Below are 273,481 nucleotides of genomic sequence, written 5' to 3'. Positions count from 1 at the left end.
TCCTGATTCTAGCCTTGCTCGGTGTCCCGCCAGCTGCGGGAGTCCCAGCCCAGGGTCTCGATCCATGGGGGGACCGTGGTGGCTCTGACCCCGGCCCCGCCCCTCCCCCCAGTCTTCCTGCTCCTCCCAGGAGCGCCTGCACCAGCTGCCCTACCAGCCCACCGTGGACGAGCTCCACTTCCTCTCCAAACACTTCGGCAGTACCGAGAGCATCACGGATGAGGATGGTGGTCGCCGCTCCCCTGCGGTGCGGCCTCGCTCGCGGAGCCTCAGGTGGGCCTGCATCTCCCTCTTCCTCCAAGCTGGTGGTCCGGGGGCTTGTGCACTGGGAAACGCCTGTCTGCAGTTTTGGAGGTAGGGGGCTAGACACGATGGGCTTCTCTCTCCGCAGCCCCGGGCGCTCCCCCTCCTCCTATGACAACGAGATCGTGATGATGAACCATGTCTACAAGGAGAGGTTCCCTAAGGTAAGGCCCGGGCCTGGGGCAGGAAGCCGGGAAGTCGGGAGGCCAGAGCCCTCCCTCACCTTAGTTCCGCGCGCCCCCTGGTGGCCTGCGTCGCGAAGTTCAGGCACTTGGCGATGACAGTCTCTGGGCACAGCCAGGTGCTGGCATCCTGGCCCTGCCTTCCTCCCGCCTGCAGGCCACTGCGCAGATGGAAGAGAAGCTGCGCGACTTCACCCGCTCCTACGAACCTGATAGCGTGCTGCCGCTGGCCGACGGCGTGCTTAGCTTCATCCACCACCAAATCATCGAGCTGGCCCGGGACTGCCTGACCAAGTCCCGCGACGGCCTCATCACCACCGTCTACTTCTACGAATTGCAGGAAAACCTGGAGAAGCTGCTGCAGGACGTGAGTGCACAGGAAGGCCGCCGCCAACTCAGGCTATGAACCCCTAAATCAGGCCCGATGTCCTGATGCTTTCCTTCACCCCACATCCATTCAGGGGGCGTCTACCACGTGCCAAGCAGCTGGTGTGGAACTGAGCAATGGAGGGTGGAGGAGAAAGACTCAATCCCTGCTGAGGTCTGATGGAGGAAGCAGGAATAACTTCCCTCACCTTTTGCAGATCTTTACTCAGATGCTACCTCCTCTGGTGGCATCAGGGCTAGGACTAGGATGAGGCAGGTGATTCCCCCCACCCCTTCAGAACATTAATTATTGAAAAAGTTGAAAAAGAAGGTATGTTGGGAGTTCCCTTCGTGGCTCAGTGGTTAACGAATCCGACTAGGAACCATGAGGTTGCGGGTTCAATCCTTGGCCTTGCTCAGTGGGTTAAGGATCCAGCGTTGCCATGAGCTGTGGTGTAGGTCGAAGACACGGCTCGGATCCTGTGTTGCTGTGGCTGTGGCGTAGTCCAGCAGCTACAGCTCCGATTGGACCCCTAGCCTGGTAACCTCCATATGTAGGGGGTGCGGCCCTAGAAAAGGCAAAGAGACCAAAAAAAAAAGGTACATTAAAACTAAACATTATTCTAAATTTAAATATTATTTTGGCTTATTTTATTTATTTTATTTTTTTGGTCAGGCCCAGCAGCATGCAGAAGTTCCCAGGCCAGGGATCAAATGCGCACAGAAGCAGAGACCTCAGCCGTGGCAGCCACCACACAGGATTCTTAACCTGCTGAGCCATGAGGGAATTTCTAAATATTTATTTACAATTAAACCAAAACTTGTTTTAATTTTGCTTTCCTGGTTTTAATGGAAACAGATTAGTCAATAATACTAATTTCAGGAGTTCCCTTGTGTTGAAATAGGTTAAGGATTGGGAGTTTTCATTGCAGCTGAGGCTCCGGTCGCTGCTGTGGTGCAAGTTCTATTCCTGGACCAGGAACTTCCCACGCCTAGGGCACATCCAAAAAAAAAAAAAAAAAAAAAATCATTTAAAAAATATAAAAATGCAGGAGTTCCTGCCATGGCTCAGTGGGTTAAGAACCCAGTTAGTATCCATGAGCACACAGGTTTGATCCCTGGCCTCACTTAGTGGGTTAAAGATCCCACATTGCCATGAGCTGCCATAGATCTCAGATGCTGCTCTGATAGGGCGATTCTGTGGATGTGGCGTAGGCCTCAGCTGCAGCTCCAATTCGACCCTCAGGTGCAGCCCTAAAAAGACAAAAATAAAAAATAATATAAAAACACACTTTTGGAGTTCTGTCATAGCTCAGAGGTAACGAGCCTGACTAGTATCTGTGAGGACAGGAGTTCAATCCCTGGCCCTGCTTAGTGGGTTAAGGATCTGACATTGCCTTGAGCTGTGGTATAGGTCACAGATGCAGCTCAGATCTGGTGTTGCTGTGGCTATGGTGTAGGCAACCGGCTACAGCTCCAGTTTGACCTCTAGCCTGGGCATGTCCATGTGCCTTAGGTGTGGCCCTAAAAAGACAAACAAAACAAAACAAAAACAAAACACTTTTGTCCCACAGTTTTCCTTAGGAGTCAATCTCCAGTACGGCTCAGCGCAGTCCTCTGGGATCCTTTTCTGATTTAAATTTTGCTTATTATATATTTTTTGCATTAATTTAATTTTTTATATAGTACATTAAAGTATTAGTTATCTTGAAGACAGATTTTTGTGCCCAAAGTGACTGCCTCATTTGCCTCACCGTAGTCTTGGGTTTGATGGGCATGATAGGTAAATTAATCTGTGGACTGTCTGATAGAAAACAGGAGCATGAGAGTGGAGTACTGTCTGTTGAGGGTGCTACCAGGAGGTGGGGTAGATTTTGCATTGGAGGGGTCAGGGCAGGATTTCATGAGATGTTGACAACTGAGCAGAGACCTACAGGAGGAGTAGGGAGCCATGCAGGCGTCTGAGCAGAGAGCCTGCCAGGCTGATGGATTTTTTTAACTTGGCCTGGATTATAGGGCTGCTTTGAAGATGAATCGAATGAGTGAAGGTTTCAGAACAGTGTTTACTATAATGACAATCGTGATTATTTTTGCCACATGGCCTGGGCCTCAGTTTTCTCACCTGTAAAATGGGACAACTGCAGCAGAGTTGTCAATTCCTGTGGGGATGGGAGAGAGACCTGGCTCAGGAAATGTGCCTATGACACCCCCCCACACTGTGCCCCACATCCCAGGCCTATGAACGCTCTGAGAGCTTGGAAGTGGCCTTTGTCACTCAACTGGTGAAGAAGCTGCTCATTATCATCTCTCGCCCAGCGAGACTGCTGGAGTGTCTGGTGAGTGGACTAGGCAAGGGTGGAGAGGGGGGAACTCTGGCTGGGACCCCTCAGAGTTCACCCTGAGTCCACCCCACCCTGCCTCAGGAATTCAATCCTGAGGAGTTCTACCACTTGCTGGAGGCAGCCGAGGGCCATGCCAAGGAGGGCCACCTTGTCAAGACGGACATCCCTCGCTACATCATCCGCCAGCTAGGTCTCACCCGTGACCCCTTTCCAGGTGCTGCCTGGTGGGTGCAAGGGACTGTGGGTGAACTGGCTGGGACTTCAGCCTCTGCTCACTCTCATTTCCTTTCTAGATGTGGTGCACCTGGAGGAACAGCAGGATAGTGGTGGCTCTAACACACCTGAGCAGGACGACCTCTCTGAGGTAAGTAAGGCCAGGTGGCCCAGCAGACAAAACTCTGGCTCTGATTTGACTGGTGAGGGCTCACCTTCTAGCTCTTAGCCCTTGGGCTGGGTGGATCTCTTGGTCCCCATTCTTTTTTTTTTTTTTTTTTTGGTCTTTTCTAGGGCCGCACCCACGGCATATGGAGGTTCCCAGGCTAGGGGTCTAATCAGAGCTGCAGCTGCCGGCCTACACCACAGTCACAGCAATGTGGGATCCAAGCCACGTCTGCGACCTACACCACAGCTCACGGCAATGCCGGATCCTCAACCCACTGAGCGAGGCCAGGGATCGAACCCACATTCTCATGGTTGCTAGTCAGATTCGTTAACCACTGCTCCACGATGGGAACTCCTTGGTCCCCATTCTAAGCCTCAGTTTCCCCATCTGTAAAATGGGTTAATAATAGTTCTTCCTCCATATGCTTTTTTCTTTTCATGGTAAAATACACATAACATAAAATATACCATTTAACCAATTTTTCAGTGAACAATTCATTGGTATTTATTACATTCACAATGTTGTGCAGCCATTACCTCTGTCTAGTTCCTGAATATTTTCATCATTCCCAAAGGAAATCTTGTACCCATTAAGCAATTACCTCCCATTCTCCCCTCCCTGCCAGCCCCTGACAACCCCTGATCACTCATCTGTTTTCCAGAACTTTCTATCTCTATGAATTTGCTGATTCTGGATATTTCACATAAATAGAATTATTCACTCTGTGGCCTTTGGTGTCTGGCATAATGTTTTCAAGGCTTATCCATGCTGTTCATGAATCAGTACTTCATTCCTTTTTATGGCTGTATAATATATGTCAATTTGGCGGGGGGCGGTTAAGGGCCAAACCTGCAGTATATGGAAGTTCCCAGGCTAGGGGTTGAATTGGAGCTGCAGCTGCTAGCCTACGCCACAGCCACAGCAACACCAGCTCCAAGCCGCATCTGGGACCTATAGCACAGCTCACGGCAATGCCAGATCCTTAACCCACTGAGCGAGGCGAGGGATTGAACCTGCATTCTCATGGACACTATGTCAGGTTCATAACACACTGAGCCACACCAGGAGCTCCCTGTTTCCATCTTTATGCTATTGTGTGAATAGTGCTGCCTATGAACCTTTGTGTAAAAGTATTTGTTTGGGAGTTCCCATTGTGGCTCAGCAAGTTAAAAGCCCAACACAGTGTCCATGAGGATGTGAGTTTAATCCCTGACTTCGCCTTAATGGATTAAGGGTGCAGCATTGCTGCAAGCTGTGGCCTAGGTCACAGATGGGCTTGGATATGGCATTGCTGTGGCTATGGCTATGGTGTAGGCTGGCAGCTGCAGCTCCAATTTGACCCTTAGCCTGGGAACTTTCATATGCCACAGGTGCAGGCCTAAAAAGAAAAAAAAATTGTTTGAACAACTGTTTCAGTTCTTTTAGGTACATACTAAAGGAGTGGAATTGCTCGGTCCCATGATAATTCTTGTTTAATTTCTTGAGGAACTCTGCATAGAGTTCTGAGTGAGTTGAGTGTCTCTGTGTGTTAACAGGTCAGCATAGGGAAAATTACTATAATTCCAGCCCCAGGCGAACCACACTTTGGTAGATATTCTACATATCTGGTGGAGATTGCCCATCATAATGGCCATAATGGTTGTACATGTGTTTTCTCTGAATTGCCTAGTATTTTCAAAAATTTGAAGCAAAATATAGAAATCAGAAGATTTTGCGGAGTTCCCGTCGTGGCGCAGTGGTTAACGAATCCGACTAGGAACCATGAGGTTGCGGGTTCGGTCCCTGCCCTTGCTCAGTGGGTTAACGATCCGGCGTTGCCGTGACCTGTGGTGTAGGTTGCAGATGCGGCTCGGATCCTGCGTTGCTGTGGCTCTGGTGTAGGCCGATGGCTACAGCTCTGATTCGACCCCTAGCCTGGGAACCTCCATATGCCGCGGGAGCGGCCCAAGAAATAGCAACAACAACAACAAAAAAAAAGACAAAAGAAGATTTTGCTTTAAAATCTGGGTTTGTGCCTTTTCTTTTTTTGAAAAATCAGAAGTTCTGACAATATTGGAAGAAACCAGTTGGCATTGAGCGAGGGGCAGACCTATGATATGGGGTGCCTACACCTCAGTCACCCATGGCTCTCATCCAATATGCCTGGCCCCTGAAGGCATTTGAATTTGTGACCTTTGTTTCAAACTGTGTCTATAAATTCACGCACATATACACACACATCTGTCCTTTGTATTTATATTTAAAATCTCATTATACATGCCATTTGTTTAATTTTTTGAATAGGTAATGGAATGACATCACTCAAAACTCTAAAACTCTAAAAAGGTATTTATCTTTAATTGTTGTTTGTAGGATCCTATGTAATTCCATTCAATCAAACTTGTTAATTGAGTGATTCAAATCTTCCATCTTCCTATTCATTATTTTTTGCCAGATTGATCTAATAGTTTCTGAGAGAGATGTGTTAAATCTTTGTTTTGAGTAATTTCTCTTTGTAATTCTGTCAGTGTTTGTGTCAGAGTTTTGGGGCAACATTCTTAGGAGCATAGAAGTTCAATATTTTTATATCTCATAGGTCTTTTCATATAATATTTATGGAATAAATCTCTTGTTGCTAAGAAAAGTAAAAATTATTTTCAAAAAAGGTATGTTAGCAAAAAATTTTATATTCATTCTTCCCCATGTACCTATTATCCCAAATAGGATTATATTTTGCCCCCTTTTTCTCTTTTTTATACAAAAGCATACAGTTCATGTTGTTCCTTGTTTTCTCCCTCCATTTAATAAAACACTTTGGAGAACTTTATGAATAACCATAAAGAGATATTCTTCAATTTTTTTAAAGTGGCACAATATTCTTTTATATAGATGCCCCTCATATCTTTATTTAACCAATTTCCTATATATGGATTATTTCCAGTCTTGCAATGAGCAAGACAGTACATATGTTACTTTTCAAATGCGCAGCATATCTGTAGCATGAATTCAAAAGTGAAATTCCTGGGTCAAAGGAAACATGACCCATAGTTTGTAATTCTGATATACAACAAAGTACATTTTGTGGGGGCTGTACCAATTTATACTCCCAACAGCAAGGTATAAAAGTATTTATTTCCCCATAGCTTTGCCCGCAGAGTGTGTCAGACTTTGGAATTTTTTTTGTTTTTAAAGGGGGCAAGCTGCTGGGTGAAAACTAGTATCTTGTGGGTAGTTCTAGTTTGCCTTTCCATCATTATATATTCTGAGATTCAGCATCTTTTCACATGGTTAAAAGTGAACAGTATCTTGCCTATTTTTTCTCTTCAATTATTAGAGAAAAAATATTTTTTGGTTGATTTCTAGGAGCTTTTTATATATTAGGGTGATTAGCCATTTTGTAGTTTTCTTTCCTAAGGAGAGAAGTTAATTATATGGCTTCGGTGTCAGACAGTCTTGGGTTCAAGTCCTGATTTTGTTACTCTCTCACTGTTGCACTTGGATGAAGGACCCACCCACCCCCTCTGTGCCTCAGTTTCCCTATGTGTTAAGTGGAATAAGAAGAGTCCCAATCTCATGATGATGATGGGGTAGTCTCCATTTTTCCCCTGCAGGGCCGCAGCACCAAGGCTAAGAAACCACCTGGAGAGAATGATTTTGAGACCATCAAGCTCATAAGCAATGGTGCCTACGGGTGAGCCACCCGGGGCTCTGGCGGGGGGAGGGTGGCGGAGGCCGGGTGTCTCGGAGGTGACGGCCGGTCCTCGCTCTCTCCCCCTGCAGTGCTGTCTACCTGGTGCGGCACCGAGACACGAGGCAGCGCTTCGCAATGAAGAAGATCAACAAGCAGAACCTGATCTTGCGCAATCAGATCCAGCAAGCCTTCGTGGAGCGCGACATCCTCACCTTTGCTGAGAACCCCTTTGTGGTCGGCATGTTCTGCTCCTTTGAGACCCGGCGCCACCTCTGCATGGTCATGGAGTATGTGGAAGGTGTGGCTGCCTGCAGGGCTGCTGGGAAGATGAGGGGGTGTGAGCTAGTCAGGGCTGCTGTGTGGCCTGCCTGAGCCCCAGTTACCATATTGACTATCCATCTGTATGTTTATTCACCCATTTATCCCTGCAGTCATTGATCATCCATTCCATCTATTTATTTATATCCAGCCATCTATAGGTGTATCTGTTTTCATTTCTCTCAGTATAGATACATTATCCAATTATCCATCCATCCATCCTGCCTTCCTTTCATCTATCTAGTCATTTGCTAATCCATCTGTTTTTCCATCCATACATCTATGCACCATCTCTCCATCCATCCATCCATTTGATTATCCATCTGTTTGTCCATCCATATATATGTTTATCAGGAGTTCTATTGAAGCAGCAGGTTAAAGATCCTGTGTTGTCACTGCAGTGGCTGGGATTGCTGCTTGGCCCTGGCCCCAGAACTTCAGCATGCTACAGGTGTGGCCCAAAAAAACAAACAAACAAACAAAAAAAACAACTCTATTTTAAAAACAATTGAAAAGTTCCAACAGGAATTCCTGCTGTGGTGCAGTGGGTTAAGAATCTGTCTGCAGTGACTTGGGCCCCTGTGGAGGTAGGGATTCAGTCCCTGGCCTAGTGCAGTGGTTTAAAGGATCTGGCATTGCCACAGCTGAGGTGTAGGTTGCAGCTATGGTTTAAATTCAATCCCTGGCCTTGGAACTTCCATATAATGTTGGTGAGGCCATAAAAATTAAAACTAACAAAACAAAAAATTAATAGAATCATTATTTTAGAGGAGTTTTAGATTTAGAAAAATTGACTAGAGGGAGTTCCCATTGTGGCTCAGCAGGTTATGAACCCAGCTAGTATCCATGAAGATGCAGGTTTGATCCATGGCCTCGATCAGTTGGTTAAGGATCTGGCATTGCCATGAGCTGCGCTAGGTTGCAGACACATCTCAGATTGAGCATTGCTGTGTCTGTGCTGTAGGCTGGCAGCTGCAATCCCAATTTGGTCCCTAGCCTGGGAACTTCATATGCCATAGGTATAGCCCTGAAAAGCAAAAAAAAAAAAAAAAAAAAAAAAAAAAAAAAAAAAAAAAAAATTGACCAGAAAGTACAGAGAATTCCCACATACCCACTATCCCCTCAATTTCCCCTGTTATTAACATCTTGTATTAGTGTGGCACATTTGTTATAATTCATGAACTAATATTGATACATTATTATTAGCTAAAGTCCATTTTTTATATATTAGGGTTCACTCTGTGTTGTACATAAATTTTCCATCCATCTCTTTTTCTATATCTAGCAATTCAATCATCTATCTACTTACCATCCATCTATCTACTAATACATGTTTATCTACTTATTAATCCATCACCCATCCATTTATTCTTCCATTCATCCATTTACTTTTTTTTTTTTTTCTCTTCAGGGTTGCACCTGTGGCATATGGCAGTTCCCAGGCTAGGGGTCAAATCAGAGCCTATGCCACAGCCACAGTAACTAAGGATCTGAACCTCATCTGTGACCTACACCATAGCTCACAGCCACACTGGATCCCCAACCCACTGAGCAAGACCAGGGATCCAACCCAAATCCTCATGGGTACTTGTCATTTCTGCTGCGCCATGACAGGAGCTCCTCATCCATTTACTATTATTATTATTATTATTATTATTTTGGTCTTTTTGCCTTTTCTAGGGCTGCACTCACGGCATATGGAGGTTCACAGGCTAGGGGTCTAATTGGAGTTGAAGCAGCCAGCCTACGCCAGAGCCACAGCAACGCGGGATCTGAGCCATGTCTGCAACCTACACCACAGCTCATGGCAATGCCGGATCCTTAACCCGTTGAGCAAGGACAGGGATTGAACCCGCAACCTCATGGTTCCTAGTCGGATTCATTAACCACTGAGCCACGATGGGAACTCCTACTATTATTATTTTTATTTATTCATCCAAATCTCCATTCTAGCAGCGATCTCATTTTATCCAGGTATTGACCTAACTCCATCTTTTCATCCACAATCTGTCCATCAGTTTATCCATCCATCTAATTACCATCCATCCAATCACCCAACCACCATTGTATATGATTTTTATCTGTTTGTCTATCCATCCACACTTATATTCACCCAAATATTAATCCATCCACTGTCCAAACACCACAGGTACTATGGTTTTTAGGACACATACATGATCTCACAGGGCTACAGCTGTGCCACCTCCTCATGGATATTAGTCGGGTTCCTTTCTGCTGAGACACAACGGGAACTTCTGTTGACTTGTGATTTAAAAAAAAAATCGATGTCATCTTCAGGAATTGCTGTATCTAGGTGCTCAAATCATGTCATTAGTAATCTCCCCATCTCTTGGCTCTACTCTCCCATGTGCAGACTTCCCTCTAAACCAGCCCTGATATAGTTAAGGTTGCCATCCAACCAATCCCAGTTTACATTCTACAAGCTTAACAATCTTTGTGAAAAAGAGGTAAAAGTCATTGGGGAAACCTGGGTTACTTGTTGACTCAGCTGCTAAACCTAGAAGGAAATCTGGCCCTTGCAAGAAAGAGGAGGGAAATTGACACTGGGGGAAACTAAAACATGAATACTGCTTACAGTAAATCTGGTGGCGGCAAGGAATCTGTATTTTAAGGTCCCACGCCCTCAAGGTTCAGACTCTAGAACAAGGACTATGCACCCAGTCTCAGTCCATAAGCAGGCAGCCTCAGTCCTGACCAAACCTTACCTCCCCCATCGACTCCCTGCATAACACAACCTCTCTCTGAGTCTCAGTCTCCTCTTGTGTAAAATCAGCTGATTATACTGACTTGGGAGGATGGCTGAGGACAAGAGAAGCCTGGTAGAGGGCAGTCTCCATGAAACCTGGGGAGAAGGAGACCCCTTGCTGAGCCTCAGTTCTCCCTAGCTATAAAATGGGTGCGATGTGAGCTGAGGAGTTGGTGCTGTGGTGCACGCTGAGTCCTCAGCTCTGGGCCAGGGGTGCCTCCCTCTTCACTCGGACCTACTCCTTCACCCCCAGGGGGGGACTGTGCCACTCTGCTGAAGAACATTGGGGCACTGCCCGTGGAAATGGCACGCATGTACTTCGCTGAGACCGTGCTGGCACTCGAGTACTTGCACAACTACGGCATCGTGCACCGCGACCTCAAGCCTGACAAGTGAGCCTTGACCTTCCCCAACGCTCTCCTGCCCCCGGGGAAACCCTGGCACAGAAGGGCCAGGGAGTAAAGTGGACAGTCCTTGCCTCTAAGACCCGCTTCCCCATGTCTGCAGCCTCCTTATCACCTCCATGGGGCACATCAAGCTCACGGATTTTGGCCTCTCCAAGATGGGGCTTATGAGCCTCACCACCAACCTATATGAAGGCCACATCGAGAAGGACGCCCGGGAGTTCCTGGACAAACAGGTGTGTGTGCGGGAGTGGGGGTCACCGCGGGTGGAGTGACCCCGCAGGACTGTGGGGTCCAGGGCCTGGCAGGGGGTGCTGCTCCCCTGGGAGGCCCCTCCTGCGTCCAGGGCGTGGGCTGACGGCCTGCCCCCAGGTATGTGGGACCCCGGAGTACATCGCACCCGAGGTCATCCTGCGCCAGGGCTATGGCAAGCCGGTGGACTGGTGGGCCATGGGCATCATTCTCTACGAGTTCCTGGTGGGCTGCGTGCCCTTCTTTGGAGACACGCCTGAAGAGCTCTTTGGACAGGTTATCAGTGGTGCGTGCCCCCGTGGTGGGCAGGCAGTGGGCATGGGGACACTGACGGGCCCAGGGACTTATGGACCCCAAAAGCCAACCCTGGCCCCATCTTTCTCTGCAGATGACATCCTGTGGCCAGAGGGGGACGAGGCCCTGCCCACGGATGCCCAGCTCCTGATATCCAGCCTCCTGCAGACCAACCCCTTGGTCCGGCTGGGGGCAGGTAAGGAGTCAGTGTCCATTATCTGAGAGCAGGGCTCCCAGTGCTCTGGCCAGGGCTGGAAAATGGTTGGGGAGCTGGGTTGCTGGGCTGGCTACAGCTGTCACTAGAATTCCCTCTCCGACCCCTCCATCCCTCCTCCACAGGCGGTGCCTTTGAGGTGAAGCAGCACAGTTTCTTTCGAGACCTGGATTGGACAGGGCTGCTGAGGCAGAAGGCCGAGTTCATCCCCCACCTGGAGTCTGAGGATGACACCAGCTACTTCGACAGTGAGCGGGGATGGGGGTGGATCCTTTGAGGGGACCCCTGGGTGTGGCCTGGTCTGGAACCCAGCTTTGTAGGAGACCGGCTCCCTAGAGGAGAGGGCTGAGGATGGGGCAGGGGCAGGGGCAGGGCTTAGCATAAAGGCAGGTCACAGTCTGAAAAAAAGGTGAGAGAAGAGGTTGGGGTAGGGGTAGGATCTGGACAGGGGTAAGCTCTAAAGCTGGGTCTGGAGGATTTCCCACTGTGGCTCAGAGAGTTAAGGATTCCACGTTGCTGCACCTTGGAGTGGGTCACAGCTCTGCCTCGGACTGGATTCCTGGCCCGGAAATTTCCATATGCCGCAGGGGACGGCCGGAAAAGAAAAAGAACAAACAGATAAATAAAGTTGGGTCTGTGCCAGAGTTGGAAGGCCTTGCGAGGACCCAGAACAAGGCAAGGGCGTGGGCTGGCCGAGGCGAAGCCAGGATGGAAGAGTTCCTTAGGTGGGACCTGGAGGTGTGGCCTCTATGGAGGCGGGGCTAGAGGAGCCTCACAGAGTGGTGCAGGGACCCAGTGTGGGGGCGGCGCCTGAAAGATCAGAGAATGGGGCAGGGCTGTGGCCCTGGGCAGGGGCGTGGACCAGGACCTGGCTCCGGTAGGGGTGTGACTTGAAGAATGGACCCTTGCCAGCGTTCACGACCCACCCCTCTACCCCAGCCCGCTCAGACAGGTATCACCACGTGAACTCCTATGATGAGGACGACACCACGGAGGAGGAGCCTGTGGAGATCCGCCAGTTCTCTTCCTGCTCCCCTCGCTTCAGCAAGGTGGGCCAAAGCTGGAATGGGGGTGGGGAGAGTAAGGGCAGGGCCTGTGTTGAGGTAGGGAATGAAGGTGGGCCTGGAGCACGCAGGGGCTGAGAAGGCTGTGGGGAGCAGGGTTGCAGGCCCAAAGTCTGAGACTATAGAGAATTTACTGAAGGGATGAGGATCTGGGGATGATGAGTCTTGGTTAGGGGGAAGCATAGCTGTCTTGGGACTGGCCTTTGGCATTGAGTGGAATCTAACAGGAGCCTGGACAGCTGTGGAAATGAGGACCCACAGTGGGGCAGGGCTAGGTCCGGACGGGGCAAGGGCAGGACCTGGGAGGATGGAGAGAATGAGCAATGGGGGTGGGGCAAGGCCGTGATGAGGGTCTCATTTTGAGGAGCAGCATGTAGAGGGGTGTAGGACCTAGCTTGGGTGAGGGTACATTTAATGGGTTGGAGCCTGGAGAGGGCGGGCTGGAAGGAGAGTAGATTCTCTAGGGCTTGGGCAGGGCAGGGTCTAGATGAGGTCAGGGCCTAATTTTGTAGGGTGAGGCTTGAGCTGAAGAATTGCAGGTGGTTGGGACTTGGTCCAGAACTGGGGCCTTTACTGGGGTAGAAAGAGCATAGTTTGGCCAGGTCTAGTATCTGTTCAAGAATGAGGGTGGGACCTGGGGGCCAGACTTGCCTCCCCACACTACTCACTCGTCCTTGCAGGTGTACAGCAGTATGGAGCAGCTGTCGCAGCATGAGCCCAAGACCCCTGTGGCGGCAGCAGGGGCCAGCAAGCGGGAGCCGAGCGCCAAGGGCCCAGAGGAGAAGGTTGCTGGCAAGCGGGAAGGTCTAGGTGGCCTGACCCTTCGCGAGAAGACCTGGAGAGGGGGCTCCCCTGAGATGTGAGCAGGGGCAGGGTTGTGTTTGGGAGCGGGACCAAAAGGGGAGTAACTCCTCTGACCACGTCCACTCTGCGCAGCAAGCGCTTCTCAGCGTCCGAGGCCAGCTTCCTGGAGGGGGAGGCCAGTCCCCCGTTGGGCACACGCCGTCGTTTCTCGGCGCTGCTGGAGCCCAGTCGCTTCAGCGCCCCCCAAGAAGATGAGGATGAGGCCCGGCTGCGCAGGCCTCCCCGGCCCAGCTCTGATCCCCCGGGCTCGCTGGATGTGCGAGCCCTCAAAGAGGCAGCTCAAGGGGAAGGCACCCCCAGTGCCGGCGACTCGGAGGCCAGTGAGTCCCCCATCCTGCCGCCTTGCCCATTTCCCAGTGGCTATATTTGAGTGTTCAATGAGCTTGGTATTGCTTATGCAAGTCCTCATGTACCCTTCACACTCCAACCTAGATTCAGACCGGTATTCCATGCTCAGTAACAAGTGTATTTGAGCTCTTCTCTGCGTCAGGGGCTGTTCCAGATGCATGTTACCTGATCTCATGAAATTCGCGATCCAGCCAGAGAGAGAAGTGGGAAGAGCATTCCAGGCAGAGTGAACAGCGTGCAAGAAGGTTATGACCCTGGACAGACCCCTAACCCATCTGCTCTGTTGCAGCTGACCGCCTACACCCAGGTGACCTCTGCCCACCCTTGAAGGATGGGGACACATCAGGCCCAAGAGCCACCAATGACCTGGTTCTGCGCCGGGCGCGGCACCAGCAGTTGTCAGGGGACCCCGCGGTAGAGAAGCGGCCTTCTCGAACGGGGGGCAAAGTCATCAAGTCAGCCTCGGCCACTGCCTTGTCTGTCATGATCCCTGCAGGTAATGCTGGGCCCTACCTGGAAGGGAGGGGCTGCACCTATTTGCACCTGGTGCATTTTCCCAGTCCACAGTGATTGACTGTGGAATGGGCCAATGAGAGCTCTGGGATTTTGACTGGGGAAGAGGAAGGAGCAGACAGAGGGAGAGCTGTCTGTTGGCTCTGACTTCTGACCATGGGTCTGTGCCTGCAGTGGACGCTCACGGAAGCTCACCCCTGGCCAGCCCCATGTCCCCACGATCACTCTCCTCCAACCCATCCTCACGGGACTCCTCACCTAGCCGAGACTACTCACCGGCTGTCAGTGGGCTTCGCTCCCCCATCACCATCCAACGTTCGGGCAAGAAGTATGGCTTCACACTGCGTGCCATCCGTGTCTACATGGGCGACTCAGATGTCTACAGTGTACACCACATTGTCTGGGTGAGCACTCATGGGTGGAGTCTGAGTTCTACAGTGGGAGTGGGGAGAAAAAAGGCACCCTTCCCCCAGGGATGAGATATAGCTCAAACTCTGGAACCAGGAAGCCTGGGTGAGACTCCCCTGTGACCCACCTCTATCACTTTCCTCTGAACCTCAGGTTCTTCATTTGTAAACTGGGGAGAATAATTGCTGTTTCATAAAGTGTTATGAAGATTACTGTGCATACAGTGCTAGGTGTCTGCCATAAGGGAACTTTCCTTGTTACCAATCCTGTTAACCCCGCCCCCTTGGGGTGCCCTGTCCCCAGCACGTGGAGGAGGGGGGCCCAGCCCAGGAGGCAGGGCTCTGCGCCGGGGACCTCATCACCCACGTGAACGGGGAGCCTGTGCATGGCATGGTGCATCCCGAAGTCGTGGAGCTGATCCTTAAGGTGAGTTCACGGGAGAGAATGAATTGTCTGGGGGTGAGGGGTGGGGAGAGAAGTTTAGGGAGATCCTGGGGAGCTGGAGCTGCCAGAACAGCCTCCAGCAGAGAGCTTTCCCCTTTTCTTCCCCCAGAGTGGCAACAAGGTGGCCGTGACCACAACCCCCTTCGAAAATACCTCCATCCGCATTGGCCCTGCGCGGCGTAGCAGCTACAAGGCCAAAATGGCTCGGAGGAACAAGCGGCCCTCTGCCAAGGAGGGGCAGGAGAGGTGGGTGGAGTCAAATGTGATGGGTGGGGCTATAAGCCCCAGGCCGCTGGAACACTCCAGTTTTGAGCAATGTCCAAGGCTTACATGGGAGAGGCAAAGGTGGGGACAAAAGCATGGACATGCACAGAAAGTTGGCTGGGGTCACTGAGTGAAGAGCAAAAACAAGACAGATTGAGGGGCTGGGAAAGTGGGAGGAACCAGGAAAGGAAGATGTGCCAAACTCCTAGGATAGCAGGTTGCAGGGGAAGCGTCTGTGGCAATGTCTAGGGCAGAGCAAGCAGATGTGGACTAAAAGGGTGCTGTCCAGTAGATGATTCTGTCTTGCTGAATCATCTACTGGAAAGGTCTGAGGGAAGAGATTTCTATCTAAGATGCGCATTCCAGGCAAGACTCGGCCAGTAGAAATAATTTCTTCCCTTATGGGTATGATGAGTTGGGATAGGTGCGTGGGGACAGAAGAATTTTCTGTTTTGATTAGTGGGTTTGGCCTGGACAGGCAGAAAGTGGGAGGAGATCCCGTTGTGGCTCAATGGTAACCAAGGGACTAGTATCCATGAAGACGTGGTTTTGATCCCTGGCCTCCCTCAGTGGAATAAGGATCTGGCATTGCCCTGAGCTGTGGTGTAGGCCAGAGGCTACTGCTCTGATTGAACCCCTAGCCTGGGAACTTCCACATGCTGCTGGTGTGGCCCTAAAAAGACCAAAAAAAAAAAAAAAAAAAAAAAAAAGTGCGTATTTGAATGAGAGGGGCCAGGCTGAGTTCAGTGAATTTCTTCCTGCCCTGATAGGTGGGTTTAGCTGCAGAGGGCGAGGGTAGACTAGTGGGCGGAGCCAGAAAAAAGCTGGTTGGTGGAGGCGGGGGTGGGGTGGGGTGGTTCTTTTTAGGGCTGTACCCTCTGCACATGGAAGTTCCCAGGCTAGGGGGTTGCAACAGAGCTAGAGCTGCCAGCCTACACCACAGCCACAGTAACCTCTGATCTGAGCGGCTTCTGCGACTATACCACCGTTCACGGCAATGCCAGATCCCCAACCCACTGAGGGAGGCCAGGGACTGAACCCGCATCCTCATGGATACTAGTCGGATTCATTTCTGCTGTGCCACAATGGGAACTCCCCTGGTTGTGCTTTGCTGCGAGTTTCTAGCTTGGACTGAGAGTGGTCAGAAAGGAATGAGTAGGTGCTCCTGCTGTGGCGCAACGAGATCGGTGGCTTCTTGGGAGCTCTGGGATGAGGGTTTGATCCCCGGCCTAGCATAGTGTGATCCCGTGTTGCCTCAGCTGCCTGGCCTAGGAGCTCCATATCCCGCCGCCAAAAAAAAGGTGGGGGGTAGGTCCTAAGAGGGCAAGAGGGTCAGAGGGTCTTGATAGGGAGGTTGTAGCTGGAGAGGAAGGGACAGAAGCGGTGGGCGGTCCCAGGAGGTGCCTTGGAGACCTGAGGTGGGAGGAGCCGGGACCTTTGGAGTCTGGGCTAGGGAAGGTTGTTCCCTGGTCCTCCAGCAAAAAGCGCAGCTCCCTCTTCCGCAAGATCACGAAACAGTCGAACCTGCTGCACACTAGCCGCTCGCTGTCGTCGTTGAACCGCTCGCTGTCGTCCAGCGACAGTCTCCCGGGCTCGCCCACGCACGGGCTGCCGGCGCGCTCTCCCACCCACAGCTACCGCTCCACGCCTGATTCCGCCTACCTAGGTAGGCCCTGCGCCTGCGCTGGGGGAGAGCAGCGGGCGGTGGCGGGGAGGTTCCCTCGCGGTGTCCCCTCCGCCCCCCGCCCTCAATACCTTCTCCCGCCCGCCCCCAGGAGCCTCGTCCCAGAGCAGCTCGCCGGCCTCTAGCACGCCCAACTCGCCGGCATCGTCGGCCTCGCACCACATCCGGCCCAGCACGCTGCACGGTCTGTCGCCAAAGCTGCACCGCCAGTACCGCTCTGCGCGCTGCAAGTCTGCCGGCAACATCCCACTGTCGCCGCTGGCGCACACGCCGTCCCCCACGCAGGCCTCACCGCCGCCCCTGCCCGGCCACACAGTGGGCAGCTCGCATACGACCCAGAGCTTCCCAGCCAAATTGCACTCGTCCCCACCGGTGGTGCGGCCGCGTCCCAAGAGTGCCGAGCCTCCGCGCTCGCCACTCCTCAAACGCGTGCAGTCGGCCGAGAAGCTGGGAGCCTCGCTGGGCGCCGACAAGAAGGGCGCACTGCGCAAACACAGCCTCGAGGTGGGCCACCCGGATTTCCGCAAGGACTTCCATGGCGAGCTGGCACTGCACAGCCTCGCGGAGTCGGACGGCGAGACGCCCCCTGTTGAGGGTCCCGGAGCGTCCCGACAGGTCGCAGTCCGCCGCCTGGGCCGCCAGGAGTCGCCCCTGAGCCTGGGCGCGGACCCGCTGCTGCCCGAGGGCGCCCCCAGGCCGCCGGCACTGATTAAGGAGAAGGAGTCCCCAGGCGGCGCTGAGGCCTGCACCCCGCCCCGTGTGACGACCCCCGGGGGTCGGACCCTAGAGCGGGACTCCAGCAGCAGGCAACACCAGAGTGTGCAGACAGAGGATGGCATGGGTGGGGGGGCCAGGGCCGTGGCCAAGGCCGCGCTGAGCCCAGTGCAGGAACATGAGACGGGCCGGCGCAGCAGCTCTGGTGAAGCAGGCACACCTCCGGTGCCCATTGTCGTAGAGCCAGTGCGGCCTGGGGCCAAAGCAGAGGTGTCCCAGCCCCCTGGTGTGGACTCCAAGGGGTTGCAGGAATCTGCACCCCTGTCGCCTCCTGCACCCGAGGCCCCCCGGGGCCGGGAGCGCTGGGTGCTGGAAGTGGTGGAGGAGCGGACCACTCTGAGCGGGCCTCGTTCCAAACCTGTCTCTCCCAAGCTCTCCCCAGACCCCCAGACTCCCTCCCCAGCCCCAACAAAGAATGTGCCCAGCAGTGCGGGGCTCCCAGCCCCACCTGCTTCCCTTCTGGTCCCAACCACCAAGCCTGAGGTGGGGCTGACCTCAAGGTGCCCTGCTGAAGCTGTGCCCCCAGCAGGCCTGACCAAAAAAGGGGCGCCCTGCCCCATGCCCCCAGGCCCATAGCAGAGGGAGCCGCTGGCCCTGCGCTGTACAGCCACCTGTATACATATGTACACATATAAATAAAGTGCTTCTGTGCTGCGTGAGCTTTCTGGGGCTCACCCCTCCTCCCCTAGCAAGGCAGAACATCCTGTTTCTGCCCCTTTGCCTGTGTGCTTGTTGAGGGGTGGAGCTCTAGTCCTGGTTACCATGAAGAGGAGAGGTGAACCTTGGCTGCATTCTTCCTTGTGGTCCCACTTGGTGTCTCACCTTTCTGCCAGCTGCCCCCACATCCTTAGCAAACTGAAGTGTTGTTCTGAATCCTAGTTCCCACCTGAAGAAAAGATTAACAGCCTCATTCACCAATTCACTTTTATTCCTTAGCAATCCTGAGGCAGGTGTTAGGATTCCCATTTTGCAGATGAGTAGACTGAGTCACAGAGGCACACAATTAAGGCTGAACTGTTGAGAGGGGACTAAACAGATTCAAACTGAAGTCTGAATTGGCCCCTGAGCCTTAATCCTTTGCTGGGCTTCTTGGAGAGAAGGCCCTGTTCTCCTTCTCACAGGGCTCCCAGGCCTTCACCAGAGGCTTGAAGGCCTTCCAGAGTGCAGGCAGCTGGGCACACAGTGTGCCCCCACCCCGATGCTCCTCTCTTTTGTTCCGATTCATGTCACCCACACAGGTCCAGGGCCTTTCTGGGGCTACACACCACTTGGAGTGGTCTTCTGTGGCATTGAAGTTTGGCCCCGCTGGGCCAGGAAAGGCTATCTGGGTCACATCCAGCACGTGCTGGACCCCAGAGCAGTTGGAGGGCAGGATTCCAGCAGATCTTTGCCAGAATTGGACCTGCAGGTTGCTGCCAAGGGCTTCTGCCAACCAGCCAGAGTACAGGTCTGTAGAGGATGGAAAGGCATGGGCAAGGTCAAGGACACTGCTTGGGATTCCCTAGGCCAATTCTCTCTGAACTCAGTTCCCTCCATTCCTGATAACCTAGGAAATTTATGGTTATTTAAGATTTAAATCTAAGACTAATAGTCCTGGAATTCCCATTGTGGCTTAGTGAGTTAAAAATCCAACTAGTGTCCGTGAGGATGCAGGTTTGATCCCTGGCCTACCTCAGTAGGTTAAGGATCTGGTGTTGCTGTGGCTGAGATGTAGGCTGGCAGCTGCAGCTCTGATTCGACCCCTAGCCTGGGAACTTCCATATTGTCAGGGGTGTGGCCCAAAAAAAAAAGAAAAAGAAGAAAAAAAAAGAGTAATAGTCCTTACTAACTACTTTATATGCATCCCTTCACTCATGATGGCCCTTTAAAATGGTACCCCCATTTTTCAGATAACCCAGTTCAGGCCCTGATTAAACCAGCATTACATAGCCAGAAACCAATATTTGAACCCAGGTCTAGTGCTTGTTTACCTCTCATGCAATTGACTCCCAAAGTGTCCTCCTCTCTGTCCCTGACCTGTCCTCAACCATGGATAAACCCTCTGTGCAGAGAAAGAGTTCAACCCTCATTCTCAGGGCTCACCGTCTCCAAAGTTTCCACACTTAGCAAAGCTCTGGAATGAGGCCCCTGCTTTTGATGTGAGTGTTACACTGCTGTTCCAGGGTTCCTGGAGAACATGATGGCCCTTGACTACCTCCTCCAGGTAGGGGAATTTCCTGGCGAAGTCTCCCTCCAGCTTGTAATCATACACCATGGGGTAGGTGTAGGTCAGCTGTCTGCCTAGAGGGCAAGGGGAGAAGAAAATGAGGGACTGTTTCAAGTTGCTGGCTTGGGAATCAGGGACTCACCCGCCTCCCTGTCTCCACTTACTGATATTCAGGAACTGGGTGAGAGGGAAAGATACGCAGATCAGTGTCTGCCCATAGGTTCGGGCGCTAGGAGGCCAGCTGTATGCAGCAGAGGAGGAAGGTGGAGGGAAGTTTGGAACGCTGTGGATTAGCCAGAAGCCCCCTTCTTGGTCCAGGAGCAGTACACCTGAACCAAAAATTGGGGGTCAGGGGGACTGCTTGAGGCAGTCACAGGCAAGCACATGTGCAACCAGGAACACTCTTTGTCTGGAGATTGTGGAGGCAGTGTCAGGACCACTGCTGAGCTCAGATTCCACAGCCATAAATTCTCATAGCCCAGAAGAAGGACAACATTGATGTAAGGAAAAACAGGAGCTCCACTGTGGCACAAAGGGCTTGTTGGAGGCTAGGAAACACTGGGACTTGGGTTTGATCTCCGACCCCACACAGCACAGTGGGTTAACCCCAAATGGTGGGTTAAGGACCTGGCTTCAGCTTAGGTTGAGACTGTGGCTGGGATCTGATCCCTGGCCTGGGAACTCCTTATGCCTCCGGGCAGCCAAAAATGAAAAAAAAAAGAAAAAGAAAAAGGAAAAACATGCCTAGGGTCTGACAGAACAGTCCCCCCTCATCCTCACCCCCACCCCCCGGCCCAGGATAAGCTGGGGAAAATGCAGAGGGAAACCAAAACCCTTTCCCCGCACCCCCAGTCTGGCCTCACCCTTCGTGTGCCCACGGTTGGAAGAGTGCTGAGATCCTCTGTATTTAGGCGGTTGATCATTGTAGAGCAGGAAAGCTAGCTGGGGAAGATGGACAAGGGCAACGTGAAGGTTTCCCGCGGGTCAGGCCCACTCTAGAGTCCTACCGAAAGTTCCACCCTGGGGGTCCCTTCACCTGGCTGGTGTTTCGGTACAGCGGCAGCAGGCTGCGGCCCAAGGCGCCTGTGGAGCTGTTGATGGACCCCGCGCCGTCGCGCCAGCCTCCTGACTCCTCGTCCAAGTACTTGTACCGGAGCCCGCTCTGAGCCACATCTCCGGGACTGCTGTGGGCCGGCAGCTTGTAGACAACGAACCTGGACGTTGGAGAACGGACAGAAATGAAGAGATGGAACCCCAGTCCTCACCCAGGAGTGCAGCAATCCCCGGAGCGCCCGCCTTCTCACCAGTCCACAGGCTGCCCCGAGTCTCCGTAGCAGGTCAGGGTCCCCACAGGGACCCAGAGCAGCGCGGCCAATAGCAGGGGGCTCAGCGTGGCCATACAGCTAAAGGTCTAGGAATCTGTGTTGGGACAGCGAGGCGCGGGGGTCACGAGCTCTGCCCAGCCCGGCCCCTTTTGACTTTCACTTCCCCAAACCCCAAACCCGGGACTTCACGAGGACAGAGACTCCGCCCGCGAGTCGAGAATCAGAGATTTGAAAAGGCGGGGAGGGCGGTGGGGGGCGCGGGGCTTCCTTTTGGGCAAGTCACTCCCGTAGGCTCCCACCCCCGCTCCGGCCTGTGTGCAGCCAGCTCCTGCTGGTGGCGGACTGGTCCCGGATAGACTCCACCCTCTGGCTCGGCATAGACCACGCCCCCTCACGGCAAGGTGGTTCCCTTCTCTGAGCTCCGACTCTGCTCCTGGCCAATCACAGCACACGTTTCTTCACTAGGCCCTGCCTCCGTCTCTTTCAATTCGGGCTAATCTCAATCAACACTCTTGCATGTAACCTCGTTCTACTCCATCACTCTGACCCTGGCTTCTTGTTTGCTCTCTCTCGCTTTCTCTCTCTCTTTTTTCTTTTTCTTTTTCTTTTTTTCTTTTTTTGTAGCACGTGGAGCTTCCCAGGCTAGGGGTCCAATTGGAGCTGTAGTCGCCAGCCTACACCACAGCCACAGCAACACCTGATCCTTAGCCCACTGAGAGAGGCCCACGATTGAACCTAGGTACTCATGTTTAATAGATTCTTTTCCGCTGAGCCATGACGGGAACTCCTCTCTCTCTCCCTCTCCCTCACCCTCAGCCTAGCCTTTTCTCTCTCTCTCTTTAGGGCCGTACCTGAGGCATAGAGAAGTTCCCAGGCTAGGGGACCAGTCAGAGCTGCAGCAGCTGGCCCAAGCCACAGCAATGCGGGATCCGAGCCTCATCTGCGACCTACGCCTGCAGCTTACGGCAACACCAGATCCTTACCCACTGAGCGAGGTCAGGGATGGAACCCGCATCCTCATCAACAATATGTCAGGTTCTTAACCCATTGGACCACAACGGGAACTCCCAAGGTTTGCTCTCTTAAAAGGCGCTTGGGGAGTTCCCGTCGTGGCTCAGTGGTTAACGAATCCTACTAGGAACCATGAGGTTGAGGGTTCTATCCCTGGCTTTGCTCAGTGGGTTAAGGACCCGGCATTGCCGTGAGCTGTGGTGTAGGTTGCAGACACGGCTCAGATCCCGTGTTGCTGTGGCTCTGGTGTAGGCCGGTGGCTACAGCTCCAATTAGACCCTTATCCTGGGAACCTCCATATGCCGTGGGAGTGGCCCAAGAAATGGCAAAAAGACAAAAAGACAAAAAAAAAAAAAAAAAGGCGCTTGGGCTCCTGGTCCTCCCGCTTCATTCTGCGTGTCCCACCCCCACCCCCCACCCCCAAGATTCGAGGGTTCACTTTGGATTGCGGCAGGGTGAAGGATGCTGGGGCTCTGGCACCCAGCTGAGGGTTCTTAAATGGAGGATGTGAACGTCCCTGGATTTCAAGGCAGGAGGCAAGAACCAGGTAGCTTGACCTTGGGGTGGGGGAGCGGCCAAGGCCTGCTGTGCCCAAAGAGGATTGCCCAGCCTTATGATATGAGGGTGAGAGTGTGTGTTTGCCCCCACCCCATACCACCTCTGAGGTTACAGCTTCCTCCCATCTTCCAGCACCCAAAACCCACGAAGTCAGACAAACACTGAAGCTTTATCTGGGAGGGGCATTTTTACAGGACCCATAACCATTCACAGCAGATGCCAGCCACTATGTGGAGCTTCAGGAGTCACAGTGTGAAGTCTTCTAGAACCAGGGTCTCTGACAAGCCTCATCCCACAACCCCTTCAGCTTTCTAGGGCCACCTATGAACTGGTCTGATGGTCCAGCTCTCTGAGGGTCTGTCTCTTTGTCAGAAGTGTTTAAGTGTCCACCCGAGTCCATTTATTTGGAGGTCTATCTTGCCGGGTCTATGTGACTGTGTGTCACTGTGTGGCTCCCTGTGGTCAAGGACATGTGGGAGCTTTCACTGGAGGCTCCCTCAGGTCTCTCTATGGGCCAGTCCTTGATCTTATGGTGGATCTGTGGGGCCAAGAGTCCTGACAAGGGTTCATCTGAGGGAAAACCACCCTGTGTGGATCCATTCGGGTTCCAACCCCAGTCCCTGGGGAAGGTCCAAGTGCCAGCGCTGGGCTCAAAGATGACGCTTCATATGCAAGGCCAGGTGATCGGAGCGGGAAAAAGCTCGCGGGCAGAGCTGGCAGCGGAAGGGGCGCTGTCCGGTGTGTTTTCGGTAGTGACGGGTCAGCTCATCAGAGCGCGCGAACCTCCAGCCACAGCCATCCCACGTGCAGGCGTATGGCTTCTCCCCTGTAGGGAAGAGGGAGCTTTGAGCGCCACTGTCTGTCCCACCTGGTTCCAGGGTCCTCTCCAGAATTGGGCCGCACTCCTTTGCCCAACCTTGGCTGGGACTAGGATGAGGCAAGTGAAGGGCCTAGGGTGCAAAATTTAAGGAGGCACTCTTCCAGGGAGAGCCTGAGTCTGCACCCAGGTGCGACCTCTGTGGCCCCGAACCTTCTGTGACCTGGCAGCAGGCTCGATTTCATTTCCTGGACACAAGTCGCATCTTTTACACTACTGGTCCTACTTCCTGTGCCCTGGTACCCTGTGCGCGCATCCTAATGCTATCACAGTCTCCATCCTTTGGCACTCTCCTCTGTGTTCCAGCCCCTCCCTTGCACCAGGGGGCCTTCCAGCTGCTGCCCAATCCTGACCCTGATCTTGGCTCTTGAGCCTAGAAATCCACCTGGTGTTCCAGGCCCTGTCTTCGGCGATTCCACTCTCTCCCTGCTAGACCTGGCCCCTCCTTCCTGAGTCCCAGTGCAGGTCTATACACGTGGGCCCATCCTCTGTGCAGACCCCGAAGAATAGGCCTCATCCCTCCTCTTCCCTGCCACTATTCTTCGTCCCCACCCATCTTTTGGCTCTTTGGGACCTGGCTTCTCCTCCTAAGCCCACCCTCTTCTGTTTCCCGGCTATTTTCCTTTACTCTTCAGGACCTGCCTGGGCGTCAGGGCTCCTGCAACTAACTCTTCTGAGCTCCAGCACACCCCCTACAGTCTGCCTCCGCCTCCATGCCAAGCAACCTAATTTTCATACCCCTGGTTAAGGCCCCAGAACCCCTAACTCCCGCTTCTTGCTGCCACAAACCTGAACCCTGTATCTTTGGCCCCACCCCTGGTATTTAGAATTGTCCCCTCCCCTCAGTCCCTCTAGCCCCATTCCCTACACCTCTGGTCCAGCTTTCTACTTCTCTGCCTGTCCCGGGCCCTGATCTTTTTTTTTTTTTTTTTTTTTTTGCTTTTTAGGGCAGAACCTGTGGCATATGCATGTTCCCAGGCTAGGGGTCGAATCGGAGCTGCAGCTGCGGGCCACAGCCACAGCAACACCACACCGCAGCTTGCGGCAACGCCGGATCCTTAACCCGCTGGGCTGGGCCAGGGATGGAACGCGTTTCCTCATGGATGCTGAGCCACAACAGGAACTCCCCAGGCCCAGATCTTACCCGTCGGTTCCCCAAAACGCTTCCCAGGTTTTCCAGATCCCTTCTCTGTCCCCACCCGCTTTCTGCACCGCTTGGGGTTGGACTCCTGGTGTCTCAGTCGGGTCCCAGCCTTTCCGCAGCACTTTGCTCCGAGATTTTGCTTTAGCCCCGCCCCTCGCTCTAGGTTTCCAACTAGACCGCACTCCTCTTCCAAGGCTCCGCCCCAGCCCCACCCCTGAGCCGGGCCCCGCCCCCTCACCGGTGTGCGTGCGTAGATGTGCCTTCAGGTGCGAGCTCTTAGTGTAGCTCTTGCCGCAGCCGGGGTGCGTACACGTGTGGGCCGCCTGCCTCTTGCGTGCCCAAGATCGCCGGCTGCGCTTGGATGGCGCAGCCTCTGCGGTTCCTCCTGAGTCTCCTGTGGTCCCCCCGAGTCCTGCACCTGCCGTCCCGGGTCCTAGACAACTCAGGAAGGAGTGAGGCGTAGCGGGGCCGGGCGCCGGGGCCGGGAGCCCACGGAAGAGCTGGAAGTGCCCTTGGTACTGCGGCATTGCGTACAGCCCTGGGTACCCGGACAGCAGCCCATAGGGGGCGCCCGGGGCTGCCTGCACTGGAAGCCCGGTCCGCGGGAAGTAGCTACCGGAGGAACCCGCACCTGGCCCCGGGTACATCGGCTGCAGCGGCAGCGCCTTTGGCTCGGGGGCTGGGATCAGGGCTGGGCCCACGTAGGCGTCGGGAGCCGGGGTTCGTGGGGTTGGGCGCGCCCAGCCCGGGTGCTCTTCGGCACCCAAGATCCCAGCCACCAACCCTGGGCCGCCTGCATAAGTGCCCAGAACATCGGGCGGCGTTGGGAATTGCGCCCCAGGGCCCTCGCCAGGAGCCAGGGTGCAAGTTTGGGGCGCGCAGGTCTGGGATGTGCTGCCCAGCTCTGGGCACTGGAAGTTGGTGAGGAGGAGATCCAGGTCCCAGGGGGTAGCCACGTCCCTCTCATCATCTTCGTTCTCCTTGGGTGCGTCTTCCAACTCCGGCCTCACATGGAGGGGTGGCCCGGTGGGGTCGGGGGGACCTGGGCCCAAGTCCTGCACCTCTTCAGAGCGCCACCACTGTGGGAGGGAGCCGGTAGCAAGAAGCTTCAGTGGACACCAGGGTATCCTGCCCAGAGATGATGGGGGGCCCGGATGCCCTGATGGGGGCAGGCTGGCCAGAGGCTCAGGAAAGGAATCTTGTTTGCTTGTCCATCATGTCAGTCTGTCCCACTCCCTCACACTGTCGTCCTCATGCCCCCCACCCCCATCTCAGCTCCAGAGACAGAGGTCTATCGGGTCAGGCTGGAGACAGCCGATAAGGCTTACATTATCTAGAGCCACACTGAGGCGTGGGGGAAGGGCTGACAGAGCCAAGAATGGAAGGTTAGGGAAGGCTCAGCCTTGCCTCAGTTTCCCCCCAGAATCTTCAACTCCTTCCCTGTCCCCCAACAAAACTAATCCCAAGATTAATTCATGGGTGTCCCCTAGACATATCTGCAATTTCCCTCTGATATCTGAGCTTGTCTCCCTGAGTCTAGATGTCCATGTTGTTCAGTTCCCAGCCTTAGTTTTCTGTGACAGAAATAGGCCCCTAGACCAAGGTCAGAACCCTGGCCTGCACTGAGGACTCACAGTCCTGACCAGGTCTCTGAATTCCAGGTAAAGATGCAGATCTGATCCCCCAGCTCTGTGGTCTGGGCCTGGAACCCCAGCCAGCCCGTCTAGACCCCACCTGACCCCACCTTGAGGAAGTCTTCCTGTGTGTCCGAGAAGGGGCCCAGGGTGGTCAGCGTGCTGATGGAGGGCAAGGCGGTCTCTGCTGCAGCCATGGCTGGCTGGTGCCTGCCCTGGGGCTCAGGCCTCTTCTCCTTTGGCAGCCTCGTGGGCTCTGAGGCTCTGCTGGCCCCTTGGAGGGCTCCTCTCTGCCCTTAGCTGATTGGCTGCAGCCCCTGATAAGGGGCAGGCAAAGGCGTGGGTCACTGTTTCTGGGGAACCGACTTGCCTAGGGCTGTTTGGGGCTGAGCCTTAAAGACTCATCCTGTATCCAAAGCCAATCAGATATTCAGGGGCTGGGGGTTCAGGGGCTGGGGGTTCAGGGGCTGGGCAGTGAGGCACTGGGTTCCCAGAGAAGGAGAAACTTGGGGACATGCTCTCAGTTACTTTCCTGGAGAAGGGGTGACAGACAGAATAAGGATTCTAGAAAGGAATTTTGAGAGCCCCCTTGCCTCTGGCAGGACATTCTGGCTCTCCCCTTCCCCAATAAACGGCAGCAACCGTGTTGATGGCGGGACTTGGCACAAACTCCCTGCCAAGGCAAGCATTATCAGACTCCCCAGATGCTGGAGGCTGCTATCAGGTGGGGGCCCAGATCAGCTAAGGCTCTGTCCCTGGTGAGTGGCAGGGCTGGGGGCTGGGGATTAACTTTTTTTTTAAGGGGTAGGGGAAGGACAGGGGTTTTCTTATCTTTTTGATCATTTTATTTTATTTTTTATTTCTAGGGACACACCTGCATCATATAGAAGTTCCAAGGCTAGGAGTTGAATCAGAGCTGCAGCGGCTGGCCTACAGCACAACAACAGCAACTCTGGATCTAAGTAGCATCTGCAACCTACTGCAGCTCAGAAAACACCGGATCCATTTAACCCAATGAGTGGGGCCAGGGATCGAACCCACATCCTCACGGATACTAGTGGTGTTCTTAACCCACTGAGCCACAACAGAAACTCCCAGGATTAACTTGCTTTTAAATTTCCTGGGTTGTGGGAGTTCCCGCTGTGGCTTGGCAGAAATGAATCTGACTAGCATCCATGAGGACGCAGGTTCAATCCCTGGCCTTGCTCAGTGGGATAAGGATCAGGCATTGCCGTAAGCTGTGGTGTAAATTCAAGATATGGCTTGGATTTGGCATTTCTGTGGCTGTGGCATAGGCTGGCAGCTGCAGCTCCAATTCAACCCCTAGCCTGGGAACCTCCATATGCCGTAGGTGCAGCCCTAGAAAGACTATATATATATATATATATATATATATATATTTTTTTTTTCCCCTGGGTTGTAAGCTTCCAGGGTCTGTGCACAGTGGCAGGAGAGTCCCTTGCCCATCAACCATCACTGTTTACCATGGAGACGCCCCCATCCCCCAGGCGGCATTGCAGGGAGTGTGGCTGTGTGGGGGCTGAGGCTGGTACAACTAGAGCTGCTCCAGTGTGATGGGGGCTGGGGAGGAGGAGGTGACCTTGTCTTCTGGGTGGGATAGGACTGTTGGATGGGGCCACAGGAAGCACCTGACTTGCAGGAGACCTAGCGGCTGCTTGATTTCTACCCCACATCGGGGGAGGGGGTCTAAGGTTCTGTACCAGAGACCTCCACTATAGTGTCGAGGGAATCCAAGTAGGCCACACAGACACACATCGTGGACACATAGTTCATAGTCACACACACACACCATGCAATTACATAATGACACAAAGTCCTGGTTCCTTAGTCACACATTTCATGTAGTCCCTGCATATATCAATGTGTATCTGTGTATCATATGCATAGACATACATTTCCCAGGCACAAAACAACCATACACTACATTGGTCACACAATGTTACAGTCACACAATCCCTCGGACATAGAATTCATAATCAGGTGCTAACAATCACACACAGTTACCCAAAGCACAATCACATGGACACGATTTAATCACAACTAAATAGAGGGAAGATTCCTGGAAGTATTGTCACAGAACTATAGAAGGTGCAGTCACACAATCCCATCGAACACAGATGGAGTCTCAGACACAAAAGTGTGAAATTCGTCCAGACAGCCATTCATAAACACACAATGATGTAGTCATGCACATTGTTACACATCTGGCAGAGACACAATCACACGCTTCAATCTTACATAGTCACAGTACCTGTCTCTGATACAGTATATAATTAATTTTTTCTTTTTTGGCTGCTCCAGGGCATATGGAGTTCCTGGGCCAAGGATCAGATCCAAGCTGCAGTTGCAATCTATGCCCACAGTGCCAGGCCAGGGATGGAACCTGAGTCCCAGTGCCCCAGCAACCCCGCCATCCTACTGGGCCACAGCGGGGATGCCTACATAAAACTGCTTAGTTACACAATTGCACAGCTACTAATGCCCAGCCACAGGGAGCACACCCAAACACAGACAACCACACTAACATGGAATCAAGCACCCTGATAGTGAAAAGCACTCAACTTCACACAGACACTGTGTAGGCATATCACACTACAGACACAACCAGAGGTGGTGCATGAAAAATGCATCACACAACAAGATAAATTATCATGTGTAACAAGGGGAGGAGCAAAAAAGTAATGCAAAAGCTAGCTCAACAAACCCTCTAAGATAGCTATTTAAAAAAGGGGATGGGGTTCCCACTGCAATGCAAAGGAATTGGCAGAGTCTTGGGAGCGCTGGGATGTGGGTTGGATCCTCAGGCTAGTACAGTGCGTTCCTTAAGTTTTGGCATTTTGGTAGCTGTTGCTTGGGTTCAGACAGAGGCTTAGATCTGATCCCTGACCTGGGAACTCCAGATGCCCTGGAACAGCAAAAATAAGGGGGGGGATTTCCCTGGTGGCTCAGCTAGTTAAGGATCTGGCATTGTCACTGCAGTGGCTTGGGTTGCTGCTGTGGTGTGGGTTCAATCTCTGGCACAGGAACTTCCCCATGTCATAGCCATGGCCAAAAAGAAAAGAAAAAAAAAGTAAAAAAAAAAAAAAATGGAGTTCCCATCGTAGCGCAGTGGAGGCGGGTCCGACTAGGAACCATGAGGTTGTGGGTTAGATCCCTGGCCTTGCTTGGTGGGTTGAAGATCTGGCATTGCCGTGAGCTGTGGTGTAGGTCGGCGGCTATGGCTCCAATTCGACCCCGGGCTTGGGAACCTCCATGTGCTGTGGGTGTGGGCCTGGAATGACAAAAGACAAAAATAAATAAATAAATAAATCACATATTATGATTCCATTTATATGAAATATCCAGAATAGGCAAATCCATAGAGACAGAAGGATTAATGGTTACCGAGGGCTGCTAGGAGGAGGAAATGGAGAATGATTGTTCAGTGAGTACAAGGTCTCCTTTTGGGAGTGATGGAATTGTTCTGGAACTAGATAGAGGTGATGGTTGTGCAACATTCTAAATATACCAAAACCCACTGAATTGTACACTTTATTATTATTATTGTTTTTTGCCCATACCCAAAGCATGTGGAAGTTCCCAGGCCAGGGATCAAAACTGCACCACAGTAGCGACCCAAGCCACTGGAGGGACAAGGCCGAATACCTAACACATTGAGCCACAGAGCTCTTGAATTGTACACTTTAAATGGTTCATTTTGGGAGTTCCTGCTGCAGCTCAGTGGGTTAAGAATCTGACTGTAGGAGTTCCCATCGTGGCACAGCAGAAACGAATCTGACTAGGAACTGCGAGGTTGTGGGTTCGATCGCTGGCCTTGCTCAGTGGGTTAAGGATCTGGCGTAGCTGTGAGCTGTAGTATGGGTCACAGACTCGGTTTGGATCTGGCATTGCTGTGAGCTGTGGTATGGGTCACAGACTCAGCTTGGATCTGGCATTGCTGTGGCTCTGGTGTAGGCTGGCAGCTGTAGCTTCCATTAGATGCCTAGTCTGGGAACCTCCATATGCTGCGGGTGTGGCCCTAAAAAGACAAAAAAAAAAAAAAAAAAAAAAAAAAAAAAAGAAAGAAAGAAAAGAAAAGAAAGAAAAGAAATTAGAGTGGTTTCCTGGACAGGAAAGCAGAGTTCCTCTTGGGGAGATAGCTCCTTGATTTGGGACAAGCTCTCAGGTGTGTTGGCTCTGAAGGGTGAAGAAAGAGGATGAGGGTCTAGAGAGAGGGGCAGGGCATCTGGTCAGGAGGTAAGGTCTCTGGGAGTGTGTAGCCAGTATAGATGAGGAACTTCCCTGGGTGTTAAGGCCTGAACCTCAATTTCAGTTCCTTGGTGTCTACGCCGTCATCACCCTCTACACTCTCTGTGCATCAGAGTATGCCAACACCCACAACAGCTCCAGGGCAGGGAGACTTGAGGAAAGGAAGGGATGAATGGAGGGAGGATATTGACTTCAGGTAGAGGGAGGTGTACAGAAGAATAAGAGCTAAGCAGAATCCCAGACATTTCAGGAGTTTCTGGCGTGACTCAGTGGAAACGAATCTGACTAGTATCCATGAGGACACAGGTTCCATCCCTGGCTTCGCTCAGTGTGTTAAGGATCTGGCGTTGCCGTGAGCTGTGGTGTAGGTTACAGATGCAGCTCATATCCTGCATTGCTGTGACTGTGGCTGTGTTGTAGGACAGCAGCTACAGCTCTGATTCAAACCCTAGCCTGGGAACCTCCATATGACATGGGTGCAGTCCTAAAAAGAAAATCCCAGACATTTCAGGGTGGTGATGGAGTCCCTTTTGAGTGAGGAGAAGGGTTAAAACCATTTTATTTGGATATTAATGGCAAGAAGGGCCCAGAAAGTGGGAGAGTCTAGATACACCCATGCCCCAGGAATTTTCAAGTTAGTGATCACATTCAGACACAATCTCATGGTTACTCCCATAATAGGCAGAGTACTTTATAACACACACAACTACCCAGATGGGAAGAAGTGTTCCTGGGTGGTCAGGGAGGGGCCTATCCTGAAAGCAGGAGGCCTAGATCCCAGTCCTGGTCTCTGCCCTGCACCTGACCCACTGTGACCTTGAGCAAGACCATTCTGCCTTCTGGGTCTGATTTTCCCAACTGGGAAATGGACAGGTCGTGGTAGATGTGTGACTTTCACATATAGTCAAGCATGATGCATCCAGATTCAAAAGCACATCACAGAAATGCTCATAAAAGCAGTCTAGGTGGGCATAGTTAACTCATTCAGGCATATACTCATGTCACACTCAAGCTCACAATCACATAATTGCACATAGACCAAATCACACTGATACATATAAGTATACACAATGGCACCAACATACACACAAAAATATTGCAAAAATCAAGTCGTATTCTCACAAAGAAAACAGGCACACCTAGAGAGAAGACCATCTAAACACAGTTACGCACTCAGTACCACACAGACATACCATCACATAGAATAACATTGCACAAGTTTCCACTTAGACAAGAAAACACATTCAGTCACACATATGTAGCCACAGTTACAAAGGCACACAACCACCCATAGTCAACAGCCCCACAGCATATCAGGCACATTCAGTCCCACTCACGTACAAGTACACAGTCACTCAGGCTCAATCAACCGCACAGAGTCGCATAGCACCGAGAATCACAAGAAGTCACATACAACCACTTGTGGCTGCACGTGCTTGGGACAGACTGGCAGACAGCTTGGGCTGAGATTGCCCACCGGAGTCCAACTCCTCTTCCCACACACAACACTAGGAAACCGCGAGGTCTAGTCTCCAGGGTTCCAGGACTCATTTTTCTTGTGCTTTGTTTTCCACGTTTAATTTCAGAATCCCTCTGCACACGCCTCTATAACTGACCAACCAAGAATGGACCAAGCCCCCTCCTAGGGCCAATCAGTGCAGAAATACAGCGGGCCAATCCGATTGGCTTACTCGCCTTCCGCCCTTTCTCAGTTCCGCTCCTTAAAGAAGACCAAGGTGCCTCCGCTAGGGCGCACCCGCTTCCACTGCAAGGCTGCCATTGCCCTTTTAAAAGGCAGAGCTGTGAAAGAGTAGAGTCCTAGGACGAACCAATGGCAAGCCCCATTCGGCCTCTGCCCAGCCTACCCCGGCCTTAGGTCTAAAGCCTTGCTGCGTTGCATTGTGGCTTGTCGTGAGCCGGGAGGCCTCAGCGCAGAGTTGGCGAGGGGGCAAGGGGTGCAAAGGGCCGGGGCAGCAGGTGGGAGCCTCTCAGACGCCTCCACTCCTTCAGTAGGCCGCTCGCTACCCCCATGTTCCTGAGAAGCGTCTACGCACGGCTACTGAGCCGCGGACCTTGCCTTCGAGTCCTTCGCTCATGGGGCTCGGCAGCGGCGCAAACCGGTCAGTGCTGGACGGGGGATGGGATGGAGAGGGAGAAACTTGATTCTCGGGGGCTTTCCTGGGGTGATTTTCCTGTCCTGTGTTTGCAGGGAAAGGCGGAAAGACCCAGGGCAGATCGGCCAAGTGTAAGGACCCCTTGTCGCGCTGTGCTTCTGCAGCCCTTGTCCAACTAACTGTCTGTCTGTCCCGGATGGGCTCTGTTCCAGAATCCGTGGACTTGCTGGGCGGGGAGGCAGGGCCGTGGCCAGGGCCAGAGGCGCTGAGGCAGTGAGTTTCCCTGAGAACGGCCACTTTTTCAGTCCTGTTTGCTGTCCACATTTGTTGGTAGCGAGATGGGGTGGAGGAGTGGAGCTGATGATTCTGAGGGAGGGGAGGGTGTGGTGGTCGGGTGGGCTGGGCTTAGAGTCCCACCCCCTCTAACCCTGCCCCAGCCTCACGGCCTGAGTTTGACTGGAGGGACCCACTAGTGCTGGAAGAGCAGCTCACAGCAGATGAGATCCTCATCCGGGACACCTTCCGCACCTACTGCCAGGAGCACCTCATGCCCCGCATCGTGCTGGCCAATCGCAACGAAGGTGAGCGGGCAGGCGGGTGAGCACCCTGGAGATCCCCCTGCCACAGGAATCCCACCCTCCACCATAGACACAAGCTCTGCCTGCTCTAGCTGGGCCTTTGGGGACCTTTGGCCCTGGGGCGGTGGGATTCAGTGGGCCCAGCCTGGGCCTGAAGTTGGGCATCTTGTCCCTTTGCAGTTTTTCACCGGGAGATCATCTCAGAGATGGGGGAGCTTGGTGTGCTGGGCCCCACCATCAAAGGTATGGACAGATTTCTCTCCACACTCTGCAGCCCTTCATGTGCCCTGGAAAGTTCCTTCCTTTCCTTGAGCCTGGCTTCCCAGTCTGTAAAGAGATGCTGCTATCCCTCTGTCTGAAAATGACTATGGGGATGAAATGAAGCCAGCTAGGGCCCTCCCTTTGGGTACCTCTATGTAGCTCTGTCTCTCGGGCCCCAGGACTCACTGGTCTTAGCTGGGTAGGGCTTTGTTACCCATTGCCCTATTTTCCCCCCCACCCCCACCAGGGTATGGCTGTGCTGGAGTGTCATCTGTGGCCTATGGACTCCTGGCCCGAGAGTTAGAGCGGGTGGACAGCGGCTACAGGTCAGCAATGAGTGTCCAGTCCTCCCTGGTCATGCACCCTATCTATGCCTACGGCAGCGAAGAGCAGCAGCAGAAATACCTGCCCCGGCTGGGTAAGCAGCTGCCTATGGAACCTAGTGGATGGTCTGAAGCTCAGGGGTGGGGCTATTACCCAAGCCTGCCTTCTGGTCTCACCCCAAGGATATATCACCAATGGCCATCTGAATCCCCTGCCAAACTCTGGGCCTCACTCTCATCTGATTCTCTTAGGTTGCTCTAGACTCTTCCTCTCACCGCCATCATATCCCCACGATTTGCTTTCTGTGTGCCCCATATCCAGCCCAAAGTTTAAAGTTTTAACTTTTTGACTGGGTGCATGAGACCCAGCATGAGCAGGCCTCTCCTGACCTGTCTGTCTCATCTCTGGCCACTCTCTTGACTGCTCCTTCTCAGCCAGACTCAGTGCTTGGAATTCTCAGTTGTATCACTGGGCCTTTGCACATCCTGGTCCCTCTGCCAGGATGGCTTTTCTCCACACCTCTTCCTGCTTCACTCTTTTTGCTGCCCTTCAAGGCAATTTAGCCAACCCCTTCCTGACTCCTGTGGGACCTACCCCCATCATGGCATTGTGACTGATGGTCTGACCATTCACCACCTGGGAATGCTGTGAGGGCAGGGTCCAATCTGCCTTGGCCTTGCTCAGTGGAGAGACTGACAATTTCCAGTAGAGGGAATGAATGGAGGACAGGCAGCCTTGTGACCCTGTCTCATGCTTGCAGCCAAGGGGGAGCTCCTGGGCTGCTTCGGGCTCACAGAGCCCAACCACGGGAGTGACCCTGGCAGCATGGAAACCAGAGCCCGCCACAACCCATCCAACAGGAGCTACACCCTCAATGGGGCCAAGACCTGGTGAGGGGCCTGGGTACCTCAGCAAGTGGGCAGGGGCAGTGGGTGATGACCAAACCTCTCACTGCCTGTCCTGCCTCCAGGATCACCAACTCGCCTGTGGCTGACCTGTTTGTAGTGTGGGCTCGGTGTGAAGATAATTGCATTCGGGGCTTCCTGCTGGAGAAAGGGATGCGGGGCCTCTCAGCCCCCAAAATCGAGGGCAAGTTCTCTCTGCGGGCCTCAGCCACGGGTATGATTATCATGGACGATGTAGAGGTGCCAGAGGAGAATGTGCTGCCCAAGGCGTCTAGTCTGGCGGTAAGCAGCAGCCACCCTGGGGACTGGTATCAGATCACCTGCTGGTTCTCTTTTCTTGGGCAGGCCCCATGCTGGGGACCCAGCTGGGAAACAGACACACATGGAGCTCACACAGTAGTGATTTGGAAAGGCTCCACCTGGCTTGCTGATACACAGAAACTGCCACATTTGGTGACCATCTCACTCATGCTGGCTCTGCCTGGAATGCATATAGTCCGGAACCAGCTTAATCATTTGATGCATGCACATCTTCCTATCTCCTTACACCAGCCCCTAGATGTGAGCATCAAATCCAGATCCTGGGCTGAGTAGAGCTATATGCAAACCAAGAGTGAGCAGGCAGTGAGCAAGACCTTATGTGCATGAGCTTTGGTGCCAGGGCCATGTGTGACTTAAACAGTTGCCCTAAATCCCCCTCTTTACACTGACTGCATGCCTGGGTGTCGGGGGGCCCCTAACTTAAGAAGTAGTTGTTCTCAGGGCCTCTCAGCTCCTCTTGGGGCTGAATTCCCCACCTCTCAACCCTACAGGGTCCCTTCGGCTGCCTCAACAATGCCCGCTATGGCATCTCCTGGGGTGTGCTTGGAGCCGCTGAGTTCTGTTTGCACACAGCCCGGCAGTACACTCTGGACAGGTGTGTGGGGGCTGCTATGAGAACTCCTAGGGGTGTCGGGGGCTCGGGTTCTCTCTTACCCCTACCCCCACCACTGGGCCCCAGCCCACCAGACCTAAGTTCCCTGCTCTGTGAAACAGCCAAGGAAGTCTTTCTGAGCTGTGAGGGCTGAGTTAACAGCAGGGCCAGAGTGAGCTGAGTGGGGGCTGAGGCAGCATGGGAAGGCTTCCTGGGGCCCTGGGATGAGACTGGGGAGTGGGCCTCCCTTGTACTTTCCTTGACCTTGCCCACCTAGGATCCAGTTTGGTGTCCCACTGGCCAAGAACCAACTTATTCAGAGGAAGCTGGCAGACATGCTCACCGAGATCACTCTGGGCCTTCATGCCTGCCTGCAGCTCGGCCGCTTGAAGGATCAAGACAAGTAGGGGCTGTGTGTTTGGGGAGGAAGGGGAGACAACTGTGGAAGGAGGACCTGGTGGCCCTTCTGGGCATGGTGGCACCTGACCCTGGAGAGAGATCCTTCCTACCTAGTGGCCCCTGGGGACCCATCCCTTCCTCTCTCCCTTCTGGCCTTGATGGGCTGGGGACATCCTGCCTTTCCCTCACTGGGAACTCAAGCGTCTGCAGCTGTGACTATAACCTTCCTCCCCAGTGGGAGGGTGTAAGAATTCCTGGAGGACCAGACCCGGGCCAGTTCTTCCTAATCCAATGCTTATTACGCGTCTCTGCTCTTCCCAGGGTCACCCCGGAAATGGTCTCCCTGCTGAAGAGGAATAACTGTGGGAAGGCCTTGGACATTGCCCGCCAGGCTCGAGACATGCTGGGTGGGAATGGGATTTCTGATGAGTATCACGTGATCCGGCATGCCATGAACCTGGAGGCTGTGAACACCTATGAAGGTGGGGCCCAGGTCTCTGGGAGGGGCTTTGCAGAGACCTCACTGGGGAAGAGGGGAGCAAGATGGGGTGGGGACAGCAGGCCCGAGTCCTTCTCTCAGCTGTCACCAATTGGCAGCATGACCTGGGGCAAGTCCCACTCTGTCCCTCATCTGGAGCAGCTCACACTGGGGCCATGGAAGTAAAATGCTCCCAGTTCTTTCCTCCACTGCTTGGGAAGAGGGATGTTCCCAAGCCTGCTTACGGGTCCTCAGGAATCCCAGAGTGGGGCACACTGCCCAGCCAGCTGGTGGATGAAAGGGAGTGAGAGTGCAGCTACACACAGGATCTCCACTCCATTTCATATGGGAAAAAAAGAGACAGGGTTTGTGGTCTGTGGTGTTTACACCTGCAACTGGTTGTGACTCACATGGGGCAGACCCCTTGCTGCACGGGAAGACGGACATTGAAAAAGATAATTAAAAAAAGATGGGAGTTCCCATCGTGGCTCAGCAGAAGTGAACCTGACTAGTATCCATGAGAATGCAGGTTTGATCCCTGGCTTTGCTTAGTGGGTTACGGATCCAGTGTAGCTGTTAAGCTGCAGCATAGGTCGCAGATGCCCCCGAGATCCGAGTTGCTGTGGCTGTGGCACAGAGCTCAGCTACAGCTCCAATTCAAGCCCTAGCCTCCTGGGAACTTCCATATACCACAGGTGCAGCCTTAAAAAAGAAAAAAATATGTACAGTTCCAGTGTGAGCCACACAGAAATAGAGGGAGCTGTAACAGGCGCTCCATCTCCTAGGGAGAAAGTGGGACCATGGTTAAAACTCGAGGGATGTTTAGAAGCTCCCTGGGCAGAGACAGTGTAATAGTGTCCACGTGCTATTCTGGATGGGACATTCCAGAAACAGCCAAGAGGGAAGGGGCGGGGGATTCTATAGGCATGACAGTGACCCCAAGGACAAGCGCCCCAAGGACAGAGGGAACCTTTAGAGGGTTTTATGCAGGGGAGGGACAGGGTCAGATTTACACTTTTCAGAAGAAAACTATTATTTTGCTCCATAAAAGGGAGGCCACAGTCTGTGCCTTCCACCCCTGAAAGCTGAAGAAGAGCAAATGAGAAGCTTGAGGGAGGTAAAGTGTTACCTAGACAGGAGGGGTGGGGTGTGAAGTGTGGGGTGGTGGCTCTGAGATGGTGCGGTGGGGGTGGGGTGGGAATCAGCTGGGACAAGCAGTTAATTGTCTGATGTTTGCTTTCCCATTCCTCCTGTGGGTAAGAAAGGGCCTGATATGTTTCCACAGAGCTCATCAGCATTCTCCACCTCAGCAGGAAGGAAGCATGGCTGGGTTAAAAATCAAACGTTTAATCAACTGTGTGGGGTTGGGATGGGGTGAATCTGTGGGAGCACAAAACCTGGGCCCGTGGTGGCGGCTGGACCCCCAGCAGTTTGGGGCCTGGCACAAGGAGCTTTGGGTTTTTGGGTTGGTTTGTTTTTGCTAAGATGCATTATAGAACTCTGAAAAACAATTTTCTCACTGTGGCCCAAACGGTGACATCTGAGCCTTCCCTTGGGGCTCTCACTAAAAGGAGCTCTCCTGATAGCTGTCAGCATTCACCATCATTGTGGGTCTGTTCTTCTTCCAAATTAGCAGCCTGTAGGGGACATGAAGATTAACTTTAAAGGGAAGTTTTGAGCTGTTAAGACTGCAAACCAACTCTGCATTTATGTTGCCCAGGCACTCATGACATCCATGCTCTGATCCTCGGAAGGGCAATCACAGGGATCCAGGCATTCACGACTGACAAGTGAACACACTTCACCCAGGAGCCCGGATGCTACCAAGCCCACACCCAGGGAGACGCTGTGCTCTGAGCTTAATCAGGGAGGTGGCAGATGGGGCCAATTCTTCTGGTAGGAAGTGAGAGACGCTGATTTTAAATATCAAAATTTCCCTCTTGAAGTCATTCAAATGTGCTCCTTAAAAAGAAGATGAGACTCCCTGTACTGAGTTTCTCAATCCACTTTTAACTGTGGATGGGAACAGACTCCATTACCTCAGAACAGAAGCTTCTTTTGACAGGGGAACAGGGAGAGGGAAGGATAATGACAGGAAGCAACTTGTGAAACCCACCTGGTGTTTGACTAAGCAAACTACCCCCCTTCACACACACACCAAGAGTTCACTCTGCACCCTCTGACCCTCCCATCTGGGGTAAGTGCCTTATGCAGAGCAAGGGGAAAAGAGAATAATAAAGCGCCTACATGTCCAGCTCCACAGTGTTGGGCTACATTTACTTGTAACCATGTGAGAAGTTATTTTAGTCACAGGAGAAAGGCCCACGTGGGGGCTGTGAAGCCCCCCCCCCTCCCCCCCCCCCCCCCCCGCCCCCGGACCTGGAGGGGATTTCCCCCAGCCCCAGCGTGATCTGGTCCATGTCTGAGTCTTGGGCTCCGCTGTAATAAATAAGCCTGGTAGGCACTGCTGAGGGCAGAGGGGACTTTTCCCTTTTATCACCAGAGCTGACACACAGTGTAAGAAACAACAATCTGACTTCTTAGCTCAGCTCAGATATACCACATTACAGAGGAGCAGGAGGCTGCAAGTGGGATGGTAAGACCACCAAGAGTCCGTTTGTTTATAGCTGCACCCACAGCATATTGAAGTTCCTGCGCCAGGGATTGAATCTGAACCACAGCTGTGATCTATGCCACAGTCGCTGATGCCAATACCAGATCCTTTAGCTCACTGCGTCAGGCTGGGGATCAAACTTGCACCTCTTCAGCGACCCCGAGCTGCTGCAGTCAGATTCTTAATCCACTGGGTCACAGTAGGAACTCCTGTGTGTTTGTGGGGGAGGTTTTCCTTTTTTTTTTTTTCAGTGCCGCACCCATGGCATATGGAGGTTACCTGGCTAGGGGTCGAATCAGAGCTGTAGCTGCCAGCCTACGCCACAGCTACAGCAACATGGTATCTGAGCATCTGCCACCTACACTGCAGCTTGAAGCAATGCTGGATCCTTTAACCCGCTGATCGAGGCCAGGGATTAAACCTGCCTCCTCATGGATACTAGTTGGATTCTTAACCTGCTGAGCCACAAGGGAACCCCCTGTTTTTGTTTTTGTTGTTTGTTTTTTTGGTTATGCCTAAAGCATGCATAAGTTCCTGGGCCAGGGAATGAACTCATGCCATAGCAGTGACCCGAGCCACAGCAATGACAACACCAGATCCTTAACCACTAGGCCACCAGGGAACTCCACCAAGGGTTTTACAGTGATTGTGGGTTCTGTGGGATTTAGGGCCTGGCAATCCTTGCTTTCTGTTGACATTTACTTTCATCTTAGCTGCTACAACTCTCCTTCCTCCAGTGGCGCCCATGTACGTGAGTTTAGTCTTACCTCAGGCTGGATGCACAGGTCTTTGTACACAGTCTCCACAGTGTGGCACACTTGCTTGAGCTCTGTTTCCAGATGACTGATCTTCGCCATTTTCTGAGTGAACTCTTGAAGCTTTTCCTGAATGATCTTGTTGTGGTAATTATAAATTTGATACATCTTCTCCTCTAGCTTCTCTGTCAGGTCTGAAACCTTTGAAAAAATAAGATGTGTTCTTGGAAAATTAAACAAGACTCATCACAAGACATTTGTTCTAGCTGGCTCTTTAAGATTTCTGCAGTTGATTCTTCAATGAGATCCTTCTGTGTAGCACTGGGAAATATGTCTAGTCACTTGTGATGGGGCATGATAATGTGAGAAAAAAGAATCTATGCATGTATGTGTAACTGGGTCACCATGCTGTACAATAGAAAATTGACAGAACACTATAAACCAGCTATAATGAAAAAAAAATCATTATATATATAAAAAAAGATTTCCGCAGTTTATCTTATAAAAGTGGTAAAAGCAACTCTAGTGACAAGGTGAGAAACTTCCTATATGTTAAATTTTCTTTTTAAAAAGCATGGTGCAGGGAGTTCCCATTGTGGCTCAGCAGGAATGAATCTGACTAGCATCCATGAGGACGCAGGTTCAATCCCTGGCCTCGCTCACTGGGTTAAGGATCCAGTGTTGCTGTGAGCTGTGGTGTAGGCTGGCAGCTGCAGCTCCAACTGAACCCCTAGCCTGGGAACTTCCATATGCCATGAGTGGGGCCCTAAAAAGACAAATAAAATAAAATAATAAAAAGCATGGTGCAAAGTTCTCATTGTGGCTCAGGGGTAATGAACCTGACTACTATCCATGAGGATACGGTTCAATCCCTGGCTCCGCTTAGTGGGTTAAGGATCCAGCGTAGCTATGAGCTGCGGTGTAGGTCACAGACACAGCCCAGATCTGGTGTGGCTGTGGTGCAGGCCAGCAGCTGCAGCTGATGACCCCTAGCCTGGGAATTTCCATATCCCGCAGGGATGGCCCTAAAAAGAACAATAAAATAAAAAGCATGGTGCAAAATTATGTATACAATATAAACTCAACCAGGTTAGGAGGAAAGTACATAGAACAGAGACTAGAAGAAAACATGTAACAAAGTGGCCCCTGGGTGGTGGTATCATAGGAATGTGTTTATATTTTTTTCTATGTTATATTTTTCTCTGCTCTCCAGATTTCCTATGTACCAGGAAGATAGGGATGGGGAGGTGGGGGAGAGAGGGGAAAAAATTAGCCTGTCATTGAGAGGTGACATGTGGAATCAAGCTGTCCAGCACACAAGACCCATTACACACCCTGAGGAGGCATCAGGGACAACCATTAATATCAGACGTGAACATAACATCAGACTTTGTGAGATACAAGCCCCAGCCATATCCAGGGGCCTCTATGCTCCTATCACAAATCATTCAACCTCTGGAGGGCAAATGGGTATTATAATATAACACAATGCCTGCATTATGACCCCTGCTGCCACAGCCATTAGCCCTGGCATGAAGTAAGGGGCTGGGCTGTGGGTGCAGATGGACCTTGGCTCCTCATGTTGATTTTCTCACTCGGGAAAATTATTTCTAGACTTATTTTTCCCTAATCCAGATCAGGATTATTATAAAGGTGAAATAAGGTACTGTATGCAAATTACCTAGCACCATGCAGGGAATATAACCGAGGTTCATTCCCTTCCCTTTCACCTTTTACATAAGGAACCTCCCACTTCACTGGGGCTCTGCAGTGTGTTGGGGGGAATCTGTCACCTTGATCTTGAGGCTGTCTCTGAAGTTGGTCATGAGTGCATGGTCCTTCTGTCTGCTCTCGTTGATGTTTTCAATCAACTCCTGGGCTCTCTTCTTCAAGAGGTCAATGCTCGAGTCCAGAGAGGAAAAGTAGAGTCCTGACTTCCCTTCCAGCATCACCAGCTGGCGGTTGGCACTGGAGGTAGCGATAGAGGGGCTAGAAACCTGACTTCTGAAAGTATAGGAAACAGATCAGCACCAAACTCCCCTGAAAGTGGTTGATCTGAATTAGCTCTATGGTGGGAGGTGAACCTGTTTTGTGTCTCCCGTGGGTGATATTTGTTTATTACACTTACACACACACACACACTCCCGTGGGTGATATTTGTTTATTACACTTACACACACACACACACTGAGAGGCAGGGACAGCATCCCCATCACATAACTAAAAACAGACCTGGAGTTCCCGTCGTGGCGCAGTGGTTAGCGAATCTGACTAGGAACCATGAGGTTTCAGGTTCGGTCCCTGCCCTTGCTCAGTGGGTTAACGATTTGGCGTTGCCGTGAGCTGTGGTGTAGGTTGCAGATGCAGCTCAGATGCAGCGTTGCTGTGGCTCTGGCGTAGGCCGGTGGCTGCAGCTCCGATTAGACCCCTAGCCTGGGAACCTCCATATGCCACAGGAGCAGCCCAAGAAATAGCAAAAAAAGATGAAAAAAATAAATAAATAAAAAATTAAAAAAATAAAAACAGACCCAGGAACAGCATCCCCATCACATAACTGAAAACAGACCCAAAATCTACCCAAAGATATATACCTGACTCCAATAAAATACTCCAGTTGTTTTACTATACCAATTCTTGCTTTGAAATGAGCATCAATAATATTCAAAATATCCTGTCACCACCTGTTGTATCCCTTTTCAAATCTACTAAGTAACGTAGCATGTGGACCATCTGGGGCCAGTGAACCTACAGGTCTGTTTCTGCTCCCACCAGGTGAGGTGCCTGTCAAGAGGTAGTTATGTTAAGGAGTTCTCTTGTGGAGCAGAGGGCTAAGGACCTGGTGTTGCCACTGCAACAGCTCGGGTGGCTGCTGTGTCTTGAATCTGATCCCTGGCCTGGAAACTTCCACATGCTGCAGGTGTGGTCAGGAAAAAAAAAAAAAAAAAAGGAGTTCCCATCATGGTTCAGTAGTAATAAACGCGACTAGCATCCATGAGGAGGCAGGTTTGATCTCTGGCCTTACTCAGAGGGTTAAGGATCTGGCATTGCCGTGAGTTGAGCTGTGGTGTAGGTCACAGGCGTGGCTCATATCCTGCCATGCTATGGCTGTAGTGTAGGCAGGTGGCTACAGCTGCGATTGGACCTCTAGCCTGGGAACCTCCATATTCCATCGTGCGTCCTTAAAAGGACAAAAAGACCAAAAATTTTTACAATGCCCCCCAAAAGAGTTTTATTTGTCCCATATGGTACACATGACTATAATTACACAATTCAGCTAAATGTGTCCGCTAGTGAAAGGGCAAAAAAGTGACAGCTGTCTAGCAAAGTTAAATGGAATGAATAAAAGTAAGCCTAATATAAATATTAAATCAAGTATGGGGAGACAACTATATAATGGGGCAAAGAGTCTAAAAATCTAGAAGGATTCTGCATACAGATTACTTTGTCAAGCCCTGTTAAGTTTTCTGTCTGCTTTAAAAACACAAAAGTGGAAATTGTGGGTAACGCATTTCATGTGTATGTGGGGGTTAATAAATGAGGTTTATGCACATACAAAAAAGCTGCAATCTGATCAGCAGACCCAGTGGTGTTTTAAAGTAAGATAAAATGTTTAGGGAGTTCCCGTCGTGGGGCAGTGGTTAACGAACCCAACTAGGAACCATGAGGTTGAGGGTTCGATCCCTGCCCTTGCTCAGTGGGTTAACAATCCGGCGTTGCCGTGAGCTGTGGTGTAGGTTGCAGATGCGGCTCGGATCCCGCGTTGCTGTGGCTCTGGCGCAGGCTGGTGGCTGCAGCTCCGATTAGACCCCTAGCCTGGGAACCTCCATATGCCGTGGGAGCAGCCCAAGAAATAGCAAAAAGATTAAAAAAAAAAAATGTTTAGGAGTTCCCATCATGGTGCAGCAGAAATGAATCCAGCTAGGAACCATGAGATTGCGGGTTCAATCCCTGGCCTCTCTCAGTGGGTCAAGAATCAGGCATTGCCGTGAGCTGTGGTATAGATCACAGACGCAGCTCAGATCCCAACTTGCTCTGGCAGTGGTGTAGGCCAGCAGCAATAACTCTGATTGGACTCCTAGCCTGGGAAACTCCATATATGGCAGGTGTGGCCCTAAAAAGCAAAAAAATAAAATAAAATAAAATAAAATAAAAAATAATTTAAAAAAAAGATAAAATGTTTAAGGTAAGCTTCTTTTTTGGCCATTTCTGTTTTATCTGCCATGCATCATGCTAAGCTACATGCCTCCTCATGCATCCTCATGACCATCCTTTGGGGTGTGTCCCCACCATCTTTACCTCGTGGCACTCAGCTCTGCCACAGACTGGCTGGTGATCCTGAGAAAGTGATGCAACTCATTACCATCCACAATGCCATGTCTCCCAAAATTATTATCCCCAGCCCACAGCTCTCTCCTGAGCCCTCAACAATGGACCTGACCTGACTACCTCTGGGCCCTCTCCACACCACTTAAAGGCATCTCGAACTCCTTTAAATTTGCACATCATCATTTTCCTCCCAACTCAGTGTTGTCCTCCATCCCCATTTCAGTGAATGACACCAAAAGCCATCTGGCTCCCAAGCCAGAAACTCAGCAGTCAATCAGGAGCCTGGCTTCTCTCTGTCCCTCCATATCCTGTCACAAAATCCTTCATTTCCACTTTTTTTTTCTTTTTATGGCCGAATCTGCAGCATATGGAAGTTCCTGGGCTAGGGGTAGAATAGTACCTGCACCTGCCAGCCTATGCCACAGCCATGGCAATACCGGATCTTAGCCACAATTGCAACCCATCCTGCAGCTTTCATCAGTGCCATATCTTTACCCAATGAGTGAGGTCAGGGATCAAACCCGCATCCTCACAGAGACATGTCGGGTCCTTCACCTGCTGAGCCACAACAGAAATTCCATTCACCTTCATAATTTTCCCCAAATCTATCATCTCCCCACCCAACCACTCACAGCCCCGTACCTATCATTACCTGTGCCCTAGTGACCTTAGACTGCAATCTGATGTCCCACTCCTTCTCCACAGTCTATAAGAGCCCTCACCAGCCACAAGATCAAGTAAATTCCTGAGCACAGCACACAAAACTTTCCAGGGCCCTGGCCTTCATCGTCTCTTTTCATCTTCCATTCCCAGCAATTTGCAACCTCTACAAATTTCACCAAACCCATCAGCCTTTGCCTGAAATGACTTTTCCCTTTCTGTCAACCTCATGAGGCATTCAGAGCTTCCCCACTACACCTTCGAGTACTAATCACAAAACTGCCAATTAATACACGTTGGTCCTCCCCAGGACACTGTGAACACTCAGGGAGGGACTGCATTGCACTCATTGCAAAGGCATCACAAATGTTTGCTGAATACCTAAATGAACTATTGCTGGAGCTTGCTCTTAAGCCACTTAGTGCCAGCAATTGCTTTGGTGTCCCAATAGTGTAAGGATTCTGAAATTAAAATCAATGATAGAACCAGGTGCTTCTTTTTGTGTAATTGCTCACAACCTGCTTGAGCTGCTAACTGTTCAAAGTCGCTCCTTTCTCAGGCTCGAGGGATGAGGCTGGAACAGGACTTAGTGGCAGCTGTACAAATGGTGAAAAATCACTTGAATTCAGCTCATTCAAATTTCATTGTGGGACAAAGGCCTGCATCAGATGTCTGGAGAGAGTGTCTGATTTTTCCCAACCTCTCCTTTGGGGATTTATTCCTTCCCATTTCATTTTTCTTAATACTCAGCAGGTGCATATTAATCAGGATGCTAATGAATCATAGGCTTCCCTGGGCTTGCATTCGCCAATTAACTTTAATAAACAAAATGCACCATGTCCTCTCTACTGGCTTCCCTCGTTCCTGGGCCTGCTTCTGTTGCCCAACCCTGGGATGGAGGCCAGGGAATGGAAGTGAGCCCAACACAGCAGGCTGTGTATGCTGAGGTGGGGCAGTGGGGGTTGGGGTGGGGGCTGTGAATGCATCCCTGAGCTCATCTATGATGATGTGTCCTTCTAAGGAGTCCCTGACTTCGGCTCTGAGGATTAGGACCTTGTTCCCAAGCAGGGCCCAGGCTGGCAGGGGGCCCGAGAAGGGCGGAGGAAATGGGTCTAAGTGAAGGGACCATCTGTTCGCTCCAGGTAAAGCTGTGATTGGCAGGCGTGTGAGCCAGAGCCGCCCGCTGGTGGGGCCCTCCCCCGTGGCCTCTAACAGATAGATATACAAGTAAACAATCCGCCAGCCACTTACGACCACCGCAGGCGGCGGCTGTCCCAGGAGGGGAGGCAAGCTAATCAAACATTCAAAGAAGAACATAACAGAATCTCTGGTGCTTGGGCAAAATGATGTTTTGCTGAAGTACAGCCAGGAAAGGGGAAGGTCTGAATCAAAGCTACAGAGCCCATTCCTTTCAGCCTCTGCTTCGCTCTCCTGAAATGTGTTCGCGTTTTAATCATGTCACTGAGAGTCTGCTGCTGGATCTATTAACTGGCCCTACAACTGGTTCTAATCCATCTGTTTCTGGGCCCATAGCTCTTTGGAGACTTCTTGAAGTCTCTCAGTGATTTGCAATTGTCTGTGTCTCCTCACCACTTAGATCCTGGTCTAAATATGCTATTTGCAGGAAGATGTTATCAAACAAACCATTCCAGTTGTTTCCTTTTTGCTGGTCTCCATTTGACAGCACACACCTGGAAACCACTCCACCCCGTGGCCTGTTTTACAACTGAAGAATCTGGGAGGCAAGAGGAAGCTGGCTTTATGCCTGGAATCCTTGAGGCCATGTCCTGAGCTTCATTTTATCTGCAGGTGAACATCTTCACTGAGACAGTGACTCCCACAGCACCATCTCCAGCCTCTGGCCCACTTTCTGGGTCAGAAAGTCCAAATCTGTCCTGGATATATTCACGTGCATATCTCCAACCACGTCAAATTCAACAACGGCAAATGGAACTTGTGCTCTCCCCTCTGCCAGTGAGACCACCATCTGCTGGAAACCCCCCAAGCCAGAAAGCAGGAGGCAGTGGTGTACTGGTAAGCATTTACCAACTGGCTCTCTGGGTGGGGGTGAGAGTGGCGAGGGAAGCCTGGATCTGTAGTGTTTGCCAATTTCCATGGTGCAAAGACTCCCACTACAGCCAATTTCAAGCTACCAATGTGGACTAGCTAAATGCTAAGTTGGGAAGAAATGTGTAAGAACTGGCTCTTGCTGGTAGGAGCCGACTCAAGCACACCACAGCTGGGAGACATCCTTGGCTCATCCCCTTCCTCATGCCTCACTAAATGACCTCCCTCCTCTTCTCTCCATCTGCCCTTCTAGATGCAACCCCTGTAGAAGCCTCCCACTTATCTCTTCCATGTCCGCTCCTGCTCCCTGCCATCCATTCTCCACAAAGCAGCTAGTGTCTTTTTATTACCAGAACCCAGGCATGTTACCTCTCTGACTCAGTCACTCCCCTGCTAGGTATCTAGCCAAGAAAAATGAAGACTTGTACATGGATGTTCATAGCAGCATTATGAACCCTGAAAACATTACACTCAGCAGAAGAAGCCAGTCACAAAGGACCACATAATTGTGACTTCATTTATATGAAATATCCAGCAGAGGCAAATCTGTAGAGACAGAAAGTAGAGCTGTGGTTGCCAGGGACTTGGAAGGATGCAAGGACTGGGAGGTGATGGTAATGGGTGGAAGGATTCTTTTCAGGGCAGTGAAAATGTTATAAAGTTGATTGGGGTGATGGTTGCACAGCTCTGTGAATTTACTAATAACAATTGAATTGTATATCTTAGGTAGGTGAATTGTATGGTATTCAAACTATATCTCAATAAAGCTGTTACAAAAACAACAACAACAACAAAAACCTCAGGATCAAGTCCATAGCTAATAAAATGTCCTGTGACCTGGCTTATACCAAGCCCTCTTCTTGCCCTTGCCCAGGCACACAGGCCTGCCTTGAGCTCCCTGAAGGCCATGCAAGGGTCTCTGCATGAGCTCTTCTCTCAGCAACTCCTGCCATCCTGCGTTCACTCAGCACTGACTCCCCCTCTTTCTGATTCAGCATTGCCTCCTCAAGGGCACTGTCTCTGGTTCCTCATCTGGGGCTGCCTGCCTGCTGGGGAAAGGTTCTTCCAGCACCCCGATCTCTTCTGTGTCAGTACTTGTTCAATATATGCCTTTCCCATCAGGTGGAAGCACCAGGAGGATGTGAGTGTATCTGTCCAGTGTACCCAGGGTATCCCTGCTGCCAATCACAATGCCTGACACACTGGCCTTCCTGTTCTGTGAGCACAACAAGCCTGCTCCTGCCTCAGGGGCTTTGTACTTGCAGCTCCCTCTGCCTGGAGTGTTTCCCTGGGTGCCTCCTGGCTGGCTCCTTTTCATGTGATCCTCCTTAGATATCTCCAACTACTCTAAACTCCCTGTCACTCAAGTTGCTCCTTCTCTGTTTTGTTTCTTCACAGCACTTGCCACCAGTTGAAATCACTTTTTTTTTTTTTTGTCTTTTTGTCTTTTGTTGTTGTTGTTGTTGTTGCTATTTCTTGGGCCGCTCCCGCGGCATATGGAGGTTCCCAGGCCAGGGGTTGAATCGGAGCTGTAGCCACCAGCCTATGCCAGAGCCACAGCAACGCAGGATCCGAGCCGCGTCTGCAACCTACACCACAGGTCACGGCAACGCCGGATCGTTAACCCACTGAGCAAGGGCAGGGACCGAACCCGCAACCTCATGGTTCCTAGTCGGATTCGTTAACCACTGTGCCACGACGGGAACTCCTGAAATCACATTATTTAAAAAAGGTCTCTCTTCTAGAAAGTCAGGTTGGCAATAGACCAGGATAGCCAATGCAATATTGAAGAAGAACAAAGCTGAAGGACTGATACTGCTTTATTTCAAGACTTAGTATAAAGCTGCAGTGATCCAAATAGTGTGGTACTGATGAAAGAACAGATGATAGATCAATGGAATAGAATAGAGAGCCCAGAAATAGAACCACACATATATAGTCAACTCATCTTTGACAAAAGAACAAAGGAAATTCAGTGGAGAAAGGAGAGTCTTTTCAACAAACGATGCTGGAACAACTGGACATCCACATACAAAAAAAAAAAAAAAAGTGAAGACACAGACCTTGCACTTTTCACAAAAATTCAAAATAGATACCATAGCCCTAAATGTAAAACACAAAGCTTATAAAACTCCTAGAAGGAGTTCCCGTCGTGGCGCAGTGGTTAACGAATCCGACTAGGAACCATGAGGTTGCGGGTTCGGTCCCTGCCCTTGCTCAGTGGGTTAACGATCCGGCGTTGCCGTGACCTGTGGTGTAGGTTGCAGACACGGCTTGGATCCCGCATTGCTGTGGCTCTGGCGTAGGCCGGTGGCTACAGCTCCGATTCAACCCCTAGCCTGGGAACCTCCATGTGCCGCGGGAGCGGCCCAAGAAATAGCAACAACAACAACAACAACAAAGCCAAAAAAAAGACAAAAAAAAAATAAAACAAAAAAAAAACTCCTAGAAGATATCATAGCAGGAAATCTAGATGTCTTTAGGTTTGGTGGTGACTTTAGACACAATATCAAAAGAAAAAACTGTTTAGTTTGACTTCATTACAATTTAAAACCTCTGTCTGCAAGACACTGTTAAGAGAATGAAAAGACAAGCCACAGGAAGCAAATTTTTGCAAAACATATAAAGAACTGATACACAAGGACGCTTAAAACTCAGCAATTAGAAAACAAACAATCCAGCTTAAAAATTGGCAAAAGATCTGAACAGACACCTCACCAAAAGATATACAGATGGCAAATAAGCATATGAAAAGACATTCAGGAGTTCCCATCATGCTCAGCAGTTAATGAACCTGACTAGTATCCATGTGGATGCAGGTTCAGTCCCTGGCCATGTTCAGGGAGTTAAGGATCTGGCTGTGGTGTAGGTTGCAGGCACAGCTCAGATCCCATGTGGCTGTGGCTGTGGTGTAGGTCATCAGCTACAGCTCCGACTCAACCCCTAGCCAGATAACCTCCATATGCGGCTGGTGCTCCCCTAAAAAAAAGACATTCAACTTCATACATCATCAGGAATTTGCAAATCAACATGACAATGATATTGCTACACACCTGTTAGAAAGGGTAAAATGCAAAACTCTGAGAACCCCAAATGCAGGTGAGAATCTAGTGCAACAGGAACTCTCATTCACTGAGAACAGGGAGGTTCACCCACACTGGATACTAGTTATTTTTTTTAGGGCCACACCTGTGGCATATGGAGATTCCCAGGCTAGGAGTCAAATTGGAGCCACAGCTGCCGGCCTTCGGCCACAGCCACAGCAAAGGCAGATCTGAGCCTCGTCTTCGATCTACACCACAGCTCATGGCAACGCCAGATCCTTAACCCACTGATCGAGGCCAGAGATTGAACCCATGTCCTCATTGGTTCATTAACCACTGAGCTATGATGGGAACTCCATCTTTCTTTCTTTTTTTTTTTAAATGTCTTTTTAGGGCTGCACCCATGGCATATGGAAATTCCCAAGCTAGGGGTAGAATTGGAGCTATAGGTGCAGGCCTATGCCATAGCAATGCCAGATCTGAGCCATGTCTGCTACCTACAACACAGCTCATGGAAACGTCAGATCCTTAACCCACTGAGCAAGGCCAGGGGTTGAACAGTCCTCATGGATACTAGTTGGGCTCATTACCACTGAGCCAAAACAGGAACTCCCAAAAACATCATTTTAAAATCATCCCTGACACTGCTCTTTCTTTTATTCCAACATTGAATTCACTAGCAATTTCTGTTAGTTCTGTCTTTTTAAATCTGTCCAGAATCTGACCACTTCTCATCACCTCCATGGATCCACCTGGGTCAGGTCAGTCATCTACCACCTAAATTATTCCAATTGCTTCACCACTGGCCTCCTTGCTTCCAATCCTGCCCTCAATAATCTAGTCTCTACATGGCAGCCAGAGGGTGCCTATTAATACTTTAATCCAGACCTCCCCAAACCTCTATAAAGGGCCAGATAGGAAATCTTTTTCAGCTTTGGAGGCCATATAGTCACAGTTGAAACAATTCACCTCTGGAGAAGCAACCGTTCCAATAAAACTTTATTAACAATAGTCCTCATACTACTGTAGTCCCTTCCTGTCACTCCTGTATTTCATATCTTTTCATGGGTAATTATCATCCAAAGTCCCATTATCTGTCTGACTGTATCTCTTATCATCTCCCGCTTACTCATGCTTTTCCAGCACAGTCTTCTCTCAGGGCCTTTGGAACTGCTGCTTCTCTGCCTGGAGCATAGTTCTCCCTACCCTCATGGTTCACTTGTCACCCCCTCCACGAAGCCTTCCCTGACCCTTCGATCTAAACTGGCCACCAGTTGCTCCCTCCCAATTTTTTTCCCCATAGCACTTAGCATCCTCTGACCACTATATTTTCCTGAAGTTACAGACTTCTTCCTAGAATGTCAGCTCACTGCTGTGTCTCCAGTGCTCTCATCCCATGCCCATGAGAGATGCTGGACAATTATGTGCAACAAATGCGCATTTGTTGACAGATACTGGTAGGGTCTTGTGGAAGAAAAGGGTGAATGAGGACTCAGGGGTCTGTTGGGACCCGAAAGGCCGGGTTCTTCCTCACCTAGGTGGTCCTCGCCCAGCCTCCTCTTCATGGCTCTCCTCGCCCTGCAGCTGCTCCTTGCTCTCCCCCAACAGCTGTGGCTCCTGGTCCTTGCACTCTATGTGGGGCGTGTCCACCTGTGAGCACAGCCAGCACTTGAGAGGTTGAAGGAGGAAGGGAGGAAAGGAGGGAAGTGGTCAGATCTCCCTCCTCCCGCCCCTTCAACCTGGGGCACCTCTGTGTGCCACTGTGGAGACACGTAGAAGAAACGGGTGGATCTGGGGCGGGCACCATGAGGATGGGGGTGTGGGTTGGGGGATCCTGTGCCCGGAGCACAGGAAGGCTGGGGCGGGGAGACCTGGAGGGGCCAGAGTGAGGGCAGGGGGTCGGGATGGGGTGCTGGGGGACTTGTGCTCCTAACTGGTGTGTGAGTCAGCTCGAGTCCTTCAAGGAGGGAGAAGAGGTAGGAAACAAAAAAATAAAAGAAATGAGGACGGCGCGTGGGTGTCTGAGTCTCTCTCTCCCCTACTTCTGCCACACGCCATGCATGGAGGTCAGTCCTTCTGGCCTGTGGTGTCAGAGGGTCAGTCACACAGTCAGTATGTTAGTCAGGGCCCGGCCGGTCAGTCAGAAGATCGAGGCCCAGCCAACCGAGGAGCAGCCCCGATGGCAGGAGCAAGCGGCTGAGCTCGGGTTCGTTGGGGAAGCCCAAGATCGCTGCCATTCCCTGCCAGTCTGCCCGCCGCCCACGCGAAGGAAACAAACGCCGCATACTCCCTGTCGCTCCATCCCGTCTTTTCCCGCCTTCTAGTCCGCGCCCTCTGCGCACGCGCTGGCCCCGCCCCCGGACGCCCCGCCCACACGCTCCCGCGGCGACACGCACTCTTGGCCCCACCTCTTTCTGGGAACTTGCGCACGCAGCGGGGCAGAGGCGGCGGTTAGGCGGCAGTTGGGCTGTCGAGGGGCTGCCCAGGGGCTGCGTGCGCAACCGACACAGTCTGAGGAGCAGGCGGTCTCTGCGCGCGTGTGTTCGCCTGTGTGAATCCCGGGGACCATGCGTTCCTTCTTTACATTTCAGTTCATCTCATCTGCCCCCTAAAATCTTTCCAATAAGAAATTCTGACCTTGGTCGTCTCTTGATTACGACCTACTGCCCTCCGTGAAAAAGTTTATGTAGTTACCCCATTGAATGAGTTACCTACGTTCCAAAACCAGAAGTTCTTGAAAGCATGGCGCAGCTGGCCCTTACAGAAGTGGGCCCATGCCCCTTAATAATTATAATAGTGGGAGTTCCCCTCCTGGCGCAGTGGTTAACGAATCCGACTAGGAACCATGAGGTTGCGGGTTCGATCCCTGCCCTTGCTCAGTGGGTTAACAATCCCGCGTTGCCGTGAGCTGTGGTGTAGATTGCAGACGCGGTTCGGATCCCGCGTTGCTGTGGCTCTGGCGTAGGCCGGCGGCTACAGCTCCGATTAGACCCCTAGCCTGGGAACCTCCATATGACGTTTGAGCGGCCCAAGAAATAGCAAAAAGACCAAAAAAAAAAAATTATAATAGTAACAATGATAAATTCTTAATAATAACTGGCACATGAGGAGCCACAGACTGGGAGAAAATATTTAACAGCTTGTATCCAGCATCTACAAACGTCTTGCAACTCAGAACACCCAATTTTAAAAAGAGCAAACGATTTGAAACCGCGAGGGCAAACCCTTTAGGTCCGAACAAGCTCAGTGTTTGAGAAGCAGCCAGGGCTGGTGGGGAGCGCAGGGACTGGGGGAGGCTGTGGGTGAAGGATGAAGAGTTGGGTAGGGGCTGAGCCTTTGTTCTGACTGCCTGGGGAGGTGTCGCTCCTCTCTGGGGCACCTGTCCCCGTGTCTGAGAGGGAGACAGTGGGAGTCCCCTTACATCGATCAACTTCTGTGCAGGGTTCTGTCCCTGACCACACACACTAGGGCACATACCTTTACAACATTCTGGAGAAGGTGGGTTTGAATCTGTGTTGTCTCTTACCAACGTGGCTGATCATAAAACTGCCATTCACTCTCAAAACCTACCTTTGTCTATTATCAAAACATAAAAACTAAAACTTGAGACTATTTTGAGGGTTTCAGGGATAAATATGTGGAACATATTAAGAGTGTAACAAACAATAATTAACATTAATATTTTGTGGCAAAGCTACAAGTTAAACAATACACATCTTCCTGCTGCATCAGATTTGAAGACTTGAGGATTATCTACAGAGAAAAATCTTAGACTTCTTTTTAAACATACACATACAAACACACACCAAACCAAAAAAAAAAAAAAAAAAAAAAAAGGCAATACGCAAGAAGCAGGATGACTTTTATGGCACCCTAGTCTGTATAACTTTTTTGTTTTTGCCTGCACCTGCAGCATGTGGAAATTCCCAGGCCAGGTATTGAACCTGTGCCACAGCAGCAAGCTGAGCCACAGCAGTTACACCAAATCCTGGACCCAATGAGCTACTGGGGCTCTCCCTGGTTTAACTTTTGAAAATACGCAAAATGAAACTGTACCTTTTTCTTTTTTTTTTTAGAGCAGCACCTGCAGCATATGAAGTTCCTAGGCTAGGGGTTGAATTGGAGTTGCAGCTGCCAGCCTATGCCACAGCCACAGAGACTCAGGATCCAAGCCGAAGCTGGGACCTACACCACAGCTCACGGTAACACCATCAGATCCTTAACCCACTGAGCAGAGCCAGGGATCAAATCCACATCCTTGTGGATACTAGTAGGGCTCGTTACTGCTGAACCACAATGGGAACTCCAAAAGTTTAGAAACACATGAGAATGATAAATACCAAATTCAGGAGGAAACAATCTTGGGGGTGGGGGCAAAAGAACTAGGACAAGCCCATAGAGTCTTCAAATCATTCATTAGTCAATATAGCCCTAAAAAGTGAAAGATCCAGGAGTTCCGATTTTGGCTCAATGGTAACGAACCTGACTGGTATCCATGAGGATACAGTCAATCCCTGGCCTTGCTCAGTGGGTTAAGGATCTGGTGTTGCCATGAGCTGTGATGTAGGTCACAGATGTGGCTCTGATTCTGCATTGCTGACTGTGGTGCAGGCGAGCAGCTCTGATTTGACCCCCAGCCTGGGAACTTCTATACGCTTCAGGTGTGACCATTTAAAAAAAAAAAAAGGAAAGAAAAAAAAGATACAAAGCGGGAGTTCCTGTCGTGGCACAGCGGAAACAAATCCGACTAGGAATCACGAGGTTGCGGGTTCGATCCCTGACCTTGCTCAGTGGGTTAAGGATCCAGCATTGCCATGAGCTGTGGTGTAGGTCAAGGATGCAGGCTCGAGGAGTTCCCATTGTGGCGCAGTGGTTAACGAATCCCACTAGGAACCATGAGGTTGCAGGTTCCATCCTTGGCCTCACTCAGTGGGTTAAACGGCCGCAGGAGCGGCCCTAGAAAAGGCAAAAAGACATTTAAAAAAAAAAAAAAAAAAAAAAGATGCGGACTCGAATCTGGCGTTGCTGTGGCTTTGGTGTAGGCCGGTACCTCCAATTTGACCCCTAGCCTGGGAACCTCCATATGCCAAGGATGCAGACCTAAAAAAAGACAAAAACAAAAAAACAAACCCCAAGATACAAAGCAAATGTAATTTATGTTCAGATTTGAATAAAATAGATTCTTGGGTGTTTACTGTATTAAGCTTTATATATGTTCACGCTTATAAGCCTTTACTTTTTACACGGCTTCCACCCTTCTCTCTTCTGTATTTACCTGTTTGTGTCTCTCATGGCTCCACACCCCTCAGCATCAGCCCTGGAGGCAGAGACCTGAGCCAGGTTTTCCACTGCTGAGTCTTCAGCTCATGAAAACTGCTGGCACTTGAGGTGCACATTTACTGTGTGAATGAGTATTTTTCTGCATGACTGGATTATTTAATTTGAAATTAAAAAAAAAAATCTGAGTGAAGAGCCCTTGGAGGATTGGTGCCCATAGGCTCGGGGACTAGCAAAACCCATGGCCTCAACTGACTGTCAACTGCACTAGGTATAAGAGTGGCTTCATGGTTACATAAGAAACCATCCATGCTTCCAAAAGCACATTGCCCCTTAAGATGTGGGGTGAGTGACTTTGTGGTTGAGATTTGCTTTGAAATATTCTCACAGAAACAGGTGTAAGATGCTCTCATTGTGGCTTAGTGGTAACAAACCTGACTAGTATCCATGAGGATGCAGGTTTCATCCCTGGCCTCCCTCAATGGGTTAAAGATCCAGCATTGTGGTGAGCTGTGGTGTAGGTGGCAGATGCAACTCATCTGGCATTGCTGTGGCTGTGGTGTAGGCCAGCAGCTACAGCTCTGATTCGACCCCTGGTCTGTGAACTTTCACATGCCACACATGTAACCCTAAGCTCTATCCTATTTATTCAACTCTCTATGCTGGGCTCACTTGAGAAATTTTTTTTTCCATTTTGGCTTCACTCAAAGCATATGGAGATTCCCCAGGCCAGGGACCGAATCTGAACTGCAGCTGTGACCTATGCCACAGCTGTGGCAACACAAGATCCTTAACCCATTATGCCACAGTGGGAACTCCATAAGATCTTCATTTTTATTTTTGTCTTTTTAGAGCTGCAACCTTGGTATATGGAGGTTCCCAGGCTAGGGATCTTAATTGGAACTACAGTTGCCGGCCTATGCCACATGGGATCCGAGCTTTGTCTGCTGCCTACACCATAGCTCATGGCAACACCAGATCCTTAACCCACTGAGCGAGCCCAGGGATTGAATCCACAACCTCATTCATGGTTCCTAGCCAGATTCGTTTCTGATGCATCACGATGGGAACTCCTGAAGTTTTTTTTTTAAAGAGTAACCCCCCTTTACCAAAAAAAAGTAGCTTTTCAAGAGGAGAAAGGGATGAATGAATGGAGCACAGAAAAATTTTAGGATAGTAAAAATACTATGATGCCATAATAACGAATCCACGTTTGTCACACATTTGTCCAAACCCACGTACAACACAGGGAGTCAACAGTAATGTAAATTATGGACTTTGGGTGATTATGGTATGTCAAGGCAGGGGGTATGCAGGCAATCTCTGTACCTTCTGCTCAATTTTGCTATCAACCTAAAGCTGCTCTTTTAAAAAAAGAAAAAGCAGCTTACCCTTAAGACTTACCTTGCTGTATATATATGCCCCATGCCCACCAATGCTTGGCTCCCAGTTAGTGAATTCTGGCTCCTGGGGCCCTGACACCTGCCTTGGCCTCCCCTCCCTAAATGCCCCTTCTATAGGGGTAGGGAGTTCTGTTCCTTTCACCTAGAAGAGACCTTGAACCAGCAGGTAAACTGACAGATGGTTGCTAGAACTGGTCTTCCCTGAGGGAACCTGGCTCAGGCTGGTCAGGAGGCCTCAAGGGTCCAAGACCTCCAACCCGCCATGCTTCACACCCGGGGCTCCAGCATCCTTCTACCCCTAAGGAAAGGCACCAGGTGAGGGCAACTGCCCACTTTATTAGCCAGCGGCTGGCCAGCAGGGCTCCCCAAGGCCCACCCTCACAGATGGACAACAGAACGAACCTGCTACCCACTCCCCTGACCCTGGGGCCAGCGGGGAAAAGGAGATACCAGGGGCAGGGGGATGGCCTCACAGAGGCCTCGTAAGTACAAGGGGGTCACTGGCAGGGATGCAAGGGGCAGCAGGGTGTCGGGGAAGGCGGCCTATCCAGGGTGGCTCATGTCATGCGGCCTCCTGTGTTGGAGGGGGCCCCTGTTCAGTGTCCAGGCGGCACAGAGGACTATCGTACACCATCTGCAGGTTCACCTTGTGGCCCACCAGCTCTCGGATGTTGTTGATGCCATATTTGATCATCGTCGGGCTTGGGGGTGGTGGGGAGAGGGGACATGGTTTAACACAAAGTCAGGTCATGCTCTCTGCCAATCAGAACCTCTCTGAGGGTTCCCACCTTCCTTGTAGTAAAAGCCCAAGTCCTCTCCAAGACCCACAAGGCCTTGCACAATGTGCCCTGTCACCTCCCCACCCTCCTCTCCTCTCCCTTTACTCCCTCCCTCCAGCCACACTGGCCTCCTCAGTGCTCTCCTAACATAGCAAACGTGCTCCAGCCTCAGGGCCTTTGCACTGGCTATTCCCCCTGCCTGGAATGCCCTCCCCAGATATTCGCATGGCTTACCAATCCATTTGTTCAGATGCCACCTCCTCCATGAGGCCTGCCCTGACAACAGTCTCCTTAGCCCGTCTTGCTGTGTTTTCCCTATTATTAGGCTTTTTTTTTTTTTTTTTTTTTTTGCCAGCACCAGAGGCATGGAATCAAACTCAAGTCAGGAATTCCATGGCCAAGAATCAAACTTGAGGAGCTCCCATAGTGGCTCAGTGGTTAACAAATATGATTAGGAACCATGAGGTTGCAGGTTTGATCCCTGGCCTCGCTCAGTGGGTTAAGGATCTGCTGTTGCCATGAGCTGTGGTGTAGGTTACAGACACGGCTTGGATCCCACATTGCTGTGTCTCTGGCGTAGGCTGGCAGCTACAGCTCTGATTAGATCCCTAGCCTGGAAACCTCCATATGCCATGGGTGTGGCCATAGGGGGAAAAAAAAAAAAAAAAAAGGCAAAAAGCCAAAAAAAAAAAAAGAAGAATCAAACTTGAGGCATATAAGTGACAATGCCAGACCCTTAACCCACTAGGCCAGCAGGGAGCTTCTTTAGCACAGTGCTTTGGGACACACTTTAGGCTTTACTTGTTGAATTCACTTGTTTATCTGACTAATCATTATCTTCTTTGTTCCATTAGCACCCCAGCTTCATGGAAGCAGAGATGTGTCACAGCGTAAGACTGAGCACATAGCAGGTGCTAACTAAGGGTTTGTCAAATGAATGAATGAATGGATGGGACTGCAACTCTGCAGGCCCCCATTCCCGGCAAGTCATCTGAGTAAGGCAGCCAGACCCCCTAAGTGGTTTGGGTACTTACCGCTCTAAGGAGAGGCCCCAGGCAATGACGGACACGTTCTCGGGGAGCCCCATGGGCAGCAGCATCTCGGGGCGGAAGACCCCGGAGTTTCCAACCTCTACCCACTTCTTCAGGCCTGTGCAGGGAGGAGAACGATGTGGCAGCTTGTATGGGCCTGGCGGTTAGCTGGGCAGGCTGAGTGTGGGCTTGGCAGTGACAGGGACCTGGGCTGAGCAATGGGGGGACCTCTCTCCCTGCCCCAGTTCTGGGTTCTACCCTGACCTTGGTGGTAGCTGAACACCTCCATGCTGGGCTCGGTGTAGGGGTTGTAAGCCGGTTTGAAACGCAACTGAGTGATGCCTGGGTGGGGGAGGCAGGTAAACAGAGAGGCAGAGGGTCAGGCCAATGACTAAGGCATCCTCCCGTTGCCCACCCAAGCCAACCTGCTCACCCAGCTTGGTGAAGAACTCCCGCAGGACGCCCATGAGGTGGCCCAAGGTGAGGCCGTGATCAGCCACAACGCCCTCGATCTGGTGGAACTCAGCCAGGTGCGTGGCATCCAAGGTCTCGTTCCGGAACACACGATCGATGGAGAAGTACTTGGCTGGTGTGAAGGGCTTCTAGGGATGACAGGCAGGCCCAGCCGGGCATAGGTGAGAAGGTGAGCGTGATCACCCCCTGTCTGCCTCCTAAGCTGCCCAAGCCCTGCCATACCTTCTGCGCCAGGCGGTAGAGGGCGCGGGCACTGGCTGACGTGGTGTGCGTGCGGAGCAGGTTTTTCCGAGCTTCGTCCAGTTTCCAGTTGTACTTGTACCTTCAAGGGGACATGTGGGAATTCCACGATGCAATTCTCAGGTCCCCAACCTCCCTCCCAACCAACACCCCAAGTCCTGATCCTGCCTCACCCCTGTGAGCCATAGCCACCCTGAGAGTGAGTCCGCTTGACTCGATGGACATAGTCCATTGGGAGCTGCAGGGCCTGGGGTGGATCTGGGCAGGAGAGAGAAACATCTGGTTAGTCAGGGAGCATTTGTGAAATAGCCACCGCACCGAAGAGTGAGTGATGTGTGCCTCTTACCCTCCACAGCCACCAGAGGGCACCAGTGAACACCCAAGTCTCTCCTCTAACACACACCTTCCATGGTTCCCATCTCAGGAGGGAAAAAAAAAAAGCCAAAGCCAAGTTCCTCACTGTGTCTCCAGATGCCCCACACTATCCTGCCTCCTCCAACCCCTAACTGATCACTTCCTCCAGTCACAGGGCCTCCCTGCTGATCTGTGAGCAAACCAGGCTCGTGCCAGCCTCCGGGCCTTTGCATTGGCCATTCCCTTTGCCTAGAGCTTTCCTTCCCCAGATATAGCTCCCTCCCTCACCTCCTTCAATCTCTGCCTAAACAGGGACTTTATTTTTATTTAGTTATTTATTTTAATGGCCACAACCACGGCACATGGAAATTCCTGGGCCAAGGATTAAATCCAATTAGAGCGCACAGCTGTTAGAACACCACAGCCTTTAACCCAGTGCCAGGCCAAGGATCAAACCCACATCTCTGCAAAGACCCAGGGTGCTACAGCTGGATTCTAAACCCACTGTACCACAGCAGGAATTCCCCAAAGCCTTTACTTTAAATTGACAGCATACCACCCCCATTCCCATGTCAGTTTCCTTCACTGCGTTTACTGCCATCTTGCTTCACTGCAATTACAGCTTAATCAGGATTTAATGCACATCTTCCCCCACCAGGATATTCAGGGCTCATCAGGGCAAAGACTTCTGTCTCATTCATGGTTGTGACTCAGGTCTTTAACAGACTTTGGTGCCCAGGACTCAGGACCACGTGCTGCACAAATGTGCAAGTTCTTATGCTTCCCTTTCAGTGACATGAAAAGCCACATTAAATCCCAGCTCCATCATTTGTAAGCTGTGACTCTGGGCAAGTGATGTCCCCTCTCTGAGCCTGTTTCCTCTTTTGCAATAGGAGGCTAACAGCCTATGTCCTACAGTTGGTGAGAAGATTAGGACAGTGACAGCTCAGTATGCTTTGGATGCCATGATGATGACCATGACTTTATCTCTCTGGGTCAAATAATGGGCATCCAACACCGTCACCAACCCTCCTGCTGGAGGAGATAACGACCATTTTGGAAAGTCATCCAATTTCACAGAGTATGGAGGACCGTGGAAGAAAGAAACTGGAACTAAGATTTAGGGTAGTGGTGAGGAGCTTTTAGAACCTGGGGGGACAAGGGCATGTCAGGGTGGCCTCTCTGAGGTGACATGTGAGCAGATGTTTGATGCCGGAGCCTGCTGTGAAGACCTGGGAGAAGACAGTTCTTGGGAGAAGGCAAAGTGTAGGCAAAGGCCCTGAGGTGAGCAGGAGGAGAGGTGGAAGAAGCTCACAGTTGATGAGAACAGCTCATACAGGCATTGTTGGCCATACTGAAGAGGATGAAGTTGATCCTGGAAGATGATATGCCACCCCAAAAGGCTCTAACCAGGCCTGGCACCTCTGAAGGGGCAGTGGAGCCTACCCACCTCGCAGAAAGAAAGTGTCATGCTGGTCACGTGCTGGGTGCTGCTGGGGCTGGAAGAGCGCATCAAAATTCCAGAAGGAGCTCTCAATGTAATTGTCGGTCGGCATCTCAGTGAACCTGGTGGGAGATGCAGCCTGACTGCTCTGCCTGCGCCCAGCAGCTGGGCCAGCCCCACCCCTGGCCCCATGCTCACCCCATCTCCAGGAAGATCTGCCGGAACTGGGTGCGGACCTTGAGGAGGGGGTGCAGGTGGCCGCTCTCAGGGAGGATACCATGGGCCGAGAAATTGTAGGGCTTGAAGGGCCGGTCCCGCCAGGAGCCACTATTGGGGGGAAGGCAGTTATATGCACCTGGAAGGGGTTGCCTACCACCCACTATAGGCAGCCCCTAACCTTGGGGTTGCCCCTTACCTGGAAATCATCTCTGGGCTCAGTTCTGTCTCCTGCTTGGAGATGCTGGTGCTGAAGGCACTGCCTTTGCTCACCCAGTAGGTCTTCAGGGTCCTGAGGTGAGAGGAGGAGAGGACAACCCTGTCACCTCTTCCAAGTGTCACTTGACCTCCCTCTGAGGCTGATCACAAGGTCACCCACCAAGTCACTTTCCTGTATTTTCCTCCTGACACTTACCATCTCCTAGGAAATCCTCTTATTTGGCACCACCTATATCCCTTTGTTCATAAACTTATTCATTCAACATTATTGAGAATGAACCGTATGCCAGAACCAGTTCAAGGCACCAAGAGCATAGCCAAGAGGGATAATAATAGGTCAAATTTAGAGAGTTTATTCTACACTAGGCCCTGTTCTACTAAAGTCATCCCATAAACATGTAAAAAGAGGCTATTTTACAGATGAGTAAACAAAGGCCTGGAAAGATCAGGTGACTTGGTCAAGGTCAGAGCTGGGACTTCAATCAGGCAGCCCCCCTCCAATCTGTATTCTTATAATTGTTATGCCATTGCATCATGTCTGCTCAAAGGAGACGTGAGCCCTGTGAGGACACTGCCCACAGACTGTCCAGGTCCCAGCATTCATAAATTTTAGTCAATGCTTTGGAGTGTAAAGGAATTACACACGGCATAAGGATGGAGACCAGGAACGAGGAACTTTTACAGAATTCGAAGGGAGGAAATGGTGTCAGGTTGGCCTCTCTAAGGTGACACATGAGAAGAGATGTGATATCGGACCTTGCCTTGAAGAACAGCAGGAAGATCATTCTTGGCAAAAGGCACAGCATAGGCAAAGGCCCTGAGGTGGCATGAGCCTGGCAAGAATGCTTGACAACCACAGTGTGGAGGGTGGCTGGGAGGAGACTGATAGCCCTGTGGCCCAGTCTGGGCGGAATGGCTCCCCATCCCCTACCCCTGCTCCAGGGCCACGCAGGTGACTCAGGTGTGAGCCAGGGAGTGGCACCCACTCACACTTCAGTCAGCAGCTTCCTCTTCCTGAGCTCGCTCCTCTCCTTCTCTCCCAGCTTCTCGGCCTGCCCACCCTGGACCAGCTGGAGCCGCCGCTGTACCTCATCCTCCACGCTGTCCACCTGCCACAATGATGGACATGAGGGGCCGTGAGAGCCGGGGACCCACCTGCCTGACCACCCACCAGCAGGGACTCACCACTCGGAACACCCGGGGCCCATCAGCAGCACTCTTGTCCACTCGGATCCACTTGTTGGACATGGCCTTGCTGAAGCCCACCTTGCCACTCGGCAGTCGCTAGGGGAGCAAGGTTGCAGTGAGGTGGGGGTGGGATACAAGGGCTGCCCTCACCCCCTCCCCTCCCCAGGCCCCGCTGTCCCATCCCTAGTCTCCTACCATGAGCTCGCTCTGGGGCAGGCCCTCTGGGGGGACACTGCGAAACACCCGGGCCTCATGGCTGCCCTCCCGGGCAATCTCCTCGCCCTCAGCAGTAAGCTCCCAGCGCTTGGTGGAGCGCAGCTCAGCCTCGATAATCTGAAGGAAAACAAGGGGACATGGGCAGGGACAGGGTTCAGATGCAGGCACTCTCCTGACACAGCGCTGGGGATGCAGTTTTACACCTCTGAAGTCAGCTTCGCATCCCAGCTGTACCATTTCTCAGCCAAGTGCATTTCCCTTTGCTGAACCTCAGTTGATCTTTTATAACTTAAGGATAATGATGAAAATGACCATGGGGTTCCAGCTATGTCTCAATGGGTTAAGAAGCCAACTACTATTCATGAAAGTGTGGGTTCGATCCCTAGCCTCGATCAGTGGGTTAAGGATCTGGTGTTTCTGTGAGCTGCGGTGTAGGTCACACAGTTCAGATCTGGTGTTGCTGTGGCTGTGGCCATAGCTCTAATTTGACCCCTAGCTTGAGAGCTTCCATATGCCACAAGTATGGCCCCAAAGAAAAAAAAATTCACATCTCCCAGGATGAGGTAAGGTACTAAAGATGTTACCTGCCTTGCAAAGAACAAATCATCCCTTTTGAACCTAGAAGTTTTGTTTTGTTTGGTCTTTTTGCCATTTCTAGGGCTGCTTCTGCCACATAGGGAGGTTCCCAGGCCAGGGGTCCAATCGGAGCTGTAGCTACTGGCCCACACCAGAGCCATAGCAATGTGGGGTCCAAGCCACATCTGCAACCTACACCACAGCCCACGGCAACACCGGATCCCCAACCCACTGAGCTAGGCCAGGGATCGAACCCGAAACCTCATGGTTCCTAGTTGGATTCGTTAACCACTGAGCCATGACGGGAACTCCTTTTGCCGGGCGGGGGGGGGGGAGGAGGAAGAGTGCTGCGCCCCGTGGCATGTGGAAGTTCCCAGGTCAAGGATCAAACTCATGCCACAGCAGTGATGACTCTGGATCCTTAACTCGCTGAGCCATGAGGGAACTCTTGGAAAAGAGTTTTAAGGTCTCAGGTGAAACGATTTCTCTCCACATCTCGGTACCCAGAGTGTCAGAGAAGGACCCCAGGGGTCCACATTATATGCAGGATATACCCCTTAGGCTCTATGAAGAGGATGGATTTAGGTCACCCTAAAAGGGAGCAAGGCTGGGTGGGGCCCAAAGGGCCTAGCTCCCCTTTCATTTTAATTCCTACCTCTGTGACATTAGGAAAGTTGCTTAACCTCTCTGAGCAACTTTTACTATCCATGAGAGAAGAGTGTAGTGGACTCTACCTCAGAGTTGTTTTTAAGAGCAACTAAATTAACACACAGAAAGGATGTACAGAACTTAGCATGCAGCAAATGCTGTGTGCGTTCCAATAACTACTACTATTGTTCGTATTACTGTCATCATCCTTAGATTGAACTACATTAAATTGTGACTACTTGGTTAACGAACCGACTAGGAACCATGGGGTTGCGGGTTTGATCCCTGGCCTTGCTCAGTGGGTTAACGATCCGGCGTTGCTATGAGCTGTGGTGTAAGTCACAGACGCGGCTCGGATCCCGCATTGCTGTGGCTCTGGTGTAGGCCGGCGGCTGCAGCTCTGATTGGACCCCTAGCCTGGGAACCTCCATATGCCACAGGAGCAGCCCAAGAAATGGCAAAAAGACAAAAAAAAAAAAAAAAAAAAAATTGTGACTACTTAGACATCTGTAAACAACAGATGTCAACTTCACCTCAATCAAGGTGCTGTCATCCCACATACCATAGCTTCAATTCCTGTTTGCACTGAGAACCTCAGACTTTATAGCCTGAGTGCCTGATTGCAAACCCAGATTTGCTTATTCCTTCTAGTGACATTGATCAAGTTTCTGACCACAGCTTAGAAGTTGACACATCTGCAAAATGGGGATAATAGTGCCATCATCCTAATATTACATCAAAGACTGGATCATAAATAAAGCTGAGACCAGAGTGTGGCACTGATTATGAGCCTGATGAATAAAAAGCCCAGATCTGTTTTCTCAGTCCCAGCCACTTGGATCCAGTCTCCTGGGTGGCTGACAGGTCTCTTAGCATCCTTCCTTTCTGGCTCCATCGCCCTTCATTTGTCCAAGTCGGAAGGCTGGGGTTTAGCTGTGCTCCCCTTACCTTGTCGTGAATCTCATTTCATTCTTTCTCTTGAATCCCTTCTCCATTCCAGTTGCCTCCCTTCAACCGAGGACCATATTCTCTACTTTGAGGATGCAGCAGCCTCTGCCTTTGTCCCTTCACCTCCAGTCCCACCCCTGCCAATCCTTCCCCAAAGTGATGTAGGCAGTACAAACATCTGAGTGGCTCCAGCTCCTGCCATGGCCCCTGTGAGATAAAGACCTAGAAGGCCTTGCAAATTCTGGCTCTGCTGGTGTTTTTCATCACCTACCTCCACATCCCATCAATTCCTAAAGTGCCATGGTTTTTCTCCTAAATGCGGAAACCCGACTTAGCTATCACCGCTTTTGGGATGCTCTCCCTGCTCCTCAAGGCCAGCTCAGCTGTCACCTCTGAATTCTCTGTATTTCTCCTTCATCACTCTGGTCACTTGAGTTTATCTATTAGACCGCAATCTCCATGACGGCACCAACTGCGTCTTTTTCGTCCACCATCACACTACCCACCCTCTCAGCCTCAATGGACATTTACTGCAGTAGGAACGTCCGGGCCCTCATTTATTCCTGACTCCCCGCCTGCGCACCCTGGGCTGGACACATATACAACTACCCCTAACCAGGCCTGACAGAGTTTGTTCTGGAGGCAGAGACACCTGGCAAGGGAACTGCAGATGCAAAAGCCAGGAGGCCCGGCTTGAAGGGCCCGGCTCACCTCGCCCAGTGTCTGCAGGCTCTTCACGGCACCCACCACAGCCTGGTGTTCTAAACCCAGCTGGGCTGCCACCTCTGCGCTGTCCAGGCCGCCATCAGCCGCCTCCAGCCGCCGCAGCAACACCTCCGGCACCGGACCGTCGGCCATGGCTGCTCCCAGTGCGCACGGCGTGTCCCTGCCGGCGGCCAGGGCAACCGGAAGCGGAACCGGCGTCCAGAGCGTTCGTCGCCATCTTGTGTGTGGCGGATCATGTCGTCGGGTCGGTACACCGCCATCTTGGGTGTGTCACTTGAACTCCAGAGCGAGTTAGGAGCCCAGACCTAGCTGGACTAGTGGCGTCTGGTTGACCAGAAGGGTCAAATCGATGCTGTCAACCACAGACTCACAGCATTGGGGGCGGGGTCAGCGTTGGCCACGATTGTGGCAAGCAGAAGTTCCTGGACCAGGGCTGGAACTTGCACCACAACAAGTGACCAGAGCCACAGTAGTGACAATGTTGGATCCTTAACTGCTAGGCCACCAGGGAGCTCCTCACAGTGTTGTTTTAAGCTTCTTCCAGCCCCATCTTCAGCAAGCTCCGTGACTTTGACCTTTCCCCTCTCTGGGCCTCAGAGCACTGTGCCCTTGGGGGATTCTTTTATAACCCACAAGAGGGCTGTGGGTGGTGGGCTGGCTCCAGACACAATCATCCTGCTGATGTCAACTACTTTGAAATGTTCAAAGGGAGGCTGGATAGGGACCAACCCTATTTATAGAGGGAGAAGGACTCAGTTAAGAGTCAAGGTAGCAGCTAATCTGTGTGGACAGTATCCCATACATCCAGGCCAGTGCTAAGTGCTTCGGGTTTGCTATTTCATTTTCCCAAAAACTGTATGATATATACCAATATAATCTCCACTTCACAGATGTGAAAACCGAGGCTTGGACAGAGATATGCCTTGTCTAAGGTTCTGCAAGGTGGAGATGGTGTGAGAAATTATAAACACCTCAGAGCCTGCCCTCTCCACCCCCTCTTTGCCCCAATGCTTTGAGAAGACCTATGTCAGGGAAATAATTTGTAGCATAGATCAGTGCTCACCTATAGAGATATAATTTGAGATGCAAATGTAATCTTACACTTCCTTGTAGCAATGTTAAAAACAAAAGGGGTGAAATTAATTTGAAGACTTTACAGAACCTAAAGTGTCCGAATTATTATTTCAACACTTAATATAAAAATACCAGAGAGTTCCCGTTGTGGCTCAGCAGGTTACAAGCCAACTAATATCCATGAAGATGCGGGTTCAATCCCTGGCCTCACTCAGTGGGTTAAGGATGTAGCGTAGCTTACAAATGAAGCTTAGATCTGGTCTTGCTGTGGTGTAGGCTGGCAGCTGCAGCTCCGATTCAGCCCCTAGCCTAGGAACTTCCAAACGCGGAAGATGTGGCCCTAAAAAGAAAAAAAAATTTTTTTTGAGTGTGGATTGTGTGTTAGGTGCTATTTTAAGCAGTATGCATTTACTTATTTAGCCATCATAATTGTTATTTGAGCCTGGAAAATGGGGTTACTGATATCCCCCTGTCTGGACTTTCAGTAAAGTCTTAACAAAAACTCAGAATGTACCCATCAAGGTCTCTCTCTCTCTCTCTTTTTTTTTGCCACAGCTGGCATGTATAAATTTCCAGCTAGGGATGGAATAGGAGTTGCAGCTGCCAGCCTACACCATAGCCACAGCCACCCCAGATCCCAGCTGCATCTGTGAACTTCACTGCCGCTTGAGGCAATGCCAGATCCTTAACCAACTGAGCAAGGCCAGGGAATGAACCTGCATCTTCACAGACAGTGCATCGGGTTCTTAACCCACTGGGCTACAATGGGAACTCTCTCAAAATCTCCTTCTAACTTCAAAATGCTTTACCCATTTTTGTTTAATTCTAGCAAGAACCCTTCTTTCCTTCCTTCTGTCACACATAAAGTAGGTTTTAAGTTTGTTCTGTGACAGGTGCTGCAGAACACCTGCAGGGGGATTGTGAGGTTAACAGGTACAGTGTCTACCTTCTGGCAGGAAGCACCAAGACCACATGTCCATGACACATGTGAAAGGGAGGGAAAGCAAGTCACTGGAAGTTCCTTTGGGGTCCTGGGGGGGATGGGGCAGGAGGGGTGCAGGTTGGGCACCCCTACTGGATACTGCCTTGGGGAAGGGGCAGAACCACAACTTCTCCAAGATCCCTCATTCCTCCCTTTTCTGAGTTCCCACCACTAGAGGGGAAGCACCCCTACCTACCCTCCTTCCAAAGTTCCCTCCCACTTCCCAGGTCCAGAGCCTATTTGCTCATAGTTTGGGAAACCCCCAGCTCTCCTTCCTCCTTCCTGTAGCCTAGGGGCAGGGAGCTGGTGTCAGTCACTGTCATGCGCCTCTGGCTTCAGAAGAAGGCTCCAGATTTAGGGGTCCTGCCCACCTCTCTTGGACCTTATCTTCCCCACCATCTGTCCCTTTTACTCCCTCCCCAACTGAACCCCCTGCCCCCTCCTCTTTAGCCGTTTAATTGCAAAAGCGAGCCGTTTGTGGGAGACCACAAGACAGTGACCCCTTTCAGTCTACCGGCTGAGGAAAGGGTGGAGGGTATATATTGGAGAGGCTCCAATAAAGGGAACAACCCTACGGAGCCACAGCCTGTAGTCACATCTTCAAGCCATCTGGGCTTCCTTCCTTTTGTCCCAGGACGTCCCTAAGATCTTTGAAAGCACTTCTGCCAGGCAGCAGCTGGCCAGCGTCGCTCCTCTTGGCCTTTCAGGAGCTCCTGTGACTTCAGAGAGGCTAGGTGACTTGACCCATTTCACACAGCAGCAGTCTTGACAAAGCGGCCAGGACACTAGGAGCCACATGGAGGAGAGAGCCCGCACTATCCCCGCAAGGCTGCATGGCTCTGGCGCTAGGGTGAAATGAAGCCCCAGGGCCCGGTGACCTCTGCCTCATCCTGGGCAGGGCGGGGTGACTGGAGAGAAAGAAAGAGGAAGAGAAAAAGAGAGGGTTGAATTAGAGAGGCTCCCCAAATTCGCAACAGAAAAAGGCTAGGAAAACCTTGCCCACCCAGCCCCATAGAGGGGATGAGCAGAGGCGAGGCTGGAACAGGGTCATAGCTCAGCGCAGTGGCACCTGCACTCGCGCGCGTTCTTTAAACGCCCAGCTGTGAAGACAGGCTCGCGGGCTAGGGCGGGGTTGGGCCGAGGTCTGGTCACATGACCTAGCCTGAGGGGCTGGAGGCCCCCACTCCACCGGTGGGCGTCCCCCACAACGCGTGGTCGACCTTCATTGGCCAGTGGTGCGGCCAATAGAAATCGGCCATCTGGGAACCCAGCGTGCCGAGGCACAGCCGAACATGCTGAGCCGACAAAGATCCAATGGAAAGGCAGGATTATAGCCACAGACCAATGATACGGCGGGGGAGGAGGGTCAAAGAGGCAGGACCAGGTTGGTTTGAGAGCGGGCCCGGTATAAAGGCTCGCGGCCGGCGGTAGCGTCCGTCCGTACTGCAGAGCGGCTGCTGGAGGAGTGACTTAAAGGGCCCGCGCGCCGCCGCCCCCTCGGCCCGCCATGCTGCTCCCAGTCCCACTACTGCTCGGCCTTGTCGGCCTGGCCGCCGCTGAACCCACTATTTACTTCAAGGAGCAATTTCTGGACGGAGGTAAGCTTTAGTCCCGCCTCGAGGCCTCTCTAACGAGGCGGCTGGCCACCTAGCCCATATCTGCGTGTCTTCTGTAATTACTGCTCAGAGGGCCAACACGGTAGTCTTCAGGGACTAAAGCCGCAAGGCGATCCTTCCTTCTCCGTCCCTGAGGAGCGTGGAGGGCGCAGCGGCCTTCTGCGGCCGGAGTTAGGGCTCGCCCGAGGCTCTCTTAAGCCATTAGAGATGTCAAACTAGAGGCCGGGGTAGGGGAAGTCAGAGAGAAGAATAGCTCTTTATTTGACCCTAGCAGCTTGTGGGTCTTGGTAGATGTTTTTTGGGGGGTGATGAGCAAGGCCGCGCTGACCTGCTCCTCTGGTCCCCTAGACGGGTGGACTGATCGCTGGATTGAATCCAAACACAAACCGGATTTTGGCAGATTCGTTCTCAGTTCCGGCAAATTCTACGGTGACCAGGAGAAAGATAAAGGTAAGAACCTAGGGATGGGTTCTCAGATCCAGGAGGACTTCCTGGAGGAAGCTCCTAATCATCACACAGCTTGGGTACCCCTAGGAACAGAGCAGGGGGAGGAAGGGGCAGTCGTCTCTATTTCCCACATAAGGGTACTCCGGGGATTGGGCTGAGCCGTGACCTCACTATCGTCCCTTGCTAGGGCTACAGACAAGCCAGGATGCCCGGTTTTACGCTCTGTCGGCCAGATTTGAGCCCTTCAGCAACAAGGGTCAGACGCTGGTAGTGCAGTTCACGGTGAAACACGAACAGAACATCGACTGTGGGGGTGGATACGTGAAGCTGTTTCCAGATGGTTTGGACCAGACAGACATGCATGGAGACTCCGAATACAACATCATGTTTGGTGAGGGGGCCCCACCCTGATCCTGACCTCTGGTTAGTTAGACGGAGCCTGAAACCCCGTGTGTTCCTTATATATAGCCCATGAAAAGTAGTCTTGAGAGCACAGAAAACCCTTACATGCTTAAGTTTTTCTTTGGAAGGGAAGCTGAGGGAATAGTTACAGTTAACAACTTTCTGCTTTGTTTTTGGTTTAAGGCTGATAGTCTGTGTGATGTTTATGTAGCTATTTTCCAATTCTACAAGTTCTCTGAGCACTTAATTTCTCTCCTTTGACTCTTTATTCTTAGTCCCTTAGAGATAAAGTCTGAATTCTGTTTTGAGCTTTGCAGACCTGCGTTTAAGAACCAAGTTTTCTTTTTGAAAAGGGGTGGGGGCGGGGCTCAGTGGTGGGGAGCCTCTAACTCTAACCGGACCTACTTCTCACCAAGGCCCGGACATCTGTGGCCCTGGCACCAAGAAAGTTCATGTCATCTTCAACTACAAGGGCAAGAACGTGCTCATCAATAAGGATATCCGTTGCAAGGTGCATCTGGGGGTGGTAACAAATGGCTGTCAGGGGAGGCTCAGAGGCCAGCCTGGTGGGTGGGGCCGCTCATCTCCTACTCTCTTCAGGATGATGAATTCACACACCTGTACACACTGATTGTGCGGCCCGATAATACTTATGAGGTGAAGATTGACAACAGTCAGGTGGAGTCAGGCTCCTTGGAGGACGATTGGGACTTCTTGCCGCCTAAGAAGATAAAGGATCCTGATGCTGTGAAGCCTGAAGACTGGGACGAGCGAGCCAAAATTGATGACCCTACAGACTCCAAACCTGAGGTTGGTGCTTGGGTGGGGCTTCCCTCAAGGTGAAGAGTGTGGAGGACAAGTGCGACGCTTCTGATCTCCCTGTGTGCCTTCAGGACTGGGACAAGCCTGAACACATTCCTGACCCTGATGCTAAGAAGCCCGAAGACTGGGATGAAGAGATGGATGGAGAGTGGGAACCGCCAGTGATACAGAACCCAGAGTACAAGGTGAGCCTGGGACTCTGAGCAGGGCAGTGCACCATGGGGAATGCACTGATCTCTGCCCACCCACCAGTTCCCTTCTTCTGCAGGGTGAGTGGAAGCCCAGGCAGATTGACAACCCCGATTACAAGGGCACTTGGATCCACCCAGAAATAGACAACCCTGAGTACTCCCCTGATAGCAACATCTATGCCTATGAAAACTTTGCTGTGCTGGGCCTGGATCTCTGGCAGGTGAGACTGGGAGGGAAGAGGAGGATCCCTAGGGGACACCAAGTGCTGAGGGTCAACCCATGAGTAAAGGGAGGCCTGGCTGCAAAGTAGTGCTTTTGGAGGGGAAATTTTTGGTCTGTCTTTTTTTCCAGCACCTGCTTTAATGTACTTATATGCCTGGTATTTTTAAATATTTCTAGGGGAACCAACTCATTTAACTTACCCCAACAACCTAGAAGGTGGTGAGAGAACCCCATTTGAAAATTAAGTTCATAAGGACTGCAGTTTGGTCTGTTCTGTTCACTGATGTACTTTCTGCACCCAGAATGGTTCCTGGCACATATTAGGTACTAAGAAAATGTTTGGAGAAGGGAGTGAGTCCATTTTACAGAGAAGAAACTGAGGTGCAGAGAGGTGAAATCACCAGCCCAAGGTCATATCACCAGGAAATTACAGAACTGGGGTTTGAACCCAGGCAGCTTGTTTTTTTTTAATTGCAACATTGTGTAATGGTTATGGGTACATGGACAGGAGACCTTTGCAAAGCCAAGGCCAAACAGGTGTCACTTCTGACCACCTATCTATCACCTGGTCCTACAGGTCAAGTCTGGTACCATCTTTGACAACTTCCTCATTACCAACGATGAGGCCTACGCTGAGGAGTTTGGCAACGAGACATGGGGTGTTACAAAGGTGGGACCAGGGTCCAGTCCTGGGCTTTTGGGGGTAGGGGGCAGGGCTGGAGTCAAGCTCTGAGCTATATGCTTTGTACACAGGCAGCAGAAAAGCAAATGAAAGACAAGCAGGATGAAGAGCAGAGGCTAAAGGAGGAGGAGGAGGAGAAGAAGCGCAAGGAAGAGGAGGAGGTAGACAAGGAAGACGAGGAGGACAAGGATGAGGATGAGGAGGAGGAGGATGAGAAGGAGGAAGAGGAGGAGGAAGATGCTGCCGCTGGCCAGGCCAAGGATGAGCTGTAGGGGCCACACCACTGCCTCCGGGGCTGGACTGAGGCCTGAGCGCTCCTGCCATAGAGCCGGCCGCGCCAAATAATGTCTCTATGAGACTGGAGAACTTTGATTTTTTTTTTTTTTTTTTTTTTTTTTTTCCTTCCAGGCGGGTTCTGATTTGGGATGGATTTGGTTTTGTTCCCCCCCCCCCTTTTTTTTTTTCTATTTTTTAACTGGTGTTTTGTCTTTGATTCTTCTTCAGCCCTCACCCTGGCCTTCATCTTTCTTGATTGATATCTTTGCTTTCTTCTATCTCCTCTCCCCAGATTCCTTAGTTCCTCTCCAACTTGGGGACTCTGGGTGAATTGTGTGGAGAAGCCCCAGGCCCAAAATTCTATCTGCTCTCCTTCCTTGATCCCAGAGTGGGGGGGTGGGAGAAGAGGGTGGCAACCCAGGCCCCCCAGCACTGAGGAAGAATGGGGCTCCTGGGGCCTGAGCTCTGACCGCCCCCACACACAGTTTTCCCCTGCCCCCAGGACTCGGCCACTTCTGAGTGGGGCAGGGGATTCTAGCTCGGCTCATACTGAGAATGTAAGAACTACAAACGAAATTTCTATTAAATTAAGTTTTGTGTCTTCCTCCTGTGTTTCCTTCTGGGGGAGGTGACTCCTAAGTGAGCCTCATTTTTTCAGCCACTAAAAGTGTTGGTTAATTGTCCCATAAGGTTACAAGGGCCCTGGTTTACCGGCAGAACTGCAAATGAGTGGGAAAGAGTAAGTTACTAAGTACCACTACAAATAGCCTATGTATTAAGTCATTGAGTCCTTGTATCAAACTGTTCAGTTTTGGTTCTAGTATCACTTCAGTTTCATGAGACGAGGGCCAGAATTTAGTTTGAGATGGGACAGGGCTTTGAAACCATACCTTAGCCACTATCTCATACAAACTGTTTTATATTGGTCCATATGTGTCCATCTTCTCAAGCAAAAGTTTTAAACATTTGCCTTTTTTTTTTTTTAACTTTTTAAGGGCTGCACGTGCAGCATGTGAAAGTTCTCAGGTTAGGGGTCTAATTGGAGCTACAGCTGTGGGCCTACATCACAGCCACAGCAATGCCAGATCCAAGCTCTATCTGACCTATGCTGCGGCTCACAGCAACGCTGATCCTTAGCACACTGAGTGAAGCCAGGTTTTGAACCTGCATCCTCATGGTTACCAGTTGGGTCTTTAACCCCCTAAGCCACAACGGGAATTCTTATAAACACTTTTTTTTTTTTTTTTTTAATGCTGATTCCACCGGGACAGGGATCGAATCCGTGCTACAACAGTGACCCAAGCCACTGCAGTGACAGTGCCGGATCCTTAGCTCAATTTGCTGCCAGGGCACTCCTCAACACGTTGTTCTTAATACCAGCCCGTGTTAAAAGCTATAAATACCTTTCATTAGTCAAAATATCTTCAGAAGGTGGTATCTAGCTTACCCATGATGTTCAGTAGCCAAGTTGGGATCTGAACTTCTTGAAGGGAAGAGGTGGCCTATTCTTGTGTGGAAGCTTCTTAGTTCAGGGTGTGTGGTAAAGGGACAAGCAGCAGGACCTGGTTAGATTTGGGGAAATGAGTGAGGTGGCAGGGGACTGCACTGTGTCCTACTGGGATGGGAATGGTGAAAAGATCAGGTTCTGAAGCAGGATATGAAGGAGGTGGGGAGTCCATCACCTCCAACCAGTCTGCCATAGCACGTTTTTCACCTTTGGCCAACCAGCGCTTCATTTCCTTGTTACTTGGACAGGCCTCTTTTGTGCTTCATTCCTGTGTCCTGCAGCCCAGCCCCACCCTTCTGGGAAACATCCCAATTAGCATATCCAGGGAAAGGAGAGAATTTTGTATTCAGTGTAGGAAAGCCTTGGAAGTTACATACTCTACATACTGCGGATCATGTTGGAGATAGTGGTTAGGGAAGGAGCAGCAGAGAGGGGGGAGACCCAGGAACTAGAACTGTATAAATTAATTCCAAAAATCCGGCTCTTCCTAAAGAATAAATGAGGGCATAAAATGGCTCTGTGTGCCTGTTTACACAGCCAAACGTGTTTGGCATTTTCATTTAATTGTTGGTGACCTTTTCAGTATCCTTTCTAGGTCCCTTCAGGGTTAGACAGGAGTACTGTCAGGGTGGCCAGACTAGAATGAAACTAATTTGGAAAGAGCAAAAAATATGAACTAAGATTTTACGGTAGAGATACAAGTATCAAAGCAGATTTTTGTTCAACGTCAACAAAAAAGGAAACTGATGGGCGTGATAATTGGACGTCGGCGCCATTTTGTGGCCTCATGACGTCACCGCTAACGGGGATGGCGTCACTCCCATGAAGCCACGTGATGGTTAAGCGAGAAAACCTCCCTCTACGCCGACTGAGTAGAAGTTGGTCTGCGTACGCCTGACTCAGGGCCGCTCTCGTGCGCATGCTCACGAAGGCCCATGGCGGCGGCGGGGGGGGGGGGGCCCACAGCGCGCAGGTCACGTGTCCTGGTCGTCGGCGCGCGCACCGTTTGCCCCGGAAGCGGTCGGCGCGCGGCGCGGCTAGGCGCTAAGATGGCGGCGGCGTGAGTTGCATGTTGTGTGAGGATCCCGGGGCCGCCGCGTCGCTCGGGTCCTACCATGGCCGTCACCATCACGCTCAAAACGCTGCAACAGCAGACCTTCAAGATCCGCATGGAGCCTGATGAGACGGTGCGAACCAAGCCTGAGCCTGGGAACGGGAGCGACGGGTGCCAGGGGTTCGGGGGGAGGCTGGGATCCCGACGAGAGACGCGGGGAAGACGACGCGGGGCCGGGCCCTGCCCATTCTCCCAAACTGCCCTACTTTTCCAGATTACCCGATGGTCCCCAACCCAGGCCCTGGTGGCTCGGGTGGAGCTCTAGTGTCGATCTCCAGGCAAAGCCCCACCCCCGGGGCGCCTGCCAGGCCCCGGCTCCAATGTCAGCGCCCTCGTGGGGCGCGGGAGCCGCAGGCTCAGATTTTCTGTCGTGCTGCTGTCTCTGGGACTGGGCCTCCTAGTTCCCAGCTTTGTAGGCGTTTCCTCTGGACGTTGGTGGCCGAATCTACGAATAGTGGCCAAGAGATGCCGGGTGATGACAGCAACGACGATGATAAAGATAATAAATGGTCTGAGTTTCAATGGTCCGTGTTTGTTCTTCACCAGTCACTGAGCGTTTTCGTATTATCTTACTAAATCTTCAAAGTAGGCTTGTCATTTGGGGACTTAGTCTTCTTGTTTTACAGATGTGGAAATTTAGGAGTTAAGGAACGTAGACATAGTCGCATACAGCAAATAACAGTAGGGGTTTGCCTCAAGTGAGCCTATGGACGAAACCTTATGCTGTCTTTTTAGCTGAGAAGAGACTTCGAATCTAATATGCGTATTTGGCATTATTCGCACAACTTATCTCATGAAGAAGATGTTTAAGTTCACTTTTTATAGAGAGAGAAATAGATTTTCTCATCAGCCTGTTTGCCTTTGGGCAAGTTAGTTAACAACCTATCTGTGCCTTTTTTTCTTGGACATAAAATGAGGCTAATGGTAATTTTTTTACCCAGTTACAATGAGGATTTAAACTTGTGACACATGTATGTTTACAATAGTACTGTAAACTTAGGATTCTACCACTGAAAACCACTGTCAGCAGCATGGAGTGAGGAACCCTCCTATCGCCCCTTTTTTCTGTTTTTCATTACATTGTGTTTACATTTTCTGACTTCCATCTCCCAAATAAGCGTCATTTCTACAAAAACAGAGTTTGTTGAGTTTTGTTCTCTGTTGTGTCCTCAGTGCCTAAAACTGCACCTGGCACATAGAAGTGTGCAGTAAATACTCCATTGAATGATGGGATAGCCTAGAATGCTTGATTATGAAGCTTAGCTTCTCAGTCATCAGGGCTTGTTTTCTCCCCTCTCCTCCTATACTATAAGGGAAGAGAGAATCTTGGGGTTTGCCATGACTGTGTACCCCTTTCTCCAGGTGAAGGTGCTAAAAGAGAAGATAGAAGCTGAGAAGGGTCGTGATGCCTTCCCCGTGGCTGGACAGAAACTCATCTATGCTGGCAAGATCCTGAGTGACGATGTCCCCATCAGGGACTATCGAATTGATGAGAAGAACTTTGTGGTCGTCATGGTGACCAAGGTAGGTGAGGTAGCTGGTTGGGAGGGTGGGTGGATTAGCTTGGGAGCTGGCCAAGAGCCTGTGTGCCTAAGAGAGATTAACCATGAACAGGGTGGGGCTGAGCTGTGGTGGGATGTGGCGCTAGATAGGGATACTGATGCCTGCTCCCTTTTCTGGGTTTCACAGGCCAAAACTAGCCCAGGCACCTCAGTACCCCCAGAGGCCTCACCCACTGCTGCCCCGGAGTCTTCCACATCCTTCCCATTGGCCCCTGCCTCAGGCATGTCCCACCCCCCATCTCCTGCCAGAGAGGACAAGAGCCCATCGGAGGAATCGGTCCCCACGACATCTCCGGAGTCCGTGTCAGGGTAAGGCAGGGAGCAGCAGCCTCAGCTTGGGCCCTGGCCTCCCAGCACATTTCAGCGCCTACGTCCGTGGTTCCACACACCTGCGGGGAGGGCAAGCCGCCAGAAGCCAGGGTCCGATTTCTCTCTCTTGAATTTGCAGCTCTGTTCCCTCTTCAGGTAGCAGCGGGCGAGAGGAAGACGCGGCCTCCACGCTAGGTGGGTGGGTGGTCCCCAGAGCAGAGATGACTGGGTGCCCCAGCCATCAGCTGGGCCTTGTGTGGGTGTGGGAGGGCCCGGGAGCTGCCCTTCCCACTCCTTGGTGACCCAGCCCTTGCTCCTCCTTCCACAGTGACTGGCTCTGAGTATGAGACAATGCTGACAGAGATCACGTCCATGGGCTATGAGCGGGAGCGGGTCGTGGCTGCCCTGAGAGCCAGCTACAACAACCCCCACCGAGCCGTGGAGTATCTGCTCACGGTGAGGTGGGGCTCTAGCCTCCTGGGGAGTCCTCAAGGGAGCATGTGGGTGTCAGTGACCTGATGGGTGATCAAAACCTGCCCTCCAAAGCCCATGGTTTATGGTTCCAGCTAGGAAAGGTTTCCTCCAGGAACCTGGACAGGAGTGGTGGGGTGGGCCTGCAGAGGGCAGAGTGGAGGCCTCATGTGTCTCCTGCCAGGGCTGAGCATGCAAGAGGAAGGCAGTGGGCAGTCTGCATTGAACTAAATAGGATCCCTGACAGGGAATTCCTGGGAGCCCCGAGCCAGAACATGGTTCTGTCCAGGAGAGCCAAGTATCGGAGCAGCCGCCTACGGAAGCAGGTGAGTAGAGTGTGAAGTGTGCGTGTGGAGTGTCTGCACTTGAGGCGTCTGACTCACTCCATCCCCCCGACTTCAGCCCTGGGTGGTGTCTGACCAGACCCCTTTTTTCTGTCAGCAGGAGAGAACCCCCTGGAATTCCTGAGGGACCAGCCCCAGTTCCAGAACATGCGGCAGGTGATTCAGCAGAACCCGGCACTGCTGCCCGCCCTGCTCCAGCAGCTGGGCCAGGAGAACCCCCAGCTTTTACAGGTACAGCCCTGGGTAGCCGAGGGAGTCAGTGCAGGCACCGTCTCCCTTCCCCTGTGGGTACCACAGCCCCAGGCGGTGATCCTGGCCCAGCATGGTACGTAGGAGTCTCTATGCTTGGAAAGTAGGACTAAGACAATCTCCTGCTGTTCTCTGTGACCTGGTGACCTACCTGGTATCATGTAATGCTTCTAGGCACCCTGTGAGAGATGTGGGTCCTGTCATCATCACTTCCTGTAGAGGAAGATGCCAGAGGCTTGGAGCAGCCTGGTAACTGGTGGAGTGTGTCCAGCTCCACCCTCTCTGGGTCCTGAGCTCTGGCTCGCCTCCACATTTAGCTGTTGCTTCATAAATGTCTACAGGGTTGTATGGCAGTACCCAGGACTACCCTGCCCAAGTTGGTTCTGGCACCATGGTGCCCAGCAAGGCTCCATCCTGCCCTTGAAGGTTCCTAGGCAGAGGGACAGTGGCCCTTGGGTGTGGCAGTGTCTTTTGCAAAGGCTTGCCTCTCTCCTGGTTCAGGCACCTGCGGCTTCTCTCCCCTGCTCTTCAGTCTTCTGTGCTGGCTCCTTCTCAACCTACAAGATGTTGGAGGCTGTGCATCTCCATTCCTTTTTTTTTTTTTTTTTTTTCCATTCTTTATTTGTAGTCAATTCTGGGGCCTTTAGTCTCCGATGACCCCAAATCCACATAAGCAGTCTGGACTTTCTAGATGCCATGCTTTCCCACCATTGATTTACTTTTATGTATCTATTTTTTTGCTTTTTAGGGCTGTATTTGCGGCATATGGAAGTTCCCAGGCTAGGGGTCGAACTGGAGCTCCAGCTGTCAGCCTACTCCGGATCTGAGCCATGTCTGCGACCTACAGCACAGCTCGCAGAAACACCAGATACCTAACCCACTGATCGAGGCCAGGGTTCGAACCTGCAACCTCATGGTTCCCAGTTGGATTCGTTTCTGCTGGGCCATGACGGGAACTCCCCACGATTGATTTGATTCTTCCATGACAGTGCTTTCTAGATGTCTAAGACCAAAACAGATCCTCCCAGTACCCTCTGACCCTGAAAGGACCATTGGGAGTTGCTTGAACCCCAGGCACTGAGGGCCTCCTGGGGTTGTCCCTCACCTGTCCTGTTTGCTCTATTTCCAGAACATCGCAGTCAGCCCAGCCCTGCACTCCACCTCCATGGCTGCCACCTCCTTTTCCACTAGGTTCACTGGCAGCCTCTGCCTCTGCTTTTACATAGCCCCGTGGTCCATTCTTTCTCCATCAGGAGTCAGATTCCTGAAAAAGCACTTTTTTTTGACATGAAACTTGTCAAAGTGTTACATAATGATAGAGGTGTATCAGAATCCTCAGATACTCAACAGTCAGATAAGTTGATCTTTGTAAAAGGTACAGGAGTTCTTGTCGTGACTCAGTCATTAACGAACCTAACTAGCATCCATGAGGACTTGGGTTCGATCCCTGGCGTTGCTCAGTGGATTAAGGATCTGGCGTTGCCGTGAGCTGCAGCTCAGATCCCACGTGGCTGTGGCTGTGGCGTAGACCAGTGGCTATAGCTCTGATTCGACTCCTAGCCTGGGAACCTCCATATGCCGCCAGTGCGGCCCTAAAAGACAAAATAAATAAATAAAAATAAAAGGTACACAGATCATGTTTCCCTATTTAATGCTTACCACCATGGTGTCCCATCACACTAGAAGAAAGCAGGTCTGGTCCCTGCCTCCCTCTCTGATCTCATCTTCTGCTTCCTTCTTCCTAATTCACTGTTTTGCCACATGGATCTTCCGTTCCTGGGGTATTCCAAGTGTACCCTCATCCCCAGACCTTTGTACTTGCTGTTTGCTCTACATGGAGGGAAACTTTCCTCCCTATTCTGTGGATCACAGGCCCCTCCCTCTTGGCCTAAAGTGTCTTTTCTAGCCCACGACCCACCCTACTATGTGCCAGGCCAAGTTTTTACACTGTAAGTAATTGTAAACTTATTTGCTTGTCTCTAGCCTCTCTCTCCGCCCTGGAACATCAGCTCCTCTAGGGCAGGGCCTGTTTCCATGATCTGTGGCTGTTTGACCAGAATAGATACCCTCTAAATGTCTGCTGAGTGAATGAGAAAGCAAGGGCTGCAATAGGAACCTGGGGAAGGGACAAAAGCTTGGGTCACTTCCCCTGTCTCCCACAGCAAATCAGCCGGCACCAGGAGCAGTTTATCCAGATGTTGAATGAGCCCCCTGGGGAGCTGGCGGACATCTCTGACGTGGAGGGCGAGGTGGGTGCAATAGGTGAGGAGGCTCCACAAATGAACTACATCCAGGTGACGCCGCAGGAAAAAGAAGCTATAGAGAGGGTAAGAGTCCTGGTTGAGCGGGGTGACCTCATGGGTGGGCAGGGCCTCCACCTCTGGCTCATACCTGCCCGTCTTCCCACAGTTGAAGGCCCTGGGCTTCCCAGAGAGCCTGGTGATCCAGGCCTACTTCGCTTGTGAAAAAAACGAGAACTTGGCTGCCAACTTCCTCCTGAGTCAGAACTTTGATGACGAGTGATGCTGGGAGGCTAGGTTGCCCACCACCCCTCCCCCCTCCCCCCCCAACTCCACAAAAGTTTTATAAAAGAAAAAATATATATATATATTCATGTTTATTTAAGAAGTGGGAAAAAAAATCAAAAATCTAAAAAAAAAAAAAAAAAAAAAACAAACCAAAAACCTTTCTCAACTTCCCACCCTCCTAAAGTGGCCCCCATTCCCATCTTGGCCTGAGAAGACCTGGGCTAGACAGCTGTCCCCCCGTCCCCCGCCCAGCCTAGCCTGCTCTAAGGAGCTGGCAGGACTGGAGTTGACAGATGGACCCCTCTTGGCCTCTGTCCCAGCTCCCTGCAGCCAGATGGAGAGGCGGCTGCTTGCTTCTCCATCCCCCAAAGAGCCCCTGAGACCTCCCCCGCCCTCTTCCAGGGTGAGGGGAAGCTGGAGCTCCAAACTTTGATCCTCCATTGGAGTGGCCCAAATCTTTTCCATCTGGGGTGAGCACCCAAGAGGCCCAAGAACCCCTTCCCTGCTTTGGCCTTGGCCTCCATCCTGCATCCCTTTGCTGGGGATGCTGGGGAGGAGGAGATCCGGTTTATCCTGCCTGGGGAAGGGAAAACATGAGAGTTGCTCTGGAGGTCAAGACCACCCCCACCCCCTACCCCAGAACAGAACCGTGTCTCTGATAAAGGTTTTGAAGTGAATAAAGTTTTAAAAGCTAGTACTGTGGTTTGTGCCTGCTGGGACTTCCCACTCCAGCTTGTCTGGATCTGGGAGCTAGTTGGGCACAGGAGATTCAGGAATGTTGTGAGGGGGCAAAGGGGTCTGTCAGCCTCAGGGTGGCTCCCAGTGTCCCCACTTCCCCTCCTTCCAAACTGTCTCATTCCCAGAGTGTAGGGCCCAGCCCTGGCTCAGCCTTGCAAGGGCTGCTTCTCCCTGCCCCCCACCATCATCACTACAGTCTGTTTTGGCTATACTTCCCCCCTGATAATTGGCTAATTACTGGAGATTAATGTTGGTAAACAGAAGCCTTCTTCTCCTCTGCCATCTGCTTCTCCATTATTTCTCCACTGCATCCCTCTTACTCTTCCCCCTGAAGCCCCAGAGTTAATGGGCATGGCCTAGAGTCCCTGAGTAATCAGAGCCAGGGAAGGTGGGGATCCCTGGCTCCAAATGTTGGGGAAAGAACGAGGGTGCCCAGTGAGGGGTGTGATAAGAGGATGTAGAGCTCTCCAGGGGTGGGGCTATTAGGCAGCAAGTTTTATTGGGAAAATAGTTTAGGAGCTGGGTGTTTCAGAGTCTGCTGGGTCCTGGGCTGCAGCCGCGGCCATTGCAGCAGCTCGCGCCTCCTTCTTCTTTCTTTGTTTCTCCTCCTTGAGGCGCTTGCGATGCTGCTTCTCCATGTCCTGCAGCAGCTCCTGGAAGCGAGCACTCCTTGGGTCCACGTGGTATCCCAGGCGCTCCTGGGCCTCAGCCTGCAGCCGGGCCCTCCGATCCTTGTCTGCTTGCTCCTTCTCCCTTCGCTCTTGCTGCTGCTGCCTCCAGTTCTCAATCATCTGTGGCATCTTAGCCATGCACTCTTCAATGAGCTGCTCCCTGCAGGGGAAGGAGGGTGGTCAGTGAGGGGAGCCACACTCAGCCAGAACAATACCCATCCAACGCTACCTAGGTCCCAAGCCTTTGCCCATATCCTGCCTCTCCCAACTCCCCATGTCGCCAGATGGACCGGGAAGACTTGTGGTGGCCATTTAAGCTGTCAAAAAAAAGCCCTTGACAAGTGAAGAGAGGCAGAAGAGAGAAACTTGTATGTGGCCTTCAGCATGTGAGAACCAAGCCCCAATAACCCCCAGAAGCAGACCCCAAGTCAGCCCAACACTTCCCTGAGCTGTCTACTGAGCCATGTGAGTGCCACAGGTTAGGTGCAGCTCACGCCTTCATCCTACAGACATCACTGAGCATCTGCTGTTCGCCAGGCCCAGTTCTAGGCACAGACATACATGAAGGCAAGAAATGGATTGGACCTTTTCCTCCCATCCTATGAGTTTATGGGTGTCAGTCAGTGTCCCATTTTAAGAATTAGGAGCTCCAGCTAGGATAACTGGAGTTATCAGAGTCAGGTTCACAGCCTAATTCTACTGTTCACTGCCTGGGTGACTGGACAAGAGAATTCACCTTCCCAGGCCTCAGTTTCTGCATCTCTAAAATAAGGATGAGTCCCTCTTAGAGCAGTTGTGAGGACAAGAACAATAAACACCAGGAACACACTTGCCTGCCTTTGGGTGCCCCTTCCCTCTAGTAAGTGGTGCCATCCCAAAGTCCCTGGTCTTGCCTCCACCTGACTCCCACGTCTGGTCTCTGCCCTTGATTCCATACCCATCACCTCCCCCTCTTCCCCAGCCACACTGTTCCTTAAAGCACATTCCTGCCTCAGGGCCTTTGCACCAGATACTCCCTCTACCCAGAACACTCTCCCTAAGATCTTCCCTTGATTATGTCTGCTCTTTCAGGTCTCTACTTAAACTTTTTTATTTTGGCCGCCCTGCGGCAAAACCGGATCCTTAACCGACTGTGCTGGGCCGGGGACTGAACCCGTGTCTCAGCCCTCCCAAGAGGTTGCTGATCCCATTGCACCACAGCGGCAGCTCCTGCTTAAACATTTAAACATCAACTCCTCAGGCCTACCAAACCTAAGTCACCCTAAGGTGTGCAGTTCTCCAACCAATTTTATCTTCCTAATGGCTCTCAACAGATATCATCTTTGTTTTGTTCCCTGCTGTGTCCTCAGGACCCAGGATTAGGCCTTGCACACAATAGGCGCTCCATAAAGACTTGCTGATGAATGACTAAATGAACTGTTCAGAAGTCTGTTTTGTAACTAGGTGAGCATGCACGTAAATACTGCATTTAAACCCCGCGGTAAGCGCCCAGGGGAGTAAGCACTGTTTGGAGCAGAGTTCACCCACCGACCGAAGCACCGCGCCAGACCGCACGCACGCACCTGGCTTGACGCTTCTGCTCTTCTGCCAGCTGCTGCACCCGCAGCGATTCCTGCATGGCTGCCAGGCTCGGGTACCATTCGCGCTCCTCAGCCTCCAGCTCGCGCAGCTGTTCCTGCGACGGCCACAGAGAACCGGCGGCCACTCCGGAGGCGGCGCCATGCCGCGCGAACTGCTTAGCCGCGTAGCGCGGACTCAGCTGCCAGCGCGGGGTAAGCGGGTCATCCGGGTCGGGCCACCTGGGCTCCTGCGAACGGCGCGGGGGCGGCCGTGCCCGGTAGCCTCGAGAGCCCTGGCCCAGGGTCGTTACCAGGCGGAGCAAAGTGCGCGCCTGCTGCACGGGCGCAGCCATCTTGGCCGTGCGGGGTCCTAGGAGCTGGCCGGGCTGGCTAAGGCGCTGCCTGCGCGTGAAGTCCTCTGCGGGCCAGGAGGAGGAGAAGAGGTTCGCTGATGCCTCAGTTCCGGGCAGGGAGCAGGAGAGAAGAGGTGTAATTATTTTTACACATCTTTAAGTATAATTTTACATTAATTATTTATTTGTTAATTTATTAAAATTATTAAATTTTAATTTTATATTTTAAAAATAGCATTTAATTTTTATATTAAACTTTAAATGTTTAAAATTTAAACAATTGTTTAAATATCTATTTAAAAATTCACATATTTCAATTTAAGATCAATCTACTTACTTATATTTAATTTAAATGCTTGAAATCGAGTTAAAGTGTTTAGGGAGTTCCCATCGTGGCGCAGCGGAAACGAATCCAACTAGGAACCATGAGGTTGGGGGTTCTATCCCTGGCCTTGCTCAGTGGGCTAAGGATCCGGCATTGCCTTGAGCTGTGGTGTAGGATGCAGACCCGGCTCTGATCTGGTGTTGCTGTGGCTCTGGCATAGGCCAGCGGCTGCAGCTCTGATTAGACCCCTAGCCTGAGAACCTCCATATGCCGCAAGGGCGGCCCTAAAAAGACAAAAAAAAAAAAAAAAAAAAAAAAAAAGGTTAAAGTGTTTAAGTTGTACATAAATACTTATTTAAATATTGCTTATATTAAATATTTATTTATTTATTTTTAAATCTTTTTTTAAGGGCCGCACCCATGGCATGTGGAGGTTCCCAGACTAGGGGTCCAATCGGAGCTGTAGCCACCCACCTACACCACAGCCACAGCAATGCAGGATCCGGGATCTGAGCTGCATCTTCGACCTACACCACAGCTCATGCCACAACCAAATCTTTAACCCGCTGAGCAAGGCCAGGGACTGAACCCGCATCCTCATGGATTCTAGTCGGGTTCGTTAAGGGCTTAGCCACTAAGGGAACTCCCCAGAATTTTAATTTTGAATAATTATGTAAAGCTTTATTTAACATTTTAAATATTTACATTTCTATTTAAAACATTTATTTAAATTTGTATGTAACTATCATTTAAGATAGTTATGTAGAAAGCTTGAGTTCTATTGTATAGAGTTCCCTTGTGGTGCAATGTGTTAAGGATCCAGTGTTATCACTGCAGAGGCTTGGTTGCTCCTGTGACCCAGGTTCCATCCCTGCTGGGAACTTCCGCATGCCACAGTCACAGCCAAAACAAAAAAACAAAAGCCCAGATAAATTCTAGTGTAAATATTTACTTTATGCCTTTTAATTTTTTTTTTTTTAGCCTCACTTTCGGCATGTAGAATTTCCTGGGCCAGGGATTGAACATGTGGCACAGCAGTGACAATGCCAGATCCTTAGCCTGCTAGGCCACCAGGGAACTCCTAATTTAATTTTTTTGTATTTTAAAATGTTTAAAGTGATTGTGGTGCAGAAATTAAATACTGTTTTTTAAAATCTTATGGCCACACCTGAAGCATATGAAAATTCTTGGACCAGGGATTGAATTCATGCTACAGCTGTGGCAGCACCAGATCTGTTAAGTCACTGCTCCAGGTAGGGGATCGAACCCTCACCTCCACAGAGACCTGAGCTTCTGCAGTCGGATTTGTAATGCACTGTGCCACAGAAGGATCTCTTAATTTCTATTTTTAATTTCTTAATTTTTTTATTTTTTGCTTTTTAGGGCTGCACGCACGGCAGGCTAGGGGTATCAGAGCTACAGCTGCCGGCCTACACCACAGCCACAGCAACGTAGGATCTGAGCTGCATCTGTGACCTACACCACATCTCATGGCAACACCGGATCCTTAACCCACTGAGCAAGGCCAGGAATCAAACCCACATCTTCATTACCACTGAGCCACAACAGGACCTCCCAGAGTTTCTGTTTGGGATGATGAATAAGTTCTGGAGATGGACGGTGATGATGGTTGCACAACATTGTGAATGTGTTTAATACCACTGAACAGTACCCCGAGAGATGGTTAAAATAGTAAATTTTATGTTAGGTGTATATTTTATCACCCCCCAATTTTTTTTTTGCAGTTTGCTTAGTGAGCCAGGAAGCCTGGATAAGAGTTTCCATACTTCATGGCAGTACCATATATCTCATATATATTAATCTCAAGCTAGAAACAGTCCAGACCTGAGTCCATCTGCAGTAGAATGGATACCTAAAATTTGATGTTTCAGCTAACAGACTACCACACAGGAATCCATGAGCATTTGCCACTGTTTACAGCAATGTGGATAATTCTCATAGACACCTATGCAACAAAGGAAGCAGGCCCCAAATGATTCTTTTTCATAAAAGAATGCTTTTCAGGAGTCCACGTTGTGGCTCAATGGAAACGAACCCGACTAGTATCCATGAGGACACAGGTTCGATCCCTGACCTTGCTCAGTGGGTTAAAGATCCAGCATTGCTGTGAGCTGTGGTGTAGGTCGCAGATGTAGCTTGGATCCTGCGTTGCTGGGGCTGTGGTGTAAGCTGGCAGCTATAGCTCCGATTTGACCCCTAGCCTGGGAACCTTCATATGCCATGGGTACGACCCTAAAAAAAAAAAAAAGAAAAAAAAAAAGTTTTTCATTGTGTAAAGTTTACACAAATCATCCTTTTTATATAAAGTTGAAAATCCTGGTCATTATGAATGTGCACCTTAAGGGATAAAAGAGAAAGGAAAGGCAGGCAATGATTCTTCTGGAAGTCAGGATGGGATGCCTCTGATGGCAATGAGGAGACATCTGGGTTGTGGTCACATGGCAGGGGGTGGGGGTGGGGTGGGAGGGGTTTGCTTTGTAACAGGTCACTGAGCTGGGCATTCCCATTCTGTTTGCTTTTATCTAAGTGAATTATATTCAGTGTTAGTTTTGATCTGGGCTTCATGATGCCTGAGTTATAATTATTCTTTCAGTTGTATATAACCGTATATGTGTGGGTTGCATGCTTTCCTGTAGATTTATTATATTTCACAATTTTAAAAATGAAAATTCAAGCAACAAAAAGGATTACAGTGAGAACGAGAGAAGTCAATTTCTGGAGTTCCTGCTGTGGTGCTGTGGTGCAGTGGGTTAAGAATCCAACAGTAGCAGCTCAGGTCACTGCAGAGGTGCATGCATGTTCAATTCCCGGCCTGGCACATCAGGTTAAATGATCCCAAGTTGCCTCCACAGTTGCAGCATAGGTCACAGATGTGGATTGGATTCAGTCCCTGGCCTGGGAACTTCCATATACTGTGGGTGTGGATATAAAATTTTAAAACAATAATAATAGGAATTCCTATTGTGGCTCGGCAGAAACTAATCCGACTAGTATCCATGAGGATGCAGGTTCGATCCCTGGCCTCGCTCAGTGGGTTGGGGATCTTGCGTCAGTGTGAGCTGTGGTGTGGGTTGCAGACATAGCTCTGATCCCGAGTGGCTATGGTGTAGGCTGGCACCTGTAACTCTGATTTGACCCCTAGCCTAGGAACTTCCATATGCCGCAGGTATGGCCCTAAAAAGCAAAAATACATACATACATACATAAAATAATAGTAATGGGCCCCCATGACCCATAGTGTGAAAAACACAGCTACATAGTATGTACAATAAATCTACAGGGGGAATTCCCATTATGGCTTGTGGGGGTAACTAACCTGACTAGTATCCATGAGGATGTGGGTTCAATCCTTGGACTCAATCAGTGGGTTAAGGATCTGGTGTTGCAGTGAGCTGTGGTGTAGGTCAAAGACACAGCTTGGATCCCAAGTGGCTGTGGTGTAGGCTGGCAGCTGTAGCTCTGATTCGACCCCTAGCCTGAGAACCTCCATATGCTGCAGGAATGGCCCTAAAAATATAAAAAAGACCCAAAAAAAAAAAAAAAAAAAAAAAGAAGAATCTGACTGCAGCATCTCAGGTCACTGCAAAGGCCGAGGTTCAATCCATGGCCCAGGAACTTCCATATAGGCCATAAAAAAATATTATGGAGTTCTCACTGTGGCACAGTGGGTTAATGATCTGGCTTGTCTCTGTGGAGGTACCAGTTGGATTCTCAGCCCTGCGCAGTGGGTTAAGGCTCTGGCATTGCTGCAGCTACGGTTCAGATTTAATACCTGGCCTGGGAACTTCCATATGCCTCAGGTGTGGCCAAAAAAGAAAAAGGAAAAAAAAAAGAAGAAGCAGGAAGACATATTAGAAGGTAGGAGGGGCCACAAGGGGCCACATGGTCCCTGACCTACATTGGCTACAGGGCCTTTGCATTACTTTTGCTATAATCATGCCTAGAACTGTCTCCCAGGATCTAAGCAAGGTGGGCTCTTGCTTGTCATTCAGGTTTAACTCAACAGACACTCCCCCACCAATCCTTGGACATTTGAAGAGATAGGAAGTGAAACAGAGATGATGGCTCCTGACTTCAAATAGCTCACAACCGTGTGGGTGAAACACAGAAATAATTACAGTGGAAGTAAAGAGGAAAGAAAGTGCCTGGAGAAGTTCCCTGGTGGCCCAGTGGTTAAGGACCTGGCTGTGTCACTGCTGTGGCTCAGGTCTCTGCTGTGGTGTCATTTTGACCCCTGACCCAGAAACTTCCACATGTGCCTGGAATAGGGCTGGTAGGTGGCCAAGTTGGGGACATCTAAGCTGCAGTCTCTTACTAAATCAGGAAATTTGGGAGCCACTCTGAGTTTTAAGATAGGACCTCAGTTTGGAGATTAAAAGTTGGCACTCTGATGTCAAAGCAGCCTGGGTAGAATTTCAGCTGCTGGGGTTCTCTGTACCCATGTAGGTGCCAAATAGAGAGGGGGCTTCTAAGGGCAGGCCTTCAATTGAGGTAATGTTCACATAACATTAATTATTGTGGAGTTCCTGTTGTGACACAGTGGGAACGAATCCGACTAGGAACCATGAGGTTGTGGGTTTGATCCCTGGCCTTGCTCAGTAGGTTAAGGATCTGGCATTGCCGTGAGCTGTGGTGTAGGACGCAGACCCGGCTCAGATCTGATGTGGCTGTGGTGTAGGCCAGCAGCTGTAGCTCCAGTTGGACCCCTAGCCTGGGAACCTCCATGTTCCGTGGGTGTGACCCTAAAAAGCAAAAAAAAAGAAAAAAAAAATTTTTGAGCAGTGACCTACACCACAGCTGTGGCAACACCGTATCCTTAATCCACTGCACCAGGCTGGGGATTTAACCAGCAGTGCCACAGAGATAAGCTGGACCATTTAATTGGCTGTGCCACAGTGGAAACTCCTCTAATTTCATTCTTGGACATTTCCATGCTATCCATTAAGCAGACACTCTCTATTTCCCCCTCCCCCTAGCCCCTGGCAAGCATGGATTTACCCTCTGTCTCTACAGACTTGTCTATTCTGGACATTTCATGTAAACGGAATCATATTCTTTGTGACCATTTGTGTATACATTCTTTTTCTTGTCATGTTTTCAAGATTCACCCATACTGTAACACATACAGTATCCATAACAAGTCCCTCACAAATTCATATGTTAAAATGTCAACAGTACATATGTAAAGACACAGGAAGAAGATGGCTAGCTACAAGAGAGAGGCCTCAGAGGAAACCAACTGTAGTGACACATTGATCTTGAACTTCCAGCCTCCATAACTGTGAGCAAATAAATTTCTGTTAAGACCCCCCCAGTCTGTTGTACTTTGTTATAGGAGCCCTAGCGAATGAATACAGTACCTTATTCCTTTTTACAGCTGAATGATATTCCATTGCATGCGAATTTTTTTTTGTCAAACGGGAACTCTGTTTTTTTGTCTTTTTTTTTTGTTTTGTTTTTTGTTGTTGTTGTTGTTGCTATTTCTTGGGCCGCTCCGGCGGCATATGGAGGTTCCCAGGCTAGGGGTTGAATCGGAGCTGTAGCCACCGGCCTACGCCAGAGCCACAGCAACGCGGGATCCGAGCCGCGTCTGCAACCTACACCACAGCTCACGGCAACGCCAGATCGTTAACCCACTGAGCAGGGGCAGGGACCGAACCCGCAACCTCATGGTTCCTAGTCGGATTCGTTAACCACTGCGCCACGACGGGAACTCCGAACTCTGTTTTTGTTCGTTTGTTTGTTTGTTTGCCATTTCTTGGGCTGCTCCCGTGGCATATGGAGGCTCCCAGGCTAGGGGTCGAATCAGAGCTGTAGCTGCCAGCCTACTCCAGAGCCACAGCAACTCAGGATCCGAGCTGTGTCTGCAACCTACACCACAGCTCATGGCAATGCCAAATCCCTAACCCACTGAGCAAGGCCAGGGATTGAACCCACAACCTCATTGTTCCTAGTCAGATTCATTAACCACTGAGCCACGACAGGAACTCCTTATTTTTTATTTTTATTTTTTTGCTTTTTTAGGACTGCACCTATGGCATGTGGAGATTCCCAGGCTAGGCATCAAATTGGAGCTACAGCTGCCAGCCACAGCCATGGCCACAGCAACACAGGATCCAAGCCGCATCTGCAACCTACACTGCAGCTCACCCTTAACCCACTGAACAAGGCCAGGGATCAAACCTGCATCCTCATGGATACTGGTTGAGTTTGTAACCTACTGAGCCACAGGGGGAACTCCCCTGAGGTGCTTTTTTAAAACCCGCATGTCTGGGTCACATCCCCAGAGATTCCAGTGAAGTAATTGATTAGCACTGATTCCTCACTTACAAGTGACTCTAATATGAAGCCAGGAATGTGAACCACTGAAAAGGAGCAAACTCCCAGATAGAGTAAGTGCAAAAAGCCAGGTGCAAAAGGTCATGTTATACAATATTCTTTGCAGGATTTTTTGTTATGGTTAAAATTGGGATAATGGAGAAATAAACCTGGGGGTAGACACGTGCCATGGAATACTCTTCAGCTACGAAAAGGAAGGAACGTGAAGGGGGGGACAGATAAAAGTTAAAAGAATATATACTTCCTGATACCATGTATGTTGTTTAAAAGAAAACAATTTGGAGTTCCCGTCGTGGCGCAGTGGTTAACGAATCCGACTAGGAACCATGAGGTTGCGGGTTCAATCCCTGCCCTTGCTCAGTGGGTTAATGATCCGGCGTTGCCGTGAGCTGTGGTGTAGGTTGCAGACGCGGCTCAGATCCCGCGTTGCTGTGGCTCTGGAGTAGGCTGGCAGCTACAGCTCTGATTCGACCCCTAGCCTGGGAACCTCCATATGCCGCGGGAGCGGCCCAAGAAATAGCAACAACAACAACAACAACAAAAGACAAAAAGAAAAAAAAAAGAAAACAATTTTATGTATCTTTTCTGAATGGACACATATATAGTAAAACAATGAATACAGGTGTGGAGATTATTAATGGTAAATTCAGGAATTAGGGACAAGTATAGAGCCAGTTTCCCTCATATCTATAATATTTTACTTTTATTTATTTATTTATTCATGTTTTGGGGGGCCACCCCTGAGGCATACGCTTTTTTTTTTTTTTTTAGGGCTACACTCGTGACATATGGAGGTTCCCAGGCTAGGGATTGAATTGCAAAATTCTTAACACACTGAGCGAGGCCAGGGATTGAATCCGAAACCTCATGGTTACTAGTGGATTCGTTTCCACTCTGCCACAATGGGACTCCCATGAGGCATGTGGAAATTCTCAGGCTAGAGGTCAAATCGGAACTGCAGCTGATGGCCTACACACAGCAACAGCAACGCAGGATTCTTTAATCCACTGAGCAAGGCCATGTATTGAACCTACGTCCTCATGGATACTAGTCAGATTCTTAACCTGCTGATCCACAGTGGGAACTCCTGTAATCTTTTACTTCTTAATTGGGATAATGAGTACAGGGATGTTTGTTATGTTTTTATCTATTATATATGTTTATCTATATAACCTATATATTACTATATCTTTACATATATTATACATTTTATCTATACTTATTTTTTTTTGTTTTTTTTTTTTGTTTTTTTTTTTTGTCTTTTTGCTATTTCTTTGGGCCGCTCCCGCGGCATATGGAGGTTCCCAGGCTAGGGGTCTAATCAGAGCTGTAGCCACTGGCCTACGCCAGAGCCACAGCAACTCGGGATCCAAGCCGCGTCTGCAACCTACACCACAGCTCACGGCAACGCCAGATCGTTAACCCACTGAGCAAAGGCAGGGACCAAACCCGCAATCTCATGGTTCCTAGTCAGATTCGTTAACCACTGCGCTACGACGGGAACTCCTATACTTATTTGAATGCCCAGGAAACACTTCACATAAAAAGCAAGGGGCCGGGAGTTCCCTGGTGGTGCAGTGAGTTAAGGATATGGCATTGTTACTGCTGTGGGGTGGGTTCCATCTATGGCCTAGCAACTTCCACATGCCGAGGGTGTGGCAAAAAAAAAAAAAAAAGCGAGAGGTAGAACAAACAAATGTACAAAAGAATATGGTATAGATTGGTTTGTTTTGTGTTTTTGTTTATCTTGTATTTATTTATGTATTTACTTTCTAGGGCCGCACCTGTGGCATATGGAATTTCCCAGGCTAGGGGTCCAATCACAGCTGTAGCCGCCAGACTACACCACAGCCACAGCAACGTACGAGCTGCATCTGCGACCTACACCACAGCTGACCACAACACCAGGCCTTTAATTCACTGATCGAGGCCAGGGATGAAACCTGCATCCTCGTGGATACTAGTTGGATTCATTACCATTGAGCCATAATGGGAAGTCCTTATTTATTTATTTTCAGCCATGCCCCTAGCATGCAGAAGTTCCTGGGCCAGGGATCAAACCTCCACCACAGCAGTGACAACATGGGATCCTTAACTGGTAGGCCACCAGGGAACTCCTTAAGTTTTTGTTTTTTGCTTTTTTTTGCACTGAAGTTTTTTTTTAGGGCCGCACCTTCAGCATATGGAAGTTTTCAGGGTAGGGGTTAAATTGGAGCTGCAGCTGCCAGCCTACACCCCAGCCACAGCAATGCCATATTTGAGCCACGTCTGTGACCTACACTGCAGCTCACAGCAATGCCCAATCATTAACCCACTAAACGGAGGTGGGGGGGGGGCAGGGATCGAACTTGCATCCTCATGGATATTAATCAGGTTCCTCTTTTTTTTTTTTTGCTTTTTAGGGCCACACCTGTGGCATATGGAGTTTCCCAGGCTAGGGGTCAAATTCCAGCTACAGCTGCCGGCCTACCCCATAGCCACAGGAATATGTGATCCAAGCTGTGTCTTTCATCTACACCATGGCAACGCCTGATCCTTAACCCACTGAGCAGGGCCAGGGATTGAACCCAAGTCCTCATGGATACCAGTTGGATTCGTTTTTGCTGTGCCACAAAGGGAACTCCTGCACTGAGTTTTTAAACTCTAAAGTGACCCCCCCCCATTTTATCTGCCTATTTACATGCCTTGCCCCAATAAGAAAATCCTGCCAATCTTTTTTTTTTTTTTTGTCTTTTTGCTATTTCTTGGGCTACTCCTGCGGCATATGGAGGGTCCCAGGCTAGGGGTCGAATCGGAGCTGTAGCCACCGGCCTACGCCAGAGCCACAGCAACGCGGGATCCGAGCCGCGTCTGCAACCTACACCACAGCTCACGGCAACACCGGATCGTTAACCCACTGAGCAAGTGCAGGGACCGAACCCTCAACCTCGTGGTTCCTAGTCGGATTCGTTAACCACTGCGCCACGACGGGAACTCCGTGCCAATCTTTTCAATGTGCAGATACAATTAAACTGTACCTGTAAATTCTTATCCCCCTTCCCTAAAAGGACAGCACCCTGTTGTGAAATTTTTTTTTTTTTTTGTCTTTTTGTCTTTTTGCTGTTGTTGTTGTTGTTGCTATTTCTTGGGCCGCTCCTGCGGCATATGGAGGGTCCCAGGCTAGGGGTCGAATCGGAGCTGTAGCCACCAGCCTACGCCAGAGCCACAGCAACGCGGGATCCGAGCCGCGTCTGCAGCCTACACCACAGCTCACGGCAACGCCGGATCGTTAACCCACTGAGCAACCTCATGGTTCCTAGTCGGATTCGTTAACCACTGTGCCACGATGGGAACTCCCTGTTGTGAAATTTTTTAACTTCGTTTTTCTTAGATACCTTACCTTGTTGAAACTTAAAGAGTGTCGCAGCCCTCTGCACAACTGTGTAGGATTGTGGGATTTTGCCTGGTGAGTCTGGAGAATCGCGAAGAGGTCTGTGTGGCTGGACGGAGTGAGAAAATGGAGAGAGAGTGGGGTGAGATGAGGGTGGGGAGGTGATGGGAGCAGACAGAGCAAGGCCTGGCAGGCTTCCTTGAGGACTTTGGCTGCTAACCCTAATGAAGTGGGAGCCCTGGAACGTTCTGGGCACAGGAGTGGTGTGCTGGGGCTCTGGGTGCTGTGGAGAAAACAGACTTGGTAAGGGAGAGGAGGAGGCAGGAGGTGGGGTACCAGGGTGGAGGGACTGAACTAGTTCAGGTGGGAGATAATGGGGACCATGTCCAGATGAGGGACCGAGGAGGGAATGAGAAGCTGGCGGGTTCTGGGTAGATTCTTCTTCTTTTTTTTTTTTGTCTTTTTTTTAGGGACGCACCTGGGGCATATGGAGGTTCCCAGGCTAGGGGTCTAATCGGAGCCCGTTGCTTCCGGCCTACACCACAGCCATAGCAATGCCAGATCCGAGCTGCGTCTGCGACCTACACACACCGCAGCTTACAACAACGCTGGATCCTTAACCCACTGAACGGGGCCAGGGATCGAACCCGCAACCTCATAGTTCCTAGTCGGATTCGTTTCCGCTGTGCCACAATGGGAACTCCTGTTCTGGGTAGATTCTAAAGTGGATAGGACTTGCTGTCATGTGAAATTGGGGAGGGAGGTGGGGTCAGAGAAAGAGAAAGGTAAAAGATGCTCCAAAATTTGGTGCCTTAGCACCTGGCAGGACGGAGCTGCCGTTAGTTGGGTTTAGAGGACAGCGGAAGGGCAGCTAGGGGACGCTCAGGGTCGGATGTAGCAGGTGAGTGGAAGGCCCCCCCGGGCACCTGCAGGTGCGGTGTCCGGGAAGAAGGCGTCCTGCGCAAGGCCGCCGTGCAGTACCGAGAGTCGCCGCCAGAGGGCAGGCGCGCACCATAGCACCGGCAGCTGGGCTTGGGCAGGAGCGGGAAGCACGCACCCTGCGGCTTCTCTTTGCTTTACAGACAGCAGCTACTTACCTGGGTGGTACATGGGGTCCTCGGAGGTGCCAGATCTTGGCTCGAAATCCCCCCGTCGCTCCCCAGGCGGCTCCAGGGCTCCAAAACCTGGGACATGGGCTTGTTTTTTTTTGTTTTTGTTTTTGTTTTTTGCTTTCAACACTCCAACCACCACTCCCCACTAGGCTGTTTCCACCGCACCTAGGGTCTTTGCAAAAATGTTACCTCTGGAGTTTCCGTCGTGGCTCATAGGAAATGAATCTAACTAGTATCCGTGAGAACACGAGTTTGAGCCCTGGCCTCGCTGGTTAAGGATCCAGCGTTGCCGTGAGCTGTGGTAGGTCCTAGACGCAGCTCGGATCCTGAGTTGCTGTGGCTGTGGTGTAGGCCAGCAGCTACAGCTTGGATTCGACCCCTAGCCTGGGAACATCCATATGCCGCGGGTGTGGCCCTAAAAAGACAAAAAAAAAAAAAAAAGTCACCTCATGAGAAGGCCTTCCCTGACAACCCTGGTGGCAGAAGCCCCCGCTCCCACCCCTCTAAGGCACATCCCATTTTAGTATCTTCCAAACACTTAAGGTTCTGTAATCATCTTATTTTTATTTTTATTTTTATTTTTTATTTTTTTTTGTCTTTTTGTCTTTAGTTGTTGTTGTTCTTGTTGTTGCTATTTCTTGGGCCGCTCCCTCGGCATATGGAGGTTCCCAGGCTAGGGGTTGAATCGGAGCTGTAGCCACCGGCCTACGCCAGAGGCACAGCAACGCAGGATCCGAGCCGCGTCTGCAACCTACACCACAGCTCACGGCAACGCCGGATCGTTAACCCACTGAGCAAGGGCAGGGACCGAACCCGCAACCTCATGGTTCCTAGTCAGATTCGTTAACCACTGCGCCACGACGGGAACTCCTGTAATCATCTTATTTATCTTGTGTTGTCTGTTTTCTGCACTACAGTGTAAAATCCGTGGCATCAAGGACCCATTTTCCATGCTGTCCTCCTGTACCTCCAGGGCTCAGAATTATGCCTGGCCTCTAATGCATGCTAAAGAAAAAAAAAAGTAGGAGTTCCCTGGTGGCCTAGCAGGTTAAGGATCCTTTATTGTCATTGCCTTGGCACAAGTTAGATCCCTGGCCCTAGGAATTTCCAAATGCCTTGGGCATAGCCAAAAAAAAAAAAAAAAAAGAATGAAAGAAAAAAAAAGGAGGAGTTCCCGCTGTAGCACAGTGGAAACGAATCCGACTAGGAACCATGAGGCTGTGGGTTCTATCCCTGGCCTTGCTCAGTGGGTTAAGGATCCATCATTGCTGTGACCTGTGGTGTGGGTTACAGACACGGCTCTGATCTGCCATGGCTGTGGCTGTGATGTAGGCCAGCAGCAACAGCTCCAATCAGACCCCTAGCCTGGGAACCTCCATATGCCACGGATGTAGCCCTAAAAGGACAAAAAAAAAAAAAGAAAGAAAAAGAAAAGGAGAGGAGTTCCTGTCATGGCTCAGCAGTTAATGAACCCAACTAGTAACCATGAGGTTACAAGTTCAATCCCTGGCCTCACTCAGTGGGTTAAGGATCCAGCATTGCCATGAGCTGTGGTCCCAGACACAGCTCGGATCCCATGTTGCTGTGGCTGTGGTGTAGGCCAGTGGCTACAGCTCTGATGGGACCACCAGCCTGGAACCTCTTTATGCTGTGGGTGCAGCCCTAAGAAGATCGAAAAAAAAGAAAAAAAAAAAAGAAAGAAAAGGAGAAAAAAACAACAGGGGAGTTCCTGTTGCAGCTCGGTGGATTAATAACCTGACTAGTATCCATGAAGATGCAGGTTCAATCCCTGGCCCCGCTAAGTGGTTTAAGGATCCAGTATTGCAATGAGCTGGGGCATCATAGGTTGCAGATTTGGCTCAGATCTGGCATTGCTATGGCTATGATGTATGCTGGAAGCTGCAGCTCCAATTTGACCTTTAGCCTGGGAACTTCCACATGCCTCAGGTGCAGCCCTAAAATGAAAAACAAAAAAACCCAGAAAACCCACAACAGCAATATAGTGTTAACCATGGCTTACTCCTGGTGCTACTGAGTGAACTTCTGTCTAAGGCTCTTTACATAGATTCTCTCCAGTCTTCAGAACAATCCTACCAAGTAAGGACTGTTGCTCTGCCCATATTACAGAAGAGGAAGGTTGAGGCCGTAAACTCACAGGCCCAGCTCCCAGATCCCCTTGCCAGGCTAGGGAGAGGGGTGGGAACCCAGCAGGTTTACTCTCTTCCCCACTGTGGATTTGTAGAAGTGCCTCCCAGGCTGCCCAGGTAGGGGGCAAGCCATTAAAAGTGGAACTAGAGGAGTTCCCTTTGTGGCTCAGTGAAAACGAACTTGATAGTATCTATGAGGATTCAGGTTCAATCCCTGGCCTTGCTCAGTGGGTTAAGGATCCGGCGCTGCCTAGAGCATCGCGGTGTAGTTCACAGATGGGGCTTGGATCCCATGTTGCTGTGGCTGTGGCATAGGCCAGTGGCTGTGGTTCCGATTCGACCCCTAGCCTGGGAACTTCCATATGCTGCAGGTGCAGCCCTAAAAAGACAAAAAAAAAAAAAAAAAAAAATTGATCTAGAGGGGAGTTCCCCCTGTGGCACAACTGGATTGGTTGTGTCTCTGCAGCACAGGTTCGAACCCAGCTGGCACAGTGGGTTAAAGGATCCTGCATTGCCTTAGCTGTGGCTGTGGCATAAGTTGCAACTGTGGCTCAGATCTGATCCCTGGCTTGGGAATGCCACATGCCAAGGGGTAGCCAAAAAAAAAAAAACAACAACACAAAAAACAAACAAACAAACAAAAACAAACAAAAAAAAGTGGATATAGAGGGCCCAGATTCCAATTGTCAGACAGCAGGGTCTGTCTGATGCCCAGGACCCTGAGCCTAGTCCCAAACAGACAGATGATCCTCAGCCAGCTGAGTCTGCTCAGTGGGGTCTGGCTGCCCACAAGCTCAGGGAGGCCTGGACGGTGGGTACCCCCACCTCAGCCCCGGGCTGCTGCCAGTCAGATCCAGGCTCCAGGTCAAGGGTCCCCAGCTTTCCCAGTGCCATCCTTTGTCCTCTGTCCTTGGCAGCTGGAAGGTCTTCTTGGGCCTCCCGAAAACTGGGCATCTGAGGATAGGCGGGCTGCAGCGTGGGCAGGACGTGGCTGTCACTGTGTCTCTGCCACTAGACCCATGAGGAGTGGCCTAGGAAATGTGCAAAGCTGTGCCCTTCACTCAAGTAAGTGTATGGGTAGGGGAAGGCAAGGGCTGGGTTTCAGTGTTGACAGAGCCCAGGCTGTAGCACCAGACAGATTTGGGATCAGCCCTGCATCCTTCACCTAAAGGTCTTTGATCTTCAGTTTTGTCCCTTCAAAAATGGGGTGTAAGCCTCTCCCACTTGAGCCAGTGAAGTTGCCTCCATCTTGGTCTCCCAGCTTCTGCTATGGCCACACTGTCCCTTGAATCTATTTTTCCATTTAGTGGCGAGAGGTCATCTGTGAACACCTGGGGGTCATCACATCCCTCCTCTGCTCAGAACACTCCATGGTTCCCGTTTCACTCAGAGCAAACATCTGAGTCCTTCTGGTTACACATAAGGCCCTGCACGACCTGCCCATCACTTCCTGTTCTCACCTCCTCCCACTCTCCCCCTCGCCCACTTTGCTCCTGCCACACCAGCCACTTTGCTTTTCTCCACACACACCAATATTATGTCAACCTCAGGGCCTTTGCACTGGCTGTTCCCTTTGCCTCCAACTCTCCTCACACCTGAAATTCTATGGCTCCTTCTCTTACCTCCTTCAGGTTTCTACTCAAATGTTTTTATTTTATCTATTTTTTTAATTTACTTTTTGGCATGTAGAAGTTCCTGGGCCAGGGATTGAACCCTCACCACAACAGTGACCTGAGCTACTGCGGTGACAAAGCTGGTTGATTAACTCACTGAGCCACAGAGGAACTCTTCAAACGTTGTTCTTAAATGTTTCCCACTTTCTGCTTTATTTCTCATGGTGGTTCACATCATCACCCAACAAATGGCACTGATTTTGTAGCTGCATTTATCATGTCTCCCTTGCTAGAATGTTTGCTCCACCAGGGCAAGGGTTTTTATGCCTTGTTCACTTCTGTATCCCTATTCCTGCTCTAGAGCAGAGCCAGGCACACTGTGAGCTCTCAGCAAGTATTTGTTGAATGAATGAATGAATGAGTAATAGTAGTATTTGCCTCCTAAGGGCTGTTGGGCAGCCTGAATGAGAGGGGTAAGGGGAGCTCTCACAGCTACCTTCAGCTGGTGCTCTATAAAGGTTTTGGTAATTCACAGCATGTGTTGTTTATGGCTCAGGCTTTGGAGCTAGGCATACCTCAGTTCAAATTCTGCCTTACTCCCTCCCTCCCTCTCTTTCTCCCTTCCTTCCTTCCTTTCTTTCTGTCTTTCTATCTTTCTTCTTTTTCTGGCTGTACCTGCAGCATATGGAAGTTCCCAGGCCAGGGATCAAATAGGAGCTGCAGCTGCCAGCGTGTGCCACAGCCACGGCAACACTGAGCCTCATCTGTGAAGACTGCAGGTTGCAGCAACACTGGATATTTAACCTACTGAGCAAGGCCAAGGATCGAGCCCTCATCCTCTTGGACACTATGTCTGGTTCTTATCCCAATGAGCCACAGAGGGAACTCCTAGCTGCTGATTTCTATGTTTAAATGGTTTTCCTTCTCAATGGCTCAATTTCCACTTTTGCAAAAAGGAGCTAATAAGAGTTGACAACACGAGCAAAGTGTTTGGGACTACACTTAGTGGAGTCAGTTCCCAAGACCCCTTGGCTTGTTATCCATTCAGCAAAACTTCACTGAATCTGGGCAACTGGTGGTGATTGCACAGCCCAGGACCAGCTGCTTCAGTTGCCCCATATGGCCATGAACACCACATCCTGCAAAGGGGACCCTGGTCTAGGATCCAGTTATATACCTTCTCTCAGAACTGCAACTGTCCTAGAGGGACACAAGGATGCTCTAAGGGCTAGCAGTCCCCTCACAGCTGTGTGGCTGTCCTGTGGCATATGGAGTTCCTGGGCCAGGGATCAGTTATGAGCTGTAGTTTTGACCTACACTGCAGCTGCGGCAGTGCCAGATCCTTTAACCCACTGTGCCAAGCTGGGGATCGAAGCTGCGTCCTGGTGCTGCAGAGTCGCAGCTGATCCCAGTGCGCCACAGCCCGCACATTTCCTGACTCCTCAAGGGACTTCTTTGGGTCTCAGTTTCCTCATCTGTAATGATGGCTCCAGCCTGGCAGCATTGTGGGAAGGAAGGAGTATGTATCATGGGCTCAGCAGGGCTTGGTAAGTGATAGCTTTTGTTTATTTTTTTAATTTTTAATTTTTTTTGCGATATCAGGGATTGAACCCGCAACCTCATGGTTCCTAGTTGGGTTTGTTAACCACTGAGCCACAGTGGGAACTCCAGTGTTAGCTTTTGTTATGATGCACCTCCTGGGGTTATAGCCTTAAACAAAATGTAGAAAGTCCCTATCTTCAGGTACTGGATATTCTGGGTGAGAGAGGAATGTTAACAATCCTCCTACCCCTGCACCTTGCTCCTGCCTCCTAGAGACAGGACAATAAATTGCTGTGTGCCTGTGAAGAAAGAGATGAGGGTGCTGGGAGACAGACTACCGGGAAGGTGAAGTTTGTCTTGGGGGTGCTTCCGAGGAAGGAAGGATGTATTGGAATGAGCTCTGGGGAGGGTGGATGAAGAGTGATCCAGGGGAGGGCACAGCAGGGGCAGCATCCTAGGGAAGACATAAATTGGGCACATTGAAGGAACCGTGAGGAGGCCAGGATGCCTGGGACAGTGAGAGAGGGGAAGGGAGGGAGATGTGGAGGCTGGAGGCGTCAGAGGGGAGGAAGGGGTGCAGGGTTTAAACAGAGAAGGGCCAGAATTCCCACAGTGGCTCAGTGGTAACAAACCTGACTATTAATGATGAAGATAAGTGTTCGATCCCTGGCCTCGCTAAGTGGGTTAAAGATATGGCATTGCCATGAACTGCAGTGTAGGTCCCAGGTGTGGCTCTGTTCCTGGGCTGCTGTGGCTGTGGCCGTGCTGTAGGCTGGCTGCTATAGCTCTGATTTGACCCCTAGCCTGGGAACTTCCATATGCTGTGGGTGCGGCCCTAAAAAGAAAAAAAAAAAAAAAAACCTGAAAAACAGAGAAGAGCCATGATCAGAGCAAGTTGATACATCCGTTTAGTTGCAGGGGTTCATATGAAGAACTGTCATTAAGTGAGTACCGACTGTGTGCCCGGCAATGAGCTAATGGTTTTCTGTTTAATCCTCCCCTGGGAACCGGTAAAACCACCCTTCCTGCTGTCCCCTACTCCTAGAGGTGTCAGCAGCTTCCTAGAAGTGCCAGTCCCCAGGGCATCATATCATTGTCTCTTGCTTAGGAAAAGCAGCCCTGCCTTGTATTAATCCTCTAGTAGTGGTTTTCTCTCTTTTTTTTTCCTTTTAGGGCGGCACCTGCAGCATACGGAAATTCCTGGGCTAGGGGTCAAATCAGAGCCGCAGATGTAGGCCTATGCCATAGCCATGGCCACACTGGACCGGAGCCGCATCTGCAATCTACACTGCAGCTTGCAGCAACGCTGGATCCTTAAGCCCCGAGTAAGGCCAGGGATTGAATCCGAATCCTCGCAGATATTTTGTGGGCTTCTTAATCTGCTGGGTCACAATGGGAACTCTGGTTTTCTTTCTTTCTTTCTTTTTTTTTTCACCTGGTTGAACTTTGTTAATTTCATAATTGAGGAAACTGAGGTTCAGAGATGTTGAATAATTTGCTCTACACACAGCCAGCAGATGGCAGAGTCAGGATTCGAGTCCAGGCATCCATGCCTGTCAAGGTACAATGGAATCTCTGGCTCCAGACTCCACTGCCAGAGACTCCACTCATCTCTGTGTCTCTGCCCTCAGATGCTCTCCTAGGTTGCATGGCTGTCCACCTCTGCAAACTTCTCTACTTTGGCCACGGCTCCTTCTACATCCCCAGCTCAGACCGTGAGCAGCTCATCCTCCGCAAGAGCTGTGTGTCCACTTGCAAGCATTGGGCAACTGTGGTCCTCTGGTGTCGGGCAGTCAGCCTAGCCTCCCGTCAGTGGGTGAAGATGTCCACTGTGCTGATTGAGGGGTGTCAGTGCAGCCCAAAGGCATGAGCTGAGCATCATGGGTAAATACATAGATGCACGCACCTGGAAGAGATGGGGGAAGTCAGGCCGACCTGGACCACGCACACTGGGTCAAGAGACCAGGATTGCAAGGACTGCCAGACAGATTGCCAGTGTCCTCACCCTGCTCCCAGGGACACCAGGCACAGCCCCAGCCCTGGGGGAGGGTGCTCTCATAGTCTGAGCACACTTATTGAGCACACACTCTTTGCCAGGCCCTGCTCTGAGTGGTTGCACTTACTAACTTGTGTCATCCTCAAAGCAGCTCCATGACACAGAGGTTTGTATCATCCCATTTTATGGAAAAGGAAACTGAGGCCCCAAGAAGTGAAGTCACCCACTCAGAGTCACACCACTGTATGTGGCAGAGCCAGCATTCCAACTCAAGCCATGGTGGTTCCTGCTTTTCTTTTTTTTTTTTTTGCAGGGCCAACCTGCAGCATATGGAAGTTCCCAGGCTAGGGTTTGAATCTGAGCTGCAGCTGCCGGCCTCTGCCACAGCCACAGCCACAGCAACAGTAGATCCCAGCCTGTCTGTGACCTCTGCCATGGCTCATGGCAACGCTGGATCCTTAACCCACTGAGCAAGGCCTGGGTTTGAACCTACATCCTCATGGACACTAGTTGGGTTTTTTTGGGTTTTTTTTTTTTGGCATGGCAAAGAAAAGTTCTGTTTTTGAAAGGTTGGTGTTCTTTTTTTTTTTTAATTACTCAATGAATTTTATTATATTTATAGTTGTAACTAGTTTGGTTCTTAACCCAGTGAACCACAACAGGAACTCCCTGGTTCCTGCTTTAACTAACAAGCTGGACCTCCTCTCACAGAATGAGTCTGAGATCCAGTCCCAGCTGCAGAGAGGCTGTATGGCCCCACCCAGACCAGGAGACACAGTGATGACCTTGTCCTAGGGAGCCCAAGAAACCAAAGCTGGGAAGCAGATGGACCTGCTAGGGGAAACCTGGGCTCCCCAAGTCAGAGGCAGGACCTGTGTGCTCCCAGCTGCCCCACCCCCCCTCCACCCCCTGGGTCTCCACACAGCCCCTTGCCCAGTGTGGCATTAAGGAACCGTAAACGTTGGCTGAGTCTAGTTGCGTGCGTGCGTGCGTGCGTGTATGTGTGTGTGTGTGTGTGTTCCTCCAGTTGGGGTTTCCTGGGAGGGGGGTGGCCCTGTGCTGGAGCATGGGCATCAGGGGCTCTCCTTCCTCAGCTGGGAGCAGGGTCTGCAGCGGATGAGGGCAGCCTGGCTTTGGGCGGCTGGAACCAGGGCCTTAGCAGATGGGCCCGTCTGGCACAGACACAGGGACATGTGGCGCTGTCAGGGTTGCCTCCAAATGCCCCCCGGAGCGCAGGGCGGTGGGGGGGGGACTTGGGGAGGGAAGGCTGGCCAGGCCCCACTCAGCCCTCTTCCTGCCTCAGGAAGGAAGGCTCCAGGTGAGGGGAGCAGGAGGAGGGGACCCGAGGAAACAGATGGGCCAGCGGGGTGTGGGAGCCCGTGAACTCTGACCCCACAGGCCTGCACAGCGGGGTGGGAACAGGCCCGGCAGGCAGCTCCCAAGACCCTGCTCCAAGGGCCCTGAGGTGGGGGGAGGGTCACGAGGGGCCCACGGGGTGGGGGAGGGACACATACACTCCTTCCTCCCTGCAGGGTTCTGTGCCAACCCCAAGCAGTGTCCGAGTGGGCAGCTCAGCCCTGGCACCACAGCACCCCTCTCCCTGGCAGGCATGAGGTGCCTGCTTCCCCCCCCCACTTCAGCTGTGCCCACCTCCTGCCAGCCGGGGAGCCAGCTGGGAACCTTGGTGCCAGGGGGGCCCCTGGAGTCCCTGCCCCCTCCCGGGCAATGCCAGTCGGCCCCTCCCCCCTCCCCCCAGGCCTAGTAATGGGTGGGTAATGAGTGCTGGGGGACCGGGGGGAGGGGCGGGGGATGCAGGTGCCACAGGCGCTGGCACGGGGGCTGATAATCAGGTTTGCCAACGCCATCTGTCACCGCGCGAGCATCTGGGGCTCAAGGTGACCCTGTCACCCTCAGTTACAATTATGAGTTTGGCATCTGTATTAAAGCCCGCCAGCCGGCCAGGCGGGGGAGGGCTGGGGTGGGCACGGGGGTGCGCAGTGAGCCCTGTCCCGGGGGTCCCGTTCCCAGGGGCTGCATGGCTGCCAAGGCACGGGGCTTCTCTGTGCTTGGGGGAGTTCGTGTGTGTGCACGCACGTGCACCAGCCTCCACAATTCTGTGAGCATATCTGTGTGCAGGGCTTGGAGTCCGGGGTTTTTGTGTGTCTCTGGGTGTGGTGGTTGTGTGTCTGAGCTTGGTGGGATGGTCAGAGGTTGGGGGACAACTCTGAGATCATGTGGTTACCCAATTGAGCATGTGTTCATGTGCTGAGAGAGAAAAGTACGGCAGTTTTGACTGTCTTTGGGTGATGGTGTGTGAGGGTGTATTTGTGATGGGGTGTGTGTGAGAGTGTGTGTGTGTGTGTGTGTGTGTGTGTGTGTTTGCAAACACACAGGGGCAAGAGTGTGGTTACTGCAGGGCTCCTCTCCTGCTCTGTTAGTTGGTTCCTGTCCTTACCAACCCCTGCTGCCCGGGCTCTAATATAAGGGACCTGGGGAAAGAAGGGAGCTGGCTCTGAGGAGGGGTCTGGGTTCTTGGATCTGGATTCTGAGTTCTTGATTCTAGATTCTGGAGGACAGGATTTTAGATTTTTAGATTCTGGACTGTGGGCACTTGAACCTAGATTTTGTTTTTTTGCTTTTTTTGCTTTGTTGTTGTTGTTGTTGTTGCTTTTTTAGGGCTGCACCTGTGGCATATGAAAGTTCCCAAGCTAGGGGTCAAATCGGAACTATAGCTATCAGCCTACGCCAGAGCCACAGCAACTCAGGATCCAAGCCGCACCTGCGACCTACACCACAGCTCATGGCAACGTCAGATCCTTAACCCACTGAGTGAGGCCAGGCATCCAATCCACGTCCTCATGGATACAAGTCGGATTTTTTTCTGCTGCACCACAAGGGGAATTCCCTAGATTTTTTTCTTTTTTGGCTGCCCAGTAGCATATGGAGTTCCTGGGTCAGGGATCAGATACAAGGTGCGGTTGTGACGCATGCCACAGCTACAACAATGCTGGATCCTTAACCCGCTATGCCAGGCCAGAGATCGAACCTGTATCCAGGCGCTGCAGAGATGCTGGAAATATCCCCTTGTGCCACAGTGGTAACTCTGGACCCAGAGTTTAGATTCTGGATCCTGAGCTCTTGGCTCTGGATTCTAGATCTTGTTATGGGGCGGCGGGGGGGGTGGTGGTGGGGGTGGTTCGAGATTCAGATTCTGGATTCTGAGATCTGGTTTTGGATTCTGGGATTTGGATTCCGGGCTCTAAATTCTGGATCTTAGTTCTTGCTTCTCGACCCTGGCTAGCTTCCAGTCTCTGAGCTCTGTGTGTTGAGTTTCGCTTATCCTCTCTGTCCTTCTATTCAGGCTGGGCCACTGCCCCCCCCTTCCCCCCTCCCACCCGCCAACCCTCCCTCCCAATATGATGGGTGCAGAGCACATATATGGCCACCAGGGGACACCCTTGGTCCAGATTTGGGTCAAGATGACCCAGACAAGGAGTTAGCATAGGAGCTGGCCTGGATTGACCCAGCCTTCTGGGGGGTGGGAGTGGGGATAGGGCTTCACCTACTTCCCCACCCCTCTCAATTTCAGCTGGTGACTGATTGTTTGTCAAACACGGAGAACTGGGCTCAGTATCCTCACAGACACCAATCTGGACCAGGGGACGAGGTGCCTGGTCAGTGGGTCAGATTGGGCAGAAGGCAAGGAGTGTGTTTGTGAAGGTGTCTATAAGTGTAGGGAAACACCTGTACACGTGTGAGGGTTCACTGTGTGTCTGGAGTAACCACATATGACAGTGTTCCCATGGAGTGTGAGCCTGTGTGGTGGTTTGTGGCCATGTGTTACTGGGACAAGGTGTCTGGCAGGGTCCTTGTGTGACAGTACATCTATGGGGCATTATCAGTAACTGTGAATGTCACTCCGGTGTGGGGTAGAAGTCCATATCATATGGGTATATCTGGCTGTGACCATGACTGCGTCACTGGATGTCTGTGGGTGTCACTGTGCCCACGAGAGTGTCTTGGAGTATCTGAGGCAGTGTCTTCAAAGACTGTGTCAGTGATGTCCTGTCAGTTGGTGGTGAAGATATGTAGGACAGGTGTGCCTTTTGAGAGTGTCAAACCAGGGAAGGCATGTTGTCCAAAGGGACCAGGGACCAAGGTGGGTGGGACCAGAGATGCTCAGAGGATTCCTTCTTTCCTTTCCTAGGTATCTTATCTCTGACCCTCCTTCTTGCTGGGTCTCTCTATGGCAGTGTCTCTTCCCACTTTTCAGCATCTCTGACTTTGTCTGGGGTATCCTGGTCCTCTGCCTCATCCTGCTGCCGGGCACAGCGCCAGGCACAGTGGGCTCCATGGGTATTGGCTGGCTGGTTTTGCCACTGTCTCCCACCCCAGCCTCGGCTCTGCCTCTCATTGGCCCTTTCCCTCTATTTGTCCTTCTCATTTGTGCATTTCTTTCCATCGTACAGGTCTCTCCCATCTCTCTTTCCCTGTCTCTGTCTCTAACTTTCTGTCTCTGTCTCCCCGTCTCTGTCTCTGTCTCTCTCTAGCTCTCTTGGCTTCGAAGAGTCTTTTCCCAGCTAAAACTGTCTGTGTCTCTCCTTTTCTTGTCTCTCCCAGTCTCTGTCTCTCCTCACTCTGTCTCCTAGTCTCTGCCGGCTCGAGTGGGTCGGGGTAGGTCCGGGACAGCCCGGCTCGGGCGCCGCTGCGAACAATGCCCCATTCACGCGGCCCGCCGGCGCCATGGCAACGCGCCCGCCCCGCCCTCCCTGCGCGCGGGCCGCTCGTGCCAAGAGGATGCCATGGTTACGTCAGGCGCGTGCCCGCCCGCGCGCTCTTGAAGGGGCCAGGCCAGCAGGGGGCGCCCAGCGGCAGCCCTCCGCCTGGAGTCAGGCGGGGGCCATCCTCCTTCAAGGAGCCTTCAGCTACTCAGTATCTCAGTTTCCCCTTCTGGAAAACGTCAGGGGGTGGGCAGAGAGAGAGAGATCTTGTGTGTTTCTGTGTGTGTGTGTGTGTGTGTGTGTGTGTGTGTGTGTGTGTGTGTGTGTATTTTCATGCCTGTGTGTGATGGTGAGTGTGTGGTTTGGGTGTGATGATGTACCTATGTGTTTGCAGTCCTGTGACTGTGTTTGTATGCTCTGTGTGTGTGCATGTGTGGTAGGCATCTGTGGTTTGGATGTGATTGTGTGCTTGTGAATTTGCGTGACTGCGTGTGTCCGTGTGTGCATGCCTGAGGGGTGGATGTGAGAGAGACAGAGACGGTGAGTGTCTGTGGTTTGAGTGTGATTATGTGTTTGTGATTGTGAGTTCATGTGATAGTGTGTTTGGATACCTGGTGTGCGTGTCTATGACTGTGTGTGTGATGGTGGATGGTCCTGTTTTAGGGTGTGATTGTGAGTTTGTGTGATGGTTCTTTGTGTGTCTGGGGGTCCATGTTCACAAACATGTGTGCTTATGTTTGTAACTGGGTGTGGGTTCCAAAGATTGCCAGGACTCGGCTGAGCTCCCTCTCACCTGAGGGCCTCCTGGCATAGAAGGGGGTGCCCAGCTGCCTGGGACCTCGGACTCCCCACAGGTTCACGAGAGCCCCAGCTGATGAATATTCATGAGGTGGGGGGCTGGCACCCACTGCCTACAGCTGCGCATCCATTAGCCCCCCTGCTCTCCAGGCACCAACTGAAGTGGGGAAAGGGAGGTAGCAGTGCAGGCCTCTCCCCATCTCCATGATTTGGGGGGCTGGAGGACTTCTTAGTGTCTATCATGTCAGTGTGCCAGGCTGCTTGTTGGGATGGCTAAGGGGCTGTCTCAATCCTGTGACAGGCACTGGGGAGAGTGACAGGATGTCTTATAACCATGCTGTGGCTGTCACCCACTGCTTCTTTGTACCTCTGCCCAAGGACTGGGCATTGTACAGCAGTATGAGATGTGTGCCTGTTACCTTCAACAGTGGGATCCTAAGTACATGTTATCAGAATGTCTGTGAGCAATTCGGCAGTGGCCTGTACCTGCTGGCTACCTGCTCTGTGACAATCAGGGTGTGTTGTTGCAGTATTGTTGCAACTGGTTGGTTTAAACATTGCTTGCAGGGCAGGTGCATGCTACACCCTGGGGATGAAGTGATCAGATCTGCTTCCCCTCCTTGTGACCAGTCAGGTAGTGACTCCATGTGGCCATGTGGCTAGCAGAGCTGCAGGGGCACCCAGTGTGAGGATGTGTGAGACAGCGTGGTTGAAGGTACATGTGACCAGAATCATGGAGGCTGTGACAGTATTTCTGTGTGTGACGGCATGGCTGAGGGTGTGACAGACAGTGTTGCTGGTTGAAGGTATGACAGTGTGGCTCTGTGTCTGGCTGAAGATGTGACAGCCTGGCTGTGTGTGACAGCATGTGTGACAGTGTGGTTGTGTGTTACAGTATGGCTGAAGATGAGATAGTGTGGCTGTGTGTGGCTGTGTGATGGAAGGTGTGATGGTGACACTATGTGTGTGATAGTGAGTGTGTGATGACAAGAGCCAAGGGGCTATGACTGCCCCATCCCCACCCCTAGGCTGCACTGGGAGCCCAGCTACACTGTCACAGACAGCTACACTGTTACATCCTCAGCTATGCTGTCACATATAGCCATGGTGTCATGTCTTTGTGCTGGACTGAGAGGCCTTATGGCATGGGGACTGGTGGCTGCCCAGTCTGAGGACATCCTTAGGCCTGAGATGGGACACCTGGAGATCCAGCACCAGCTGGGGCCCTGTCTTGCCCCTCTGCCTTCCTGTGCAGCCTGGGTTTGGGGAGTGGCCTCCAGATGTGGTGGGGGGAGGGGGGAAGAGGACTCCTTGGGTCTGGGGGACTCTAGCTAGGGCCCTGGCATGTGGCTGGGTGGCTTCTGAAGCTCAGCCAGGGACTCCGTGTGGCCGGCCTCACCCCCCTGATCCCCACACCCTGGTCAGCTGGGCGGTGGCGGCATACAGAGGCCCCATTCAGGAGCCGGGGCCAGGTTTCCAGGGAGGGTGGGGTGGGTCTCCAGCCGGCTGCAAATGAAATGTTTCCCCAGCTCCTTCTCTTGCCTCCAGATGAGCAGTAGCCACAGGAAGCCCCGCCGCCTGCCTGTCCTCGGCCCTGGCAAGGCTGAGCTGCCAGGGCACTTGTGAGTGTGTGTCTGTGGGAACTTTGTGTGCAGCTGCGGACTGGCCTAAGTGTCCCACTAGTGCATTGGGAATGCCTGTGTGTGTCTTTGGGTATCGGTGTGACATAACTGGGTGTGATCGTGGATGATCTTGTGTGTCTGAGTGTCTCTGGGTGTGTGTGGTCTGTGTATCTTTTTGTGACTTTGTGTGTGCCATTTCTATGGCTGATTTTGAGAGCACCTGTGACCGTGACCCAAAAGATGTATAAGACTTTGTGAGGCCTTGTGTGTGTTTGTGTAACTGGGCTCAGCATGTGATTCTGGGAATCTGTGTAACTGTGTGTGAGTGTGTCTCCACGAGTCAGTGTAAATCTGAATCTCGGGGGCGGTCTCTGGGTGGGACTGGAGTGTCATTGGTGTCACTGTGGGTAGCTCTGGGGAAGTCTGTGTGGAATTCTCCATGCGGCTGTGTGTGTGTCTGTGTACTAAGGGTGTGCAACAGCATCTCTGGGTGATCCTGTGTATGGCATTTTATATTCCCCCCAAAAGAGAAGGATCTGTATTTTTGTGTGTCTGAGTATGTGTGAGTCTTTGTGATTCTGTATGCATGTGACTATAGGAGTTGTGTGATATGGATGCAGGTGCTGGGCCAGGTGTGCCTTGGCAGCAGGGCCTGTAACTCCTCATTTCCCACAAGGGGTTCCCAGCTAAGGGAGGGGGCAGGTAGCTCAAGGCTAGGACCTTAGGCACAGACCATGCCTTCCAGGCTGGGCAGAAGAGGCATAATGTCCCCTTGGGGCGTGAGGATCCCCAGTCCTGCCAGGAGGCCCTAGAGTACCCCTCACCCACCTGGGCAGCCCCTGCAGCCTGGCTCTTTACTTATCCTATGTGCCAGATGTTCATCGTCCTCTCCTGAGAGGCCCACCCAGCTGCCCGGGAGCCCAGCCATTCCTGACCCTACCTTCTGTGGCCCAGAGCATGGCTGTAGGAGCCCAGATGTTTTGGCGCCCCCTTCCACTGCCCCCAGCATCCTGGCCAGGTAGTGCCATGGGCCTGGTGCCCACTCCCCCCCCCACACCTGCATTGTAAGAACACACCTGCTGCCAGCTGCAGCCAGGTGGGCAGCCCCGGCAGGGAGGAATGTGGGGGATTCCAGCTGTGGCATCCCATCTGTGCCCAGCCCCCTGGCATCACCCTCCTCCCCTGTGATTTCTTGGAGGCCAGGTGTGTCCTAAGACCTGGGCTCTTGGGGAGGGGGAAGGTAGATGGTGGGGGGATGGGGGAAGGATGGGGGTCCTCCAGAGCAGCCCCTTGGCCGCTCTGTAAAAATCCTCCTAGCTGGCAGCTCTGGGGGGTGGAGGAGCAGAGTGAATGTGGATGTGTGTGTGCATGGGGCAGGGGTGGGGAGGGTGTTGTGGATATGGGGGTGGTCTGAGTGTGTGGAGAGAATTCTAAGTGCGGATGTGTGTATGAATATAGGGACAGATGTTTTGTTTGTGTGAACACGGATGGATGTGTTGTGTGAGTATATAAGGACGAGAGGGTGTGTGTGTGTGCATACAGGGAGGGGGCTGTGGTGTGAGGGGGATCTGAATGGAAGGATCAGTGGTATGTGTGTATATGGATGGTGTGTGATGTGGCACTGCCATGCTGGTTCAACCAGAGCCCAGGTTTGGGACCAGATGCAGGACTGGGAGGGTGATGGAGTCAGCAAAACCCCAGCCCTAGGGCCTGGCACGGCTAGTGGACAGGGCTGGGAAGACAGGTCGGTGGGTGGGGAGAGGACTGGGCCAAAGTTGGTAGAGCTTCTGAAGGGGGCACCCCTTCCTGGCTGTTTGCAGAGGGGCAGGGAGGGTCCTCCTGGTTTTTAAGATCTCCCCAAGCCAGCTACATGAAAGATCCCAGACACCCAAAACCCTTCAACAATTTCTTGCTCTTCCCCAAAGCTTTCCCGCAGCTGCCTCCCCCCCCTTTTTTTTTTCTGTGACCAAGGCATATGTAAGTTCCTGGGCCAGGGATTGAACCCACGCCACAGCAATGACAATGCTGGGTCCTTAACCACTAGGCCACCAGGACACTCCTTCCCACTGCTGCCCCTTTAGCACCCCAACAGGCCCACACTGCTCCAGTGTCCCCTTTATCCAGGCCCCATAACCCCTCCAAACCTCTCTTCTCCTTCCCTCAGCAATCTGAGCCCCACCTTGGCCCTCCAAACCTCTCCTGGGCCTACATAGACACAGCTCCTTCTCATCAGACATTCCAGCCTCTCTTGGGCCTCCTCAAAGGCCCCTAGACCCATCCCTGACCCCCCTCCATTTCCTGCTCCCCTCCCATTTCCCCACCTTAACCTGCCCCTCACCTCCCTTGCCTGAGCCATCCAGGCCCTCAGCCCCCTTGATCCCTAGATCCCCTTCCAGCGGCTCCCCTCGGTCCCTCCCAGCCCCGGCGCCCTCCCGCATCCCCTCCGCCATCCCTCATGTAGCCCCGCCCCTTATCCTCGGCACCCCACCCCCCTCCCCTTGCCTCCTCCCCCACGCCCTCCTACTGCAGCGGTGGCGGCAAGGAGGCAGGAGCGGCGGCCCTGAAACTTTAAACGGTGTTAAAAGTTTCTGTTTACGAGAAGCCCTTGAATTTTTAAGGACGTATCGATTCCCTCTGCCGAGGCCTTGCTTCGGCAGCGGCTGCGGTGCAGCTGGGGAGGCAGGGTGGGATCTGCGGGATCCCAGGGACGGAGCCCCTGAAGAATGGTGGCAAAGACACACATGTACCCCGGCATATCCTCAGGCACACAGAGTCTCCCCTCCCTGACACATGTGCGCGCACGCTTGCACACACATGTACACACACACACACTAGTCACATATCAACACAGCCTATACACAGAGACACATCTCTGAAAAGACGCAGAGCCCCCACCCCTCCCTGACACACACAGATACCTGTGTACACACACTCTGGTACACACAGATTCCATCACTGCCCCAGACCCACAGGGACCCCACTGAGAGAAACAAACTCCTAGTGATACCATTAACACTTTCTGCCCCATAAACCCTGATTATGGACAGAGCCACTCGGACACTGGCACACTCACCCACTAGTCACACATGCTCTGGGACACATAGAGAGACCCACATCCCTGCCACACACCCACAAGCTTGTCACAGACACTGACACTTTCTGACAGAAAAAGCTTCAGAGCTGATGCACACAGTATGGTCAGCTCCAAACCTGCACGTTCACCCAGGCACTCTCATTGCCAGCACTTCCTGTCAAAACTGGACCATGCTGACTGACCTCTACACCTGACTCCCACTAGAATGTCAGCCTCCCCAAGAGCAGGGTCTTGTGTCTTGTTCTCTACTATGTCCCCAGCGCTAGGCACAGGGCCTGGCAGACACTCACCCTCTGACTCACAGACACCCTCAGGCACACAGCCAGACCCGCATCACTGCTACACAACACTGGTCCATTCAAAGAGACTGCTGGACACACACTGACCTGTATCTCCTTCCTCCCAGAGGATACCCAGACCCACTCAGACACCCAAGAACCCAACTCAGGCCACCCTGCCTCAGTGATGCAGTGAGACCGGCACACACAATCAGGCATATTTTCACACACACAGGGACACATATATACAGCTCGGCACCCACACCCCTCCAATAGACAATGCATAGCTGAGAATTGCCACAGCTTCTTGGCCCAGGAAGGTGAGAAGGTGCGGGCTGCACCTGGCAGCAGGAGGGAGCTTTGTCCCAGCAGGAGCTGCCTGGGGGCATCAGGCACTGCCTTCCCACCCACCCCCAGGGGTGTGTATGTGTGTGTGTGTGCGTGCGCACACGCGCGTGCATGCACGTGTGTGTGGTGGGGTGTTCCTCAAGGGCTCCCGCTTGCCCCTACACCAGGGTCCTCAGCACCAGCCTCTCCTCTCTTTCTTTTCTGCCCTGGAAATGGGGGATCATGGGCCTACCCCAGGGGATGGAGCCTCACTAGGGGGTGTGAGTATATGTATCTGAGCCCTCAATGCCCATTTCTGTCCCTGATGGTCAGGCTGTGTAGCCCCTGCTAGACTTGTGTATGTCCATGATCAGGGTCCCAGGGATGTGTATGTGTGTGTGTGTGTGGTGTGGTATGAGGGGTCGTGAGAGGGGCCTGGGTCCATGTGTGTGATACCTGTATACATCTGGGAATCAAGTGTGTGGTATGTGTGCCTGTGTGTTGCTGTGACGGCTAGTGTCACTCTTTACCAGGGTCAGGGCTTTCCCTGTGTTTGGTATGTATCCAGGTGTCTGATGGTGTGTTTGTGTGACAGAGCGTTAGTACCTTTCCACCACTGCTGTGATGTTTTAGTGCAGCTTTATGTGAGTGTGTTGTGTGTGTTTGAGTGTCTATGCATAGGCATTGTGGGTCTAGAGAGTGTGAGGATACAGTTGTGTGATCATGTCAGCATGAATCTGTACATGTCAGTGTGCACTGATGTGTGTGTCTTGGTGTGTATCAGTGTGTGTTCATGCAAGGCCAGTATTGGAGTGTATACACCTGTATCTGGGTGTCTGAATACGGTTTGTTGAAATGCATGTGTACAAGTGTCATCTTGTGATGGTGGGCCCTGTGTGCATGTCAGTGTGTGGGTTGTGGGTTGCTTTCCTAGTCCTGGGGTATGTGTGTGTCAGTGCATGTGTGTGGGTTGTGTGTCTGTGCTGTGTGTGCGTAGGTGTTTGCGTGTGCTTTGTTGGAACGTGGAATGTATGACAATGCGTTCTGTACGTGACATGTATGGAGGGGTCTGAGCCCCACTGCGTGTCAGCGTGTGTCTGCGTTGGAACGCGGGCCAGCACGTGTCGGGGTGGCCGTGCCGGTGTGCGCCCCCGCGCGTGCGGGTGCCTGAGTGCGTGTGTGTGTGTGTGTGTGTGCATGTGTGCGTGCATGTGTGTATGTGCGCGCCGGCCGTCGCTCCCCCGCCCTCCCCGCCCCTCCCCGCGCCCCTCCTCCCGCCCGCGCCGCCCGCCAGCTCCCTCTCCCCGGAGTGCGCCGCTTCCAAACTTTGTCTAAACTTTCACTTTCACAGCGCGGCGGCGGCGGCGGCGGCGGCGGCGGGCGAGGGTGACCGGCCGAGCGGCGGCGGCATGGAGTAGACGCGCAGCGGCGGCGGCGGCGGCGGACGCGAGAGGCAGCGGCGAGCGCGGCGGCGGCGGCGGCGGCCCCGGAGCCGGCGGGGCCGAGCCTGCGAGCGGCGAGCGCGGAGCGGCGCCGGGCCGAGCGCGGGGCCGCGGGCCGGGCGGGCGCAGCGCGGCGGAGGCCGGAGGAGCCGAGCCGGAGCCGGAGCCCGAGCGCGGCCGCCGCCTGCCGGGCCTCCCCTCGCCGCGGCCGGCCGCCGCGCTCCCGCCCGGGCACCCAGCTATGTACTCCCCGTACTGCCTCACCCAGGTACCGGCCACCGCCCCCGCGCGACCCGGGAGGGGAGCGGGCGCTGGAGGCCGGCCGGCGGCGCGGGCAGGAGGGCGGAGGGGGCGCGCGGCGGCTGGGGAGAGTGAGCCCGCGGGCGGCCAAGGGGTGCAAGCCGTGCGGTTGGAAGTCCGGGCACGCGTGCGGGCGCCCCCGTGCGCGTGTGACCCTGGCCACCGAGCAGACTCCTGTTGGGGGCTCCAGGGGTGGCCGGCTGTGTGCGTGGCGCTGCCCGTGGAGCGGGAGTGCGTGTGTGTGTGTGTGTGTGTTTGTGTGTGTGTGTGCGCGCGCGCGCGCGCTCGACTGGGGTGCATTGGGCAGGGGGACTCCCGCCGACCTGTGGGCGACTGTGGCGTGCACACGGGCAGCGTGGCCGCTGGCAGTGTTTGCGGGGTGACAGAGTGGTAGGGGATGGTCCCGAGGGCGTAGTGCGGGGACTAGGTCTGGCGGCGCTCCCTGGGGCGGGCGCAGCGGTTCCCGAGGGTGGCAGCGGCCAGCGTGCGTGGCGGTGGCCCCTGCGTGCCGCTGGGGTGCTCCGGGCGGGCGGAGCGGCCCGGGCGTCTCCCCAAAGTCTTTGTTCAGGTCTCACATGGGAGCGGGGCTAAGAAAATGGCGGGGCTCCCAAATTTCGGTGGGGCAGGGGAGGGGAGGGAGGGACGGGCGGGCTGCCAGCCTGGGCCGCGCCTCTTTGCCGACCCTGGACGCCGCAGTTTTGGCGTCCCCCCCCCAAAAAAAAACTTTCCTCGGCGCAAAGTTTCCGGCCCCAGCGACCCCGGCGTCCTGGACCAGGCGGGCCTGGGGAATCCCGTCCCGCTGCCCGGAGGCGGGAGGGGCAGGAGGGAGCCTCGGACGCTGCCGACCGTGTTGCGGCCACGCCGTCGGGTCAGCAGCGGGCGCCGTGCCGACCTTGGCGCGCTGCAAAAGCGCGTCCCGCCTCCAGCGAACTTCCCTGCACGGAGCTCGGCAGGCGGCAAAGACCCTGGGTATGCCTGGCCTGCCACTCCACCCTCCTCGGCGGTGGCCCCAGGCTCTGAGAGGGCACAGAAGCTGCCCAGAGTCCCACTTCGGCCCTGGCAGCGCTGTCTGCAGGGCCACGTTATGGCTGACAACCCAGACTCCCGCAGAGGGGACACCTGGGGGCTACTTAGTCCTGCCTGCCAGCACGGCCTTCCTCTGTGTGGAGGGAGTCTCTAAGCCAGGCCTGCGGTCCTAATTGTCCCCTCTGCCAGTATGAGCCTTGCCAGCTGTGTTCCAAGTGTGCCCAGGCTGGGAGTGGGACTCCACGTGAATATGGCCGCAATGCGGGCCTGATTTGTGGCGAGGGGCAAGAGGGTATGTTTGGGGTGTGTGTCAGCTTCCTTCCTCCAACAAATAGAATGCCCACACCACACTCTTCTATCCACAGATGTGACTGTGTGTGTGTGAGTCAATCTCGGGGTCTGTGTATGGCCTTGTGGATCAGCTCTGGGCAGCCCTACATGGAATGGACATATGTGTGGCCCAGTGCAAGGGTTTTCCTGTACAGAAGTGGGTGTATGTGTTGGTGAGGTGCACATGTCATGGTGTGACTGCGGGTGTGAGCAGACACCCTGGCCACTGCAGCAATGTGGGGTCTCCGACAGCTGTATCTCTGACTGGCTGGCTACCCCATCTTGGGTTCCCGCACCATGACCCTACCCACCTAGCTGGCTGCCTTTGGGGCTATGCTTGTCTGGCTTGTGTGGCTGGTGTTCAGGGCCTAGTGGGACCAAGACCGTATGCTCGAGGGCCCCTTGCCCACTGGCCGCCAGCTTGGCTTCCTGGCCTACATCCCTGGTCAGCCTGGGTGAGAGCTTTGTCCCTCAGATGTCACAGAACCCTGGAAAAGAAAATGCCAGCTGATCCACTGGTGACAAGACTAGAAGGGGCTGGGGCAGCCCCCAGACTCAGGGTGATGGCCAGCGCTTTACTCTGACACCTAAGAAGGGAGCATGGCTTCAGTTCTGTGTTGCAGGCCCAAGGGTTCCAGGGCATCTGGGGAGAGAAGTGGGCACGGACTCACTGGATTGCACCCCTCAGCTCTGGGGAGGCAGCTGCTATTGGCTGGTCAGAAGGGTCCGGCCTGCCCCTCCTGACAGCCACATTTCTGGGCTCTAGTCTCTGTTTTTATAACTCTTTCTGCTTCCATAGTTTGCTCTGCCAATCTCTGTCTTTTTCTCTGTCTCTGTCTCCCTCTGCCCCTTTTCCATCTCTCTCTCTGTCCTATATCTTTGACTGTCCCTGTCTTTCTCTGTCTCTCATTCTGGTCTGGCCCCATCTCTAGTGGTCCCCCACCATCTCCCTGAGTCTCGGACTCTTTCTCTGGCCTCCCTGTCTCTCTCTCTTTCTTTTTTTTCAAACCAGAATTGGCTTCGATTTTAAAGTCAATAAATGATTGAGCAGGAATGAGCTTGGAGCAGCGGGGCCCTGGCGGGGAAAGGCACTGTGGGCGAGGGGGAAGGGCGGGCGGGGGGTGGGGGGGAGGGAAATCTCCTTCTGGAAAAAGCATCGAAATCCAGGGCGGCTGGGCGGGGTGCTTGCTGGAGCTACTTGAGCCCACTGCAGCCATGAACCTGAGTCCTGGGTGGAGGGGAGGCAGGGATGGATGGCCCCTGCCCCTAACAAACAGAGCTGCACACCAGGACGTGGACACACACATACACCATCGCTGCCACCAGGATGAGGACTGAACGACCCACTGATGCTGAGGTCCAGACACACCACCACTGACGGATGAACGTATGGACACAGGAAGCGGTGGAGTATGTTCTCTCCCCATCAGCACACACACACACACACATGCACACGTACGACACACCAACCCCTTGAGATAGGATGTGTATATCGACATAAACTCACGGAGATGTACAATACCTCCTAGACACACTCCATACAGGCTGAATACAGGCTGAATCAAGTGTGTGTTCACCCGAACACTTGCTCCCACAGACCCAAGGACACACACCTTTTCACAAGACACAGTGCTGTTGGCTCCCCAGGTATGTACACAGACACACACATACCCTCAGAAGCGCTTGTTTGCCGACATTCCCTGTCTTACGACCATAGGAACAGTGGAATGTTCACACACAGTCACATACACACTCCTTCCAGGGGAGGAGGATAGGCTGGGGCCTCCCTAATGCCCCCCCCAACTCTTTCCCAGGGTCTCTATGGCCCCCCCTCTATCCCTGTGAAGCCGTTGCTCTCCCTCCTGGCACCAGCATAGCTTACCCCCCCCTTTTTTGGTCATGCCTGCAGCATGTGGAAGTCCTGGGCCAGGGATCGAACCCCTGCCACAGCAGGGAACCAAGCTGCTACAGGGACAACATTGGATCCCTAATTCACTGCACCACAAGGGAACTCCTATGGGACCCCTTTTTTATGGTGCATTTTCTCTCTGGGCCTGCCTCATGCTCACTCCTGGGGTGGAAGGTGTGTGTGGTCACAAGCTGAGACCGAGTAGGCCGTGCTTGCGGCTAGGTTGAGCTCAGCCAGTCTTCCAGTCTGAGCTCAGAGCCTTGGGGTGTGCTGGGTTAACACAGGAGGGCAAGGTGCTCCCTTCCCTGGCCAAGATTGTCTTGGGTAGACTTGAGGGCTCCCAGGTGAAGCTATGGGAGCAGAGGTTGAGTGTTATCATTAGACTTTGCAAATAAGATAGCTCAAAGTTTGAGCTCTAGCTCTGCATCCTCCAGTCATCAAACCTGAAGCATAGGATTTTCCTGGTCTGTAAAATGGGCAATAATAGTACCTACATTTGTGCTGTGATTAGGCTCAGTGCCATGCCTAGCTTGTAGCTTATGCTCAAGAAAAGGAGTGACATAGCCTTCAGGTTATCGTCGCTAGGCCAGCCCAAGGCCTTCCCAATTGAGGGCAGGCCGCTTCAGAGGGATGGAAGGCAGGGTCAATCACCTCCCAACCCTGGGAATCCAAATGGACTGCCTGGAGGAGGCAGCAAGAGAAGCATTTGGAAGGAAGGAGGCCTGCTCATTGCCCAGCTCCTTCCCCTCAGGTGGGGATCCTGTAAGCCAAGCAGGGGACAGTAGGGTGTTCAAGGCAAGGAGAGGTGATGGTAAGGGCACAGCAGAGGGAGAGCCAAGTCCTGGGCTGCCTCATGGGGACAGATGCCCTTCTTGAGGGTTCTGGCTGCCTTGGCTCTTTCCCTGATCTCACAGGCTTGCTTTGGGGCCGGGCTCTGAGGCCTTGTGCCAGAATGTGCAGGAGTGTGTGTGCCCACGAGTGCCCAAATGTGAGTGGGGGCAAAGAGCCTAGCAATCTGGGTGGGTCCCAGTGGTGACTTTAGGGACATCTGCATGGCTCCAGCATCATTTCTGCATCTGCATCAGGGGGTTGTCACCTGGGCCTATCAAAGAAACAGGGTACATGTGCAGGACCCTGTGTGGGGACTTGGCAGGGTCAAGAGGGTACTGTGGGTATGTGCGCAGGGTGGGCATGCAGCTATGGCTGGCAGCAAAATCCCCCCAGTGGTCTGACCACTGGCCTCCACTTTCTAACCTGCTGGGAGCCTGGGCTTTTTTGTCTGCTTGGTTCCTGTCCTCTGTTCTTTAAGCAAAAGCGTGGGGTCTCATACTTTTCCTTCTAAGAAAGGCTGAGGGGGCCCAGATGCCCCTGTTTCCCTCTAGCACAGCGCTGAGGATGAGGCTCCTGTCCCTCCTGGCTGGGGTGGGGGAAAGGAGGGTGTGTTTTTCCTTTTCTATGGGCCAAACCCTGGATTGGAGGAAAAGGGGCTGAAGGTACGTCCGTGAGCTGCTCCCTGGGTTCTCCCTGATCCATGTGTGTATTTATCGGCATGGCTAGCCTTAGAGCCACCATCTTCCCAAGGACGGCTGTGTGGCTATGCGTGTCTGAGTGGGTCCCTTCCAAGTGTCCCTGGGTCTCCGAGTGTATGTCCCTGGATGCTGCCTGGTGTCTCTGAGGGTCATTCCAAGCTCTGTCTCTGCAGTCGGGTGACAGTGGGGCTGGAGGTGTGTGTCACCATGTGTGTTGGGGTGCCTGCGCGGTCTTTGTGCTGTGGTGCTGCTATGGTGTGTCACTCTACAAATCACTGTATCCTCCGGTGTCTGACCGTCACGGCAAGGGGTGTCTTGGTGTGCCTTACCGTGCGTGCTGGCCTGTCAGTGTTGACCTGTGTTGGCATACCTGTGTCAGCGTGTGTGCCTGCAGGTATCGTGCCCATGGCATCCTGCATCCTAGGCTTGTCCCTGTGACCATTAATGTGTGTTTCAGCACGTGGGCCCATCCTGGCCTCCCTTGGCCTCTCGGCACCTTGTGAAGTGCTCACTGTGGCGGCCAGCCTAGTGGCTGGGAGCAGTCCGGCTTCTCCGAGGCTTCCCATGAGGTCAGGCGGCCATGGTGGCCCTGCTGTGGGCCCCACCCGTGCCCCTGGCCCGGCATGGACAGAAGCCTGTTGTGTGGCGAGGTGCGGGTATGTGTTTGGGCCGCCCACAGGCCTCCCTCTGTCTGCCCGGCGCACATTGATCTTGGCTTCTGCCTGTGTCCGTCCTGGCCTGGCCAGCTGGGGTGTCCGGCTGTCTCCGTGGGCCTGAGCCCACTGCCCCCACCGCCCCCACGGCCAAGCTTACGTGGGACCCCCACGGTCCCACACCCCTGTGCAGCCCGCTGTCCCTCCGAGGCTCTGAGAGCACGGATTTGGAAACTGAGGCCCCCTCCCTGTTTTCCCCCGCCCCCCTCTCTTTCCTCCCTCTCTCTTCCCCTCCTCCCGCTCCCTCTCTCCCTCTCTCTCTCCTCCTGCCAAACGCATCTTGGCTCCGTCTGAATATCTCTCCTCCTCGATTTTTGGCTCCAGCTCTGGGCGCGTTCACTAAAAGAAGGGCTAGCTCCCCCCTTCCCCGCCTCCCTTCCTTGCCGCCTCCCCCCTCTGGAGGAGCCCCTCTGAGGGGCGGGAGTGGCCTTGTGCAGGGGCCTGGGCCCCCGAGTGGGCTTGGCCAAGGGGGCACAGGCCTGGTGGGCATGGGGGCTGGGTGGACTGGGCCTGGCAGCCTGAGGGAGCAGTGGCTGGGGTGACCGTTCTGCCCGGCTGGGCGGGCGGGCGGGTGGGGAGGGGTCGGGGGCACAGAGCTGGGGTGTCTGGCTTCTGGTGGGGCTGGCAGGCCTCAGTGAGGCGCAGCTGTGCCCAGAACTCCGAGCTGCATTTGCCATCACTACCGATGTGGCTGCGCCAGCCAGGGAGGGGGAGGCGGGTGGCGGGCACTGCGGCGCTCCATAGCCAATCGGAAGCCAGGGTTGCACTGGGGAGCTCTCCCCCCACTGGGCCCCACCCTGATGGGACCTGGGGGTGGTGGCCAGCATCGGACAGGGGGCAGTGCCACCACCACCGCTGAGGACCCTGCCCCCTTGGTTGAAAGCTCAGTGCCAGCCTTCCTGGCACAGAACGGGCAAGGGCGGGGGTCTGTCCCCACCTGAATCTGCAGGAGCCAGGCTGGAGGAAGGGGCAGCTCAGAGGTGTACCCCACCCCCTTGGCCCAAGGAAGCGGCTTTCAGTCTGGGGCAGCCAGGAGCTGGGGGTGGGGGCCAAATCATCCAGGAGGGTCCATCCAAATATCGGCTTTGGTCGAATCATCTCGGGGCTTTATTCTGGGTCCATCTCACACAAAGTCGCACACTCTCACTGGCACACACAGGCACAAAGAATCACGCTGTCACACAGGCGCGGCACACCCTGGCACAGCACACCTCCCTAAATCAGGAGCACACAGACACAGGCGTCCCCACACAAAGAGGCTCGACTTCACACACAGACACCTAGAGATGCTCGCCACATTGAACACAACAGCTTGGGCTATACACACAGGGACATACACGTGGGTGCAAGCCCCAGGGCGCACATAGCCACATGGTAACACATGGCAAGGCACACAACATGGACAGACACACTGCTACTGCCAAACACACAGGAGCACATATAGGAGTGCACGGCCCCACAGACGCTCAGCGAGAAGCACACAGCACACTCATGCAGTGACACTGGCAGACACCTGGTGATACACACACTTGGCAATGTCTGGAAACATTTAGTTGTTACACTTGGGGGAGGGGGTTGCCACTGGTGCCTAGTGGTAGAGGCTGGGGACACTGCCCAACACCCTCGTGCCCAGGATGGCCCCCACCACAAATAGTGATCCAGCCCCCAGTGTCAACCCTGCCGAAGTGGAGAAACTCAGCCCCGGTATATTGTCAGCCACACACGGTAACACACATGGGCCCAGCTAACCACTGACACCCATTGCACCCCCACCCCCACATCTGGGCAATTGTCTGGCTGGCACACTGTCTTGCTCACCAGGACCCGTGTATTGTCACAAATGCAGGGCCCCCCACCTTACACACACACACACACACACACACACACACACAAGCCCAGGCACAAACAGTGTAGTATGTATACAATCCTGTGTTGTTGCTCCAGCACATGGGGACGAGGGTGACACCTACACACCCATCCGCACCCAGACCACACCTGGCCTGCTTGGAAATGGCGCCTGAGAGGCAAGACCCGCCCTCCTTGCATCTCTCCCTCTACCTGCCGGCCTTGTTGACTGTCTTGGAGCAGCAGAGCCAATGATCCCAACCTCTCCAGGTGGAATTTGGAGCACTGAATCCCTGTGCTGGCTTGTAGAAGTCTGGGGGAGACTTCTGGGGGCCACATGCCCACCCTTGCCCAGGACACCCGGCAAGGCCCCCGTCTTGCAGCCTTGCTTTGGGCAGCCATCGAGTCAGTCCAGGATGGAGGCAAGGCTGACTTCTGAGACTGCTGTTCGCCGTGGGGTGTCTCATTAATTCTCTGGCTGTTGACTCCTCATTTCTGACTCTGGAGAAAGAGAAGAAAGACGGCTGGTGGAATTGTACAGGGAGAAAGCTTTCTGGAGGATGCTAACTGAAGGAGTGTTTGTCCTCGAAATCATAGCAGTGGCTCAAGTGTGCCATGTGCTCGCTGTGTCTTGACCTGTGTTTAGCACCTTCCTAGCTTGTCTCCCTGGATCCTTGCACATGAGGTGGGTGTGGCAAGTGTTAGCTGTGCCCATGCGTGTGTCGGGCAGTATATCACGGCCAAGTTTCTCCACTTTGGCACTGTTGGCATTTGGGATATTTGGACATTATGGGGCCTCTGAGCCAACTTCCTGGGTTTGAATCCTGGCTCTGCTACTCACTAGCTGTGTGACCTTGGGCAAGTTGCTTAACGTCTCTGGGCCTCAGTTTCCTCTCACAGGGTTGTGGTAACGATCAAAGGAGTTGGTTTACTGAAAGTGCTTTAAAAGAGTGCTTGATGTGAAGTCCTTGATTTTATAGATGAAAAACTGAGACTCAGAAAAGGGGCATCCAGGACCAGGGCCAAGGGCTAGAATGTGGTGGAGCCCAACCTCCTCTCTGATCGCCACCATCCTAAATGCTACTGATGGGACAAGATTGCAGCTTATTCTCTTTACCAAATTTCAGAAGGCCTCTAGGCCACCCCACCCTAATTTGAAATATATCTGAGTTGTTGGCCCTTGAACCCTCCTTACTGCTCTGACCTTCAGATTGTCTTCTGTCCAGGGCTCAGAATGAGAGTGGATAGTTGTCTTACCCCCTCTGCACACCCATCAGCCAGGCTTGCTCTCACCTTCCTGGCAGAGGGCCCAGCGCCCTCTCCCACACCTTGCTGGGCACCTAGCCGGAGCCCATGTGCTGGGGGTACAGCCAGGGGCCTGTGCATTCCTTCCACAAATATTTACTAGGCACCTCCTGGGTGCCAGGCCCTGTTCTAGGCCCTGGGGGCTCAGCAAGGAGCAAAATCGGCAGCAGAGCCAACCCCAGTGGGAGGATAGGCAGTGTACCTGACAAATAAGGGAGGGTCCAGTACTTGAGACAGCGATAGGTGTTATGGGGGAAAGAGAACAGGTCGGGCCCTCGGAAGTACTGGGCAACTCTGGTTTTAGCAGAGGTGGTCTGGGAGGCCTTGTGACTCCGTGTGACTTTCAACTCATCTTTGCTCTGCCACAGAGCAAGTGCAGCCCCCCAGGCCCTTTTCCCTCTCAAAGGGGCAGTAGGGAGGTCAGGGTCAGGGGTACGTGACTTAGCATGGTCAGCCCCACCGTCTGCCTGGAATTCAGGGCCCGTTGTCGCTGTAGTCTGAGGTCATCCATTATCCAGACTTTTGGGTACACCGAATACTGCCTGCTTGAGACCTGGGCACAAGATGGCCGGGGCCTCTTCCGTACAGAAACGGGGCCTTGATGGGCACCAGGCACTCTCAACTCTTGTGGCTCTGAGCTGGGGGGTGGGGTGGGGGCAGCTGGTGGCCCGGAGTGGCACTTCCACCTGGGCCCCTCGATTTAGCTCCCTTGGGGCGGATCCAGTTTATTTTTACCCCAGCCTGTCACCCTGGCAGTGCCAGGCTGCGCCATCTTTGTAGGGTCTTGGGGACCTGCCCGTGGCTCAAAGGGACATGGCTTTGTCTACCGACCCCCCCGATTCCCACTGGGCCCCCATCTCCTCCATCCCCAAAGCTCCAGGTATAAGGGCTCTGAGCTGGGGCTGGTGGGGTCGGCCCTGCTGGCTGGCAACCACTGTGCCCAGCCTGGTGGCATTTGGTTTGGCGCCCTGCCTGCCCGCCACCCCCACCCCATGCCCAGGCAGAGCTGAGCGGCTGCTGCTGCCAGTCTCCATTTCGAAGCTTGGGGTGGGGGTGGGGGAATGCTGGGCACCTTCCGGCCCCCTGCCCATCCCGTGCCACCTGGGGCTTGTCCCCCATGCCTACTCCCTGGAAGGATCCGGGCTGCTTCTCTTCCTGCCCCTTTCTATCCCAGAGCTCGGCAAGGATGCCCGCCTGGCTTCCATCTTCCCTGCTAGCTTCCTCCGTCTCTTGCCTGCTTGCCTGTAATGGCTCACCATTTTTGGCATCTCCTCCCCCTCCCCTTCCCATAGGCGCCAACCTCACTTCCAAACCCGCCATTGCTGGCTCTCTGGCCTCTGCTGCCTGGGGCTGGGACCCTGGAAGAGAGAGTTTGGGAGGCCAAGCATATGGGCACGAGGGGGGCTTTCTGGGTGTGTGTGTGTGTGTGTGTGTGTGTGTGTGCGCGCGCGCGTGCTTGTGTGTCTGGAGAGGGAAACATGCTCCAAGTCAGCTCGTGCAGCCAGCCTCGAGGTTGGCAGAGCTGGGCTGCAGAAAGGGGGTGGCAGAGAAATGCAGACCCTCCCCTTTATGACCAGCTCTGGGGCCTGGTATCAGCCTCTGGGCTACTGGGAGACCGAGTAGGCATTTCTGTCCAAGCCCAGGGTCTGGACTGGGAAAAGCAAGGCTTCATTTGTAGGGTGCTCAAACCTCTTGCTCCCCCCGACTAGGACTTCAAGATTATTGCTCCCCCTCCCTGAAGCTGGGAGAGAACCAAGCCCCAGGTTGGGCCACTCGTGCCCCCAGAGGGGCAAGGGACTTCGGAGGAACCGGTTTACTGCCCCCCCCCCAGCCCGCTGCCCGCCTCTCGGCACTAAACAAAGTTTGCTAAGTAACTTCAAATGTTATTTGAGGACGGCCTGGCCTCAGCCCAAGGCGGCCCTGTGGAAACTTGTTTTTCGCTGCCGAGGCTGCAAGTATCAAAGACACACTTTCGGGGGGGTGGGGTGGGGTGGGGGTGCTTTAATGCTTCTCCCCTCTCTCTGGCAGGGGCTGGCCCTGAATGGACACATAGACATATAGAAGCCCGCACTGGCCGAGGGACACACACATCACACTGCAGCTTGTGACACCAGATGCATGACAGCCATGGACCATAGCACTCACCATAACACACACAACACATACGTACTGACACACCAAGGTGGTGGGGGGTGGGGTCTAGGTTTGGAGGGTGCTACCCCCAGCCCACAGGCCCCAGGGTTTTTCCAGCTGGTAAGGTTTTTCCACACTGGGAAAGTACGTGGCCAAGTAGCCTGATGTTCTGCGTTCTTGGGTCTCCTGGGCCTGAGTGGGTACTCAGATGGGTCCCCTACCCTCTCTCAACCTCGGTTTCCCCAAACTGTAGAAGGAGGTGCTGGGTCCGGAGGGGTGTAAGAGGTAGAATCCTGCACTGATTAGAAGAGTGACTGGGATGGAATCATTGAAGTGAGGAGTGAGTCCCTAAGAGCGGCGCCTGAGCATGAGGCCTGGGGTACAAGCAATGCTCCTGAGTGTCAGCTGGCATTTCTGCAATCCTAATGGGTGTCCACTGACTGCAAGCCCTGACCTCAGGCAACTCTAGGTTCGCCAGGTCCCAGGGAGGCCTCTGTTTTTCTCATCTTCTCCCTCCATCTCTCTCCTGGTTTTTCTTAATCTTTTTCCCTAAATCCCTCCTTCTCTGGGAGTCCACCAGCCCTGCCTAGGCCTGGCGCTCGGGGAAATCATGGGAACAGGCTCCGGGTGTGTGTGGTGCAAAGAAGCCAGCCAAGCATGTGGTCCTCCATGCCCTGGGGTCCCTGACAACCCTCCTGGGAGTCCCCAAACTCAGGCAAGAAGCTGGGGGGTGGGCATCTGAGCTGACATGGTGTGGGAGGGGGCAGCTCCATCACAGAGTCCCTCTGAACTGTCACATCCTGAGGTTTGTTAGGTGGGATCCCACTGGACAATAGAAAGGCCAAGGCCTGAGGGGACACTGGACTGACCCAGCCCTAGTCCCCGAGAGTCACTGCGTCTCACTTTCATCCAGACCTCCGTTGAGGTAGGTTTGTGGGGGTCCCCTGGTCCCAGCACCACACACCACTTCATCTCCACTCACAGTCGGTACCCGCAACACCCCGCCACCCGCAGTCTGTCGCGCAGTGACAGCCTGTCACAGGCACCGCCGCACACCGGCACAATCTGTCGTCCACGCACAGTCTCACACACAACCTGTCACACATGCACACACACACAGCGGCACAGTCACACACACAGCCAGCCTCACGCGATCACACCAAGCGTCACAGCTTGTCACAGCCATAGACTCCTCACAATAAAAATAACAGCTACCAACTCCAGAGCAATTATGCCTGGGCAGTGGGTGGGCGGGTGCACGTGACCTCCTGTAACCCTCCCAACATGAGGCAGGTATGAGTAACCTGTTTTACAGATGAGGAAACAGAGGCCAGAAGGTCAGGTGCCAAGGTCATGAGGCTAGAAGCAGGGTGGCAGGAATTACTCAGCCAGGCCCCCAGGGGCAAGCAAGATTTAAACAGATCCCTGGCTTTTCAACCTACTCCTACCTAGCTGTGATCCCTGCCCCTTCTGCCCTCATCATGGGAATTCCTTCCCATTCCTCAGATGGGGAAAACTGAGGTTCTAAGCAGCCTAGCCAAGAAAAGGGGAAGGGGCCCACTGGCCGCTTGCTTAAGAAGGCTCAAACTGTCTGCCCTCAGCTGAGGAAACGTGAGCTATGCCCAAATGTTACTTGGCTCTTTGTGGATGCAGCAGCCTGAAGTCTTGCTGGATTCTGTGTTTAGGAGCCTTTGACTGGGGCTAGGATTCTGGAAGGCAGAGAGGGCCTGGGTTTTCAAAATCTCTGTCTCCATCCATAGTGAGGGTGAGTCACTCCCTCCCAGCCATGCCCAGGAGACTCAGGCTGCCCTGCACCCTTACTCCCCAGGGCCCTCCGCATTCCAGGGCGCTTCCTCCTCCTCCACCTCCTCTTCCTCCTCCTTTGCTGCCCGCCTTCGCTCCCCGGGGCTTCCCCCATTAGGGCTGCCCTGGCCAAAACCAACACAGCTCCAACGACATCCCGCCGAGACCCGCCGGGCAGCGGCAGGCCCTGCCTCCTGGCCCGCTCAGGGGCCAAATCCTGGCTCAGCGTGGCAGCGACGGCGTCCCCGCGCACGTGGCCACTCTTAGGGCAAGCACATGCGCACACCCTGGCGCAGGGGCCAGCCGCGACGGGAGCACCCGGGAGCGCATAAGCACGCTCCTGCACCGGGGTTCAGATCCTTGTCCAGAGCAAGCCCTAGCCTGGCGCCTTTTCCGCCCCCACGGGGATCCAGGCATTGTCAGCTTATGTGTACATTCAGGCCTGACACCCAAAAGGGACTGCTGGGCGCACACAGGTCCATAAATAGTCCTTGCCCAACATCAAATGGGGCCCAGCGTGTGAGTGTGTGTGTCAGCTTGCACCCTGACCAAGGGGTTCTGAGCACAGCTACTGCCCCCCGTGCTATGGGGGCCCCCAACTCAGGTAGGTAGGTGAGCCTGCGAGAACTACGGGTGCCCACGCATGTGGCTCCAGGCCCACGCGAGCACGCAGCTCCCCAGCCTGCACATGCGTGTATTTCACGTGAACTGCACACCTGCCAGGCCGCCCAGGGCACCTGGCTGCAAAGCCGCATTCGGGTTGCTGGGGGAGGGGACTGGGACTCAGAGGCCTAATTCCCACCGCCCCCATTTCTCTTAGAACACCCGCCTGCCCAGATGTCTCTGGGGTGCAGGTGAGACACCCCGGAACTGCTGCCCAGTGGCGCCCCTGCATGTGCTATATATATATTGGAAATTTGTACCTTTATATGTATATATATTTATACGTAAGAACCTTCCCCCATTCCCGCTCCACGTTTGTTCTTGAGTTTTACCATCCGCATTCGGCTTCCTCCCAAACCTGAAAAAAAAAAAAAAAAAAAAAATCCAAGCATGGGGCAAGAAGGGAGCAGCCCCACTTCCACCTTCCCACCGTGGACGCCCCTCGTTCTTAAAAGCTAGGGACCCCCCCTTCCCGCGAAAGGCCTGGCTACATCACCGAATCCCGCAGCCCTCCCCGAATCACAATCGCGGGGGTGGGTGCTGGCGGCGAGACACTGCTTTTTGGTGTGTTTGCTGTTGCTGCTTAAATTAATCCTGAGTGACGGCCCGCAATTCCTCTCCACAAAGAGGCCATTTAATGTCCCCTCCCTTCTCGGGCGAAACTTCCATTTGCCCCCCTGAGTCCAGCTTGGCAGCTCAGGCTGCGCGCTAGCAGCCCTCCTGGACTTGCCCTCAGGTGCGCCAGGGGTGTGGAGGCGGGTTCCCTGTGCACTCCGCGGCCCTCGGGAGCGTGTGTGGGTGGGTTTTGGAGGGATGGGAGATCTCTTAAAATAGAAGCGCATCGCAGAACAGAGGTGGGGGGAGGGCGTCCCAGGACTTCCTCCCTAGACCGCTCCAATGCCCAACCCAAGAAAGAGCTTCGGATGCCCTAGCCCGACTGAAGAAACATCACCTTCAGTGCCTTCGCCTGAGCGCCCCGAGGGAGGATCCAGGCCGTCCCCCACACCGTCCTGAAGCTCCCCAGCCCGCCTGTGTCGGTGCAAACTCCGGCAGAGACGTGCCGCTGGTGACTGTGGTTGCCCCAGCTCATGTCCCTCGACAGGATCCCGCTGCCTATGTGTTCCTTTCATTGTCACCTCCCGGGTATTCTTTACGCGCGTGACATTCCCACCCCGCCCCGCCCACTGCAATTGGGGGAGAACATAGGTGGGTGGGGGTTGTGGGATGGCCTCCCTTGGGCACAGGCAAGGGGAGGGCTGGGTGTTTTCCACGCACGGAACATGGGTGCCAACTGTCCTGTCATTTGCACAGCACACCACAGGGCAGAGGGGACAGCACAGCCCTGGACGGTGCGGACCGTCCCGACCCTAGGGCACTTGAGGGCAGTGAGCAAAGTCGGGCGTGCGCGTGCGTGGGAGGTGAAAAAGCGGGAACGGTGTGCTGAAGCCCCGGATGTGGAGAGAGCCTGTGGCACAAGGTTGGGTTTCTCCCACGGCGGAACCGCTCCAGGCGTTGAGTGAGGAGTAAGGACCACTGCCGACGCGGGCACCTGAGGGGAAACCGGAACGGGTGTGAAGGAGCAGTGGCGATAGGCGAGGCCTTGGGCCTTTGCGCTGCAGAGCAAAGCCCTAGAAAGATGCCAACAAGACCCTAAGAGTGGCTGTGGTGTCTTTAGGACCCCACACTGCGCAGGCACGGCTCCCTCTGGCCGGGCCGTTCGCTGCCCAACCCCTCAGGGCCACCCGGCCAAAAGTGACCCCGCGCGGGCGTCGAGGGCCGGCCTGGTTTGCGTTCTGGGATCTTAGCCATTTGCAGCACCAGAGGCCTCCGCCAGACGGGACTCAAATGGCGGCGTTTTGGCCTCGAGGCTGGTTCGATCCCTTCCCCAGGCGCGCTGCGTGCTGTCCTGGAGTGCCGTTGCCTCAGTGTCCCTCTCGGCCGGTGCCATCCTTCGCGACACGGGATTATCCGCGAGAGGGCTTTGGAAAGAATGCGATGTTGATGTTTCCTGCTCTTTGGCCGCTCGAGGGACTTTTTGAGCTTTAACAGCCCCAGAATCCGAGGACAACTTTGGGGCGTCAATACGGAGAGCGTCTCTCGTGCGTGTCTCAGCCTCCAGACCCCCAGGCCTCGCAGGAGCCTCCCCACGTCTTCCCATGCCGCCTCTTTTTTGGGGGGGAATGAGGGCAGGGAAATTTACCAAGGGAGGTTTTTGTTTGTTTCGAGGGTTGGCCGGGTTTGGGGGCGTTTGGCCTCCAGCGAGCACAGGGAAGAAATGTGACTTAGTGGCAGAAAATGCGTTTTCCCTTTCCGTCTTTTCCGCCCTCAGGCCCTGGAGTTGCGCAGCTTCTAAGAATCTTTATAAAACATCCCCCTCCCCCTACCCCAGATTCCCTCTGATCCACACCGCCTTCCGCGTTGATTTTGGGGCGCTCCAGCCTCTCCTCGCTTTGCCATCAGCCATTTTGTGGCACTCCTGGCCAGGCCGGGGGAGAGGATGCAAAAGTGGGAAAAGAACGTGTGCGCCCAGTAGGCCCGACTTAACCTCTTGGTGGTGGGGGGAGGCTAGTATCTGTCAGGCTTCACCCCCCGCAACCCCCGCCCCCAGCCAGTCCCCGGAGCTTAAGCAGCCCCGGAGCGTTCAGAGAAAGCACCCCCGACCGGCCCCTCGGAAGCCAGTCGTAAACCCGACTTCTCGTCACCCGAATTACTTAAATGCGCTTTGATGGTGTTAGGTCCTTTTCCTTTTCCACGTGCGGATGACTCAGCCCGCTCCAGCTGCGACTGGGGAGGTGACCCTGGGCAGCGGCTGACACCGCGCTCGGCACCCTCGACCCGGAGGCGCCGCATCCCAGCGGTATCCACTCCCCCGCCCCCCACCCCCTCGCCAAGCTCCCAGACCGCACTTATATCTTTCCCTCGCCCCCCCCCCTTATTTTTCGGGTCATCTTTTCTCTCTTCTTTCAAAAATGATTTTTAAAATTGTAGAAGAGTTTGAGTACTTTTTTTTTTCCAAGCGTGAGACAGAGACTGAATGATGGAAACAGGCATTTTTTAAAAGAAAGTGGAAAAAAAAAATACATGCCGGCAGTCCGTGGAGCTCGAGCCTCGCCTGCTTTGGTGACTGAGCTTTTGGTCCCCGGTTCCCTGGTAGAACCGGCATGGGGCACCTGGGATCTCTGCCGCTGAAAAGGCCCTGTAGAAATGCGAGGAATTATTATGATTTTAATAAAATTGTGTCTCATTTAGGAGCGCGCTTCTGCACTGCCTCTGTCGTCGGAGCCCGGGTTTGCCACGGCAAAGTCTGTAATCAGAGAAAAATACCAGCTTTGTTGAGGGTTAGAATATATCATTGGCTAATGTGTGTGGCTTTTTTTTTTTAATAATGCTAAGCATTGGAATAATTAAAGAGTGAGAAATAACTCGTCTCTCCTCTCCGCTCGGCAATGTCTTATTTAAGGGTGGAAAGCGCACTTTTAGGCAAAGCTAGTTAGTTTTAATGCGGGCTTTTTTTTTTTTTTTTTTTCCTTCTCAACTGCCTTCCCTCCGCTCCGCTCCGGTCTGATTCGCAAATCCCCAAACTGGCACAAGCCGGGAAACTTGCCGTGGCGGCCGTTCTTCTCCCCGAGTTGGAGCCTCGCTTTCCTTTTCACCCCCCTCTTTCAGAGACAACCCTCTCCTCGTCCCTCCCCCGCCTCTGGGCCCTGACCCACTGCCTGGTTTTCGCTAGAGCGATTTAAAAAAGAAAGGAAGAAAGGAGCCGGGCTCTGGTACCCCCGTGCCAGCCGAGGGCGCGTTTCACTGGCGGCGGGCTGGTGGGAGAGTCGAACCGGGTTGCTGGAGGGTGTGGGGTCTCAGATGTAGAGTGGTGATGCCTATCCTGCACCCCCCCCAAAAAAAGATCAAGTAGTCCTGTATTTCTAAAGATCGGGGGTCAGAAAGCTGAGATCTCTTGTCATATTTTAAACTAAGCTGAACCAGTCTTTCTTTCCAGCCTTATATGCAATAGTAAGAGAAAATTCGGTCCTGCCTGCCTTGGCAGCCCTGAGCCCTTGGTAAGGGAGAGAGCTGCCTATTTGGACTGGGCTTGTTGTCCAGCTGCATGATCATGCCACTACCTACAGGGCCTAGATTTGGGGCAGGAGAGCAGGGTCCAGGGCCAGTGGTGGGCACCACCTGGGGAGGTGTTGGAATAGAAGAAGCTCTTCCTCAGGGCTGCAGAGGTTTGCTCCAGGCTGGTGGGAGGCTAAGTGACTGCCCTGGTCATTCCCCGAGTCGCAGGTGGACAGGTTTGAAAGGAAAAGAGGCTTCTTCCCTGGTACTTAGGGAAGACTTAGCTTCCATGAGAAAAAAAAGGAGAACATGAGCAAGAAATTGAGGGTTGGGGTGTGTATCCCAGGCGCCAGTGGCTATGCAGTGGCTTTGTGTTGCAAAGAGTTATTTATTTATTTGCTTCAGGTGTTTTTAATTAAATGTATTCCTCTTTTATTTTCCTTGTTATTCGGTGCTTAGACTTTTCAGCGATCCCTTGCATTCATTTTTTTTTTTTTTTTACATAAGCAGAAACTTTTTCCCCTCCTTGGAGAGATATTGTGGGAGGTATTTTGCCTTCAGTGCTTTCTCTTTCCTGCTTTTTTTTTTAATTTAATTTTAAAATTATAAAGCAAATTTAGTGACAGTGAAAGTGAGGGGGGGAGCCAGCTGGGGCTGGAGCCAGGGAAGGGGGAGGCAGATGCAGCAGAGTTGGGCCTCCCTTCCTGCTGCAGCCCCACCCCAGGACCTCCTCACTGTCTCCGGTCCTCTTCTGCCACTGCCACCCCCTTCCTCTCCCTACAAGGCTCTTTTGGACAGGGTTGAGGGGAGCCTGTCCTGATGGGTGCTCATTGGCCCTTCAGGAACTCCTGGGTCTGCAAAGTCACTTTTCCCTCTGGACCTACAAATACCAAGGCCCCCCACTCCCTGCCTGCTTGCGCCCCTCAGTCACTGTGGCTGGCTTTCAGCTCGGTGGGCCTTGTTTGTCTTCCACACTTGCCTTGCTAGTCAGCTAACCCCGCTGCACAGTTGGTTGCCCTGTTGATGGCATCAGAGTTGGGTAGGCACAGAGAGGGAGAGAGAAATAGAAAGACAGACAAACATACAGAGGCTCGGAAACTCCTCTGCAGCAGCGGTGAGAATTCATGGGGCTTCTTTTCACTTTGAATTTTTATGGTCACATGAGTGATTAACCGGGCTCTGTAACGCATATGTATACATAGGTGCTCAAATTTGAGGCTGCTAGTGTCGAAAAGAGCTATTTCTAAGGCATATAAATTATCAGAACTGAAGTTTAAAAAAATCAAAGCCTCTTTAGCAGTGCGGAATATGTTCTATTTCTTAATCTGGATGGAGTTACACAGTTGTGTTCACTTTGTGAAAGTGGATCGAGTGGCGCACTTAGAACCCTGTGCTTTCTTTATATGAGGCACACTTCAGTTAAAAAAGTTTATTTTAAAAAAGGAAGGAAGGCCCAGCCTCAAAAGTAAAGCAAAGGCCAAGGGTTACAACAACAACAACAACAACAACATAATAATAATTTAAATGAAAATGTTCTCCAGCCTGCTTTGCTCAGGCCTCCCCACTAAGGAATGGTGGGAGGGCTTGTAAAAATTAGTGGGCTGATAAAAATGCTCGCAGGCGTGTGGCCCACGAGGCTTCCTGACCTGTCCACGTGTGAGGAGTGCCTGGAAACCGCCTGCAGTCTTCTTAGGTTTAGCTGTAGGATTTTAACATCGCAGGACCAAAGGATTAAGAGTAGTAAGGAAGAAGTTACATGCCAATTACATTTTGCTGTCAACATCTGGAAAGTAAAATTGCAGCTGTTCTCCCCCTCCCCATTCCCACCTCCCTTTTTTTTTTTTTTTTTCCCCTGCACACTTAAATTTTTTGTATTTGTGCCATCCATACTTCGGTTTTCTGTGCTGTTAAAACATTTTCACGGCTCTGATCAAATCGAGTTGTTGGGTTTGGGCTTTTGAAAAATGTATGTATATATGTATCTTATAGTCTGTTGGTATAATTTTTGGAGCGATTTATTTGAACAGGCCCGAAATCAGTTGATAATCCCCTTCCTTTTCTTTCCCCTTCTCGGCCTTTCCAGCACTATTCAGGCTAGCGGCTTGGGGGAGAACGCTTGGCCGCTCTTGCCTCTGCTCCTTTGGGCAGGTACTGACAGCTTCGCCCTCCACGGTCCTTCTGCGGTGTTTTTGTTTTCCCTTCGCCCCCCAAAAATATTTGAACCAAAAAGCCTCTTTTTTTTTTTCCTCCACCCACAGCAAACTGAAAGGGCTAGTGAACCGTGATTCAACAGAGCGAGGGCGCCTCTTTTCTTCCTTAGCATTAATTAACTCAAGTTCGTTAGGACGTTGGGTCTGTCGCCCACAGTTTTCTCTTGTGTGTGCTGAATCGGGTCATAGAGGGAGACTTCCCATGCAAACAGTTTGTGTTGGAGCTGGAGGACACAGAGGGGGAGAGAGGGTAAGAAAGAAAGGGAGCCAGTGAGGGACGGATTGTGGCCGAGGGGTGGGCATGGTCCTAAGCTCTGGGCACCACGGTGCCAGCCTCTGCAGGGGCTAGACACAAGGGGAATGAGGATTCTCGGATTTCCTTGGCAATGATCCTGATAATAAAATAGCTGGCGGGGGGGGAAAACAATATATTTTAAGGGGCTGAAAAATGTCTTCCAACTCCTAGAATTGTACATTTGGGGAAAGCCACTTGCCTGGACAGGGCCTGCCCAGCTCCCCTGAGCCCTGGAGCAGTGAAAACCTGGGGCTGTTCCCATCCTGGCCATCCACTCTCTGCCCTGAGCTCTGGGCACTGCCTGTTGCCACAGCAACTGCAAGAAAGAGGTTCTCTCTGGGCCAGGGGAGTGCAGACCAGGCTGAGAGCACCCGGAGCTCAGAGAAACTCTCTTCTTGCTCTGGCCCTTCTCTCCTGTGGCAGGGGGAATAGACCTGGCAAAGCAAGGGGGTGTCACAACAGATCCTGATGGAGGGAGCTCACGAAGAGGGCCTGAGAAGGTCGCAGAAGGTGTCTCCAAGGTGCTGGGCGAGTGGTGGGGGGGAGGGAGAGGAACGTCTTCCCTGGAGGATCCCCAAGCCTTTTCTGGGGTCTGGAGTTGGCAGCTGGGGCCTTGGATGAGTTTTCAACATTTGGTTTACTCTGGCCTCCTTTTTTGCCCTCCAGATATTTTCACAATGCACTGGGCACAGAATTTGTCTTCACGTGCTGGTCTCCCCTTCCCGTACCTTTTGTCAGTTTTTCAGTTCTTCTTTAGAGAAAGTTGTGAAGCTGGTTTATGGGATTCTTCCTTCTTTCCGGACCCCTGGCCACCATGGAGTGACACTTTCTAGACGGACTAGGTGGGTGAGGCCCAGGATCCACACTGCTCTTGCCCCTTGAAGCCCTCGGCTGTCATCTGTCCGGTGCAATCTTTGGAGGATCCCATCCTCACATGGCCCCCAGGATGGACGATGGACAAAAGGGCTCTGGCCTTCCCAACTTTTACTGCTACTTGGTGACATGGGAAAGTTTCAAGCTAAAGAATGCATTAAAGACTGGGGTTTTGCTTCCCATACCCTGTAGAGTAGAGGATGAAAGTAAACAATTTCCAGTTGCACTGGAGAGAATAGATCGTCTTCCCCAATACCCCTATTCCTCCTGGATTCTGTTCAGTACCAGGAGGGAGAGGAGAGATGTGCCTGGAGCAGGGTAGTGTTTGGAGCCAGAACGAGGCTGCCTGTTGGCCCGATCCCAGGCCACCGCTCCCGGTTTGTAGTCAGGAGGAGAAAAGGAAGGGAAAGGGGGGGATGGTTTATAGGAGCGAAGTGTGCAGCCTGGTTCTGAGGCAGGCCTTGTCCTAGACCCAGCCCCGGGGGTGTGGGGCAAATCCATTCAGCAAGCCTGAGGATGCTAGAAAACCCCGTCCAGTTCACCGTCCCTGAGCTGAGGAAACAGGCCCCAGTCAGCCAAAAACCCGCTTTGTCCAAATTCTCCGAGCCTCCTCGCAATGTGCATTTTCTGGTTTCCATGCTTGGCGGTTCCAGACTCTTGGATGATTTTACTCTGGCTGCGGAGCCCCTTCCTGCCTGCCCCCCCAGAGAGGGGAGGCCCCACCCACCTATCGGATAAGCAGCCAGCCGGCCCCTTCCTTTTGCTGCTTACAGTTCTTTTTCCATTTCTGTCTGGGAGTCGGGCCACTGCTTTCTTGTGTCCCTTCTTCTGTGGGACAAGATGGGAGATTTCAGGGATCTTTTTGGATCAGGCCAAAGCTGAATTGTAAAAGCTCAGGAATTGGACAGTCATCAGGGCTCTATTTGTGGCCTTTTAAAATTCCCTGTCTTTTTTCACCCAGGTTGCAGATACGCAGTAGTAGATTAGATCCTGAAAAATCTGGTAATTCCTATGTAGGTTTTGTCAGTTATTTGCACTGTCCGTGTATAGTTTTCAAATTAGCAGGGACGTATATAAAATTAGCTTGTGTGTAGGGTCTGAAAGAATAAATCTGAGCCTTAAAGCAAGCAGGATGTGGACAAATAGGATTTTTTTTTTTTAAGATAAAGAGACCTCCAAACAGTGGCCCTGTTTTTAAAGATATAACTTCTTGTGCTTCTAGATGTTTTGCCATTGGCAGGTATGGCCCAGTTACAAAACCTGTCTCAGGCTGGGAAAATTATTTTGTTTCCTTGAAGATTTTTGAATACTGTCTATATGAGTGAAGTTCTGTACGCATTTCCCTATTTTCCCTTAAATAATCCACAAGGCCTCATTTGTTTTGTAGAGTTTTGGAAAAAATGATACACTTCACTTTCTTGAGCTAGAAACAGTCACTTTAACTAGCTTTTCTTTTTCTCTTCCTGCACCCCCCCCCTTGAGAATCTTTATCTTTTCTGCTGGTTCATTTTTCCATTTCAGCCACGTCCTTTTTCCCTCCATCTCTGCCCTTCTCTCTCTTTTCAATTTTGGACCCGCTTGGCTTTCTCTCTCAGGATTGGGCTTCATTCTTTCTTTCTTTCTTTCTCCCTCTCCCTATTCTTCGTATTCCTGTGGCCTGCTCAGTCTTTTTTCTTTTGGAGGCACATTTTTTTTCTAGCGATGGTTGAAACTGGCATGGGTATTTCAGAAATGTTTCAGTGGAAACTGTTGCTTTTTTTTAAAAAAAAATCAAATTCTATATATGTGACAGTAACGAAAGAGGCCTTTCTCTCACAAAGGCAGAAAAATTCCTTTCCCCGAACTAAAAGCCCGTGTGAATTTTTAAGGTCTAACCTCTGGTTTCTAGATTTTTCTTTTAAATGAGGGAAAATACCTTTTCCCCCAGATTTCCCTGCTGTTCCTTCATCCCCTCACCCTTGTTGTCCTTTTCTTTTTTGCTCCCTACTCTCACCAGCATCACTGGCTTCCTTACCCCTTGGTTGTTTTTTCCTCTCACTCCCTTTTCTCCCTACCCTCTCCTTCTTCTCCAAGACCTGCCTATGCCCTTGCTCCCCCATCCCCTGAGCCCTTGCATTTGTGGGTGACTCAGCCCTGGAGAAGCCTTGAATCCTCAGAGGATTTTTTTTTTTTTTTTGTCTTGGGTCTGGTCAGGGTGTAGGGTGCAGAGTGTCTGAGCTCCCAGCCCAGACCAGAGAGGAGACGAGAGGGAGACTGGCTCTGGGACAGGTAATCTTCCAACAGGAGCTTCTACTGTCTTAACAAAAGGGGGACAGTCCCCTTTTGTCTGGGGCTTTTGAGGGGCGTGTCTGGAGCCTAGAGCATGCAGGAGGAGGGGGCTGTAGGGGTGGGGCCCACCAAGTGTTTCCAATGGAACCTGAGAGATTCTCCTCTGTGTGCCCCACAGGAGAGAGAGGGAGACCTTCTCTCCTCCTTCCCCAATCATTCCAAATACCCTGGCTGCTCACCCAGGAAGGCCTTCCCGGAGAGCCAGCCGCCTCTGCAGGAGCAGAGTGAGTGGAGTGTGCTGCTTGGGAATCCTCTCTGCCCACCTTCAAGGTTACAGGCCACTGGCAGGTGAAGGACAATTGATGATTGTTCTCCTTTCCTGTTCCTCCTCTGGGAAATGCCTATTGCTCCTCCTGTTAAGGGAGAATTGAGGGGGTGTGGTGGGTCCCTGAGGCTCCATTGAGACACTCCTTGGGTGACTTTTATGTCCAGTCTCTCTGCCACTCCACTGACCTTTGACCTTTCCCTTCATCCTGTTGTGAATCAGGGTTCTTGTCCTATTTCTCTAACTTCCGAGTGGATCTTTCTGTCCACCATCCTTCCCCTCACCTACCTGGTTGTACCCCCGGATTCAGAATCAACCCATGTTTAGCACCCGGCACTGTGGTCTGTGAGATGGAATATGTTAGAATTCTCCAGGATGCTCATGCTGGCTGTTCTCTGTTTAGTGTCTAATATTTAGTAAGAATCAAAATACCAGTAAAACACACCCCTGTGCCAAATATAAACTCACTTGTAGTTTCTACTGTCTCATCTTGCCTTTAGAAAGTAAGAGTGCGTCTCTCAAGGTGGAAAAGCAGGGTTTGATATCTTATGTTACTCAGCTAGCATCCTTGGCAAATTGGCCTGAAGCTGGTTATTAACGTGATGTTAATTATTGAATGCCACCCTAAGAGGCCTGTCTGCCGTGACACCTGCCTCTTGCTCTCTCACCTCTAACTGTTTCTCTCAGGTTGGTCGATGTGAGCTCACTTTCAGACCATTCAGAGACTGGACTGGGGTCCCAGGTGCTGGGTGGCTCCTTTCCCATTGTCCGGGTTCAGCGCCAGCCCAGGGCTGCATGTTTTATTTTGCCACAGCACAGGCCCTCTTCCACAAACCTTTCCACTGAGCATAAAGACCACTAAAGCTCAGGGTTTCCGATGGGGAAGAAAGGGTTGCAAGTGAGCAGTGACCTTTTTTTCTGTTGCCAGCTGAGGGCTGAGCCTCGCCTGGGGAGAGGGCAGCTGTAGGGACTGAGCAGGATCAGTCTCTCCCTGTCTGTGTTCACGTCCTCGTCTGCTCTTCCATTTCTTTAATAACTGTCTCTTCCTTACTGTTCTCAAAGGCCTAAACCATGGCTGCTCAAGAGCCCCTACCAGAGAGGAACCTGTGGAGACGTCCACACCCCCAGCTCCCCAGAGCACCCTCATGCTCACCTTCTGGCCAGGGAGGAAAGCCCAGGAGCAGGGGCTCCCCATGGAGCTCTTCTACTGACTCGGTTTCCTCAAGGTTGTCTCATGTTTCCTGATAGAACTCTTCTTTGCTGTCTTATTTCCTTTCTTAGCTCTCTCTCTTTCATTTAGGTTTCTTATTTTATGCTCTTGCACCATGCCCCGTATGGATTGGGCCCTTTAATCCGAATTGAAAGGGGGACAGGTGAGTGTTCCTCCTCCTCCAACCAAGAAACACTAGACGCAGATCAAGGGGAGAGGGCAAAACTGGAGAAAGCAAAGAATTAAGACTTGGGGAGGTGGTGGGGGGGCATCGGCAAGACTCTGTTTGGAAGCAGTGTCCATCTTCCTGCCTTTGTCACTTTTCTCCGGGGTTGGCTGTTGTGTTTGTGGCTGCGCGTAGTGCTTGTCAGCAGAGTGCTGTGACAGGAGGCTATTTTAATAAACTGTTGCAGTTTCTCGAGCGGAGCTGCATTGCGTTGGCATCCCTCTTCACCGCTAATGGAGCGTGCGTGGCTGGGTGTGGGCCGAGAGAGGCACTGAGCTCGCTGGAGGCTGGGGAGGAGGGGGCAGTGAGGTGCTGGGGGGGGGGGGTCTGCCTCCGCGTCTGGGAATGCTCCTGTGAGCAGCAGCCAGACCCAGGGGAAGGGGTGGCCGCACCCGTGCCGCCGGTTCCCTGCCCTGGAAGTGCTGCTGGCATCCACACTTTCCAAGCTCTCTTTCTTCTTCGCTTTCTATTCATAGCACGGCAGACATGTGTGTATGACCAGGGAGGAAAACTTCCACTTGCCCCTGTGCGCCCCATAAATAAAAAAAGAAATAGAACCAGAAAAAGAGTGTGCGGGCCTGAGAGAAAGAGACTGAAACCAAAACACAGAGAGAAGGCGCAGCTGCTTTCCCCAAGGCCTTCTGGGGCTCCCTCCGCCCGCCCGCCCGCCAGCCCGCCCGCCCGGAGTCAGGCCTTTATTTATTTATTTTTCTGGCTTAAAAAAAAATTCTGTATCTTCCTCAATCCTAGTCCCCCTCACCCCCTTCAGATTTGCTGGGTGGCCGCTGCCAAATGGACCCGAGTGGGAGCCTGGAATGAAAAATTCATAACTGCTGGACTTTGCTTGTTCATTAGACGTGAACTTGTCGATTGGGCAAATTGTTTTTGGTCTCCAACTGCCGGGGGCTCTCCCCACCCTCTCGGCTCGCTCGGTTCCCTCCTCCCCTTGGACGCAGCCATTGGCTGCTCGAGGATGTCTCATTGCCAAATAGGTGGATCCTTCTCTCTCACCCTCCCCCCTTCCCCCCCCCCCCCTTTTTACTGGCTTTGGCACAAGCAAATGGATGAGGATTGAGCATGAAAGGGGAGAGAGAGGGAGTTTGAGAGAGAGAAAAAAGAAGCAAAAAAAAAAAAAATCCAAAATCCAACCAGCGCGCATACATATGCACACAAACACACACACACACACACACACACACACACACACACACACACACACACACCACAGAGCCCCATCCCATCCACATTCTCCCTCTCTCTTCCTCTCTCTCTCTTCTTCCCTCCCTCCCCTTGCTCCCTCCCTCTTGCACGCTTCTGCCAGCGACGGTCTGCAGCCGGTCCGAACTCGTCCTCTTCCCCGGGAATCTGCGAGCTCCCCCTTTGCCTGCGATCAGGCTCAGAGGCGGAGGGAGGCAGCTCGAAGTTTACACCCCTGTGCCGCTGCCAAAGCCGAAAGCCTTTTTCTTCAGCTGCCACTTTTCCCCCTCCTGGTTTTTGTTTTTGTTTTTGTTTTGCACAGGGGTGGGGTAGGGTGTGCTGTGTGTTGAGGGGTGGGGTGGAGGTGGGTTTTGATTTTTAAATTTTGCATATTTTTCTTTTATTTATTTATTTCTTTTTAAAAAAACTGGAAGAGGATGCACAGGGGGGTGAAACTGAAAACAAATTTTTTTTTGTTGGCTTTTGTTTACCTGTCGTGTGTGGTAACTGACTTGCTCCCTCTCTCTGCTTGCTGTCCCTGACCTTTCTTTCTTTTTGCTCCTTTTAAAAAAAATATTAATTTCCCCCTTCTGTGCAGTGGAGCATGGGGGGGGGAAGGAGGGGGAAGGGTTTGAGAATCCACCCAAGCCCGGCCCCTATTCCCCAGAACACCAATAATAACCCCCTTTAAAACATTTACCTTCCTCCCCTGCTCCTCCCCCTCCCCCCTCCCCCACCCGCCCCCAACTCACAACTCTGTTGAGTCCAGAAGCTCAGAATCGGGCGTTGGGCTTTGCCGGGTGCTTCAGATCAATGGTAATTATTTAATTTTTTCCAGTTTTATTTTTGTAAACAGAAATCAATTATTATTTAAACTGCAAACAAGCAAACCAGCAAAAAAAAAAAAAAAAAAAAAAAAGGAAAAGAAAAAAAAAAAAAAAAACAAAAGCGAGAGCCCGGCCCTCTGTCACCTGACTGAGTGGGAAAGAGGGTGAAGGGGTCATTGGGGACGGGGCACAGGATGCCCCGCGTAGCTTTTAACCCTAATGTGGCTGGGATCACCACCTTATTGGAGCTAACAAGAAGCGTTTTGTTCCGTATTACTGTGATTAACATTAGTATTGGTGTTTATAACAAAGCTGAAATCACATATTTAGGATTTAGATCTGATTTTAAAAATGCTGGGGTGGATGTTCCAATTGGAGCAGGAGAAAAGAGAATGAAAACAGCCTGGGGAGGGGAAGCCAAATCCGTTTCCTCGCTGGCTCCTGGATGTCATGTTCTCTCTTCTTGGGGGTGGCCAAAACCCTACCAGTGTCGGGGCGTGAGGCGGCCCCCTCATGTCCTGCGTGTGCATCTACAGGCATTCGTGCAGACTGGACACCGTGCCGGGGCGAGGCGACATGAGTTCGAGGCTGCGATAGAACATGGAGATGTCATGGGCGCGACAGAGCCTGGCGGGGATACCAGCAGCGTGTGTGTGTGGACGGCAACGTTGTCTGTGCGCGCGTGTGTGAGAGTGAGGGAGAGAGAGAGAGAGAGAGTGAGAGAGAGAGAATAGGTGTGTGCTCAGGCTCTGGGTGTCTCTGTCTGGCTGCTGAGACTGAGATGGGAGCAAACGGCTGGCTAGGCTGGTGGCAGCTCCAGACCATACTTTCCTAGAACAATTGCAAGAGCAAATTGTTGTGGGGGGGGGGAGGAGGAGGAGAAGGCGATTTTTCTTGTGCGCCTCTTCTAACGCTTTTCTCTTTTCTCTTTCCCCCTCGCCCCGTCTTCCCCTCCTCCCGTCCTCCCTCGCCCCGCATGCTCCCGGCTTGCCGCCTGCAGGATGAGTTCCACCCGTTCATCGAGGCGCTGCTGCCTCACGTCCGCGCCTTCTCCTACACCTGGTTCAACCTGCAGGCGCGGAAGCGCAAGTACTTCAAGAAGCACGAGAAGCGGATGTCAAAGGACGAGGAGCGAGCGGTGAAGGACGAGCTGCTGGGCGAGAAGCCTGAGATCAAGCAGAAGTGGGCATCCCGGCTGCTGGCCAAGCTGCGCAAAGACATCCGGCCCGAGTTCCGAGAGGACTTTGTGCTGACCATCACGGGCAAGAAGCCCCCCTGCTGCGTGCTCTCCAACCCCGACCAGAAGGGCAAGATCCGGCGGATTGACTGCCTTCGCCAGGCCGACAAGGTGTGGCGGCTGGACCTGGTCATGGTGATTTTGTTTAAGGGGATCCCCCTGGAAAGTACTGACGGGGAGCGGCTCTACAAGTCGCCCCAGTGCTCGAACCCCGGCCTGTGCGTCCAGCCACATCACATTGGAGTCACAATCAAAGAACTGGATCTTTATCTGGCTTACTTTGTCCACACTCCGGGTAGGTTGCTCTCAATCCCCCTTCTCCCCCTGCCTCATTTTATTTTACTTGCTGGCATTTGTTCTGTATATTGTACCTCTACACTGCAAACGATACATGCTTATTTACAGGCTCCATGGGCCTAACGGTGCGCTTGTCCTGATGAGGCCTGCAGGACGTTTGATGTTCCCTTTTCCCTTCTGATCCTCTCCACCTTCTCTATTCTTCCTCTCTTGCCATGTTACCAATTTTCCTGCATCTCCATCAGTGGAGGTCTCATCTTACCCAAAACATGCTGCAGGTCTTAGGGCTGGGGCCAGGATGCCCAGGAATGATCCACCATGGTGAGAGTTTGTGATGACCACCACCACCACTACCGCCAAAAAAGGAAAAAAAAAAAAATCACTCCTTGCTCCGATTTAAAATGAGTCAGAAAGAGGTACTGGAGGGGCAAGTACTGGCTTTCCTGCAGCTTCCCCTCAAGTCCTGGGGAAAAGCTGGATTTGGCACAAGCGGGGTGGGCAGTGGTTCGGGCAGAGAGGGGCGTGTAAAACCCCCGGATATGAGACAGAATGAATAGAAAAGAGGAAAGAAGGCAGAGGCGGGCAGATTCTGGGGCCTAGATGCCCAAGCAGGAGGCTGTTTTGCCTGGGATTTGGCTGATGGAGAGGAGAAAAGTCCTCCGATTTTGTAGAGTGAAAAGGAGACTGAGATTCCTCGCGCTCTTCCCCTTCACCGTCCCTTTACGTTTTAGCCGAGTGGCGGGTAAACACTAAAGACTAAAGACCCTGGGATGGATGCCCCCCACAAGCCCCCGCACCTCTGCTGGGGGGCAGAGAGGCTCTCCCCAGGCATTGGCACGCCAGGAAGCAGGCATTGCTGCGGAGGAGGTCTTAAAGAAACAAACAATCAAAACTCTGTAAAATCTCCTTTTCCTTTTGTGTTCCAAGTAGTTCCAGCTCTCCTCTTGGCTTTTCCAGTTTCACCCGGCATTTTGGGTTGTGGTGGTTCAGTTCTCCTCCTCTGTTCCTTTTTTTTTTTTCCCTTACCCTTTCCCTTTTTATAATTTCTTTCCGCTTTTGTTTTCTTACAAATTGAAACAGAGATGGCTGGTTAATTTTTAGCCTCCACTCAGCTACGCCCAATTTACTGCCGCCTTTGAAACCTAAACGGGCGGCACTCTGTGATTAAGCAAGGCAGAAGTGTGTTTACATTATGCCCAACCAACTTGTAATGAGAGGGCTACCAAACCTTTCTCTCTCTGTGTGTTTTTTTTTCCTTTCCACCATTCCAGTATCCCCCCCCCCCCTTTCTTTATACGAATGTAAGAGAATGTGGCTTAACTTCAACTCTAGTGAATGTTCTTTCCCGCAAATATGTGTGTGTGTGAGTGTGTGTGTGTGTGTGTATCTTCCTTCCTGTTCATTCACAAAAAAGAAAAGCAACTCACTTTTCTGCTGTGGTCACCCCCCTTGCCTGTTTGGGAAGTTGGGAGGAGAGGTATGACTTAATCCAAAAAGGAAATTTTGGGGCGATTTCAGCATTGCATCAAGAATGGAATCTCGACTGGGATTAGCACTGTGAGTTTATATTGAGGTGGAGCACTCTGGGGAGGAAAAGGTGATATTTGAGGCCTCTCTTTTGCTCATTCTCTCATTCTGAGAGGTGACTCTGGTAGTTGATGGGAGGCAGTGGACCTTTCCTCCACCTCCTACCCTGCCTCCCTCTGTGGATCTTTCTTGGCCTGTACCTGGCCCTGTGTGACTCTCATGACCTCTCGTGAGGAATGACCAACTGCCAGTCCTCTTCCCCATTCATCCTTTTTCTTTTTGGAAAAGAGACTAAAGAAAAACATTTAAAGTTATTCCCTCATTTTCTGTCTACGCAGCAAATCAGAGCGGGGAGTTTGTATGCCTGGTGGTGCTGGAAGTGGCTTGGGGCAGGCTTAGACCCTTGAGCTTGTGTCTGTCAGATAGCTCTTCCCAGAGGGGATTCTGTACCTTCCGATTTTAGAACTAGGACTTCAAAGACGAAATCAATACTCATCTTCCTCTTTAGCTGGCTTCCTCTCCTACCTTCCCCTGTAGCTGGATCCCTGAAGCTGAGCTGCTTCCCTGGCCTCTTTTTATTTTAGGCCAAATTTTTGACTGAGGTAGGATGAAGTATGTGTGACAGAGACCATTTCATGGCCAGCCACCTGGCTTCTGGACTGACCCGGCAAGCATCAGGAGAAGGGAGGCATCCCCTTGCTCCGCAGCCATAATGAGATTGTTTGTCCAGGAATATGAGTAAATCCATGCAGCCATGGCCACCTCTGTCCCACTGAGGCTGAGCTCCTTCACAAAAGCTGAGTAGAGAACTGAGGGTATTTTCTTATAATTTGTCTATAATTGAGGTCCCTGGACTCCAGATAGTTTCAATGAAGATAGTAGGATTTTTGTTGCTGGAATTGCTTTAATTCAAGCATGCCTTGCGGAAGGAGTCGGAGTGAGTTGGTGTGGTGTGGGCCACCAGTGGGCCTTTGGTAGGTGGTCTCAAGACGGCATGGAGTGAGCATAGCTTTCTCTCCAAGGCACCCCAGTTTGCTGGAAAATGTCTTCTTCTGGCCGAGCCTCCAAACAGTGTCGGTTCAACAGTACGGCCTTCCTTCTCCATGTCCATGTGCAAAGACATACTCAGTAGGGTGTCCCTTGTTCCTTCCTTCCAGTGTAAGCTGGGGGTAGGGGCTAGGGTGGCAAGGGCTCAGAAAAGTGTTACTTTGAATCCTAAAATAAATGCTTTTCTTCCTTTCACAATGGGCTGAAGAACCTGATTTGGGCTGAGCTGGTGGTGCCAGGTTTGGTGACAAGCAAAGGACATGGTGGTAAGCCTGGGAGTGTAAGCCAGGCACCACTGTCATCCATCATCCATGGGCCTTGTGGGCCCTTGTTTTGTGCCACATGAAGCTTTAAAAGGTGGCATGGTTGAGAGGGACTAAAGGACACATGTGTGATGTCATGAGCTCCGCTCCCAGAATACGAGGTCTTAAAAGCCAGAGTGTTTTGTACCGTCCCGAGGGTGGCCTTCCTGCTGGGAAGGAATGTTGCTATGTGTCTGTTCCATTTTGGAGGGGAGGTTGGGGCAGAGCCGGGTCAGAGAGCACTGCGATGGGCAGGAGGTAGTACGTTCCTGGTGATGTCCTTCCATCCAAACGGGGTGCCCAGGGCAGTGTCTGGAGACAGAGGGGAGCCTGGGGCCAGAAGGAAGGATGCTTGTGTGAGGAAAGATGGCTGAACTGGTCTGGAAGCGCAGCTACACTATCGCCAAAGCATTTGCAGAAGTCTGAAGATAAACTGTTATTTTCAGACTGTCCTTAACCTAGGCCTCAGTACTGGGAAATGAAAAAAATCTGAAAGTAATAAAACGCTTTATTGAATGGAAATGTCAGCCTCTCCCCGTCAGATCCCTCAAACAGGCCCACAGTGGGAGCCCGTGAAGCCCAGGTGTTCAGGTGGTGGCTCTTTTCTTTATCTCAGCTTTTTCATTACAGAGAAATTTACACGTGGAAGGAACCCCCATCACCAGTGCCAGCTTCTGGCCAGTCTCTATCCATCCACAACCCCTACTGCCCACCTAAACTGGGTTGTTTAGAAGAAAAATCCAGGCATTATAGCTTTTCATTTGTAAATATTTCTGCACGTGTCTCTAAAGATAAGAACTCTTGAAATGTAACCACAATATCACTATCACATCTAAAAATAATCAATAGTTTCTTTGGTATGGTCATATAGCTCGTCAGTATTGACATTTCTCTAATTCTCTCCTAATTTTGTTGGTCTGGGTCAGTCAAATCAGGTCCATGCGTTGTAGTGAGTTGCTCCATCTTTCAAGATTCATAATCTCTAGGTGTTCCTCCTCTTCCTCCTTCATCTTGGTTTCTTCCCTGGCAGTTTTTGGGTGGAAGGAACCTGGTGGTTTATTCTGTAGGGTTTCCCTGTCTGGTTCAGTGTGATGCCCTGAAAAGAGATTGTGTCTCCCTCCTCACCTCCAAGTCCTGGGACGGCTGGGCCTTACCTGCCATAGGAAATGGATTTACACCTAAGGATGTGTCTAAGTGAACTTTTTCAAGTGCAACGTCACCTTTCTCAGGTATTAGAGCTCCCTGGTTTTTATTCCCTGCCTCGGAGCCTGGGAATAAATGTGAGCGCTGGGTTTTCTGTTCCAAGGGAGGGCTCCGCGTCTGCGTCCTTCTTCTGCGGTAGAGGGTGTTGCTCCTTCATGTCAGCCCTGCCAAGATGTGGCTGATGCCAGTGATGTCCCCCAAGCCTTTACTGGATGCCTGGCTCACTGGCGGCTCTGGTGCGGGTGTATGGAAGGGGCCGCAGGTGTACCAGCCACCCTCTTGAGATCCCTGTGTCACCTCACCCATGCCCCTTATTTCAAGGCCCAGAAATGGCACTGGTCTGCGTTTTTCAGGCAGCGCCATCTGGTGCCAGGGCTGTTGAAGACTGCAGGGCCCAGTTACCAGATTCCTAAAATTAGCAAGATAGATCAATGTAGGCTCAGATGCCCTTTAGAGCACCCCAGGAGAGAGATCACTTTTGTACAAAGGTCAGCTTTGGTCATTGTAAAATTCCTCTGTCTGTTTAATTCAGAAGATGGTTAACGGGATTAAATCAGATAATATGTAAAGATACCTGCTCAGAGCAGGCAAGCAGTGTACGGCACCTGCTGCAATGACGATTGTTATGATTCCATGAGGCCAAGGACATCTCCCTATCACATTTACCTATTGGTATTATTTCTGCCTTAAGGAATGACCCAGGTGAGAGCTAATTTTTCTGTGCTACACAAGCCTTTCTAATGCTGAAGACAGCTCTCATGGTTCCTTTCCACCTCTCTTCCCAGGAAGCTGTCCCCTCCGCAAGCCAAACACTAGCCAGTCTCTCGCTCCTCCCACATTTTGTGCACCCTCCTCCCACAAATGGCTCTCTGTGCCCTTGCCATTTTGGTCACCACCCCCTTGAGGTCCTTTTAAACTGAAGCGTTCTATATTGAACACGGAAACTTCAAGTTTGATCGGATCCCATGGTAACTGCACGATTTACCAGGGCTTCCAGCTATATAATTTGCGAGGCCTAATGCAAAATGAAAATGAGGGGCTCCTAGTTCACAATGATTAGGATTGCAGTGGGACAATCGTTAGATCATTAAACCAAGCACGGGATCCGTGCGACTGCCCGGGTCACACACCTGAGAAGCTGACTCCCGCTGCCTTTGCCCTGTTAATGTGATATGGGGTGCCCGGTTCTGGACGGTGTGAAAGGGTGGTGCAGCTCAGGCTGGCTTTGGAGTGGGCGTGACCCCAAAGAGGAGGTTAAAAATGCCTAGACCCAGTCCTGTGACTGCCTTGACCAACTGCTCTGCTCCCCTTTGCCGTACATGTTTGCCCCGACAGTCTGGGATCCCCGCTGGCTGTGGTGTGCAGGGAACCTTGGTGGAGTGCTCAGTCTGATGGCTGAATTGGAAGCTGTAGGCTCAGGGGAAAAAAAAGAGCTACCTTTGTCTAAGCTTGAGCTGGCAGAGTTTGGGCCTGTGAATAAGCCAGAGGGGACCTGGGAGCCTGAGCATGGTGACCAGCTGTGCTCCACTGCCCACCCAGAGGAAACAGGGCCACTCTGTAGCAGGAGGGCTGGGGTCCAGACGTACAGAAGGACGTTCTGAGGATTCGGTTTACTTTTTGGCACTGCCAGAGGATGGTTGTATTTCCTTTATTCATGAAATACGTATGGACGTGGTGAACCTACTGTGAGCAAGGCCCTTCTAAGAATGAGAGGCTCCTGCATGTGGCCTGTAGGATTTGGGTGAAGGCCTCCTGATAACTTCTAGAAGGCACTGTCTTGTAGATGTGAATGCACAGTGATCCATGCAGGAGGTGAAGGAAGACTCAGCAGGGCTTCATCAGGGACAGCTCCAGGTGGGCTGTGAAGAAGGAGGCACCTTCTAGAGTTGCAGGGACCTGGTGTGCTGAGGGAGAGTAGGCCGGAGGGGTAGAAGGCTGTGCCATGGTCTCCCTCTGTTTTGGTGCCCTGCAGCTGCTGGGCAGAGAGGGCACAGCTAAACACCCTCCTTTCTGCCCTGGGAAGAAGGTGTCTCCCTCCCCACCCCTTTTTTTCTTTGCCCCATCAGTCCCACCCCCACCCCACCCCCCTGTCTCAGGAGCTGCCACGCTTCAGTTATTTTATCCTTCAGTGTCCGATTCAGAAGTCCTTTCAAAGGCCCCAGCAGTGTCAGCGCGGTGCTCGCACAAAAGGCCTCTTTGATTTCTTGTTTGTTTTCATTTGCCAGCGGAGGGGGAGGGGGCAGGAGAGAAAGAGCTTCTGGGTTTTAAAATTTTTATTTGGGTTGCTTCATTCTCAGAGGAGTTGGCTCCCTGGAACTCTTTTCTGAGTTGGGGGCTTGGCGGCAAGAGGCAGCCTTCTGGGGAGAAGGCTGGGGCGGGAAGTGGGCGCTGCCTCCAGAAGCAAGAGGAGGAGGTTGGGGGTGGTTGGTTAGGATGTACTCCCTGATCCACCTTTAAAGTTCAGTGCTAGGCCTGAGGGTAGGAAGGATCGGGTTGGAGCCTTGCTGCTTGGGGAGGGAAAGGCCTGAAGTGCCTGACACCAAAGACATTCCCGTTAGCCGTGTCCCTAGCAGAGGCCTCGTCACAGCTGTAGGATCCGGGTAGTCCTGAGCCTTGACTTTGCTGTTTTCCCTTTATCATCCCAGATTCTGCCATTTCCCTCTTGGTTGAATGCGAAGGGGGTGGGGGTCCTTTTAACATGCATACTCCTTGGAAATTCTTAGCACTTTGAAATATAGGCTGGGGCACCTCACTCTCCTTCAGGGAAGTGGAAGGGTGAGAGGTCTTCCCTGCAGCTGGGGGTCCTGCCAGCAATGGCACACAGGCCCGGGAGGAGCCCCTGTCCTTCCAGCTTTGCTTTCTCACCATGTGCCTCTTGGCTCCTCCTGACGACTGGCTTGTGAGACGCTGCAGCGTGGGTGCCCCCCCCCCGCCCCGAGGACCCAGCCCATGGCTCCTATAGGACTTGGAGGGCAGGCTGGTCCTGCCTGATGAGCAGGGAGCTGATACTGAAAGGAAATGGGCCGCCACTGATGCTTGTGGTTTGGGACTAGACACACTGTGACCAGTACCTGGGGGGTGTGTGAGTGTGCAAACTTGGAGTATATGTGGGCATATCCCAACACACCAGTGAGAAGGGGTGCTGCCTGTAGGGTGTTTTGCCTGTGGAGGCCTGACTGCCAGGGCTGGGAAGAGAGCGCTGGGAAGCGAGGCTTGGGCAGGTGGTCACAGGCGTCAGCAACAGGGAAGTGTGCCCACTGGGTGAGGGGGGCTCCGCAGGGCCTGGTTGGCAGACGGAAGGAGGAGGCTGGGGGGCTGAGAGATAGATAAATATAGCTGATGGCATTTCTCATGATAGGTTTTTCTTGGCACCGAGGGCACCGTGGCAAACAGTACGACAAATGCCTGGCCCTGCAGGCCGCTGTCGCCATTTTAAGCACGTTTGAGCCGAAGAGTTGCTGGCGTTAGAAAAGGGTCCCAGCGTGCAGAGGGGCTGTGGCAGGGGGCTTTGGCTGGACTGGGCCTTACCCCCCTGGGTACCTGGGTTCCTTACTTTGTCTCTATGGCTATCTGATGTCTGATTTTCTGGCCCATTGAAGATTAAAAAATATATTTTGGGGTTGCCCTTCGTGGGCCTGTCTCCTAAGTGACTTGTACCCCCACCAGCTACTGTGGCCTGTCCATTGATAGGGAGGATGTTCTGGCTCATCTCACTTTTTTTTCTTTCTTTTTTTTTTTCTTTTTTTGGCTGCCTCTCGGCATATGGAGTTCCTGGGCCAGGGATCTGATCCGAGCTGCAGTTTTGACCTATGCTGCAGCTGCAGCAATACCATATCCGTAATCCACTGTGCCGGGCTGGGCTCTAACCTGCATCCCAGTGCTCCAGAGACTCTGCCGATCCTATTATGCCACAGTGGGAACTCCTAACTCTTCTCCCTTTTGATGTCCTAATGATGACCTGGCATGCCACTGCCCCAGGGTCAGGGCCATCATTTGCTATTAATTTGGGGGACGCTCCATAACGTAAGGGACACTCGTTTGTTCAGGTTCCCAGCAACTTTCTGTTCAGTGTTGGTAGAGAAGGGGGCATACCCATGGGCTCCATCTCCTGCCTTAATACCATTTTTCCACTGAAGGCTCAGTGTAGCCGAGGCACCGTGCTGAGTCCTGTTTGTGTGTTAACCACCCAAATTCTAGCACTGATTCTAGTTTTAAGCCTGCCTTCCTGGTGTGAGTGTGCGTACCCAGGTGACACACACAGGGGTCTCTGTGTGTAGTGAGGGATTGGTGAACCAGACTTGAGGACCTGGGAGGCTTCCTGGAAGATGACCTGCTTGAACTGCACCTTGAAAGACAGTGAGGAATTAGCTTGTTTTTGTCAGCTGGCTGAGCCTTTTCAGCTTGCCTGGAGCGGATTCCCTCCTCACAATGGTTGAGTGATATAGGCAGGACAGGTATTATTATCCCACCATACAGAGAAGGGAACCCGGTACCCGAAATGACAAGGTACTTGGGTCACACAATGAGTTTCCAGCAGAAGGACCCCAGGTTTCAGATCTCTGAGCACCTTGGCTTCCCTCCGTGGGCCGTGCCACTCCGTGAACTTCCCTGGGATTGCTGCCCTTGGTGGAGTCTCAGAAGAAAAAGTTGTGTGGTCCCTATGATCTCCCTTGCTCTCTGGGAGCTGAGACAGAGGGGGATGGAGCCCAGCCTGCGGCTCAGCTCAAGGGCTCCCCCAGCCGCTGAGCTGAGCACGTGGGGTAGAAACAGAGAGTGAGAACCTGGCCTGTTTTTGACACTGGTCTCCCTTCTCACCGGCCAGCCCGCCTGGTCAGCCTGCTGCCTCTGACCTGAGAGGAAGCATGCTAGCATAGGTAGGGGGAGATCAGCTGGATGCCCCCACCCTGCTGTGGCCCGCTCAGTTTCTCGACACCACTACCTGGAGCATGGGGAAGGCAGGTAGAGTGTGCAGGAAGCCCAGGTGCCTGGGCCGGGCATGCTCGGTTGAATCTTGGGATCCTGATCTTTGCTCTGTCATGCCACTTTCCTGAGAGTCTGTTTGGAACTGCAGTTTGAAATAAAAATGAATGTAATTATCGTAATTAACCAGATGATTGCTGGAAGTTTTGCAGTAATCTGCTTTTCATTGCCTTTTATGCTCCTGAATTCATGTAGACGCTCACACTCACCTCTTTCTTAAAGTCTGAAAACTTTGGGGCTGGTATATGAAAATTCTCCCATCATACTGAGGGGGGCTAGCTTGTGAGAGAGGCTAGCTCGCTGCTACAGATTTTCCCTGGAGGGACTTAACCTCTTAACCACTGAAATCAGCTCCCATAGAGCAGGGCTTCCCAACCATGGCACTATTGACTTTGGGGTCAGATTTTTTTGTGTGTTTTGTGAAGACTGTCCTGCATTACAAGGTGGTTAGCAACATTTCTGGACTCAACCTGGTAGATGCAGGTGTAACAACTAAAATATTTCCATACATTTCTAAGTATCCCTGGAGACAGAATTGCCCCAGCTGAGATCCTCTGGCCTGTAAGAAACAGAGGGATTTAGATAGAAGGTACCCCAGGTTCACCTCTTGCCTCTCCTCCAGGTTAGGATCTCATTTACCTTTTTGTGCATGGCAACAGAACCTCTGAGCCCCGGCTGTTCCCCTGTATATCCTGTTCCTTTCTCTGGGCAGAAGGCGCCTGGGCTGAAACCATCTGGGGGCTCTCCTCTGCCTTGGAATCATGAGTTCCCCTCCGAGTCTCCTACTGAACATCCCTTCTGATGCCTTACCTTGTGGTCTCTCTGTGTGCCAGGGCTGCTGATCTGGGGACTGGAAGGAGGACTCTACTACTTGGCTGCCCCAGGCCCATGTGGTGAGCCAGTGACCCCACCAGGCCCATCCCAGACCCCAAAGAGCAGCAGACATTTGTTTCTGCAGCATGGGGTGCAGAGATCAGAAGTGTCACTGGAGGAGTTCTCTTGTGGAGCAGCAGGTCAAGGATCTGGCGTTGCCTCTGCAATGGCTTGGGTCGCTGCTGTGACTTGAGTTCAATCCCTGACCTAGGAAATTCTACATGCTGCAGGTGCAGCCAAAAAACCCAAAACCAACCAAACAAACAAAAAAACCAACCCAAAGAAATGTCATCTGAGCCTCAGCACTGCTCTTTTTTGGGGGTGCCAAGTCTGTGGCATATGGAAGTTCCCAGGCCAGGAATGGAACCCGTACCAGCAGTAACAATGCTGGATCCTTAACCTGCCTTGCCGCCAGGAAACTCCAGCACTACTTTACTCTTTTTAGAAGGTATTTTTGATTTTTCTTATTACAATAGCAAAACACAGTCTTTATGAAAAATTCAAACAATAGAGAAATGTAAGAGGCTCCTCACACCACCCTCCTGTGCCGGAGAGAAACTCATTTCACAGATCCATATAGGTTCTAGATTTTTCATCAATTAACTTTTCGTCAAATAACTTTTGTTGTTGTTGTTGCTTTTTTTAGGGTTGCACTCAAGGCATGTGGAAGTTCCCAGGCTAGGGGTAGAATTGGAGCTACGACTGCTGGTCTTCACCTCAGCCACAGCAACACAGGATCTGAATTGTGTCTTTGATGTACACCACAGCTCATGTCAACACCAGATCCCCGATCCACTGATTGAGGCCAGAGGTCGAACCTGCATCCTCGTGGATGCTAGCCGCATTCGTTTCCACAGTGCCATACAGGAACCCCCACCAAATAACTTTTAAACACAGAGATACCTATTTTAAGAGCAGAAAATATGTTTAAGCTACTTGAATTGGCTCCATCAAGTACCATTGTGGTCTTAAATTTTCCTATTCCCTGACCGTTCCACCAGGGTCCCCTTTGTTTCAAGCTCAGAGCTGGTGTCTCTGTCCTCTTTTCCCCTGAGGTGACAGTTTATTTGTCCTTCCTGGGAGTGGGGTGACAGAGCCTATCAGAGTCGGTGTCTGAGCAGCCAGGATCCTGCTCTGGGGCATTCCTGCTGGCAGTGTAATCCTGATGGCAAAAGTCAGGGCCCTCCAAAGGCCCGGCCACCACAGGGTGCTGAGGGAAGGAGGAGCCACTGACAAGTGGCCTGCTTGGCTGTGCACGGTTGGCCACATCCCCTTGCCTCTCACTAGTTCTTTTCTTCAGGGCCAGGGTGCTCCTCTGCATCAGGCTAACCCTCTGCCAACTGGCCTGGCATCCTGGAGGCTTTTCTAGACCCTCAGATTCCTTCCAGGGGTGACTGCTGCTGCTGCTTTTTTTTTTTTTTTTTTTTTCATTTCTTGAAATGGAGAGTGAAGTGTCCCTCAACTTTCCAGGATTTATCCCATCGTAATTCTTTGTGTTGACCTTAAAGATATGGCAGACAATAGTGTTCTCTTCAGGCCAGGGGCAGGGATAAGACAGGAAGAGGTATCTGGAGAGAGCCTTGCAGTTGGGTCTAATGGTCTAGGGGAGGCTAAAAAGATAACAGCTAGGAGTAGGGTGACACCTGGTGACTCTTCTGCACTGGAAGGAGTACGTGGAGAGATGAGGAGATCCCTGGAAGTGGCCTGCAGGACGCCTACCGAGTGCAGCCCTTGGGGAGTGTGTCCTTATTATGCCTGCAGATTATATCCCCATTAGTGCATAATTATTATGTAATGGGCATTATTGCATAATGGCAGTTATATAACACGTGGCCCAGAATGGGGGGGCACATGTAATAAGTGTATATCCTCTGGCTATAAATAGTCACCAGCCCTGCATTGAATCTGTGGTCACACCAGAGCCACCTTATAAATACCCAGCGCTGGGCTATAAATTTCTGAGCTGTGATGAAGGCAGGCATGGTACCTAGTTAGGGAGTGGTAGAAGGGACCTGCAGCCCCACCCAGCCACATGACATCATTGTTGCCTTAGCAATGATGGGGGGGCCACATGAAGAGGCTTTTAAAGGGAGGAGACAAGTGGTTAGAAAGTTTGGGGGGATGCTAAGCCTGGGGCTGACCAAGCGGGGTCCCCTGTGCAGAGAACTCTCTGGTATTCAACCAGTACTAGGACAGAAAATTTTCTTTCCTTTTCTCTCCTCTTTAGAGATGCTCAGGTCCCATGTCTTTGTCCAGCAAGTCATGTGAGACTGAGTGTCAGGGAGAACAGGGGAGCCAAGCAGTCTTTTCTGCATCCTTCCATCTCCCGGGTGATCTCTCCATGGCTCTGGGGTCACTTGCTGATCGGGAATTGAACGTGGGTAAACTGAAGCTCTGGACCTCAGTCTTATCCTCCCTAGGGTGGGGCCGTTTCCACTACCAGACGTTTTAGCTCAATTTTGGCCTTAGTAATATAAGAAATATGTGAGCAGTTCGGCACACATCTCAGAGAGCCTCATGGAAGTCGTGGTGCTGGGAGATGGTGCCTGGGAAGAAAGAGACAAGGATAACATTTTGTCCCTAGGAGAAGCTATGGGGTAGAATGTAATCGTTTTAGGTATATGAGAGGTGGTTTCATGTAGGACAATGAGGAACTCCTGTTCATATCCCTGACGGTGGAGGAGGAAATGTGTTTTGATGGCAGGTGGAGGCATTGAAGTTAGTTGGGAGGAAGGGAGGAGGGTCGGTGACCAACTCGTCCCAGTTTGCCCAGGAGTTTCCTGATTTCAGCACTGAAAGTCCTCTTCTGAGGAAAGCCTTTTGTCCCCTGAAAAACAGGATGATTGTTCATGCTAGAACAGTGGTGTTCAACCAGGGGCGATTTTGCCCCCCAGAGAACATTTGGCAATGTCCATAGACACTTTTGGTTGTCACAACCAGGGGAGGGTGCTGTTGGCATCTATTGAGTCAAGGCCAGTACACAGGACATTCTCTCAACAAGGAATCACCTGGCCCCAAATATCACTACAGATCTTCTTCAGCTTACAATGGGGTTATGTCTTGATAAACCCCATAGTAAGTTGAAAATATTGGAGTTCCCTTCGTGGCTTAAGTGGAAACAAATCCGTCTAGTATCCATGAGGACACAGGTTCGATCCCTGGCCTCGCTCAGTGGGTTAAGGATCCGGCGTTGCCGTGAGCTGTGGTGTAGGTCGCAGACACGGCTCAGATCTGGTGTTGGCTGTGGCTGTGGCTTAGGCCGGTGGCTACAGCTCCGATTCCACGCCTAGCTAGGGAACTTCCATATGCTGCAGATGCGGCCCTAAAAAGACAGACAGATAGAAAGAAAATACCGTAAGTCAAAAATGCATTTATTATACCTAACCTGACCGTCATAGCTTAGTCTGGCCTACCCTAAACATGCTTAGAACGTTTGCATTAGTCTATGGTTGGGCAAAGTCATCTAACACTAAGTCTATTTTATAATAAACTGCTGAATAGCTCATGGAATTTATGGAATACTGTACTGAAAGTGAAAAACAGAATGACTGTATGGGTACAGAGTGGTTATAAGTGTATTGGTTGTTTACTCTCCTGATTCCCTGGCTGACTGGGAGGTGCGGCTTGCTGCCACTGCCCAGAATCACAAGGGAATATCAGAGTATCGTACTGCATATCACTAGCGCAGGAAAAGATCAAAATTTTAAATTTTAAATATAGTTTCTATTGAATGCATATTTCTTCTCACCATATAAAGTCAAAAGTCGTGAGGTGAATCACCAGAAGTCGTGGATTGTCTGTAGTGGTTCAGCCGAGAAGCCCTGCCTTGGAGGTGGGTAAACAGAGCTAGTGTGTCTCTCCTTACAACAGCCCTCTCTTGCCTCTGCTAGTGGAGGCCCCCAACCCCCAACTAGCCTATTTTCTGAATTTCTTACAGTTCTATTTTCCACGTTTCGATTGGCTGTGTGTAGGGTTCTGGGCTTGGGAGATCTTTTTTAGGAAATTGCAGGACTTCTGAGAGGGTCTTTTGCTCTTTCAAAGCTCAGTCTTTTTGCAGTTCAGACGGTGCTGAGAGTAAGCCCCATCTGGCAGTGTGGCACTGATGTGGATCTAGCCTGTTATTAAAAAAATAATAGTAATGGAAGAATCATTAAACGGCTATCCCTCATAGCCCACCAAAGAGTTTCTGAGAGGCAAGACTTGCCTGCTTCCCTCATCTTTTAGGCCAGCTCTTCCCACACATACCTGAACAGACCACTGCAGTCTCTGGGCCATGAGGCCGTCTGAGTGTACCAGTCCCAGGATGAAAACTCATTTCCACAAAAGCCCATTTCTCAGACGCAGTAACCAGGGACAGTCTCTGTCACCCAAAGAGACTTCACAGATGGAACACATGAGGGAGCTGAATCCTGTTCTGTCATGTGGAGTTTACAGGAATCTGGATTCTAAGCTACCCCATATCATTTATAGCAGATTACATTTTGCATGGCATACGTGAAATGTAATCACAAGCGTAGAGCAAATTCTTTCTTTCTGTTTAGTTTACTACCTAGCTGCAGTTTACTTGGTCCCCACTGGTCCTGACCACATGCATAGTGTGGCTAACTGGGTCATCATTTCTGCTGACCTGAGACAGGGCCCGAAGATGACGGCCAACATGGCGGTGCAGTGGTCTGGTCTGCACCAAGTAGTTGGCCAGAGCAGGAGGATCAGCTGCCCCTTGTGTGTCATGCCCAAGTTTTGAGTTTGGATTTGGGATTGAGACAGCTAATGAGCACGTATGGGAAATCAGGGCCCATGGGTTTGCAGGCAAGTCCTGCCTGCCGTGCCAAGGGGAACTCTGTGGGGAGCAGTGCTGGCTTTGAACACAAAGGCCATTGCTCCACAGAGTAGTAACCCTCAGGGTATTGCCAGCCCGAGAGATATGGTCAAATGAGAGGCCCCTGCCCCAAGGATGGGCCAGATTTCTCTCTTATTCATAGTATTGTGGTTTATAAAGTAGGCCTGGAGTACAGATCTCTGGGCATAGTTTCAAATACATGCATTTAAAAAAAATTAATACACACACACGCGCACACACACACACACACACACACACACACACACACAGGGTCTGTTCAAGCCATGCTGCTGCCCAGGAGCATTCCTGGCCACGTGGGACAGTAACTGAGGATGATGGTCCTCATGCCACCGTCTAATATTAGATTTTGAAACTCAGAGATTCATTAATATAATTACTCAAATGCCAGCCTGGCTTGGCAAGTCCTTTTGAATTGTGTTTCTCTGCAACAAAGCACTGTGGCTGCAAGGATGCCCCTGGTGAGCCAGAGCCCTGCATCCTGGTTTGAGAACGGTGGTCAGAGACATATGTGATTTCCTCAGTGCACCGTCCCTGGGAGAGGCTGGGCATTCCCACGGTGCCAGGGCCTGCCTGTATTTGTCTCCTTGTGAGACAGGCACCTCTGGAGAATCTTCAGCAGAAGTGAGCAGTCAGCTGGGTGAGGCCCTATTTGAATGCAAGTTGGACCTAGGCTTGGCTGAGGGCCGGGTAATTTTGCTCCCTTGTGACACTTTGCACTTAATTTTGTACGTTTCTCTTGCTAGGCTGGAATCTTAGAACTGGGACTATGTTTTATCTGCTTTGGCATCTGGCTCTCACCCAGTGTATAGTTTTATACAACCCCATAAACCCATTTTGAATATTGAATTACCTTCAAATGGGAAGCAGCTGACAGCCCATCTCATCCTTGAGACGGTGCAAAGGCATGAAATGGCATAAAAATTAGAAATGGGGGAGTTCCTGTCCTGGCTCAGTGGTTAACAAACCAGACTAGCATCCATGAGGACGTGGGTTCGTTTCCTGGCCTCGTTCAGTGGGTTAAGGATCTGGCGTTGCCTTGAGCTGTGGTGTAGGTTGCAGACGTGGCTCTGATCTCGAGTTGCTGTGGCTGTGGTGAAGGCTGACATTTACAACTCCAATTTGACCCCTAGCCTGGGAACCTCCATATGCTAGGAGTACAGCCCTAAAAATACTAAAGACAAAAAAAAAAAAAAAAAAAAGAACCGGGGCTGATGAAGGAAGGGGTGTGGCAGGGGAGAGTGGCTAGTGTGCTTTCTGAGTGGACATCATGAGAGAACAGTGACAGATGAGAAAGGATGGAAACTTCTGGAAGGCTAGAAGGAATGTGGTGGGCAAGTGGGTTAATGGATTAAAAGGGACTTGGTTTCTTAAAATATTTTTTTCCCTTTTTGGAGATGAGAATGAGGCATCAGAAAAGTGGGGAAAGAGCAGCCCTCTCCCTGGCCCCCTCCTCCACCCTCTGTCCCTTGTTAGAGGGGCCCGTGCTGGGTGGGTTACAGGCTACAGCTTAGCCCACCCCACCCTCACCCAGACTTTCCCTCTGTCTCCTTGGCTAGCCAGGCTAGACAGAAGGGGTGAGATGTTCATGCTTCCCACCCCCACTGCCAGCCCCCAGCCCACCCGTGACAGGAACTCCTCCCATGCCAGACACTCCCCACGCCACTAGCTATCAGATGCCTGCAGTGTAGGTTGGCAGGGCATGGAGATGTTTGCCTTTTGCTCAGGGGCTCCCCCTCACCCACTCGCCGTTCCCTGAAGCCCTGGCCTCCAGGCTCCTCATGTAGCTGCAAATGCAGACATGTGGCTGGCTCTTCCTGCCCTCTGTGTCCTGTGGACCCCTCTGGCCCAGGCCTCGCCGATTGAAGACGGCTGCCATTCCACAGCGGGTACGTGTGCTCCCAACTCTGGTGGCTAGATTTGCTTCTCAACAATAAATTATTAAAGGAACACGAACAGTGTGTTTCTTATATACTGGTGCACACACAGCCACTTCTCTGAGCTGACCCTAAAGCCAATTCTGCCACTGCTGCCCCTTCACTTGTCTCAGACCTTAGAGTCTGTTCTATTAGTTTTCGCGTGAGTTCCCAGCTCTTCCCTCTGCACTTTAAGAATCTCCAGTCAACCACTTCCGCCTTGGTCCTAAACCTCTTTCCTCTGGTGCCATGGGCCTGTCCTTGACTTTCTTGTAGACTCACTTTCCCTTCCAAAGTTCCCCTTATCAGTGGAGGGGCAGCCAGGTGCCCCAGTAGTCTGCGGAGTGTGGTGCGCAGGCGTGCTGCAGCATGACAGTGGTTTGGGGCTCTTGCCCTCCTTCCTGCTCTGTGTCCCCTTGGCCTGGAGTCCGCTTGAGCATGCAAGTTCTTGAGGCCAAGGCCTGCCTGGCTCAAGCAAACATGAATGTGGCAGGGCTATGGTTTGCCATCACCTCATTATGTATGCTCTTCTATGACTTGGGGAGAGAGTCACATACATAGAGTTTCTCATCTGCCTATTGTTTTTTAAAAGGCGTTTTTCTTCTTTTCTTTTAAAAAATTTTTTATGGCCACACCCATGGTATATGCATAAGTCCCTGGGCCAGGGATTGAGTCCAAACCACAGCTGTGACCTGCACCGCAGCTGAGGCAATGCCGGATCCTTTATAACCCACCGCTCCAGGCCAGGGATCGAACCTGTGCCTCCATAGCAACTCGAGACACTGCAGTTGGATTCCTAACCCACTGCACCACAGCAGAAACTCCAAAAAGGCATTTTTCTGATTACAAGACAAGTGCACATTCATAATAAAAATGCCAAATAAGCACAAAGTCTAAAGGGGTAAATAAAAATTATCAAAATTCTACCACTTAACCATTAATAACCTTGTATTGCATTTCTTATACCTATTCATGAACATTTTTTTTTAAATTGGAGTTTATGATAAACACTTTTGGGTGCTACTTATAAAATTTAACACCATTTTTTATTCTACCATGTCACAATTTTTTTTTTAAACTGCTTTGTGGTGGTTTAGCATCTTATTAGCTGCATTATCCCCAATTCTCAACATTTCTAATGACTTCTATCCTGTTTTTATCTTGGAAATAAGAAATCATTTTATTAGAAATGTAATCTATACTTATCTGAAAAATACAAACATGCTTTTTTGACTGGGTCATGATACTTCAGTATTCTAGAGTTAGGAAATCCCTCATTTGTGGAGGCCTTTAATTTGTAAATTTGGCTGGAATGGACATCCGGGTGGACTAAGTTTTGTGACTCTGTTTATGAACTTCACACAAGGCCTCCTAGCAGTTGAATTACCAGGCAAAGGATATAGACTCTTACGAAGACTCACACATATTGTTAAATTGCTGTCTGGAAATTTGATGCTCACAGACAGCATGGGAGGGTCTATCTCACCGCATCCCCAGCTGTACCCTGTTCATGCTACCCAGAGGCCCAGAAAGACACTACCATCATTTGCACACATCTCATACATATCATGTACATATCACATCAGGTTATGCTTTTTTTTTTTTTTTTCTTTTTCTTTTTTGGCTGTCTCACGGCACATGGAGCTCCAGGGCCAGGGATCAGATCTGAGCCACAGCTGTGACCTGCAACTTTGGCAATACTGGATCCTTAACCCACTGTGCCAGGCCAGGATCAATCCTGTGTCCCAGTGCTCCCAAGATGCTGCTGATCCCGTTGTGCCACAGCGGGAACTCCTAGGATATGCTTTTCATGAACTCACATTCACAGCCCTGGCATAAATGTGTGATGGTTGCATCACTTCACATGTCCCCATCCAATGAAAGAGCTAATTTTGGACTTTGCCACACACATTTGCATCCTCCAACTTGGGTTTTTTCTTTTTCTTTTTCTTTCTTTCTTTCTTTTTTTTTTTGAGTCTGAGTTCCCCTCTCCCAGGCGTCTCTTTGTTAGCACTTCCAGAAGGGGAGAGTACCTTGGGGCTTCAGGCACAGCAGTGTTGGTTCCCTTGGGCCAGAAGCTGGCAGAGGAGTCTGGGGACTGCCTGGCAGTGAGCAGGTGCTGGCCGAGGCGTCTTAATGGCAGCAGTCCCCCAGTACCACCGCCAAAGTGCAAGTCCATGGTGGCCGCCAGCGATGCCCCAAGAGTTCCTGAGGAAGTGGTTGTTGCCGATCCCTGAGGCCAGCCCCCCTGCCTGCCACCAGGACCCTGGGCCTGTCTGGTAAAGAGCATGTCCTCCTACGACTGAGGGTAGGCTGAGGGAGGGTGAGTTCCATGCTCAAGATTACAGACTCTGTATACACACACACACACACACACACACACACACCTTGTGCCTCAGAGATGCATCCCCCAGAGCCACACAGTCTCGGACGTACAGCTCCTTGTGCCCTACCCCAGGGTCAGGGCCATCTCCTCCCCCAAAGTCCCTAAGCATATGTGTGTGAGTGTGCTCTCATCGGGCTTGGTCCCCACTGGCTCTAGCCACATGCCCTTGAATCTGTGGGTACACCCAGGTGTGTTCATTCACTTCAGGCCTTACATCACTTTCTGCATCTCTTTGGCCCACTAAGGCTGCAGTGTCTTGGGCCTCTGGCACCCTTTGTCCGACCCTCTTCTACCTGATGCTCCCTCTTGCCCAGAATTGAACTATCCTCAGGCCCTGTGAATCCCGAGGCCTGGCAAAAAGCCTGTGAGGTGCAGTAGTGGAGAGGGTTGAGCAGGAAAGGGAGAGGCAACAGAAGCCTTTTCCCCTTGTCTTCTTACAGGGGCAGTGCCGGGCATCCGTTGCCTAGAGCGTCCATGGCCATACCATCATGGGTGGGACTTGTGTGTTAGTTCTTTTACTCTGTGGGTGTTCATCAAGTGTTATCCTGTGAGTGTCTGTGCATGTGCCTGAGTGTCAGAAGGTGGGTGTCTGTGTACCAGTGAGGGTTAAAGTGGGACATAAGATATAAGAGGAAACTTTCAGGATCACAAGATTCAAACTCTTATTGCTCCCAAGAAGACACAGAAGCCTTGGTAGAGTGCAGTTACCTGCCCCCAGTCACCTGGTGAGTACCCAGGTCACCCAGGGGCACAGCCAGCCCAGCCTCCAGGCCCTGAGCCCTTTGGGCCTGGAGTGAGTGTCTGAGTCAGTGGTGTGCATCCTTGCTGTGAAGTGCCAGGCCCTTCCAGCCTGCTCAACAGCTGAGCAGCTCCTATCTGGGGTTCTTTGTGAACCTGCCTCGCTATTAATCTACCTGTTAGTAAAAGAGATTACAATTGCTGTAATTACAGGGCGCTGTGCTCCACCGTCAGGAGCAGGGCTGAGTGAGAGGCGAAGGGTGGGGGGAGCCCAGCCCTACAGGAAGCTGCTATTAAAAGCCCTGTGTTTTGATATGATGCAGGGATAACAGCCATTCCTGAGGGGCTGGACAGGCCCTGGGGGTTGGGCTGGGGTCTCACTAAGGCTCTGCAGGCCATAAGGAGGTCATCAGGGCTGAGGATAGGGAGAGCAGAGGAGGCCCCCAGGCACCCTGACCTCACAGGCCCCATGCCGAAGGGATAGGCCTTGGCAGGCACAGAATGGAGGCGACGTGGTGGCTGTTAGAGTGGGACAGAAGGTCTCTTCTTAGGGTGTTCTGCAGCCACCAGCTCCTGTTGATTCGTGTGGACAAACAAGTGCCTGGCCTGTGGCACGGGCCCAAAGCTGTGTGACATGCTCCTAAAAGTGGATGCAGGTAATCATAAAGCACAGGGCTTCTCAGTGGGGGTGATTCTGCCTCCAGGAGACTTCTGGCGTTATCCGGAGACATCTTGGGTTGTTACTACTTGGCGGAGGGAGGTGGTCACTATGGGCATGTAGTCATTAAGGCTAGGGATGCTGCTGTCACAATGAATGGGACAGACCCACAGCAGAGAATGATCCTACCCAGTGTCAGGGGTGTCATGGTAGGGAACCCTGACCATAGCAGAGGAAAGAGATGGCAATGGGCAAGTTGGGACAAAAGGGGGCCCCAAGGACCCCCTGATGCTGCATCTGGAGACCTCAGCCCATTCTGGGCTCAGCAGGTCTGTCACTGGGGAGGCTGCAGAGAGCAGGTACCCGAGGGCAACAACCCCAGTGTGCTGACCCTGTGGTGGGTGTAATAGGACTGCAAGCCAAAGCTACTCCTATCTATTCCCCTCTCTTTTCTGGCAGGGCTTTTCCTTCTCCAGCAGCAAGAGCTGGACCCAGATTGGGACACTTGCTCTTGCTTCCCCCCGACCCCATGTCCTCATTGTCCACCAGCGCACCTGGGAATGAGGGGCTCAGACCCTCTCCCTCAGCTTGAGCCTCATAAGCCTCTTTGGGACGAATCCGGAGGAAGGTGTGCAGGGATGGAAAGGCTTGCACCCTCCTGTTCCCATCTTCCACTGGCCACACTCTGGTTTCTCCAGAAAGCACATCTGGTTGAGCTTCCATTATGAGGCATGGAGCAGAGTAGGATGAAGAAGTCCTCATCAGTAAACCAGAATTTGCCTTTTTTTTTTTTTTTTTTTTTTTTTTTTTTTGTCTTTTTAGGCTGCACCGTGGCATATGGAGGTTCCCAGGCTAGGGGTCTAATCAGAGCTATGGCTGCCAGCCTACACCACAGCCACAGCAACTCAGGATCGGAGCTGCGTCTGTGATCTACACCCACAGCTCATGGCAACGTCAGATCCTTAACCCACTGATGAGGCCTGGGATGGAACCTACATCCTCATGGATACTAGTTGGGTTTGTTACCACTGAGCCAGCACGGGAACTCCCAGAATTTCTTCTTTTCTGGATAGGCACGGGAAGCCTTCCTCCACCATTTATTCCTGTCCACAGAAGGAGCACTACTGCCCCCTTTCCACTTTGGTTTCCAACTTGGGCCCCTCCCAGGGTGCCCCTTGGGAGAGAGGACAGGATGGTCAATTAGGAGGCGCAGTGGGGGGTGGCTTGTGGGGCTGGGCAGGCTGGGTGTGGGCACTTGGTCCTGATCTTAGGGTATGTGCATTGCTTGTGAGCTGGCTGTGTGTAGCATGGCTCCTGATGCCTCCCAGCCCTCAGGCCGCTGTGTCTCTGTTTTCCTCAGACAAAGCACAGAGATTTTTGGCTATTGTGAATTCTGTGTTCACACCGAGTCCCTAATAGTGGAGTCGCTTTGCCTCACCCCCCCCCCTTTTTTTTGCCTTGACAGCTCCAACCTTATAATTTTACCTTCTCCCGCCCCACACATTCATTTTTTTCCCTTTCCCCTTCCTGGGGTTTTTGCTACTCATCGCTGGGAACCCCCTTTAGGAGGGATTGCTCCTGACAATAGGGGAGGGGCTTCCTGTCAAACATTGGTGGTTGATGTTTTGTTTGGTAAAATGTCTGTAAATAGGCTGTGAGGCAATGATTCTACACGGATCCCTGTGCACGAGAGCGCCTTTTTGTGTCAGTGCACGTCTCCGCTTGTGAATGTCAGGAGCACAGAGATAAAGGGAAGAGCAGGAAATGAAGAGGAAGGGAGGAGAGAAGACAGGCATAGCTTCTGAGGGCCCGAGGATGGTTCTCTGCTTTCTGAGGAATTGTCTTGATCTAAGTCACAGGCCCTTATTAGGAGAGGGTCCAACCCAGACCCTTTGGGGCCAAGGAGAACATCAGAAAAGAAACTACTGGCGTTCCCGTTGTGACTCAGCAGGTTAAGGGCCCAACTAGTACCCATGAGGATGCAGGTTCTATCCCTGACCTCGCTCAAGGGTTTAAGGATCCAGAGTTGCTGCAAGCTGTGGTGTAGGTCACAGATGTGGCTCTGATCTGGCGTTGCCATGGCTGTGGTGTAGGCCAGCAGCTACAGCTCCCATTCGACCCCTAGCCTGGGAACTTCCATATGCCACAGGTGCGGCCGTTTAAAAAAAAAAAAAGAAGAAGAAAAAGAAGAAAAAAGAAAAGAAGCTACTATCTGTCACTGTGGCTCCGGGTTGGCTCTTCAGAGATCTGGGGTGGAACAGTGGGCCCATCCTTTCCTCTAAGGCCATGGTCTGGAACCTGACCTTGAAGTCCAGTTATTTAGGACTCTGAGGCCCTGAGAGGTAGGTCATGGAGGGAACTATTCCTAGCATTGACTGATCTCTTTAGATTCTTGGGAGCAGTGTCAGTCTTCCACCCATGAAGGGGAGTCTGTTTTTCCCTAGACATGAAGCTGTGTCTTTGGTAGTACAGTCTGCAAGGCCACTACTGTTCTTCTTTTTTTTTTTTTTAAGTAAAATTTCTTGTTGCCTTAGCTCAGTCCCTTTTTAAGCTTCAGGTGGCTTACTTATCCCAGAATTTGACTTATAGCAAACTCACTAAAAACCCTGGTTTCCTTGACTTCATAAACTCGATCACATCCTTTTTCCTGCCACCAGTTCCAGACCATGGAATGCTCTGCGTTTCAGCTTCTCCTCAGCCGATACCCTCCTTGAATCCATTTTGAGCTGCTCTTCCCCAGCCAGCCCTGCTAGAAAATGTCGGCTCCAACGGCACCACGCTCGTGAACAAAGGTGCAGAACGATTTTGGCTGCTTCGTCCAGGAAATAAATTCCTCTCTGGTGCCAGAAACCATTGAGTGGTGCCATGTGTTGAGCTCCAGGGCCCCGCACCGTGGGCAGGGCTGTCACTCAGGGTGAGGAGGGTGGAAGCATGGGATCAGGAGGCTCTGGGGATGAGAACCTTGCTTCCTGCACCTCCCACGTGACTTGGTCAAGGCCCTGAGAACTTGCCGCTTGGCCTCCTCTCCTAGGTTTGGCTTTTCACAAGCAGTTGCCTCTGGTCCAATTGGCCCCAGGACCCATAGAAGATACACCCCTCTCTCTGCCCTGAGGCATCCTGGCTCCTTTCTATCCATGCACCGTGCTCAGGTCCTCTTGTGCAGACTGCCCTGTAAAGGTTGGTTTCCCCTGGATCTGCTCATCTCCTCTTCTCTTCGTGCTCTCTCACCTGTAATCAGTGATGCTACTTGTCAGTGTCACTGAGCCACATCTCACTGAAGTCCACAATAGTCCAGTACACTAGGTGCTGTTATAATCCTTGAGTTATGCCTGGAAGCCCAGTGTAGAGAAGAGCCTTGCTGTAGACCTTGCACTAGGGGATGGCAGCTTGGGGCCTCTGTGCACATCTGCCTCTCACTGCTGATCCCCTTGGTTTTTCTCAGGTCTGATTTCTCCAAACTCTTCTTTCCGGCTCCTGGGCTGACATCCAGCTGGTACCTCATGCTGTGTCCATAAGTGATCTCACCACACTCCCAGCTCCCCTCTTTTTCCTCCATTTTTGTGCCTTGTCTTGGTTGAGGGTATCACCAGCTACCCAAGCTCATGAGCTCTCACAACCAAAATATTGTGGCCCTGTGGTGGCTCCAGAGTGTCTCTGTCTTTTTACCACTTACTTTCCAAATTCAGCTGCTTCTTCTCTCTTTCGGATTTTTTTATTGGGTTATAAAATGCACTATTTTAAAGTGTAGTGTAGTAATCAATGGCATTTACTGTATTCATAATGGTGTGCAACCACCACCACTATCTAACTCCAGAGCAGTTCCACCATGCCCCCCATACCTCTTAGCAATTTATCACAATTCCTCCTTCTTACTAGCTCCTGGAAGCTATCAGCCTGCTCTCTGTCTCTATGAATTTGCCTGTTCTGGACATTTTATATCAATGGCATCATATACTGTGTGGCCTTTTGTGATTGGCTTCTTTCACTGAGCATAATGTTTTCAAGGTTTATCCACATTGTAGCATGTGTCAAAGCTTCATTCGTTTTTATAGCTGAATAATATTCCATTGTGTGGATATACCACATTTTGCTCATCTCTTCTTCTATTGATGGTCATGTAGATTATTTCCCTTTGTGGTGATTGTGAATATTGCTAATATGTGTATTTTTAAAATATTTTTATGATAGTTGATTTACAATGTTCTGTCAATTTCTGTCATACAGCAAAGTGTAACTATGTGTATTTTTGTACAAGTATTTATGTGGACATATGCTTTTGATTCTCTTGAGTATATACCTAGTAGGGGAATTGCTATCTCCTGGAGTTTTGTAACCACCTTCAAATGGGTAGCTGGTCACACTGTCTCCCAGCGGTGCCGTCTTCTTTGGCAGGCACCTGGGGTCTCTGGGAGTCAGACCCTTAACTGACCATTCCAGCATCATCTCCCATCACTTCCCAGGCATTGTGTATTCCAGGAAATGGAGCTCTCTGCATGCCCTGCGTTTTGCTTGCTATTCCTCCCCTCTAGGCTTCTACTCAGTCGGCCTTTCTCTTTTCCCCTTTGTCCGAACACCTCTATCTTTCACACCCCAACCCAGCTGTCACCCCACTTGGTGCAGCCTTTTCCCACATCACTTCTCACCCCCAGAACTTATCTCTCCTTCTCCAGGGTGGGGGTGCGGCTGCATTTTGTCTAATACGTACCCAGTTTCCAACTGCAGTGGGAGTTGCCCCAAGCAGCTTCTCTGGTTCTGTATTTGAGAGTGTCTAGCAGGTAATAACAAACTTGTTGAATTAAACTTAAGGCATTGCATTGCTTCTCCTGCATGGCACAGATCTGGGTGTGATCCACCCCAGTGCCCCTGCAGGTGTACAATTGAACATACACTCACAGCTCGTCTCTCATCAACCTCTAGGCCCTGGGCTGTCAGTGTCCTCCCATTCGCTCCTCCATGGCCCCGCATTGTCCTTTCCTCCCATCCAGACCAGCCCCTCTGGAGGTGGCCCCAGAATGGCCTCCAGGGCCTCACGTTGTTGGCTATGAACACAGGCTGGACTGGAGCACCCTGTGCATCTCTGGGACCTTCCTGAGGTCAGGGCAGGGGGTGAGCAGAGGAGCCGGGTAGTAGCTGCCCCGGGCTTAGGTGGATGCCTTGGATCTTGGATCCCAGATCTCGTCACAGATGGTGGGGCAGAGGTGGTCCCACCAGGTGTTTGGGACACTGCCTGGCCCGTGCACCAGACCCACTCCAGCTCTAAATGAGTCACCCAGCCCAGGTTCTGCCAGGTAGCCAAGGATGGGCGCAGTGCCCCCCCCCGCCGCCGCCAGCTACCCCACTGCAGTCTCGGGGAGCGGGGGTACACTCATTCAGGGTACAGAAGATAGAGAAAGAAGGGAAGAAGAATGCTGTCTGCACCTGAGGGGGTCCTCTGCAGTCAGCATTCAGGTGAGGCCACCCTCTTGTCCTCCCCTCTCACTGGATCTTCCCCTGGTCCTGCTCTGGCTGGGGGACCAGCTCTGGTCAGTGAGCGCTGCATCTCTCCTATACCTAAAATCAGTGAGCCTGATTTCCTCCAAGCCCCAAGTGCAGGTAGGTTCCCCAGACAAGCTGGAAGCCCACTGGCCCCCCTCCTGGAGAGCGCTGCCTTCCCAGGCATGCTCAGCCCTCCTCCTCCTCCTCCCTCCTCAGCCCTCCTCTCTCTCCCTGGGCCTCTTCCCCACGTGGCTCATTACAACTCCAGTTGTTTGGGTCTTGACCTCAAGAGCCTTCCCTATTGACCCCTGACCAGCGATACTAATCTGTGTCAACAGGCCCCAGGGGTTAAAGAAACACAACCCGGTGCTGCCGTCTTAGCAGGTGCCTGGAGGGGGCGGGGTGGCTCCTGGGAGCTCAGGCTGCAGTGGGAAGGAGCTTCCGCAGCACCGCTCCCTCCCCACTGTGCCGGCCCTCCTGCTCCCCTTTTCCTGCTCTTCCCCTGCAGATGCCCTGCTGCCTACTGTCCCCCTCCTTTCCACTACCACTTCCCTTCTGTCTTTCCTTTGCTCTCCACTCTGCCTGTAGGACCTGGGACCAAATGCCGCCTTGCATCCAGGTGGAGGAGCTGCCTGGGTGTCCCACCCTCCCCCGTCTGCACTCCCTCCCTCTCTCTCCTCCTCCCATTTCCAGTCCCAGTCAGGATCCTCCCCTTTGGCCAGAGACTCTCACACCAGAGCCCACCTCAGAGTCTGCTGGAGGGCTTGTTACTGCAGATTCCTGGGCCTGCCCAGAAGGCATTTGCATTTCCAGCTGGTTCCCAGGTGCTACTGGTCTTCCAGGCTACCTTCTACCCCACCCTGGAGGCTGAGAAGGCACAGTGTTGGCCACCAGGCAGGGATTTCAAATAAGAGATGTCTTAGTGGGGTGTCCTCTGGGTCACCTGAGGATGGCCTGGTGACAACACAGGGGCTGCCAGGAGGGGCTCACAGTGTATCATTGGGGTCATGAAAGGGAGCTTCCTGCCTTCCCTGGCCCAGACTCTAATAGGGGCCATGTGAAGGTGAGGGGGCACCCTCTTGACTTGATGGTCTAGATCCTCTTAGAGAAATAGTCATGTGTCACACTTGTCCCCTTTCTTAGGGTGAACCTAGAGTTCTGCTTATAACATGCCCTTCACCCTACCCACTGGGTGGACCATAGGCCATCTCAGCCCTGCTTTGGCCACTCTGTGCTGCGGGGCGCGGGGCAGGGGGGCATTCCTATTCTGTTCTCACACACACACACACACACACACACACACACACACGGCGCGGGGCAGGGGGGCATTCCTATTCTGTTCACACACACACACACACACACACACACACACACACACACACACACACCAGAGGAGGAAGAAGTTGGGCGCAGGGGCATTGACCACTGCTCCTGTCCTGCCTGGGCTGTGGGTGTCTGTGTATCCCCGTGTTGCCCTCATCCTGCTCACAGGGAATTAGAAACCTAGATAGAAACCCCCAGGCTTGGAGGCACCTGCCTTCTCCTAGTCCCCATTGGGAGCTGCTGTTACTGCCTCTGGCCGCCCATCCTAAGGTGCCCTCTCTTTTCCCGGGAGTCACAGCCACAGGCTGCTGTTGCAACTGAGTGCACATGTGTCTGACAGGAGGTGGTCCAGGGAAGGTGCTGAACAGAGCGCTGGGTGGGACTCCAGTGGGGAGTGGCTGCCACAGGCCTGGTGTGCTTGGGTGGGCTTGATAGCATTTTGTGGGGATTTTTCTTGGCAGTTGTAGAGAAACTGGTGGGCCAAGGGGTCAGGCTGGCTGGTGGGGGCGCACCTGCATGCTCCTCACCTTCCCTGTTAGCTCTGCTTCTCTTCTGACTTTCTGCTCTGTCCCCCACTCCCCCTTCCCTTCTTCTTGGCTGTGGCTCCCCAAGGCTGGGGAGCAATAGACAAACTCTTCAAAATTTTTTTTTTCAAGTTTTCCAAACTTTTCCAGATGCCAAGAAGGGGCTGGAGAAACCCTGCAACTGCAAAGGGGGAAGGAGGAGGGAACATGTTCCAAGGACTTTCCCCCTCTCCCCCACAGTGGAAAAGAGGGACGACCAGGGGAGCAGGGTGACTCCAGTACTTCATACAGCCCACCTGGAGGTCAGAGAGCCCCCTCACCATCCCCAACCCCCCCCATCCTCACTCAGAAGATCCCTAGCCAGTACTGGAAGGCACAGTCAGAGGAAAATGTCCACGGGGCTCCTAGGAACTGCACTGTCACATTACAAGGGAAGTGACTTCTGGGTTCAGAAGGGTGGATTTGGGATAGAGCACCCCCCAAACTAATGGAGGTGGAAGCTGAGAATTGGGGAACCTGGCCCCAGGGGCTCTGTACCCTGGAGTCTGAGGCCTCCTATGAGAACCCACCACTGCTGGGGCCAGGAGTGGGGAAGACAGGAGGGGGTGACATGTGGGGACAGTGCAGGCACCGCTGCTGCCCTTCCCTAGTCAAACCCCCAGGGGGGTGCTGCCCCCACCTCTGCTGTTCTGTCCATCCACTCCCTGGACACCTCCTAAAACAAAGGCCTCTTTGTGGTCCTGGCCCACTGGCCCGTTGCCAGCCGCATTCTTTGCGTGTTTCCTGAGCAAGATCCCGGCACCAGCTCCGTGGTCAGCTCCTCCCCCACCGGCCCAACTCCTCCTGGCTCAGAGCAGTCTCCTCTCTGCTGCCCTGCTTGGGGTCCCCTCATAGCTCCCATGCCTCCTGTCAGCAGATCTGGGCCGAGAAGGAAGAGCACTGGGAGCTCTGCCACCAGGCCTGTGGAGATTCCATCCATTCAGGCTCTGGCTGATCTCGGTTGGTTCCACTGAACCTTGATATTCTCATCTGTAAAACTGGGGAAAATAACAGCCACCCCACGGGGCTGTCAGGCAGATTAAATGTTTCCCAAACATCCAGGTCCTGCCGGCCACCCAGCAGAGACACTGCATAACTTGAGCTCCTCTCTTCTGCATTGCACCCTGGAGGCTAGGGGGCTGTGGGTGACCTCAGTGGATGGCTGGAGAGCTCTAAGGATCTCAAGAGCCTTCGATGGGGGTGTTTACTACAGTCCTGTTGAGGGTACAGTCCAGAGCCTAAGGCTTACTCCTGGGGGTGCTCAGGTCAGCTTGACAGGGAGTTCCTCCCCTCCTAAAGAATGGAGCTGGGTCCTGAGCAAGTGACTCACCAGTCTCAAGCCTGGTTCCACTCCCTGTGCCCCCTGCCCCTCCTGGCACCCGCCTGTAACAGCAGCCCTCTTTGGGTTAGGCCTGGGGCAGGGGGAGTTCTGTCCTTGAAAATAAGGGGGCCAAGGAGGGGAGTGGGGCAGGGAGCCCCCAGGGAGGGATGGCTGGGCTTCAGGAGTAGAGCTTTTTGGAAACTCAGCAAATACAAACCCGTCACCTCCAGTCACCAGTCACTCACGGTCACACACGGTCCTAATGAAGTCCTAGATTGCTGCTCTGAGTTTTTTCCCCGCTTCTCGTTAAAAATTGTTCATAATTTGGAAAGAAAAGAAGGTTTTTACAAGCTGGCAGCTCTAGGGAACTTTCCGTCGGTTCTTTCTGGCCTCGTGATGGGTGGGGCTCACTTTTCCTTTCCCTCTCTCTCCTGCTCTCCTAATAATCACCCCTCCCCAGCCCTGCCAAACACACAGGAGACCTCCAGCCAGCTGTCACCCCAAGAAAGATGAAGTAAGGCCAAGGACCTGTCCGTGCCCTCCTGGGCCCTAGCCAAGCCCTGACACAAGCTGCCCCCCCACCCCCGCCTTGCCCCCTGCCCCAGAGGTCACCGTCACAGGTCCAGAGCCCTCAGATAGTTGCACTTCTTGAAATCTGTGCCCGGAACCCAGGCCCAGCAGCCTGCCTGCCTTCCCCTGAGGGCTCGCCCCACTCTCCTGCTGAGTGAGGGTCCCCCGAGTCCTCCTGGAGTCCTGGGGCCCTGCTGGGGAGGGAGCAGGAGGTGCTGAGCTCACCACCTCGGCATCTGCCTTCCCCTCCCCGCCTCTGGTGCGAGGGCCGGCCACACTCCCGCCAGCTCCTCGCTCCCTAATAGCTTTTTAAGTCCAACCACATGTGTCTGCGGAGCGAGTGAGCATGGAGCCGCCCCTCACAGGGCCTCGGTTCCCCCTCCTTCGCCTGAGACCACCCTTTACTCCAAGCAGCCTTGGGGCTGGGGGAGGGGGTCTGCTCACCAGAGCCCATCTGCTTGCCCTCGGCCCAGCTGAGCAAGAAGGGGATGGGCTGGTGAGCCAGCTGGGCAATGAGGTGGGGAGTGTTGTGTGAGGCCAACCCCTAGGCTCAAGGTCCCCCAGCCTCCCCTGTTGGTCTTGGGGCCTGGGATCCTCACTCCCTGTGGCAGGCAAGGAGGGGCCAGCTGTCAGTGTGCGGGAGCCTGAAACAGGCAGCAACGGGTGGCTAGGAGCTGGGTGAGGAGGCCTGACCTCTGCATGGGCCTCCCCTGCAGGGGCTCTGTGCCAGTTCCTCTCTCCTGCACCCCTGCTGTGCTGACCCCACTATCATTGTTCCTCTGACTTGTACACGTGTGGTTCCCTGTGCGTGTGAGTGGTCTGTGGGGAGGCCTGTGGGGTGTGGTTTCGAAGGAGGGGAGTGAGGGCTGAGAACCAACGTGCAGGCAGGCCTGGGGTCCTAATGAGAAAATTGCTTCCAGCCAGGGAGCCCTGCTCTGTGGCTGAAATTGCATCCAGCCCCAGCCAAATCCACCGCAGCAGTCCCGCCCTTCGGAAGGAGGTGGGGGAGCAGTCTGGGGCAGGGGGAGGAGCAGGCTTGCACACGATTCAGCCCCCCAACCCCCAACACCTCGGAGAGATTCGTCAGCCTCTCAGGGAGGAGGGGACGAGAGTGAGCTCCAGGGCTAGGCTTGGCCGGGAACCCGAATGCCTGATCCTTGGGAGGCAGAGGCCGGAGAGGGGACTAAGTGATTCCTATCTTCTACCTTCTGCCCAGTTCTACTACTGCATTTGTGAGCGCCCACTGCATAGGGGGTTCTTGGAGAGGTGGGCCCACTTATAGTCTTCCAAGAAAGGATGTGAGGAGCATTTTATTTCCACATAAATGCCATGTGGGAGTCTGTCTGTCTACCCATGTGGAGTCATTTGAAATTCAGCCTTCCTCAGAGACTCAGGGTTCAACCCCTCTGGCCTGCCTCTTCACTCAGAGAAGCCCGGTGCCTGCACCCCAGGGCCAGGGGACCCAGTCGGTGAAAGGCCAAGACTGGCTTAGCTTTTTTTCTTCTTCTTCCTGTTTCCTCACTCAGGCCTTTGAGCAGAACCACCTACAGAATTTGTAGGGCCCAGTGCAGAATGAAAACACAAGGCCCGTTGTTCAAAAATTAAGAATTTCACGACAGGAAGAGCAGAAACTAAGGTCACGAAGCCAGCCCTGCTTCAAGGAAAGCTGGTCCTCACTGCCCAGAGGCCATTTGGCTCAAGGAGCTCTGCCCCCCAAGGGGTTGACCAGTCTTGGGCCTGCCCCTGTTCTGCCCGAGTGGACCAGAAAGTTCCACCTGGTGGTGGCTTGTGAGGGGAAACCTATCTGACTTCTGGGAAAATCTCTTCTCACGTGGGGTGAGCAGCTGCTGCTGCTTTGATCAGAGACTCTGGATCACCCATTTTCTGGATTTTAGAGATGGTTAGGGAAGCGAGCTGTAGGGGGAGGGAGCAGAGAGAGAATGGGCTACGGCTTATGGGCTTACAGATTCTCAGAGCAAGGCTCCCCTTGCACCCTCTAGAGAAACTTGATGATGGAGTCATGCCCCATGAGGTAGCAGCTGCCACCGGCTGGGCCCAGCAGGCAGGGGGTCAGCCTGGACCTTCCTGCCCCGTACCCCACCCCACCCCCTCACTGGCACCAGCAAGTTGCAATGGCTGCGCTGTGCAGAGCAGGGAGAGAGCAGGAGTGCTTGGAGGGAGGGAAGAAGGCAGGAGGAAGGAAACAACCCCATTGTCATCCCCCAAATTACTGGCTGGGATGGCAGGGGAGGAGGCGGAAAGCCGACATTGTTTACTTAATTAAAAGTAAACAACAATTTGCCGCTGCCAGCCTCCCATTAGCTGTGTGCCGAGCCCTATGAGCTGGGGACTCGGCTTTCGCTCCCATGAGCCGGGCTCCTGTCACCACACCCCCAGCCTCAGATCTCCAGGGCCCTGCACCCTTCCCTAGTTCTGCCCTTCCCAGGCTGAGCCGGGGGGACAGGCTAAAACCAGTAGTGTCTCAGATTCCTGTGGGTCCGGATAAGAGTGTCAAGAAACTGTTATTTGGCAAGCCACTGGGGTGAAAGATCCCTGCCTGTGCAGTTAGCCCTGGTTGTGGTTCAGCAAGTCAGGGCAGGGGGCGCCACCTCACTGGTTAGCCAGTTAGCCCCAAGTCCGGATCCCTGGAAAAGGTTGCTTCACTCTCTCCCCACTGAGGCCCCAGTGCACACTACCTGGAGGCCTGGGCCTCTCTGCCCCACCTCCCACTTTTTTTCCTTTTCCCTTTTAGCAGCTTATAAACATCCTTCTTCCATCTTTTTGGCTCTGCTCCCAGAAGGGGGCTGTTCAGGGCTCCTAGAGGGCCAGGGAGAGAGGCAAGCTCCCTGGGCCTGAGGGCCAAAGAGCTGCTGGAACTGGGTACCCCCACCTGCACCAGGACAGCTACAGGTGACCCCAGGAGCAGGGCGGGGGGGGGTGGCCTGGGTTGGAGTTGAGCTGGGAACACCCAAGTATCTGCTTCTCTGGAGCCCCCAAGTAAGAGGATGTTCTGATGGCTAGAGTAGTGCACAGCTTCCTCTGGCCTCCAGGGGCTGAGCAGGGCAACTTTCCTGGGTCTGTACTCAGGCAAGTCCCCACCTCTCCTGTGGGCTTTGCCCCAAGCAATGTAGAGCTCAGTTTGGGATGGGGGCTTCTTTTGGGACCGAGGCATGGCCTCAGGCTCATGACTTCAAGTGCTCTTCACTTTCACTTTCCCTGTCCAAGGGCCTCCCCCACCCCTTTGCTTCCTAGCACCAGCTGCTTTATAAAGCCATTGCTGAGTCGGAGTAGCTCTAAGACCTCCTCTGGTCGGATGGGTAAGGTGGGGAGAATATCTCAGAAAAAAGAGCCAGATCTGAGACTCTTGGGAAGCCAAGCATCCTGGGACTTAAGCCCAAAGGGGGAGAGGTGTGGCCAAGTGCTGGTAGTAAATACACAAACCGCGGTTTTCATCTAGTGACCTAGAGCAGTGGGTTCCACCAGGGCTGATTCTGTCCTTAGGGGATGTTTGGCAATGGTGGAGGCATTTTTGGTTGTCCCAGACTGAGGGGACATGATGCTACTGGCATCTAGTGGGCGGAGGCCAGAGATGTTTGCCTCCTACAGTGCACAAGATGGCTCTACTAGAGAGTGGTCCATAGGGTGGGGGTTGAGAATCCTGATCTGGAGTTTGGCCCTCCAAAGAGATTTAGGTACTCACTCTCCCCCTGAGCCATCCTGCCCCACCCCTGTCCTGTCCCCCAGCATTTGCATCCTCTCATCTTCCTCTCCCACCACCAGGATTCACAGGATTCACACATCTGCATGTGTGCACACATGCACACACAAGCTCCCAGCTCCCAGGATTCAACACATTAGAGTTTTCACATGCTCTCAAACACACAGAAAAATCTGGGAAGTCTGTCCTGCGCTTAATTGAATTAAAGGACTGGGCTTTGGCAGGACATTGTGTATCTGAGCTGCAGCTTCTTCCAGCCGTTTTCAGTGCTGTACAGGATGGTTCAGGCTCCCTGTGATTCCAGCTGCTGCTGTTCCTCTCCCCTCTCTCCTTCCCCCACTTCCTTGCCTGGGGAGGGCGAGGTCAGCAACACCTCACTCCTCATCTGTTCTCTCACCACCTCGCTTTCCACTACTTGCTGGTAGGAGGGTTGGGCCTTCTGCAGAGCAGGTTTCCCCCCACCCCCCACCCCGCAACATGAAACCATGGGACTGTCTGGAGCAGAATGGTCCAGCCAGTCCCTCATTCCAGATTTTCTGCTGTCCATGCGTAGGGTAGGAGCTAGAGAGTGCCATTGGTTGGACATGGGATGTACTTCCTGGCCAAGTATAAAGCCACCAATCTCTGCCTGAAAGGGCTGAGGGCTCTGGGGAGCCAGCATCCTTCTGGAGTGGCTAGGAGCCCTAATGGACAGGGTGGGGTGCCAGTGGAGGGCACCGAGTACTGCCATCCCTCAGGTCCCCTGTCCAACCTGAGCCGGGGAGTATATGGGGATGTGCTACATAGCAAAAGGGATGCTTTTCATTATCTCTCCCTTCCCACCCTCTCTGCAGTCTCTGCTTTGGCAGGCTCTGGGGGTGAGCCTGTTTTCAGTTCCCCTTTATGACCCCACCCTGGCCCTTCCTTGGGGAATAGATGGAGTGAACTCAGCCCCTGCCTCTCATATGAGGGCAACCCCAGCACCAGAGCCCAGCCGTCACTTTGAGGAAGCCCTGGACCGGCCATCCCTTACCCAGAGCCTGAGGGCATCAGAAAAGGCTCATATCTGGAATGGGCACAAAAGGCACCCTGGGGCCTCACCATGGGCAGGAGGGGGCATGGTCAGTCAGCCTGTGCCTCCTGGGGCAGCAAATCCTTGCATGTGTCACCTTCTTTGCCCATGCCTTTGTGGGAGGTCCTGCTGCATGCAGAATCTGCCCTCCAAACTGCACAGTTAAAGAGCCACCTGGGCAAGCTGCTAGTGGCCAGCAGCAAGGGCATCCAGGGGGCCCATTGGAGGAGCCCAGGACAGCCCTGCCCCACATGTGTGACCTTTGGTGTTTGGGCACGACACGGGGTAGGGAGCAGTCCTTCCTTGGCTGCTGGGTTGACCTACTGGCTGGCAGGAGAATTGGGAGGATTGGGGGTCGGAGAAGCAGCCGGGCCCGGTTGGGGCCCTGAGAAGCGATCTGCGAGCTGCCCAGGGTCAGGGGGGAGGGGGCAGGGCGGGCCTCACCTCGGCTAACCTCTCTGCGGAACAAAGGGGCCTTTCTCCACGCCTGCCCTGGGAGGGTGTGCCTGCCCGGCTGCTGCCACCACTGCAAAGAGCGCTGGCCTGTTTTTTTTTTTTTTTTTCTTCTTCCTGACTTTTCTCCATTTTTTTCCCTCTTTTTGGTTCCCGATCTCTGACTTTTAGTCTCCATTTTTTGGGGAGTAGGGGAGGAAATCTTCCTCCTCCAGCGTTTATCAGGTGCAGCAGCAGGTCTGTGCTGCCAAAAGGTGGGGGCATCGTGGCCGTATTGATAACACCCCGGGGGTCACAGACTCGCCCACCATTCAGGGCAGCCCCGCTCTGAGGAAGGCGGGCAGGGACTCAGAGCTGCGGTGGAGGCTGCGCACGGTGGGCCCGAGCTCACTGGATTACCCCTCCCAGCCATGCACCTGGCAGCTCCCCCTCCCACCCGCCCCACCTCCTGCTTTTCTTCACTGGCCCATTCCCCGGCCCCCTTGCATCCGGCCCCCGCACCGCAAGCTGTTCCTAATCAATGAGAACGGGAAGCTCGGCCCTCATATCATATCACGGGATGTGCTTGGCAGCGGCAGCGAGCAGAACTGCTGCCTCGGGCAGCACAATCCGGGGTCCGAGAACCGGAGCCTGGCCGGGTCCTCCTCATTACTGTTTGGACCTTGGGGTGTGCAGAGGGACCCTGGCCCCTTGGACCCCAGGGCCGGCAGCGAGCAAGTTCGCCGCCTCCGCCCCCGCCTCAGCCAGCCGAGGGCAGCTAGTGTTAACTCGCTGTGCCACCTAGCTGCCGAGTCCGGGAGTGCAGCATGCCGCTCTCAGGGGTGCGGGGCCCCGGAGCCCCACAGCCCTGGGAAGCCCCTTTTGGTACTTAAGAGCGCCGAGTGGGGAATTTGGTACCTGCCAGCCTGTAGGATTGATGTCATTTTGTCCCTTTAGCAGCTTGGATTATCCCAGCCCTGAGTCTGTGTAGCTGCCTCCTGTGCCAGCCTCTATGTTCTGCGCAAGTTTGGGCCTCTGGAAGAAGCCCTGCCGCTGCTTCTCAGGATCACAGCAACCCTGAAATATAGAGTGCCAGAAGCTGCCTCTCTATCCTATCAGTAGTTTCCTATGTATGCTTGGCACTTTACAGTATATAAAACCATCCCGTCTTATTGTAAAAATTCCTGCTCACGTCTCACTGTGCCCTCTGAGGCAAGCTTGGGGTTTATTGCACAGAGAGGGGGAGGAAGCCTGGAAGACATGCTGGGTGCGTAATAGCAGCAGGTCTAGGATTTAGACCCCAGGTTCCCAATTCCAAGCCCAGGGCTCCTTCCTGCCTCCAGAGCCATCTCATCCCCCAGGAAGAACACCTGCCTGCCCACCCTTTTGGCCCAGCCTGGGCTTTCAGGGCTCTGAGTTGGAGAATTGCAGTCAAAGCCCCAAATTCCTCATGTCTCATCTGAATAGTGGCTGCCTTAAGGCCTCCAGGATGGGGAGAGGAGCAGGCCTGCAAGAGTGCTCCCCTGCCCTTCCCTCCTTAGGGAGATTCTTGTTCCTTCTTCTGGTCAGTCCAGTCCTCAGGCCTAGAGGCAATTGTGTCCAACCCTACATCTAGATCCAATTGGACTTTGTAGGAGTATTAGCAGTTCTGGGTCTTCCAAATCAGTTCCTTGGGAATGAGTGTCAAGGGTTGAAACTGCAGGAAAGATGTTCTTTCTGGAGAGGGAAGGTGCCAGCCAGCTGGCATTTCTGTCTCCTGGGTGATCTGTGTAGCCATGGTTGGAAGAAGGATCTAGAAGGGTCTCTTCAGAGTCTTAGTAGCCACTCGAACTGGGCTTCTAGGTGTGGAGGAGACAATAGTGAACAAAATACTGATAAGCCTTGACCCCAGGGGACTGATGGTCTGGAGGAGCACTCCTGGCCAGTAACCCTTAGCTTAGGAAATTTGGTGGCCAGGTCCTTGGGCTCTCAAGCTGTCCAGAACCAGGGTCTCCTGGTCTCACCCAGCCCTGTCCCAGCCAGAGGCTCCCAGTGTGGGTGGGATTTGAAAGATGGGTGGCTCAGCTTCCATCCTCCAGGCAGCAGCTCTCCACTTAGACATTTGATTGTGGTGTGCAGTGGTGTTTGTTGCTCTTCCATGAGCCCAAATCTGACTCCCCCGACAAGGCAGGTCCTTGGCAGAGGAGCCTCCTTTAGGGTTGCCAGCCTGGGCGCCCGTTGCTCTCAGGAGCCTGAGGAAGAGCACCTGAGGATGGGAGGCAGGTGGCCTCCGTCTGCTTCCCCAAGGGAAAATGGAGGTAGGTTCTTCACAGGGTTCTTCCCCAAGGAAAGGGGGCAGTGAGAGGCAGAGGGGGGCAGGACTCTGCTCACAGTCAGAGAGAAGGAACATGGAGAGCAAGGAAGCCAGGTGGCCCTGATGCTCCCCTGTTTCCAGCATCCTCTGGCTCACCCAGCTCACCCAGCTCCCTTTCCAGGTGAGGAGGCTCTGAGTGAGGGCCCTTCTCTTTCCCAGGGCCGAGAGTGAATTTCCTAATCCTGGGGGTTCTGTTTTCCCCCTTCTTCTCCTGGTCAGTTATTCCTTCTCTGCATCTCCTCCCTTACCTAGAACATTTCAAGGGTGCATGGGTAGGGGCTCCTTGGCCTGGATCCCCCAGCCCTTCGCTCTGCTGAGTGCCCTCCAGACAGATGCTGGCAGCTCGATGCAGACCAGGCAGTTGAGCTCATGAAGCCACCCCTGAGTATTTTAGGAAAGTTTCCTCTCCTTCTGTTTTGTTTGTTTGTTTAAAGAAATCATTTCCTCCATTGTTTTCTCCTTCTCTCTCTGCATTCTCCCCATTTTCCCGCCTCCCTTATAACCTTCTACTTCTCTGATTCTGTCCATCACAGACTTCTTTCTTAGAACCACTTTGACTCTGATTTTTTCTATCTTCACTCCTCCCTCTCTCTTCTTCTCTTTTAGTTTTAATTTTATCTTTTTTGTGATTCTCTTGCTCTTGGGTCCACCGCCTTCTTCCTTCCCTTAAATTCCTACTAATCCCAAGAATGTCCCTCAAGTGGCCTCCAGAGCCTTGGCCTCCCCCTTCTCATCTCAAGTTGGTATTAGTGTCCAGAGGACTCTATCCCTTTACAAATAATTAGACCAAGGGCAAGTGTATTTGGGGGTTGGGGGGAAGGTGACGGCTAGTTCTGGGAGGTAGGGACACTATTAATAGTCCTAAGAGCAGCTGGAGGTGGGGGCGGTTGTCTGGCCAGGCCTGGCCTGGGCAGCTCAAAGGGCCAGAAAGGGCAGCACTGGAAATAGAGTGGGCAAGGGTGGGGGAGCAGTTCTGCAGGCCCCTAACCAGGATGTGGCCACCCTGTATGTAGGGCCCCCGTCTTTTCTTGGTGTGTAGAATGTGGAGGGCATTCTCTACTATCAGTTTCTATCTCTCAGCTTCGGGGCCCGAGGGCCACTTTTCTGGGCCCCGCTGTCACATGACTTCTGGCCCCAGGCCCTCTGAGAAATGTTGGCTCCAGCCCGTGCTGCCAGGAGAGGAGCCCAGCTGATTGTGTGGCAGTGCCTATGCTCCTGGTGTCCTCAGCTCTCTGTCGGCCCAGGACTGAGCTAGGATGTGCAGGGCCTTGTGCCCAGCACCCTCAGAATCCAGGGACACAAGGATTTCTCCCCTTCCCTGTTAGCCTCGCCATTCTTCTGGCCTTTTCTTTCCCTGCCTGTCTCCTTCTGTTTCCAACGTGATGACTGCTCCATTTCCTGCAGCCACTGAATTTGAGGAGCTATGCATCTTAGAACGTTCTATTTTGCCTTTTATTTCCAGAGAAACCTCTCTGCCCATCTTTGCAGATGGAATGGGCCAGGTCTTGAGGGAGCCCTTCTGCTCACTGATGGTGGTCTCTGGGGTGAGACAACAAAAGCTATATTCTAGGGTGTACTTGATGGGCCATTAAGAATATGAACTGAGTTCCTGTCGTGACTCAGAGGAAATGAACCTGACTAGTATCCATGAGGATGCAGGTTTGATCCCTGACCTGGCTCAATGGGTTAAGGATCCAGAGTTGCTGTGGGCTGTGGTGTAGGTGGAAGATGCAGCTAAGATCTGGCATTGCTGTGGCTGTGGCTCAAGCCAGTGGCTGCAGCTCCAATTCAACCCCTAGCCTGAGAACTTCCAAATGCCATGGGTGTGGCCCTAAAAAAAAAAAAGGAACATGAACCCAGAAGTTTCCTTGTGGTACAGCTGGTTGAGTATCTGTTGTTGCCGCAGCTGTGGCATAGGTCACAACTGTGGCTCAGATTCGATCCCTGGCCTCAGAACTTCCACGTCATGGATGCAGCCAAAACAAAAAACAAAAATCTCCTGTGGGAGGGGAGCTGCAGGTTAGCCACAGCTTCCCCACCAAGGTGGCACTTGAGCAGAACCCAGAAGGAGGAATAAAGTTCCAGCCAAGGGAGGTGAAGGGAATTGGTGATCCAGCTGACATTTATGGAACCCTTACTATGAGCTGGGCCCTGGACTAAGCACCTTATACCTGCTTTCTCATTTATTCCATGCCCAGGAACCCAGGGGACAGGTGGTTATCTCCATTTTACAAAGGAGGAAACAGTTCAGAACTTGGCCAAGGTCATTGGGCCGGTAGGTTCTAGAGCACGGATGTGAACTCAGGGGAGCGCCTTTCCACTATTGCTGGCAGCGCACCTCCTCCCTCCATTTCCCCTTGCTCTCGGTGTGCCCCCTTTGCCCACTCTGTGCTGGGGCCCTCCCTTTAGTGGTCACAGGATCCAGACCAAGGCTACCTCCCTGGGTGGGTCAAAGGCAGGCTCAGGATGCAGGTGGAGGGAGGCCTGGGGCCAAGGGCTCCTGCCTCCCTTTGTCTCCCACAGGTCCTTCCTTTTGCTTCCTTCAGTAGTGGCTGTCTCACTTCTGTTCCCTCTCTCTTTTTTGGTCTTTTTGTCTTTTAGGGCCGCCCCCTGGCATACAGAGGTTCCCAGGCTAGGGGTCCATTCAGAGCTGTAGCTGTCAGCCTACACCACAGCCACAGCAACGGGCAATCTGAGCAGCATCTGTGACCCAGACCTCAGCTCATGGCAACGCCAGATCCTTAACCCACGGAGTGAGGCCAGGGATCAAACCCATGTCCTCATGGATGCTAGTCGGGTTCGTTAACCACTGAGCCACAATGGAAGCTCCTCTGTTCCCTCTCTGATGGAATTATGCTCTGATGGGACTTCCCAGCCCCTGGCATCTCTGGAACATCCAGGATAGTGTTACTGCCTGGCTCTGGGTCTTCACGTTCACTCTGCAGACAGCTGTGGAGCACTGATATCTGAGGTGCTGGGGTCAGTGTTGGGTCCTCTGCAAAGAGCAGACCCAGGAGGAGCCTGCAGGCCCACTTGAATCTCCCACTGCTGCTGTGGGTGGGGATTTCATTTGTTAACTACTGGACTGGGCTTGGAGAGGCAGCTGACAGGCTGATAGGCCCAAACTCTTTCCCTCCATCACCTTGTTGGGTGCTTTGCTCTGCCCTAGGGTGTGTCCCTCCTCTCTCCTTTGCTATTATCTGTGGTCCCATGGGGACGAGCGACTGGGCACTTAATTCCCCCAGGCTTCAGTGTCCAGGTCCCATCTCTAGTTCTCTGGGTTTGGGCTGTGCTAATAAAGGTTCTTCTGGCAGGTGCAAGACAGAGAACACTAAGCAGCTTACACAGGGGAACAGCCTGGGGCTGCTTGCCTGAGCCCAGCCTTCATATCCCACTCTTCTGGTCCCTTGGGTACCAGATAAGCCCATGGACTTTCCTTGTCCTCCCTTCCCATAGCTTCACTGCCAAGCCACGAGCCCTTCCATAAGCCAGAATGGCCCTTTCTCCTTGGGGGACCCCAGACAACAGCTGCGGAGGTGGGGTGCATTGCAATGGAAAAGGCAGTTTTGCTGGGGTCAAGGACCAAGAATGGAATCTCCCATCTTGATGCTGCTGGTCCTTGCCTGCCAGATCCCTGTGGCCTGATCTGCTGCTCCTAGTCCCTCCTTCTTCTATGGCCTTCTTTGAGCCCAGGCCCCACGGGCAGCCAGAGCAGATCCAAACCATGTGTGTGTGACGGATATAACTGGTTTTTTTTTTTTTTTCTCTTCCCTGTCACTCATCTCCTCCTCTCCCACACAGGTGACTCAAGTAAAAGACTTGAGCCCCTTCAGATCCATGAAAAGAGGGGAAATGAGGAGAGAAGAGAGGAGGATGATGAAGGAGGAGTGACATGTCTCCCGGCCCTGCCCCTGACTGCACCCCCACCCACAGCTTAAGAGCACAGCCCTGGTCAGGCTACTGCCTCCAACCATGTGGGGGGGTGGGTCTAGGGATGACAGAGGAAGGAATAACCTCAGGACAGCCCCAGGTCTTGTGTGCATGCACAATGGCTCATGGGGATGGTGTGGAGAGTGGAGGGAAGGAAGGGACGATCTAGAAGCCCCTGGGCCTGGCCCAGGCCGAGACCCGCCCCCCTCTGCCCTCTGGCTGCCCTGCATTATTCTCAAGGACTTCCTCGATCTTGAGTCTCCTGTTTGCAGAGACAGGGAGAACCCCTCTGTGACCTATTCCCCTAGCCCCCCATCCGTCTGCCTCTCCCCTCCTCAGGGTGTCTCAGATTCTCGGACTTGGGTTTCAAGAGGCACAATAGTTACATTCTCCAGCTCTGATTGCTGCAGGCCAAGCCTCTGGCTCCCCTTGAGATTGGGTTTCTTGTGCCCTGGAGGCTCCTGAATTGCATAGAAAGTGGGGGTAAGGGGGAGGCGGTGTGCTGCCCTGGGTAGGGCCAGGAATCAGCTCCTGAATTGGCCCTTCAAAAGATGGCACCCCCAGAACAGAGCACAGACCAACCTGCTTCTTGTACCCCAGGCCCTGGGAGGGCTGAAGGAGGGGAAGGGCTGGTGCACCCCAAGAACTGGCCTCTCCAGCCCTCAAAGGCTAATGGTCTGGACCAAGCTGAAGGGGGTTCTCCTTAGCAGTGAGCATGCTGACACAGCATCTCATTCCATCCCTGCTGGACAGCACAAAGTGGCTGATGGCATCTCTAAGTGTGTGTGCGTGTCGGGTGTACACACATGCCTGGGTACGCACATGTGGGCGTGGTTGAGCTGGGTCTGTGCACCCCCTCAGTGCCCGAAAAACTTGCACGATCTGTGATGTGCGTGGGGGCAGCCAGCCAGCCAGTGAGTTACATGTGGCCCCTTTCTCAGAAAATTTGTTTCGGGTGGGCGCTGAGGCAGAGCATTTGCTGCAGCGAGCAGGAATTCCTCCCTCACCTAGTAAGAGCCATAAATACCTCCCTGTCTATGGCTGGAAACATATATATTAAAAACATGCTATCAGTTAGGATTTATGTGCCGTGCTGGGCTCCTCCTGGCCACTGGAGCTTCCCCTCTAGAGCTCCGATGAAACGGCAGAGCCCTCTTGGAAACATGCACGTGTGTGCGCGTGCACACTCACACACACAGACGTGCAGGCAGGATTGGAAGAGGAAAGGGGGCCAAAGAGAGGGAAAGTGAAGGAGAAGGAAGGACAGAGATGGGGGCATGGAGCCAAGACAGAGCAAAATGAGACCAGAAATAGGATTCTAGAGGGAAAGGCAAAAAGCTGAATAAAGGAAGAAGGGGGGGATTCAAGAGCCAAGAAGAGGTAGAGAAGGGGTAGAGCTGCAGGGGAGGGTATGAAAAACTGTATTGTTCCAGGAGATTTGGCAGGACCCTGAGGACGAGAGGGTCCCACAGTGCCAACTTTTGGCTGGGCCTCGCCCAGTTCTGGGTGCTGCATGGGGCCTCCCTCAATGTTTCTTACGAGCATTGACCCGGGGGTGACTGAAGACATGTGTGGGGATGAATGGGGAGCAACCTTGGACCCCTGAGCCAAATCTCATTTCAAAGCCTTGCTCTGTGGAGCTTACTTGGGCCCACACCTAGACAGAGTCCAGATTTGTCACCTGTCCCTGCATAGTCCTCCCTTCTGGAAGCCTCCGCGGTGGTCAGAGCCTGGAGGCACTACTGGCGAGTGAGGCCTCTGCCTGGGATGTGTGGATTGCAGGAGTAGCCCTAGTCCTGAGAGGAAGACAGTCAGCAGAGCGTGCCCTCATGTACGACACGAGCCAGACCGTGTGCACCCCTCCCCAGCCTGACAGCATCAAGAACAAGTTGTAGCCTCCAAAATTCTCTTCGTCCCCAGGCAGGGGCTGGCAGGGGCCTGATGCCTGTGTACCTGGGCATCGGTCATCAGACACCGTGGCTGTACTTGGTTTTGAGGAAGCTGCACTTATCGGACTGAGCGGGAGGAAGCTTAGCGCATGGAAGGCACTCTCCGGTCCTCAGCACCAGGATGCAGGAAAACGTTGAGGTGGCTCAGGGCTGAAGGGAGGTAGCAGTGCCCCTGGTTCCTCTGTCCCATCTTGACTCTCTCCAAGAAGTGAAGGCAGCCTTGGTCTCTGAGGAGAGGTACAGCATGGGAGTTGGGTTTAGTCACGGTGGCCCTGAACTGGGGGTGTGTGGTTAGGGTCTCTATTGCTCTGGTAACCAGGCTGGAGAGAAAGCCAAGGCCGGAAAGGCTGCCAGGGGACGTGGCCCTGGAAGGCTGGGGAATCAGAGAGACAGGCTCGGGGGGCGTGGGCCAGGCGGGAGAGGATAAAAGATGGAGCCCAGCACCTGCCCGCCTAGTGCCAGCCAACACTTTCCCTGCCCCTCCACTGGCCCGCAGACCACCAGCTGGCCCATTGTCCCCAGTGAGAAAGCAGACACTGGGGGGGGCTCCTGTGTGGCAGGAGCTCACTCATGCACGCCCGCCTGGTAGGGACTGCCAGGGAAGACCCACTCCATGCTGGGTCGGGGTGAGGGGAGAAGGGGGGTGGCAGAGAGAGGAGCCCTCACTGCACAGCAGTCAGGTCTCCTCCTGTGCTGTTGGCAGGGGGCAGTGCGTGGGGCCTGCGAACAGGAGATAAAGAGTTCAGGCAGAGGGTTTTCTCTCACTAACTGTGGATTTGTGTGTTTGTTCAGCTGGTGGCTCTGATAAGCCCCATTCTGCTAGATAAAAGCCAAGCAGCTATGAGGCGGGGCCTGGGGAGGGGTGTCATAAAGGGGCCTGCCTTTTTTCTGTCCCAAGGCCTGGGGTTACCCCCTCCCTGCCCCAGGGAGCCCAGACAGGGAAGGGAGTCAAGGTGCTGGGATATATGTCGTGCTCTCTGGAGTGTCCGCCTGGGGTAGAGCTCCTTATCCCCAAGGGCTGTCCAGAACAGGCCCTGACCTCAGGGCACAGCTCCCCAAAGAACTCATCATTTAAGAAAGCTAGCCTGGGAGTTCCTGTCATGGCTCAGGGGTGACGAACCCAACTAGTATCCATGAGGATGCAAGTTTGATATCTGACCTCACTCAGTGGGTTAAGGATCCGACGTTGCTGTGAGCTGTGGTGTAGGTTGCAGACGCAGCTTGCATCTGGCGTTGCTGTGGCTGTGGCGTAGGCTGGCAGCCGTAGCTCTGATTTGACCCCTAGCCTGGGAACCCCCTTATGCTGCAGGTGCAGCCCTAAAAAGCAAAAAAAAAAAAAAAAAAAAACAAAACAAAACAAAAAAAAAACCAAAAAACTGCTGGCTCCTGCCCCTGGGTGGGGTGGGCATCTTCTCACCCTCCTTGGGAGCCTGTCCACTACAGGCCCAGTGGCCTGTCTGAGCCCTGCAGCTGCTGACTGGGTTCCAGCCAGCCCCCTATCCCTGTCTGCCCAAGGGTCTGCCCCCATCCTGCCCCTTACTGGGACCCTGTCCTGAGGACCCTGTCACCTTGTTGGGACAGGGGTCTATTTGGAAAGCTGGTGGAGGTCCTGAGCCTGGGGATGGCCTGTAGGGGCCTCAGCCACATTCGAGTGGACCATTTGAGTGTCCCGAGGCCCCCAGCCATGGCCCTCCCTGTCCTTTCTGCTTGGTACTGCCCAGGAGGCTGAAGGGGGTGCTGCCTGAGCAGGATGGTGGGGCCCTGGCCACAGCTGCCCCTGCTGCAGGGCTGGCTCTTCTGCTCCGAGCCCCAGGCCAGATTTCCAGTGTCTCTGCCTTTTGTCCTGGAGCTGAGCTGAGCATGCCGGGGCCGGCGGTGGTGGCATTGTGGGACGCTGGCTGAGGCCGCCAGCCGTAAGATGGCTGCCAAGGGCTAAAATGGCTGCCAGCAGCGCCCGGAGCACCGCCTGGAGGCGCGTGGCAGCGGGCCTTGCCCGCGCTGGATCCCGGCTCCTGCTTTCTCCTTTACGTGAACTAATAGTAATAACAGCAATAACGTTTCAGGACACTGTCCTGGTTTAGAAGGATTTCCTGTCTGTCGCGCTCTCCTGGAGCCCCATTTGTCTCTGCCTCAGTCGCTGGCCCACCTCCATCTCTTTGTCGGATTCTCTCATCTTTCTGTCCCTGGTGTGCGCACGCGCGGGCGGCTTTCTGTTTCCACCTGGCCATTTCTGAAGGGCTGGGACCACTCTCATAGGTTGGCCTTCTCCATCTTCCCCTACTCCACTGTCCTTGGCCTGGAGGGTCCGTGGGGACTGAGTTTGTCCTGGGACAGGTGGAGTTGGTAGCAGGGATCCCTGGGCAGCACAGCCTTGACCATGTGCCCCTGGCTGGGTGCCACACACATTGGTCCTACAGCTGTGCTCCTCCTGCATTATGCATCTGGGAAAGGATGGCCCTGAGAGGCATCAGGGTCTGGGTCCTGGTCCAAAGAGGTCCCAGGGTGGGCTGCCTACTGCTTTAGCTCCTTGCCTGCTCCCTCCTCAATCATCTGGGCCTTGAATCAGACCCAGAAAGTCAGGAATGGGCTGAAGTGAGGGAGCAACAAGAAAATTCACATTTGAGAGTTCCCATTGTGGCTCAGCGGTAATGAGCATGACTAGTATCTATGAGGACACGGGTTTAAGCGCTGGCCCAGCCCAGTGGGTTAATGATCCAGCATAGCTGTGAGCTGTGGTGTAGACCAGCAGCTGTACCTCCAATTCGACCCCTAGCCTGGGAACTTCCATAACACCACAGGTGCAGCCCTAAAAAGAAAAAAAAAAGAAAAGAAAAGAAAAAGAAAAGAAAATTCACATCCACAGAGAGGTTGCCTTCCCAGGAACGTGGGAGAAAGTCCTGTGGGCTCTTTCCGGAGCAGAGTGCCACTAGTACAGAGATGGCCTGAGGTGGGATTCACCCTCCCTAAACACATGGGGGTGCAAAGGGAGGTGTGGCGCTTATAAACCTCCATTTTCTTGATCTGTGACAAGATTTAGTATTACTTTTTGGAATTGAAAAGAATTGAAACGAAATAAAGGGTAGGGGAAGTGGGGCCTAAAACCGTCCTGGAGGCAGCCTGTTTTTTTCCCCACACCGGGGCAGGAGGCTAGGAAGTTGGCCGAGCAAGCTGTGGTAGGGCCTTGGCTACTGTTCTGCCCACCAGCCACAGCACCCGGCGTTCTTCCTTCCCTCCCAAGTGGCTGCGATGTCTCTCTACTTCTGTCTCTTGGGCCCCCATCACTCTTCTGGAACCTCCTTGCTGATCACTCTCCAACTTGAGCAGCTCTGCTTGTGAGTGCCATGGGGAATGTACTCCCTTGGCAAGCAGGCTGATCGCGGGGTGCTGGGCGAGACCCAGTAGGCAGGGTCACTCCAAAAAGTTGAGCAAAGCGCTGGCCAATACCAGGGCCCAGTCTTCTGAGGCCACCCCATGTGGTCCCCCTGTGAGCCACTGATCCTTTACCAGATGCCTGCCTTTCTGCTGCCCTACAACCTGCCCTGGCCCCCCTCCGCCACCCTCTCGCCAGCTGTCGTGCCCAGGCAGGCATCCTGGAGGTCCCTGTTGTGCCCCGCACACAAAGCTTTGAGGACCTGGGGGGCAGGGGCGGGGGGCTTTCCCAAGCTCAGCAAAATATTCACACGCACACTCCACCCTGCCCCCATCCCTCTGTGAGCTCCCACCGCACAATGGGCCCTTGTCTTGGGGCTCCCTCTGAGCAGCTGTGGCACTGGGGCATGAGACAGCCCAGACAGGCTGGCACAGAGCGGGCGACAGCATCAGGGCAAACCTCCCCCCTCTGTGTTGCCAGGCACTGCCTGTAAGCATAAAGGTGAGGTGGGGGTGGCGCAGGCAGATAGGAATGGCTCTAATTAACGGAGTGAGGGAAGGAAGGGGCTGCTTCTCTGGAACTTGAGCCTGGTAGAGAATGGGGGACCCTGGGGTCTGTCCCAGCTGTGCAAAGCTTCTCGCCTGGGTGCCTCCGTGCCCTGACTCTCGGCCAGTGCTGCTCACCCGTGGGCAACTTGCCTCCAGGGCACATTAGGCAGTGTTTGGAGACGGGGTTTTTTTTTTTTTTTGGAGTTGTCACAACTGGGATACTACTGGCATCTAGTGGGTGGAGGCTAGAGATGCTGCCAAACACCCTGCCGTCTCCAGGATAGCCCCACCGAAGTAGCAGTAGTTCCTTTCCCCTCAATCTCTCTGATCTCCCTGGGCTGCTCAGGGAGTTGAGAGGGAGTGAAAGTGTTTACAGGGCTGGAAGGGCAGCTGCTTGCCTGGTGTTTGTGGGGCACTTTGGTCTTGACCCATCCCCCCTCCCCTTTGTGTCTCCTGCAGAATCCGGACAATCAGATAGTTCAAACCAGCAAGGAGATGCGGACATCAAACCACTGCCCAACGGTCAGTGCCCCCTGCCTTCCTGCCTGTACCCGGCCTCCCTGGCTTGCTGGGCCCACCACATCCTCCCCACACCTTTCTCTGCTCTCCCCTGCCCTGGCCCACCTGCCCCTGCCACTCCCCTCCATTCTGCTATCCCTTGACTGATCTTGGGCTGCTCTCCTGAGGGGAGGGCACCCACCTAGAGCACATCCCCACTTCCACGGACATCCCAGGACCCTTGAGGGCCAGCTGGGGCTGGGACATGGGGCATGAGATGGAGCAAGTGAGGGTGGGGAGAGCTTTGGGGAGAAAGGCAGACAGCCCCTCCTGGACTCACTCACTTGCCCTTTTGCCTCCTTAGGGCACTTAAGTTTCCAGGACTGTTTTGTGACTTCCGGGGTCTGGAATGTGACGGAGCTGGTGAGAGTATCACAGAGTGAGTCCTTTCCTTCTGGGCCAGGGCTGAGTCAGCAGGGATGGGGGTGAGGGGGTGAGGAGGTGGGACTTGGACCCCACATAGCCTGCACCCGCCCCCCCACTGATGGGGTCTTGGTTGGGGAGGGAGCAGGCAGGCTTCCTGGGATACTCTGTGCCTCATTGGCACCGGGGCTAGGTGGAAAGGGGGCATTCAGAGAGCCCCACTTCTAACTGCCACTGCTTTGGAGGAAAAAAATCAAAACCAGTGGCTCTTCCCAGCAACCTCCAGCCAAGAGGAGGTTTCCTCAGCAGCCTTCACAGTGAACTCATCCCAAAGCTTCTGGGGAGCCGCTTATGGCAACAAAACAGGCCCTATTGGGCCTCCCACACTTTCCAAACCTCATCACAGTCTCCCTTCTTCCCAGCTCCTGTTGCGACAGCATCAGGGCCCAACTTCTCGCTGGCAGACCTGGAGAGTCCCAGCTACTACAACATAAACCAGGTGACCCTGGGGCGGCGGTCCATCACCTCCCCTCCTTCCACCAGGTGAGCCCCACACCGCCACGGTCCCCGAGCCCCCCCAGGCCCTCTCAGGTGCTTCGGCAGTTGTACACTGTGGCCTGGGTGCTTCAGAAAGTCACCCTTTGTTGTGGGCACTGGCTTCAGAGCTGGGATCCACTGTGATCCCCCCAACATGCACCTGGCTTCCCGGCTTGTGCTTTGGCAGGCACTTGGCCCTGAGGGCACACATTCTAAACAAGGCATGGCTCTGCCTAGAAGGTTCTTCCTGTGGGGATCCAGGAATGTGTCTCTCTAGAGGATGTAACGTTTGAGCACAGATGCACAGGGTGCAGGTACAGGCGTGGGTGGATGCTCCAGGTAGAGAGAGAAGCCTCCATCCTGGCCAAGGCTGGATGGGGTGGCAGGACTACCCCCACAGAGGGCTTTGGAGGCCAGAGGAAGGTGTTTATAGACTTAAAATTCACTGCAGGATTTGAGGTAGAAGATGCTGGAATATGTGTTCCAGAAAGTATTTCTAGAAGCAGTGTGTATGGGCAGGACAGACAGCCAGTTTAGCTGTCCCGCAAGGCTGGAGGAGAGGAGGGCTTGAGTCAAGTGGGAGATTGGCATGAGAGGGAGGGGTGGAGTTGAGAGAAGCCAGGGAGGTAGATACAGTAGGCCCTGGTCGGGGCCAGTCGTGAGGGCAAGTTGGGATCCTGTCCCTTTTTTCAAAAGAACTTGGACATTTTAGTTCATAAGGAGGTTTAGGCATTCATTTTGATATGTTTGAATATTGCATTCAAATGTTATGAAATTTTCATTTTAATCATTTCTTAATACAAACTAACATAATATCTTGATGATTGAGTTTTGTGTCACCCCCTGGCATTTTGGTCCCTGGCCAGTGCCTCACTTGCCTCGCCCTGCCTGTGGGAGCTGTTGGGAAATGGGAGTGGGGCTGAGGAAGCAGTTGAGGGTTTTGCCCACTTCTTTAACTTGAGCAGCTCTGTAGATGATGGATGGTGTCATGGACTGAGAAGAGGCTCGAGGAGGAGGAGTGGGTGGGCTGGCCCCAGGGGCTCTAGGTCTGATCTCAAGGGGTGGGGATGGGTACACGGCGAGTGCCTCGAAGTACCCGCTCCCCACACAGAGGGCCATCAGTGCAGGCTTCCTCAGCCTGAATACCACTACCTTGGCTCACCTTTGGCCCACCTGATCCCTTTCCTCCTTCCCCAGCACCACCAAGCGCCCCAAGTCCATCGATGACAGCGAGATGGAAAGCCCTGTCGATGACGTCTTCTATCCTGGCACAGGCCGCTCCCCAGCAGCTGGCAGCAGCCAGTCCAGCGGGTGGCCCAACGATGTGGATGCAGGTATGGGCGTCACAAGGCCCAACCCGGAGCAAGGGCAGCGTGGAACCTCTTCTTCCCCCTCAGTTTACCTGGCAAGCCTCCCACTGGTTTCTCCTGCTGTTGGTGGCACTGCCTGTCTTCTCACTTCTTGATCTTCCAGCTGAGGGCAGACCAGGAGAGCAGAGGCGAGCAGTTGGGTTGTCAGTGAGTGGGCAGCAGAGCCCACAGGCATGGCAGAAGGAAAGCAGAGGCCCTGGCACTGAGCCTTCGGTGCCCTGCAGTGGGGCCATGGCCTCCTCTTCAGAGCCTCCTCGGCCTCCTTCTCTGGGTATTTCTTTAGAGAGGTTGCCCCAGCCTGACAATCTTCATGGTTTAAAGCAGTGTCTCAGACTAGGCACTATTGACATTTGGGGCCACTGTACTCTCTGTAGCAGGGCCATTATGTGCACTGCAGGGTGTTGAGCAGCAGCCCTGGCCTCCACCCACTAGATGCCAGTAGCAAACCTCCTGACCAGGTGTGATGACTGAAAGCGTCTCTCTGGACATTGCTGTATGTCCCCTGGAGGAGATGGAATCTTCCAGATTTGAGAACCACTGGTCTAAAAGGCCCAGCTTCACAGAGAGGAGCAGAACCTAGTAAAGAGTGAGCAGAATTGTTTTCAAGCCTCTCAGTTCTCTCTAATCACTCTCTTCCTGGTGAATCCACCTCTTTCCCCTCCTGGGCACACCTGGAGAGCTCAGGTTTCGGAAGAGAGGGAGGGGTGTGTGCAGGTGTGGGTATGTGTGGTGTACAGGTGTGTATAAGGAGGCTGCCTGCAGGATGTTTCTGCCTGACACACTGCAGCCTGTGTGTGTCCTCCAAGTATGGGTGTCTTGGGCCAGGATGCATGTGGGGTGTGTCGGCTCTGGTCAGGTCTGGGGACAGGGGCTTTGCTCTCTGATGCAGGAAGAGGAGGGTCTACCAGATGGTGCTTTGCTTGGTGTTTTTCAGATGTTCCCTGCCAGGAAGGGCCAAGGGGATGGGCAGGGACCAGGGCTAGGAGAGAAGCAAAACTAAAGGGCAGGGAGGTGCTTCTGCTCTCCTGCTGCCCCAGATGCCGCCTTGGGCTTCTGCTCTCAGCAACCTGGGAGGAAGAGAAGAGGCTCACCTCCAGGCCTCGGGCTGAGGGAGGGGGCTAGACTACCAGCAAGGCTAACCTCTGCCGGACAACACTCCCGGCTCTGGGTGCCCCTCTCAGTGTCCTCATGACCACTGGGGACCTGGGTCAGCCCAGCCCAGATGTTCCCCTGGGGGAACCTCTGGAAACTCAGAGGGAAGGGGCTGAGAAGGCCCTGAACACTCTCCAGCTAGGGCGTCAGTTAGGTGTTCCCTCCAGGACTCATGTGCCACAGCTGGCTCCGAGGGCACAGGCCCCCAGGTCCCTCTGCCCAGACCTGGTTCCTGAGGAGCCCTCCCCACCTCAGTTCCCGCTCTCTCCTTTCTTGGCTGTCTGCTGTTGAGCCCGCCATCTCTGCTCCTTCCAACAATCCTGCCTCGCACACAGCCCCCAACATCCTCCCGCAGCACCCCCAGCCCGCTCGCTTTCCCCTCTCTCCCTCCACACTCACCCCCTCCTCCCACCAACCCTATGTTGTTTCCCTGTTCTGGGACAAATCGCCAATTAAGCAGCCCAGCTGCAGGACTGGGAACAGCTGGGGAGGCGCTGTGCGGCCGTGGGGACAGCTGTGCACAGCTGGTGGGGGTGCTCTGCCCCCCCCCCATCGTGCCAGCTATCAGGTGGCACACAGCTGCCACCAGATAACACCTCTGCTGGCTGCTGGGAGTTCGCCCTTCCCCCACCTCTTCCCTCTGTGGTTAAGACAGCTCTTATTTCTCTGTTCTGCAGCTCCCCACCCACCCAAACCAATTCACTTTGTGTCCCAAAGGTGGCAGCTCTGGAGATCTGCCCCCCCCCCCGCCCCGACTCCACCTTATCCCTCCCTAACCTGGGCACAGCCTCAAGGCTCAGCCCAGGACAGGAGACAAGCTTCCCTAGGGGACTTGGCCTGGGGGCCCTGCCTTGTCATAGCATCTTAGATGCTCACTAGGCACAGAGATGATCTTGGTTGGCAACACCAGGCTCCTAGAAGCAGAGGTTAAATGGGTGTTTTCTGTGTCCCTGTCTCCTGCTGAATGCCACCCATCTCTGGGAACAGAGCAATGACCCATCCTGTGACAGTCCAGCCTCTGGGTCCCCTGGCTGAGGGCATCCTTTCCTGTCTAGCTCTGCCCCAGCCTCCTCCCTGCTCTCTTGTCAGATGTTGTATCTCCACTGTGGTCCCTCCCAGGGACCTGTGCTTTCCCTTCCCATAAGGAGCCCTGGTTTCTTCCCATCAGAACCTCCCATAGGGGAGTTCCCGTCATGGTGCAGTGGTTAACGAATCCAACTAGGAACCATGAGGTTGCGGGTTCGATCCCTGGCCTTTCTTAGTGGGTTAAGGATCCGGTGTTGCCATGATCTGTGGTGTAGGTCGCAGACGCGGCTCGGATCCTGCGTTGCTGTGGCTGTGGTATAGGCCAGTGGCTACAGCGCTCCGATTAGACCCCTAGCCTGGGAACCTTCATATGCCACAGAAGTGGCCCTAGAAATGGCAAACAAAACAGAACGAACCAAAAAAATCTCTCATAGCCCAGGGCCCTGAGGAGCAGACCTCAGCCTGTCCCTCCTCAGAGTGAGGGCCCCCCACCCCCTGCACTCTGAAGCTGGCTCTCCGGGGCTCCCCCTGCACACCTTCCCTGCCCTGTGACCCTGCATCCCTGCTTTTCATTCTATGCTCCTTGAGCTCCTTATCTGCTTGCTGGGGGGCAAGATGGGCCCCCTTCCTCACTCCCTGTTCAGTGCACCGAAGGGCCTTATTTTCCTCTCCTGTCAGCGGCACCCACGCCAGGTGGATGGTCTGCACTTGGGGCCTGAGAAACAGAGCCATAAACTGGCAAAGGATGCAGGAGGGGGCCTGGTGGGGGAAGGGGCAGCTGGGAGGGGGCCTGAGAAGAGAAGGAATGAGCTGCTGCTTCCCGCCTTCCCCTGCTCCCTCCCCAGCCCAGCTAAACCTGCCCTGTGTTGCTGATTCCTCCCCCCAGGCCCGGCTTCTCTAAAGAAGTCAGGAAAGCTGGACTTCTGCAGTGCCCTCTCCTCTCAGGGCAGCTCCCCGCGCATGGCTTTCACTCACCACCCGCTGCCTGTGCTTGCTGGAGTCAGACCAGGTGAGAAATGGAGGGCCCGGAGGGGGGCAGTGGGGGTGGTGGAGGTGCCCTGAGGGGCAGCTGGCCAGGCCAAGGGGCTAGAGCTGACCCTGAGTGACAGCCCCAAGCTCTCTGAATGGGCCATGGTATGACATTGGGTGGGCATGGGAACGGGCCCTCCCTCCACAGCAGCACCTCCTCCAGAATCAGGCCGGCCTTTTGGGCCACCTCATCTTGTTCCTGAGCACTCTCTCACTTGCCTCTCACACCCCCTGTGCATGGGTGCGTGCGTGCTTGCTTGTGTGCAGCGTGTGCACATGAGTATGTGTGTTCACTTATGTGCGTGCATGGGCGCTGTGTGCATGCATTGGATGCATGTGTGCACCTGTGTGTGAGTGTGGATGTGTGCACACACGTGTGCTGTGTGGCAGAGGCCCCCGTTCTCCTTTCCCCCACTCTGCTGGCTGTGAATAGAAAAGCACAGCCTTCTCACTCTGCCCTCTTTTCAGCTCTTCTCTCTCAGCTCCTGACAGAGCCCAGGGTCAGTTCTGGTGTTTTCCCAGCATCAGCCCAGGTTGGTGTGGGGCACAGATTGAGAGGAGCCCTAGTAGGAGCCCAGGCTCCCTTCTCTAGGCCTCTCTGCTCTTTTCCAGAAGTGAAGGGCTAAGCCAAGGGGAAGGTGGCAGCTGGGCCGCTTTCCAGGGGAAGAAGCCGATCCCACAGCTTTAGGGGCTCTCTTGCTTCAGTCCCACAGAGAGAGTGCTTGAGGGGAGGACACTGCCATGTTCTGAGAGGCTGGACTCAGGCAGGAAGCAATGGGAGCTGGGTTCTCGGCCTGCTGCTCGCTCACTTGCTGCTTCCCTCTCTTGGCACCCATCTGGCAGAAGGAGGCCTGGACTTTTTCTGAACATTGCCCTGTGTCCACCCGCTGTCTCCTAGGCCCTTCTATAGGACACGGAGAACAGTGAGGTTTACCCTCCTGGCTTCTTCCTCAGGGCCTCCTGGCTGGGAGCCCAGAGGCAGCCGGCAGCAGCGGGGCAGGGCGTGGCGGCCGCAAGGTGGGGGCAGGGAGCCCAGGCCCTCTGCACAGGCAGCGGGAGGGCAGCAGGCCCTGCTCCACTCAGCTTTTATGAACTCCAGAGAGAAGCCAAGTTCCTTCAGCCTCCTAATGAAACTGAGAGCAAGAGTAAGCTGATTAGAAACAGACAGGATGGGGAGGACTTGGCGGGGGGGAGAGCTGGGGCCTGCTCCGGGGTGGGAGTCATACGTTCGAGAACGTGTGTACAAGTGATGGAGCTGAGCGCATAAGAATGTGGCCTAGGCAGCAGCAGCCAGGTGCACACCCACGTGCACATGGGAGACATGCGTGTGCGCTGCAGAGGCCCCTCCTGCCCCGGCACAGGGCTGTGGGGGGGGGTTGTTTTTGGTTTTTTTTGGGGGGGGGGCTGTACCCACAGCATGTGGAGGTTCCCAGGCTAGAGGCTGAATCGGAGCTACAGCTGCCAGCCTGTACCACAGCCACAGCAACGCCAGATCCGAGCTGTGTCTGCGACCTACACCGACAGCTCACGGCAACGCCAGATCCTTAACCCACTGAGCAAGGCCAGGGATCGAACACACAACCTCATGGTTTGTAGTCGGATTCATTTCTGCTGCACCACAACGGGAACTCCAGGGCTGTGTGTTTATCCAGAGCCCACCAAACTGTCTGCCTCCTCTCATTCCTCATCAAGGCTCCCACCCAGGCCTTGGACCAGAGTGCCTCACTCACCTTGGCTCAAAATGTCAGGGGGCACCAAAAACCTCAGTCATCAAGATAAGTGATATTTAATGCAATATTTCTAAAAACTAAAACTGTTGTGGGAGCTCCCTGGTGGTCTAGTGGCTGGGATTTGATGCTTTCACCGCTGCAGCCCAGGTTCAGTCCCTGGTCTGGGAATTGAGATTCCCACATCAAGTGACTGCATGCCAAGGCCAAAACAAACAAACAAACAAAAAATCCTATTGGAAAAAATGCACAGTGAAGTATTGTCACTGCCGTGGCTTGGGTTGCTGCTATGGCATGGGTGCAGTCCCTGGCCGGAGAACTTCCGCATGCCACAGGCACGGCCCAAATATATATACAATGAGCAAATATCAATATTTTAATAAATAAAAGACAGAACTGTACTTGCATGACCCTGCCTCATTCCTCTCACCCTAACTCTGGCCCTGGTTCCAATCAAACTTTTTTTTTGTTGTTGTTGTTGTTGCTATTTCTTGGGCCGCTCCCGCGGCATATGGAGGTTCCCAGGCTAGGGGTCGAATCGGAGCTGTAGCCACCGGCCTACGCCAGAGCCACAGCAATGCGGGATCCGAGCCGCGTCTGCAACCTACACCACAGCTCACGGCAACGCCGGATCGTTAACCCGCTGAGCAAGGGCAGGGACCGAACCCGCAACCTCATGGTTCCTAGTCGGATTCGTTAACCACTGCGCCACGACGGGAACTCCTCCAATCAAACTTTGTTTACAAGGATAAGCAGCTGGTCTGTGGGCCCCTGTTTCCCAATTTGACTTTTTTAAATATTGCATTAAAATGTTATTTACCTTGATGTTACTGTTTTTTTGGCGCCAGCCGAACGTTCACGCTAGAAGCGAGTGCCTCACTTTCCTCACCCGGTCCCTGCCCTGCTTCTGCCTCATCCTCTGGATCCTCAGCGCTCTGAGCAGCAGTTTTCCATGTCTTCAGCCCCCCGCTGTTTTCCTAGGCCGTAATGGTGCCTTTTTCTTCTTGCCTCGTGCATGCAGGGAGCCCTCGGGCCACAGCGTCCGCGCTGCACTTCCCCTCCACATCCATCATCCAGCAATCGAGCCCGTACTTCACGCACCCGACCATCCGCTACCACCACCACCACGGGCAGGACTCGCTGAAGGAGTTTGTGCAGTTTGTGTGCTCGGATGGCTCGGGCCAGGCCACCGGACAGGTGAGTCCAGAGGACCCCAGGAGCCCCTCTACTGCTCATCTTTGCGTCTGTCTGTCTGTCTCAGGGCTCACAGGTAGAGGGCCCAAAAGCCAGGCGCCCACCCAGGGCTGGAGCAGCAGAGAGCCGGTAGCGCCGAATACCTCGATCTTCTGGGTCTGGGAGTAAGGGTCTTTGTATCAGGCTGGGACCCGTGCATCACGATCCAGCGAGGTGGGGGCAGGCTGGGCCCACCTTGCTTGGGCTCCTTGCTCTTCTTGTGGTCTCTTCCTCAACAGGAATGCACCCAGACCCAAGCTCTGTAGCTCCTAAGTCCCCTCTTAAACCTCAAGGCTGCAAGGATTTGGTAGGTTCTAAGCCAAGGTTTCCCGCTCTTGACATTGGGGCTGTTCATTCTCTGTTGTGTGGGGACGTCCTGTGCACTGTGGGGTGTTGAGCGGCATCCCTGGCCTGCACCCACTCGATGTCAGCAACACTCCCTGCTCCCCAGTTGTGTTGATCATGAGTGTCTCCAGATTTCAGTGTGTGCTGAAGCGTCATCATCATACCCCAGTGAAAAGCCCTTGGTAGAGGGAAGGCCCCCTTCCACAGGATCTGTCATGAGACTCCTGTTAGCAGGACTCTTTAACAAGGGGTTCTCAGGTCAGTCCAGTTCTGGAGCGAAGTCTTCCTGCTCCTCAGCCTGGGAAAGAGACTGGGTCCCCATGGAGCTCTGTGGCCTCTCTGCCTTTCTCCATCAGCAGGCCCTAGGCCTGGTCACTGATGAGCAGAAACACAGGGCCATGCAGCAAAGGAATTCTCCCACCATTGGGTGGGCCAGAGGTGACCCTTCAGTGGGAGAGTGGTCCTTGTTTAGTTCCTGGGAGGCCATTCGAGGTTGGGGCATAGTGGTCTCTAGACCTCTGGGAATGTTCTGGACCACCCCTCCCCCCAGCAGCATGGTGTGCTATCAGAAGGCACAGCTCCTTCCCCCTGCCACCAGTCCAGCCTGGGAGCCCACTGCAAGAGATCAGGTGGGAAGGACATGCAAAGTGCCACTGTAGAGAAAGATACTTAGAAGCCCCTACCAGTGGCAGCCCAGGAAGAGTGGCAGGCGGCCCTCGGCTGCTCCGCCTGGTGCTGCCCCGGGGTGCCCTGTGCAGTGCTGGTATATTGATTTGGGGCAGGGCCATGGCTCAGCCTCCTTATTCCACTGTCCAGGACGGAAGCCAGTCTTCTTCCCTCCTTCCTGCTCTTCTTCCCTCTTCCACTTTTCTCATCTCCTTTCCCCCTCTGCTCTGCGCCGGTTTTTCTTACTGGCTCTGCAGCTCCTTAGTGTACTCAGAGCCTTGCCTGCCTTGCTGGACAAGCTCTGTCCACTTTTAGGGGCATGGAGGGAAAAGTGGACATGACTCCCGACAGCTACTGCACTTCCTTCAGAGACACTGGCAGAGTCTACGGGAGCTGCTAGCCTGTGTCCCAGCCCCCAAGGCGCCTGGAGTCTGGAATATGGATCCGAGAGGCCAGGAACCCTGCTGTGCCTGCTTTGCACCTACAGAGGCAGCTGGGATTTGAAATCAGAATGAGACCAACCTGGGGGACTGACTTAGCCAAAAAAACCTAAGCTAACCTACAGGACCCTCAGGAGTATGGGTCAGTCCATCCCTGGGCATCCTGGTGACCAGGTCCTGAGCCTCTCCCTTGACTTGATCAGTCAAGATCAAGGGCTCACTTGGCCTGGAAAGTTCTCTTCTCAAGGCAGGTGCTTGCTCCGAGTAGACCATGGACAAAATGCTACTGACAGGGGAGCAAACAGCCCCTCTGGTTAAACAGAGAGTCAAGTTCAGCTAGAGAGCAGTCTCTGTAGTTTTTCTCTTGCCTGTTGTGCCCAAGAGTTGAGGGGGTGGGTGGAATTCTGCAGTGAGCCTGCTCCCTGGGGTACAGCATGTGAGAGGCGGCTAGAGATGGTACGACGCTGTGGAGGAGGAGAGAGCCAGAGGCCCTGGGCTTTGCAGCTGACCTGGTAGGACCAGGCTGTGCTTGCTCCATGGCCACCTCCAGAGCAGTAGTTCTCAGTCTTAGCATGTATCAGAGTCACCTGGAGGCCTTACTAACACACAGGTGGCTAGGCCTCACCTGATTCTGATTCAGCTGGTTTGGTGTGGGGCTGAAAATCTGCATTTCTCCCCAAGTTCCCCAGTGATGCTGTGTCTTCTAGTCAGGGGATGCACTTTGAGAACCACTGATAGAGACCACAGGAGTAAATTCCTAACCTCCTTGAAAATCTGAAGTTATCGATCATCTTTGCAGAGAAATACATGCATACAGAATCATAAGCTTCTATGGCTTGTCCTTAGATCCCAGCATAAGGCCCTGATTGAGAAAACCAAGGCCAAAGGGAGACACCACTCAGAGGACATGTAAAGAGTAGAAAGAGGATGCCTTGTTAGCTGTATTTCTGGCACAGAGAAGGGACTGACAAGTGAGCATGAAGAAGTCGCAGGTCTGATGGGAGAGTATGACTCTGGGAGGCAGAAAGTCTGGTTCTAGCTCAGCCTCAGCCACTAATGCCAGAATGGCCAGACCTACATCTTCATCTGTCAGGTGAAAACGAGAGCTATCTGGAGTTTCTGTCGTGGCTCAGCGGTTAATGAATCCGACTAGCATCCATGAGGATGTGGGTTTGATCCCTGGCCTTGCTCAGTGTGTTAAGGATCCAGCATTGCTGGATGTGGTGTAGGTCGCAGATGCAGCTCGGATCCCACGTTGCTGTGGCTCTGGCGTAGGTCAGTGGCTACAGCTCCAATTGGACCCCTAGCCTGGGAACTTCCATATGCTGCAAGTGTGGCCCAAAAAAGACAAAAAAAAAAAAAAAAAAAAAAAAAAAGGAAGAAAAGAAAAGAAAGTGAGGAGCTATCCCAGTCTCTAGTTCCTTATAGCTCATAACTCACAAGATCTTAAGGCCCTGCAAAATCACATGACTTAGAGATTTTTAAAACCTCAACTTGTCCTCCAACCAGAGCTGAGACATCTTAGCCTAGTTGGAAGTTGCTTCTAGAAACTGAATGTTGTAAATCTTCAGGTTTCAATGTCCATATTGGACTGGTATTTGCTTTATTGAGTAGGATTAGCAATTTAGATCCTCCAGTGGGGAGATGGACTCTGAGGACTAGAAGGAAGCAGAGGCCACCCGATGAGAGCGGGGGCTGCCTGGAAAGCTCCTGTGCCTCAACCCCCCTGGAGCCCAAGTTCAGGATGGCCTGGACAGAAAGATTGAGGCTGTGATCTGTTGGGATTGTTCCATTTCCTGCACTGATAGAAGAACAAGATAGGAACCAGATAGGCTGTGGAAATGAGGGAAGGCAGTTGCCACTTGTATGTCAGCATCACCCTGAAAAGCTGGAAATCTTGTCTTCTGGCCTTTGCTGTTGCTTGGAACTAAGAGTCCATTTCCAAAATGACACCAGCCTTAAAGGGTCTTCAGCCCAGGACTGACAAGCACTAGCAGCAGCTGCCACTGCTTGCTTTTGTCAGGGGCCTCTGAGTGGACAGGAAAGATCAAGTTGAGGGAAGCACTTGGAGGGACAATGTCAGACCTAGGTGGCTGGTCATTAGAAGTGAAGGATGGTGGGTGGAACAGCCAGAGTTTGAAGGGTATGGCCTGCACGGGTCAGCCAGGGGTTTCTATGATTTAAAGTGCAGCAGGATGGACTAGTTGATTCAACTCAGTCAGTGGAACTTGAATGCTGTATGCTTGGGCCACACAGAGGTGACATTCCTGCTTGTTGGGGATCCTGGGAGGTAGCCTGCTTCAGAGGCTCCAGTGGAGGTCAAAGGTATCCTGGAAGGGAATTCCCACTATGGCTTCATGGGTTAAGAACCCGGCTAGTGGAGTTCCTGTTGTGGCGCAGTGGAAACGAATTCGACTAGGAACCATAAGGTTGCAGGTTTGATCCCTGGCCTCCTCAGTGGGTTAAGGATCTGGTGTTGCCATGAGCTGTGGTGTAGGTTGCAGATGTGGCTCAGATCCCCCGTTGCTATGGCCGGCAGCTACAGCTTCAGTTCAACCCCCTAACCTAGGAACCTCCATATTCTGTGGGTATGGCTCTAAAAAGAAAGAGAGAGAGAAAAAAAAAAAAAAAAAGAGTATCCTGGAAGAATAAGACAAAGAAGGATGGTGATTCAGGGAATCTGGCTGGTCCCCCACTGGGGGCACTATTTCCTGAGCAGCCCTTGAAGGCTGTGGGGAAGGGTTTTCTAGAACAAAGTGTTCTACAGTTAGCAGCCCCGACTGCTTAGGCTGTGTTCTGGAAACCCCAATAGGTTTGCAATAGGAAGTACTTGGCAGGGGAGGGAGTATAGCGGCATGAAAGACCTCATCTGGGCTGTACCTCAGGGGACCTTGAATGCCCAACTGGGGAGCTTATGTTTTATGTCAGATGTAGTTGTAGCTGTGGAAGGTTTCGGGGGCCCAGAGAAGTCTAAATTCCTTTGGATTTTGGAAGAAGGTTGATGACCCTACTGGAAAGAATCCATAGGAACCTTAGAGTCAGACAGACATGGCTGTGAATGTCAGGCCTTTCCAATTACAGCTGGGTGACTTAGGCTGGATCACTTAATTATGAAGAGCCCCAGCTTCCCTAGGTGTGGAAAGGGGAGAGCAGAGCTTCCCCTTGCAGCAAGGTTTCTCAGCCTTGGCCTGTTAACATTTGGACCAATGAACCTCTGTCCTGGGTTTGCCCTAGGGTGTTGAGCAGCATCTTCAGCCTCCACCCCGAAGTTGTGCTAGCCAGCATGTCCCCCATAATGTTGCCAGTACTCCCGGGAGGCAGAACTTCCCCTAAGCAAGACCTGCTGCCTTATAGGGTGGTTGGAGGATTGGACACAACATGAGTGAAGCGCCTAGTACAGAGCCAGGTGCCAAGGGCGCTGATCTGATGAGCACACTGTTAGCATGGGCGGGGGGGAGGCCCCTTGGGAGGCTCATTGTCCTACTCCAGGTGAAACCAGTAAGGATAGAAGGATGGCCTCACTGGAGATATCTAGGGGGTGGGCTCCCCAGGGTTCACCCACCTGCAGAAGGAGGAGCACAGGAACCCCTGAGTCTCGAATCTGGGTGGCTGGGAGGACAGAGGTTTGACCCATGGGAGAGGGGTCAGTTTAGGATGAAGAGCTCTGGCCTGGCCCCCTTGAATCCAGGCTGCAGGTTGTCACCAAAGGCACTGCCCAGAGCAGCAGGAGGTATGTGGCCAGAGTTCCAGAGAAGCTATGTCTGCAAGAGGCCAGGGACCTCTGCCCCTCCTTGTGGCACCTATGTCCCCTGAAGTCCAAAGGCTGATGAACACAAGGCCATACATGGGGCCTGGAGAAAGAAACTCAAGTTTAAGCACAGGGGAGAGTAAAGGACTAGTAGTGGAGCTTGTGACTGGACGTCCCCAGCTTCTAAGGGAAAGACACTCAGAGAACCTTGAGGGAACCAGAGCTGCCAGAAATGGATTTTCTTCTTGGGCTGTTCTGTAGTAGATGGGCCAACAGCCCACTGTCCTCAGCTACCAGAGCCTGGGGCGTGCTCCCTGGTGTTCCCCTGAGGCCATGACATGCGGTAGACGCTGGTGGGCCTGTGGTCCTTGGCTGGGTCAGCTGGTCAACAGAGGGCAGGCACGTGTTGTGTTTAGGGGGACAGAAGGGGTAAACTGGTGCATCTTTCCTGCCATAGAAGTTGTCAAGAGCATGAGAGTTCTGAGGGCAGCTGCTTGTGTGGCTAGGTGGCACAGTTTGGTACCTAAAACCCATTCCCTAAGAAATAACAAAGCACCCGTCGGACATCCCCCTTTTTCCCTCCGACAACTTCAACAGAGGACTCAAAAAAAAAAAAAAAAAAAGAGAGAAACACCTGAGAGACCAAATGAGGCCTCACCCCTCCCCACCAACCCTGTGCTCTGGAGGAGAGAACCTCATCCTGCATCTTCCGCCGCCGGGAGCGCCCGCTCTCAGGAGCGAGCTGGCGTGGCCGCGCAGGGGAGCGTGTGTCTGTGTGTGATGTGCCTTCATGCGTCACTCTATTTATGTTGTTCGCAGCCCAACGGTAGCGGCCAGGGCAAAGTCCCGGGGTCATTTTTGCTACCACCGCCGCCTCCAGTGGCCAGACCTGTGCCCCTTCCTATGCCTGATTCCAAATCCACCAGCACTGCCCCAGACGGCGCCGCCTTGACTCCTCCATCACCTTGTAAGTGGACGATGAAACCGAAACCACAACGCCCAGCGTCCCCAGCCCATCCAAACAATCTCCACTGCAAAAAGAAAAGGCCCCCCCCTCACTGCCAAAGTCCCCCAACCCAGAGTGCCATGGAGCCTCCCACTCGGACAAGAGCAGAGCTGAGCCCCCCAACCTCCTGGGCCTTAGTTGTACCAGCCAGCACCCCACAAAGCCCCCCTGCCCGCCCGCTGCTCCCAGCCGGGGCCCCTGGCCCAGGCCCCTCTGGGGGGCGGGAGAGGGAGCACAGTGGGGTGCACAGGCCAGGGGTGCTGGCCAGGGGGGGAGGGGGGAGGGGAGGCACAGCCATGCCATCTTCATGCCTAACTGCTGTTTTTTTTTCATTTTTTGTTTTTTCGTTTTTTGATTTTTTTGTTGTTTCGTTGTGCCCCCCCCACACACACACCAAGAAAATTAAATGTGACCACAAGGCGACGCCACCACCATCCCCTTTTTGCCTTGCCCCCCCCCCACCTCCATTCTGGGGCCCTCAGGCCTCTAAAGGTGAAGCAGGCCAGCCCCTGATCCCCTCCTCTTCAGCCTTCAGTCTCACATTTGGTTTCTCGTTGTTCCTCTTTTTTTTTCCCCCCTCCCATCCCTCCCCTTCCCTCAATTTCTTCCCCAGGTTGGATGTTCCAAGGACAAGGGAGGGCTCTGGGCCTCGGCTTACTTCATCTCTTTTTCTCTCTTTCTTTTTTTTTAAACCAATGACAAATTTTGTCAAAGGGAAGAGAAAAAAATCTGAGTTGAGAGGCCCAAGCTAGATCCGACGACGCATGAAGGACAAGAGAGGTGGAGGGTGGGTGGCGTACCGTCTCTGGGTCTGTGGGCAGGGGCTGGGCAGCACTCAGGCGCTCTGGGGGCTGGCAGGCTGTGGGCCAGGACTTCGGAACAGCGGCGGAAGGGGTGGCCCATCTCACCACTTTTCTCCGTCTCGCGCTGTCTCACCTTCTTTTTCATGGTTTGAGTTCTTTTCCCCTCTCCATCCTCTTCATGCCATCTTCTCATCTGCATTTGCCATAAGACACGAAGTCATGGTCATGGTCATTGGAGGGGGGCGGGGGGAGGGGGGCAGGCTGTGGGGTGCCTGGGAGCACTTATGGACAGAATCTGGTGAGCTTGGGGTCCCTGGGGTGTATCTGGTGCAGGGAGGGTTTTGGGGGGAATCCTAGTTAGCTTGTGAAACTCCTCATCCTCTCTGGAGGCATCCTCCCTCCTGGGGGTGCAAAGCCAGTTCCCTCCCACAGGGCTTCAGCCAGACAGCCCAACAAGAGCTCATGGCTGTTTGGCCCATTTGCACCCTCAGGCCCCAGAACAGCTGCTCCTGGTGTCCAAGCCCTGGGCCTCTGCCAGGCCCTCTGGCCTCCTCCTCCTCCTCTTGTGCCTTGGCCCATCTCAGGCCCTGGGGACCGCAGGACCATAGGACCTGGCTCATCCAAAAGAGGAGAATGTCTTCTGGGCCTGGGACTTGCCCCCCCGGGGTCTGAGCCAGCGGCCAGCTCCCAGACCCCTCTCTGACCCTGTCCCTCCCAGCTCAGTCCTCCATTGGGACCCTTCGAGTTTCCCGAACCACTAGCCCAGTCCTTGGGCCTAGGGTGGTAAGTGGTATGGTACCCAAGAGCTGCCCCAGTTGCAGAGATGGCTTGGCTGAGATGGCCTTCCCCAAGCAGTGTGGGGCCAGTCTGCCAGAGCTCCTGCCCTCCTGGGCCCCCTCTTCTCCAGACCCAAGAGGGTGAGGAGGAAAGTAAGGGTACGTGCTTTAAGTGCTCCTGGAGGAGGGCTATCCGTGGCCCTGTCTGGTGCCTATTCAGGAGACAGGGACCTCAGCTAAAGCCTCCAGGGGCAGGAAAGAGGATCCCTGGCTGCGGTGGAGTGCCAGGGCTTGGGGGGGTCTGTGTGCTCCTGGTTAGTGAGAGGGTGAGGGGGCCCCCTGGCCTACCCTTCCCACTGTTAGCCTAAGCCCAGGCAGCATGGTCTAACCCAGTCTCTCCCTCTCTCAGCAGCCCCAAAGGGCAGTGCCCGGGCAGGCCCCACGGCCTCACGGGGTCTCTCCCTCTCTCCCCTGCTCCCCACAGCATTCGCAACGACAGGCGCCTCCTCTGCCAACCGGTTTGTCAGCATCGGACCCCGGGACGGCAACTTTCTGAACATCCCACAGCAGTCTCAGGTAGGAGGCCGTGCCCACCACGTGGATGCAGGCAGGGCTGGGGGCATCTTGGCATTAGGGAAGCGGTTCGGATCCTCGGGGCCAATCCGGGAGAAGAGGCTGAGGCAGGGCTGGAGGGCTCAGGCTTTTACACACCCAGCTGAGCCTGCCTCCTCGGGCAGCCCCCAGGCCCCCTGGCTAATCAGCTAATTGGATAATTAGCTCTGACAGCCTTGGCCCTGGGGAAGGCAGCCAAGGACCCAAGGCTAGAGGCGCTCTGGGCCAGGCCTGGTGGAAGCAAAGATGGAAGCGGGAGACTCCATCAGGAGGATGACAGAGTCTGCCTTGTTGCTTTCCTTCTGCTCCGGCTGGGTGCCCTGGCCCCTGAGGCTCCCCTCTTCCTTGGTTTTGGGTGGGCTGGCTGAGCGATGGAGGAGGGACAGAGGAGGCCTGGCGGACCATGTGCCCAGAGACTCTGGCACCGAGGGTAAGGCAGGGCTGGAGGCTGCCCTGGAGGCACCTCCCCCAAGTCCCGTGAATCTCGTTAAAGGGGAAGCCAGGCTGCCGGAGCCCCCAGTCCTGTTGCCATCTGCCCCTGGTTCTCACAAGGAAACACTGCCTCCCAGCCCTCCTTCTGGAGGCCTCTGGACCTGGATTTTCACAGGCATCTTTGCACACACTTGCATGCAGGCCCTTTCTTCCCTGTGCCTGAGCCGAAGAAGCTGGGAATAGCTGCAGAGCCCAAGGCCCTAAGGGTACAAGGAGGACCGGCCTCCGGAGCAGGACAGATGCAGCCTTTACAGTATGGGGCTTCTGGGGAACAGAGGGGGAACGTGCAAATATCTTTTTCTTTTGCACATTTTACAAAAACACTGCCCTGTGAGCCCAGGGCCTTGGAGGCTCCCTCAGCCCTGGGGCCACCTCTTTCAGCTCCTGCTCCCTCTCTGCTCTGAGGCCCAAGTCCAGAGAAAGTTGGTGGATGGAAGTTTTGTGTGTGCGGTTTAAGGTTTTGTTTTTTTCCCTTTTCCTCTGCCCCCCCCCCCAAAAAAGCCAAAAAACTTTGTCAAACTTCAAACTTCAGAGCTCCCTAGTGGCAAGGAGGGGAGGGGAGGAGAACTTCAACCCCCTCCAGCTTCCCACCCCCTTTCCCCAGAGTCACGTCTGACCCGTCTGGTTTCCAGGAGCAACCAGACATGATGTAACACCCAGATGAACTTGAACTTGGGGGTGTTGAGAAGAAAAACAATGGCTCCGAGCAGGGGCTGGAGCCAGCCCCCTCCGCTCTGTGCCAGGGAGGCCGAGAGAGCCCTGCTGGCAGAGGGCAGGAGGGGGTGCCAGAGGAAGGGACAGCAGGCGGGCCTCCCCTCCTGGCTCTGGGCTGGCACCCGGCAGCAGGGCTCCATCTCTCCTGCCTGCCCACCCTCCCTCCTGCTGTCCGCCCTGCAGCTCTGACTGCATTCGCTTGCTCTTGCTCTCTCTTGGGGACTACAGCCACGAGCCCTCCCCATTCACCCCATTTCCGCCTCTGCATGCTTTCCCTTCTTCACTTTCTCCGCTCTCTTTGCTTGGATGTTGGGGCCAACTCAGAGTTTGAGGCAAGTTTGGGAAACAGTTTTTCTTCCTCTTGTTCCTACAAGGGGCCTTGGGCCCTGGGGCCCTGAGCAGGCAGGTGTGTCTGGGGATGGGGGTTGGGGGGCTGGAGTAGGACAAGCTGAGCAGGGAGCCCTCAGGCCTGGGGGCAAGCAGGCGGCTGTAGCGGGCGCAGGGGGTACAGTGGGGGGCGGTTTCCACAGTAACCAGTGACTTTAGCTGATCTCTGGAGCACCAGATGGAGATAGAACAATAGAATGAGGGAAGAAAAGAGAATTTTCGCAATTTTGTCATTCCCTGGGCAGCGCTTTTTACTTAGTTTTAATCAATTTTGGACCTGGCTCAGGAAGCAGGGTGGGGTAAGCAGAAAAACCACTCCGTGCTTGGCAGCGGATCTCCCGTTTCTGGGACCCATGGGGAGGCACCAGGGAGTCCCCGCTGGAGCTGTCTTTGTCTTAACTCCAGGCCTGTAACCGGAGTCTTCCTCCTCTGAGGGAGGCCCCCTCAATCTGAGCACTGGTGGTCATCCCCCCACCGCTGCCATGCAGCTCAGGAGATCCCAAAGGGGCAAGCCTGGGGCCTTGGCTTGGTCTGCCAAGGGCAGAGGGACCAAGTGGGCCCTCCCTGTCCTAGTTGTCCCTGGCTTCTTTTCCCTCGCAGGAAGGGGGAGATTCAACGAGGCGGCTCCCCTTTTCCTCAAGCCAGGACCAAAGCCCAGGAGCTGGCTCCTAAACCAGCCCTCCCCCAGCCACACTGGGAATGCTTCAGGCTTGGGTTTCCCCCACAGCCTGCTAGGCCCCCGTGAGCCTCTCTCTGGCCCCTAAGCAGTTGATGGGGTTGGACTTTGGGCTCCCCACAGGAGGGCAGGTCTCCTCTGTGTATAACCAGCACATGGCAGAAAGTATAGGGTCTCTTTCTATCCAGTAAATGCTAATAGTGCCCCCTGTCATTGTGGCAACCCCCAAGCCCCCATGTTGCCAGATGCCCTCCATCTGCACTATCCAATGGGGTAGCCCCTGGCCACGTGTGCCTCTTTGAATTAAATAACTAACTAGAGAAAAATTTAGTCCCTTGGTCACACTAGCCACATTTCAAGTATTTGGAAGCCATGACAGCATTGGACAGCACAAATAAAGAGTATTTCCGGAGTTCCCATTGCGGCACAGCAGAAACGAATCTGACTAGGAACCGAGAGGTTGTGGGTTCCATCCCTGGCCTCACTCAGTGGGTTAAGGACCTGGCGTTGCTGTGAGCTGTGGTGTAGGTTGCAGACGAGGCTCGGATCTGGCGTTGCTGTGGCTGTGGCATAAGCTGGAAGCTGTAGCTATGATTAGACCTCTAGCCTGGGAACCTCCATGTGCTGAGAGTGCAGCCCTAAAAAGCAAAAAAAAAAAAAAAAATTCCATTGTTGCAGAAAGTTCTAGATGATCACTGAGGCCCTTTCTTCTTTTTTCCAGTTTTATTGATATATAATTGTATAATTGTATAAATTTAAGGTATACAATATAATATTTGACTTAATATACAGCACATAATGATTACTACAGTAGGCTTAGTGAACATCTATCATTTCATATAACCAAGGCCCTTTCTAACTCTAAACCTCAGTGTTGCCATCTCACAATGGACGATGGCCTGCAGTCCCAAACCAGAACCTGAGGGGGAAGTCTGGCTTGTAGGCATAATTCATGTGACCAAAACAAGTGTTTTTCTGTTTGTTTGGCCGTGCCCTTGGCCTGCGGAAATTCCCAAGCCAGGAATCAAACCCATGCCACAGCAGCGACAATGCCAAATCCTTAAGCACTAGCCCACCAGCGAACTCCATAAGTGTTTTAAATATTAGAACATTTTCACATGACACTGTGTCTGGACTTTGAGCTTCTTTTGAAAAGTTGGCTGATCTAGGTGCCTTAGGCCCTTGCCCTGATGCGGCAGTCTTGGCCACAGCCTTGGCAAGGTGCAGGTGTTCTGGTCGCCATAGACCCTGCCTCCCTGTGAACATACCACACGTGCAGTTAGGAGCATCGACACTGAGCTGCCCACTGCATTTGAGTCCCAGCTCAGCCATGCAGGCTTTGTGGCCTCAGGCAGGTCAACTACCCTCTTTTCACCTGGCTTCTGTGAAGGGTTGGAGCGAGGATAGAATGAGTCAGTACCTGGCACATGCTCTGTAGTTAGCTCTGCTGGGCCTCAGCAGATCTGAGTCTGTGACCCAGAGCCTGGGAGAGGCCCCAAGATGCATTTTCAAGGACACCCCCACCCCCGTTTTGCCCCAAGGATACCACCAGGCATACAGTAGACCATAGAGGAGCCCCTCTCCGCCCAGCCCCTTGGCCATGAGGTAGGCCCAGAGCCTTTTGCAGAGGGCAGCCCAGTCCTGGGGGTCCACCCTGGGTTTGTTTTTTGCTGTGTGGTTCCCAGAGCCTGTTTGTGGGAATGTGGCGCCCCCTGCTGGCACCCTGAGGGAAGTGATACCCACCCGAGGGAGCCTCAGGTGGTTCTAAAGGGCCTAGTTAGTGCCCAGGAGGATAGAAGATCAAGCCCAGTGGGCTATTGGTCCTTTCACCCAGGCTCAGTACTGCTAGGGACTAAAGAAAGCCATGTGGTGCCCACCCCTCCTTTTAGCCTTTGGGACCTTAGCTGAGGTATACAGACAGGAATTTCTACTTTTAATCCAAAGAGACAGAAAGAAAACTCAGCAAGAAGCTGAGGCTACCCCCACCCCACTCCCTAAACCCCTCTAGGGACAAAAGCTGGAGCCTGGCATCCTCCCCCACCCTCCAGGACCCACACAAAAACCTAAACAATTGGAAAAATGGCCAGATCCCAGGTCTGTGCCTGTGCCAGTGCCAGCCATGGGGGTCCCACCCGCTGGGCACAGTGCCCACGGGAAGGCCAGCTGGACTCTAGCACTGGGAGGCAGGGTCTCTTGGCAGGGACAGGATTCCTACAGGAAGGACCGACAGTGTGGGGCTGTACCTCTGCGTGAGGTGTCGGTATCCTTGGCTCTGCTGGGATTAGCCTGGAGTCACAGGACCTGGTGGGAGTGGGGAGGGACCCGCCCTTGCTCTTCTCAATATTGTCTCTTCTTTGTCCCATTTCAGTCCTGGTTCCTCTGATAAGATCGACGAAAGAAATGACAAAATGAAAAGAGGTTCCTCAAACGGGGGGAGAAGAAATTTTGAGACGTGGAAAAATCCCCCAGCCCAGCCCAGCCCCACCGAAAAGCAAAAATTAGACGTCGTCAGCCACTCAGCCCTTCTCTCCTCCAGCCCGGGGACCCCTGCAGGCCCCCAGAAGCAGCCCAGTTCTCTTGGAGAGCCCTCAGAAGAGGTCTCAGTGGAGCTGTGCACCAGCAGCCAAGCAGAAAGAAACATGCAAAACAGACTCTGTCAAGTAGAGGACAGAAAAGAAAGGATGCAGAACTGCCTTCCTCCCCCCATATCCCGTCCTGGCCTTCTGGGGAAGGAACAAAATCCCCAAACAAAGCAACCAGCACAATTCTGAAGGGGCCTGTCCCCCACCCTCACCCTTCCTAGGGGAACCCCACCCTCGACTAGGGTCGGAGCTTCAGTAGGGGAGCTTGGAGGACCAGCTTGAAAAGATGATGGGGTGCAGATCCAGAGGGCTCTTCCCTCCAGACTCCACCCCTCCCTCCCTCACTGCCTTTGCCTCTGGCTTCTTCCCCCAGCTGCTCCAGACCGGGTGAGGCAGGGTGGCCTGCAGGTCCCCCTGCCCCACCCTCAGGCTAGAAGCACCCCCTCCACCTCGGCTGGGCAAGGGGGAATCTCCTGGAGCTAGTTTCGTGCTCCCAGAATGGAGGGTGTTCTGCCACCCCACCCCGAGCTGCCGGGGCAGTTCCTGGGGCCCCAAACCCCTCTGTACAGTCCATAGGAAAAAGTCGGAATGCTCTCAATGGCCCATCCCAGCCTGGGACAGGTCCCCTCTTCCCTCTCTCCCAAGGCAGGCCAGGAAGGTTACTCTCCTGACAGCCACACATGAGGGGAGTTTAGCCCCAGGTCGCCCCCAAACCCCAGTCCCGCATGCAGGTGCCCTCGCTCCGCCCTATCGGTCCCTGCCCCTGCCCCTCACACAAGACAGCCCTGCTGTGGCCGGGCCGGAGAGTGGAGCAGAAAGGGGACCCCGGAGGCGAGCGAGGAGGACGAGGCGGGGCAGCCGCCGCTGCTGTCGGCTAAACCTCCACCTGCGCTAGGTAGGCGTCCTACTCGCCGACTTTCTGTTCCTTTGGAGGGTGTTGGGTGTCGGTCCTTTTTCAAAAGTGTTTTGGAGCTTTTCTCTGCCCCCTCTTTTCCCACCACACCACCCCATGGCCACTTCTCTCTGGATTTCAGCTGTACTGTCTTTACTCTTTATTTAGGGGTGGGGCATTCATTGTTTAGGGTTTTTGCTGTTGCAATTGGGAACTCCTCCATTTGAGCAACTTGGGAACAATTTGATAACACACCACAGGAAGTAGCTCTCCCCCCTCCCCGGCAGCTCCCTCCTCCCCCAAGGGATGGTTGGGGGCCTGTCCAGAGGGTCTTCAGAAGCCCCCCTGGGAGGGAGGGGAGCATGAGCACACCCAGCCCTCTTCCAGGGTGTGACTTGGCCCCTCTGGCTTGTCTTTCTGTGCCTTACTCCCTCCTCCCTGCATCTCCCTCCTTGGCCCCCATCTGGAGTCCTTGTGCCTCTCTCTCTCTTTCTCTCTCCTTCTTAACTGTTTGAAAACACAAAGCACAGGTCAGGATCCTCTGAAAGTCAATCAACCCAACATTGCACCACATAGGGGTGGGTTATGGGCTTTATTTATTGTGAATCTAGTTTGTGAGGCTGTGGCCCCAAGCAAAGGGAGGGAAGGAGGGGTGGGAGGTGGCTAGGGAGGAGAGGAAGGCCCTTACCTGGGGCAAAAGGGGCCAGCCAGTGGTGCAGGTCCCCAGCTGGAAGCCACTAGGTGGCCGGCTCCAGGGTGGCTTTTATTGGATGTTGAGCAAAGCCCCTCCCCCATCCGCGTGCAGCCCTGGGGAGGACCGGGTCTGAGAAGCAGGGACAGGGGATCCCGCGGGAGCCTGGGGGGTCGTGGGGAGTAGGGCGGGGGGAGGGGGGCGGGGGGGGCCGGGCGTGACGCGCGGTCAAAGTGCAATGATTTTTCAGTTTGGTTGGCTAAACAGGGTCAGAGCTGAGAGGGGAGCAGAAGGGACCCCCTGACCCCCTGCCCGCACACGCCCCTTCCCTCGAAGACAATCGGGGCCGCGGGTGCGGTAGGCTCGCGGGGGAAGGGGTCTGCGGGGCGCCCGCCCAGGCGAGGTCGGAAGCTGCAGGCCAGCTGGGCCCGGGCGGGAGCGCGCCCTGCAGGGCTGCCCGGGTGGGCACAGGGGGTGGGGTGGGGTGGGGGGCCGCTCCTTTCCCAAGTGTCGTTGTGAGGGGCAGGCGAGGGGCGACAAGGGCGACAGGAGATGTGGGGATGTGTTAGAAGAGAAAAAAACCCACAAAAAAAAATATATATGGGGGAAATGAACTTTTTTTTTTTTTTCACTGAACCAAGTGCAATGCATCAGAGAGTTTTCCTATCTTTGTATGTTAAGAGATTAAGAAAAAAATTCTATTTTTGTTGTAATGTCCTCGCGGCTCTGGGGACGCTAAAAGAACCGGGCCTGCCCCGCCCTGCGCGGGGATAACGAAAGCTGAGTGTTTTTTCCTTTTTTTTTTTTTTTTTTTTTTTTGGTTCCTTTTCAGTTTTCTGTTTTTTTTTTTTTTTTTTTTTAAGTCGTCTTCCTGCGTTGACGAGGATGATCTGGGGTTTTTATTTGTTTCGTCGTTCGTTCTCGGTTTCGGTGGGAGGGCTGAAGGAAACGTTCACATTTTAGAATTAAAAAAAAAAAACCAACCACCTCGACATTACAAAAAATCAACACAAGATCAAAAAGGAAAAGGACGAGAGAAAATTACTTTAAAGATAATTCAACATAAAAACCCTGGTGCTTCTTACATTATAAAGTACGTTTTAAAAAACCCACAAACTATTATACATAAGTTTATGAATCAATTAAATATCCTGCACTTGTTAGGAACACGCATATCCCTTCTTTGTTGAGTTTAACGGAACGGGACAGCGGCATGCGCCCGGCGGCGGGCTGCTCTGGCCGCGGGTCTCCCCGGGCGCCCCCTCCCCGGGGCCCAGCGCTCCCTCCTCGCCCCATCCGCGTCCGGGCACGGGGGCGCGGCGGCGGGTCCCCAGCCCCTCCCCCGCAGAGGTCAATGCCAACGAACAAACGTCCCCCTCCCTCCCTCTCCGCCCCGAGCGTCCTTCTTTGAGCCAGACGCCAACTTGACCCTCACCAGCATTATCAGGAGCGCGCTCAGCAAGTTGGTAGTTTCCTACCCCCTTTTCCCAACGCCCGCGACTCAACATCACTCCTCCCACCCCCACCCCCGTTACCCTCCGGGGAGCACGGGGAAGGCTCGACGCTCCAGGACAGGACCAGCCAAGCTGACAGATCGATTAGCCCAGGCCCGCGCACGCACGCACGCACGCACACGGCCCCGCACACAGCCCCATCCTACCCTGCAACCAACCCCGTCGACTGCCTTACACACCCGCCCCCGCGCTGGCCGGCCGACCTAGTGCCTTGTTCTCACCCCCGTGCTGGCGGAGCGGACGCCGCGCTCTGGGTCCCAGAGGGGCCGGGTGGCTCAGACGACCCACCATTTCCCCACCCCGACCGTGCTGAACGGACCCCCCTACACGAGAGAAAATAAAGGAGCAATAAAGTCACGAGAACTATTGTCCCCCAATCGAGAGCCCGAGGGGCACCCCAGCCCCGCCTCTGCTCCCCCCACCCACCCTTGGGGCGCCCCCCTCCCCCCGCAAGCCAGCCTGGGCCAGCTCCGCTTCGGCCCCGGGAGATCCGTGCGCCCGACCAGCACCAGCATCGCGGACCGCAAAGGCCGCCCGTCCCGTCAAACAAGTTTCTTCTTAGGCTAAGAAACGCAGTATATACGAGTATCTCTATATATAGTACTAATGGATTTGGTGTGCTTCCCCCTTAGCGTCCCCTGTCCCTCCGCTCCTCTTCCTTCAGCCTGGTCTCCCCCTCTCTCTGCCCTCCACCCCCGTCTCTGCACTGAGATACATAAGAAACAAGGGTAGTTTACTGTCTGTTTTGTTTTCTGGGTTTTCAGTGTCCTAGCGGAATGCAAGTAGGCAGCCAGCCCGTTTGTTCCCTCTCCGCCCTGCCCCACCCAACCCCGCCCCCGTCACTGCGCTTCTGTTATACCATCTTTGCCTGACTCTCTCCGGCTTCTCCATTGAATGGCTAATGTGTATGTGAAATAAAGAAATAAAGAAAAACAAAAGCAAGAGCGCTTGAGCCTTCGCTAACGCGATCGTGCGGGACTTGTTTGGGATCGGTGGGTTGGGGCCACCGCGTGGATTCTGCGCCTCTTTTTCCAGCCAGGCAGGCCGCGGACACCGTCGAGGAGCGAGTTATCTCTGAATCTCCATGAGGGGGCGCAGGGGAGAAAGAAGGTTCTCCGGCCTCTCCCCACTTCATTCGGTGACCACCACAGAGCGGAAAAATGAGGCACCGCTTGGGTCCGATGACAGCTCTGATATGTTCGTTCCCGGACCTCGCCCCCGGGAGGGGGACGCGGACTTCTAGCGGGCGGTGGGTGATAAAAGGGTCTGCAGGGCCCCTGGGGGCGACGTCGCCCTTACAGACCCCCAGGCCCTTTCCCCTGAAGGGGACGTCCTCGATTGTCCCTCTTTGGGAGAGTTCGCTCCAGAGCAGGTGTTGCGCATCGCCCGCCCTTTCCTGGACGCCCCTGGGCTTAGTTCCCTGTGCCTCTCGGCTCAGAGGCAACACCGTGGAGATCACCGAACCTCCGGGCTCACAGCCGCTTGCTCTGTCTTGATGGGCCGGGCAGCACCACCGGGGCTGCCGTCGGGGCCGGCTACCGGCGCAGGCTGCGGGCGCGCCACCACCTCGGCCCCGTGACACAGCCCGCGGCGGGCACCGTCGTCCAGCCCTCGGTGCGCGGGCCGTTTGCGGGGCCCCGGCGAGGCGGAGCCTGCGGCCAGAGCTGCCGCCTGGTCGCGTAGCAGCCGCACCAGGAAGCCAATGTATTTCATGGCAAGGCGGAGCACCTCGTTCTTGCTCAGCTTCCGGTCGGGCGGGTGCGTTGGCAGCAGCTTCCTGAGCTCGGCGAAAGCACCGTTCACGTTCTGCTGCCGCCAGCGCTCCCGGCTGTTGGTGAACACGCGCCGGGCCACCTTGTGGGGTTGGTGCCCTGCGGACAGGAGCGGCAGGGTTGGCGCCAAGGCCCGGCGCGGGGCACCCCCACCTGCTCTTATTTCAGGCTCCTAGTGCCCTCCCTCATGGGGACTTCAACACTGGCGATGGGCTGGGGCTTTTTCTCCACCCAAGGGATCCATGTATAGGATCCACGTGTAGCTCTCCTTTCAGTTAGCAGCCCCCGCACCCTAACCCCCCCGGCTGCCTAGACAAGGAATATCACAGGCCCAAGCTTCTGTACCTCTGTCCATGGCAGAGGTTCCCTAGGGAAATGTTTCCTGTGGCTCCCGGTCTAGGGAGCCGTCCCTGCTGTTCTCATCCTGTGTGTGGCTGGGTGTGCGAGTTTCTCTCATTGTGACTTTGGTCCTGTTCAGGCCTCAGATGGCCATGTGAACTCCTGGTGTATCTAAATGGCTGTGGTGTGTGATCTTGCCATGTGGTTGTGGTCGTATGGCTAATTCCTGTGTGGCCGACCTCAGTGGCTGTGGTTGTCTATCTGTCTCCGGTGTGGTTGTGGTCCTGTGGCTATCTCTTGTGTGGCTGTCTCTTGCCTGACTGTTGTCCTGTGGCTGTTTCCTGTGCGGCTCTGTGTTTGAGTGGAGCTGTCATTTTGTAGCCCCCATGCCATATTGTGTTTTGCCATGACTCCTTGTGGCTTGATGGGTGGCTGTGGTCGTGTGGAACTGGCCATGGGTCTGTGGTTTTGCACATGGGTGTAATCTGAGTACTGAGCCCCCGTGTGGGCTGTCCTGTGTGTGTGTGCACTGGCAACACCTCTCCCTCTGGAAGGGTAGGGGACAGATGTGGGTCCCAGCAAAGACGGCTGTGGGAACACAAACCCATACTCACCCTCGGCCAGCTCCAGCTCACAGTGGCTTGGTCTCCGCTTCAAACGGCTGCTAGGAAAGATGCTGAAAGGTCCTGCTGGCCCAATGTAGAGGCTGTAAGGGGTCGTGGGTCACTAATGCTTTGTGGGTAAGGACCCTGGCCCCAGATTCCTCCCAGGTCCCAGTCCCCCACTGACCTGTTGAGGAAGGGGTGAGGGTGGTAATGCAGGGCCAGCGGGGGCGGGGTAGTTCCCAGGGTGGAGAGTTGCAGCAGCGGGGGACGGAGGGCACTTAGTTCCGTGCTGGCCATGGCTGCCCCTGGGGGCCTGGTGTGGCCCAGGCTGATCACTGGCACACCAGGGGGCAGCCTGGGTGGTGAGGAGCCTCTGTGGCCCACCTCCTCTGCCTTTGGGGGCCCCGGTGAGGCAGGCTTGGGGGGTGGGGCAGGCACTGGGCTGGGGGCACACACCATCTTGGCCTTCTCCGTCATGGTGGGGCCCACCTCTGCCTGGGCCTCGGGTGGGCACATGGACCCCAAGGAGGAGCTCACCTGTGCGAGGAAGGAAGCCAGTAGAGTGGGGAGGGGAGAATCAGAAGCTACCCCCCACCCTTAGTCCATTTGAGGGTCCTCAAATGGGAGAGCAACGTGGCGTGGGGGAGGGGGGGAGGATGGCAGTTCAATAGGCAAAGGCTGATGGGGGATGGGTCCAGAAACTACCAGGACATGAGAGGGGGTCCAACACAAGGGCAGGAGGTGCCGGGCAGCGCTGAGCTCAGCAGTAGTGCTTCTGAGCTGTCGGTGAGGCTTCAGCTGTGGAGCCCCTGAGCAAATTCCCTTTTTCCAGAATCCTCTCTCACCTGGAGCCTGGAGGGAGGGACAAGGAAGGAAATCCTTGATGGACCCTGTGACCCCAGAAGGCTCCCTGTGACCCTCAGATCTGATCCCGAGATTCTTCATTGATACCATGTGACCTTGGAGTCCCTCCACCGTTTTGACTGCTCCATCACTGACCACTGTCCCCAGGCTGACCATGTGGCCTTCAGCTATAACTCTGAGGCTCTTCCCATTGTCTCCATGTCAGACTCTGAAAGTCCTCCGTAATCACTCCAATGACCACTCCCCCTAAAAACATCCCCCTTACTAACCTTGCAACCCCACCTCTGACACTATGACTCCAAATGCTAGCCCTACTGCCCAGTACAAAGTCAGGTTCCAGTCCTCCCTCTGGCTTTGGTGTCCTCCCACCCTCCCTACCCCATTAGCATTCACCCCTGTGCACCCTACTCACACAGCCCTGGTCCCTCTTGGCCCCATGGCCCAGCGTCCCAGCAATGTCTGGGATTCCTGACCCATCTGCCCTGTCTTCCCTAGCTAGGCAGTGGGGAAGCTGGCCTGACCTCTTACTTAGTGGGCCCCCCAGATGAATGAAGGAAGGAACGAATGAATGAATGCAGGTGGGTCCAAGATCCCGCTTCAGGCCCACACCACTCTTACCCCAGCACTGGTCCGGCTGCCTGCTGATGGGCCCTGATTCGGTCCTTCAGGGCCAGGATGCGGTTACGGCTTCAGGCAGGCGCTGCCACCCCGCTCCGGCCTCTGCGCTCCTTACCGCTGGCAGCTGGCCGCCTTGTCTGGGCCGTGGCATGGGGCCGCCTCTCTTCTTCGGCTCCCAAGGGCCACCGCGGCGGCAACAGCGTAGGTCCCTCCAGGGAAAGTGTGCAGCTCTGGGCCGCCCGCCCTCTCCCCGCCCCTGGCGGCCTGGTTTCCTCCCTCTCACCCCTGGCGCAGTGGCCAGAGGATGCTGGGCTAGTGCAGATAAGGGCCTGGCCGCGCCTGATAAGGAGCCGGGCTGACCCCGGAGGAAACCGGCAGGCGGGCAGGCGGGGATCTCCGAGCGCGCGCGGGCCTCATGGCCCCGCCCCCCGCTGGCACATGCTGGACGGTCTGTCACCCCTCAGGGCCTTACCTTCCGTCCCCCAGGCACTAGAGGATCCTGGCCCTAGTGCACACCCCTGGGCCCGAGGTGCCCAGATGCACACAGAAGAGAACCAAGGTAGGGCTGCAGTGGCCCCTATGTCACTCGGGTTTGTCCTCCAGCTTTGAATACCCCTTGCTGTGTCTGTACTCATGAGGGTGGAGGAGAGCCCTTTCCGGCCCCGCTGGGGCCTCGTGACCTGGGGCCCCCTTCTCCTCACCCTGCCTGGTTCCTCTTTCTACAAAGTGCTTCCCGCGCCTTTCTGCCAACCCCACCCCGGTGTGGGGCACTGACTGGAGGGCAGTTCTGCCAGTCTGGCCTTGGGTGTCCACCCTAGGCAGGTGTCTTGGGCCCCCAGTGCACCATCCTCACCACCTTGCCAGGCCTAGGAGGGTGAGAGGAAGTGCCACAGCTGGGGGAGATTTCCTATGGTGCCAGAGCTGGCAGAACTTTCTCTAACAGGTGCCCCCAACAGGTTCCCACAGTCCTGGGCCTCTATATCACAGGATCACATAGTCCCAGCTTGGAGATCCCTGGCCCTCATCCCACGGTGCTGACCACTTCAGGGTGGGCAGCGACAAAGAGATGTGGAGTAAATAATCTTGGAATGGCGGTAAAACTCAAAATCCTGCCGGACCTCACGAAGAGAGGGCCACCAGATACAACTAAGTAATCAGTGGACAACACTGTTGTTTATCCCCAGCACCCTCCCACCTGGGTCGGTCAAGCTCTGCCCAGTGTGTATCTGGGTGACTGCAGGAGCCGCAGGTAGGCCCTCAGCTGCCACCATCACCACCCTCTTAGGAATCAGGTGAGGCTCAGGACCCCACAAGCCACAATCCTACTGTCCCAGAGAAGCAAGAGTACAGTCCTAAGCATCTGTTAACAGTGGTATCCAAGCTAATAGGATGGGTTCTGGAATTAGGTTCATTTTACAGATGGGGATGAAGCAAGGTGAAGGGTGCTTGCAGGTCCCACAGCTACCACGTGGCAGGATGGCGATTGGGCCCCAGGCCTCTCTGTTAACACACCAGCCCCCTGCCCCCCCCCGGGGGGGAGGGGTTGCAGCAAGCTGCCGGGTGCCTCAGTGTGCAGCCTGAGGGGCCGCAGGGCAGGAAGCACCTGGTCTGGAGCGGATGCGCAAGGCGCCTGGTTCCGGTCTGGCTTCCGCCAAGGCCCCAGCGGGGAGCCGGGAGCGAGAAGTCCATATGGGGGCGCGGTGGCTAGAGCACCCGCCTGTGCGCGTGCCCGCGTTCTGGGAGCACTGAGGGATGCTGGGAGGATGGGAGGAAGAGGAAGGGGGTAAAGGCCCTCGCGGGCGTGAAAGCACGGCTGCCGCCCCGTGGCCACCTCAGGAACCGCAGGTGCCGGCAAATGGGTGGCTGAGCACCTTGCAGGCAGATGATCAGCTCCCGCCTCCCCAGCACACAGAATACTCCATTCAGAAACACTGACAGGGAAGTTCCCTTGTGGTGCAATGGCTTAAGGATCCAGCTTTGCCACATATGTGGTGAGGGTTGCAACTGCAGCATGGGTTCAATCCCTCGCCCAAGAACTTCCACAAGCTGAGGGTGCAGCAAAAAAAAAAAAAAAAAGAAACACTGACACACTGACAGGACCTCATTCAGGCCGGGACAAACCAACCCCAGAGGCACAGAGCTCCCCATGGAGTTAAAACAGATGGACAGACCCCAGACAGGCAGCTAGAGAGATGAGCAGAGCCCCTCAGGCAGATAGACAGACAAATGACAGTCAGGGGAAGGTGAAAACTTTATTCGCTCAATCTATGCCTAGACCAGAAGCAGCCCCAGGCCCAAGGGGGTTTTGACTGGGGGCCTCTGGACAGTCAGTGGGGGTAGCTTCAGCAGTGGCCTTGGGTGTCTGGGAGCTATGCGAGTAGCAGCACTGGTCCCCCCGTTGACAGGTGCCCTGGTGAGAGGTATGGTGGGTGTGAATGAACCCAGGCCTGGAACTTGGCAACCTCTGCTGGGTTCTTGTCCTAGATGGAGAGCTCACTCCCACACACTCACCTGGCCCTGGTTCTCCCAGCTCTGCCTGGCCCTGCCCTGTTGCTGGGAAGGGAACCCATGTGTGCTTCGGTGTGGGTTAGGGGGCACCTCACCTCCTTGAACCTCTTGCAGGGAAATGTCTTGAGCCGAGCAGCCCGCTGGGCTGGGTCCTCAGGTGGCTCTTTCCGCTTATTCTGGAGCAGCCTGCGTCTCTCTTCCATAGCTTCTTCGCCTGCTGCCTTGCCTCTGTGTAGGGATGTGAGTAACTGGGACTTCCCCTGGCCTTTGCCCTGACTCCCCCGCCCCCTGCCCCAAGCCAAGCCCCACCTCCACCCCACTCTTGCTCACCCTGGCCGGGCACGGGGCCGGGGACCCCAGTTGGCTTCGGGGTTGGCCTGGAAGCGCTTGAGTCCTCGCTGGCGGGAGCTGGGGTTGGCATCATCCCGGATGGTGAAATTGGCCTGCAGCCTGGGGAAATGGGGGTGGGGTCTGAAGGGCAACTGCCCCACGGCCTACCCACCTCTGTGCAGCTCCGTGTACCCTGGGAAAGCTGTGTGTGCAGATGTCAGGATTCTATCATTCATTTAATACACATTTGTTGATTGCCTACAGTGTGCCTAAAGCCTGCTGCTGGCAGAGCTGATTTTCTACCACATGAGACAGACAAGCAATGGGGCAAATCAGAAATCAGCAAATTGGAGTTCCCACTGTGGTGCCCCGGGATTGGCGGTGTCTCTGGGATGCGGGTTCGATCCCTGACCTGGCATAGTGGGTTAAGGATCCAGCACTGTGGCAGCTGTGGCGTAAGTTGCAATTGTGGCTTGGATCTCATCTCTGACCTGGCAACTCCATATGCCGTGGGGCAGCCAAAAAAGAAAAAAAAAAAAAAAATCAGCAAATTATATTGTATTAGGGCATGTGATGAGAGTTTGGGGGAAAAGAGAGCAGGGTGGAGGGACTGGGGAGTCTGGGAAGGAGTGCAGTGCAGGGCAGGGCAGCAGAACCACCTGAAGATGCTGAGAGAAAAGCCATGAGGGGACCTGCAGACAGCGCTATAAGCAGAAGGAAAGGTCATGCCAAGGCCCTGAGGGGGACTGTGCCTGGTGAGTTTGGGTGAGGCCAGTGCAGAATGGGGGGGAGGGGACACATGAGGGCAGGTAGGTGATGGGGAGATGAGGGAGGGCAGGCAGACAGAACCAGGTTTCTACTGAGTCAGTGGGAGCCACTGAGAGCTCTGAGCAAAGAAGGGAGGGGGTCTGACTTGTGCTCACAGGTGCCCCCTGGCTGCCACAGAGAAGAGACTAGGGGGGCAGGAGCTGGGGGCTCAGGGCAAAGGAGACTACTGGCCCCCAGGGTATAGTAATGGGGCCAGAATAGGGTAAGGGCAGAAGCAGAGGGAGAGAAGCAATTGAATTGTGGATCTCATTTGAACAATAAGCATGTGTCTGCGAGTGGATGTGTCTGTGTTGTCTGCTTCCCGTGCCGGAGGGCAGCTGTATCCCTGCCTATGTCTGTACCTGGGCTCCACGCTGAGAATGCGGAACGCTGGACTGGTCTCTGACAGGCGCTCCCGTTTCACTGGACACTGCTTCTCCTGGGAGGCAAAGGTCAGAGGTCACAGGATGCTGCCACTAACTATCCCCTGCCTTCCCCATCCCATCTGGCCAGGCCTGGCCTCACCCAGCAGCGCATGATGTCCCAGAGGGCCGAGGAGGGGGCGTCCGTCTTCACTGCGTTCTTACAGGCATGGGAGAGTGAGACCCGGAAGCCAGCATGGAGGAGGGCTGACCTGGGGACCGGGGGTGGGGTTGGGGGGGAGATTGTGAGGGAGAGCCTGGACCCCCGAGTCAGTACTGACCTGGGGGCAGGTGTGAGCCTTATTTTAGGGATTTGGCATGGCTGCACATCTCCTGGTGACAACACTGCCTGCATAATGTGCCTCGTAACAGTAAGACAACCCCCTGGCCAGGGCTTACGTCTTCTAAAAGCTGTTTTAAGTCCCTGTGCACCAGAAGCCCTAGACCTGTGTCATGGGTTTTTTTCCTTCCTTTCCTTCTTTTTTTGCCACCCCACCGCAGCATATGGAATTCCTGGGCCAGGGATTAGATCCGACCCACAGTGGCAACCCAAGCCTCAGTTGTAGCAATGCCGGATCCTGCACCCACTGTGCCAGGCAGGGGTTTGAACGTGTGTCCCAGCACTCCCAAGATGCCACTAATCCTGTTGCACCACAGCAGGAACTCCAGAGTCATGTTTTTGTTTGTTTGGTTTTTTGGCTGCACCTGCGGCATGTGGAATTTCCTGGGCCAGGGATCAAGTCCACACCATAGCAGCAACCTGTAGCTGATGCAGTAACAACGCTGGATCCTTAACCTGCTGTGCCACGCGGGAACGCTGACCTGGGTCATGTTAGATCTCCATTTCACAGGGGACTCTGGCCCAAGAGGGGTCAAACTTGCCCCAAGGCATCCAGGCATGATTCCACCCCCAGCCCACCCTCACCGCAGCTGCAGGAGGCTGGGAGTGCTGCAGTGGATGGTGCTGCTCAGCTGGTCCAGTGTGTAGTAGAGAGGTACATCTGGGAGCTCCTACAAGGGGGGATGGGTTGGGTGTGGGGCAGATGGAAGGAGGCTGGCTGGGCACAGGCAGGAGCCCTCTCCCGGTCATGGCCCAGTCCCTACCTCAGTGATGACGCTCAGGACCCCTCGGATCCTTTCCGCCGTGTGGAAGCGACCAGGGTTGGCACTCACAGCCTCAAGGACTTGGCCCACGAAGTCCAGGTCATGGAGGGGCTCTGCCCACATGGGGCCACCAAGCTTGGACACACCGGGACCAGATGAGCAAGACGCAGGACTGCTAGGACGCCTGAAGCACCACCCCCACTTGCCCAGCCTCACCTGGTGTCACCAGATGAGCAAGACTCAGGACTGCTAGGACGCCTGAAGCACCACCCCCACTTGCCCAGCCTCACCTGGTGTCACCAGATGTGCAAGACTCAGGACTGCCAGGACCCCTGAAGCCCCTTTGACCCCCCGCCCCCATACTTGTCCAGGCTCACCTGGTGTCGCTGCCCACAGTGCTCACACTCAGGGGCCACAGGGGGACCGCAGGCTGCAGAGAACTTGACCCTGCACAGAGAGGGGTGGTTGGGGGTGGCGACCCTGGCTGGGGTGCCCTTTCACCTCCCTCTCCCACCCCTTGCTCACCGGCCACCAGCGGCTCCTGATGCTTTGCCGAGGCGCTGAAGGTGGAAGGCCCCGCAGCCTACACACTGAAACACCAGTGCCTGCTTGCTGTAGGGGACAAGAGTGGCCACCAATTCCTCATGTTGTCAACACACCTCAACACTTCCTCAGGCTGACTTGGTCCCCTTTAGGGCTTCCATTTCCCCAGAGCAGGACTATTCCCCACCCCCAACCCAGGAAAGGACCTGTTGCCTCCCCCTGTCCATCACCCTTCCTGGCCCCAGGCTAACCTGGCTGAGGCCTTGACCTTGGCCTGGCCGGTGAAGACACGAACAAAAACACGCACATAGAAGTCGGCACTGATGCTGAGCAGCGGCACCACAAAGCGCTGGTAGCAATTGGCACGGAGGTCCAGGCTGTGCAGGACAATCCTCAGGGCCTGGCATGGGGAATGGGTGCCAGCTGTCAGCCCTGCCCCCACTGCCACCACCCCTCTACCCCAGAGCCACACAAGGAGCTCACAAGCACAGAGATGGAGCCCACTTCCTGGGTTCCAAGCCCAGCCCTGAGTGATCCTTGGCAAGTGACAGCCTCAGATCTCTCGTCTTTGAAATCACAATGTGTCTGTCTCTAACAGCTCTGCTGGGGGCACAAATGATGAAGGGAAGCACAGGTCCCGTAAACCAGACTTATTCCAATCAGTATTGTCCACGTGCTCCACGCCTATGTGACGTGACCCAAGGACCCAATGGGTTCTGTGGGCAGGAAACGGGGGTACCAGGTGCTACAGAACCTCTGGGGCCTTATCCTTGCCAGGGGCTTCAGGGAGCCTTAGACACAGGAAAGGAGGCAGCACTTCCCAGACTGACCTGGTAATAGGGCCCTTAAAGAGCAAGGACAAGGGCCCTCCTTTCCCAGCCCTTTCACAGAGCCAGCCCTGCCTTTGTGAATCCCCCACAGGGTCTGGGCCACCATCAGACCCATTTCACAGATGCAAAAACAGAGGCCCAGAAAAGGTGAAGTCATGTGCCCAAGGCTACCAGCAACACTAGGACCTGGACCCAGAGCCAAACACAAACCTGGGAAAACTGCCTTTATTTATTTATTTATTTTGCTTTTTAGGAGGGCTGCACCGAGACATATGGAAGTTCCCTGGCCAGGGGTCAAATCAGAGCTGTAGCCACCGTCTACGCCACAGCAACTCGGGATCCGAGCCACGTCTGCGACCTACACCACAGCTCACGGCAATGCCAGATCCTTAACACACTGAGTGAGGCCATGGATTGAACCTGCGTCCTCATGGATGCTAGTTGGGTTCATTAACCACTGAGCCACGATGAGAAATCCAAAACGGGGAGTTCCCGTCGTGGCTCAGTGGAAACAAATCTGACTAGTACCCATGAGGATGCAGGTTCGATCCCTGGCCTCGCTCAGTGGGTTACGGATTCGGCGTTGCCATGAGCTGCGGTGTAGGTCACAGATGTGGCTCGGATCCCACGTTGCTGTGGTGTAGACGGTGGCTACAGCTCCAATTTGGCCCCTAGCCTGGGAACCTCCATATGCCATGGATGCGGCCCTAAAAAGGCAAAAAAAAAAAAAAAAAAAAAAAAAGTTTGAGAGTTCCCACTTTAGCTCAGCAGGTTAAGAACCTGACACAGTATCCCTGAGGGTGTGGGTATGACCCCTGGCCTTGCTCAGCGGGTTAAAGATCCAGCATTGCTGCAAGCTATAGCGTAGGTCGCAGATTTGACTCAGATGTGGGGTTGCTCTGGCTGTGGGGGAGGCTGGCAGCTGCAGCTCCACTTGGACCCCTAGCCCAGGAACTTCCATATGCCACAAGCGTGGCCCTAAAAAAATTTTTTTAAATAAAATAAATTTTTAAAAATGTTCCCAAGTTGTTCAAATAGAGAATACTAGCAAAGTTCCCTGGTAGTCTAGCAGGTAAAGGATCTGGCGTTGTCACTGCTGTGATGCAGATTTATTTAGTCAGTTAGTTAGTTAGTTAGTTAGTTTTGCTTTTTAGGGCCACACCCACAGCATATGGAAGTTCCCAAGCAAGGGGTCAAAATGGAGCTGAAGTTGCCAGCATACACCACAGCCATGAAACTTGGGATCCAAGCTGCGTCTGCAACCTATGCCACAGTTCATGGCAATGCCAGATCCTCAACCCACTGAGAGAGGCCAGGGATCGGACCCACATCTGCATCGATTGAACCCAGTTGGGTTCTTAACCTGGTAAGCCACAGCGGGAACTCCCTGCAGCACAGATTTGATCCCTGGACTGGGAGCTTCTACATAGCCCCTGGCACAGCAAAAAAAAAAAAAAAAAAAAAAAAAAAAAGACAGAATACTAGAAAGAATAATGTCACCATACGCTCTTACCCTGGGCAAAGCTACTGGCCCCCCTAGAGGACCACCATTGGCAGCCCATGCTCTCAGCAACCATGCCGGTTAAAGAACTGGCTTGTGGTCAATACCCTAGGCTGGATCTGGCCCAGGCTGCTGAGCCAGGAAGGAAGCTGAGCAGGTCTTAGGGTGGGAAGGAGTGCTGGGAGCCCCCTCACCATCTCGTGGCAGGCCCGGCTCTTAAGGGCCATGGCCCCGTACTTGCTGTAGCACGTCTCCCCGCTGTTCCCCGCCAGCACTGCCATGTCCGTGCAGGTCACACACAGCAGCCCTGTGGAGAGGGACCGAGCGGTGAGGACCCTCCAAGACCCCAAGCCCTGTGCCCTACAGACCCCTGAATCAGGCTGGCCTCACCTCCTTCACTCACGGCCTGCACAGCTGCATCCAGGAAAGGGGCAGGGCTGCCATAAGGATCCAGGTCGATGACATCAAACCGCTCTGATGCCTTCTGGTGCTGGTACATCAGCATCCTGGGAGCAAGAGGCCCAGGTCCTCAGCCCCCTGCACCGGGGGCCTACTCTGTCCCCTATACATGTTCACTCATGTGCTGTGATGGTTTGGGCCTGGATTCAGGGGCAAGCTGCCCAGCTTCAGATCCTGGCTTAGCCATTTGCTGATTGCATTAACACTTCATCCTTGGGCTTGTTCACCCATCTAACAACAGCAAAAATAACAGCTAAGTCTGATGTGGCACATATATAACTGGCACCGCAGGTTCTAGATTCATTTACTCATGTAATCACACAGTTTTCCCTGGATTTGTAACTATTGTTATTCTTTGTAGGTTAAGAAAAGGCAAATGCTACTTTCTCAACATCCTACCCTGACCTTGTTATTTATTTATTTATTTATCCGGGCCACACCTGTAGCATATGGAAGTTCCCAGGCTAAGAGTCCAACTGGAGCTGCAAGCTTTTGGCAATGCTGGATCCTTACCCCACTGAGTGAGGCCAGGATAGAACCCACATCTTTATGGATACTAGTCAGGTTCTTAGCCCACTGAGCCACAACAGAAACTCCTATGTCTTTATTCTTTATTTTTTTCTGAGGCATGCAGACGTTCCAGGGGCCAGGATTAAACCCAAGCTAAAGTAGTGACAACTTGAATCCTTGACCACTAGGCCCCCTGGGAACTCCCTGACCGTGTTATTTAAAACTGCTACCTTCTCCTTTCCTTCCTTCGTCTCTTGTACCATGTATCCTCTCCCTGCCCCCAGAACTTCTCACCTCTAGTATACTGACAGTTTACTTATTTATCATGATTATTTGTTATAATCTATTAGTTTATAATATGGTTAGGAAAGCAAAGGTTTTTAATTAATTATTTTTCTGTAAAGGATCGAGAAGTAAATATTTTAGGCTTTGTGAAGAATAAAAAACATTCTTTTGCTCGACCTTTAAAAATGTAAAAGACATTCTTAGATTCTTAGATGGCAGGCCATTAAAAAAAAAAAAACCCAAGCTTCGGGACTTGCAGGCTGCAGTTTGCTGATCCCTGCATTACAAACTCCACAAAGTCAGGGATTTTGCCTGTATTGTTTACTGACTCAGTCCTGATGCTAACAGTGCCTGGCACATAGCAGACCCTAGATCCACACTGGTTTACTCGACTGAATAAAAGTATAAGAAATTAAGTCTCAAATGGAAACGGTAACGGTACTTATTCCTAACTCAGAACACAAGCCATTACAAGTATAACTCGCTTAAATCAGTATAGCAATCCCTGTAAGACTACTGTCTTTGTTTTACAGACAAAGGAACTAGGGCTTAGAGAGGTTAAGGCCACTCTCCCAAGGTCACAGAGCAAGAATATGACATAGCTAGGATTTAACTCCAGGCCACTTTGTTCCAGAAAGCACCTTCCAGCAACCAGCCTCTACTGCCCAGAACCTACCGGGCATCTGCCTGGCTGGGCTGTACAAGGTGGGCTACATCATTGAGCTGTACATTGCGGCGCATGAGATCCACGGCTCTGGCAGAAGCATCGTTGGCAACCACGGATCGGAGCCCAGGCACCTCTCTGGCAAAGCGAATGGAACGTAGCCCTGACGCTGCCAGACCCTCCAGCACTCGCAGGCCTTCCTGTTGGAGTAAGCAGGGAGCCCTATTCACATGGATATCTCCATCTTCTGCTGGGCCCAGAGAAGAACCACTCCCCCACCCACCTCCTACAGCTCTTCCCTTCCTTCATCACCCACTGGACCCCAGAACTGCCACCTTCTATGTTCAGGGCCCACCTCGCAGATATCCCCCACGGCAGCTGTTCCAGGTTGGTCTCCTGGGGCACCCTCTTTCACTTCAGCTTTGTCCTCCTCTTGCTCCGACAAGTCCACCACCACCTTTTGCAAGTCCTTCTCACCTGGCACCTTGACTGCAGCCACCCAGAAGTGCAAGTCAGAGGATATCAAAGTGCCCTCTGAGAAACCTTCCCCTGCTCTTCAGAATATTCAGAAGATCCAGGAAAGAAAATCTTCCCCAAAGTCCCTGGAACAGAAAGGGCTGGAGCCTTTCTGAAATGTAAGAGCGTGAAGGGGCGGGGCAAGGAGAGAGCTGTGTGACACCCCTGCCCACCAGGAACCCGGACCTTCACTCACTCTGAATTCCTTTGGCCCCAAGCTGAATGCGAGCAAACTCGGTGATCACAGCACATCTGCGGGAGACAGTCAGCTCACATCTCCTCATCCGCACAGACCCACTGCCCTTTGCCAAGCTAATCTGGGACCCCTACTCACGTCAGGTCCCGGTTGAACTCCTGCACCGGGTTGTAGAAAACTTCGTTGGCGCTGGGGAAGACGATTTTGGCGGCCCCCTCGGTGACCGTCGTCTCCTGAGCCTCAGGTGGGAACTCTTCTCCGCGGTGCTCGGTGCCATTCTCCATTGCCGCTGGATCTGGCGGCCCTTGGGGCTGCCCCTCCATAAACCGGGCTCTACAGATACTGCGGGCGGAGCGGAGAGTCAGGCTTAGCCACAGAACGATCCTCCCACGGGACATCCGCGGGCGCCTCTGCCAACCAAGCCTGGTTCGGAGGGCAGGGGAGGGAACAGGGAGAACATCAGAGAGGTGCGTTCCCGGGCAGGGTGGCTTACATGTCACTAAAGTAGGGACTAAGGAGACTCTGAGGCCTCGGTAAATTGACACCACTCCCCCCGTCTTTGGAGAACTGCCCCTACGAAGTTGGAAGCCCTCGAGCGGGCCCGCCCCTGGCCAGGATCCCTCCTCGCGTCGCCCAGGCCCTCCTCACCTTCTCTCGCGGCACGGAAAACCGAATTAATTTCGGTGCACGTTTCCCGGATTAGGACCTGGGCGCCGCCATGTTGGCACAGTGGGAGGGCACGTCACGTGACAGAATCCAGTCAATCAGTGATGCTACCTACAGTGGGCAGCGGGAATCAAAATGCACGGCGCAAAGAGCTGAACGTGTTGTGTGGTGGCCTCAATCACTGCGGCTCCCCTGGGAGGGAATACGTCACTAGCCCCATTTCTCGGATGAGGAGGGTGAGGCTCAGAAAAGGGGCGATAAGCGGAAATCCAACACCTATTGATCGTCTCCTGTTTCCTGGGTTTTAAGCACATTATTTTCAGGGCATCCTGCAGGAATAACTCAGGCTCTGAAAACAGATTTACTGCGTTTGAAACTCAGTCCTACCACATGCTCTTGGCACTTTATTTAAATTATACTCACTTTCCTTACCTGTTAGAGAAGAATCCTATAGAGCAAAAATTAAACGACATTGGAAAATGTGCAAAGTAGTCCCTCTCACATAGTAAACCTTCAGTAGGTTCTAAGTGGTGTAGGAAAGGAGGGCATAGAGGCCTGTATTCCCCAGCTCATCCTGCTACTTGTTCTTAATGTTCTCTGCTCATATTTACACATTTGCAAAATGGGCAGAACTTTTAAACTTTCGTTATTGAGTTGTGACGAGAATTAAATGAGTGAAATGCTTAGAATGGAACGTGGCATCGCATAAGCATCATAAAATACTTGTTCTGCCATGCCTGTGGCATGTCGAAGTTCCCAGCCCAGGGACTGAACTTGATCCGGGCCGCTGCAGTGACAACACCGGATACTTAACACGTTGTGCCACAAGGGAACTCCAAGTATTAACTTTTATTGTCTCTTCTTGAGCCTCGGTTTGAATCCTGGAACCCGCCACCACTTCCTTGCTGAGTGATCCTGAGGAGGTTTCTTCGTTTCTCTGTGCTTTCTTATTTTTTGAAAGTGTGTGTGTGTGTGTGTGTGTAAAATAACTCCTATCTAAAGATGTTAATGTGAAGTTTAAACGAGATAATCCCATAAAGAACACAAAACAGTGCCTGACACAATAAACAGCAGACATTATTGTTTGCGTTTTTACAGGAAACTAAAATTCCGAAGGGAAAGCGACTTGCTTTAGGTTGTGGGACTAGAAGGTGACGGGGTGGGGACTGGAACTCTCCAGCAGGGCCGAGGTCCAGGCGTTGAGTCCAGGGGGCGGAGGGAGGAGACTGAGAAAAGAAGGGGTGTGCTCTCGGTGCTCGGCTGGCCTAGCCTCGGGGGGGGCGGGTTTTGGGGGCGGTGCGCGGGCGGGGCCAGGCCGCTCCTCCCCGGCCGGGCTGCGGCGGCGGCGCGCCTTGCGCTCGCTCGGCGCTCGGCTGGGGCGGCCTGGCCCACAATGAATGGCCGCCGCGGCTGCCGCTGCTGCTGAGGCGGAGGCCGCGGAGGCCGCGGAGGCGGAGGCCGAGGCCCCGGCGCAGGGGGGCGCGCCCCGGGCCCAGGCCCGGCCCCAGCCGCCGCTGCGGAGCCTGCCGGGAGCCCCCGGAGCGCGGCCACGGCGCAGGTGAGGCGGCCCGCCCCAGGCCCGGTTCCGGCCTCCTCTTGCTTGGGCGGCCCGAGGGCATCCGAGGTCTGGCTAAGGGGCGAGGGGAGGGAAGACATGGGGGCCTCCTCCAACCAGGAACCTGGCCAGTAGCCTGCACTATGCCCCAGCCGGCGAGTGTGTGGGGAGTCCCGGCCCCCGCGAGCGGCTTCGAGCGTTCAGCCCCGCGCGGGACCGCGGGGCTTGCGGGCGTCGGGATCGGGCCCAGACCTCCCCCTATTCCCGGCCAGAGAGGCGTGAGGCCAGGCCGGGGCAGGTGGCTAGGGGCCCAGGAAGTTGGAGGGAGGGCCGGAGGAGGAAAAGTGAAGAGGCGCCCGTGGAGGCCGGAGGGGGAGGGGGAGGAGGAGTCGGTCTTTGGGCCGGCGGAATGGGGGAGGAGGGGAAAGCGGCTTGGCTGGAGGGAAATGGCCCCGAGGGGGGCGGGGAGGGGCCGGGCTTGCAGGTACTGTCGGGGCGCCGGAGGAGGTGGGTCAGGTTACAGGCTTGGGGGCGGCTGGGGAGAAGCCCAGGAAGTGGAGCTGGGTGGGTGTGGGCGGAGTTAGTTCGGGTGGGGGCGGTTAGGAGATCCCAGAGATGTTTGCAGGGGTCACATGAGGTTAGTGCTGGGAGCGTTGGAGGGGTGGCGAGGGCCGGATACGGGGGCGATCAGGTAGGTTGAGGAACTACTGTAGGAGCTTTGGGAGGGAGAGGCAGAGCCTTTGGACTAAGTAGGCTTGTGGGGGTGTAGGAGCAGGTCCGGAGAAAGTACTGTGATCAAAAGGCACGTGCCAAGGTGCGCCCCCCTTTGTCGGCCAGATGTTAAGTTGGAGTCAAACCTGAAGTGTTTACTCTTTCTCACACCTCTCATCTCTATTTATCAGGTTCTAGGTCCCGACCTACCCTTTGGGCAAGCCTCTGCGGGCTGTTCCAGAGTTTGAGCCTGCCAGGAGGGTGTTTGTGTGGGATTCTTGGGAAATAGTCTGGAACACCTAGCTTGCCCATATTGTTTATCACCCTCTTGTACATCTCTAACCGGTATATCTTCATGGAGGCAGCCCAGCATATACACACACACCCCACCCCCCACCCCTGTTATCTGAACACCTTAGGGTCTTAGATTCTTTCCCCACCTTGGGGCCCTCAAGCCTAGGGGTTGGGACCTCACAGTACCCCCACATTCTCTCAAGTGTCTTACTAGAAGGTGAGCATATAAAGCTCAGTTCATTGTGTCTCAGAGGCTCCTGATGGGGTGAAGGCAGGTCACTGAGAGGGATCAAAACAGGCCCCTGCACCCAGGCCCTGGCCTTTGGTGCTACTGATCCCAGGGCTCTGCCTCTGGAGTGCTCTTCTTGTCCAGGCCCTGCAGTGAGCTTGCTGGTTAGATGAGCTCATTGATTGCTCACACCACCAGGTTCAGCTTGGGCCTTCTCTGTGGTAAAAGGGAGGAAGCTGGGGCTTGTCCCAGGTCACACAGCTGGACAGTGGCAGACTGGGATTGACTGATCCTCAGCCCCAACCCACAGTCATATGGAGCTGGCCTTTGAAAGGCATGACCGCAAGAGCTCCCCACTATTCCGGATTCCCTGGTGGGCACTCTCTGCCCAGGACTCTCCTTGCCTCTTCCCAAGATATGGGTCAGTACCCTTGCGGACAGAGTTTTCCCGGTGTCCCAGGAAGCCAGGTCAGTGGAAGCTTCTTTCCAGGAGGTTAGGGGTCACGGACCTGTGGGCTAGCAGGGGGAGGTGGTTAAGAGGAGGGGGCTTGCCCTGGAGCTGGATTTTGCTTTTTTCCTGGTTTGTCTTTTCCTTACTTTGGTCCCCAGTCTGACCCACCTCCACTTTTGTTCTTTCTCCCCAGGGTGATCACATGGCTATTACCAACATGTCCCATGAGCAGTTGATTTGGGATCCTTAGCACCTGAGGCAGGAACCGCAAACTGTTGGGTTGAGCGGTATCAGCCAGATCAGGGGTTTAATGACGGCCTGTACCTCATTCCCTCCCTTCCCCTAGTCTCCTCATGCTTCCTAGAACTGCCCCCACCTGGGCCCTCCTCCCCTCCTTTGGCTGGCCTCCTGGTTCTGGGAAGGGTAGAAACTGGGCCAGCAGCCCCATATAAAAAAGCCTTATCCCTGCCTGGCTGGGCTGAGGCTGGCTGCCCTGGCACAGGCTGGGGCCTCCGCAGGGCTCTGGGCTGAGTACTAAAGGCAGGGATAGCCACCTCTGGTCATAGCCAGAACGAGGGCAGAGACTGGTGGGAGTTGGTGACTGTGTGTGGGTGGCAGAGAAGGGGGTGGTGGGTCAGAGCCTGTGCCTAGAGCTGGAGAAAGCACTCTTAATCATTGCTTTTCTATAAGGATTTAGGGTGCACAGACCTGGGACACCAGAGGAGGCCAAAATAGCCTGGCAGGCGAGAGCAACAAGTAAAGGGACTCTTGGGACAGTTTTATTTCACGAGGGTGCCAGCTCCCTTCTGGGGCCTGGAGAGCAGCCCTGAATAACAGATCTCAGAGCTTCTCAGCAACGTTTGTTTGAGTGAAGGTGACCGATCTCAGACAAACAGATGATCAAGATCATTTCTGTTATCCCTTTCATTCATGGACATGAAGTATAGCGATGGTGCTGGGGCAAGTGGAAAGCATTAGACTGGGCAGTCAGGGAAGGTTTCCAGGCAAGCTGAGCTCTGAATAATAAGAAATCAGCCTGCTTGGGGGAGCTGGGGCAGGGAGGGGCGAATGTTCTAGGCAGACGGGACAGCACATTGAAAGCCTTTATTGAGCATGTGCCAGGCTCCTGCTAAGTGCTCTAAACATCCTGTCTTCATGAGGGAAGGAGTGAAGGATGACCGTGGTGTGGAGTCAGAGACCCTTGGTGCCATTCCCAGAAAGGAAGCACCTGATCTCAGGGTCCTCTGGACCCCACCCCACCCATCCCACCCCCGCAGTGGCCCACAGATGCAAGTACAAACCTCTTGGCCTGCTTCAAAGACCTTTTAAAATCTGGTGCCCCACCCAGGCAGTGGGGAGCCCCAGTAGGTTCTTGAGCAGGGCTGCAAGGAGATGAGTTTTGGTCGATTTTGCAGGATCCATTGCCAAAGTCAGCTTGGAGAGTGTGGCGGGTTGGTCCAGCGAGATCTAACCCAGTTCATCAGTGTCATTGCCAGAGCCCTTGATGGAGGAAGGCCTGCCAGGTTCAGGTGGGGCTTGCTACATTTGAGGCTGTAGTGAGCTGGCCTTGAAGACAGAGATGGTGTTTGCACCAGCCTCTGCTTCCTTCTCTTGGGCCTTCCCTGCCTCTCTTCACCCCTGTTCCCTTTCCTGGGTGCCAAGCTTCTCTAAGCACTTTCACACATTTTTAACTCATTTAAGCCTATGCCTAACATGAGCAGGCAGGCTGCCTTCCTGCCTCTGCTCCTGGGTCTCCTTGGCTGAGAGTGTCACGCCTCTTTTCCTTGTGGAGAGCCTTCTGAGCCAGAGAGGCTGCAAGGTGGGACTGAGGAGGTGGCCGGCATGTTGTGTCCAAAGTCTGGTTGTGGTGATTGCCCCCCCCCCCCCCCCCCCCGATCCTATCCTACCTTGTCAGGATAGACAGGCTTCGAAGGTCTCAGCATTCTTAGAGACCCCAGTGCCTTCTGTGAGGACTGTGACTGAACAGCAGAGGGTGAGTAAAGATGAGCAGTCAGGAGTTCATGTTGTGGCTCATCAGTAATGAAGTCAGCTAGTATCCGGGAGGACATAGGTTCCATTCCTGGCCCCGCTCAGTGGGTTAAGGATCTGGCATTGCCGTGAGCTGTGGTGTAGGTCGCAGAAAGTACCCTGGATCTGGTGTTGCTGAGGCTGTGGCGTAGGCCGGCAGCTCAGCTCTCATTTGACCCCTAGCCTGGGAACTTCCATATGTCGAGGGCGCGACCCTTTAAAAAAAAAAGGGGGTGAGTGATCAAGGCTCAGTGGAGTCAGAACCAACCATCAGCACCACCTTGCTTAACCCCAAGACCTTGCACAAAGGTCGTGACCTTGGGAGTTCCCATTGTGGCACAGCAGAAACGAATCTAACTGGTGTCCATGAGGATGCGGGTTTGATCCCTGGCCTTGATCAGTGGGTTAAGGATCCGGCGTTGCCATGAGCTGTGGTGTAGTTCGCAGATGGGGCTTGGATCCGATGTGGCTGTGGCTGTGGCGTAGGCCAGCAGCTACAGTTCTGATTCAACCCCTAACCTGGGAACCTCCATATGCCTTGGGTGCGGCTTGAAAAAGCAAAACAACAAAAAAAGTCGTGACCTTAGCACCTCAGTTTCCTCACCTGTTAAATGGGGGCAAGCAGGCATGCCTGCATGGTGGTAGTTCTCAAGCAGATTGATTATGCCCTCCTCTGGAGATACTTGGAAAATGTCTGGAGACATGTTGCTTGTCGCTGCTAGTGCTGAGGAGTAGAGGCCAAGGATGCTGCTCAATATCATATAATGCACAGGGCAGCCCCCCACCATGGAGAATGATCTGGGCCCACTGGCAGAGGTGCTGCAGTTGGGGTTCCCTGCTGCATGGTAATTGTGAGGGTTACTTGAGAGGTTAGTGTCTGGGATGTGATCAGATGATGCTGTGAAAGCACCGGGTTGGGGGCATGGCACTGGGGAGAGCCCTCGTTAAGTACTGCCTGATAGTTCGTGAAATGGCGTAAGGTTCTGGGAGATGGAGAGAGGTATAAGATGCCTCTGACTGAGGGGGACATACTAATAATAGTAGCTGGCACTGACTACAAAGCCAGCACCAGTCTACCTGTGTTAACTTAGCAGTTTAATCCTTAAAACCATCTTGTGAGGTGGCTCCTGCTATTAGCCCATTTTACAGTTGAAAAAGACTGATGAGGGCTCAAGCAGCAAGCATTGCTAGAGATAAAGGTTTCCTGGGAGCGTAGAGGAAGGGAATTCTAATTCTAATCAGGAAGCTTTGTAAGGGATATTTGAGCCTAGTAGAACAAGTTTCTGATTCTTCTGTCCTCTGAGCCCACTCCATCCTAGCAGGAGGCCCGCCCACCGCCTTTGTGTTAGCCTCTCCAATGTCACCTCAGGACCTTTGCACTTGACGTTCCCTCTACCCTTTGTGAACCTCCACCCTGTGTCCTTGGGGTCTGAAGGCCCACCAGGAGTGTGATGTAACTCAGAGGGTGGGCTTGTGGTCAGAGTTGGGGGGTGGGGTGGAGCCTGGCTGGGTTCTCCGAGAAGAGCTACTGCAGGCGGAGGCAGTGGAGGCCAGATTGCCCAGGACTGCTAAGAGAGAGTGGGAGGAGGGAGAAGGAGAGGCAGCAGGCTAGACTGCTCATTCTCGGAGGTGGCAGTGAGGGGAGGAAGACTGGAGAATAGCTGGGGGAGGCTGGGCCAAGGAAGAAGGCTTCCTGGGGTGGGAGGGGATGGGGGAGCAGAAAGAGCAGCACCCTGAACCCTCAGGTGGGCAGCAGACCCATGCTCTAGCCTCGGCCTGTCGTGGCTTCCCTTCTCAGCCCTGGCCTCTTTGAGTCCCGGTTTGCCCAGTCACGAACTGGGTCCAGCTGTGGTGGCTGCCTGCCGTGGGGAGCTACAGGACTGTGCAGAGGACGAGTTCAGCCTGGTCAGCAAAGCCTCAGCTGCTGCTATCTCCTGATTCTTGGACTGGAGCCAGGCAGCCTGGATGCCATCCTGTGCCTCGCTCGCTGCACCTGTAAAATGGCAGGAAGACCCATTTCTTCCTCAGAAATTGGCGAGGGGGATAATTAAGCCCTCACCAGGTACTGGTGCACAGTAGGGGCAATGTCCCTGCCAGCTACGGTTGCTAATCCTATCACCCACTGTGGAGTTACTGGGAGCTTTTCAGAGGGAAAAAAAAGAAATGTGTAGATACTTAACAAAAGGATCTGTACAGTCAGGTGTCACCTTGTTCTTCACTAGCTAATGTTGGCTTAAGCTGTCTTCAGATTCAGCCCCTGTAGAGGGTCTAAGTGGCTTTGTGCCAGGAATGTACCCCAAGCATCATGGGTGTGTGTGTGTGCGTGTGTATCACTTTCCTGCCCCCAGCTGTCACTCCGACCTCATGCTGAGCTGGGTGACAGATCGCAGGGCTTTCCAGGGGCCTTGGATTGGTGGGTTCCATTAACTGACTTACATGTCAGTAGGCAGTGCACCACTTCCCTGGAAAGTCAGGCAGACAGCCCCGGGTGAGGCAGGCGCAGATCTCTCCCCACACTCTGCTGGCTCGGAACTTCAGAGCTCCCTTCCCAAAGAGCTGGCAGTTTTCACTCCCAGGAATTGCACTGGCACACAAGCACCTCTGTTTCAAGCCTGCTGCACCCCGATGGGATCTGGTGGCTGTGGGAGCCATCACTGGGAATCCAGAGTTCAGTTACATTGAACCCCAAGTGGGACCCTGACAGCTGGCCACACACCCGGCGCAGCCGCCAGAGGAGGGTGCCTGACTGCATGGCACCCTCCACATTGGCCCCAGCAGCCCCCACTGCAGTGAGAGTGGCACCCCTGCCCAGCCTCAGAAATCTCTTCTGGGCCCCACTCCATTCTAGTCACAATGTGATGAAAAGAGGGGGTTCGGTTGGAAGTAATGGAAATAATTCTCCGTTCGTTCTGTTCATTCCACAAACAACAGAGGACACAGCAGTGTGAACCAGACAGGCAGACGCCCTGCCCTGGTAGAGCTGACACAAAGCCAAGGACACATCTAGTTGGTAGGTGGTGGGAAGTGCCCAGGAGGAAATAATCAAGCAGGAGAAGCAGCCAGAGTTGGGAAGGGCTCTGTCTTTGGAAATTTGAGATGGGTGGCCAGGAGTGTGTGTGGGGACATGGCCATCTCGAAGCCTGCATTCTAGGAGGTCCAAGAGCAGACCCTCTAATGTACAGGGCCCCTTATACTTCGTGGGGCCCCGGTGGTGAGAAATGGTTTTGAAGGAGTCAGGGGTGTGAATTCAAAGATCGTGACCCAAGTGTGGAGGACTGGGGCTGGGGCTGGGGCTGGGGCTGGTGCTGGTGCAAGCTGCGGCCAGAGCAGCCTTAGTGGGGGTGCAGGAGATGAGCTGAGGATGCTTTGTGTTGGCATCTGGGCCGTGTGCAAGCCTGCGGTCCACAGGGAGGTCCAGGCCTGGGCCTCCAGGAAAAAGTTGCGGGGTGAGTAGGTGGTGTTTGGAGTCCATCTTAGTCTGCCTAGGCCGCTGTAACAAGATACCTTAGGTGAGGCAGCCTAAGCAGGAGACACTTATTTCCTCACTGCTCTTGAGGCTGGAAGTCCAAGATGCTAGCGTGATCAGGTTCTGGTTGGGTTCTAGTGTGCTCACATGGCCTTCCCTATGAAATCTCTCTTCCTCTTAGAAGGACCAGGAGTTCTGTTGGATCCAGGCCCCACCTTTATGATCCCATTTAGCCTTAATTACCTTCAAGTAGGATCCTATCTCCAAATACAGCTACACTGGGGATTAGGCCTTCAACATATGAATTGGGGTGGGAAACATACCTTTCAATCCAAAGCAGAGCCCCGGGACTGTGGGTATGATCCCCCGAAGGAGAGAAGCCAACTAAAGATGCAGCCCAGAGTCAGCCTCTCCTTTCACTTTCTGGACGGGCCTTGCTTGCTTCTCCCTCGAGGTCCTGCACACCTTCCTTGTGCCTGGAAGGTGAGGTTCCCAGCCCACTTGCTGCCTGGTGAGGTCACCCCCACACACACACCTCCACCACCTTGTGCCCCCAGATCTCAACTCCAGTGTTCCATCTTCTGAGTGAAGTCAGAGGCCCGGACCTACAGCTTGTTAATCTGTGTGACCCAGGATGCCTCTGTCTGGGCTCCGGAGGCCTGAATTAGTTGTTTCCCGCCCCAGGCTCCTGGCATTTCCTGCCCCAGGCAGGCGCTTGGCAAATATTTGTTGAGTGACTGTTGAGAGGCCATGGAAACCGTATGTCGCGCCCTTGCACCTCATCAGGAAACCCACTGTCATCCAGGGCCAGGAGTAGTGTTGCTGGAAAAGTCTCCTGTGGGGCTGGGGGCTTCCCCTCCCATCCTGGGGGATCAGGGGGATCCCAGAAGATGGGCAGGCTGATGTGCCAAATTGGGAGGAGTATGTGGCCAAAAACAAAAACTGAATATGTGGCTTTTAAAACGATGCCCTGTCTGCCCATAAAGGCTCACTCCTGAGACAGTCACAACCCTCTGTGGGAATTCTCCCAAAACTGGTCTGGGCCCCAGACTCTCTTGCTCCAGGCTCTCCATTGTTCACTCAAATGTTCATCCTCACTGGGCCAGGGCCTCCTTGTCCCTCACACTGTGCTGACTTCCAGAGACACAGTCACCTCACCTGAAATTAAATCACCCTCTGTGTCTCCCCACTGGGCAGTGAGCTCCATACAGGCATAGCCAGCCCTCTTCAGGGCTGTGTCCCCAGCACCTTGCAGTCCATTGGGGTGGGGTGGGGGTGAGTGAATACCTCCCCATTTTACAGATGAACAGACTGAGGCACAGAGAGGTGAGGGGCTGGCCTGAGGTCACACAGCTTCAGGATGATGGGGCTGTTGCAGCAGAACCCAGGTTTAGAAGTCTCTGTCATGGCTTAGCAGTAACAAACCCAACTAGTATCCATGAGGACACGGGTTTCATCCTGGCCTTGCTTAGTGGGTTAAGGATCCAGCATTGTATTGAGCTATGGTGTAGATCGCAGACATTGCTATGGCTGTGGTGTAGGCAGGCAGCTATAGCTGCCATTCGACCCCTAGCCTGGGAACTACCATATGCTGCGGGTGTGGCTCTAGCTCTGCTGTATGCCTGTCCTGCCTTGGTCCACTTCCTAGGGGTTGTGAACCTCTCATGCCACGGGTCTAGAGCACCCCTCCAGGGACTAGAGGCCAACCAGCCTCTTCCTTGTCTGCCTTGGCCCTGGTCACTTGGTCCCCAGTACCCCAAAGGGCTTTGGTTTGGCAGTCTGGGGAGGCGGGTCAGGGCTCTGTCCTTTGCCTCTTGATGCCTCAGTTTCCCCTGCCTCCTCACTCAGAGGCCCAGCTCCTGGGAGCTGTATGCTGCCTTGTAACTAGGATTTCCCTGTCACTGCCTCCCCCTCCTGATTGCCTTTTTGTTTTTCGTAGCAGTAACAATGATTTTGATGAAGAGGAAGAGGGTACAGCTGAGGGAAACCTTGGGTTTCATTGGTCAGACAGATCTGGCTTTGAATCTTGTCTCTACCGCTTATGTGTAACCTTAGGACAGATCTTAGCTTCTGCATGGACTCAGCTTTCCCAGCTGAGTTTTAGGGGTAGGAAATCAACCCCATTGGCTTGCTGAGAAGAATCAGGGAGCTCACTAAGGTCAGGCGTCAGCTCCTGTGGTAGCCTGGGTGCTGGGAGGGATAGGGCCTGCGTCTCCCTCAGGGTCTCCCACGTGGAGCAGCTCAGTGAGTATGGGTTGAGTGTGCAGAATCAGGTTGGCCTTAACAGTGTTAATTTCCAAGGGAAGAAGCAGAGATGTGGAGTTCCTGGTCCCTAAAGCAAGTCTGTTCTGGAGCCGAGACACCCTGGCTTGAGTGCACCTCAGCCCATGAGCACCTGGCCCCTTCTGTTCCTCCTGGCAGCCCTTTCGGAATGAGCCCAGATAGGGCTCAGGTCCCCACTGCATCCCCCATGCTCACCCCTCAGAGGCAGCTTAGGTTGGACTTGTTAAAGTAAAAAACTGAAGATCCTCGAGAGCTAACCTGGAAGGACAGGGTGGGAGTGCGGGGGCTCTAGGTAGTTCCTGCCCCAGGGACTTTGCACACTCTTCTCTTTTTTCCTCACCCACCTGACTCTCTGCTCAGGCCTCTCTTCTCACCCCTACCTGCCCATGCAGGTCCACTGCCCTTTATACCTGTAACATTGCAGGGGACTCCCTTTTACCAGTAGGGGCGCTTGTAAAGCCACATCTTCCCGCATAGCCCTTTTATGATTACCCCCAGAGCATGGGACATGCTGGTCTCCCCTGACCAGTTCTTCTCCTGGGCTGGAATGTGCACTGATGGAATAGGTTCTGATGCAGAGGTTCACACTTTTGAGAGGTGCCAGGGCCCCCCAGGTAGTACCTCACAGGTCAAGATCTCAGGCAGTTCCTTAAATTCATATTTCTTTCTCTACCCACCCCTCAAGCACTTTGAAGTTAATTTGCGTAAATGTGGTGTTGGGGTTCCCCATGTGGCTCAGTGGAAACATTCCCACTAGTATCCAAGAGGGTGCATGTACTATCCCTGGCCTTGTTCAGTAGGTCGGGGATCTGGTGTTGCTGTGAGCTGTGGTATAGGTCACAGACGCAGCTTGGATCCTGTGTGGCTGTGGCTGTGGCTGGCAGCTATAGCTCTGATTCAATCCCTAGCCTGGAATCCTCCATGTGCCGCGAGTGCGGCCCTAAAAAGCAAAAAAAAAAAAAAAAAAAAAAAAAGTTATTTCACACACTTTATTTCTTATTAAATGCTTTTTTGGCTTTTGTCATTTAAGGGCTGCACCCATGGCATATGGAGGTTCCCAGGCTAGGGGCTGGATTGGAGCTATAGCTTCCGGCCTACACCACAGCTCACAACAACGCCGGATCTCTAACCCACTGAGCGAGGCCAGGGATCGAACCTGCAACCTCATGGTTCCTACTTGGATTCATTTTCACCACACCACGACGGGAACCCCAATACTTTTTATTTTTGTAAATAGGCAATACATTCACCAGGTTCAATATTTAAAACACCTTAAGAATATACATGGCGGAGTTCCCGTCGTGGCGCAGTGGTTAACGAATCCGACTAGGAACCATGAGGTTGCAGGTTCGATCCCTGCCCTTGCTCAGTGGGTTAACGATCCGGCATTGCCGTGAGCTGTGGTGTAGGTTGCAGACGCGGCTCGGATCCCGCGTTGCTGTGGCTCTGGCGTAGGCCGGTGGCTACAGCTCTGACTCAACCCCTAGCCTGGGAACCTCCATATGCCGCGGGAGCGGCCCAAGAAATAGCAACAATAACAACAACAATAACAAAGACAAAAGACAAAAAAAAAAAAAAAAAAAAAGAATGTACGTGGCAAGTCTCATCCCAAATTCTGCACATTGGACATAAGTCTTATAGTTTCTTTGAGCAGCTTTCTGGAGATGCATATATCATGCAGTTCACCCATTTAAAGGGTACAGATTTAGTAGTTTTTAGCATATTCACAGAGTTGTGTATCCATCACCACAATTTCAGAACATTTTTCTTTAGGGCAAGAAGAAACCCTGACCCATTTGCTCACACTCCCCCAATCCTCCCAGCCCCCAGCAGCCACTAATCTGCTGTCTCTATGGCTTTGCATATTCCGGCCATTTCATAAGCATGGGATTGTGTAATATGTGGGCCTTCAGTCTGGCTTCTTGGATTTAACATGTTGTTTTTTTTTTTTTTTTTTTTGTCTTTTTGTCTTTTGTCTTTTTGTTGTTTTTGTTGCTATTTCTTGGGCCGCTCCCGCGGCATATGGAGGTTCCCAGGCTAGGGGTTGAATTGGAGCTGTAGCCACCAGCCTATGCCAGAGCCACAGCAACGCGGGATCCGAGCCGCGTCTGCAACCTACACCACAGCTCACGGCAATGCCGGATCGTTAACCCACTGAGCAAGGCCAGGGACCAAACCCGCAACCTCATGGTTCCTAGTCGGATTCGTTAACCACTGCGCCACGACGGGAACTCCGGATTTAACATGTTTTTTAAGGTTTATTCAAGTTGTGGCATGTGTCAGTAGTTTGTTCCTTTTTATGGCTGAATAGTATTCTGTTGTAGATGCACCACATTTTGTTTATGCATCCATCAGCTGATGGATGTTTAGTTTTTTTCCACCTTTTGCCTGTTGTGGGTGGTGCTGGTATAAACATTCATGGACAGGCATATGTGTGGATATATGTTTGCCTTTCTGGGGTATAATTCCTAGAAGTGGAATTGCTGGGTCATATGGTAACTTCATGTTTAAACATCTGAGGAACCGTTTTCCCCAGCAACTGTACAACTTTGCATTTCCACCAGCAACATAGGAGGGTTTCCATTCATTTCATCCTCACTAACACTTATTTATCTTTTTTATTCTGCCCACCCTAGCGGGTATGAAATGGTGTCCCATTGTGGTTTGGATTTGCGATTCCCCGATGTCTAGTGATGTTCCCATACAGTTTCAGGGGTTTTGAGTTGTCATTCTGTCATTCAACAAATGGTGATTGAGGGTCATGTGCTCAGCACTGAGAATGCAGCATATAAGATCCGATGACTCTGCCTTCCTGGCGTTCCTATGTCAGTGCCCTTCACTATGTGTGTAGTGCTAGTGATGGCTAACAGTCATGGGGTGCTCACTGTGACATCTCATGTATTATTCAACCACATATGCATAAGAATGCCTTTGCCCTCCTTCTGCAAGGGACAGCAGGCAGCCACCCTGCTGATTTGACAGTCTGTCACAGGCAAGGCCACGCTGGGACAGGAGTGGCTGGCTCCTGGGATCCTTATAGTCATGCAAATTCCACCATGTGGCTGTCCGAGCGCCCGTGTGTCTCCCTGCAGTGGGCTGAGTCTGCTGCCTGACCCTCGTCCTTCTGTCTCTCCATGTCCCCTTCGCAGCCGCCGCCATGGCCCAGACGCTGCAGATGGAGATCCCGAACTTTGGCAACAGCATTCTGGAGTGCCTCAACGAGCAGCGGCTGCAGGGCCTGTACTGTGATGTGTCGGTGGTGGTCAAGGGCCACGCCTTCAAGGCCCACCGGGCTGTGCTGGCCGCCAGCAGCTCCTACTTCCGGGACCTGTTCAACAGCAGCCGGAGCGCTGTGGTGGAGCTGCCGGCGGCCGTGCAGCCCCAGTCCTTCCAGCAGATCCTCAGCTTCTGCTACACTGGCCGGCTGAGCATGAACATGGGTGACCAGTTCCTGCTCATGTACACGGCTGGCTTCCTGCAGATACAGGAGATCATGGAGAAGGGCACAGAGTTCTTCCTCAAGGTGAGCTCCCCTAGCTGCGACTCCCAGGGCCTGCACGCCGAGGAGGCGCCCTCGTCCGAGCCCCAGAGCCCCGTGGCGCAGACGTCGAGCTGGCCGGCCTGCGGTACCCCGCTGCCCCTGGTGTCTCGAGTCAAGACAGAGCAGCAGGAGTCGGACTCTGTGCAGTGCACGCCTGTGGCCAAGCGGCTATGGGACAGCGGCCAGAAGGAGGCGGGCGGTGGCAGTGGTAGCAACGGCAGCCGCAAGATGGCCAAGTTTTCCACGCCAGATCTGACCGCCAACCGGGCACCCCAGCAGCCCCCGGTGGTGGCAGCTGCACAGCCCACTGGGGTGGCTGCAGGGGCCGGAGCTGGGCAATCGACTGGGGGAGCGGCAGCGGTGGCGGCAGCGGCGGCAGCAGGGGCAGTGGTGAGTGGGCCCAGCACGTCGGAGCGGACCAGCCCAGGCACCTCAAGTGCCTACACCAGCGACAGCCCCAGCTCCTACCACAATGAGGAGGACGAGGAGGAGGACGCGGGCGAGGAGGGCACAGATGAGCAGTACCGGCAGATCTGCAATATGTACACCATGTACAGCATGATGAACGTCGGCCAGACCGGTGAGGCACCTGCCTGGCCCCGCAACCCCCCACCCCAGCCTGGCCCCTCTCCCTCTGCTGCCCCTATCCCCAACACACCACTCTTTCCCCTACCCCCCAGCCGAGAAGGTGGAGGCCCTCCCCGAGCAGGTGGCCCCCGAGTCCCGGAATCGCATCCGGGTACGGCAGGACCTGGCATCTCTCCCCGCTGAGCTCATCAACCAGATCGGTAACCGCTGCCACCCCAAGCTCTACGACGAGGGCGACCCTTCTGAGAAGCTGGAGCTGGTGACAGGTGGGCCAGCCTCACTCCCTCCCTGAATTCTCCCTGCCCCTCACCTCAGGCAGCCAGACCCAAGGTCCGGGAGTTCCCTGGCAACCTAGTAGTTAAGGACCCAATGTCATCGCTGCTGTGGCTCATTGTCATTACTGTGGCGTGGGTTCAGTTCCTGGCCTGGGAATTTCCACATGTAGCAGCGCAGCCCAAAAACCTCAAACAAAACAAAAACAAGAGACTCAAAAGTCCATCCCCAGCCCTGCTGCCCATTACCTACATCCTAGGGCAGGTGACACCCCCTAGCATTGATACAAATGCAAGACTGTCTTCTAGGTTTCTACCCCGGAGGTTGGTGTAAGTGTTGGCTGGCATTGTTGGCCAGCATTGTTGGCCATGTAGGGATAGGTCAGAGGCTTCACAGGGTTTGAATTTGGCCCTTGAAGTCAGGATGTCATGTGAGCCTCTGTTGCCTGTTTTTTTCTGACACTGGTGTTACGTGGGCAAGAGCCGGGTAGGGTGGGTGCCCCATGGACAGTGGTGCTACAGTCTCCATCCTTTCCTGAGTATTGATGAGGCCACTCTGGGTTGAGTTGTGAAGGAGGGTCTAGGTTGGGCCCAGCCCAGCACCTGGCCGAGTGGGCTTCCTGGCCATCCTCTGGCTCCCCGCCCCCCCTCCAGGCACCAACGTGTACATCACAAGAGCGCAGCTCATGAACTGCCACGTCAGCGCAGGCACGCGGCACAAGGTCCTGCTGCGGCGCCTCCTGGCCTCCTTCTTTGACCGGTGAGTCTCACGCCAGAGCCCTAGGGATTGGGGGTGAGGTGGGGCCGTCCCGTGCCCCCACGGCCACAGGGGGCCTGACTCCCCCACCCCATGCTCCCCTGCCCAGGAACACACTGGCCAACAGCTGTGGCACCGGCATCCGCTCTTCCAGTAACAACCCCAGCCGCAAGCCACTGGACAGTCGTGTCCTCCATGCCGTCAAGTGTGAGTGTCCACCCTTCTGGAGGTGGGGGTGGGGGCCTAGGGCGGGCATTGGGTCCTTTTCTCTGGTGTTGGTCCTAACGGATCGGTAAGTAGGGCTTGGTGTTAAGGCTTCTAAGCTTTAATATAGACTGGTTGGGAAGAGGGCTGGGATTGCTTAGAGATTAAGTGGACTCTCCCTGGTTTTAAATTTTGGCAAATGACGAACATTTTTCAAGTGCATCAAATCCACACATCCCCCACATATGGCCAAGCTGGGTCAGGCCTGGGGCCTGCCGATGTGGTTTAGCAAGCTGTCTGCGAGGCCTCAGTTCCCTCACTTCCCAGGGCTTTGGGGATGCTCTATGTGTATGTGTGTGTATGTCTTTGGGACATTCAGGAGCAGCGGGGCCAAGTGCCTGTCTGCAAATTGGGAGGTAAGGGCCCTGCTCAGCCTGAGCTACCCATTCTGCCTGTACAGACTACTGCCAGAACTTTGCCCCTAACTTCAAGGAAAGCGAGATGAACGCCATCGCAGCCGACATGTGCACCAATGCCCGCCGCGTTGTGCGTAAGAGCTGGATCCCCAAGGTCAAGCCGCTCATGGCTGAGGGTGACGCCTATACCACCTTCATCAGCTACACGGGCAAGATAGAGCCGGACATGATGGGTGTGGAGCACGGCTTCGAGACGGCCAGTCATGACGGCGAGGCCGGCCCCTCAGCCGAGGAGGCCCTCCAGTAACCCCCACCAGACCCTCCCACGGGGCTGTCACACTCCCCTCCTGTCACACCCACCCACCATCTTGGTCACGAGCTACTGTCTGTCCTTCCCCAGGACCCGTGGGGGGGGCGCTGCATGCTCCCGGCCCTTCTGCCTCCCTTGTCCCACCCCCTGACCCCACTCCGATAGGTCGGGGAGCGGGCTGGGAGAGGACAGCAGGCAGTGCGAGGTCTGCGTTGCCTTCTCTAGCACACACGTGCTTAGTCGGGGAGCTCTAGCGCCCCCTCTCCTAACCCTTAGCAACTGTCTCCCCACTCACCAGGCCAGGCATAGGGAGGGGCTGGCCTGGGGGGCTTGGGAAGACCCCCCACCTTCCCAGGCCCTGGGCCACCTAGTGGGAGCTTCCCTCAGCCTCCACCTCCACTGCAGCCCCTTGGGACTCAGAGGGGCCCCGGGTTCTCAGGACCCCTCCCGCCATCACCTCCCAGTGCTTCCACGTTTCCAAAAGCGCCTTCCTGTGTCCCTCGTCTGTCCCTGCGCCTGGGGGCTGGGGCAGGCGAGGCTGTGAGGATTGCCTGTTTTCCAGCTGAGGAAACTGAGGCTCAGAGAAATTCCATGACCGACCTAAGGTGGTGGGCGGTGGCAGGCCCAGCGCCCTTTTCTTCCCCCACCCTGTCCTCAGCCTCTCTTGCCACCACCAGTCCTCTGGGGCCTGAGAGAGGCAGGTCTTGAGTGACAGGGGGCCTTTAAGGGGGAGACACAGGGTCTCTGAGGATCGAAGGAGAGGTGTCCCAGGCTTGCAAAAGCGTGTGGGTGTGCATGTGTGTGTGCGCGCGTGCGTGCGTGTGTAGAAGTTTTGCTTTTAAACAAATGAAGATATAAGAGGCAGTAGGACCAGGGGTGGAACCCAGGGGAGCAGGCTGGGGGGGGGCTGCTGCCTTTCCCTCCCTTCCCCACCCCCACCCCGCCCCCCCACGGCAGGGCTCCCAGCCCCCACCCCCTGTACATACTTTTTAAAACATTTTTTTAGCTAATGAAATATTGAAGTATAAGATTCCTTTTATTTTTCAAACCAACGGGACCGTGTCTGATGTCCCCTTCGGTCCCTGGGGGCCGTGGAAGGCAGGACAGGGGTGGGAGTGGGGCCGGGGGCAGGCTGAATGTGCGCATGTGTGTGGTGTGTGGGCCTGTGTTTCCGAGGTGGGCACCCTCCCCAGCCCCGCTCTGCCTGGGCTCCAGTGGGTCTGGCCAGCTCCCTTTCACCCCCAATGCCTCCCCACAGGGCTACATTGGAAAAGGTGTCCTTGGTTTGGGCCAGTTGGCTGAGCCCAGCTATTGGCAGGGCCCAGCCTGCTTTCATTGTTAACAGTTGCAGAATTTGTCTTTTACCATTCCTCTCTTTCTACCCTTGCCCAGCTCCATGAGTGGTCTTGGGGTGTTTTTTGTGTTTTTTTTTTTTTTTTTTTTTTTTTTTTTTTAGTTTTACATAGGTTCTTGTTTTTACTCCCGCCCTGGCCCCGCAACACACACCATGTGTCATTTCCTTGCAGTTTCACATTTTTGTCTCTAGCCCTTGTTCTCACCACCTCTGTCTCCTCCCCAGTCTGACCAGCCCATTGCTCCCAGCAGCCTCTCTTCTCCAAAGGCAGGGGGATTCCAGGAGGTGGGGTGGGGGCCAGCTGGACCCTTGGAATCTGACTTGGAGGCCTCCCCACCCACCCAGGAGCCCCTGCCAGCCTGCGGGGAGGGGGTCCTTCCTGACATCTGCTTGTTGCAGGGATGGGGTATCAGTCCTGCTGGGGCCCTGGCACTCTGCTTTCCCAGCCAGGTCCCAGCATCTTAGCCCTCGGGGGGCCCGAGTGTGTGGGGGGAGTCGACACCCCCAGCTAAAGCACAAGCACCTTAGTCGCACCTCCACTGCCCCCACATCCCAGCCTTGACACCCCACCCCAGCGTAGATCCCAAAGCACAATATCCTGGTCACTTGGCAAGCTGCCGGGCCGACCAAGGCCAAGGGGTGGGCTGGGGCTCCAGCCAGACCCCAAAAGGAAGCAGGAGTCCCCAGGCGCTCCCCTCCTTCCAGGCCTTAGCGGGGGCCAGCTCTCTGGGACCGGGGTCTTCTCCCTCCCCACCCCCTTGTCCTGGGCAGACCCCTGCCCAGCCCCTCCCCGCCTTGTGCTCTGGTGGGGCCCTGTCCCTCCTCCAAGCCCCTGCAGCACTGGGTTGGGTGGCGGAGCCCTCTCATTTCAGGGAGCCCCAGAGGTTCCCCTGGCTCCCCAGGCTGTTGGTCTGGGGATGGTGAGGAGAGGGAGAGGGGCTGGGCAGGGGTGCAGGGGAGGAAACTCCTCACCAGGAGAGCCAAAGACAGGGTTGTGCCTTACCCCAGGAGCCACCCCTGCGCCCCTCCCGCCCTGCCCTCTCTGTTTCTGGGCGGCCTGCTGCTTTTCCTTTCCTCTCCCACCCTGCCCAGCCCTGAGCTGCATGGACCGACCCCCACCCTGGGCAGCCAGGAAGGAACATGAATGGAGAATCACTGACCAACGCAAAAAAAGACTGTGGGGGCCTCCCCCGGCCACCCATTCACCTGCACCTCTTTCACGCAGGACAGACCACCCGCCCTGTCCGCGTGGAGTGCCAACACCCTCCCTGCCCTGGGCCGAGCCCCCCCTTCCCCGGGCCCGTAAGTGAGATTGCACATTAACTACTGTAAGAAGAGGAGCCGCACTGGGAAATGTGAACCATGAGAATATCAGTGATACTGATGAGGAGAATAAACTAAACGCCTTTGTAACAGCCCTGCGGCAAGCTGCTCACTGGGGGCGGGGTGGTGGGCCCAGGAAGGGACACTGGATGTGCATTACAGTCCCCCTCCTTCCACAGAACAACACCCCCATTTCCCAAGCCTTCATGTTGACAGATGCAACAGGAGCCCAGCTCAGGGTGTGCAGAGAATGGCCATGCCAAACATTAAAGAGCCTTTTTCAGATGGAGAACCCAAGCTGCAGTCTCGGCCGCCAACAGCCTCCACTTCCAGGTAACCCCAGTGTATCCAGACAACACGCCCCTCCAGGCTGTTCACTCATACACATGAGCCCTAAGTCCTGCTCTGGCATCCCATGGGAGCCCCGCCAGAGCTACAAGGGCAGCAGCTCTGCTGAACTAGGTGTATCACAGACCCACTCAGTTGCTATCCTTCTGTAGTATCTGACACCCCCACGGCCATAAACAATGTCCTGAATAAATACCCACATCCTTCACTCCATCCCAAGCCAATGCATCCATGTGACAGAAAAAGGAAAACTGAAATTGGGAGGGCAAGTCTAAACTTAGCCGGTAGTTGTCTAAAATATCTGGAAGAGGAGTTCCTGTTGTGGCACAGTGGGTTAAGAATCTGACTGCAGTGGCTCAGGTCACTGTGGAGGTGTGGATTCGATCCCCCGTTCAGTGCAGTAGGTTAAAGGATCTGGCTTGCCACAGGTGTGGCATAAGTTGCAGCTATGGCTTGGATTCAGTCCCTGGCCCAGGAATTTCCATGTGCTCAGATACAGCCATAGATTTAAAAAAAGAAGAAGAAGAAGAAGAAATCTGGAAGAGGTGTAGGGCCCTAAGGATATGAATGGTGAAAGGTTCTATCAACTGAAATAAAAAAAAAATGTGACACGGAGTTCCCTGGTGGCTCAGCAGGTTAAGGATTGCTGTGGGATGGGTTCAGTCATGGCCAGGGAACTTCCTTGTGCTGCAGACAGTCAAAAGGAAAAAGAAAAGCTGCAATGTGCCTTAGTGTCCCATTGATTCAGAGATGTCTCAAGGGTGCATCTGGGGAGGTACACAAGGAGGTGGCATCTCAGCCCCGTCCAGATCCATCCACCCCATGATGACTAGAGGGTGCTCCAGACTTCCATCAGGAAGATGATTGAGGGTGACTCAACTCACAGGGTGACTTGGGCATATTCCAGTAAGACTAGCCCCCTCTGGAGTCCTGAAGCCCAGCTTTCGCCAGCAGAAAGTAGGGTTTGGGGGAGCCAAAGCATCACCAACAAAAATCCAGAGGTGACTGGTCCAGAGTCACCTACCTCAAGTAATAGGAAGTCTGTACATCTTAACGTGTAGCAATCCCAGGTGGGTGGAAACACTGTCCAATTCCCAGAAGTAAATCTTAACCCCAGGAAGACTTAGAACCAAGGACAGAATTGATCAAGGATCAAGACAACCTGAACCATGGCATTAGCGGTAGTGGTTCTGCATTTAAAAAAAGGGGGGAGTTCCCATCGTGGTGCAGTGGAAAAGAATCCCACTAGGAACCATGAGGTTGTGGGTTCAATCCCTGGCCTTGCTCAGTGGGTTTAAGGATCTGGTGTTGCTGTGAGCTGTGGTTTAGGTCACAGATGTGGCTCAGATCTGGTGTTGCTGTGGCTATGGCGAAAGCTGGTGGCTACAGCTCCAATGAGACTCCCTAGCCTGGGAACCTCCATATGCTGCCCTAAAAAAAAGACAAAAAATAATCTGTACATATTTTGTTCTTTTTTTTTTTGGTCTTTTTAGGCACGCACCTTGGTATGGAGGTTCCCAGGCTGGGATTGAATCAGAGCTGTAGCCGCCAGCCTACACCACAGCCAGAGCAACACCAGATCCTTTAACCCACTGAGTGAGGCCAGGGATCAAAACGGCATCCATCATGGTTACTAGTTGGGTTCGTTACCACTGAGCTACAACGGGAGCTCCTGGTTCTTTCTGACAAATAAGCCTAATGACAGGTATCTTTTTTTTTTTTTTTTTTTTTTTTTTTGTCTTTTGGTCTTTTTTGCCTTTTCTAAGCCCACACCCTCGAAATATGGAGGTTTTCAGGCTAGGGGTCGAATTGGAGCTGTAGCTGCCGGCCTACACCACAGCTCATGGCAATACCGGATCCTTAACCCACTGGGCAAGGCCAGGGATCAAACCTGCAACCTCATGGTTCCTACTCAGATTCATTAACCACTGACCCACAACGGGAACTCCATGACAGGTATCTTTATAACACAACATTTTCATATGTGTAAATGAGCTACTGAGATAGGAGGTTCTGATGCCTGGTTACAAAATGCTCAGTATGGAAACACCTAAGACAGTAAGATTCACATGGAGTTCCCGTTGTGGCACAGTGGAAACAAATCCAACTAGTATCCATGAGGGTGTGGGTTTGATCCCTGGCCTCGCTCTGTGAGTCGGGGATCTGGCGTTGCCACGAGCTGTGGTGTGGGTCACAGATGTAGCTCGGATCCCGTTTGGCTGTGGCTGTGGCACAGGCTAGCAGGTGTTGTTCCGATTCGACCCCTAGCCTGGGAACCTCCAGATGCCCAGGAGGCAGTCCTAAAAAGCAAAAAAAAAAAAAGAAAGAAAAAAGAGTGATGCATCACAGAGGGATCAAAATGACCAGGTGAACAAGGGAGCTTAGGGAGCCCAGTGGTAGAGGCCCCTCAGAAATGACCTCTGCTCAGCTCCAGAGCTATGGAATTTACCTACCTTAGACATAGAACAAGTAAAAGATGTGTAAGCTGAACTTCAAAACTCAAGGAAGAATTAGGGTTTGAAGCTTTTGATGGTAATAAAATGATCGGACATGATATCCAAGAAATAAAGCAGATGAGTCTTTTCTGCACCAAATATGAGTCATTGAAATCCCTCACGTACATGTGTGCACCCATGCACACTTGGGTCCCAGTGTGTGCAAGCAGAGTGCTAGAAATTCCCGCTCAGGGGCAGCCACAAGTTCAGATCAACACTGTATGATACAAATATATGTAACAAAGCCTGGGATTTTATTTCCAAGTTGGCACATGTAGAAGGCACAGGGGCAAATAGATGGCTTTGGGGCACAGGAAGTAGAAATGGGAAGGGGTGTGTCCAAGGTCCCCCTACCTCCACCACCTTCTAAGCACACTTGAGACAGGACCAGAGGTGGGTGCTCTGGCCAGGGCCCTGAGGTCCTATTGGCTCTGGATGAGAGCCTTGAGACAGCTCCCCAGGCATGACCCTCTCCCCCCAGGATGGGCAGGGCCCTGCCGGCGCCCCCAGCTCCAAGGCCCTGGGGGAGGACCAGGATCAGAGAGAGAAGAACAGGATGAGGACCAGGAGAAGCACCCCCAGCAGCACCACAATGGCACACCACTGTCGGCGGTCTGGGGGCAAGAGGGTCAGAGTTCACAGAGGTGAGGCAGTCCTACCCACAACCCACTCCCCCCCTCATCCCACTGCCAAATCGCTTCTCCCAGGGGACTCACCACTGGTCATGTGGGATACTTTGGCCATCTTCCTGAGGACGCCATCCATCCGGGACTGGGTGTGGTCCATCTCATGAGCAAAGGCGTCCAGCATACTGCCGAGATCAGGAGGGCATCAGCCCCTGGAAGGGCTGAGGGCTCCTGGCCCACCCCCAGGGTCACGGCCTCACATGCCCTGCTCGTCCAGCTCCTCCCCAACTCGGCCAGACATGTGTTTCAGAACCCGGATGCTCCCAGACACCATTTCCAGCTGTTGATCCTGTTGGTCCATGATCAGCTGTAGATGGGAGGGGTGGGGACTGCTGTAGGTGGGGAGCCCTGAGCCTGCTGCAGATTCCTCCAGCCCAGCACCTCCAGCCACCCACACAAACCTGCTGTGTAGCCTGCTGCTCTTCAATGTAGCGAGAGGTGGCCGACACCACACTGGCGTCCAGCAAGTCGCTGGATGATTTCAGGGTGGCTGGCTTGCCCGTTAACATCTGTGGGGGCCCAGACCACAGGCTCAGGGAGCGACACCCACTCACGGCAGAGACAGACAAGATTTGTGGCAAATCTAGACAATGGTTAGTCAAGAAGGCAGTTTCTGGAATGGAATGGTGTGGGTTCCTCAGAGCCACCACTTACAGCAAGGTGACCCCAAGACCCTATCACTTGACTTCCCTGTGACTCAGTTTCCTCATCTGTAAGATGAGAAGAGTTGTAATTCCTGTTTCCTCAGGCTGCAATGAGGACTTAATAAATTAAATCCATGGAGAACATATATTATCACATAGACACATGTATTTAAGAAACTGAACTTAAATCCTCGGAGCAGCAGCACACCTGCAAAGCATGTGGACCCTGCTATAGGACTCCAGGCTCTGGAGGCTTCAGCCCCCTACCCCACCCCGCCCCACACCCCATGTGGGTTTAAAGGGTGAGGCTGGTGTTTCACAACATGCAGAGAAAGAACACACAACACAATGGGCAAAGGTGTACAGACAGAGACAGCAGGGAGAATGTGCACAAAATGTATGAGTGAACACACACCCGGGGCAAACACCCACAGAGGGAAATGGTGTGCATGCACAAGGCAGATGGTGAGTCCCCTTGGAGGCCAAGTTCACATGCTCAGAGAGGTCAGGTACAAACACAGATTAAAAGAAAAAAAAGGTAAGCATGTATCTTGAAAACAGTAACACAGTGAAAAAAGGAGAGGCCACCATTCACACACAGGAAAACAGTATAGACCGGTAGGAGAAGAAAGAAAGGATTATATACAGAGAAGAGAGCTCAGGTGTACACATCCAGAAAGAGCAGGCAGGTAGACAACTGCACACAGAGAAGATGAGCCGTGATGCAGAAGGGACAGACATACACATACACAGGAAACTGGTGAATGCACATGGACGCTTCAGGCTTGCATTCCAAGGAGAGGGTCACCTCTAGGGACAGAGGGTAAGGATGTTGGGTCAGGACTCCTTACCTCTCTATTATTCTTCTCCATGAAGGCTATGGCTGCGGGGCTGACCATATGGTCTTTCATTTCCTACGGATGAGGACAGCATCTGAATAAAGACACCACTACCTCCCCACAGTCACCCCCACGGCAAACTCTCTTCACCTGGACTGCTTCCCGCATCCTCTCCACAAACGCCTTTCTCTCCTGCAGGTCTCCGGCTGGGAGCTTGAACTTGCCTGGGTTGGCTTCCACAATGCGTAAGCCTCGATTAAAGAGTCAAGGCCAGACCAGGACAGAACACCCTCCTTTGCCTCAAAGCCCTCAATCGACATCTCCTAAGTGTCCAGCCTCCCCAAGGGCTGGCTCCCAGAGCCCCCTGCCACTGCAATGGGCTCTGCCATGCAGCCCTCCAGCCTCCCCCGCCCAGGATATCGATGGTCTCCTCCAGGTCCTCGAGGTCCCACTCGATGCTGCGCAAGCCATTCCTCAGCTCATTGGTCGTCCAGTCCAGCTCCTCGCGTCCCACCGCCGCGCCCTCCTGCAAGAGCTCGCACCACCGCTGGTATAGCCCACGGGCTGTGTTCACCGCCTTCTGCACCTCGCTGCAGGCAGGGGCACAGCGGGCACAGCTGGGGGCAGGCAGTCTTCCTGCCCATACTGCGCACCCAAACGAATTGGGGGCTCACGAGACCCTCATATCCCCCTGTGTACCCCTCCCACACGGCCACGGGGCAATCCCGACGGTGGTGCCCAGAATACCTGGCACGCTCCGGCTGGCACCCGGGCACTGGCTGGCAGGGGGACAGGACACCCTCTGCCCTCCCCCTTCGCTGTCACTCACCCTCGTACTACAAAAAACGGATCTTCGAGAGACATATCACGCCTCCCACCCGCCCGAGGCCGAGCCCCCTCCCCTCTCGGCCTTGGACGCAGGTTCCCTCCAAGCAATGCAGAACTCGCCGTCACCCACCCGCCCGCTCCCGTCACGTGACCCAGGCCACCAACGAGAGCGGAGCCACAAGGGGAGAAAGAGAGGCCTTAGAGGCCCGAAGTGTGGAAATTTCCGCTCTCTCTTCGGCCATCTTGGTTGTGGGCGGAAACGGCTTCCTGCCCGTACCTATTCCTCTTCGCATCTTGGTCCACAGATGTGTCAGTTCTGTCTGGCTGGGTTCGAGTCAGAGCTCCCTACGCCTTGGTTGAAGACCCAGGCCTTCGGATTGTTGCTGCGCAACCATGGTTTCCCTTCTGGGCAATATAAATAACAATAGTCTCCTTCAAATCCGGCCAGATTATGGCTGGGGAAGTGGCTCCTTCAATTAGTAGATCATCTTTATGATGCTCCTGCACCTAGATCCTGTCCTGGAAGATGGTTCCAGCCCAGGGTCAGGTGTGACAGGTTTGGGGAGCAGTATGGGGATGGGTGGTCTCTCCACCTTCCCGCGGGGCCAGGGTGAACTGCAGGCATTCTGTGACGAGTTCTGTTTGATTTACCCCTCCTCTTTTTTTCCTGCGGAGGAGGGAAGCATCCCGGGGCAGGATGGCCCTGGATGGGGGCCCTGGAAATGCTTCTGGAGGGTAGGATCTTTCTGGGTGCGACCTGGGGGTCGTGGGAGGGAGTGTGGTGGGGGCAACTCTGAAGATAGCCTGCAATGAAGTCCTTTGCGCGTGGAGTGGGACCAGGGAATGTCTGGAGAGGGACTCAGGGTGGCCGCCTGTGCGACAGAACCTTTATGTGTGGGGTCTCCGAGAAAGCATTTTTTTTTTATTGGTGGGGGGGACCGTTGCCCGAGTGGGGTCCTGATTCTTGGAGCGGGCTATCTTAAGAAACCCTCAGAAGGTCGCCCCTGTTGTGTGTCAGAGACAGCGCCTGGGCGGGGGATGTCGTTGTGGAGTTTCGTGGGATTGGGAGTGTGGGGGAGCGGGGATGAGGACGTTCTCAGCGAGTAATATATGGCAGGATCGCTGAATGGGAGCGGTTTTGGGAGAAGTCTTTTAGAAGAGAGAATAATTGACCCCCCCATGTGTCAGAGTTGGAGATGGGGGACCTGAGCGTGATCCAGAGGTGCAAAGGAGGATCACTTTAAGGGGAGGGGCAGGATCTCCATGGAGGGGACCAGAATGAGAGTCCTCAGGGAGTAGCTGCTTGAGTTGGCAAGGTCTTTGTGTAGATCTCTGGGATACGGCGTCAGAGTGAACAGTGAGGTAGCCCCTACACGCCAGCAGGGGCTTTTCTGGAGGGGCGTCACATCTTCCCGGTCTCCGGAGGGAAGGAAGCGAAACTTTCTCCTTCCTCTCTGTGGGCCGGGCTGAACGCCGCTCCGGAAACCGGGGGCTCCAGCCAGCCCTAGCTGCCGGGAGAGAAAGAGCGGAGGGGGCGTGTCCGGAGGCTAAGGCACCACCCCCGCCCGGAAGAAGCCCGTGGCTGTCCCGTATCGAGATCCGGGTTCCTGTCCTTATATGGGCAGCCGGAAGCGGCTCACGCGCACGCTCTACGTCATTACTTCCAAATTTAGTGGTGGAAGTCTAGCAGATCTCTTGGCGGGAAGGCTCGCGCAAGAGTTGGGGGCGGTGGAGCCTTCCCTTAAAGGGCCCGCACCACGAATGAATGGAACTATTCGAACCGTATTGCTTTTTTTTTTTTTTTTTTTTTTTTTCCTGAGTAACTGGAATTAGGTTTCCTTGGAACTGTAGTGCGAAGCGGAAGGTGGGGCGGCTGTTTTCTATCTGCTCTATTTCTGAGTTGTTCAGTTTTCAGCTTCTACCCCAACTCCGCCTCCTGGGGAGCAGAGGCGGAGCACCGCTGCGTCGTTTGGGGGGCCACAGCCACGTGCTCACTCGGGTTGTGTTGCGGCTGGGTACTCCGCCTTACGAGTTCCACGCCCACGGTGGATTTCGTGCCTAGGGAAACAGACGAAGTGGGAGGGTGATTCTTGCGGAGCGCAGAGATGGCAGCCTGGACTGCACTTGTGTCTGCAGACATCCGCCGCCCGTGGAGTGGGCATCTTTGCTCTAAGGCAACGCAACCAGCGTGTCCCGCCTTCTTACCGCTTCCATACGGAGGGGAATGGAGAGGGCTGGAGGCCCAAACGGTCTCGTTTCACCGCAGTAGCCCATTTATTTGTTTAGCAAATATTGGACGAATCACTCTTGTCTAGGTTTCCCCACCTGAAGAAATCAGATATAACTACCCTCCGCGGAGTGGAGGTGAGAGATCAATAACATATTTATGAAAGGAAAGACTTTAGCGCGTGGCACATAGTAAGTGCGTAATAAATGTTGCTAGCATCGTTATTAACAACAAAAAAACGTTAATTAAGAGACTGGTAGATGCTAGGCACTGTTCCCACGGGGGATGTACCGGCTGGAACCCGGGTCTTCCCAGGTGCGAAAGGAAACTTACAAGCTAAGGCCAGCTCGCTGGGCTCTACAGACGCAACCCGTGGGTCGGCCCTGAGCCCCACCTACGGCCCCCCTACACTGGGCCTGCGCAAGGATGCACTGGGGCCACTGAGAAAGGATACCGCCGGGAGAGGTCAGCTTGGACTGGGGAACGCTCACCCTCTACAAGTTCGGGTCCCTTTTCATCTCAGGGTAAATCCCACCCTGTCCCTTTAAGGAGTCTCTAGCCCCGCTGCGCTGCGGAAAGCCCGGATGCGGCTCTCTGATTGGGCGGGGCGTCTCCGTGACATCACACTGGGTACAAAAGGGCCCGGGTGGCGGGCGGCCGGGCAGAGCGTCCTACTAGTCTCTCAGTGTGGGTATCTCCGCAGAGAGAGGCGTGAACGAACGCATAGTCTGGAGTGCACCTGCCACCTCCCCTGCCCAGCCCAGAGTCCCCGCCAAACCTCGGTCCCGCCGTCGAGTCGTCATGGAAGTGCAGAAAGAGGCGCAACGCATTATGACTCTGTCCGTTTGGAAGATGTACCATTCGCGCATGCAGCGCGGTGGCCTACGGTTGCACCGGAGTCTGCAGCTGTCGCTGGTCATGCGTAGCGCCCGGGAGCGCTACCTTTCGGCAAAGGTGGAAGCCCACGAGCCTGAGGTGCCCTTGCCACCCGCCCGCTCCCCTGATCCTCGCCTACACCCACCGCGAGAAGCGGAAGCCGCAGCCAATGCAGCGCTCCCCGACGGTGAGCCTCCCTCTCCGGAACCCATGGACACGCAGGAGGCGCCGAGAATCGAGGAGACCCCTGCCCCCTGTGCCCCGCGCCCTGCCAAAGTCAGCCGCAAGCGGCGAAGCAGCAGCCTGAGCGACGGTGGGGACGCCGCACTGGTCCCGAGTAAGAAAGCCCGTCTAGAAGAAGAGGAGGAAGGGGCCCCTTCGGAGGTCCTCAATCGCCTGCAGCCCCCTCCGGCGCAAACGGAGGGCGCCTTCCCCAATTTGGCGCGTGTCCTGCAGAGGCGCTTCTCCGGCCTCCTGAACTGCAGCCCCGCCGCCCCGCCGACGGCGCCGCCGGCGTGCGAGGCGAAGCCGGCTTGCCGCCCGGCTGATAACATGCTGAACGTGCTGGTGCGGGCCGTGGTGGCCTTCTGAGGGCCCTCGAGCGGCGCTACCGGAGCCCAGAGCGCGGGCCGAACCGTCGGCCAGAGTGCGCAGACCCGAGGCGAGGCCCACCCCTACGGGAGCACCCTCGGAAACCGTGGAAAGGAGCCACCTCCCGGGCTGCCGAGAGGCCCTGAGAGGGACTCTGCCCCCGGGGAGCCGTCGCCACCTGTGTGCAGTCGCGGCACCGAGGAGCCTGAGCCGGGGGGCGCGGGCGCCTTGCCGCAGACCTGCCGCGCCCACAGGTGCTGTTTTAATGGACTGTGACGTGGACCTTACCCTCTCCTTCTGGAACTGGGAGAAGGGAGACTTGGTTCTTTAAATTCCTCAGGGTTGGACTTTATTTTTTACCGGGGGCTATGCCGCCCTTTCAAGGTTTTTCAATAGTAGGTGTTTGCGTTTCCAACCTCGGAGAATTCCAGGCACTCCCCTTCCCCCTCCAGTGACATACTTGTGCAAGCGGTCATCGTTGCGTCATGGGGCAGAAGTGGGGAGCTTCCTGTTGCCATGCGTGGGTGTGAGGCCTGGGAGGAGGATCTGGGGTGTGGACCGCCCTGGGGAACGGGAGGAGGGCGGCCTGAGTCACTTGGCCTCCGTGTGCTGCGGGTTATTGTCCCTTGCCCCTATGCCTTCGAGGGCGGAGGGCTGATCTAATTTCAGGTTAAAAATTTTCTCCTCTGGTGTGTTAGAGGTGGGAATATGTTCAGTCTCAAGTTTGACCTTCCCTCAGACACAACCCAAATGTTCCTGGACTGAATCACAAAAATGGGGGGAGGGGGTGCTCCGAGCGCTGTAAGGCTGAGCCGGGATCAGTTGCTGGTGAGACTGGGCCAGTTTTGGGGAGGGGGGGATTCCTACCAGGGCGTTCTGAGGTTCTGTTTACCTTTACTGTGGTGGATTTTAACTCCATCTATCTGGCCTTTTGCTAGAAACGCCAGGTAGGAAAAAATAAAGACCATTGAAATAAAAAGTCTGTGCTGCCTGTCTGGTTTTCTTCCCTGGCGGGGGAGGGGCAGGGTTAAGGGGTCAGGAACTGGCGGCGACTAGCTGGGGCCCCAGAAACCGGTCAGACTGGCTACCACGTGGGCAGAGTGGGCGGGAGGGGGCCGGGTCCATTTTCTTTGCCAGAGCACTTACTTCCGTGCTGGGCGCCTCGCCCTCCAAGCTTTCTTTAAACCTCACCTTCTGAGATTCCTTAGACATTCCACTATAATTCTGGCTAGATATGAGGGATTTCCGAGTTCAGCCGTTGGGGATGGGGGGAATACTGTTGGGTACAGTGCCCCAGCAGGGTTGGGGGTACAGGCCGCCTCTGGATACTTGAAAGATCTTTCCCAACAGCTCCCCCCACCCCCACCCCCCGCTCGATTAACTGAATCAGCACTGGCAGAGGTCCCGTGATTGGGGTGGAGCTGAGCAGGTGAGCTTTGGAGCGCCCTTTATGCTCCGTTCCAATCTAAGGATCGGGCGAAGAAGTAAGTGAGCTCCCAGCCTCAGTTTTCTCATCTGAGAAGTAGGCCTCTTCAGCTTCCCTGCGAGGCTGTAGGTTTAGAAGTGCCCGTGGGATCGGCCCCACCCCAACCTCAGGTTGGCCAGCCCAAGAGGAGAAAACCTTCAATTTTCCCCAAAGCTGATTAAGGAGGAGACGCTGTAGGCGTTGCTTCTGGGCGGGGGTGTGGGGGGCTGGGGCTGCTGGAGCACAAAGGAGCCGCAGGTGCGGGCAGTGAGGGCGGCGGGAGGCGCCGAGAAAAAGTCCGCCCCGCCTCCAGACGGCAGGCTCGGCCGCTGCGGGCCTCCCGAGACCCCTGGGGACCTGACCCCAAGGCTGAAGGGTAGAAGGAGGAGGAGGCGGTGGAGGGGACGGCCCCGCCCCAGGCTTCCCTCTTGCCGCGTTCACTCACCGCACTCCCCCCTCCCTCCCTTCTTCAGGGCCCCCCAGGGGAATCTCGCCTCCATCGCTGCCCGATTCCTTCCCGGGAGACGTGAAAGACTTCAGCGTCTCCCACTCGGAGGATTGACCTACAACTTCCCCGTGGGACGTGGTGAGGACCGAGGCCCCCCGCCCCTAGCTCAAAGCGTCCGCATGGGAGCCACTCTCTAGCGAACCTAGCCCGGCCCCGGGAAGTCCCCGGAGGCTGGGGAGGGGGCAAAACTGCGCATCCTGTCGCGGGAACCGCCGGGCGCTTCCTTCCGCGGGAAGCGGCTCGGCTGACCCCCGCCCCCGCCCGAGCCCCTGGGGGTTTCCGGTGCGGGGAGGGGGGGTCAGGGCTTGGGATAATGTAGTGGGGGACGGACGGGACAAACACCCCCTCCCCACATACATCCCTTTAAGATATATTCCTCCCCAAGACCCGATTTCACCCATCAGAATAGGCAAAATTGAAAATTTGTCACTACAGGTCACACTGATGAGGTTTGGAGTTTCCACGCCATTACGGGCATTGGGTTATTGGGACAGGCCCTCTGGGGAGTAATGGATTGGAGGAAAATAGCTGTGAAAACTAAAAGTGCCACAGCTCTCATGACCAGCAGATTCCCCCAGGGAACCTCAGGACTCAACGTGAGGCTCCAGAAGGGTGTTCACTACAGTGTTGTCCAGAATTAGCACAAATTGGAAACAACCTACATGCCCATCCACCTGGACTGATCTGGTAGAATGTGGACCATCCATCACTTCCTCCCTAAAGCATAAAAGGCCTGGAGTTCTCCTGAGGCTCAGTGGTTGTCACTGTAGCCACTGGGGTTGCTGTGGCATGGGTTCAAGCCCTCACTTGGGAACTTCTACATGTGGCAAGCCAGGCCAAAAAAAAAGCTCCTACAGGAGTTACCCTCAAGGTGCAGGGAAAGAGAATCGGACTAGGAACCATGAAGTTGCCTGTTCGATCCCTGGCCTCGCTTGGTGGGTTAAGGATCCTGGCACTGCGGCGAGCTGTGGCTTGGATCTGGCCTTGGTATGGCTGTGGTGTAGGCCGGCAGCTGTAGCTCTGACTCGGCCCCTAGCCTGGGAACCTCCATATGCCTCGGTTGCGGCCCTAAAAAGCCAAAAAAAAAAAAAAGGAAAAGAAAAAGAAGCACCTACAGCCGATACACACTACAACATATGAAATAAACGACAAAGACCTACTGTACGTTAAGGAAATTATATTGAGTATCTTCAAATAAACTATAATGGAAAAAATCTGAAAAAGAATATATACTAAAAAATATATATATGTATATCTGTGTATATACATGAATCGCTTTTGCTGTACACCTGAACACAACATTGTAAATCAACTAGACTTGAATAAAGAAAGTTTGTTTTGGCTTTTTTCCCCCAATCCACCCTGTGGCATATGGAGTTCCTGGGCTAGGGATCAGATCCTAGCCACAGTTGTGACCTACACCGCAGCTGCAGCAATGCAGGACCCTTTAACCCACAGTGCAGTGCCTGGGATGGAGCCTGCCTGTGTCCTGGTGCTGTAGAGCTGTCCATGTCTATGTGCCACAACAGGAACTCCAAAACGGTTGTTTTTTTTTTTTTTTGGGGGGGGGGACAGGAGCACATAAAGCAGTACAAGTATATGTATATGTGTGCAAGTGTATGTACAGATGCTTGGATAAGACCTGAGAACTGGAAAAATGGTTCCTTCCTCCAGTAGCACACGGTGAACAAGAGCTCCCCTCCCAGCTTGAGAGTTTGGACTAACCTCAATGATTTGACCAGGTTGATTCTTTCTTTCTCCAGCCCCCCACACTCACCCTCCAAGTTTCCTCCTATATTAGTCCCTCAGGCCCGGCCCCCCTCTATCTATACTCACCCTGAGGTAGGCTCATGCAGTTTTAGGGCCCTAACTGCCGCCTCTATCCAGACTCCCAAATTCTGCTCTCCACTCTGGACCACCTCTCAACCTCCAGACTTGTCTGTCCAAGCCCTTGATCTATGTCTCCTCCCAAGGGCTAAAGTATTCCAAGCATAGCAGGACCTAAAGAGGATTCTTGCTACTTCCTGCCAGCCTTTCTTTTTGTTTCTTTTTCTTTCTTTCTTTCTATTTATTTATTTATTTATTTATTTATTTATTTATTTATTTATGTCTTTTGTCTTTTTAGATCCACACCCATGGCATATGGAGGTTCCCAGGCTAGGGGTCTAATCGGAGCTATAGCTGCTGGCCACAGCAATGCCAGATCCGAGCCACGTCTGCAGATACACCACAGCTCACGGCAATGCAGGATCCCTAACCCACTGAGCAAGGCCAGGGATCGAACCCACAACCTCATGGTTCCTAGTTGGATTTGTTTCTGCTGTGCCACGACGGGATCTCCTTTCTTTTTCTTTTTTTCTTTTTTTCTTTTTTGGCTGTGCCTATGGCATGTGGAAGTTCACCAGGCTAGGGATTGAACTCATGCCAGTAGAGTGACAATGCCAGATCCTTAACCCAACGAGCCACATGGGAACTCCTGCCAGCTTTTCAACGGGGGAAGAATCCTTCTTGACCTTTTTCTCCTTCCCTCATATCCTGTCTAGTCGCAGGTGCTGTCAACTTGACTTTGTATCCCACTCTGAGCCTTCTCCCTCATGGCTCCCACCCTGCTGTGCGCTGCCTTCACTTCTCACCCAGGTTAGAGCAGTGGCTTCCTCCCAGCTCTTGACTGCCCCCCCAATCTATTTTACACAGCACTGATCTTATAATATGCAAACTAGGTTATTTCACTCTCCCAGTTTTCCTCTGCTTCATTTACACTGGCCACTTTTCTGCTTGGAGAATAAGACAGGTGTGTGTTCCAACCCCAGGGTCTTTGCACTTTCTATTCCTTCTGCCTTCAGGGCTCTTCCCCTTGACATCCATAAGTCCACCCTCACTTGCTTAAGATTTCTGTGAAATGTCACCTACATAGGGAAGCCTTCTTGGGTTACCTGATCTAAAATAGCATCCCACTCTGCTACTCTGCTCCTTTACCCAGCTCAGCCTTCCTTAGAGCACTGCTCACTGCCTGAATAGTTATATTCTGTTTAGCACCTGTGCCCCCATTCAAATGTCAGTGCCCAGCTCAGGCCTGAAAGAGTGAAAGAGGTTGTCTGGCGTAAGCGGGTGCTAAGTGTTTAATGTAATATTCATCATCTCATTAATCAATGGCTTCTCGTGGCTCTTAGAATTTCCCATACTTCAGATGGTTGAGGGTCAGAATTTTTGTCATATCTGCTTAACAACTGTACTATCATTTACCTAATCTTTTTTTAAAAACTTAACCCATTTGTTGCAGACGCAGCTTGGATCCCGCTGTGGCTGTGGTGTAGGCTGGCAGCTACAGCTCTGATTTGACCCCTAGCCTGGGAACCTCCATATGCCTCGGGAGCGGCCCAAGAAATGGCAAAAAGATAAAACTTAACCCACTCCTTGATCATTATACTTGGAGGGTAACTTCATAAAAGTTACAATGAAAATGAAACAATGCCATTAAGATCCTACTGAAACAGTAGACAGTATGAGGTAAAGAAGATTAGCAAGATTAAAGACACACTATTATTATTGTTATTACTATTATTATTTTTTTTTTTTTTTTTTTTTTTTGTCTTTTTGCCATTTCTTGGGCCGCTCCCGCGGCATATGGAGGTTCCCAGGCTAGGGGTCAAATCGGAGCTGTAGCTGCCAGCCTACGCCAGAGCCACAGCAACGCAGGATCCGAGCCGCGTCTGCGACCTACACCACAGCTCACGGCAACGCCGGAACCTTGACCCACTGAGCAAGGGCAGGGATCGAACCCGCAACCTCATGGTTCCTAGTCGGATTCGTTAACCACTGCGCCACGAAGGGAACTCCATTACTATTATTATTATTGCTTTTTTTTTTCAGGGCTGCACCTGTGGCATATGGAAGTTCCCAGCCTACAGGTCAAGTCAGAGCTAGAGTTGCTGGCCTATTCTACGGCCATAGCAAAGCCAGATCTGAGCTGAGTCTGCAATGTACACCACAGCTCATAGCAATGCCAGATTGGATCCCTAACCCACTGAGTGGGGCCAGGGATTGAACCTGAGATCTCAGGGATACTAGATGGGTTCTCATTACCGCTGAGTAACCAAGGGAACTCCTATAGACACAATATTGCCAAAGGAAGAATATCCTTAGAGATTAGCTGAAAAAGGAGAGACTCTGAGGGATTTATTCCATGATATTTATATAACATCGGATCACTCTGCCCACTATCCCATATTTAGGAAAATTCTGCTTCTTGGGAATTCCTAATTCTTAGGAATTAGGAAAAAAGACAAAACTCCTAAGACTTACTGTCTGAAAGTTTCTGCTGATCTGTGTCCAGCCCATCTCTGGCTAATCTGGCGTCATTCTATGGACACAATGACCTGCTTTTTGTTCCTTATAGGGCCACAATCTTCCCAGCCACAGGGCCTTAGTATATGCTGTTATCTTCTAAGATTCTTTTCCCCTCCCTATTCACCTAGTTAAGTCAGCTTAGTTCAAGGGCAAGTCATCAAGGAATTTCCCCTTCTGCCCTCCACTTTGGTCTAAGACCCCTATATTTGTTGCCATTCAAATCAAGAGCTACTTTATTTTTTTGGTAGTAGTAGTATTTATCACAACTATTCTGTTACATTTGTTTCTGGGTTTGTCTCCTCTTCTAGCTTGTGGCCTCCATGAGGGCAGAGATGAGTCTCGTAGGTGCTTACTAGGTGGTTTTTGTGAGTGAATGATGCATTTGCTATTTTCCTTTAGGCCAGTCTTTTTTTTTTTGTCTTTTTTGCCATTTCTTGGGCCACTCCCACGGCATATGGAGGTTCCCAGGCTAGGGGTCAAATCTGAGCTGTAGCCACCGGCCTATACCACAGCCACAGCAATGAAAGATCAGAGCCGAGTCTGCAACCTACACCACAGCTCACGGCAACACCGGATCCTCAACCCACTCAGCAAGGCCAGGGATCGAACCCACAACCTCATGGTTCCTAGTTGGATTTGTTAACCACTGAGCCACGAAAGGAACGCCGGTCTTTTTTTTTTTTTTCAAGGCCATACCGGGGACATATGAAAGTTCCTAGGCTGGGGACTGAATTAAACTGCAGCTGCGACCTACGCCACAGCTGGGGCAATGCAGGATCCTTTAAGCCACTGTGCAGGGCCAGGGATGGTAATTCTGCAGCGACTGGAGCCACTGCAGTAGGATTCTTAACCCACTGGGCCACAGTGGAAACTCCGAGGTTGATCCTTCTGATGTCCACTTTTTACAGACTAGGAAACTGAGGCCCAGAGAGGATCGCCCTGCAGGAGAGCAAGTAGGGGACAGCTCTAGTGGTGCCCCCCATCCCAAGAGTCGCTCCCTCCCCACCCGCTTCGTTGTGTGGGGCCCAAGAACAGATGCCCCAGTTCGGACTGCTGAGCTGGGAAAGGGCCGGGCCACAGGTCGAGACCAGCCCAGAATCGCCTCCCAGACCGGTTTACCCGGTTCCAGGAACCTGGGCGAGGTCCACTCGCCCGAGGCGGTAAGATGCAGGCCTCAGCCAGGTTGCTAGCGGCGAGGGGTGGGGACTTGATCTAAGAGAGGACTTTTAAGGCTAAGGAGGGGCCGGGGGGATTGGTAACTAGCCAGGGCTCGGGGCGGGGTTATTCGGATGTCAATCACAGACAGGGGCGGGACATGCAAATCAACCCGGCTTTGCCCTTAGCCCTGGGATCCGCCCCCACGCGCTGCAGGGAGCTACTTCCTAGAACGCCCAGGGTGGGTCCGCAGCCCAGGCTACGCCCCTCGCCCCGAACTGGTCCCGTACGGATTCCACCCAGACCTTCTTCTCTAGGCTCCCCCCCTACCTGTAGCTTTCTCGTTGGTGTGGGGGCGGGGTTTAAGCAACGCGCTGGAAAGCAAGAAACTCTCTGGAAAGCCCCGGGGGCGCCTGGGGCTGGGGGTGGGCTCGGAATCACATAAATGGAACAAAAAGCTAAAGGGAAATGGGGATTGCCAGAGTTCGAGGCTCACGCTACTGGGGTCCCCAACTGTGGGTCTAGGGGAGCACAGAACCCCACGCCTATGTCGGGCGAATCCAGAACCTCTGTAGTAGTGAGTTCTCCCATACTAGTGTCTAGCTGAGCTCAGATCAACACATCTGCGTTTAGGGGAGCCCAGACTTCCCCCACCTGTGTCCAGGGGCGCTCTCACTAGGGCATTTCATATCTGTTTGCTGAGGCTGAGCCTGGAGGGTTATTCTGCCCACTTGTGTTAGGGGGGCTAAGGTCTCCCCAAATTTGTGTTCAGGAGAGCTGAGCCCAGGGCTTAAGTCCTCAGGCCTCCACAAGGCCAGCTCCCTGCCTGCTCCTGTCTCCCAGCCCTTCTCAGCAGAAATTCCGCTGAGTTTCCACTTCTCTCTCTCTTTCTTTGCTTTTTAGGGCCACACCCACGGTATATGGAAGTTCCCAGGCTCAGGCTAGGGGTTGGACCAGAGCTACAGCTGCCAGCCTATGCCACAGCCACAGCAACTCGGGATCGGAGCTGCATCTTGGACCTACGCCACAGCTCACAGCAACACAAGATCCCTGCTGAATGAGGCCAGGAATCAAACCCGCATCCTCATGGATACTAGGATTCATTTCTGATGCACCATGATGGGAAATCCTTTTTTTGTCTTTTTAGGGCTGTACCCACGGTTGTTTATGTTAGTTCCCAGGCTAGGGCTCATCGGAGGCCTACCCCACAGCCACAGCAATGCCAGATCCCAGCTGTGTCTGCGACTTATGCTGCAGCTTGTGGCAACACTGGATCCTTAACCCACTGATTAAGGCCAAGGATGGAACCTGCGTCCTCATGGATACTAGTTGGATTCTTAACCTGCTGAGCCACAATAAGAACTCCCCACCCCTCTGCTTTTATTTCTCCTGCCTTCTAGGTTTCTTCAGCACCTCCTCCCCAGCACATGACTCTCAGTTAAGAAGTAATCTTATCCTTCACTGTCTGGACACCCTCCCTTCTGCACCTAGGGAGCTCCCTGGGGGCCTCCTGGGGTCCTGCCTTCTCTGCCTGCCCACCACCTGACTGGCACCAATTAATTTCACCCTCAGCCTGTCCACCCACATCTGGTTGCCATCTGCTCACCCTCACCTTGTCTGCCCCCCCGGGGGTCTCCCAGGGAATTGCTAACTGCTCTCTGCCTCCTTTTGCCCCCCTCCCCCAAAATCCAGGCTGCTCTGCCAAAGCACAGCAAACCCAGCCCACCCCCCCACCCCCACCCCCCAAGTCTACGAATCAGAAAAAGTCACTGTTGCGGCCTGGAAAGAGAAGATCTGAAATCAGATGGAGGAGGGGTGGGGTGTGAAACTTTCTAACCCAGAGATGCTGGGGGTGGGGGTAAATGGGCGTAGGGAGGCAGGCGCTTAAGTTGTACCTAAAGGCTTGAGATCAAAGCCTTCTGGCTTCCAGATGGGGACTGTGGAGGAGGGCTGTCCCCCCCAAGGGCGGGTAAGGCCCAGCCCTCCCCTTCCTCGGAAACCCCCTGAGACTCAGTGGTGACAGCTGTGCCCCAGCCCGCGCCCAGCGGGTTTCCTTTTCCTGTGCTAGCTCTCCCGACAGGCAGGCCTGCAGTCTGGAGACACAAGCTCGGCCCTTTTGAAGGGGCTCCCCAGAGGGTCTTCCTGGACAGGGGGAGGGGACCAGCCAGAGAACAATGGGCTTCTGTGGCTGCAGGATGCCAGGCACTTCCTGTTAACCCATCCCTGGGGGCCCAGCTGCTGGGGAGAGCCAGGCAAGGGAATTGAGAAAGCAAGAAATGCTCGGTTTTTTCTCTCGCTCCACAGTTTGTTTGGGAAAGTATCAGGAAGCAGTGAGGTGAAGGCCAAGCTTGCTCTCCTCCATGGAGTCACAGGGCCTGTTTCTTTGCCCCTCCCTCACTGGGGGTTGTGCCACCAGGGGCGGGGCGGGGCTTAGCCTGTCCTCTGAGCTCTGAGAAATCCCAGGATCTCAGGGCTGTGCCAGGCCCGGGGATGACGACGTCCCAGGTGAATTCAAAGTACAGCGATGTTCGCCAACCACTGTTCTAACTGCCCTGCTGCTTCAGCGAGAGGTTGGCCCCCTGAGCCAGTGGTGGTTTGGTTTCCCGCAGTTTCCCTCAGTTTGGGAAGTTCTCTTGCAGGAGCACCAGGTGGCCCTAAGGGGCCCGGAGCGAGCCAAGCTGGGAGTCTTGGAAACATTCTGCTTTTTCTTGGAGCCCCAGAAAGACAGGGTGGGGAACTAGCCACTGTGTTAATTGAGGTTTCATACCCAGTCCCCTGTGTTTACAGAGCTAGCCTGAGAAACACCCTCAGAAGATTCTGTGCGCCTCCGAAAGGCCCCTGGAGACTCAGCTTCTCACCCCAGAGGCTTCCGGTTAGACCCCAGATAACACGCCCTGTTCTAAGAAGAGGCAGTGTATATTGATATTTACCGCTGGCCAGGTGCTTTGCTGGGCTCCTTCTCTGTATTCACTTAGTCAACCACCCCCCAACCTCCCGCCTGCCGCTGCCCAAGCCTGGGTCAGAATTAAAGTAAGCACTTTTCCTAGCCCCATTTTGCCGCTGAGGAAGTTAAGGCACAGAGTAAATACTAGCCAGTAAAACAAAGTCTATTGTTTTTCTTTCTCTCCTGGATTTGGGGGCAGGGGATGGGGTGGGTGGGTAGGGATCTTTGTCCAGACCAGTGGACTCTTGCTTATATATATATACATACACAGCAATTTATCTCTGGTTTGTAGATAAGGAAAGGGAGCTCGGGGTGCTGAAAGCCACAGTCCAGGTCTGGTGTGCCCTTTTCTCTCCTGACATCCCACTGATTTCGCCCACCAGCCTCTTCCTTCACCGTTTTCAAACCCAATTGCTCAGTGATTCTGTACCATCTTTTCTCCTGCTTCCTCTGATGAAAATATCCCCAGGGCCCAATTTGTGCACACTCAGCCCAGGGACTTGACAAGGACAAAATTGGCTTGGGGTTTTTGTTTTTGTTTTTGTTTTGTCTTTCTGTCTTTTTAGGGCTGCGCCCACGGCATGTGGAGGTTCCCAGGCTAAGGGTCCAATTGGAGCTGTAACTGCCCACCTACGCCACAGCCACAGCAACTCGGGATCCACGTTGCGTCTGCGACCTACACCACAGCTCACGGCAATGCCGGATCCTTAATCCACTGAGCGAGACCGGGAATCGAACCCACAACCTCATGGTTCCTCGTCGGATTTGTTTCTGCTGCGCCACAACAGGAACTCCTGTTTTTTTTTGGTGATCGCTATTAACTGAGCAAATCCAAACTGTCCCAAACTCCTAGACTGGAAAGACGGCTGCCAGGCCTCCTTGCTGGTGTCTGGGACAGGAAATGGCTCACTGCTTCACCCTTTAGACTCAAGGGTGGGCTGGGAGGGCCAGCAGAGGCCAACTGCCCTGTTAGGGGTGTGGTAGAAGCCACAGGGCCTGGGCCTCAGCCCCGCTTTTGGGGCTGGGCGGCTCTGGGGCCTGGGCCAGGGCCAACCCAACACCAACCAGCCTCCACCTGGTTGGCGCCCTCCTCCCGCCCCCAGCTTCTGCTGTGGCCCGCCCTTCCGGAATGAACCTTGTATTGGCTTCGTGCCACCAGAAGGGCTAAGGAAGGCTGCAATTACTCACTGCTGTGGCCCTGCCGGCTGAGGCTCAGACTCAGCTGGGGTGGGGGTGGAACACCTCCCCTGTGGGTGGGCGGTGTGCCCGTAGTGGCGGCTCAAGTCTGCAGCTCCGGGTTCCAGGTAGTCCCCTGCTGCCTTCCCATCCCCCCTCCCTGCCCCACTTTCTTATAAACAGCTACTGGGATTTTAAACGTATTCTCAGTGTTGATTGAGATGAGGCATTCCCTTCCAAGAGGGGTGGGCCAGAAGCCAGTCCTGAGGGAGAAACTGAGTTCCTGTTGTGGCTCAGTGGGTTAAGAACCCAACTGGTACCCATGAGGATGCAGGTTCAGTCCCTGGCCTTGCTCAGTGGATTAAGGGTCCCTTGTTACGGTGGGCTGTGGTGTAGGTCTCAGACGTGGCTCGGATCTGGCATTGCTGTAGGCCGGCAGCTGCAGCTCTGATTTGACCCCTAGCCTGGGAACTTCCAACTTCCATATGCTGCAGGTGTGGCCCTGAAAAGCAGAAAAAAAAAGAAAAGAAAGAAAAAAAGGAAAAGAAACTGAGGCTGAGAAAAGGGGCTCGCCCCAGGACCCCCAAAGCCTTTCTTTTAGCCAGGGGGGCATTGGCTGCTCCTTGCTTTGCTTTGCATTGCAGGCTGCTAATGCAGGGGTGGGGCTACTGAGGAGGGAATGTACCAGAGAGGTCCCTGAGCACTAACTTGTCTGTCTCTGCAGCCTGGGTGCCCTCCCGACTCCCCTGGCCTCGTTCCCTTCTCCCCAGGCTCGTCTCTCTTTCTCAGGACTCTCTGGACATCTGTGGGAAGGGTGGGGGCATATGTGTTGCCCAACCTTCCAGAGATTGCACTGTGACTAAAGCCAGCCCTGTCCCTCAAGGCTCCTGAGGATGCACCCCCGGGGCCATATGTCCCAAGCTTGGGCCTGCGTTTCTGGCCAGACCAGGCAGGTGGGCTGGCAGGCTGGGCCCTCCCAACACCCTGAGCAGAGTCTTGGCCCAGCGGGACACACACACACACACACACACACACACACACACACACACACACACACCTCTGGGAAATTCTCTGCTCCATCCTTTGAATGGCCTCTTCGTTC

At 53.5% G+C, this 273,481-nt stretch overlaps 16 protein-coding genes and 4 long non-coding RNA genes across 74 annotated transcripts in view; 11 read left to right on the top strand and 9 right to left on the bottom strand.

The window, feature by feature from the left end:
• MAST1 (microtubule associated serine/threonine kinase 1) overlaps positions 1-18,516 on the top strand; it is a 31,166-nt gene extending 12,650 nt beyond the window's left edge. For 3 of the 6 annotated variants that reach the window (XM_085012720.1, XM_021083720.2, XM_021083721.2), the window contains 22 exons: positions 113-273; positions 392-467; positions 643-852; positions 3,086-3,187; positions 3,275-3,407; positions 3,487-3,557; positions 7,166-7,245; positions 7,335-7,543; positions 10,584-10,722; positions 10,838-10,970; positions 11,107-11,272; positions 11,375-11,476; positions 11,620-11,742; positions 12,434-12,543; positions 13,239-13,417; positions 13,495-13,742; positions 14,060-14,266; positions 14,458-14,687; positions 14,995-15,117; positions 15,245-15,381; positions 16,878-17,065; positions 17,175-18,516. In XM_085012720.1, the coding sequence (XP_084868846.1) occupies positions 113-273; positions 392-467; positions 643-852; positions 3,086-3,187; positions 3,275-3,407; positions 3,487-3,557; positions 7,166-7,245; positions 7,335-7,543; positions 10,584-10,722; positions 10,838-10,970; positions 11,107-11,272; positions 11,375-11,476; positions 11,620-11,742; positions 12,434-12,543; positions 13,239-13,417; positions 13,495-13,742; positions 14,060-14,266; positions 14,458-14,687; positions 14,995-15,117; positions 15,245-15,381; positions 16,878-17,065; positions 17,175-18,433 (4,386 nt within the window). In that variant the 3' untranslated portion in view covers positions 18,434-18,516. Of the gene's footprint in view, positions 1-112; positions 274-391; positions 468-642; positions 853-3,085; positions 3,188-3,274; positions 3,408-3,486; positions 3,558-5,879; positions 5,901-7,165; positions 7,246-7,334; positions 7,544-10,583; positions 10,723-10,837; positions 10,971-11,106; positions 11,273-11,374; positions 11,477-11,619; positions 11,743-12,433; positions 12,544-13,238; positions 13,418-13,494; positions 13,743-14,059; positions 14,267-14,457; positions 14,688-14,994; positions 15,118-15,244; positions 15,382-16,877; positions 17,066-17,174 lie in introns of those variants that run through there. The other 3 variants (XM_085012722.1, XM_085012721.1, XM_085012723.1) reach the window with 2 other exon arrangements.
• Positions 18,517-18,767: 251 nt separating this feature from the next.
• DNASE2 (deoxyribonuclease 2, lysosomal) lies at positions 18,768-21,732 on the bottom strand. 3 transcript variants are annotated; one of them, XM_085009697.1, is made up of 7 exons: positions 21,688-21,732; positions 21,368-21,482; positions 21,100-21,277; positions 20,927-21,005; positions 20,228-20,392; positions 19,940-20,137; positions 18,768-19,306 (listed from the first exon to the last, which is right to left on the bottom strand). In XM_085009697.1, exons 2-7 carry the CDS (start codon positions 21,460-21,462, stop codon positions 18,927-18,929), a joined length of 1,095 nt encoding a protein of 364 aa, XP_084865823.1. In that variant the 5' UTR covers positions 21,463-21,482; positions 21,688-21,732; the 3' UTR covers positions 18,768-18,926.
• A 1,393-nt stretch (positions 21,733-23,125) lies between these two features.
• On the bottom strand, positions 23,126-26,860 carry KLF1 (KLF transcription factor 1). Its single transcript, NM_001134350.2, is given in 3 exon segments — positions 23,126-23,783; positions 25,217-26,057; positions 26,723-26,860. Coding segments are annotated over 3 exon segments (1,104 nt in total). The 5' UTR covers positions 26,810-26,860; the 3' UTR covers positions 23,126-23,607.
• A 5,912-nt stretch (positions 26,861-32,772) lies between these two features.
• On the top strand, positions 32,773-40,474 carry GCDH (glutaryl-CoA dehydrogenase). 11 transcript variants are annotated; one of them, NM_001444513.1, is given in 11 exon segments: positions 32,784-33,001; positions 33,091-33,126; positions 33,433-33,576; positions 33,754-33,816; positions 34,082-34,252; positions 34,919-35,048; positions 35,129-35,345; positions 35,876-35,979; positions 36,254-36,379; positions 36,697-36,857; positions 38,574-39,115. In NM_001444513.1, coding segments are annotated over 11 exon segments (1,317 nt in total). In that variant the 5' UTR covers positions 32,784-32,910; the 3' UTR covers positions 38,648-39,115.
• SYCE2 (synaptonemal complex central element protein 2) lies at positions 38,181-52,640 on the bottom strand. Of its 11 annotated transcripts, none has more exons than XM_085012775.1 (5): positions 52,607-52,640; positions 51,854-51,987; positions 42,016-42,226; positions 40,235-40,423; positions 38,181-38,490 (listed from the first exon to the last, which is right to left on the bottom strand). In XM_085012775.1, exons 1-5 carry the CDS (start codon positions 52,619-52,621, stop codon positions 38,443-38,445), a joined length of 597 nt encoding a protein of 198 aa, XP_084868901.1. In that variant the 5' UTR covers positions 52,622-52,640; the 3' UTR covers positions 38,181-38,442. The 11 variants fall into 11 exon arrangements, with proteins under 11 accessions (XP_084868901.1, XP_084868903.1, XP_020939376.1 ...); XM_085012777.1 differs by having other exon boundaries at positions 42,016-42,223; XM_021083717.2 differs by having other exon boundaries at positions 51,854-51,969.
• On the top strand, positions 45,261-48,072 carry LOC146405472 (uncharacterized). The gene is made up of 2 exons (XR_014837555.1): positions 45,261-47,242; positions 47,529-48,072. It is a non-coding gene; the product is annotated as an uncharacterized LOC146405472 (long non-coding RNA).
• A 4,122-nt stretch (positions 52,641-56,762) lies between the features above and the next one.
• FARSA (phenylalanyl-tRNA synthetase subunit alpha) lies at positions 56,763-66,223 on the bottom strand. The gene is made up of 13 exons (XM_003123337.5): positions 66,044-66,223; positions 63,140-63,277; positions 62,942-63,040; positions 62,747-62,865; positions 61,737-61,829; positions 61,520-61,648; positions 61,328-61,443; positions 59,697-59,781; positions 59,506-59,605; positions 59,243-59,411; positions 59,074-59,151; positions 58,813-58,927; positions 56,763-57,700 (listed from the first exon to the last, which is right to left on the bottom strand). Exons 1-13 carry the CDS (start codon positions 66,188-66,190, stop codon positions 57,562-57,564), a joined length of 1,527 nt encoding a protein of 508 aa, XP_003123385.1. The 5' UTR covers positions 66,191-66,223; the 3' UTR covers positions 56,763-57,561.
• Positions 66,224-69,558: 3,335 nt separating this feature from the next.
• CALR (calreticulin) lies at positions 69,559-73,374 on the top strand. Its single transcript, NM_001174133.1, is given in 9 exon segments — positions 69,559-69,712; positions 70,079-70,180; positions 70,365-70,568; positions 70,996-71,090; positions 71,180-71,389; positions 71,473-71,586; positions 71,670-71,813; positions 72,393-72,485; positions 72,569-73,374. Coding segments are annotated over 9 exon segments (1,254 nt in total). The 5' UTR covers positions 69,559-69,621; the 3' UTR covers positions 72,770-73,374.
• Positions 73,375-75,313: 1,939 nt separating this feature from the next.
• Positions 75,314-81,551, top strand: RAD23A (RAD23 homolog A, nucleotide excision repair protein). Of its 2 annotated transcripts, none has more exons than XM_005652877.3 (9): positions 75,314-75,467; positions 76,757-76,918; positions 77,084-77,265; positions 77,405-77,460; positions 77,594-77,721; positions 77,984-78,062; positions 78,181-78,311; positions 80,492-80,656; positions 80,739-81,551. In XM_005652877.3, the coding sequence occupies exons 1-9, from the start codon at positions 75,396-75,398 to the stop codon at positions 80,850-80,852; spliced, it is 1,089 nt and encodes a 362-aa protein (XP_005652934.1). In that variant the 5' UTR covers positions 75,314-75,395; the 3' UTR covers positions 80,853-81,551. The 2 variants fall into 2 exon arrangements, with proteins under 2 accessions (XP_005652934.1, XP_003123386.2); XM_003123338.6 differs by having other exon boundaries at positions 78,178-78,311.
• On the bottom strand, positions 80,930-84,189 carry GADD45GIP1 (GADD45G interacting protein 1). Its single transcript, XM_003123339.5, has 2 exons — positions 83,829-84,189; positions 80,930-82,426 (listed from the first exon to the last, which is right to left on the bottom strand). Exons 1-2 carry the CDS (start codon positions 84,176-84,178, stop codon positions 82,108-82,110), a joined length of 669 nt encoding a protein of 222 aa, XP_003123387.1. The 5' UTR covers positions 84,179-84,189; the 3' UTR covers positions 80,930-82,107.
• Positions 84,190-84,238: 49 nt separating this feature from the next.
• On the top strand, positions 84,239-86,216 carry LOC146405471 (uncharacterized). Its single transcript, XR_014837560.1, has 2 exons — positions 84,239-84,312; positions 85,887-86,216. It is a non-coding gene; the product is annotated as an uncharacterized LOC146405471 (long non-coding RNA).
• Positions 86,217-98,102: 11,886 nt separating this feature from the next.
• On the top strand, positions 98,103-102,597 carry DAND5 (DAN domain BMP antagonist family member 5). Its single transcript, XM_085011700.1, is given in 3 exon segments — positions 98,103-98,391; positions 98,393-98,512; positions 102,209-102,597. Coding segments are annotated over 3 exon segments (621 nt in total). The 5' UTR covers positions 98,103-98,199; the 3' UTR covers positions 102,518-102,597.
• Positions 102,598-114,826: 12,229 nt separating this feature from the next.
• NFIX (nuclear factor I X) lies at positions 114,827-216,871 on the top strand. 13 transcript variants are annotated; one of them, XM_021083711.2, is made up of 11 exons: positions 114,827-115,193; positions 142,966-143,497; positions 191,050-191,112; positions 191,453-191,527; positions 191,934-192,054; positions 193,246-193,382; positions 196,483-196,605; positions 199,374-199,549; positions 205,604-205,751; positions 207,854-207,945; positions 212,619-216,871. In XM_021083711.2, exons 1-11 carry the CDS (start codon positions 115,167-115,169, stop codon positions 212,631-212,633), a joined length of 1,509 nt encoding a protein of 502 aa, XP_020939370.1. In that variant the 5' UTR covers positions 114,827-115,166; the 3' UTR covers positions 212,634-216,871. The 13 variants fall into 13 exon arrangements, with proteins under 13 accessions (XP_020939370.1, XP_020939371.1, XP_084868871.1 ...); XM_085012745.1 differs by lacking the exon at positions 114,827-115,193 and adding an exon at positions 120,628-120,675; XM_005652881.4 differs by lacking the exon at positions 114,827-115,193 and adding an exon at positions 134,932-134,994.
• Positions 181,894-212,754, bottom strand: LOC146405470 (uncharacterized). 2 transcript variants are annotated; one of them, XR_014837562.1, is made up of 3 exons: positions 212,494-212,629; positions 206,591-206,786; positions 181,894-186,899 (listed from the first exon to the last, which is right to left on the bottom strand). It is a non-coding gene; the product is annotated as an uncharacterized LOC146405470 (long non-coding RNA). The 2 variants fall into 2 exon arrangements; XR_014837561.1 differs by lacking the exon at positions 181,894-186,899 and adding an exon at positions 192,816-193,994 and having other exon boundaries at positions 212,494-212,754.
• LYL1 (LYL1 basic helix-loop-helix family member) lies at positions 216,659-220,349 on the bottom strand. 2 transcript variants are annotated; one of them, XM_085012764.1, is made up of 5 exons: positions 220,128-220,349; positions 219,351-219,497; positions 218,830-219,182; positions 218,655-218,746; positions 216,659-217,800 (listed from the first exon to the last, which is right to left on the bottom strand). In XM_085012764.1, the coding sequence occupies exons 3-5, from the start codon at positions 219,159-219,161 to the stop codon at positions 217,385-217,387; spliced, it is 840 nt and encodes a 279-aa protein (XP_084868890.1). In that variant the 5' UTR covers positions 219,162-219,182; positions 219,351-219,497; positions 220,128-220,349; the 3' UTR covers positions 216,659-217,384. The 2 variants fall into 2 exon arrangements, with proteins under 2 accessions (XP_084868890.1, XP_084868889.1); XM_085012763.1 differs by lacking the exon at positions 219,351-219,497 and having other exon boundaries at positions 220,122-220,349.
• Positions 220,350-222,359: 2,010 nt separating this feature from the next.
• Positions 222,360-231,533, bottom strand: TRMT1 (tRNA methyltransferase 1). Of its 2 annotated transcripts, none has more exons than XM_021079963.2 (17): positions 231,451-231,533; positions 230,941-231,225; positions 230,803-230,858; positions 230,446-230,579; positions 230,103-230,290; positions 228,563-228,678; positions 228,367-228,479; positions 226,093-226,241; positions 225,824-225,910; positions 225,676-225,745; positions 225,299-225,433; positions 225,120-225,205; positions 224,298-224,406; positions 224,135-224,211; positions 222,966-223,085; positions 222,731-222,863; positions 222,360-222,537 (listed from the first exon to the last, which is right to left on the bottom strand). In XM_021079963.2, exons 2-17 carry the CDS (start codon positions 231,198-231,200, stop codon positions 222,388-222,390), a joined length of 1,983 nt encoding a protein of 660 aa, XP_020935622.1. In that variant the 5' UTR covers positions 231,201-231,225; positions 231,451-231,533; the 3' UTR covers positions 222,360-222,387.
• Positions 231,534-232,835: 1,302 nt separating this feature from the next.
• Positions 232,836-251,344, top strand: NACC1 (nucleus accumbens associated 1). 2 transcript variants are annotated; one of them, XM_003123340.7, is made up of 6 exons: positions 232,836-233,026; positions 245,635-246,606; positions 246,707-246,880; positions 247,541-247,646; positions 247,753-247,850; positions 248,308-251,344. In XM_003123340.7, the coding sequence occupies exons 2-6, from the start codon at positions 245,643-245,645 to the stop codon at positions 248,568-248,570; spliced, it is 1,605 nt and encodes a 534-aa protein (XP_003123388.3). In that variant the 5' UTR covers positions 232,836-233,026; positions 245,635-245,642; the 3' UTR covers positions 248,571-251,344. The 2 variants fall into 2 exon arrangements, with proteins under 2 accessions (XP_003123388.3, XP_084868868.1); XM_085012742.1 differs by lacking the exon at positions 232,836-233,026 and adding an exon at positions 238,535-238,798.
• Positions 251,345-254,326: 2,982 nt separating this feature from the next.
• STX10 (syntaxin 10) lies at positions 254,327-257,214 on the bottom strand. Of its 9 annotated transcripts, none has more exons than XR_014837547.1 (8): positions 257,092-257,214; positions 256,683-256,852; positions 256,413-256,507; positions 256,275-256,337; positions 255,181-255,392; positions 254,980-255,086; positions 254,810-254,904; positions 254,327-254,707 (listed from the first exon to the last, which is right to left on the bottom strand). XR_014837547.1 is itself a non-coding variant. In XM_085012767.1 (8 exons), the coding sequence occupies exons 3-8, from the start codon at positions 256,428-256,430 to the stop codon at positions 254,631-254,633; spliced, it is 468 nt and encodes a 155-aa protein (XP_084868893.1). In that variant the 5' UTR covers positions 256,431-256,507; positions 256,683-256,852; positions 257,010-257,214; the 3' UTR covers positions 254,327-254,630. The 9 variants fall into 9 exon arrangements, 6 of the variants coding, with proteins under 6 accessions (XP_084868893.1, XP_084868896.1, XP_003480825.1 ...); XM_085012767.1 differs by having other exon boundaries at positions 255,181-255,288; positions 257,010-257,214; XM_085012770.1 differs by having other exon boundaries at positions 254,984-255,086; positions 255,181-255,288; positions 257,010-257,214.
• Positions 257,215-259,980: 2,766 nt separating this feature from the next.
• Positions 259,981-261,763, top strand: IER2 (immediate early response 2). The gene has a single exon (XM_003123342.5). It carries the CDS (start codon positions 260,119-260,121, stop codon positions 260,782-260,784), a length of 666 nt encoding a protein of 221 aa, XP_003123390.2. The 5' UTR covers positions 259,981-260,118; the 3' UTR covers positions 260,785-261,763.
• A 173-nt stretch (positions 261,764-261,936) lies between these two features.
• LOC146405469 (uncharacterized) lies at positions 261,937-271,364 on the top strand. Of its 3 annotated transcripts, none has more exons than XR_014837558.1 (3): positions 261,937-262,213; positions 262,723-262,835; positions 269,407-271,364. It is a non-coding gene; the product is annotated as an uncharacterized LOC146405469 (long non-coding RNA). The 3 variants fall into 3 exon arrangements; XR_014837557.1 differs by lacking the exon at positions 261,937-262,213 and adding an exon at positions 262,242-262,268; XR_014837556.1 differs by lacking the exon at positions 261,937-262,213 and adding an exon at positions 262,242-262,268 and having other exon boundaries at positions 268,013-271,364.
• The last annotated feature ends 2,117 nt before the right edge of the window (positions 271,365-273,481 follow it).

This window comes from Sus scrofa, chromosome 2 (genome assembly GCF_054392235.1).
Source record: "Sus scrofa isolate SSC_HxYL_T2T_F1_AM1 chromosome 2, Sscrofa_HxYL_maternal_Yorkshire_Landrace_v2.0, whole genome shotgun sequence".
Classification (NCBI taxonomy): domain Eukaryota; kingdom Metazoa; phylum Chordata; class Mammalia; order Artiodactyla; family Suidae; genus Sus; species Sus scrofa.
The sequence above is the reverse complement of the archived record's forward strand: the minus strand, read 5'-3'. Positions and strand labels throughout refer to the sequence as shown.

Excerpts from the sequence above, each read along its gene's own strand:
- DNASE2 (XM_085009697.1), bottom strand. The coding sequence starts at position 21,462 with ATGGCCACGCTGAGCCCCCTGCTATTGGCCGCGCTGCTCTGGGTCCCT. Across the intron at positions 21,278-21,367 it reads TCGGGGCAGCCTGTGGACTG|GTTCGTTGTCTACAAGCTGC; the intron begins GTGAGAAGGCGG and ends TCCAACGTCCAG. Across the intron at positions 20,138-20,227 it reads CACCCAGTTCCTGAATATCA|GCAGACAGCTGACCTACACC; the intron begins GTAAGTGGAGAC and ends CTTGCCCTCTAG.
- GCDH (XM_003123328.5), top strand. The coding sequence starts at position 32,911 with ATGTTCCTGAGAAGCGTCTACGCACGGCTACTGAGCCGCGGACCTTGC. Across the intron at positions 35,346-35,875 it reads CCAAGGCGTCTAGTCTGGCG|GGTCCCTTCGGCTGCCTCAA; the intron begins GTAAGCAGCAGC and ends TCAACCCTACAG. Across the intron at positions 36,380-36,696 it reads CGCTTGAAGGATCAAGACAA|GGTCACCCCGGAAATGGTCT; the intron begins GTAGGGGCTGTG and ends TGCTCTTCCCAG.
- SYCE2 (XM_085012774.1), bottom strand. Across the intron at positions 42,227-51,853 it reads GCTGGGCGAGGACCACCTAG|AAGTCAGGTTTCTAGCCCCT; the intron begins GTGAGGAAGAAC and ends CTATACTTTCAG. Across the intron at positions 40,424-42,015 it reads GAGACAGCCTCAAGATCAAG|GTTTCAGACCTGACAGAGAA; the intron begins GTGACAGATTCC and ends ATTTTTTCAAAG.
- FARSA (XM_003123337.5), bottom strand. The coding sequence starts at position 66,190 with ATGGCCGACGGTCCGGTGCCGGAGGTGTTGCTGCGGCGGCTGGAGGCG. Across the intron at positions 59,782-61,327 it reads TGACACTTTCTTTCTGCGAG|ATCCACCCCAGGCCCTGCAG; the intron begins GTGGGTAGGCTC and ends TCTCCTGCCCAG. Across the intron at positions 59,606-59,696 it reads GGTGGCTATGGCTCACAGGG|GTACAAGTACAACTGGAAAC; the intron begins GTGAGGCAGGAT and ends GTCCCCTTGAAG.
- RAD23A (XM_003123338.6), top strand. The coding sequence starts at position 75,396 with ATGGCCGTCACCATCACGCTCAAAACGCTGCAACAGCAGACCTTCAAG. Across the intron at positions 77,722-77,983 it reads CCGTGGAGTATCTGCTCACG|GGAATTCCTGGGAGCCCCGA; the intron begins GTGAGGTGGGGC and ends GATCCCTGACAG. Across the intron at positions 80,657-80,738 it reads AAAAAGAAGCTATAGAGAGG|TTGAAGGCCCTGGGCTTCCC; the intron begins GTAAGAGTCCTG and ends GTCTTCCCACAG.
- GADD45GIP1 (XM_003123339.5), bottom strand. The coding sequence starts at position 84,178 with ATGGCTGCGCCCGTGCAGCAGGCGCGCACTTTGCTCCGCCTGGTAACG. Across the intron at positions 82,427-83,828 it reads GAGCAGAAGCGTCAAGCCAG|GGAGCAGCTCATTGAAGAGT; the intron begins GTGCGTGCGTGC and ends CTTCCCCTGCAG.
- NFIX (XM_003123333.5), top strand. The coding sequence starts at position 142,566 with ATGGAGATGTCATGGGCGCGACAGAGCCTGGCGGGGATACCAGCAGCG. Across the intron at positions 199,550-205,603 it reads CGGGCCAGGCCACCGGACAG|CCCAACGGTAGCGGCCAGGG; the intron begins GTGAGTCCAGAG and ends TGTTGTTCGCAG. Across the intron at positions 205,752-207,853 it reads CTTGACTCCTCCATCACCTT|CATTCGCAACGACAGGCGCC; the intron begins GTAAGTGGACGA and ends TGCTCCCCACAG.
- LYL1 (XM_085012763.1), bottom strand. The coding sequence starts at position 219,161 with ATGTGCCCACCCGAGGCCCAGGCAGAGGTGGGCCCCACCATGACGGAG. Across the intron at positions 218,747-218,829 it reads CCTCACCCCTTCCTCAACAG|CCTCTACATTGGGCCAGCAG; the intron begins GTCAGTGGGGGA and ends GACCCCTTACAG. Across the intron at positions 217,801-218,654 it reads TGAGCTGGAGCTGGCCGAGG|GGCACCAACCCCACAAGGTG; the intron begins GTGAGTATGGGT and ends TCCTGTCCGCAG.
- TRMT1 (XM_021079963.2), bottom strand. The coding sequence starts at position 231,200 with ATGTCCCGTGGGAGGATCGTTCTGTGGCTAAGCCTGACTCTCCGCTCC. Across the intron at positions 225,911-226,092 it reads AAGGTCAAGGCCTCAGCCAG|CAAGCAGGCACTGGTGTTTC; the intron begins GTTAGCCTGGGG and ends TGTCCCCTACAG. Across the intron at positions 224,407-225,119 it reads CCCAGCCTCCTGCAGCTGCG|GTCAGCCCTCCTCCATGCTG; the intron begins GTGAGGGTGGGC and ends CCCGGTCCCCAG.
- NACC1 (XM_085012742.1), top strand. The coding sequence starts at position 238,702 with ATGCCATCCTGTGCCTCGCTCGCTGCACCTGTAAAATGGCAGGAAGAC. Across the intron at positions 238,799-245,634 it reads GATAATTAAGCCCTCACCAG|CCGCCGCCATGGCCCAGACG; the intron begins GTACTGGTGCAC and ends TCCCCTTCGCAG. Across the intron at positions 247,851-248,307 it reads TGTCCTCCATGCCGTCAAGT|ACTACTGCCAGAACTTTGCC; the intron begins GTGAGTGTCCAC and ends CTGCCTGTACAG.
- STX10 (XM_003480777.5), bottom strand. The coding sequence starts at position 257,126 with ATGTCTCTCGAAGATCCGTTTTTTGTAGTACGAGG. Across the intron at positions 255,087-255,180 it reads AGCAGCAGGCTACACAGCAG|CTGATCATGGACCAACAGGA; the intron begins GTTTGTGTGGGT and ends TCCCATCTACAG. Across the intron at positions 254,905-254,979 it reads GAGCTGGACGAGCAGGGCAT|TATGCTGGACGCCTTTGCTC; the intron begins GTGAGGCCGTGA and ends TGATCTCGGCAG.
- IER2 (XM_003123342.5), top strand. The coding sequence starts at position 260,119 with ATGGAAGTGCAGAAAGAGGCGCAACGCATTATGACTCTGTCCGTTTGG.